This window comes from Desmodus rotundus, chromosome 7 (assembly GCF_022682495.2).
Source record: "Desmodus rotundus isolate HL8 chromosome 7, HLdesRot8A.1, whole genome shotgun sequence".
Taxonomy (NCBI): domain Eukaryota; kingdom Metazoa; phylum Chordata; class Mammalia; order Chiroptera; family Phyllostomidae; genus Desmodus; species Desmodus rotundus.
The window spans coordinates 117,409,549-117,697,127 of record NC_071393.1 but is presented as its reverse complement, the minus strand read 5'-3'; the positions used below and the strand labels follow the sequence as shown (position 1 = coordinate 117,697,127).

Below are 287,579 nucleotides of genomic sequence, written 5' to 3'. Positions count from 1 at the left end.
AATGCTACCTAATTTGGGAAAAGGGCCTTTGCACATGGGATTAAATATAGGATCCCATGATGGAGACTTTCCAGGTGGGCCCTAAATGCCATCACAAGTGTTCTTCTAAGAGAAGGGCAGGGGCAGATCTGATGCAGACAGAAGAGGGGCAGTGTGAGCACAGAGGCAGGATTGGAGTGATGTGACCACCAGTCAAGGAATGCTGGCAGCCACCAGGAGCCAGAAGGAGCAGGGCTAGGATTCTCCCCTGGAGCCTCCCAAGGGAGCCCTGCCCTGCTGACTCCTTGAATTTGGCTCAGTGACACTGAGTTCTGACTTCTGGCCTCCAGGACTGTAAGAGAAAAAATTTTTGTTGTTGCAAGCCAATGCATTTGTGGTAATTTTTTACAACAGCCATAGGAAATTAACATCCCCCCAAATATGTAGCATGTGGTGGTGTACGTGATAAGGAGCCTTGAATGGAGCCGGCATCTGAGGCGCTCAAGCAATACGGCCCCATAGTGCCTGCCCTCCCTTCTGCCAGATCTCCTGCATCTGTTTCTCTCTTCCACCCTGGATGAGCCTCCTCAGTGAGGCAAAAAAGTGAGGAGACACCTGTAGGGAAGGGTGGCGGTGGTAGGGGTGAGGGGAAAGTGTTTCTGGGTGTGTGTCAGTCCTACAGCCCCCAAATTGAGTACCTTTTTCTCCTTGTATCCACATAGAAACATTCAGGGAGAGATTCTGATTGGTCTTCTTGGGTCAGAAGCCCAACCTTTGGGCCAGTCACTATGTCCATGTGTGGGGCTCAGTGCCGGGAATGGCAGCCTTTCAGAATCCCATGGATGTGGGAAGGACAGTGCATCAGAGGAAAGACGGGAAGGTGAGAGCAGGGTGTTATGCTCAGAAAGAAGATGAAAGGGATGTTGTGCAAAGCAACAAAACCCAGATAAATATGTATTTGCTCTGTAAATGGAAAACTATAGTCTTTCTCAGGCTTCATAAATTTTCCCAGAATCTGTCTGTGAATTTTCGAATCTTAGCCAGGATCATAGACTCAGAATTTGAAACAATGGAAAAAGCCATCTGGATCAATCTCCTCATTTCAGTAGGAAACTGAGGCCCTGAGCAGGAGATTAACTTTCTCAAGGTCACAGAGCTAAGCTAGTGGGCTGCAGAGTTGGGGCAGGACCTAGATCTGATTTGTGGCCTGGTGAATTTTCAGCTTTTCTGTCTCTGCTGGCAGTTGGCACACTGCCTACCCTCCGGTATCTGCCAACTTGAATCTGGCCCAGGGTCTAGGCTGGCTCTCCTGGGGCCTTTGTCTCTCTCTGTCTCCCAACCTGGGAAGGTGACTGTGGGAAGGATGCACTAGGACTGGGCATTTCAGCCCCAGCTGTGCCACTTCTGTCATGTGACTTTCGCACCCCCCCCCCCCGCCCCCCGCCTCCACCCCCCGTTTCTTTACCTATAGTTTAGGGGTAGGAATTCTTACTGGAAAGCGCTGGAGTGAGGATAAGTGGGATGTGCCTGAAATCACCAGTACTGTGAAAATAGTGATATTCCATACATGTCTGTCGAGTTTGAAATTGCTGGCAATGACTTTGCTTACTTTCCTAAGATCCCTGTCTGCAGGACCTCGGTTCATTTGAATGAATTTGCTTTGGTTTTTACTTAGCTTAAAGCTGTCTGTAACTTTGTCCTTCCGTTTTCCAAGTCCATGTGTTAACCAGGCTTTTCTTCACCTTATCATTTTTTGATATTGATCAAGATCAAATCAGATCAAAATGTTATTTTTTTCTATCATCTGCTACTCATTCCTCTCTGTCCCCATCTAATAAAGTAGCAACATTTTTCTTTATTCTCCTCTTTTTTGCAATATCTTTGAAGACTGTTTTTCTGTGCCTTTTATGTACACAGTTCATAAATTATGTTTCTTTTTTTTTTTTTTACTTTGGTTTTCTGGTTTTGTCTCCCAAAGCCTTCACCTGTGTGCCTTTTTGAAAAAGAAGGTTATACTTTAAAAAATTAATCATTTCTGGGGCATTACACTGCCTACAACAACATACAGGTCATGAAAAACAACCATTAATTGGTGATGATGACCGCTAGTTTAGGGTTTTGGTTCTTATGAGTTCACTCACTCAACCTTGAATTTACATTGAAGTTTTGTTGGTCTGATTTAGGGAAGGAATGTTTTAGGTCTAAGTTATAGAAAGCAGGGCTTTTGAAACAGCAGTTGGGAAGCCCGCAGCTGTCTGTGAAGCCTGGGGAGTCAGTTTGGGGAGACCGGGCACTGAGAAGTGCAGAGATGAATGATGGACCAGCCCGATGATGACAGGGCTGCCACCACTGCTGCTGAACACCAGACACGCGCTTGCCTGGCCTTCCTGTCTGACCCAGGCACAAGGCTGTAGGCATGGCCACCCGGCTGGCCCTGGAAACTGTTGTCACCAAGGCAGGATCTTCACAGTCCCTACTTTTCTACATCTTCATGGGCCCCAGGATTGGGTTACACATCCTTGTCCCAGCTTCCATGGTGGGAGGCGGGCCCTGCTACCTCTAGGGATAGCTATTGGATACCAATGGCAGAAGCCCCATTCAGTTTATATAAGGACACATAAACTCTTCCTCTTACACACAAATACATGGATTGATAGAGAAAGAGCATTAAAAATGCATGAGAAGACTTCTACAGATGGCAATGAGGGAATAACAGTTTCCAAAATGCCCCTCCCACTGTAAACACCTAGAAAACTGGGCAAAGATGTGAACTTTACTTTTTTAAAAGTGAGCATTATAAATATGCCCAATGCTCAAAAGAATGAGATGATAAGCCATAGACTGGGAAAAAATATATTTGCGAAAGACATACCTGATAATGAATTGTTATCCAAAGTGTACAAACAACCCTTAAAACTCAACAATAATAAAATGAACAGTCTGGTTAAAAAATGGGCAAAAGACTTGAACAGGCACCTCATCAAAGAAGATAGCAAACGAGTGTATGAAAAGATGCTCCACGTTGAATGTCATTCAGGGAAATGCAGCTTAAAACAATAGTGAGATACCATGGCACTCAATCAGAATGGCCACCACCCAAACGCTACCACCACCCACTGCTGGCGAGGACGTGAAGCAATTGGAAGTCTCACTCACTGCATGCGGGAACGGAAATGGAAGACAGCTGAGCTGGTTTCTTACAACACTGAACAGACCCACACCATACGATCCAGCAATCATGCGCCCACATGAGCTGAAAATTTATGTCTGCACAAAACCCTGCACACAGATGTTTATAGCGGTTGCATTCCTAATTGGCAAAACTTGGAAGCAATCAGGTGTCCTTCAGTGGGTGAATGGATAAATAAACTATACTTAATTCAGTCCTGGCTGGTGTGGCTCAGTGGACTGAGCACTGGTCTGTGAATTGAAAGGTCACCAGTTCAATTCCCAGTCAGAGCACATGCCTGGGTTCTGGGCCATGTCCCCAGTTGGGGGGCATGGGAGAAGCATGCCCCCCTCTCTCTAAAAACAAAGAAATGAAGTCTTAAAAAAAATAAACTGTAGTTATTCAGTGCTAAAAAGAAATTAGTTATCAAGTCACAAAAAGACATTGAAGAAATGGATATTACTAAGTTAAAGAACCCTGAAAAGGCTACATACTGTATGATTTCAACCATACAACATTCTGAAAAAGGCAACACTATGTAGACAATAAAAAATAAGTAGTTGCTAGGGATCGGGGAGAAGGGAATTGGTAAATGGCCAAGGCCCACAGGGTAGTTTCAGGGCATTGAAACTGCTCTGTATGATACAGGTCATTATATGTCTGTCAGAACCAGCAATTGTAACAAATGTACTGCTTTGGTGCAGGGTGTTGATGGGGGAGTCGGTGCATCTGTGGGGACAGGGAGTTTATGGGAACTCTGTGCTTTCTGCTCGGGGTTGCTGGGAGCCTAAAACTGCTCTAAAAATAATATTTGAAAGGAAAAAAATGCCCATTACTCATGGATTTAAGGAAAAAGTGAGCATAATGATGGGAGAAATTAATGACACAAAAGTGAATCGAATGGACTCCTGGAGTTGAAAAATCCAACGTCAAGTGGGCCGCCTGGTTCTTGCGCGTGTGTCATCTGTCGGTTGCGTTGCTGAGGCCCTGTCTACAGCGGGCTTATGTGCGGGAGAGCGGAGGGAGTTCTGAAAGCGTGCATCCAGAGAGATCCAAGCCCTGCGAGAAACTCCTAATGCCCCTTTAGAGGGGACTTGAGTGTTTTCTTTTCCTTTTAAATCTTCAGGGATTCCGTGATTGCTACAGACCATGTTGAGAGGGATCGTGGAATATTGCTTGCTGGTGTGATGAGGAGGAGGAAGATATCAGTGAGGAGGAGGATGATAGCTTTTTCTGTGATGTGCCTACATCCAGTGTCAGGCTCTGTGATGGGCACGTTAAAAGCTTCATCCTCAGTCATCACAACAGTCCTACAAAGTCGGTGGGATTATTGCCACTTTACAGATGAGACAACCGAGGTTCCAGGGGGCTGAGTATTCATACTTGCCAATAGTCCCACACTTGGGCGGTCTCCAGACTTTTATGGTCTCATTCCCTGGCAGTAAGAATTTTTCAAAACATGCACATGCACGCACCTCCATTTGCCTATTTATCCATAAAGCATAAATTAGTTTCATGATCGTTGGTTAATATCTCAAGGCACAGGATATGCCTATGGCAAGGTTTACTGTGAATAATAGTGGATGTAAATCCACATTTCAAAGAGTCTTCTTGATAATTTTTCATACTTTTTTTTTTGGCCAATTGCTTGTCAGATGTGATTAGATCAACATTATTTTTACCTCGTAATATGGTTGACAAAGAGCTTGTACCAGGACTGGGAGAAGTTTCAGCTGTGTCATTTTTCATGTCAACTTGGGGTTGATGCTACGATTTCTAATTGTGCTTTTTTTGAGAGTAATTCCCTTCAGCCTAGATAATGGTACCTGTGAATTCAGTGAAGGAGGCAAAGGGAAGTGGCAGCGGGACATCACTCAGAAAGTGGCCAAACCTGAGTGGGATGCAGCAGACTTTCCTCCCTGTTTACCACACCTCCCTTACCCTTCCCCTAAGTCACACAGGCCCTCAGAGAGGCAGACCCAGGCAGACCCAGGCAGGGGGACGGCGTGAAACCTCTCATTCCACATTAGCAATGCTTCATCTCCTTTTTGTCTATACTTCAGATGTGTGCAAATAGTTCTAAAGGCTTCCAGCCCTCAAGTGCTTCATCTTGCATCTTCCTCTCCTTCGAACTCTATGGCAGAGCTTGGTTAAGCAGTGGTGCCATGACCCAAACATGCCGCTGGTGTGTGCTCTCTCTCTCTCTCACACACACACACACACACACTCACCTGTGCTCCTTCCGAGGGAGACCACCTTGGTGTCAGTTTTGCTTTTCATTTGATTTTAGAGCAAAACCCTTCAGAAGCAGGAGTCAAGGCCCGTCTGAACTCTTCTGGGTCTTTCTCCCTCTTCGCTCCCACATTTGGTCTCCTGCCCAAACAAAAACAATGGCCCTGAATTTGCGAGAAAGCCCTTTCATGGGATGGAGAATGTGAAGCGCTTTTTCTAGGAAGTATGTGTCTTGCTTGACTTCATTCCAACCTACTTCTCTGATTCTGAGGGATTCGATCAATGTTTGTTGAACAAGTGACGGAAGGAAGGAAGGAAGAAATGAATGCGTGTTTTGGGGCTGCGTGTGGTGGCTGGCAGAAAGGCAAGCTGAGGGATGATGGGCTGGCAGGGCTTGGACACAGAATCGGGGGCCTCGGAAGTCCTCAAGCACCCACCTTTGAGAATTAAATGACATCTAACCTTGGTCAGCGTTTGGAAGGGCACTTTTTGTTCAGAAAAGAAAAACGGTACCGTACACTGTGATAAGACCATTTCCTTTCTCATAGCGTCTCCTTTAATGTCAGGTCTGAAATATGAAGTCATTAGGGGATATTAAAACAGTGCTGACAAACTAATTAACAAAAGACATTACGCCGGATGGGCTCAATTTATCCTTTTTAATGGTTCTTATAAATGGGTGCCGCCAATTAAAATTAATAAAGATTTACCAGCGATTGCCTGGTGTACATTGCTAAGAAGCGGTGCTGAAGGTCGGCTTAAAGTCAGCTTTGTCTGAGCTACAAGTTCAGCTCCAGAGCGGCAAGTCCCACGGAGTCCCCTGCTTTCTGTTTCCTCCTGGCTGGTTCTCCTTCAGCTTCTTTCTCTGGCCTTTCCACCTTCTGCTCTGGGCTATTAGTCCATCCTCACCCCCCACCCCCACCCCCTGCACCCACCACCGACTGTCAGCTCCAGCCCACCCTGGGCTGACAGAGATGCCCCAAAATTAAATACATAAAGGGAAGAATGATACACTGCTCCTCATCTTACCCTAGCTGGTCTGATTTGTATCATCGCATTTCTGCTGTCACTTCTGGAAAGTGCCTTCTGGGTTTGTGTAGCAGAGCCCAAGTCTTGAGACCCATCCAGCCTGGCTTTCCTAGCTGCCTCCTTGGTGTCCTCAGATTCCTGGGAGACCCAGCAGGTGGGTGCACTGATGCCGTGGGCATGGGCCTGAAAACGGTGCCCGAGAGAGCTGGCTCTAAACTCAAATGTGCTTTCACTGGGTACGGCCTGCAAGCAGGAGTGGTCGCTATTCAGACAACCCTGTGGTCATGCTTTATGTCTTAATCAAGGGTAGGTTCCTTTTGTTATGCATTAGACAACCCCTAATTGCTGTCTCTCTAAAAGCAAGGATACCTGTGATGTGTAGGAGGTGCCTGCTGAAGCCCTGCCCCTCCTTCTGACCAGCCTGGGGCTGAGCTGCTGCTCTGCTGGAACTTTTGATCCCACATCCAAGCCTCTTCTATCCCACAAGTGGGCTGGCTGTGGCTCCCTACGACATCAGCCCTCCTCAGGGACGGGCCACTTCACAACCCAGCATTCAAGGATTGGGGCCAGATGAGTTCCTGAAGGAGACCTTCCTTGGCTGGGAGGGGAGGAGGGTGAGCAGGGCTGGGGTTTCACCCCCTTCCCCACAGGCCTGGATATAGTGGAAGCGGCAAGGGCTGGGGAAGAGATAGAAGGGAGGGGGTTTCCAAAGAAGAGGCAGATCTTGCAGGCGATTGTCTTGGGACCTTGCACAGTCGTGACTGGCTGCCGGGAGGAGGTAGAGGCTCCAGCCCTCTGTTCAAAGCTCAGTGGAGCCTGTATTAGAGGGTGAGACCCAGTAAAGAAATTCTTTTAGGGCATCAGCCCAAAGGCTGGAGTCACAGCAGCCTGAGAGTGTGGCTCCCTGTGTGGCCAGGATGTGATTTCAAGGGTGCCAAAAGCCCTCTTCTCCCAACGGGCTGGTCTTCATGCCCTTCGAAGTTCCCAGGGTAGGAGTCAGTCAGGGTTGCATGCCAGGCACTGATGGCAGCTCCAGAAGTCCCAGTTCATGCTGCTTCCCTGGCTTTCTCGCCAACCTCCAGGAATGCAGAGATCTTTAAAAGATAGACCATATGGCACCTAGTGGCCTGGGGAACAGGGCAGGTGTGTCGATGGGGTGTAAGCCAGGCAGGAGGGAACACGAGACTCCCAGACTTTAGAAAGCAAAGGAACTAAAAACCAACTTTTCCACTTCAAAATTTACCAAGCATCTGCTTTTTCCTTATGTGCCCTTGATGTGGAATTCTGTGTATGGGCTTGCCCCAAAGTGGGGTCAAGGACAACTGGGCAGCTAAGTGGATACAGCTTCTTTAGTGAGGTCGCATTTCCCTATCACAGTCCCCAGTAGGGCTGGGTCACATACTCCTGTTGCAAAAGATTCCACTGGACCTTCTCTTACCTGAAGGGTTCCCTGAGAGAAGGCCACATTTAGGATCACCCAAAGAAGAACCCTGCTCCAAGCCGCTGGACTAGGGGGCCGCCGGACTAGGGAGCTGCCACGCCTGACTGTGTCAGGTTAGAGAGTCATATAAATGTCCAGCATGTGATTACATGCAATGCATGTTCATTCCCTTCTTGTGGCTTATTTCTGGGCCCCTGCCACCCCATCTGCTGACAATATGGGGGAAATATTGCCCTGATATCTGGGACTGTGTGCCTGGAGGGAAGCGACATTCTTGGCAGGCCAGTTGGCTTTGTTAAAAGAATCCAAGGGAGATTCTAACCTTTCGGTTTCTCCAAAAAGGAAAGAACCAGGAAGACTTGGACTTAACTTAAGAACTCAGAAAAAGAATAGCGCCAGGGGGTCTATTTGTTCTAGGTTCCTTCCCGTCATAAAAGCCAGAGCCGGACAGGCTCTTTGAAGCAGGGGTTGAATTCAAGAGTGAGGGGAGACAGCTCCCTTGGAAAGGGTGAGACAGTCCATTTTCATCTTGGAGGGTCCCTGGGGGGAGGGGGTTCTTGCTACCTTCTGCGTTCCCCCTCCCCCACTTCCAGCCAAATCCCTACCTCCACATGGAAAAGTGGAAAAAGGGCAAGATAGGTTCCCACTGCAGAGAGCCCCTTGGAAGGTCATGGGGAAACCATTCATGGGCATCGGATTCATGGGGCAATGTGACCTCCAGAGAGCCCGACTCCCCAGGAGGCATGAGCCACTCTCTTAATCGTGCATTTTATTGTTTCCTTTCTGGCATCACACAGCAAGTCACTTGTGTGACAGTACATTAGAGGCGACAGGGCAAGTTAGAATAAATAGACTCCGTCCCCCTCACAGCACCTCCTCTATCAGAAACTGGGATGCAAATGTCTTCTGAAGGCCAAAGGGGTAAAGAGTCCCTGAAACAGGCTTGAGAAGATTTCCAGAGCGCGGCTAGGAATGCCTTCAGTCCAACCAGCCTTCAACAGCAAGACGTAGATGGGCCAGGACTGCAAGTTCAGATGCTTCCAGTTATGATCTAGTAACAAATGTAAGGGACCAATTTAATGTTAGCCGTGACCCAAGTTTTGTCAAAGGTGATTTTAGGGTTCAGCGTGAGAGCTCCCTGTTCAGGAAGAGGCAGTGGGGAGCAGTTGAGAGGCCCCTGAATCTTAGAACCTGAGATCATAGTTCCTTACCTGCTGCCAGGGTGACCTTGAATAAGGGGCCTTTCTTCCCTGCATTCTGACGGCCTCAGTCACCTGTCAAATAGGAATCAGAACCCCCGACCACCTCATGAGAGGCAGCACACTGCTGAGACTCGGATGGGACTAGGTACCACAAAGTGGTGTGTACGTAAGATGTGAGAGGGAATTGGATCCCTCTTAAGGGTTTCGGGTCAGGTGGGAAAGGGGAGTGGAGGCTGGCAGTTGTGTCCGTATCCAGAGAAATTAGCTAGCCTGTGTTATGCTTTAGTCGTTAACAGTCCTGTGGGCTGGGGGACGTTCACCCTCTTTTTACAAGTGGGAAAATGAAGTTCCAGTGAATGCATGAATTTCAGGCGGTCATGCTGTGAGGGAGCACCCCAGCGCTCGGACTCAGCCGCACGTTCTGACTCCGCGGCTCGTGCCCATCCTAGCACACCAGGCCGGCTCTGGTCTGTGTCCCAGTGTCATCTGGCCAGCACTTATGTACCTATGATGCATCTACAGCCTGTGGAGCTGTATGAGGGAAACTTAAGCATTTTCTTTGTCCATCTGTCCCTCCCTCTATCCATCCTTCCTTCCTTCCGGAGGACCTTAGCGTGATAGAAAAAGAGCAGAGTCGGGAGTCAGAAGAAGTGAGTTTCTGTCCCCGAGGCAGATTTGCTTTCACGTGCACCAGAAACGTGGGTTAAATGTGTGGTTCCGAGACCCACTGACTTCGATTCTCTGGGGCTGTCGCCTGTGATCTGTATGTTTTACAAGCTCTCTTGGTGACACCAACGCACACATAAATTTGAGAATTGCTGCTCTAAAGCACTGGCCTAACTTCCAGTATGTCCCAAGCTATTCAAAGAATAGAAAATCAAACATCGCTCTGGTTTGCTTTGGGAACTGCCCTATGGGCTCGGTCCTGGAGGTCAAATTGGTCCTGACTCCCTGTGAAGTGGGGCTCTCTGTCATCTATTTTTCCCTCAGCAAAGCAACGACCCTCCCTGATTTGGTCACACTCAGAAGTGACCCTGTTCTAGGGTGCCGTTTCCTCTCTCTACTCTGAAAGCTGACACACTCTAGGGTCCCTGAGCAGGGGGAAGCCTTGGAGATTCAAGCCTGGCTCTTCTGACAGCGATCTCTGTTCTCTCTGCTCCACAGAGCTCCCCTGCATACAGCTACAGCTTAATAAATGTTTGTACAATGAGTCAATGACTGAATATTTCTCCTAAGCTATTCTAGACCCCCCACCCCAAATTTGCTTCAAACGAGTTCCTCGTTGTCATTGGGAAACTAGACATGGATAATGGGCATATAATAATCCTTATTGGTTATAGCAGTAAGTATGGCCCAGTGTCATTTATTGAACACCTATGTGCCAGGTGCTGTCTTAGATGCTTTACATATATTATCTCACAACAGTCGGTGAACGCGTATTTTTATCTTCATCGTCTAGATGAAGAAATTGAGGCTCAGAAAGCTAAGCTGACTTGTTCAAGGTCACAGCTGTGAAGTGGCAGGGCTAGGATTTAAAGCCATATCTTTTAGTCTCTGAAGCCCATATTCTTTGCAATACTCCAGGGAGTCCCTCTTTATGGCTTAATAAGCGTTAATCTGTCAGCTCTCCCAGGAACTGTGTGGACAGCTTGGCCTCCCCGCACACTGAGGCTGCCTGGCCTTAGAAAGTCCACGTGGCAGCCTTGGAAAGCAGGGAAAAGGACCCTGTCTGTGCAAGAGCAGCTCTGGGTGCAGCTGCAATCCTTCCAGTGTGACTGTGCTCTGGCCTCACATCAAAGCAGAATAGGCTGGAGTCCTCTTGACCACTAGACCCTCGGAGCTACTTAAAAAAATGCACACAGAGGAAAGAAAAAAAATTGTATATTTATGTAGTTCCAGTAGGAAAGCACCAGTACCTTACATACATACTCCAGTAATCCTCCTAACAGGTTGGAGAGGGGCATTATAGTTGTTCTGAGTTGTTTTGATGCGATGCCAAGGCTCAGGTATGGTGAGTTTTCCAAGGTGGTGCAGCTAGGGAGTGGCCGAGTGGGGATGCACACCCAGTTCTTCAGGCCTCAGCCCCCGTGGTACCTGTCAGAGCAATGCTGCTCAACACTCTAAAATGTGTGCAGATTCTGGTTCCGTGGATCTGGGGTGGGGCCCGGGGCTTTTGCATTTCTAATGAGTTCCCAGACGATGTCCCTGCTGCTGGGCTATGGGCCGCACTTGAAGCGGTGAAGCTCTTCCAGACCATGGCACCTGGGGTGGGCACTGACCCTCCCTGCAAGGCTATGAATCCTTAGCAGGTTACCCTCCTCCATAGCCCCTCCCAGCTTCCCTGTCAGTCATCTTCTATGGCAGCTTCCTTTTACTACCATGGAGATGAGAGCTTAGGAGAAAAGAATTGTGAGAGATAAGGAGGACTGCTGCTCATTTTTGTGCTATTTCCTTATCTGCCATACCACCTTGCAAGTCCCTTTCAGGGATACTGGAGAAAAGGAATAAAAACCAGAAAAGCTCTTCGAAGTGTCCAGCTCAGTACTGCCCAGGCAGGGTTCTGGCCTCCACCCTCCTGTGGGTTTGCTCCTGGGGAAAGGTGGGTGTTGAAAGACGGAAATGCTCTGGAGTCTTCCTGGAGAGACACCCCATCTGCTCCACAGGACACCTTGTAGATAAACTTGCATTCAACTCGCACTTACTGAGCACTCACTATGGTAGTGACGAGTCCGTAGCTAAGGAGGGTTTCCTGTGTACCTGGCACCGCTCCAAAAACTTGCATCTATTAATTCATTTAATCTCCCCAACAACCCTTAGAATTACGTAGTATTTTCATGTCTTTTTCACAGAGGAGGAGGCCCAGAGCGATGAATTGACTGGCCCAAAGTCACATAGTTAGTAAGTGGCACAGCATGGACTCAAATCCAGGCTCCCTGACTCCAGGATCTTAACCCTCTAGCTGTGTGACTTTACTCCTGGGCTGGCCTGGGAGTGTTCAGAGGGGCAAGTGACACGGAACTGGAAAGCAGGTGGCTTGACTGACTACCGTGAGGCTGGTGCTTTACAAGCGACCTCTTCCTAATCCTGATAACAACCCTTGGCGGTTGGAGGGGAAATGGGAGAGATATCTGGTAACCATTCCCAGGTCTCACAGTCAGCCAGTAACAGAGCCAAGGTTCACACTGGGGAGTGTCTGACTCCAATGCCCATGCCCCCCCTTACCCCTGGAGGGCTTTTATGATGCCCATTAGACACACCCAGCAGCGAGATGTTCTGATGGGGATGGGATCCCCATAGGCCCATGACTCAGATGAACTAGAGGTGCACACACCTGTGTGAGGGAGGGATCATGTGATCTTCCCGGCAACCGACAAGGGGCCCAGATGTTTGCATCAGGGCTCAAGTTCCCAGGTGGTGAGAAAGGCAGGCAACTGTGGCTGCACTCTCACTTTCTCCACCACTATAGCAAAATTATGCAGGTGACATTGCAAACTCCAAGGTGCTCTGGGTGTGCCCATTATTTACCATCTTTAGTGAATGATGTCACTGTTTGTGTGGTCAGTGACGATGGGATGGTGCTCTTGGTGTGTGAGTCATCCACAGGGAGGATGGGGCCCAAGGGGACCTCTGATGTTTGGACTCTCCACGATTTGTTCCTCCCTTCTGCAAAAGAACAAGCAGAGACTGCTAATTAAGGCTGTTGCTTATTGAAGCTGGCAAAGTAAGCCCCTGGGAGACAGGGCCTCTTTATCCTTTGGGCAGGGGTAAGGTTCAAAGACTCAGCCTCTGGAGGGCGTGGGCTCTGGCCGATCAGGGCTGGGACTAGAGCTACAGCGGCACCAGAGTGCACCAGCTGAGTATCGGCCCCACATTTGGATTGAGAGTTTTGCAAAGTTCTATGAAAATGCCCGAGATTTAACAACAACCACAAAACCGCAAATATTAAAGTTAATGTTTTAATTAAATGCTTATAAATCATAACATTATATCCATAGCAAATTGCAATTGCAAATCAACTCCTAAATAGTCAGGTATAAATTCTATTGAAGGTAGCCTATGGGAGTCTCTGAACAGGTTTGAGAAGCGGTGGGATGGGGTCTCCCGAAGTGAGGCACCTAGGATTTGCAGACCCTAAAATCCCCGCTGAGGAGGAAGGGATGATTGGAACTAACAGTCACTCTCAAGTCAAATCTCTCCTTTCAAAACCTGTTTAATTTTCTCTGTTTTTCTCCTGCGTCTTTCCCCTGGGTCCCCACCTGGATAAAGGAATTCCTTGTTTTCTGACGAGGGGCGAGGATAGGATGTCGGTGGGCGTGGCAAGATGGGCACCAGCCTGTGCAGCTAGAAATCTGCATTTCTTGCCTGGATCAATTGTTTACTCATTTATGTATTTACTGAGCCAGGCTCTGTGCTAGACCCCGGTAGTATTACTAAGCGGCTGGGTGGTTAGGCAAGTCTCTTGACCTGTCTCAACTCGGTTTTTTCATCTGGAAGGTGAAGGATTGGACTAAACGGCATTTCTGGTCCTTTTAACTGAATATATCCAGAAGTTGTGACGATCTTCATGTGACCTTGGGGACATGGGAACTCTTCGTATGTCCAGCGGAGTCCAGGCCTTCAAGAGCTGCAGACTCCAGAACCTAGGCCTGCGGATTTCTATCTGCGGCTGGTGGATGGGCAGGGAGTGCAAAAACTCACCTTGGGGGCATTTCTCATGCTGAGAGGTCCCTGGCCACACCTGGAGGCTCACTTCTGTCTCTGCCAAGAGACTGCAACATCTTCCTAGGGCCTGACCAGAGAGGCCTTCCTTCTTAGGAAGGTCTCTCTGTGGTCCCAAGCCTCCTTCATCCTTGAGGCAGTTGCTGGGGAAGGGCAGGGGGAGAGGTGTGTCGTGGGGAGCTCTCCTAGCGCAGCCACCTTGAAGATGATGGGAACCGGAGCAGTGGGGAATATGGTGGGACAAGAGCTAAAGCAAATGTCTGTAATTCAGGAATCCAGGGCCACCTCAGGCTTGTGAAACAGGTGAAATTAATTTTAATAATGTATTTTATTTAACTCGAGATATCCAAATATTATTATTTTGACTTGTAATCATATAAAAATCATTCATGAGATAATGTACATTCTTTCGCTCACAGTCTTTGTCCTCCAGCATGTATTTCACACTTACAGCACATCTCAGTTCAACCAGCCACATTTCGAGGGCTCAGTAGCCACATGTGGCTTGTGGCTACCCTCTTGGATGTGCCACTCTAGAGCACTCACGGGGAAGCTTTAGGGAGGTTGTGAACCCCTTAAAATCGGTTGCAAGTTGATTACCTGTTTATTTCTGTGTACACTGTACATTTTTTATGAGGAGGTATGAAGCTTTATAAGATTTTTAAAATCATGAACGATCCTCAAAGTATTAACAGAAGAATGTCAAATTTCTTAGAGCTAAATCCTGTGATATCCCTAAACTTACTATCAAAATCCCGTTCCTTACTAACAGGTATGGGATTTCAATAGATACATAGAAAATTTACTCTATTTATTATATTGTTTATATCTTTTATTTTCTCACTTATTTTTCCACTTCATCTGCCATGTACTGTTATGTAGTAAATTCTTTGATTATTTTAAAAAAATAAATAAATCCTGTGATATCTAAAAGTTGGCATTGCAGTGCTGGGTGGAGTACCTTGCCCATGGACTTCTAACCTCCCGGCTAGCTGGTTCCAGAGAGTCTACCCCAGGGTATGTGGGTCAAGAAATGTGGCTGCCAGATGTCACCATGGGAGGCGCAAGCCAGGGCTTGCAGAAAGGCAAGGAGAACCATCATGGGAGAGAGGGGACGTTACTTGAGATTTGCAGACCAATAGTTTTCCTAGATTTGTGTTTCATGCTAAACCTCCAGGTTATCAAGGAAATGGGAATACTGTTAGATTCTCCAGAAAGCAAGGCAAATGCAAAGAAAATCAAGTAGCCGAGAATTGTATGCAGATGCTTTAAATGTCACCCTCCTCTCTCTCTCTTCCTCCCTCTCCCTCCACTGCTCCCTCCCTCCAAAGACATAAGCCTTTGAATCACACAAGGTGCTTTGAAAATAAAGTGATTACTGAGTAACCTTGACCCCTTCCTCAGCACTCAAGGTTGATTGCTTCCTGGGACAAGTCTAATCAGAGGGTTCACACTCGATACCAGGGACCATGAACCTGGTGGCCATGGATGAGTCCTACATGCACACTTGTGAGAATTTGGGGGGAGGACATTCTGAGATTCAATCAAATTGTCAAAGGGGTCCATGACTCTCCATAAGGGACAAATCACTGGTCCACACCCTCCATCCGATGGGGCTGAGTCTGGGTCTCCTTCTGCTCCTGGAGGGCCTCATGAAATGCCCCCTGGGGGTTTAGCAAAACCTTAAGGTGTTCTGTACCCTCAGAGCCCAGGCAAGACTCAGATGAATGGTCTGCAGAGTCAACTCCAACCCCCTCGTCTAGTCTTTTGGGCCATGTCACAGCTGACCCATGGCCTGCTGTTTCCACTGTTTTCAGCTTTTGGGGGTCCTGGGTGCCTGATGTGAGCCCCTGTCCCTGGTAAAAGTGTGAGGGTAATGGAGTTTTTATTTCAGCTCTCCCTTCCAGATGCAGAGAATATATAAGTTAGGTGGGTTCTGTGAGTTCATCTGTTCCCATTCCTTCATGTAACAGATGGGGAAACTGAGGCTGGAGTGGTAAACTGCATTACCCAAGGACACACAGTCTGTAAGCAGATCAGTCAGGACAGAAGGCAGCTCTTCCCACTGCCCAGGACCGTCCTCAGGTAAGGTCATGACCGAATGACATCGGGGTGACAGACCTGGGTTCAGATTTCAGTTCAGCCGTTTCCCAGTCGTAAGACTCTAAACAAACCATTTGGACTCCGAGCCTCAGTTTTCTCAGTCAGTAAAATAGGGATAATCAGACCTATGTCCTAGGCTTATTGTAAGGACTAGGTTAGATAGGGTATTGGAGCACTTGGCGCAGGGTCCAAAGCTTATGTGCTGAGTAGATTGAGTTATTGGGACTTGTAGAGTAGGTACTCAGAGAATGTTTGTTGAATGAACAAATGTTTATCTGATGGCCTTCAGTGTTGTTGTAGGCTGAATAGCAGCCCCCAAAGGTATCAGGTTCTAATCTCTAGAACCTGTAAATGTTCCTTCATAAAGGAAAGGAATCTTTGTGGGTGTGACTAAGTTAAGGAGCTTGAAGTGGGTAGATTATCCTGGATTGTCTGGGTGAGCCCTAAATGGAGTCATGTGTATCCTCACAAGAAAGAGGCACAGGGAGGTTTAACTGCACACACGGAGGAAAAGGTGATGTGCAGACAGCGGGGAAAGGCATGATGGAGTGACGGGACTGCAGGCTAAGGACTGCTGGCAGCCACCAGGAGCTGGGTCCTCCCCTAGAATCTCTGGAGGGAGTGTGGTGCTGCTGGCACCTGGATTTTGGATTTCTGGTCTAAAGAACTGTGAGAAAATAGGTTTCTGTTGTCTTAAGCCACCCAGCTTATGGTGGTTTGTTACAACAGCCAGAGGAAATCAATACAAGTTTGTCTTTACCCAAAGAAGTTAGTAACATGGGAATGTGAGGGACCAGAAAATTACATTTTTGAGGATGGAACCAAGGAAGCTCAACATTCTTTAATTCTATATTTACATTCTTTCTCTATAAATAACACTCTTCCTCTGTGAAGCTACCGACAAAGCCTGAGCATGTGGTTGAGATAAGAATCCAGAGGGAATGGGTGGGTTGAGTTCTCCTCTTGCATCAGAGGGAAGAGAAAGAACCAATGATGACTTGTTGATAGAAGTGGGGAAGGGGGGACAATAATGAACAAAGCTGAGGTGCATGCCTTCATTTATTCATTCAACGGATATTTGCGTGCCTACTACAGTAAGCCCCAGGCACTGTTTTACGCACTGAGGATGCAGTAGTGAACAAGACGGGGGAACCTGGTTATGTGGAGGACCTCCCGGCTGGGGAGACATGCACACTCAAACAAAATGAGTGTCCACCTCTGAGGGTGATGTTTAGATGGGCCACCTGGGCAGCAGCAGTCCTTCCTATAACACCTGCTTCTGCACAGGCAATTCTCTGCCGATGGTCAGTGGTCTCTCTGGAGGACGCTGTTTCCCGGAACACTGCCTGCCCACCGAGGCTCCGAAGGCATCTTCCTACACATAAACACAACACTCCTCTCTCTCTCTCACTTTCTCTCTTACCCTGCTCCATGCAGAATTGCTATTTATAAACTTGTTTCTAGGACCTCTGATGAAATCGGGGGACACCAAGGCAAAGAAACCATAGCCTAAGATTTTTAAGGATCTCTCATAAAGTGAGGGGCAGAAACAAGAAGACTTTCAGGATTAAAATGTTTCTTTCCCTACAGGCATTTCAGAGTGTGTGATACATTTAGTACATTTGAGGATACCTGAAAAGGCATCCAGAAAGAGGGTTTCTGGTGTGGTGTTTCTAGAAACTGATCTGCAAAATGTAAAGGGATGCTGTGTGGGAGAGGATGCTCAGTGTTAGAACCAGGACCAGGAAGGGACAGGAAGGCAGAGTCCTGTTCATTGACAAAGGACTTCCCGGTTGTCGGAGCAGCCCAACAGTGGGATAGGCTTCTGGTGGGCACGTTCACACAGGGCTGAACGGCCACCGGGGAATGTTAGAGAGGGATATAGCTAAAGCTATACTGAAAGGAAAACTCGTAACTTTAAAAACTTAGAGTACAGGGTGCTACAGCGAGATGCCCTAGTTAAAATCCCTTTTCTACCACTCATTAGCTATATATACTTGTGCAGATTAATTTTTTTGTGCCTCAGTTTCTACACCTAAGAATGGATGTAATAATAGTACTTACCTCACAGAGTCCTGTTATGAGAATTAATTTATACAAGTAATATACTTAAACAGTGCCTAGCACATAATACTATTGCTAGCCATTGATTAAAACAATTATAATAAAAATAATAATATATCATAAAGCATGGATCCTGAAGCCATCTTTAAGGGATGGGCAGCCCTGGGCAACCTCAAGGATGTTTTAGGGTTCTCAGACGGGGAGACTTGAGCAGAGACCTGAACAATCTGAGAGAGCTATGCAAAGACCTGGGAAGAGTGTTCAGTATGAGGGGACAGCCAAGGTCAAGGCCCCAGAGAAGGAACCAACTTTGCACAATTGTAAGAAAAGTGAGCAGAGGGCAGAGGGGCAGGAGATGAGGTCAGACCCTGACAGAACAGATCCAGCAGAGCTGGCTTTCTGCAGGATGGGGCATGGAGCGGGTTTGCATGACTACAGGATGGGGCCCTGAAGTCAAGGCTGTAAATCCAGTGGACCACTTAACCAAATGGCATTCTGGGATGAGCACTGTACTGAGAGTCAGAAGATTGAGAATTAGTTTGACTCAGCTACTTGTTTGCACCGTGACCTTGCCCAAGTCCCTTAACCTCTCTGTGCCTTAATTCCTCATCTATAATATCAAAGAAGTAGGTCCCCTTCAGCTCCCAAGTCCTTGGCACTATATTTCAGCTGCAGGAAACAAGGTTGCTACCTGGTAAAGCAGCAGAAGGAAGAGGGAGAGGTGAGAGAGGGACATGAGGAGGAGGCAGAGCCCCGAGCAGGTGTGAAGAGTTGGCAGTGCGCTGAAGGAGAGGTGGCAGAGGGAAGAACAAGGGCGCATCTGTTCCTGCTCAGGGCGACACAGCAGTGTCAACGAGCCATCTGAAAAACGGATGGGGTCTGAAACCCATGTCATCGTGAGTGCATCCAGAAATAAACGAAAGGGATAGTAAGAGAGCCAACCAGGATAAACTTGAAGATGCTCATGGAGGAATATCTAGTGACATGTCCTTCAGGGCTTGGGACATTTTTGGCAAATGTTGGAGAGAAGAAAATGTGGATGCATGCGCGGCCCCTGGGAGTGCGAGGCAAGCTACAGGCGAGCCTGGCCAGTGAGCATGGCCCACGAAACGGGACTGTCCAGGCCTCTCTCGGGAAGCACGTCCCGTGGGCCCAGGTCGGGGTCCCTGAGGAGATGACCCTGATGACCCTCTTTGCCCTCTTCTCTTAAGATGAAAAATGTAGGGGATTTTTCCTACACCGTGTGTAGGGGACGCTCAGACTTGTCCATGAGGGATACAGTGAAGGAAAGAGCCATTCTTAGCTCACCTGTGTGACTCTGGGCAAGTCACTTGACCCCTGCCCTTCTCCACCTGGGCCTAAACGAATTTTTCAATAAAAGAAGAATCTTCACATGGAGGCCCTAAATCACCTTTATTACTGATAACGCCCAGGCCATAACTTGTAGCCTGTACCTACAGGCCGAGGATCTCCTGACACCAAGCCCCAGAATTGACAGACTCACCTGGCCACTGGCAGCCTGGACCCGTGCAGCCCCAGTGAAACTCGAGGATGAGAGAGTACTGCAGTTAACTCCCCAAAGGAAGCAGAGGCTGCTGGGAAGAGGATCGGCCTCATATGTTCGGTGCCTGCTTCCAACTCACCAATCACATGATTCCCACAGGAGCTGAAGGGGTCGACAGAGCCTGGAGTGTTCCAGCCAGGGAAGTTCTCCCCATGTGGAAGGAACACCTTGGGAGCAGGGAGTAATCTACACCAAAAAAATGAGGAAATCTACAGGATGTGCTCAGGGCAGGAGCAGGTGTCTCCTAAGCGCTCAGCAACTCGCAGCTTTAAATAACATCTCCAGCCTGGCTCGCTTTACTCATCCTTTCACACAGCTGTTTCTGGAGCGTGCACTGTGGGCAGGCTTTTGTGCAGCTGGGGAGGTTACAAGAAGGCATCCGATTCCAGGCCCTGCACACCTCCTCCTGTTCTACTGCCACAGTGACTATTATTTCTTACCCCTAGCTGGTATTTCCCATTTGGACACTACGCACCTGGAACTCATGCCAGCTCCTTAGGTGAACTATCTCATTCAGTGATCACTCTCTGCTGTGAAGTGCTTCTTATCCTAAGTCTACTTTGCGGCTGTGGAATCCGAGACAGACAGTGAAGTGTCTTGCTCACGGACACAAGGAGGGTAAGTGCAGGGCAGGACCAAAGCCCCGATGGTTAAAGAGCAAAGCATATCAATGTGAGATGACAGGTTTGTCCCTCAGCAACAAGGGTGAAGGTCGCTGGGGGGCTTTAGAGTGATGTGGCTTTGCCAGAGAGAAATCTAGGTAAGCTGGCAAATGGGGATGTCTTCAGGACTGTCCCCAACCCATTCGGGCCTGGCTTCACTTTCCCATTGGGGACATACACTCAGAAGAAATAGAATTGTCCTGGGGAGGGAATAGAAGCAAATTAGGCACAAACTCAAAGGCCAGAGGACCAGCTTGAAAACCAGTCCTTCCTTGCTGCTGCTTGGGTTGCCCGTCAGGGACTCCAGCAGACTGGGGTATGTGTGGGGGACCCCTTTAGTTGGAGCTTTGGCTTCTTTCTGAAGGGCAGGGCCAGTCACCTTCCTTTAGCCTGGCTGTGCTTAGGCAGGGCTGTTGGGCTGGCGCAGCTCTGTCATTTATACGCATGAGGGCAGCGGATGCCTCCCCAAGCACAGCCCTCCCAGCTGCCTGGGACCAGCAGTGTCTCTTGCTGCCGGCCCACAAGGGCCTACTCTTCTCCATGGCTGGGGCAGAGACTATCCCTCTGTCCCCAAAGCAGAAACAGCAGTGCCCACATTGCCTGGGAAAGGATTGTTTTCAGTCCGTGGGGTTTAACAGGCTACCCTCCCCACCCAACTTCTAGTGTTGCTAACGAGCCAGAGCTGTAATTCACAGCACAGTCAGTAAACGAGCAGGACCCACACAGTACACGCCCTTTTATGAGGGCAGCTCATGCTGAAAAACAGGACAGAAAAGAACAGCAAACCAACAAGGGCACAGGGGAGAGGGGACTGTCACTGGACCATTTTGTGTGTGTCTTAGGTTGGCTCTTCCAAGAAGCAACCCAGAGATAAGGATTGGACCACTTCCCACCTTCACTGGGAGGTGGTCCCCAGAAGCGTGAGAAAGAGAGGGGACAGTGAGAAAGAGGAGAGGAAGCTGGTTAGCATGGTAGGACCCTGGAGCTTGTTAGTCCTACTGGGGATGTCTGGACACTCTGTAGCCCCAGCCTCAGATCTCTCCATCCGGGGGTGAGGCAGCCGGGGTGCTCCAGCGCCAGCTCCTGCCAGTAGTTGTTGGTTGAGGGCCTGGTGTGCCTTGAACTTGCCTTGTCATGAGAAGGTGCAGCATGCTCTCATGGCCAGAGACCCTCCTGGGGAAAGAGATGCAGCTGCGGCAGGGGAAGGAGAGGCCCACGGGTGTGGATGGGGATCTGATAGTGTCTGCTGCCCTGTGGGAGCTGGTGCCTTCATGACGTGTCACTTAATCTTCATGGTGGCTGATCATGTAGGTGATGCGGTCCACACTGTAGAGGTGGGAGAGCTGAGGGTCAGAAAGTACCGGTGTTTCTCAACCAGAGTGTTATTCTTTACAACACAGGGTGTTTAGCACCTTTGGTTTCCCCAACTACCTACACGTGGTGTCCCCCTCCCCCAGTCATTGTGACGATATTCATGCAAGTGCCGGTGGGGAGGACATCCTATAAGGCAGGTCTTCCTGTTAAGCTACTTGACGTCCTACCCAGGGTCGTATTCGTTGAGTAGACTGCGATGGGAATGAGCTGACTGAGGCAACATAATTCTTGGAACACAGTTGACTTGACTGATGCAAAATGAGCGTCCCGTTGGTCAGTCCAGACTCACCTGCAAGCCACAGCCAGAGTAAGCTGGAGAAAGACCAGCCAGGGTCGAGACCCCAGGTGTTGGGGAGGGGCATGTGGGTGCATGCCTGGCCACCCATCTGCCCACTTGTTAATAGCAATGTCTAAGTAAACATGGTCTTCATGGGAAGTTGTCCAGATTTCTGTCTTGTTTTTTACTTTGGCTCTGCTGGGAAGGCAGGTCTTTTATAAGCTTTTAGCAGTGTTTGGCAACTTCTGTCATATTCAAGTTACCTGCCAGAACCTGCTCTATTGACCAGATCATCGAGATGGCTGTCTCAGTCCAGCTAACATTAGCCTGGGTCAAGGTTATGGGTCAAGGTTGTGAGCTAATTATAAGCTGACTATGAGTAGAGGAGCCTCAGCCCAGTTTTGCTCTGGTGGCAAGTCTGAAGTTGTTCCTGGCTGTGCACCACCTTCCAGGTCCTTAGTATTACAAAAGGAGGAGCTGGACTGATACGAGTATGATTGCTTTTGTGTGTGGGATGGTGGGAACTACACACAAACGAGCACATGAGTGTGACCTCTCTGAGCGCTGGAAGCAGGATTCAGCCTTAGTAATTCTCCCAGGAAACAAGGCTGCATCCCTGCCTGCATCCCTTTGCATGAGAGTAACAGCTAATAGGGATGGTAGGATTGGACATGGGCCTACCCCTGGCAGCTGCAGTGAACACACTATTCTGTTCCTCACCACAGCCCTTGGTTGGTGTTAATATTGCCATTTTACAGATAAGGAGGCAGACTCAGAGAGAACAAGGATTTGACTTATCAGGCCGCAGAGCCAGTGAGAGACACTCCAGCCAGGACCAGGATCATCTTTTGGACTCCTCGCTCTAGCCTAGGGCTTTGTAGCCTTGGACCTGTTGACATTCAGGGACAGATAACTCTCTGTTGTAGGGCTGTCCCGTGCATTAGAGTATATTTAGCAGTCTCCCTGATTCTTCCCACTAGATGCCAGGAGCACTCTCTCCGATCCTACCGACTGCAAAAACCAAAAATACCTCCCTCTAGACATTGTGCTGGTTGAGAACCACTAACCTGGCTCTTGCCATGGGAAAGCTTCCAGTTCATGCTTCTAGAAAGAACACTGTTCGAGGGTGACCTTTAGCCTCTAATTCTGGGCAACATCTCAGCTCAGACTTGGGGCTTCCCTTTCAGCCTCTCCCTTAAACTGCTTCTCTGTTCATCGGTCCTGTGGCAATTCTTTCATCCATTCATTCGCTTATTTATTCAATGACTATTTATTGAATGCATACTTTGCACTAGGAGACATAGAAATAAAAAAGCTCACCCTCGTGAAGGTTATATTTCAGTGAACAGAAAGCACTCAGCAGATATTATAACCCATGTACCTGCGCTAATTTATTTTGTTCTCACAGCATCCGTTGTTACTTTCCTCTCGTAGGTGCCAGCCTGAGACACTGAGGCGTTACGCAGCTTGCTGAGCTCTCAGCTGGCAAGCAGTGGAGGTGAGTTAAATGCAGGCCCCTGGGTCCCAGACCTGTGCACCTGACTGCTGCGTTCTCCTGCCTTTTGAAATCTGTGTCTTCATTCCACATCTCCTTTCAACTGCTTTGGGTATTGTCACATGGTGTCCTGGTGTCATTTCAGACCCACAGGTAAGTCAAAACTTGTCATCTTTCCCCCAAATTAGCTAGTCACCTTCCCTCTCCTGGAGACATCACTGTCTCCCTGTCAACGGGGGTCAATGTTCTGGGGTCAGCTTGGCCTCATGACCCTCTCTTCCCCTAGAGCATCTCCATTTCCAAGGCCTGTTCATTTTTAGGACAAAAATCATCTCATCTTCATCCAGCAACCTAGCTTGGCCAGCCTATTTTTACCCTCTCTTTATAGACAAGGGAGCCGGGGACCAAAGAGGTCACAGACTTTGCATCACAAACAAATAGTTTCATATAAAAACCTGGTCTCTGCACCTGCCTCAAGAGCTCCTAGAGGGTAAGGACCAGGGCTTATGCCATGTCTGGATCTCCTGCACAGAGCCTAACACTTGTGTTGACACAAAGAACTAGGAAGGAGCTATGAAGCCTAGCGTCGCAAGGGTGTGATTCAGATTTTGTCCTAAAAATTAATGCTCTTGAAGCCCACCAGATGGCAGTGTTTTCCCCAGGAAAGAAGACATTCCAAAGCCAAAGTGTAGACTAGGATTCAGAGCCTAGGTTGAAGTCCCAAAGAATTTAAATCTGAAGTGCATTCTCCTCTCTCTCTCTCTCTCTCTCTCTCTCTCTCTCTCTCTCTCTCTCTCTCTGTTTACAGTCCTGCTGAGTGTTTAAACACTGATGAAATTTGAGTGCTATTATTTAGGCCCTGGAAGAGCACACGTGTGATGTGACTTGTGCTCTTAGTCAAACCTTTGGCATTGTCTAGCTGGATCACCCCAGGAAGTCTCTTAACTCCTCCCAGCCTTTGTGTTTCTCTCCAGCAAAGTGGGTGTGAGACTCCCTGCTTGGCCTCCCTCACAGACAGGGCCAGTGTGACGCTGAAACTGGACGCATGGGAGACGGCAGATGGCTGTACACATATACGCTGTTGTAACTGTGGATGTCATGAAGTTAATTTAACTGTTGGTTTGGGAAATAATTTTCTAGAAAAGCACCATTTAAAACCTTGTGACTCAAAGTGTGACCCACAAACCAGCAAAGGAGTGTGACCCACAAACCAGCAGATCTGGCATCACCTGAGATTTTGTTAGACACATACAATGTAACTCATCCTAAACTACTGAATTTTAATACTGTGTATTTTAACAAGATCCTGGGGTGATTCATATTCACAGTAAAGTTCAAAACTAGCTAGAAAATCACTAGTTTTAGTGATTGTTTTGGGAGTTAATCCTGAGTTAGTTTGGTTCCATTTCCCCCATAATATGTGTTTGCTGTGCTGAACCTTAGCCATGGTAACAAATTGTTCCCAAAGCTCAAAAAATGTTTCTGTATCCAAGTTACTCCTTGGGCAGGGAGGGTGACTTGGGGTTGAAATAACGCTTTCCAATCAGCTAGGCTAGGCTAGGTTGTGCTGCAACAACAAACAACCTGACATTTCAGGGGCTCTCAAACCCCACAGGTACAAGGACATTACAGGGGAGCAAGGGGCTCTGCTCAGCCATTCAAGAAATCAGGCTGATGGAGCTGCCACCACGCGAGACATTGCAGGAAAAGAGCTCTGAGGGCCTTGCTCTTGCAATTAATGTCCAGTCCAGGGTGACACACTGCACTTCCACTCACAATTCCTTTGGCCCCAACTCGTGACTTGACTTTACCTGACCTTGGGTTGCAGGAAGTGTGATCTTACCCTGTGCTTGGAAGGAAAAGAGGTAGAAATATTCAGCGACTTGCACTGACAACGCCCACAAAGGTTACTCCTGAGCTGTTTGTTCACAGTGGGGGCTCCCAGAACTGGTTGCGCAGGGGAATTAATAGGAACAGCACAGGAAAGGTACAGACTCCGTGTCCCCCAGCGCAGGGACTTCAACCCAGAATTGGGACTCAGTTTTAACAAGGACCCTGGTGATTCTGATCCCTCCCTCCATGGACAAGCACTTGGAAACCCCCGGCTTTGAGCCTTTCTATCCCCCAACCCCACCCTGAAGATAAAAGACACCGCATTCATTGCCCAGGGATGCCTGAACAGATCACCCCAAATCTGGTGGCTTCGAACAACAGAAATTTATTTTCTCTGTTCTAGAGGCCAGAAGTCCAACCCCAAGGTGTTGTTGGCAAGGTTGGCTGTTTTTGGAGGCTCTGGGGACAGACCCTGCAGCCCCGCACCCCGCACTCCATGCCCGGCGCCCCGTGCCTGCTTTCTGATGGCGGTCTTTGATGCGTGGCGCTGCAACTCCAGCTGCTGCCGCCGTCGGCACCCTGCCCTCTGCCTCTTCTCCATACCCTTGAATTCGGGCCACTCGGGCAATCCAAGATGATGCCCCCTGAAAATCCCTAATTTCATCCATCTGCAAAGACCCTTTTTCCAAATGGGGTCACCATGGGAGAACGTGGTATTTTTTTGGAGGGGGCAACCCCAAAAAACCCACTACAGGCACCCACATTCACATGGAACCCCGTCTTCGGCCTGCCCAGTCTGCACAGCCAAGAGCAGGCTTTGAGGGCCAGGCACCACAAGGGGTCAGGCAAGCCTTGTTTTTCTGCTGCTCGTTCCCTGCAGCACCCCGGAATCTAACGCTGGGAAATGCTCTACACTCCACTGTGAGGGTCAACCAGGGCAAGCGGCTGGGCAGGGATCCCAGGCCCAGCAGTCACTTTCAGCCCATTGGCCTGTGCAAAATAGGGGTTCACACGCTAAGCGAGCACGTGATGAGCCTCACCTCCGTGGGTGCAGCTCCCTCTGCCAAACCATTGGAGAAAGCCCCCTAACATCTGGATAGCCTCAGACCCACCGAGGACCCGGATGGTGACAGCATTTCCCTCCTCGGCGACGAGGGCTATGCTCTTGAAAACGCCCAAGGTTGGAGAATTCCAGGCGGATGGCCATAAGGTGTTATGGGAGAAATAGGTGTGGGCGTTCGGGTCGTCGATGAGCGCTTATTTTCACATTCGCTACAAGATGATAGTAATGACCGTGCCTTAAATGGAGCTCCTCAATGTCATTCAACACATCGTGAATTAGCAGTAACGGCTCCTCAACAGTTAGTTTCCATTTAAGCAATCCCTTTGCTCTCCAGAAACATTTTTAGCACATTCAGTGAGATATTACAAATTAATCTTGCTTGGGGTTCAAGATTATGCCTGGGAAGGGGCACGTCCTTTGCCGTGTGTGGTTTTCCACTCAGCACCGATGTGTTTGAAATTCGACGACAGCGAGCCCCCATGCCGACTCTCCCTAAGCCACAGTCTGGAGAGAACCGGGCTCCTTACCTGGGCGGTTGCTGGGAAATGTGTGGAAGTGCATCTGGGCAGGACTAGAACGTGTCTCGAGAGGATTCACAGTGAAAGGACTAGATTAATGGAAGCTTGGAATGTGTGGCCCTGGCCTTCCTGTCAAAAGGGCTTCTGTGCCCCCAGCTGTCAATGGTGTGGTCACCCCTTGGAGCTCAGCCCAACAGTCAGCCATGGCCCGCCCTCCTTTTACTGAACTTACATGATTTCCATTCATGGCCACTTGGCTGTTTCATTGTTTAGGTGGCTTTGTGTTTGGCATTTTCCCTCCTGAAGTGGAAGCTCCCTGCAGGTAGGGCCTTGTGTGACTTCCCCTCTGCGGTTGCCCTGGCACCCGGCCCACACCTGAAACTGAGTAGGTCTTTGATAAATGTTCTTTGAGAGATTGAGTGTTCACTTGGTTGTACTCGGAGCTGACCTTCAGTGGGGCCTGCTCCCAGGAGCTGTTGACGGGTCTTGTGCAGAAATGCTTTTCTCGGGGAAAAGAAGGTCTTCTGCTCATGGCTAACTGTCTGTTTCTTTTTGACCTGGGGCCTTCTGAGAGCTTCATTCTGCAGATACGCATTGTGATCTCCCAGAGGGGAATTTAGTGTGTAATATTCTCCATAATGTTGACCTTCTGTCTTGGCCTGGAGCTGTGGTTCCAGAAAGGGCCTACTGCATGCCCGGGTTCCACCTGCCTGTCTGGTTGTGCTGACTAGCTGTGTTCTCTAGTGGCTGGGGACCCTTGTCCCTGTCCGGCCAAAGGCAAATGAATGAATTCTGGGCAGAGTCCTGGGTTCTGTGCCCTGAGCCCAGTGCAACATCTCCATGCTGTTCCAGTGTTAGCAAGTCACTTCTGTTCTTTGGGCCTTGGTTTCACTCATTCACCAGATGCTTACTGAGTGCCTGTCAGTTGCCTGGCACTCTGCTAGGCATTGGGGATAAAATGGTAAGCAGCAAAGACAGCCCTGCCCTCCTGGAACTCCTAGTCAAGAAGTGAGATGTTGACTAGCAACCCGCAGACAGGTATAAAGATGCTTTCCCGACGGCACTGTGGAGGGGAAGTCCACATGGTATGTGAGATGCTCCGGTGGGGGTTTGACCTAGTGAGGGTGTGGGCCTTGTCAGAGAAGGCCGTCCAGAGCAGGGATCTAAAGGCTGAGTAGGAAGGGAGAAATTGTTCCAAGCACGGGAATCTCCTCCAGCTCAGGCCCCATGGTGGGAGTGATTGTGGCAAACAGCTGTAGCTGAAGAGAGGCAGGTAGGGCCAGAGACAGGAGAGTGAGGAAGACCGGGAGCACAGAGGCCAGAGGAGGCAGGAGCAGAGCACGCAGGACCATGAGGGCTGTCTTGGGGACATTGGACGTTATACTGGGAGCTGTGGGAAGTCACCGCTGTGTCCGAAATCTGTGAGTGCTGGTGTGAGCAGCAGACAGCAGATAGATACCTGATGAGCTTCTCATTTTGAGAAGACAGCACATTGGGAGATGGACTGGAAATGGACCAGAGTGGGCATCCGTGGGCCAGACTGGAAGCTAGTGTAGTCGTCCAGACAGGAGACAGTCATGGAGAATCAGTCTATGAATATTTCTGAGCACCTACTATGTGCCGGGTACTTTCCAGTGAGCAAAACAGGCAAAGATCCCTATTGTCTAGAGCAGCAAGCAGGGGAGACAGGAGTGTAATAAGTAAGCTGGTGAGTTGGGAAGTATTACATGCAATGCAAAAAGAAAAGGACATCAGAGTAAGAGAGACTGGGAGTGGGGATGGCTGATGGCAGAGACCATTAGGAGGCAAAAATGATGGTGCTCCATGATGGAGGACCAGGTGGGGGGGATTAAGGGAGAGGTCAGCGCCCGAGTTTCTGGTTATTGCACTGAAGAACGGTTTTAAGAGGGTCTTAGGGTAAACGTGACGCAAGTCTTCCTGGTTCTGTGGCCCTGCGAGCTCTGTGACACTGTCTGTCCCTCCAGAGGCTGCAGGTGGGCCCGTAACCCGGTCTTCTCATCCCCAGAGGTTATCCTGCTGCAGGAGACCCCCGTCCTGGATTTGCCACGTGAGGCTGTCCTATGTTCTGTCTGAGCACGCAGGTCCCTGCTGTGGGCCATCGAACTCCTGCTGCCCCTTCCTCTCCCTGCGCTGGTGGTGTCTGTCCTACATGTGTGCTTATTATTGATGAGGACGCAACACACACACAGCGTTGCCTCCTGCTGCCCCGGGTGGGCATGCTGCCAACATCCTCCAGGTACCCCAGCCCTTGCCACTCCCACCAGCCAGCCAAGTGACCTCTGCTTCCTGAAATGACTCTGCCTTCAGCCTCCAGGGAGCAGGATAGAGGTGGGTGGGTTTCTTGAGTTTGGCCCGGAGCTCCAGGGTCTGCCTGTCCCTGGGGTCCCGGGGCACTTGACAGGGCTTACCCGAGTTGGTGATTCCCCATGAGACCCCAAAGACCAGAGGGATGGCGTTGACTGACCCTGAGACTCGAGTCTGAACAGCCCCCACGGTTCCCTCCCTACAGCAAGGCCGCCGCTCTCTATCGGCTTCCCTTGGGACAATGCCTGGTGTGGACAAAGGAAGATGATGGAATAACAACCATAATTAACAGGATCGAATGCTTCCTATGTGCTGAAGAGCTTTCCATGGGTTATTTCATTTAAGCCTCAGAGCAGCTCCATGAGGTAAGTGCTATTAGTATCATCTTTCTCATTTTAGAGATGATGTCATGAGGCTGGGAGAGCTTGTCCAAGTTGCCCAAGGTCACAGAGCTGGCAAGGTACAGAGCTGGATTCACACCCAGGCCAGCGCTTGCTCTGTCTGAACCGCTCTGCTCTAGCAGCGGATGGCTGGGCACGCGGGTCACCCAACTGCGATCCAGTGTTGGACTCCAGTCCTGACTTTGCGCTGCGTTATGTGGCAGTTTGGAGCAAGTCCATCTGTTCATTCATTGAATCACTGAATATTGATCAAGTGCCTTCTCGGCAAGGGCTGGGGACACAATGAAATGATGTCTTTCATGAACTGCTCACATGTGGCTCTTGAGAAAGACACGGTAGCACATGATCTGGGTTATAGAGGGGCGGGCACTTTAAGGAGCAGGATGGAGGAGGGGGTGACCATGCTGGTCTGGGGTAGGGGTGGGGGCCTGGGGAGGAGAGGTGGCCTTTGTGTGAAGCCTTGGCAGAGAAAGGCGTTTGCCAAGGCTTTCCAGGCGGACACACTGTGAGCAAAGGCGCGGGCTGCCCGGGCCCTCTCAGGAACTCCAGGTGGTCTCTACAGTTAGAATAGATTCCACAAAGTGTGGACCTTGGACCGTCTACACAAGGACAGCCGGGGTGTGTGCAGTGAGTGTTTGTTAGGGTACAGATTCCAGGCAGCGCCCCAGACCCATGGAACCAGAATCTTTAGCTGTTGGGGCCCAGAGATCTGCATTTCAGCTAGTGCCTCTGGGGACTCTGACATGCATGGAGTTTGGTACAGGTGCAGAGAAACAGGTCAACAAACTTTTCCTGGGACGGGCCAGAGAGTAAATATTTTAGGCTAAGAGGAAAATTGAGGATACTATGTAAATACTTATATATCCATTTAAAGACATAGAAACAGGTGGTGGGCAGGCTTGGCCCACCTTAGTTTTTGACCTTTCTCTGCTGCTTCCTGTTTTAGAACATTAACCGGCAGCCACAGGGAGAAGGACTGGAGCAGGTAGGAGTGAAGAGTGGACCTAGGGTGGGCTCTTCCTCCAGGGAGCATGCCTGCACCTTTCCCTTCCCCTCTCCTTCCCCCACAGGTGTGCATCCCCTAAACTCTAAGGGTCCCCAGGAGACTTGCAACCAGGGATGGAATGGGCAGCTGCTGTTCCCCCCAGGGCTCCCCCCAAGGCTCTCCCCAGAACCTGTCCCCAGAAGGTTAACCAGGCCCCCTTTTCCATGGCTTCCAGTGAGCACAAGCAGCCCCGCCTAGTTTCACTCCTGTTCCTTCTTCTATGCTAAGCCCTCCCTTGTTTCACTGTCTCCAGCTTTAATAAACATACACTCAAAATAAAAACAATAGAAATAAAAAGAGAGGGAAGCAAACATCACATGGGGGGACAACAGGAAGGTCTGGGTTAAGGCTGGGGAGCTCCCAGAGGGGGCGAGAATATTAAGAAATACGTGATCGGAAGGACAGGAGCTGGGACGGGAAGAGGGGGACAGAACAAGGAGTCAAGGGAAACTGAATTGTCTGGCCCATGCTCTTGGGCGGATGGGGATGTCACCAGCTCATGATGTGTAGTAACTTATATGGGAGCGTGGTCAAATGCTGGGCAGCGGTCCCATGGACTGAGGACTGAAAAGGGGTCACTGCATTTGGCTATTCAGAGGTCATGAGCCTTTATGGGAATGGGTTTAGGAACGAAGTGGGAGCCAGATGTCCATGGGCTCCAGAGCAACGGGGAGACGGGAAAGGGAAGAGTGCAGCCCGCTGCGTCCCTAACCTCTGGCTGGACAGTGCAGCTCGCACTCCCCTTGGAGGCAGAGCTCAGGGAGTGCACAGTGTCTCCCCAGCCCCGTGTGATTCGCCCAGTGTGAGAACAACTCCCCGGGGACCCCTGGGACGGTGGGCGGGGCGGGTGGGGGGCTTGTCCTTCTCACTACATTGGTCCTTAGCACCTTTGAGCATGTCTGTGGAGAAGGGGTTGGGGGGTCTGTCCTTTTTCCAGTGAATGTTTCCTTTGAATGCCTTGGAAACAGGCAAATGACCCCACCCTGCTCTTAGAAGTAGATTCCAGAGCTTCCGTCTACTGGCAAGTACCAGTGACATGGGGAAAGCGTACTGGTTGGGAGGAAGAGACTGGAGTTAGGATCCTGGACCTGCAACTGGCAGCCTTGTGTTTCTATCAGAGTTTAGCCTTTGAGACTGACTTTCTTTCTCAGCAACGCGAAGGGTTGGACGGGATGATCTCATAGGTACATTCTAGGTTGGAAATCCCATTTCTCAGGATGCCTGGGCCAATGCCTTGAGGGGGTACAAGCATCTGGCCTGTCCAATATCTTGTCTTTTGGGGGGGGTCTCCCCAGGTTCTGTCCTGAGCACTGGCCAGGTGTGTCCTGGGGGGCTCTGAGTGGCAGGCACGCCCACCTCTGTCCCACTCTGAGGCTTTGCTCAGCACTCCTGAGTTATTCTCCCTGTAGTCTGCTGCAGGCATGCCCTAAGCTCATTCTACCCCGTTCCATGTCTTTTTTTTTTTTTTTGATGGCTGGAGAAATGAGCAAATTAAGAACAATGTGTTAGTTTCTTTTGAAGCTAACTCTTTTTTTTTTAATGTCAAGAATTGTTCTTTATTCAGAGGACATTTCCTCTCCAACATTTTTTAATTGTTAAAATGCCCTTTCTTCTATGAAATAATGATGATGGTAGATGATAGTTTTTCCTACTGACCTTACATAGGAAAATGAGCTTTGGCGACACTTCTGTGGGTGCCCTCCTTGACTTTTTAGATATCTAGTCGATCCACGAGATCCAAAAGTCTGCGTTTCATCTCCAAATGGGGATAACAGTACGCACTTGGACAGGACTGTTGTGCGGACTAACTGAGATACTGCAGGCCCAGTGGCTGAGACCTACTAACACCCTCGTTATCCTTTAGCCCCCCAACTCTGACCCCCACCTCCCGCACACTGTCAGTGGACCCTCCTTGAGAGTTCAGAGGAGTTCAGGCAGTCAGAACCTCACAAATACCCTCTCCCCAGGGTCAGCTGGGTCTGCCACCCTCTCTCCCACCTGCTCTCTGGAATCCCTCCTAATTAGTTGTTAAAAAGCGTAGGGAAGTGAACACGACCATTCATGCAGCCTTTCATCTCTCCATTCCTCTGTTTGTTAACACACCCCTTTCCAAGCATCTAACGGGGGCTAGAATTGGGTAGACGGGCACGATGGCATACAAAGCCCCCATTTCACTCGAAAGACAGACATGTAAGCCAGCAGAAACTATATGGTGTGGCCAGCGCTCTAATAAAGACAGATACGAAGAAGTAGAATGACATAGATTACAGAACTTTCGATATTACTGCAAATGGGCACTACCTTTAATCCTGAGCTTCCCAGCAACCATGGTGAAAAGGAAAACATGTTGTTCTTACTGTTCAATATGGTATTCTTGAACAACTGCAACTTATTTTGCCTTTGTGGTAGATCTACCCAAATTGTTACTTACTTGACATTTAAAAAAATCACTGCAATTATTTCATTTAAATAAATTAAAAAGGAAGCTTGATATTTTCATAAATGGAGAACCACCATCACTGACCATAAATTGAGGATAAACACATACTTAAATGAATAATCATTAAAATAAAGAATTGCCTATCAATATAATTTAAAATAATCTAAAATTCTGAGCCACTTACAGCAATCCAGCTACACTGGGGCCATAAAGTGACATACATAAGGTCAATTGAAAGCAAACATCTTTTCTGGCATAAAATTCAAGAAAGTGTTTATTGAGAAAGACACAAATTCCGTTCAAATGGATGTTTCTTATGAATGCTGTGAAAGTTAAGGGCAGAGCATCACATCTTAGTACACTGAATACTTTTTCTGGGGGGAGCTAAGCAAATAGCAAGACAAGCATGCTGCTTCTGATGATCTAACTCAGGATTCCACAGACTTTTTGTGTTCAAGGGCCAGGAGGTAAAGGGTTTAGGCTTTGCGGACTGTGTGGTCTTAGTTGTGACTAATCTATTCTGACTTGTTATCACAAGAATCAATGAAATTTGAATTTCACGTAACTTTTACACCTTAAAAAAAATTTTTTTTGGAATTTTTTCCAACCATTTAAAAATGTAAACATTGTTTTTAGCTCATGGGCTGTACATAAACAGGTAGTGAGCTAGATTGGGCCTGTGAGTGGTAGCTTTCTGACTCCTCGTCTAACTGAATGGACCCTCAACCAGGGCTCGGAGAGCCTAGGGGAGTGGGGAACTGGTATGTTGGGTCCGTTGTTCTCTCCTCTCCAGCCACAGTGCACAAGGGCTTCACAGACCAGCAGAAGGCCATGTAGGGGCAGAGTTAGGGCTAGGACCTGCATTTTCCAGCTTCACACTTTGGGTCTTCTCCTCTCTAGATGCTGCCTCCTTGGGTGGAGGAAGGCTTTACCCTGTGCCAGGCCTGATGTAGGTATAAATAGAATCCTGCTTAATCTTCCTGGCAGCCTTTTTGTGATATTAAGGTCCCATTTTTTAAGGAAAAGAAACAGAGGTTTAGAGAGGCTAGAAATTAACTGCTAGGTCATCGAGCCAGAAGTTATACCCAGGTCTGTCTGGTTCCAAGGACTTGCTCTCTACATTGTAATTTGTAGTTCTTTCCTATTTCTTTGGGCAGTGGCTCTGCGAAGGATTGCCTTGACTTTGATAAAGAATCCTTTGCCCGTGTTCTTTCACACCCCCGAGCTGCTTAACTGTAAGTGACTAGCTGGCTTGTGGGGGCAGAAAACATGGCCCCCACTTTTCAGGAGCAAGTGAGCTCTGCGGTGGATGGATAGAGGGACAGAGAACACACAGGGAGAAAAGCCTCGGTTTACTTTCCCCTGAATTCTTCTTTTAAAAATAACTTTGTTGAGGTATACCTGACATACAAAAATGCACATATTTGTAATCGTACAGTGTGGTGTTTCACCGTATTTATATACCCCTGATCAAGATAAGTATTCATTGTCCCCTTCCCCAAGGTTTCCTTATGCCCTTAATCACTCCTTCACACCCCTCTTCTCTTTACCCGTCTCCAGGCAACCACTGGTCTGCTTTTTGCAACTACAAACTAGTTTGCATTTTCTAGAATTCTATATAAGTCGAATCATACAGTACACATTTTTTGTCTTCCTTTTTTTGCTCAGTGTAATTGTCCCGTGATTCATTTTAGTTTGTATAAAAATTCCATTCCTTTTCATTGCTGAGTAGTTTTCTTATATGGACGTACTAGCATTTCTCTGTCCATTCACCTGTTTATGACATTGGGGTTGTTTGCAGTTTGGGGTTATTAGAAATAAGGTTTCTATGATCATTCATGTACAAGTCTTTATATAAACATATGTTTTCATTTCTCTGGTGTAATTATCTAAGCATAGAATGGCTGGATCTTGTAATAGGCATTTGTTTGTTGGCATTTATTTTACTTTAGAACTGCTAAGCTGTTTTCCAAACTGGTTGAGAATTACATTTGTCCCACATCTTTGCCAACCTTTGTTGCAGTCATTCCTTTAAATTTAGGTATTCTAATAGGTATATGGTTTTAACTTGCATTTTCCAAATAACTAATGATAGCTAAGGCTTTGCATTTTCCTAATGACTAATGGTGGTTTAGACTTCATTAATTATCATTAGTGAAAAATCATGGTTTGTTTTTCACCTAAAGATAGTTGAACATCTTTTCATGTGCTTATTTGCCATCTGTATATCTTCTTTGCTAAAGTGTCTGTTCAAATATTTTGTTCATTTTTTTTTTACTGTAGTCTTTACTCTTTAATTAGTGAGTTTTGAAAAGTCTTTATTCTGAATACATGTCCTTTATCAAATGTATAATTATAAATATTTTCTCCTCATCTGTGGCTTGCCTTTTCATTCCCTTAACAGCGTTTTTTAAAGACCAGAAGTTTTTTAATTTTGACAAAGTCAAACTTATCTTTTTTTAAAATAAAATAGATCATGCTTTTGGTGTCTTATACAAAAATTCTTTGCCAACCCATGATCACAGAGGTTTTTCGCCTATGTTTTCTTTTAGGAACTTTATGGATAGGTTTTACATTCAGGGCTATGATCTTTTTTGATTTAATTTTGTAAAATATGATGTGAGGTATGGATTGAAGTTCAATTTTTTGATATGGATATTCGATTGTTCCAGCACCATTTGTTGCAAAGGCTATATTGTTGCTACTGAATTGCATTTACACTTCTAAAAAAAAAATCAGCTGCTCATGTGTGTAGATCTATTTATGGATTCTTTATTCTTTTTCATTGCTCTATTTGTCTGTATTGATGCCAATATTACACTGTCTTGATTACTGTAGCTTTATGATGAATCTTTTTTTTTCTTCCTTTTTTGATGAGTCTTGAAATAAGACAGTGTTAGTTCTCCAACTTTGTTCTTCTGAAAGAGTTTCCTTCCCCCTCCTCAGAAAACACAGCTAGAGTGCATGTGGAGAGTTCTGGTTCTCGTTTTTTGCCTGGTCAAAGATTTGAGAGAATTTCACCCAGACCCCTGTCTCTTCCGCATCCTCCAGTCTCCGGTTAATGTCAGCGAGGCCTCCTCCAGATGCGCTGGAGCCCCTACTTTGTGCTCTCCCTTTCTGAATGCCATGATACAGGTAAATAGTTCATGAATGTCGCCTTACTTTCCAGATGGGATAGGGACCCTATCTTTCTTGTTCAACTTTTTAATCCCTGAGCTGAGCACTTGGCACATAGAAGATATTTAATGAGTGTGTGAATGAATGAATCAATGATGTAAGGGAATCTAACATAGCAAATTATACCTAGTAGATGATCAGGATATGGCTAATGGAGGAAAGGAAGGAAGGGAGGGAGGGAGAAAGGAAGGGAGAGCGGAGAGGAGGGAGGGAAGGAAGAGGGCTCTGTACTCTCCAGCTTTGGGAGCTCTAAGACTCAGAATAATGAAATAGCCACAGAGACACCACCCGCTGCTGTCCATGTGCTTCAACAAACTCCCATCCCAGATAGCACTGAATCCACAATCATCAGAATATGAGAGATTGGAGTAAACTTGGAAATCCGGATTAAAAAACATCTAGGCCGTGCTGATGCAGCCCATCCTTGGAGGGTTTTTGAGAAATTCACATTATAGTAATCTGGATGCACATGTTCCTTGTGACTCACTGGTCACATGTGGCTAATGGCGTCCATATTGGACAGTGTAGAATTCTAGCCTTCTCTCTCCTACAGCTGTACTGTCCAATACAGTAGCCACTAGTTCCGTTACTGTTTAAATTTAAATCTAAATTAATTTAAATTAAATAAAGTTAAAAATTCAGTTCTTCGGTCACACTAACCACATTTTAAGTGCTCAACAACCATACGTGGTCAATGGCTGCCATCCCGGGCAACACAGCTGTGAGTATTCTATTGGACAGCGTTACTCGACAGGGAATACTCCTCTCCCATTCTCAGTCCACGTGCTTCGGTGGAATTGACTCTAGCCACAGCTTCATGGGTGAACATGTGATGCAGAACTCCAATTACAGTATTGCATGTGACTCAAGTCGTAATCAAAACAAGTGATGGGACTTGTACTTAACTGACCACCAAAGGCATTCTCGTTTCCACTGATATGAACCTATGTGTGGAGTGGTGTAGGGTGCTGCAGAACCAGAGAGTTAAGCCACAGAGAGGGAAGCAGAGCTGAAAAGTCAGATCTGGATGATTCTTTTTGAATCCTTGGACGAAAGTTGTACTTGAAGAGAGAGTTTTCAATTCGGTGAGCCAAAAATTTTCCTATCTTCGTTTAAGCCATATTTTTTCTACTTGCAGCAAAAGAATGCTGATGAAATTCAAAGAATGACCACTGCACGTCATTTCTTCTCTAGCCTTCAGTTTCCCCATCTGTAACCTGTGGTGGTTGAAAGAATTAGTTCAGTTAATTCTCCAGATACACAGGGAGTTTGTGTTGCCAGATGTTTGTGCTTAGTACAGAACAATGACTTAGATCTAGTCCTTCCCTGCAAGAATTCGCAAGTATAAACCTAACTGTAATACATTCTGTGAAGGGCTTATTATCGATATGGGCAGAGTGCCCTGGGACCACAGAGGATGTGCCTGACTTGGCCTTGGAGAAGACTTCACTGAGGAGGTGACATGGAAACTGGGTCTTGAAAAATAAGTAGGTTTTTTTTCCTAGCTGAAAAATCAGAAGGTGGCATTTTAGCTTTAAAAAAAAGAGAGAGAATATGAACAAAATGTCAAATTAAGAAAGCTCATGATGTATTTGGGAAGTAGTAGTGCATTATGCCCACACTTTGAAATATCAGAGGGGAAGGAATGGGCCACAGACTAGGAGAGGCTGGAGGGACCTGATTGCCAAGGCCTTGAATGCCATGCTGAGGATTTGGAGCTTTCTCATGCAGGAGAAATAAGAACAGGGGGATATGATGATCAGACCCGCATTTAGTAAGATCACACCTGTGAGCAAGGAAGATAAATTGCTAAGGGGGAGCTACCAGAGGCAGAGGGACCTGCTGGGGAGTTATTGCAATTGTATAGATGAAAAATGAGGCTAACCTAAACATTCAAGATAATTTACACTGTATTATGCGCTGGATATATCGAACTAGTATATGGTAGGTGCTCAGAAAATGTTTGCGGAATAAATGTTTGTGATGGGGAGCATGTTGGAGAGGATAGACTGATCGTCTGAAGGTTGTGTGTCCCGCAATAGGTGAAAGGGGGTAAGGAAGGGAGTTGGTGGAGCATCAGAGCCTACAGAGGGGCCAAATTAGGACACCAGTGACCTTGGCAAGGCCAGCAGGGTTGGGAACTGAGTTGCAGAGCATGGAGTAGTGAAGATGACAGATAAGCCATTGCTTCTCAAGGGAGACTAGGGGCTTAAAAAAAGGAGAGACAGTAGTAGCCGGGAGTGGGGAAAGTGGAATAATGGAGCTAGAGGCTGTCTTCCAAGCTTCTGTTGCCCTACTTCTTGCTCCCTAACAGAACCCCAATTTTGTTAAGGTTTCTACCCACTGTGATGAAACCCTTTGAGTCCCAGGGATTCAACTAATCTAAACCAATCATGGTGATCCCATTCCTCTTGGTCACTGATCGGCTCAAGAGCATAAACTAAGTCCATCAGTGCAGGGCATCCTCCTGGCAATAGTTATTGATTGTCCAGGGCACTTGACTTTACGGCCGAATCAGAGTGGTCAGGTGAGAGAAGCCAGTCTGAATACAGAGAGCTGAGCTCTGATCGTCTTGGTGCCTGGAGACTGCCCTATGTCCAGGCTTCTCGTTACTGTGAGATAATGCATTTAATGATTGTTCCAACCATTTAATTAGGTTTTCTGTTACATGCCGCTGAAAGCATCATTGATGGTTATCGGTGCATTTTATTTTATTTTGAGGATGGAGGATACACAGGGTTAAGAGGGAAAGTTAAGGGAAGGGAGGAAATTAAAGACATAAGAGAGAGAACGGAGAGAGGGGATGGGTCACATTCCCAGGAGCAGCAGGAATGCTTGTGGCCAAGACCATTGGGGGAAGAGCTGGCTTGCAAAGAAATAAGCAAACTTCTTTCTCTCATGTACAGATGGAAAAGGGGTATGAGAATACAAGTAAATTTGGAGGTGAAGGCAGTTGACAGAGTGATCTATAAAGGCCCTTAGAATTCCCCTACCTGCATCTGCTTCCCCTCTAGTCAAGGAAGTGAGGGGCATCACTTGGTAAAATCAGACTCAGCAGGTGGGACACGCAGAGAAGGATCCCTGCCCCTGGAGTAATCCACAGCGGAGGAGGAATATGAGTCAGCCTTGAAGGATGGATTTAATTGTGGTAGAGTGTGGAGGAGTACAGTGTAAGCACTGAACTTCCATTTCTATCATCTCATTTAAATGCCACATTCCTGAGGAATGTATTGAAAGGACAGGGAGAGACCAGTCGGGCTGCAGCAGGGAGTTCAAGATGGAGAAAGTCAGGCTGAGGTGAGATCCTAGAGGGCCTTACGTGCCAGGCTGGGATTATTAACTTTAATAGGCTTGGATCAGTGTTTCTCAGACTTGAGTAAATTAAAAAAAAATTCTTGCTAACACCCAATTTTGACTTAAAATTATTTGTTTAAAGAGTTTATTTATTTATTTTTAGAGAGGGGGAAAGGAGGGAGAAAGAGAGGAAGAGAAACATCAATATGTGGTTGCCTCTTGTGCGCCCCCTACTGGGGACCTGGCCCACAACCTGGGCATGTGCCCTGACTGGAAATAGAACCGGTGACCCTCCAGTTCACAGGCCAGCACTCAATCCACTGAGCCACACCAGCCAGAGCAACTTAAAATTATTATTATATAATAACACAGAAATATAAACAGGCATAAAAAATAAGTGTACACTCCTTATGCTTATATCTCTTATATGAATCACAAAACCAAACTTAATTAAATCCAAAAAGGCATAACACTAATAAAATTCCACATGAAGCAGACTAGATGATAATATTTGCTGAAACTAAATTGCCACTCACCAGGCAAATATGGCATTGACCGTTACCGAGAGTGATGGGCCGGTAACTTGGCTCTCCAGGAAAAAAGAGAGCTGTTTCACAGTGTTTACAGATTTCCATGGGGTGCATATTCTGAGCATGGCTCCTATCATGATGGCCATGTTGAGCGACTGGCTCTCAAAATACCTGAGAATTGAACACTTGGCTTTTATGAGCCACAACAGGCTGGTTCCAGCACACTGTTGCCTTGAAGGATCCCGCAAACTCGTCACGCCTATTTCTGTGTGCTCTGTAATCAGTCAGTTGTCCCATCCCTTTCCCATTCCAGTTTCTGTGACGTCTATGTTTGGACACAGTCCGGGTACATAATTTGACCTTTACTTAGATGAGTGTATCATTTACATATGAAGTGAGTCACTATGCTATTTTCATCAGGCTAAGATACAATGTGGTGTCCCTTACTATCCAAATCTACACAGTTCCCAAATCCATGCGGTGTGATACTATGTAGTAATTTCCTGCATTTTGGATAACCAATACTAAGAACTCAGAGAGTAAGAGATATTAGTTCCATTTCAAAAATTTTTTAAAGTTTATTCAAGTTCTAAGTTAAAATAGCAAATAAATATCTGGATAGCAAAGAGTGTCTGTAGTACTCTTTGGCACCAAAAGGATTGTTTCACCGGAATAAGAAATTCTGACGATGAGCCCAGTCGTCTGTCAGATTGGAGAGCTGCTGTTCTCTTTCGAATGGACTTCCTGCCCAGTGGCTCAGCAGCTGGAGGCCACGGAGCCTCAGGCCTGCGGGGGACTCTGTCACAGCATGGGATGACCAGGAGAGAAGGGAGCTCCTGAGGGCACTGTGGGTATTCCTGGTTACTTGGAGTTCGGAGAATGGAAATCCTATGGGCCAGGGAGTTAGGAGACCAGGTTCTAGATGTCCCTGATAAGTCACTTTACCTTGTTGGATCTGAGTGACCTCGCCTAGGGTCTGACACCCAAAAGCTGCTTGGTAATGCTGGCAAAACCTCACGGATCTGTAAAAGCACACCTGTCCTGCTTATCACCTAAATTTTGGGTAGAACGGTATGCATGGAGATATGTTTAGAATTGAAAAGCAGGTTAGGATGTCAATGTTTTTGTCACTGTCATAGCAGGGGGAGAAGAAAGAAAAGAACTTCTTTGGGGTGGGGTGGCTATGGACTCGGCACCACCCCAGGCATTTTCACACAGCCTCTCTCTAAGTTCTTATAGCAGCCATTTCAACTCAGGAATGTGATTCCCATTCCTCTAAGTGGGTTCACTGGGTCTCAGGGAGGTAACATAACTCATCCCGCGTGAGGGGCAGAGCCGCATTGTGAGTTCTTCTGCCTTAAAAACAGTTGTGTCTAAGATCCTGGTCTCAGAGCGCGGAGGTTGCAGATATCAGGGAACATTTAACACCCGCCTGGGGCTACCAAGAATTCTGAAACTGCGTCGGCTGAGAAGGAGCTGGACGGGCCCCAGAAAAGGATGGGACTAGTTATAATTAGCTGCGATGGGCACAAACACTGAACATGCCTCCAAAAGCAATTTCTCCAAGCCCCCTTCCCCTGCCTCCAGCCCCGGGTTGGCCTGGGCCGGCCTGGGCCGGCTGCCAGCTCCTTGCCCTCCTCACCTCTGGACTCACCACCCGCCTCTGGGTCCTTCTCATGCCTCCTCTTGCTTTTACTTTTTCTGCCGAGTTCTGCCATTTAAACCTTCCTAATTTAATAGGTTTGTCTCATTATTTTGATTAATCATATTAACTCATGTTAATTAAGAGAGAGATTTAAGCAATGACAGGGGTTAATGGAATTGGGCCCTGTTCTTCTCTGGCTTTTGTTGGGGGCCCTGACAGGCCTGGGGAAGAAGGGGGAAAGTGGGAAGAGGAGCATCGGCAGGGCCCAGCCTGGGACAAACCAGGGAGTCTGCAAAGAGGGAGGGGAGAGAGAGGTATCGTGGACACAATCAGTTCCCAATCAGAGTTTCCTGCTAATTGAATGTCTGATTTTATTAATGATGGAATTTATAAAGGTCCTTAAGAAAAGAAAAATTTAGTCAGTTCAGCAGTTAACTGTGAAAATTAATGCCAAGGATATAAGTTAAAATGGCCATTGTATTTGTCTTCCCTTTCCTCCCTAGTGGTGGGGATGGAACTGGGCGCATCACCTCCAAAGTCTTTGCCATTTCCTGGCTCTTGGTTTGGCGTGGAAGAAGCAGATAGGTGAGCCCAGGGCTTCACTCTGATGCTCTCAGGAACAACAAATGCACCTACTTTATTCCAGACTCTGGGCTCAGCAACTTTAATGCACCTTTCTCTTTATTCCTTGTAGCAATGCAGTGAGGTCCCCTTTTGCAGAGGAGACAGCTATGGCTCAGAGGTGTTCGGTCACTTGTCCAACGTTTCACAGCTCAAGAGCCACAGATCCAAGGTTCCCACCAGGTCCCCGGCTCCCACGCCAGCGAGGTTCAGAAGGAGCACAAGTCGTTTCCCTCCCAGTGTAATTCACAGCTATGAGGAGAAGGCTCTGGGCTCAGGGGGTTGCCTCGGTCTGGTCCCGATGACTCAGTTCTAGCGAGGAGTGGGGACATCCTGGCCCAGGCCCCCTTGGAAAGGCTCTTCATGTGAAGAAAAGAGAAAGGAGAGGAGGCAGATCACAGGGAGCTCCGCTCTTGGCAGGTTGAGGTTTCCCAAGTTGGCTTCACCTCAGCTGACAAGTGCATCTCTTCTCATCTTGCGAGATGTCCCAGGGCTGAGAAGTGAGTGCCCCAGAAAGTTTAGCTGCGGTCCCAACCCCTGGCACCTGTGAATTGACCTCATTCAGAGGTAGGGTCTTGGCAGATGTAATAAGGTTGAGATCATACTGAGTTAGGGTGAGCCCCCGTCCAATATGACTGGTCCTTCTAAAAAGAAGGGAACGGAGACAGACACAGACACCAGGAACAAGGCCATGTGACGGTGGAGGCAGCGACTGCAGTGAGGCTGCTGCAGGCCAAGGAATGCCTGGGGGCTACCAAAGGCTGGAGGGGACCTTCCCCTCGAGGTTTCAGAGGGAGTATGGCCCGGCTGATGCCTTGGTTTTGGGCTTTCAGACGCCAGAACTGAGAGAATGAATTTCTGATGTTTAAGCTACTCCGTTTGTGGGCATTTGGGATGGCAGCCCTAGGAAACTAACACACCGCAAAAGCCTGACTTGGGTCTGAACCTCTTTTACTTGCTGGCTGATGCTTCCTCAGCTTAAGATTTTGGTCCTTGTTAAAATTCGGAAAATGTTTTTTAGGCTGCCATCTGTCCTTTATGGATAATTGGAAGGAGAGTGTGATGTGTGGCACTTATTGGAGTCCCACAGGACAAATGCAACTGACTCAGAGGTGTGACCTTGATCCTAGCTTGCTGGGGCAGCCCTCACTGTGACTGCTGGGACACCTGGATCCCAAACCTGGGTCTGCTCCTGGGTCAGTAAGTCCAGGGTATCTGTCCTGTGTGCTTTGCTCTTAGACCTTGGGGCTGTAAATGAACTCCTCATAGCTTGTAAATTAATTCCTACTAGTGTATCAGCATCTCCCTGAGTTTCCCACGACCTAGAAAAAGCTGCAGATTCTGGAGTAGAGATTTCAGTCCTTCCCCCTACAATGTGAATGCCCCTTATCTAACCTCCTGACTTCCTGCCACTGTCCAAGGTCAGCCCTGCCTCTTCTCCAGCTTGACTTCTTGAAAGGCTGGAAGTGAGAGCCTGGCAACACGACAGAAGTCACTGTAGTTTCCACGAAGACCTGTGAAGGCCCAGTTGAGGATGAGAAGCGGAAATGTCTCTCCAGCGCTACTTTAGTTGGCCAGCCATTGCCCAGGTGTCTACTCTATTCCGACTTCCAGTTCCTGCTAACGGAGCTTAACCAGAGAACTGGGAGGACAGGCACTGTTTCCTGGGAAGCGCCATGATGTGGCCCATGCCAGAGGCAGAAGTGTAGTCCTTGCTATTTTAGGGGACGAGCCTATCTGGGAGACCCTCCTGGGTCATGGCAGTCCCCAAGCCAGTATTTGAGAATCATCCTTCTACAGGGTATGTTCTGGGCTCGATGTCCAGTGTCTTCCTTCTCTCGTGGTGCCTGATCCCAAGGAGAGACTTAGAAAATGCATGTTGGATTATTTTCTACATCTCTCCCAAAGGTCATACCATTGTGAAAGTCTTGTCTACTTTCCTTTTTAAACACTTTTATTTTTCAGTTACAGTGGACATTCAATATTATTTTATATTAGTTTCAGGTTAGACAGTTTTATAATTTACAAAGTGATCCCCTGAAATTCAGGTCCCCACCTGGTACCATACACAGATGTTACAATATCATTGACTACATTCCCTGTGCTGAACTTGACATCCCCACGACCCTTTTGTAACTACCAATCTGTGCTTCTTAATCCCTCACCCCTTTTCACTCAGCCCCCAGCTCCCCTGTCCTCTGGCGACCATCGGTTTGTTCTCTGCATCAATGAGTCTGTTTCTATTTACCTACTTATCTTAAAGATGACTCCATTCTAAAACCCTTTCCCCAAATCATAGTCTTTTATAGGCCGTGTGGAAACTTCCCCACACTTGGGAGAACCGGCACCAACGCATGGCGAAGAGCATGTGAACGAACAGATGCGGTGGAGCAGGGGAGCTGTGAAGTTTTCAGGGATGTCAGCAGTGTCTGCCAGGTTAGGACGTGCAGCCCGGTGCTGCTGCCTGGTTTAACGGGTAGAAATATCAGCCAAAGGAAGGGCTGAAGGCCCTTCAGCCCCAAGCGGTCCTGCTGCCATCGCTCATGACGCTCTCCACTTTTCCTTCCCAGCACTTCTCTCCAGGTAAGTGTAGCAGGATGGAGTTCTTTGCCTCCACCTAAACCTCGCCATCCCTGCCCATCCTCACCTGCCAGGATTAGCAAGGGAAAGGCTTTTCCGTCTCACAACTGCTTCGCACTGAAGACTGGGAAAGGCTAACTCAACACCTTTTGTGAGGATCCACTTTAATCTCCCAGGGCGGGGCCAGGAGCCCTGGTGGGAAGGGATGATGGGGTGGATAAGAGAAGAGAACGAGCCAGGAATAAGAGACTCACAGGGCCCTTTCTAGGGCTGGGTTTGTGTCCAGAAAGTGAAGAAATGTTTGGCAGCATCCTCGGGGCCCCCTGTGTGTTTGAGGTTGGCTAAATCAGTTGTTCTCAGCCCTGAGTATAGATTAAATTCACCTGGTTAGCTTTTATGACATACAGATGCCCCCAGATATTCTGATTTATTGATCTGCGATGGAACCTAAGCATCAATAGTGTATTAAGCACCCCAGGCAATGCTAAGTGTAGCCACTACCAAGAATCACTGTACTAAAGAGTAATTTGTTTCCCTTTGTGTCACTGTGGGTTCTGCAAATCAGCCACAGCTGAACCCTAGTGGCAAAATGTGGGTTCACAAATGGAGCTGAATGATTTGCAAATCAAGAATGAATGGAAAGAAGGCATCACGTTGGCTGGTCCTCCCCGAAGAACTCAATACTCCTAGGTTTTCATTCTTGCCAACAGCTTGGCACGAGGGGACCTGGACCTGGGTTGAAGTCTCAACTTTTTCATTTGCCAGCTGTGTAGCCTGGTCAAGTCACTTAATCTCTTTAAGACATTTTTTTTTTTTTGCATCCCATGCAGGAGCAGCACAGTTGTCTACCCCAATACCGCTGGGAGTGTGTGTGGGTCCTGGAGTCAGGCTGCTGTGCCACTCAGAGCCACGTAACTGGACAAGTCCCTTAGCCACGCCGACACGGGGCTTTCTCATCTGTGCCACAGGGATAATGATACTCCACGGGACCTTGTGAGGATTAAGTAGGTCACCATGGGTAAAGCCCTGAGAATAATAGCTGGCACATAGCAAGTGTCAGCCAGCCAGTCATAATTCTCCCAGTTCCTGCTAGAGTTGCCTGGGTCCGTCTCCCTGCGCTGTGTTCTGACAAAGGGCATTTCCTGTCTCTGGGAGCCAATCTTTTATTTGCCCGATTGTTCAAACAGGCAGTAATTATATATTTACAAACACAAATGTATGGGTAAGGAAATGTTTGTGCAGTTGGTCTTGCAGGATCACTTGTGCTCAGAATCTCGTTCCTTTTGCCTCGACGGTGTGAAGCGGTAAAACTAACATCTGCAAGCTGAGGCATGGGCGCTGCCAGTCCTGGGGTGTTTTATGGGGGTCCCCCTTCACTCCCCAGGAATGCACCTTCTCATTTCCTCTTTTGTGTGTGTGAGGTTGGAGAGGGTTCCCGTGGGATAGAAAAGAAAGAATTGCCTAAAAGACACCAGGGAGGGTGCTGGAGGTGGGGTAGGGGCGGGGTTTCTGATGCGCCCTGTGTTAGAAAAGGTGAGTAAATGACGGACTGGCGTGGTCCTAGGATCAGTGACATTTGTCTTATTTGCGAACTTCCTCCATTCTTTTGGCAACAGCTCCCGGTTTTGCTCTGGGAAACCACCCCTGCTGACCCCAGCTCCAGTGGAAGGAGAGCTGAATGAATCACGGTTGGCAGTCAGCACGTTTCACCTGCCGTCTGTGCCTGGCTCGGGGATGGGCGTGGGACTCAGCTTCATCCAAGAGACTCATTTTGGTTCGGTTCTGCCCTGCTTGGTGTGGTTCGTAGGGACCTCTTTCAAAAAATGAAAAAAAAAAAGAACGTCTCTTGTCTTGTGTTCTGAATGTCATGTCCCTCAGTCCTCACAGCGATTTCGTTGTGCACGATTATCCCCATTACATAGATTATTGAATCGAGGTTTTTATGCTTTTGAGGGTGGCTTCTCTATGCAGGAAACAGTTATTTAGGATTTCAAACATTTGTGTGCAATTAACTAAAATGATACATTATAAGCCCCAATTCCGCCCTAGATTTTCTCCCCATTGTTTTTATTGTGATTAAAAAACCCCACAAACATAAAATTTATCATTTTAAATTGTACAGTTAATTAGTACTAAGTAGATTCATGTTGCTGTAAAACAGATGCACTGACTTTTTCCTTGTGCAAATCTGAAACTCTGTTCCCATTAAACACCCCCCTTTCCCGCCTCCCCCTGGCCCCTGGTAACCGCCATTCTATTTCCTGTGAAGTGACTACTCTAGGTACCTGGTATCACAGGAATGATTCAATTTTTGTCCTTCTGTGGCTGGCTTGTTTCACTTAACATAACACCCTCAAGGTTCATCCACGTCGGAGCAGGTGCTGGATTTCTCCAGAGGCTTTAAGATCAGCTTACACATCTTATCATTCCATTTATAAGTCTGTCTACAAGCCTTGTTATTCTTAGTTTTACAATCATTTTAAGGGCCCCCTAAATTCTATTTTGCCCCATATTAAAACCTAGTTCATTAATACTTTTGCGTATTTTACACTGCATTTGTAAATGTAGTGTATTTTATTTCTTTCTTAAATATTTCCATTTCCTGGCTTAATAAAATTTTCCCAAGTACTTAAATAATTCTCAGAAATCTATGAAATTAAACTAATAAAGCAAGTATGTTTCTCTTAAGTGTTTCTCAATACCATACAACGTAAAATTCCAGGTTTTAAATCAATTACGTAATTATACATTTTAAATTGGTCTAGAAAGTTGTTAGACCAAAGGCCAAAACCCCTTAACCTTAACAAATGCATAGGATATCAGATTTTTACAGAGTCATTAATTCAAAAAATATTAAAAATTAATTTGATTTCCTTAAATGTTTCTCTACTTATCAATTTTCTGGGAGTTGAATGAAATATGTCCCTTGGAAAGTAATGACACCCAGTTAACTGAGATTACTGATATTTGAGATCTTTCCAGGATCCCACCTGGATATTGGTTCATGCCCCTTTTGGGATACACTGAAATCTTATTTAGGGTTGCTCGAAAGTTGATGGCTTCACAGTTCAGAAGCTGGGGTCCGGCACCCAGTACCCACATATCCATATTAACATATTTCAGAAAGCCAGCAGCTCCCAATTAGGTGTTACAGGGTTACAGGATTACATCTTTTCTCTCTCTCTCTCAAGTTTTGCACAAGTTTTCCTTTTAGGCAAGAACTTAGCGAAGTTCTGCGTTCTTTCTATATCGTTCTTACCGCTTTAATGTGCGCACAGCTGTTATGTGTATTAACATGATATTGGATTGGATATTGGGTGTTTTAGGTATCTGACTGGGTTTCGTCTGCCTTGCAGTTACATTGTGTAAGGTCATTATGTTGACACAGACGGAAACTGAGGCACAGAAAGCTTAAATGAACTCCTCTAGGTCTTACTATGTATGACTCAGGGAAACTGTCAGGATTGGGTCTGTGGACTCAGAGGCTGCTGGTCTTTCTATTGCCACATTGCAAAACACGTAAGTTAGGCATTCGTGAGTTAGGGTAGAGAGTGTCCATTACTCACTTAAAAATACTGACACTGTCAATCCGCAAATATTCATTAAGCTTGTGCTGCGAGCCAGGCTCCTGCCACGGTAGTTGGTAGTCTGGGGGCAACCCATGCCGGCTGCTGGCGGAGAGTAAGCGAAGGTGCTCCAGGTAGGTAGAGTGAGAGGCTCATCCTGCGCTGGGGGGCCAAGAGGGCCTCCCAGAGTGGACCCGAAGGAGGGTCAGAATTTACTGGGCCAAAGCAGGAGGGTCAACACATCCCTGGAATGGGCAAGGGGAGGTCTGTGGGAGCTTTGTTGCTTTGCTCTCAATGACGCTTTCCTACTGTTTAGGTCATAATGTTCATCTGACAGTTAAGATCATAATAAGGGAATGTTAGAAGAAAGGGTGTGAAAACCAAAGACACAGAGAGAAGCTAGTGGAAGAGTGAGTCCTTTTTAGTGTCCTCCCTCCCTCCCCTGCCAAAGAAGGCGGGGCCCTGCTCCCCTCCCCTCCACCTTTAGGTTGGCCTTCCAGATGGTAAAATGCTGAACCCATCTCCTGCCTCTGACTGGCAGGTACAGTCAGACTTCCCTATAGAGGAAAAGCAAAACGGCCATTCTCACCTCCCTTCCTTTCTTTCTCCTTCCTCCTTCTAGGCCCTTACCTTCCCTGAGCTTCACTAAGTGCCTACACTAGCCTGCAGGCTGGGTTGCAACGAGGAGCAAAAACCAAAGCGGTCTTTATGCACCAGGGGCCCACGGCCAGGCCTTGGTGAGGGGACTATTCCAATCCCCCTGCAAACAGTTCCAGTGCAAGAGTTTTTTTGTTTGCTTTGTGACTTTATTGTATACCCTCCTGGTGAATTTAAATATCATAAACCTTGTACTTCTTTCCTGCATCAAATATGAATCTTTGACCTAAAATACTCCTTAAGAAGTTTCTTCCTAGGAAGTTCCCATGTATTATACCTTCCGATTTTAAGGCCTCATTCGTCAGCTAGATAAACACACACACACGAGAGCCTGCCTGTGTATTAAAAAGGCCTCTGCATGGAAAATAAATGAGGAAGAAGTGTCAGGAGAGTCTTATCAACCGGGGTATCTGAGTATCTAGAGAGAGAATCCCAACCACTGACTGCAGACCGATAAGGGGGGAGAGAAGCAGTGATAAAGTAGAAAACTGTGTAATATTTTACTCTGTATAGAGCTATGTGGTGAGTGTGTGTCTACCATACTTTCTGGGGAGGAATGCTTTTTTCCATGTACAGCCCCTCCCCACCTTGACACGTGTGTACACACATGTACCCAGCATTGTGTGCGGTCGTCCTTGGTCCCCGGCGTTCGCGTGGCCAGGCCTGTCGGGACACAGCCCGCTGTCCATGTGGATGGCACCCGCACTTCTCCGAGCCCATCCATATGCATGGGTGCCTGTATCCCAGCAGCGGTCGGCATCATTCATTTCCAAAACCAGCGTGCATTCATTTTCATAACTTTTTGTTCTATTACAATATTAATGGGACTATCAATGGGAAAGGACAAGAGAAGCATTTTTAATGTTTATCTGACAGTTGCAAATTTCACTTGAGGTTGTTTACTGGGATCTGATTGTTGGCAGAGAGGAGCAGGAGAGGCGGCAAGATTAATGGGATCACAGGAAGAGGAGATGTATTTATGGGCTTTCTGAACACCATCTAAGAGTAATAAAAAGTCTTGCCGCACCCTTTCCCAAGTGAGACTTAAGAAGTTTTAAACGCTGAGAAATGAGGGATTGTTTTAATTAACTTCCATCTAATCCAGGTGGCCTGTTCAAAGTGAATCATGTTGCATTTATGTCTCAGTCTATTAAAAATTAGATGGCCCTCTCCCATCTCCCACCTATCATCTCTTTCTTTCTCTCTCTCTCTCCTTGCCCCCACCCCCTACCCTCCTCTGGCCCTGGGCTGCTGTCACCCCGGCTTGCCATATTTTTTCCTTCTTTCTTAAACTCCTGTTCAATTTCAAGGAGGGAGGACCCAGTGGGGCCTTTGACCAGGAGGATGGAAGAGAGGAGGAAAGGCGGATGCCAGACGTTGCTAATGGAAGGGAGTTGGGTACTTGGCTTTGGACTGGGGAGAGGGGCTTTGTGCTTCCCCCTGAGCTTTTCTTTCTGCTCCTGACTACAGAGGTCTGAAGCTACATGGCAATGGGCCCCCTGAGAATCTCGTGGAAGTCACCTTTCAAAGGGGGGACTGTGCTGGGGCACAGCATGTCGGAGCCGGGCTGGGCCTGAAACCCCTCACTGTATCAATGTGAAGACTAACGTTCATTATTTCTGAGGACGGGGCTGAGACAGCGAAGTCAGACAATCTGTTAAGTTGGCAGGTAGGGATGAGAAAGATGGGCCAGAGGAAGAAAGTGGGCTTAGGAATGTGGATGGAAAAATTGGAGAAAAATAGTTTTGCCCAGGGTAGCGCTACCTTCCAGCCTGCAGCTGAGTGGACACAGCAACTGTCTCACTACTTACCTCCCACCCTCTAGGCCCTGTCTAGAGAGGCTGGGGCAGCAGAGGGTTCACTGCCAAGTCTACACCACTGGACTGGGGCACATGACTTCCTCCGCACCTCTCTCCCTGAGTCATGCTTGTCTAAAACTAAATGTACCGTGTAAAACAGGGAAAACAACGCATGTTGCACGTGTATGAAGGAGGCCTGCCAGCTTCCCCTCCCGTAGTCTCGCCTCCCGTGCACGCTGTGGAACCTGCAGAAGGAGCCCTCGTTCCACAGGGGACACGGGCTCCAATGTCAGACCCAGTGTCTGGTGCCCACACCAGGTGTGAGTCTCAGGTTCTTCGCTTGTAAAGGAGGGTGAGGATGCATGATTTTGGAGCTGTGGGAGGTTTTAAATGAGCCGCAAAGGGCCTGACCCACTGCAGAGCACAGAGCAGGAGCTGCGGGGCTGGTTCCATGCCCTTCCCTCTCTTGCTATAGATGCTGTCAAGGCGATGACCTTGTACATGGTATCTCCAAGCTTTCCTGACAGATGCCTGAGCCCACGAGGTACATCCCCCACCCAGCAACCCAGCAGAACATGAAAAGAGGAGTCGAAAATCTTGTGGGTGGCTCTCCCCGCTGTCACTGACTAGCTGTGTGGACACACGCCAGTCACTCAGCTTTGCCTCAGCTTCTTCATCTACCAAATGGTAATTAGAATATGTCCTCATCTTAGGAGGATACTCCAGAGTCATTATGGGGACTCCAGTGAGAACCGAGCAGGGTAGGTGAGTAGGTTCCGGAGTCGGACCACCAGGTCGCAGGCAGCCCCGCCTCCAACCACGTCATGTGCTTCAACAGTCTCCTCTGCAAAATGGTTGTGAGAACAGCACTGCACTTTCAAGCCACAGTGAGGGTGATGCGTGCAAAGGGCTTAGCCTGGTGTCTGAGAGTGAACTCTCAATATATGCTAGCCATTGTCATTGTTTCATTGTTTAGTAGCTATTTGCTGAGCACGGACCTCAGGCCAGGCTGTGGGCTGTGTGCGAGGTGGCTGCCAGGTCAGCCACCCCAGCCCTCGGTACGCCCGACACCTTCCATCCTTCTGTCTAGCCCTCTCCTGTGCCCGACAGAAGGAATCACCTTCCTCAAGACCCAGCCCCCCGATCTCAGAATATGCCTTGGGTGGCTGGCAGGTCAATAACCCTGGAATGGAAGGCCTGCTCAGGAGTGCGAGGGACCCTCCGTCAAGGAGTTTCCCGTTTGCTAAACACTGCACGCCCCACCTTGGCAAAGCATCTTTATGCCCTCAGGTGAGTGAGGGGACCCACAGGCTGCTGACCCCACCGACTGTCTACATCCACGAGGCTCCCCAGGCCATCTCTCTAAAACTTTGTCGCCTCACACTCTGCCACCCCCAGCAAGCTCTCCTCTGCCCACGTGTTGATGTCAAGGCCAGACCTCTAGTCTTGGCCAATACCCATGTCATATGGGAACAGATGGGGGCAAGTGGACTCTTTCCTGACATTTCTGTGCATTCAAAGTCATGCAAATAGACCTGCAGTTAGGTTGAGAATCCAACTAGCGGCCTAAGTCTAAAAATTTTTTTCCTCCAAGGACATACAGAGGACATTTCAGACATATGAAAAAGATACTCAACATCACTAGCCATCAGAGAGACGTAAATTGAAACCACAACGAGATATCACTTCACACCTGTCAGAATGGCCATCACAAACAAATCAACAAACAGCAAGTGTTGGAGAGGATGTGAAGAAAGGGGAACCCTACTGCACTGTTGGTGGGAATGCAGACTGATGCAGCCACTGTGGAAACAGTATGGAATTTCCTTAGAAACTAAAAATGGAACTGCCTTTTGACCCAGTGACTCTGCTGCTGGGATTCTGTGCACCCCATGTTCATTGCTGCACTATTTACAATAGCCAAGTGCTGGAAACAGCCTGAGTGTCCATCAGTAAACGAGTTGATCAAAAGACTATGGTCCATTTGCACAATGGAATACTACACAGCAGAAAGAAAGAAGGAACTCCTGCCTTTTGCGATAGCATGGATAGAACTGGAGAATGTTATACTAAGTGAAGTAAGTGAGGTGAGGAAAGACAAATACCGTATGATCTCACCTATAAGAGGAATCTAATGAATAAAATAAACTAACAAACAAAATAGAACCACAGGCCTGGAGACATGGAACAGACTGACAGTGACCAGAGGGGAGGAGGGAGGAGGATAGCGGTGGAAAGAAGGGGAAAGGACTAAGCAAAGAACATGTATGAATGACCCATGGACATGGACAACAGTGTGGGGATTAACTGGGAGTGGGTGGTGGGATGGGCGGAGGAGGGCAAAGGGGAAAAATTGGAACAACCATAATAGAATAACAATAAAAAATGATTTAATACAATTTTTTTTCTAGACATGTATTTGTGGGAAGTCTGGAGTTTGAGGGGCATTAAGGGTGGCCCTTGTCTATTCTGTGTACCTGACAAATCGAGGCCCAGGGAGAGAAGAATATTGTCCATTGTACCCATGGTCATCACCCCAGGACTTCTTCCCACTTCTAGACCATCAGCCTGTGGACACCCCTCCGCCCCCACCCACTCCCCCACACAAACAGATCTTCCCGTATTTGCCTCTCATTGGGGTTTACTTTCACGGCTATTTTGATGTCATCAGCCCTGACTCATTGTTAGATGGTAAAGGTGCTGGGGCAGGGCTGGCCACTGACCCTTCCCAGGTGCCCAGACAAGGGGTTTTCAGAGACAGGTGCTGACTGACTCTCTGAGTGAAGCATAGATGGTCTGGGGGGGGAGGGGGCCTTTCCCAGAGCCCCGCCCCTCAGCAGGAAATTTGCCACAGTGTCCACTCAGTGTTGGAAATGGGTCCATTAAGCTATTTTAATAAGCTAAGGAAGGATGGATGTTTCTTCTGGAAGAAAAATAGATCAAACTGGGACACTTTGTTGGATAAACTTTGGGATAAGGAATAAATACATTTATAATACAAATGTTTGCATGTGACACTCCCTTTGTGTTCATTAGAAATTTTTCTTATGAAATATATCATACACATAGAAGGGTTTAAGGAATAATAACAACTTGAACACCTCTCTACCCATCTTAGCAAATAGGGTGACTGTTATCTCTGTATCTGCCATGGGCGTATGAAGTTCCCAATGCCATGTGAGTGCCCCTACTCTTCCTTCGTTCAGGCTGCTGTAACAAAATACCACGGGCTGGGGGGCTTACACACAACGGACATTTATTTCTCATGGTTCTGGAGACTGGGAGGTCCAAGATCCAGGTACTGAGGGATTCAGTGTCTGGTGAGATCCCATTTCCTGGTTCTCTGTGTCCTCACATGGCAGAAGAGGGGAGGGATCTCTCTGGGGTCCCTTTTATAAGGACACTAATCCCATTCAAGGGGGATCTGTCTTCATGACCTAATCACCTTCCAAATGCTTCCTAATCCCATCACCTCGGGGTGGGGGCTGCAAGCATTCAGTCCACAGCACCCACCTTGTGGAAGTTCGTGTTACTTACTCCTTGCCTTTATTTATGGTTTTACCACATATGTATGCATTCCCCAAACACTGTGTTGTTTCACTGTACATGTTTTTGAACTTCATATAAATAGAATTATATTCAGTGTATTCTGCAATTTGCTGTGTCTACTCAACATCATGCCTTTGAGTTTTATTCTTGTCGACGCGTGTGGCTATTGCTGGTCCGGTGTTGCAGCTGTGTGGTTTTCTGTTGTATCATTATGCCAACACGGGCTTAGGTTGGCGTTGATGGGCATTTGGATTATTTCTAATTCGTGCCATTACGCTCAATGTTGCTCTGAAAATTCTTATTGCACGCATCTCTGGGATGACGTGTAAATTTCTTTGCAGTATGTACCGAGAAGGGAACGCTAGGTGGGTATGTGTTCACCATAGTAGTTATCACTGAATGGCGTTTCCAACGTGGTTGTACCAATTTACACACCCGCGAGCATCAACTTACTCATAACACTTGATGTTGTCAGACTTAAGGTTCTGACAGTTTAGTGGGTGTGAAACGGTGTCTCATTATACTTTTAATTTGCATTTTGCTGATTACAAGTGATTTAAGGGCTATTACGCTTATTGGCTACTTTTATTTCATTAAGCACCAGCTTCATTTTCATATGCTTTGCCCAGTTGTTTCTTGGGTAGTTTTTGCCTATTGATCGCATGCTTTCTTTATGTATTCTAGATATTAATCCTCTGTTAGCTCCCTGTGTTACACATGTCTTCTGGTGTGTGGCTCATCTTTTCTTTCTCATGATGGTTTCTTTTGGTGAACAAAAGACCCTGATTTTCATGTAGGCAAAGAGCACAGTCACTTCCTGTAAGGTTTACATCCTTTGTCTAAGGAAACCGCTCCCTTCGTTGGAGACATATGGATATTCTCCTATTTCCTCTACTTTCTTTACGCAGGATGTCATCTTCTTGTAGGAAGCCGTCCTGAAGGCCCCCCGCAGTGGGTCCTGTCCCATCTCAGCTGAACGTACCTCCTCCAGAGTGCTTACCTTCTCTCCTGCAGCGAACGCTTACTTGCATTTGCCCTCCTGGGCGAGGAGCAGGACTTTATACAGGACGGCCAAAAAGTCCGTTTGGGGTTTTTCTGTAAGATGGCTCTGGTAGTGCTTAGTTATCTTTAGCCTCATTTGAAACACCTTTGTTAGGTTATATTGTGACAGTGGTCGCATCAGTGTGCATTTTTAAAAAAACATATCCAAATTGGTGAATTTTTGTGTAGCCATTTTAACATTGAAGATGGAAGAAAATAAGCAACATTTTGGCCTATTATGCCTTATTTTTTTCGAGAAAGGTAAAAATGCAACTGAAATGCAAAAAGATTTGTGTTGTGTGTGGAGAAAGTACTGTGACTGATTGAACGTGTCAAAATGGTTTGGGAAGTTTTGCGCTGGAGATTTCTTGCTCAACGGTGCTCCACAGTCAGGTAAACCAATTGAATTTGATAGTGATCAGATTGAGACATTAATTCAAAAACTATCAGCGTTATACCATGTGGGAGGCAGCCGACATACTCAAAATATCCAAATCAATAAAGCTTTTGATACAAATGAAAAATGTTTCTTTTATTTTATGGAAAGAACTAAGTGGACTTTCTGGCCCACCCATATCATTGAGTTCTACCTTTGCAACTCTTGTAATGCGTGGCACACCAGTCTCTCTTCTCTGCGTACTCTTCATTTTTTGCCTTCTTACCAACTCGGTTTTCTTTAACTCTGAAGCAGCGCATTCTTAACCAGATCTGCACACCTTGTTGAGCCCCTCACTGAGCTTTCTGATTTAGCCATTCCAGGTGGGGCTGGGCATTAATGTTTGTGAAAAAGCTCTTCCGATGATTCCATGTGCTGTTGGGGTTTTCCAATGATTGCTCTGTAGTTCTGTAAAAAAAAGGCAGTCCCAGCATCTGCCCTCTGTGAAGCAGACCCAGTTGTCACCCTCTTCTGGCCTGTGACCTCAGCCCCAGGCCCAGATAACAAGCCAGGAGGGAGCACTGGCATACTGAACCTCAGGCGCGACAAGTCCCCAGAAGGTGGCCTGCCAAGAGCCCTTCCAGTCTCCACCCATCAGGCTGCCATATTGATGGGTTCAGTTTCCACTGATGGGGAATGGATGAATGGGAGGGTAATGAGGAGGTTCGGAAGGGGGCAGATGATACAAGCACCATCTGCAAGAAAGGCAGAGGGATAGAGGGAGAAGCAAAAGAAACACATTTTGGAAAGCGCCAAAGTTTTGACAGGAATCTGCCTCCTTCCCCCTCCCTCTCCCATCTGTTTTGGAGAAATGTAAATGCGCCTGTGCTCCCAGGTGACTGGCCGGAGGGTAGCCTCTTTGGAATTCTGTGAACTGGCCATCTGTCGTCTGGTAATAAATGATAGCTATAAAAGAAAGTGATTATGGCACCGATACGGGGAGAGGCATTTGTTTATATTCTTATAATATGTATCAGATTGAATAGAAATTATCACTTAAAATTGACAAATGGAGAGCGGGGTTCCTAGGAGAGGGAGTCGGGGACACAGCCACTGTGATGAGACCATTTGCAAACTTTATTTGACCAAGTGTCAGGGATCAGCTCAGCCCCAGCGTTCCCAGAATTCACACGGCCCCTGAGGATGAGGACCGCTATAGCTTTCAACCTTCTCCGGATGTCTTCAGTGTGTGTTTGGCAACTGTGACTTAGCTGGCACCTATATGAGTCACCCTCCCCTCCTGTTAGGGAAGGAGGAGGGTTGGCTCTGAGATATGCACAAAGCTAGCTTTGACTCCTCTGTCCCTGTGGGGGCTACTTGACCTTGTAATGCCTAGGTATGCCTCCCAACAAATGACTACCCCTTACTTGATTTTTCCTTTTCCAGACAAGCTTTTCCAGCCCCTGGTGTGAAGCCTGATGGCTGGGTCTCCATCTTTCCGACTTTGCCTTGCTCTCCTCCCCCTCCTCAGCCCGCAGCTCGCCTGGTTTCCTGTCAATGCAGAGCTGTATGCTTCCTTGGAAGTTCCTGGGGGACTCACTTCCCTAATGGGTAGCTGTGCATTTTGTGTGTGGTGTGGTTGCCTCCTGCTTCCCAGCCCAGTCTAAGGAGCATTCAGAGCTCACCTTTTCTAAAGAGAAGCAAAGGCTTGAGTAGCTGCTGCATCTCCACTTCCTCTCACTTCCATACCTTGGCTAACACCTCAAGCCTCTTCAGCTCTAAAGTGGGGTGTTGCCCTGGCTAGTGTTGCTCAGTGGGTTGAGCACCGGACTGTGAACCAATGGGTTGCCGGTTTGATTCCCAGTCAGGGCACATGCCTGGGTTGTGGGCCAGGTCCCCAGTAGGGGGTGTGTGAGAGGCAACCACACGTTGATGTTTCTCTCCTTCTCTTTCTCTTTCCCTTCCCTCTCTCTAAAAATAAATAAATAAAATCTTAAAAAAAATTAAAGTGGGGTGTTGTTCTAAGTCCCAGAAAAAAAAAATTTGGTGTTCATATATAGATTGCCAACCACTTTTACATACCCTCTAGGGTAGGCAAGGAAAGTTTCATTCCCCCACCCATCCACCGTCTCCTGGTTGGGATTACTGAGTTACATGGTCAAGGTCACATATTAGGGAGGGCAGGGTCATTTCTTACAACAGTCTTTTACTCCTGATTAATACCTGTACGGCAACCAGAAAGCTTATTTTAGTTTTCAAATGCTCTTCATTTTCCCCCTTTTTGGATAATCTGGCTGTGGGTCTATATATATTTATATACCCTATTTTTGGACTATAAGACACACGCCCCCAGCGCAATTTGGGAGGAATGGGGGTGCATTTTATAGTCCAAATGTAGCTTACCTGGCTTGCTGGAGTGGGGGGGCAGCGGTGAAGCAGGTTTTCCCCCTATTTTCCTCCTCTAAAACCTAGGTGCATCTTATGGTCCAGTGCGTCTTATAGTCCGAAAAATAGGGTAAACATAAAAATACATTTATATATTAAGCACGGGTCTATATATATGAGTACTAAATATATTTGCATATTTAGTGCTCAGGTCCAGTCTTAGTCAATGTTACTCCAATCACTTCGATTCTTAGTTCATTTTCAGTAGATTCCTCAGGAGGGGCTTGTGGGGATTTCTTCCCCGTATGGTCGGGTGTTTCAAAGTTTGTCTGTAGCCTTCATACTTGACTCTCAGTTTGTACGGACATAACATCCTTCACGCTTACTTTCCTGGAATAGTTTTATTGATCTGGAAAATTTTTTGGCACAAAGCATTGCTGTTGAAAAGTCTGATGACAATTTGGTTTTATTCCCCTTATATGTGGCTTGGCCTCTTTTTGAGGGGGAGGCATTTGAGTGAAGTTCTGTCGCTGCACTCTTGTTTAAGGGAGACGTGTGTCCCTGGACTGTCGGGGAGCGGGTACGGGCAAGACAGCTAGCCTTGTGTTCTGCTCCGGACACTGTTCTTCCGTTGTCTCGTTGCGGCAATAAAACATAGGCCCTCTTTCTTTCTGAGACCTCTGCTTCCCGCGCCCGTTCTGATCTCCAGGGCTGTCTGGCAGAACTCTCTACGATGGCGGAAACATTCTATGTCTGCACTGTCCACGACAGTGGCCGTACAGTGGAATCCACCAGCCACATGTGGCCATCGAGAATTTGGAGTGTGGTGAATGCAACAAAAGAACTAGATAATACAATTTAATTTTCATTAGCTTCAATGCCGAGAGCCATTTGTAGTGAGTGGCTTCCAGGGGACGGAGCAGAATTTAGATCTTCTCTCTTTGTCCCTACAGTCCCAGCCCTCCTCAATTGGAAGTCTCCACCCAGGAATCCCTCCTCTGGGTGGGGTTCTGATTTCAAAGGGGGCTCTAATTTGTTGGTTTTAACAGTTATTAGGTCCAGACTGGTCCAGGCTGCCCTCACCTGCAATTTGGATCCTGTTGAGATCCCTTCTAGCTTAGCTGCTGTCTCCATATCAGCGAGGGCCTCTAGTTCTCACAGCCATCAGAAGCAACTTGGCTTTGTCTCTGTTTCCTCTGGCACAGTTGCTGATCCCATGCAGGCCTTGTTCCTGCTATTGGGTGCTTGTTCTCAGCCACTTATATTTGGGGGTTCATGGGATTTCCTCTCACCAATTTCGTGGTAGATGTTGCCTACTGATTTTTTGTATTTCTATCCTAGCTCCTTTGTCTATTTCCTGGGAGAATTCAGGAAGATTCAGACCTGTGCCGACATAGCTGCCCCTGTTCCATTTTTATTTTGAAGACCTTGCCTGTGTGCGTATCTCAGAAGCATCGCTATTCTTGTGAATTTTCTGGTGTTGAACCCCCAGCAAGAAAGCCACATGTGGTGAAGTGCTTGGAATATGGGAAACACATACAAAAATATGTGTTTATGAAATAAACGTTATATTAGTTTTAGGTGAAAAAGAAGAGAAAAAAGGAAGAAAAAAATATGTTAAATGAATGAAGGCTCTTAACAACACCAGGTCCACTGTAGACACTGGAGCAGATTCTAATAGTGTAGCAGAAATGCTGGACCCCGAGAAAGATGGCAAAGATGGACCTCTTGTGTGGTGATGATTTCGTGGCCAGCACTGTGTGGCGTCCGAGACTTTGAAGCAGGGCAAGGGGGCTGACTCCAGCTGGCTCTGTGCTGCCCTTGGGCCTCCTGCACACAGAACAACAAACAGAAGGGCAACGACCCCTCGGCAAGCTGATCAAGGGACCCTCAGCAAAGGGAGGGAGGCAGCAAACTTAGATTTGAGCACTGGTGGAAAGCGAAAGGTACGGCTTAGACTGAAATTATTTATTATGGGCATGGCACAGCAAACATACTGTGAACTTAATAAATGAATAATTGAATGAATGGAAGACTCGAGGAGGCAAACCGTGAGTGAACGTGCTGGATGTGGCTCTAGCCACTCTGGTACTGGAGTTCTCAGGTTGCTCTTCTAAGTAGAAATAGTTTCACAGGGACTAGTCTTCTGGGCATTGACCCCCCCACCCCCAAACCTATCCTTCTGAAGAGTTTGGTCTATCACTTCATCCCGGCCAACCTGGTTTTGATCTCTCCTTGGTGCTGTCTGCAGAGATCATCCCATCTTTGTTTTGTCCTCGTAGGAGAGACCCCTTCACACCAAAAGTCCCAGGTCCTAGGAGCTGCGGTTCTCCAAGTCTGCTGGTGCACTCACTGGGAGCCCGGAACCTTCCTGACCTGGCTTCTGGAGGCCTTCCCTCCATCCTCACCCAGCGCTGGTCTCTCCTTGGCCTCAGGCCCCTAGGAAACCTTCTTTCCGATCTGGTGCCCTGCCTTCAAACTCCCCAACACGCATAGAGGGAAAAGCGTGAGCTGGCCAGGAGGGTCAGTCCCTTTTAAAGAGATTTCCCGGGGGCCCCACACAATGACTTCCTCTAACACCTCATGGCTCTTCCAGCTGCCTAGGAAGCTAGAAAATGTTGTTTCTTAGCTGGGCACCTTGCCATCCCCAACACCGTAAGGATTTTGTTAGTAAAGACTTAGCTAACGACACCTCACCTTTACTGAGTACTTATTTGACGCAGGTGTTAGCACTTTACATACATTGCCTCACGGAACACTCATAACAACTCTGCAAGATGGAAACTATTATTATTCCCTTTGTTTTCCATAAGGGGAAACTGAGACATGAGGGTTTAAGTGATTTTCTCAAATGGCAGAGCCAGGACTTGGCCCAGACAGTGTGTCCCTAGAGCTGCAGCCCTTCTTCAGCACTAGGCAGTGCCACACCCCCGGGAAGCAGGAGGCAGCCCAGCTCCGTGAGGGGCGGCAGTTGCTGCCACAAGATCAGAGCAAGCCCTCTGAGATTGCTGGATTAGGGATAATCCTAGGGATTTGAGTTTCTTCCCAAATAGTCTGTTTTCCACTTGGGCCCTCAGCAACCCCGACCTCCACAATCTCCAAATCAAAGCCTATGGCCCTGGTGGAAGAGCTTAGCCTTTGGGGTCAGAAAGGCCAAGTTCATAGCCATTCTTTGAGCCTTGGGTGTGTTCCCTCACCTCTGAGGCTCACTGCCTCTCCATGTCCAGTGCCTAGTCTTAGTAATTCCTGGTCCTCTATTCTGTCCCCTCCTGTCCACACCTGCCCCCTTCCTGTTCTGTTTTCCCATCTTTTCCAATGTTCCCTCTCTGTTTTTCTTAAACAACATTGCTTAATCCTTTCTTTAAATAAAAGAAATAGTCTTTTGGCCAGGGCTTGGTTTTAGCCCACCTGCACTCGCCTCCTGCTCCTTCCTTACCCATTTTCTTCTCCTCCCTCCTGCTCTCCCCTCACCGCCCCCATGAATGCTGACTCTCCAGCCCCCCACTTGGCCCCCAGCCACCCCCTGAGCTCACCACAGGGAGCAGGCCCAGAGCCCACCAAGCCAGGGCCATAAACACAATGGGGCTGGCACGGGCCCCTCCCCAGGGCTTGAAAGGCAGTTACTCACTACCTCCAGCAGGCCATGTCCCCAGCTCCCTTTGCAGTGCCAGCGAGGAGGGAGCCCTGAGTAAAAGGGACTTTGATTTCCCCCCAGGCAGCTTTCCCTCCACATCCTTGCTGCAGTTACCCCCCCACCACCCCTGCTCTGGGCCTGCTGGCGGCTTGAAAGAGTTTTTGGCCCAGATGGGTCTCTCTCCTTCACTTGGCAAATACTAATTAATTAATAAGAGTAATCAGTAGTTCCAATGAAGAGCTTACCAGGCTGGCCTGTGAGGTGAAGATGGCATTTGGGGGACGGAGGGTGCACATTCTGCGATGGGTGGGCTGCAGCCCCAGGGAAGGTCTCTGTCTTCCCCCTGCACCTCCTCTAGCCCCAAGGCTGTGATTTCTGGGTGAAAGGGACCTGCTCTGACATGTCGCTCATCTCATTTGTCCTCAGAGCAACCCCACTTCACTCATGAGGCAGTGCCCAAGTCCATGCCGCAGCGAGAGCCACGCCCCTGCCACAGGGCTGCTCTGACTGGTGCAGACGTCTGCTTGTTTCAGTAGGGCCAGGGGAGGAGCACAGAGGCCACCAGCCACATGCAGGGCCACACTCAGTTCCAGCTCTGCCAAGCAAGGCTGTGTGACCTTGCATGGCAGATACTGGCTACCCAAAGCCACTTCAAAGCCGCCTCTGTCTCACCTGCCTGTCTTTGTACAAGATAGAAAGCCACATACCCACCTTTCCAGTGTCCTGTGCAGCTACAGATGACCATATAACTCAGGTCCCACCAGTACATGCAAAGAAAATTTTTAAGAAGCTCCAGGGAAGTTTCGTCATCCTGCATAGAAGTGAAAGGTTTTTCTGCTTATCTTCTTTCGCTTGACATGCTGGTGTGAAGATACAATGTTGGGGGCTGAGGCAGCCATTTTGTAAGCATGAGGTGGCAAGCATAAGGACCAAAGCCAACATATTAAAGGGTATAAACAGCCTGAAGTCATAGAGCACTGCCCCCAAACCCCAACTCCCACCTCCACACTTACTATGGGAGAAAAATAAACCTGTTTGCTTCCATTGTTACCATAGGCAGAATAATGTCCCTCACCTCCAGAGACATTTATGTCTTATCCCCAGAACCTGTGAATGTGTTTGTTTATATGGCAATAGGGAATCAAGGTAGCAGATGAAATTAAGGTTGCTAATCAGTGGACCTGAAAATAGGGAGATTATCCTGGATTACCTGGGTGGATACAATATAATTGTATTAGTCAGGATTTTTGAAGAAACTGGATCATGTAAGACACTTTTAAGGAATCTGCTCATGGGATTGTGGGAACTGGCCAATTCTGAATGTATAGAGCAGGCCTGCGGGCTGGAAATTCAGAGAAGAGTGGATATTGCAGTCTCAGTCTGAAATCTTCAGGCTGGAGCCTCAGGCAGGGTTTCACATTTTAGTCTTGAGGCACAATGGCTTCTTTGGGAAATCTCAGTCTTTGCCCTTAAGGTCTTCAACTGATTGGATGAGGGCTGCCCACATTATGGAGTGCAATCTGCTTTACTCAAAGTCTACTGACTTCACTGTTAATCACATCCCAAAAGTACCTTCACAGCAACATCTACACTGGTGTTTGACCGAAGACCTGGGCGTCAGAGCCTGGCCGAGCTGACATGTCAAGTTCACCATCATAGTGACCTCGAGGTTCCTTAGACTGCAGAAGAGAGAGGCAGAAGAGTCAGCATGGTCGCGTGTGAGAGAGACTTGGCTGGCAGTCACCAGCCTTGAGGGGAGGGGCCATGAGCCCTCCTGAGGGGTGTGCCAAGGAAGGGGGGCAGCCTCTCAAAGCTGAAAAGGGCGATAAAATGAGTTTTCCTCCAGAACCCTAGAAAGCATCGTGGACTTGCTGACACCTTGATTCAGCCTAATAAGAGCCATCCGGGACTTCTGACCTCTAGAACCGAAAGATGATAAATGTGTTTCAAGCCACTAAGCTTGTGGTAGTTTGTTACAGCAGTAATAAGAAATGAACACAGCCACTGTTAATTCAGGTTGTGTGTGTGTTTTTTTTTTTTTCAGGTAGTTGCAGCCAAAAGCACACCTAACTTTCACTTGGGAATATCACTTTACCCCTCTGGACTTTCACTCTCCTCTGGTAGTGGTAGGAGCTGGGGGTGTGGGGTGGCTGCAGACTGGAGCTTCTAGGCCTGTTTCAGTCCTGCCCGTCTTGTGTTCTAAGCCCGCCCCACTCAGGGGTGGTCCATCACTCCCTTGAGAAGTTCTTCCTCTGCAGGATTCACAATGGCCACTGCAGGAGGTTGGCCATTTGCTGACCACTGCCTTTGAGGCTCCCCAGCCACATGCTAAGTTGGGGCTGGGGCTGGACAGTCAGTTATATAGATAGCCAGCCACCGGAGTCCACTGCGCTATACCTGAATGAATGCATGAATGAATGAATCTAAGAGAGGGCTCCTACCTGGACAAGCCTGGAATCAAAAGGAACCTGGCTTTCAGAGGGCTGTGTGGTCACCAGGTCAGGCTTGATGAGAGTTCGCTCTTAACTTTCCCTCAGGCCCATCTCCCCGCCCCCTTGCAGGCCCCCCTCCATTGTGGGACCCTAATACAGCTCTTCACAGCCAAGAGAGACAGACGGGGAGGGGTCTGTCTCTTCTGCTAGTCCCTGCCCCCATCCTGTCCATACAAGATTGATAATGAAACCAATATCTTTCACCAGCGTAATTTTCATATTTAATGAGCGTGACTCAAAAACTATTACATTAATTAGTCAAATCCCACAAACCGTTAATGGTGCACGCGGTAATTAATACCGTATTCAATTAAAAAAATGACCTGTTTTGGGGGCCTCTCCCAGGTTGGGGTTTGGGGGTCTGCGGGAGTTTGTAGACATGCTGGCAGAAGCCCCGTGGTTGTTGCTGCTCTTTCTTTTCCTTTCTCTTCTCCCGGTGCTTCATGTAGGGAAAAGGTGCCTGGAGAACGTGGTCCTCCCTGCCCAGCCTCCCAGCAGGTGGCTGGCCCCTCCCCCCTTTGGCTGCTCTCCCCCTCAGCCCCTTCCCCCTCTGCCAAGCCGACAGCCTACTTGCTGTGATTTATGGGAGGACCTGGCACAGGGCTCACAGACTGGAAAATTTCCAGTTTACACAAGAATTCCCTGAAAAATGAGCTTGGTTAATTTATTTCTTTCATTAACGAGTTTGAACTGTGAGATAATCTTTCTGAGTGCCCCCCCAACGCCGTGCCCACCCAGCATTGTTCACACATCCCAACGACAAGCTGTGCCCTCACCTCCCTCCCACCGAGCCAGGGTGCCTGGGGGCTCAGGGCTGGCTGGCCTCAGTGTGGTATTGGTGTTCCTCAGCCGGGGTCCATCTCCCCACTGGGACTGGGGGCCTGTGGCTGACTGGGGATGCCCTTGTTGCCCACCCTGTTAATGATCACGATGAAGCTGGGGTTAAATCAATAGGAGCCTTGGCTTCCTGTTGGCTCAACGTGCTTACCAAGGGCACAGCACCTTGCTGAGGCCCAGGGTGCTAGTGGTCAAGAGGAGCTTCAGTGAAATTGCCCCTCAACCAGGAACTTCAGTGCCAAGTATGGAGACAAGACTTATCTGCAGGGCAGAGCTGGAGGACAAAGCCGAAGACCAGGCCCCCCCTTACCTGTGTTGGGGGGAGCAAGAGGGTACAGGGGTCCCCAACCTGCCTCTTTCCCACTTCTCTTCCCACAGGACACCCCAGTCCCCTCTCCAACTTTGACCCCTGTGCCGCACAGCTGACTGCCCCTTGACCAGCCATCAGGACTGCGGTGGACATGTTGGTGGCTTCACCCACCTCCCAAAGGTAGACCCAGGAAGGAGGCCCACACAGAGAGATGCTGGAAGCCACCGAGAGCCACGGGGACAGGAGATTCTGGGGGTGCAGAGTGTGGTCAATGAAGGGGCACAGGCATGGCTCTGGAACCCCTTGTCCCATGGAAAGGAACACAGCTAGAGAAGAGTGACAGGGGGAGGGAGGGAGCCTGTGACCTGGGCATAAGGGCAGATCTCATGAGATTATGGTGGAAATACAATTTGAAATCAGAGGAAGAAAGGATGAAGCCAAGCAGGCAGCATGGTGTGTGGGGGGAGGCTTTGAAGCAGGACCTCCTGGTTGGAATCCTGACTTGAGCACTCCCTGGCTGTGCAGCTATGGATAAGTTACATAACCTCTCTGGTCTCAGTGCCCTTCTTTTAGGATGAGGAGAAAAATTGTTTTCTCATAGGACTGTTGAGAGTTAGATCATCTAGGTAATGCACAGTGCCTACTCTGACACACCATAGGGATTTAATTAATGGAAGTGGTCATTATTGTATCATTAGGAGACCAAATAATAGTGCTTTGGAAACATCCAGACTCATGACTGATGTTGCAGACTTCACTGCCTCTACCCCTTGCTTGCTGTGGGATCTCAGGCAAACCACATAACCTCCCTGTGCTTTGGTTTTCTCATTTGCAAAACAGATGACAAAATCCGTCTCATACATAGGATGTTATGCCAGTTAAATGGAACAGTGCATGCTAAGGATTTAGCACAGGGTGAGCACTTAACAGAGTCTGTTATTATCTGTTAAGCATCTATGACTCCATCTCAATATTTGGGATTCATCATTATGAGCCCCTCCTAACAGTGCTGTGGGAACAAGCCAGCACTGTTGCAGGCAAAGGCTAAGAGAGCGATTCTCCTCCTTCCCCGTGCAGGGGAGGTGACTACAGCCAAGGGGGAGTCTCCCGGCCACAGTGTGTCTGTTCAGGACAGGAGGGGGTCTCTGGTGTAGGACACGTTAGCAATAGCAGTGGTGGGAGCTCCTGGTGTAGGGAGGGTGCTGGGTGCTTTGGGAGGTCTGGGTGGTACCCGCCCCAATGCCAGCATCTGTAAAGATGGATTCTGACAAAGGCAGCCATACTGGTGCCCATGCCCAGGTGGCACCCTCCCAGAGGTGGGGGCAAGTGCCCTCAGTGGTACGTGGGCTGCACCCAGCCAGGGGTGCAGAAAGCCATTGCTTCCTGCCAGCTTCAGGGCTGGTTAATGAGACACAGGACACATCCAGCAGGAACTCCCAGAAGCCACCAGAATGGACCCGGCCAGTACTGGCTGGAGACGCGAGTCAGAGAGGCTCTGCTGTTAATGCAACTGTATTTTTATCTTCAGATTCTGAGCACCCGAGCCAGGCTGTGAATTCCTAGAGGGCAGGAACCACACTTTATTCATTTCTGTGCTTCCCACAGGCAGAACCACACTGTCTTCCAATGAGTGTGGCCCCTCTGTTGTTGAATATAGTGATCTGAACTGGAGTATGCGAGTGCTACAGACCGAATGTTTGTGTCCCTGCCCCGCCCCCATCTAATTCCCGTGTTGAGGCCCCAACCCTTAGCGTGCTAGCGTTTGAAGGTGGGGCCTTTGGGAGCTAATTAGATGTGGATGCTTCCTGAGAGTGTAACCCCCATGATGGGATTAGCGTCTTTATAGGAAGAGGGGGAGGCTGAACTCTCTCAGCCTTTGCCGGGTGAAGACACAGGAGAAGGTGAGGTCTCCAAGCCAAGAGGAGGGCCCTTATCAGAGCCCAACCTAGATCTTGGACCTGCGGGCTCCAGAACCAGGAGGTCTGTCTAAATGGCACAACCCAGGCCCTCCCACCCCTTTCGTGGTTCCTGTTGGTGACAGTAAATAAAAGCTTTCACACGGAAGGCAAGGGGCCTCGCTGCAGCCCACCGGGCCAGCCTCACCTTTTTGCTCCAAACTGCGTGCTTGAGGAAACAAGCTCCTTTCCTGCAGTTTCCTTGCTCAGTGCTGTTTCTCACCAGTGCTTTTGCCAAGGACACAGGCTGCTTTGGGATGGTTCTGGGAGGTTGAGACCGGAACTCCTCCCCCAGCTCACACTCGGGCCTAGTAGCCTCATCCCCGGGGACCTCCGCCTCTCTGTCCTTGAAACAGGGAACCTGTGCGCTCCCCTCAGCCTCAGAAGTCCCTGAAAGAGTGAGGCTCACTCAGGACCTGGGCTATGGGGTATGTAGAGCCCCAGCCCCATGCCTGTGGCCCAGGAAATAGCAACACAGAACTGCTGTTATTACTTCTCACCAACTCCGTGCCCTCCGACTTGCCTGGGGCCATGAGGATACAAGGGGAGGAAGACTCCCCTCCCTGGGAGATGGCAGGGATTTTTCCAAAGCATTTAACACTATCATTTCAAGTGCCCTGTGGTGATTTCTTAGTTTTACAGACACTTAATAGAATTTTCTGAGCAAGTGCCTGAGTCCATGGTCATTGCAGACCTTCTACCAACTTGAGTGTAGTTGCTGCTAATAGACAAAGAGGTAAATACTGTGTAAGCTGCCTTCTGGTTCCAAAGCAAACAATCACACATACTATCCTCTTGGGGGATCTGAAGAGTGTTACTGTTGGGCCTCATTGTGCCCCAGCCTCTGCCCTGCTCAGAAAGACCCAATGATCCATCAATAACAAGGCCACTGGGTCTCTGGCTGTGACGGGACATTGAGGTCCTGTGGTAAGCAGACAGTGGCTCCCAAGCATGTCCACCTCCAAACCCCCTGGACCTGAGGGTATGTTACCATAGGTGGCACAAGGGAAGAAGGTTGCAGATGGAAGGAAATTTGCTGGTCAGCTGGCCTTAAAATAGGGAGATTGCCCTGGATTATCGATGCACCCAATATAGCCACAACGGTCCTCAAAACTGGAAGCCGGAGGCAGAAGAGAAGGTCAGAGTGATGGGATGGGAGAGAGAGGAGGCTCCATCTGCCACTGCTGGGTTTAAACATGGAGGAAGAGAGTGACAGGCCAGGGGGTGGGGGAGGCCTCCAGCAGCGGAAAAGGCCAGGGAACAGGTTCTCCTCGAGCTTCTGGAAAGGAACACAACCCTGCTGACACCTGGATCTTAGTCCAGTGAGATTCGTGTTGGATTTCTAGCCTACAGAGCTGTGAAATAATATATCTGTGTTGTTTTAAGCGGCTAGATTTGTGGGAATTTGTTACAGCAGCCACAGATAACTAATGCAGGCAGGCCCCTCACCTATTCCAGCTTCTTACCCGATATAGAAACCCCTCTGCAGCAAACCTGATATACAGTCATCCGACCTCTGGTCTAGGACTTCTGGTAACAGAACTCACTGCTTAGGGCGTGGCCTCTCTGATGGCGAACAGCTGTCACTGTTGGGTGAAGCTTCCTCTGTGGCTCAAAATCCCGTCTCCTAAAACTTCCCATTTCTCCTTGGGAAACACCCTCCTTTGACCTCCAGTCCTCCTGGCTGACAAGGCGGTCCCCCCCCACCTTACCTGGTCACAGTAAAGTGGTTCAATATGGTGCATGACTCAAGCTGGGAAAACTGGAACCAATGAGATCCAATTCTTGGACTTTGTGGGAGGGCAACTGGTGGGAAAGAAGCACTGTTCTCATGGGAGACCTGGGAACATGAAATTTGAACAAACGCCCAGCTAATTGTGTGGCATGTCCCACTGGCCACACTTTGAGAAACTCTGCATGTGTGTCATGTATGTGGAGTCTCCATCTGAACCTCACACATGCGGACTCCAGTACCAACCCCGAGTGTGGCTTTTAACCCAGGATCTTGTGAAGGCAAGAAAAAGGTTATTTGAAAAGACTCGAGCCTACATAAGAATAAACTGTGGGTGGTTTTGTTAAACATAAAATTATAGAGTTAACTGAACATAATATTTTGGAGTCACCCCAACTTTTTCCATTTTACTCTGTCACTTCAGGTCTTGTCAGTTTGCTAAATGGTCAGGCTCTCTCTCTGTGTCTCTCTCTCCCTATGTGTTTTTCAACTTCTCATGCAGACACCCAAGTTACAGAGAAGAAAGAGGGGCTCAGTCCAAGGAACCCTACCTGCCACCGCTCTAACCTCAGAACTAGTGAAGATTTCCCATGCACCATCAGGACCAGGGTGTACATGGGAGCCTGGAGATGGGCATCCTGTCTTCACTGGAGAGGCCTGGGCGTGAGCACTCGGGCCTTTGGAAGAGTCCTAGGGTTCTAAGCCTTTTGAAGTGGACCTTCTCCTCCCTTCGGATCTAGGTCCCATTCAGGTGCCAGCCATTCTCTGTCCTGCTCTGAAGGGCAAATGGGAAGTTGCCACCAGAGGCTTGAGCAGCACTTGCAGTGTGGGGCCACCCTGTGATCTCCTGACACCTGGAGCTGAGAGTTCGCAGTACTGCCCAGGACCCCCCACAGGTGGTCCTCAGACATATTTGTTGAGTAAAGGAATGGATGAGAACAGAGAGGGAGAATGAGAAGGCGAGAAGGGAAGAAGGGGTAAAGATCTCTCTCATGGTCTCCTTTCCTGCCTTTGGGAGTGAGGGCATGAGATTTACAGAGGTGTTTTATTCCATTTCTTCCCACACAATAACCATTATAAATGTGCACTTAGAATACAAGCATAATAACCATAATAACTTCTTTCAACTTCCTCTTGGCTAGAATAAACGGCTACTTTAACAAACGTCCTAAGAAAATCACATTGCATGCACGATAGCTAAAAGATGGAAAAATTCAAATGCCCATGAAGGTGTGATAGATAAACCAAGTGTGGTATATCCGTACAAGGAAATATTATTTAGTCATAAAGAAGGAATGGCATGCTGATATATGCTACAATATGGATGAGCCTCAAAATGCTAAGTGAATGAAGCCAAATACAAAAGGTCACCTATTTTATATTCCATTTATGTAAAATACCCAGAATAGGCAAATCCATACATATAGAGAGCAGATGAGTGGTTGCCAGGGGAGGGGAGGAGGGAGCAATTGGTGAATGATTTCCTAATGAGTATGGAGTCTCTCCTGGAAGTAATGAAAATATTTGGACCTAGACAGAGGGGATGGTTGCACAAAACTATGAATGTACTAAAAGCCACTGAATCGCACACCTTCAAATGGTTGGTTTTTATGTTATGTGATTACACAGCATTGCGTGATATATGAGTCTTGTCACAGTGCCATGTGGCAGCCTCCCTGCACCCTACCCTCCATCTATGAGGACTACAACATCCTCAAGGGCTTGCTTTACAATTTGGGGATAACCCCACCCATGCCCTCCCTTGGCTTGCCCCTTGACTTCTCACGTGGCCATAAGGTATTGCAAGAATTTTGCTTCTGGGGCTTTCTCCACCAGGCTCTCTGTAAATTCCTGTTCCCTGCTGCCCACTCTGGCCCTTTCAGTGGCCAAGCCTCAGTGGCTGCCTTTCCTTCACCTTGAGCGAGTCTGCAACCAGTGCAGTTGAGTATAAAGCCAGAAGAAGGTTCAGGGTTAACCATCAATTCTGTCCTGCTAGGACTTTGGTGACATCTGTAGCCAGGAGTGGCTAGAATTGTATTTGTTTTGATTTCATCCTCTGGCTCTGTCATCCGGTTCTACTTCAGGTGGGGTCTGCAGGCTTCTGGTACAGGGGGGCATTTCCCGCCCTAAGGATGCATTAACTATTCTCAAAGCACCCTCAGCCCCTGCCTCTGCCTCTGCCATCACAGGGTCTCTCAGACACAGCCCCTGCTTTCATCTCTGGACCCTGCGGACTCCTGTGGTCACGCTCAGGCCCCTCCTCTTGCCCCCTGATACTGTAGATGTGTGCGGCAGATGTGCGCAAGATGGTCAAGCTGGAGGGAGCTCCTGAGCATGCGCACGAGCTCCTCTGCGAAGCCTTTCAACTGCAGCTGCGCACCAGGCATTGCACAGCCCCAGGTGGGAAAAGTGTGGTCCAGAGGGCTTGACCCCTTTACTCAGGGAATGCAGCCGCTGTCCTTAGGGCTGATGTCAAGCACAAGACTTGTCTGATTTGAAAACTCGTGCTTTTCCAGCACTGTACCAGTACGTTATGGGTTGAACCATGTTTCCTAAAAAGGTACGTTTAAGTCCTAAATCTTGTGCCTGTGAACGTGACCTCTTTTTTTTTCAGGTGTAAAGGTTGTTAAGGTGGGCCTTAACTCCAATATGACTGATGTCCATATAAAAGAAGGAAATTTGGACTCAGATGCAGAAAGGTGGCCATGTGAGGACAGAGACAGAAAGTGGAGTTAGTTTGATGCAAGTCAAAGAACGCCCGGGGCCCCTGGGTGCTGAGAGAAACAAGGGAGGGTGGTCCTCCTGGGCCTACGGGGAGAGCGAGGCCCTGCCAGCTTCTCGATTGCAGACTTTGGGCCTCTAGACCTGTGAAAGAAGAAATTTCTGTTGTCTCGGACGCCTAGTTTGTGGCACTTCGTTATAGCAGCCCCAGCACACTGATACACTTCCACACTACACCTCATCTAGAGAGATAATAGATAATAGACATATGTTGAAAATGGAAAAAGAGGGTGTGTTTTTAATTGCTCCACAAAACTCTTCAGGTTCAGAAGTCTACCGGTGAAAGGAAGAGTGTTGGAAAGTGTTAAGTACCAATGACATAAACTATTGTGAAAGCAGAACCAGTTCTGATCACTGGCCTCTCATCTCCCTTGTATGCACATCTGGCCATTTCTTAACCTTTCACATTCCTCTTTCGGTCAGTTCCCGTCTCCCTTCTTCCCCTTTAATGCCCCCCGCCCCCCACGAAGAAGCAGTTGTCCCTGACAGCCCGGGAAGGATGACGGGATGGGTTAACCCAGCTCCGAGGCACACAGTTACCTGTCTGCAGGGGGCTGGGAACCCCTGTCTCCCTCCGCCGTGTGCGTGTGCACTCATGTGTGCCCCTGGAGCACAGGGAGAGAATCCAGTGATATTTCACACAAATGAGAAATGTTATTCTGCAGATTAAAGCCTCGCCGAGCCTGGTTTTGTCTTTATTTATGCTTTTCCATTTCCCTCTGCGCAGACATGGGTGCCCACGCCGGGGAGCACCGAAGGACGTAATTGGCGTGGTGAAGGATTGTTGAGCGGACCAGACGCTCCCTCGCAGAGCTACCCCCCTTCTCTCCCCCATCTGTCACCATCTAATGTGACAAAGTTTTTATCGGGCATTGAGGCACAGGAGATTAAAAGTAAATACTGCAATCAGGAGGCAGCTGGGGAGAAAATGCAACGCATTTCACAGTAAGCTGCACAGCTCATCAGGGTAGCCTTGTGGCTCCAGGAGGCAAGGGTGGGGAGGGGATGGAGAGCTCCAGGTTGGGGTGGCGGGGGAGACACAGGTCCAGGCAGCTGCACTTTTTCACTTCGGTCAGTAATAATAAAATGACCACAGTTTCCATATATCACATGCCTACTATGTGCCGACCGGGTGGTTTTAGTGCATTTTCCAATTTGATCCTCACGAGGATCATGTAAAGTTAGAATAGGCTCCTCCTTCAAAGGAACCTGAAGGCCAGAGAGGTTAAGAAATGCCTGAGGCCACACTGCTGGTTTGAAATCCTGGTTTCAGGATTTCCTCTCTCCTCCCATCTCTTCCTGCCCTCTTCTTCAATGAATAAATACTGCAGTTTGGGTTTGCAAGATGCAAGGTCCCGGGAGAACTTTGGTTTCCTTGCATCTTCATTACTCTGTTGCACTAAACCACAGCTTTCACCACTAATTTAATCATATATATTTTTCATTTAGAATGTAAGCTGAATGTTCTGCTTTTTAAAAAAATTATTATTCAGTATCTACAGCATTAAGAACACTGTCTGGCATATAATAGGTATTCAGTAAATATTTGTTGCATGGCTGAATGAACGAACAAATACTGGTCCCGTCTACGATGGTGGAATGTTGCCTACTAAAGCGTGGTGCCTAGACCAGCAGCGCCGGCATGCATCATTGGGACCTTGTCAGAACTACAGGCTCTCAGGCATAACCCGGACCTCCTGAATCTGAATCTGCATTACCCAAGCTGCTCTATGCTCTTCACGCAAGTGCTGAAATTTGAGAGATATTGGCGTATACATGAGGCCCTTTGTCTGGGTGGCCCAGGCTGCCCCGCGTTGTCATCACGGTGAAGGAGGCCGCACTTCCCACCTACTCCTGTCATGGTGCTTTATGCCCTGCGTCATTAAACCCCGCTGTTGCGTCACTACCATTGGATGGTCTTGGGGCGGTCTGAATCAGCCACGGATGGGTACCTGCAAATCTTTCTCCCTCTGTCTCCCTGCCCCTTTCCTTTTTCTCCCTCTGCCCTCCCTACAGCTCCCAGCCTTGTAGTTCTGGTGAGTAGTGGATCCTTGATATCTTCAGATCGGGCCCTGTCCTCAGCCTCAACACTTTTCTCAAAGAGTTAATCTCCTGTCGTGGGAAGAACATAGCGGGCGGAGAAGAAAGAGAACTCTGTCCTTCTAAACTTCGAGCTAAACAAGTCTTTCCTTGTTGTGGTCCATTGGAAAATAGAGTCTTGTTCCTCCGTTTCCATTTTACAGCTAGGGAAACTGAGGCCCAGGCGGGAGAAGAAGCCCCACGTAGCTTGAGAACACCAGCACTGGGAAGTCACGGGTCCTTGTAGGAAGATGCAGCGCTGGGCCTGATGCCAAGTTCTTGCTGAGCCAGTGTGTGTGTGGTCCCTCCCTCCACGGCCTTAGGGGCAGGCGGGCATGGCTGGGACACCTGTCTCACGCTCTAGCCTCCAGCATTACCAGTCTCCGGCTGCTGGCCTTCAGAGGATCTAGGATTTAGAGTAATAAACATTAGTCAGCTGCTCAGCAGCACCCATTATCACGTTACCCTGAATAACTTTACCAGGTGCTACACATGTAAATATGCTTTTCTCATTGTAATCTTTCCAAAATCAGGGTGCAACTCATAGATATAAGTACATCTGGTAGACTGCTTAATTAAAAAACACTTTTATTGAAGTGATGGTGTGTGTTACAACTGATGGCATCTTACAATTGAGGGAAATGGTACTAAGCCTCTAATACCATAGGACACAGCACAGGTACATTGTGATGAATGGTAAGGAGCCTAGGAAATGTGGAAATGAGGGTAAATGAATAATTACTGAATAATCATACTACTACTTAGTGAGTGCTTATTTTTATGCCAATTAGATGTTTTCTGTAACTCTTAAATAATCCCCCAAGAAGATAATGGGACTTTAATCATTTTAAACATACATATTTTGGTCTTCATCCCATGGTCTTTTTCTTCAATAGCAACTTTATGGACATATAATTCACACGCCATAAAGTTTACCCTTTTAAAGAATACAATTCAGTGGATTTTAGTGTAGTCATGGAGTTGTGCCTCTAGCCTTTTTATCTGAATTTCTTAAGGATCTGTTCTTATGTCTCTTATGTCTGCCAACTCGCACTCATGCTCATGGTGGGTCATTTCCTTACATGTTGTGTAATTTTGGGTTGTGAGCTCATCTTCAGTGAGACTTTGTGTATGGAGATCCTCCATGGGTTGAACAGAGGTCGTGCCCCTCCAGAGGGGACTAATAACCCCTGAGTATTAGGATATGGATATCTTTGGGGTGCTATTATTCAGCCTACCACAGAAGGAATCTCATAAAAAATCTTTTTAAGTTTATTAACATTATAGAAAAAGAAACAGAGGTCCAAAGAGGTCCCCTGGCATGCAGCCTTATGCTCTTTGCATCCTACCTACCACCCCCTACTTGTAACTAGGGTTCACCTGAGGAGCCGGTGGAGCCTGGCAAAGCTTGCAAAACTGGCAAAGAGCAGGAGGGCAAAGCTTGGTGGCAGCAGAGTTCTAGCAAGAGGAGCAGTTGGGAAACGTCAGCTCACTGGGAGGTTTCTAATAGTCCTAGATCCAGATGCCTACACCACGGATGGAAGGAGTGACGGTTCTGTTCAACTCACAGGTATTAATCGAGTGCCTCTTGTGTGGTGCTGGGCTCAGCCACAGGAAGGATAAGACCCAGCACTCACTCGGAGGAGAGACTCATGGAAGGGGTGTATCACATGATGGGAAAAAGAGGCACAAGGTTTTGAGCAGGACAGGCCTGAGTTTGAATCCAGTTCTTCTACTTACTAACTATATGACCCTGGGAAAATGAATCTCTATGATAATTTCATCATTCATAAAACAGCAGTCACCATTAATTCTCTACCTTACCTGGTGAGCATCCACAACATATGCTGTAATTTTTCCCTAGTCCTGGAACCAGCACCTAATTGTGTGACTGGAACTAAGGCTTTCTGAGTCTCAGTTTCCTGTCCTTTGTAAGGGGGATAACACTGCCCATCTTGGAGATGAAAGGAATGCTTTCTAAGCATTTTCATGCTCTGCTCTGGCCACTCATTCCAGAGCAGGAGGCTGGAAGCAGCCAGAGGCAAGCGGGCCCCGAAGCCCCAGGCCCTACCAGCTGCCTCACGGGCAAAGGACACAGTCTACCGTGTGATGCCCCTTCGGCGCCCGAGCTGGAAAGTCCTGCCTTGGAAGGTCGTCAGGAGGACTCCATGACATGGTTCACGGCAGTGTTTCTCAACCACCCCTCCATTGACATCGTAAGCTAGACAATTCCTTGTTGTGAGTATTGTTCTGTACTTGGTAGCACGTAGCAGCATCTCTGGCCTCTACCCACTAGATGCCAGTAGCAACGCCCAGTTGTGACAACCAAAAATGTTTCCAGACATTTGTCCTCTGGGGGACGAAATCGTCCCTGATTGAGATCTATGGGAAAGCACTCGCTAAGCCAACATATATAAGATAGCATCCTTATAGTGAATTTTTATTGTTGTGCTGCCAAGCGCTGATGCCACGCTGCCTCCAGGAAAGTGCGTGTCCATTTTAACCGGAGCCCCACAGAGACCGTCTGAGAGCAAGGTTAGATGGGGATTTTGAGAAAGCCTTGGCAAACTGGTGAAAAAAAGGGCTTTTGAGCAGCTGGACAGCGGTTTGTGCTTCGTAAGCGGGGCCAGTCTCACCACCGCAGTAAGTGAGAGACCCTGCTTCTGCCTCAGTGGCTTCACTGCCTGCTGGGTGACCCCAGGCAGGTCCCTCTCCTCTCTGGGCCTTCACTCCTTTGCTAGATGGACTTGGAGGTCCCTCCCTATGTCCATTAATGCTGACCAGCCAAATAGCCATGGGTGGGGAAGCGAGAGCTGGAAAGATGGCCCACCTCCCCAGGGTGGTTGGGAACCAGGAGGATTTTGAACCAAGGCAGTGGGTCCACCTGTGTAAAGAGTCACAAAAGCTAATTGAAGGTCAGTGATGGCTCCCCACATCAAGGGCAGCAGACATAGCCTTTCCGGACTTGGTGATTTTTTTTAAAAAAATGCTTCCTAAAACCAAAAGAAAATGTACCCATTTCTGCTTTTTAAGGAGGAAAGAATAATTCAGATGAGTAAGAAATGCATCTCTCTGTTGCTTTCTTCCTCTAGTTAAGCCTTATGAGTGGGAAAGGAGAAAGGAAGGTCCAAAAACCTGTCACGTTTTCTGTTGCGGAAGGAGAAATCCTGCAGCCACTGGTCTCCGCAGAGCAGGGTAGTGAGTGGTCTTCGAAGGGTCGGGGGAGACCAGACAGAGGACCACACAGGGCCTGGATCGCCACGCACAACAAGGTGGGAAAGGTGAGTTTCTGGGGGGCTGGAGAAGAGGACATCAGAGTATCTTAAGGGGGTGGGTTGCTGATGTGACCAAATAAAACTCCTCCAAACTTTTAATACTGTTGGCCACACACACAAATGCCTTGTGTCTGTGCTGGTTTGAGTCTGTTTTTTGCAAGGGTGGATATTAAGGAAATAAAGTTGTGTGGGACAAGGTCAGCCCAAGTGTATGAGTTTCCCAGGCCTGTTATAACAAACCACCACAAACAGCATGGCTTATAGCAACAGAAATGCATTTTCTCACAGTTCTGGAAGCCAGAAGCCCAAGTCAAGGTGTCAGCAGGGCCATGCTCTTCCTGCAGGCTCTAGGGAAGAATCTTTCCTGGCTTCTTGCTGAAGGAGGTGGCCTAGTGCAGGGTGAGACATTGAGGGCACCAGATGGAGCCTGAGGAGCAGCAGCAGGAGGAAGAGCTCGCAGCCAGAGTCATCCTCTAACCTGCTCCACTGCACACCAGAGCCTGGCCCTGAGCCACTGCCCCCTTGGCTCCTAAACTTGACTCCCTGGCCTTGTTCATCTGAAATGAACTTCTTAGTGGAGGGACTGGATCTGTCTTGTACATCACTGAGGAAAAGGCTGCTGGTGCAGCTCACTCCCATCTGTACTGACTTCCCTTTTCCACTCACCCCCCCTCTGCAGTCACCCCTCTGCTTTGCACCCCCTTTGCACTTACCCTACAGGTACTCACTGCAGGTACCCTTCACTTTGAACTTGATTGGCTGGGGAAGCATGCTCTGTCTGCGCAAGGGTTAGGCTGGAAGTACCAAGGAGCTATGCACAAATACACCGTGCACAGCTGCTCCTCAGCGGTGATTCCTGGGAGCCAAGGGTAAATGCCCAGCTGCTCTGCCTACATAGGGGTAGGACGACTCTGAGACTGGCTGTACCTTCCCTCTCCCAGTGCCCAGCACGACTGAGCCCCAGGCACCCACAGTGGTGACTCATGAAATGACCTCCTGCATTTCCTTCTTTCCCTTCCCAGTTTCAGTCTCCCACTTCCCTACAGAGCTTCCTGGGGTCATGTCCCAACAAACTGCCTCACTCATGTTCTGTCTTAGGCTCGGCTTTCGGGGGCATCCAGCCTAAGGCAAGCACTAAGTGCCCAGAACGGTGCCTGAGATCAGAGCCAAATAATGAATGGATGGATTCACGCATCTGCACTCCCTGGCACAAAGAGGCAGCTCGATGAATTTTGGTTGGAATGAGAACCCTTGATCTTGTCACTTACCCACCCTGACCTATGTACACACACACTCAGTTGCTGCCATGGTCACCACCCTATCCCTCCCCTTGGTCAAAGGCAGCCAACTGCGGAACCAGGGCCCCATGCCCCCTGGCATGCCTTTGCACCCCACACAACAACCTGGGCTGGGCCCGGTGGAGCAAGCCTCCATGTTCTTGGCAGTGGCCTGTGGGTCCAACCGCATGTCCCATGTCCACAGGGACTTCCTCCTCCTCAAGGGGCACCCCTGGCAGCATGATCTTCCTGTTGTCTCTGTGCTAACCACGACTGGGGCTAGTCAGCTGGGTGGGGGCGGGGAGAGAGGGAGACAGAGAGGGAACCTGTGTTTTTTTGCCTCCACATGTATTTGTGTGTGCACGGTGGCTGCTGTCATTATGCCGCTAATGGAAATACTGCCACGGATCGCAACTCTCAATTAGCTCCCAGGGCGATCGCTGTGACAGCCAGTTACCGAACAGCAAGGCCTAAAGGAATGAATTAATTTGTAGTACACGGCAGTTAGAGTCACTGTGTTAGCAGTGGACCCGACAGCCAGGCACCCTGATTAAAGCAGCTGGGACCATTGGGCATCAGCAGGGGCCTGGGAGGTGTCTCCCCTGTGGGCCTGACCTGGGCAGCGGATCAGAGGAACACTGGGGACCTTCACTGAGCTCAGGACCATGCAGCCCATTAACCTCTCTCCAGGGCTGCCCCCCGGGGCGGGAGTGGGGGGACCTGGCTGTGAAACCGTTCTGTTTCTCATCAAAATTTCACCCACCAGCGTTTGCATCCATGGATGATTTTCTAACTCCACAGCCCTTCTATATTTATTACTTGGAATTCTACTACAAGGCAGAATTATCCTTTTTTAATCATTTACTTATTTATCTGTTTATTCATTGAGTTATAATTTATTACTATTATTATTCATTTTGATGCTCAAATTGTCCCAGATTTGGCCGCAGGGACCCCTCCAAGGTGGTCCCTGTGTCTTCGTTTTTCTCTGAGTGCAGCTTACTGACTGGCACAACCAGGTCCGCAGACTCCTGTACCTCCCTGGCCCCAGACCTGGAAGCGGCTTTCTACAAGGGGCCTCCCGGGCCCCGTTTGACTCCCCTCACCTGCTGAGCTGTGGAGGGCATCAGAGGACAGCTGCCATGCCTATGGCATTGTCGTCGTGGTCCAGTTGGTATGTTTTATTAAGTTCTCTCCGATTTTTGTGGTCTAATAATTTACAGTAATAGTGATCGTATTTATTATCCACATTATTTTTATTTTCCACTTCCTGCATTTACTTTTTTCCCCATGAACAGCACACTTATGTGCAGTTATGTGAAGTATAAAGGGCGACCATCATCCTGGAAGAGCAGGCGCTACAGGATTAACGAAGGCTTTCTCCAGAGAGCCACATGCAGAAGCAGTCTAGGACCCAGCAAACTACAGCCCGCTCCTGTTCTTGTAAATGAAGTTTTACTGGGACGCAGCCACTCCTGTAGGTTTACCTGTTGTCAGTGGCTGCTTTCACCCTACTCCAGAGAGAAGGAGTTGCCAACGGAGGCTGTGTGGCCCACGAAGCCTAAAATATTTATTATGTGGATTTCTACAGAAAAAGTTTGCCAACCCCTAGTCTGGATGAAGAGATGCTGAGAACCCAAAACAACAAGGGGAGCTAAACGTTACTGAAATAAATGAGAAAGTCGATGCCTAGTCATTCAGGCTCGCGCAGCGATTACTTAGAACAGCCTTGCGTCTTCCAGGGGAAGTCAAGGTGGAAAACAAAAGTCCCACACAATCAAACTTACCCCAGAGAGTGTCCTGAAAATCTCCATGTTGGAGACTGATACACTATTTCTAAGTCCAGCCCATTCAGTTTTACCAGCGTCCACAAATCCAGGCCGAGCATTTCGTCAACGCACACATGCGAGGCGCGCGGGGCCGCATTGCTGGCGGAGAGCAGCGGCTCAGACCGCAGCGCAGTCACGTGTCACTCTGAAACCAGATCACATATGGCTGGCGCTGGTCACAGGGAATCGATGATTAAAACCCTAGAATAGCATCCCCAGAAGCTCTCTCATTTGGAAAATTGCAAAAGGAAATTGAAGAGAGGTGGAAAGTGTTTTACCAACATAAAAACTAGAGGGAAAAAAATCCTCCTAAACATATGTTGACAGAGACTTTATATTTTATATCTAGATCCTTGTAAATTACCTCAGTGCAAAAATACCATCTAGCTATGAGTGGCTAAAAAACAGATTGGAAAGACCACTTTAAATACGTTTGAAATGCTATCTGTGCGCTGACTGATACGGCAATGAAACACTATCTCATATGCACTGGCCTGCTGATGGCCAGGATACCGGGAGTAGAGAAAGCTTAAGCACTGATGATGGGAGAAAAGTTAACAAGCCCACCTTGAGCGAAGCCCTACTTCAGAGCGAAGCAGTGACGGGTGGACTAGTACAGGTAAGATGCACACACTCCACCACCCAGCAATTTGGCCTCAGGTTCGATACCCGAGAGCTCAATGGTCGCAGACCTCGGGGGACCCCTGGGGTGCTTCCAGGGGACCTGCAAAGTCACAACTGTTTTCACAATAAACCAAGATTTCCCACGTCTCTTCTGCTGTGTTGATGTTTGCATGGATGGTGTAAAAGCAACCGTGAGTAAGACCCCTGGCACCGGAGCGTGAATCAAGGTGGGGGCCCCAAACCGTACCAGTTGTCATTGTATTCCGCACCACCAAGTACTTTGGAGGGAGAAAAACAGGTTTACTGAAGAATATTCCTGATGGCGCAGTACAGACTTCAGTCTTTACCAGTCTTGAGCCCAGAGTCCCTATCTTTTCCGCACCCTGTGTGAAGAAATGGAGGCTGAACCCAAAGCCCGTCTGCTGAGTACCCGAGGACAGTTGTCTGCAGGGACAGTGCAGGTGTGACTGTCGGAGACGAAGGATGAACTAGCCACCATTTCATGGAACACTGTTTTCCTTGAAAAACAGCTGCAAACTATGGCTCTTCAGGTTTGGGTATTTAGCAGATGTCCCCCCCCCACCCAAAAGAAGTGAGCCTGTTGCATCAGGGAAAGCAGCTGAGCATCCTTGTTGCCAATGATAAAATTTAAACTTTCAAATTTTACGGAACTCATATCTGCCTCCATGAGCATGACAGCTTCCTAACACTTCAAGACTTTTCTGATAAGATCAGAGGTGACGTTAGCAAGTACAGAATTTTGATGTTGTATCATGCCGTGTGCTAACATCGAGAAGACTGCAGGATGGTGAACCAGCATTTTCCAGATGATCAGGGTTTGGCGTTACAGAAATCAAGAGTGAAACATCCACCCGGAGTACAGGACAGACCAATGCAGTGTAATGCAGGAATACAAAAAGCTCCCCGACAGGGTTTCAGATTTCATGCTGCAACTGATCCAAGAAACCACCACCTGTTGAGTTTCGGTGTATTATCCCAGAGTATCAACAATCATCTGAAAATTCATCTGAAAATCTCCTCTGTTTCTGACTATGGATCTGTGTGAGGCAATTCTGTTCCCAGGGTACATCCGCAATGTCTCCGGGCATTTCTAGTTGACGTACCCGCAGGAGGGAGAGGTTGCTGAGGCATTTGGTAGATCCATGCTACTAAACATCCCACCACATGCAAGCCAGCCCCCACAGCAGAGAATTTTCTGAAAACGTCAATAGTGCTGAGGTTGAGAAACCCTGGAAGAGAAGGACACTTGAGGTCCCTTCCTGCCCTGAAAATTACTGGGCCTTCTGGAGGGACTCATTGCCAGGCTTGGCTGGAGGAGCAGTCCCCGCCCCATGGTGGGAGCCCTGGAGAAGGGTGGGCCAGAGCACAGGGGGTGTTTCCAAACTGCTCAGACCCCTCCAGGCATCTGTTCCATGTTCATGCTCTCCTATAGGTTCAAGGTGGGGCCTGGGGAATCCCTGCCTCTAACAAGTGCCCGAGGTGAGTCTAATGAAAACCCAGTGACAGCAGGGTCCACAGGGGTGCGACCATCAGGATTCCCTGGGGCTTTCTAAACAAGCTTTGGGGTGGAGTCCAGGAATGTGGGAGGTTTTGTTGTTTATGTTCCAAAAGTACCAGTAATTCTGATGAAAACTTTACATCAGAGACGGAGGAGATATCTGTGGGAGGCACCTGGGTACTTATTCATTCACTGATTCATTCATTTGTTCATTCCTTCATTCAAATTCATGGTGCTAGGGTTTAAGGATACCAGATCTTTTAGCAACTCACGAACAATTCAACTGCCTGTGACAAAGGCAGAGCAAAATTCTTGGAGAGAACTGAGGAAGGAGGGAGGGACCCACAGTGCCTGAGGGCTTCTTGGAGGAGGCTGACTTTTGAATTGGGTCTTAAAGGATGAGGATGAAACTGTAGGGAGGAAATTGTGTAGAAACAGTAGAAGGAGGCCCCTTGGCAGAGAGAATAGGCAGTGGGACCAAAAAGAGAATGGAGGGAACTTCCCTCTCTTAACCCAATGTTTGGGTTGGCTCTGTTTTCAAGCAAATCTGAAACGGGCCTCACAAACAATGTGAATGACGCCCCCCTCGTCCAACATGGAAACAGTGCAGATCCTGCTTTCTGTCTTTCTCTATGAGAAAATTTGTCTTGGATTTCGTGAGTTTGAAATTAGGAGAGGTCTCAGGAATACATCTCTCACAGAAAACCTGGCCTGCCAGCACTTGCCTGGGCTCTGGGTCCCAGAGCCCTCTAAGGCCCACCCAGCCCCACCCTGGACGAGCTCACCACCCTGTGAGCATCCCTCATCCCCTCCCCACCCTGCGGCAACCTTTGATCCGAGTCTGGCTGGAGCAAGGGCAGGTAGAGGAAGAGGCCCTGAATCTAGCAGAGAGGGGGGCTGGGGCTAGATGGGGAGGGCAGCAGGTTGTCTGGGGATCTCTGCTGGCATCTTAGAGAGGCTTCTCCAGAGAGAAGGCCATGGGAAGAAGAGCCGAGTGTGCCTTTGCAGGAGGCCACATTTGCTCCTTCCCGTCCCCCCGTCCCCCCCCCCCCCCAGTCCCCACACAGCAACACCACTGCTCCCGTCCTCCTCGGAGCTTGGCTCTTGGTCCTTAATCCTCCCGCACATATTTACTGAGCACCTCCTCTGTGTGCAGTGCTGCTCTGTGCCTCAGGGCCACACCAGTGAGCAGGTAGACCGAATTCCTGCCCTCATGGAGCTTACCTTCTTGTAGGGGGTTGACAGGCCATAAGCAAAACAAACAGGTAATTTGCAGTGTAGCGCGAGGTGGTTAGCACAGCTGGGTACTGAGTGCAGGGTGCCGTGTGTGTGCATGCGTGTGTACACATGTGCTCAAGGGCACAGATCTTAAAGGCTTTCAGGGGCGGTCTCACTGCGAACGCGGCAGTTGAGGGTTTCTTTGAAATCTCACGTTTACACGATATATTCAAGTGTGTCATTTGTCAACAAGATTATAACTCCTCCGGAGTAGAAACGGCCTCGCTCACAGGGCCTAGCACAGAGTTGGGCCCCTTACAGGGATTCAAAAATACTTTTCGGAAGAGTGGATGAAAAGGAAATGAATAAATTAACAAAAATGGAAAGAATAAAGGTAAAAATGTCCTGCCATCCTCCATGCGAGTTGCACAGCTGGTCCAGATGTTATCCAGCCAGGGAACCCTCCCTCTTAGGGCCAGAAGGGAGGGATGTGACTTGGGAAAGGGAAAGCCAGCGGGCGGGTGGGGTGCGGGGGAATCGCTGGGAGGGTGAGGTGGGATGGGGGAGAGTGAGGCAGAAGGGTGGAGAGGAGTTGGGAGAGCAGGAAGAGCAGGAGGGGAGAAAACAAAAGATCAATAAGAACGGTAGGGGAGGTGACAGCAGCCAGCCGGGGAGCGCTCCTCCCTTGATTAGAATTCATGAACTCCCCTCTTACATTAAGTCTTTATATGACACCTGGCCTTTAATGCAAAGCTGGCTGCGAACATTAAAAATTAAAAGCTGAAGGTAGGCTACATCCATCTCTGATAGCGTGGCTCCCCTCCTATCTGAGGTCTGCACGAAGCTATTACACATTGATAAATTATTTTGGGTAATAGCCGAGATATTACATTGTTTCTGAGTGAAGGTAAAATCTCTCCCTGACGCGGGCATTTATCAGGAGTGCCTTTCTTCCCATTTATTACGGGCCAGGTGAGCACGGGGCTGTGGCCGCCAGGGTGCTGGGCTGGGCCTCCTTCCCCTTGCCCACCTCCCCTCCCTCTTCCTCTGTCACTCCCTTGATGAGCTTCTGACAAGTTAATTATTAACTACAGGTATGCAATTCACCTTAAAAGGACAGGGGCTCCTGGGGAAGAGGGACATTTAGTTATTGAACCGTCACAGCCTGGGCCCCTGAACCCATCTTGGTCCCACCCGGTGAACCTGAAGCCACCTCTGTGCCCATCCCCATCCCACTCACTGCACCTGGGATGAAATCCCCTCAGCTGTGCAGCCGCTCCCTGCCCTCCCCTCCCATCCCTCAAGCTGGCAGCTAATCAGAGTTGCTGAATGTTCTGCAGAGGAAGAGGGTGGGGAGGTGTTTACCACGCTGGCCCCTAACAACAACAACAACAACAGCACCCACCCACCCACCCACATGTGCCCCCCCCCCCCCCCCCCCCCCGCCCCAAGGTACAGAGAGTCCAGGCTAGCAGCCACCGCCTCCTGCTGCGGAGTCCCCAAACGGTAGCATCTGCCCCTCCTGCCGTCCTTCCCTCTCCCTGTCCAACCTCCATGCCCTCCTCAAAACTCCTTGACAGCGTCCTCGGTGCTGACAGTTCAAGGAAGAGGCAGCCTTTGGAACCCGGGTTTAATTGTAGGCAAGTTATTTGAACTTCCTGAGTCTCAGTTTCCTCAGTTGTAATAGGAGCATCATAACATACCACCCATCTCTTGGGGTCGCTGTGATGAGGGGTCACATTGGGGATGGCTGGCCACCGGTGTGGAGCCTCGGGGATGGAGTGTGTGTGAGCGTGTGGACTGACTGACACACGCATGGATGCGATGCCGTGGAGGGGAACACCTACCGATGTGGTCAGTTAGGTTTGGGGGGCGGGACTCGATCCACAACCCCTTTTGGAAGAAGATTCTTTACAGAAATGTTTCCCGAATCTCTTCTGCTTTCTAGGCACCACGCTAAGTGCTGACTAGACAGTAATGAGCACAGCGGACCAGGTTCTGCTCTCTAGCTGCTCACATCTAATGGAATTGGCCTAGGTTCCCCGGAGGAGAGAGACTAGTGCTCTGGGTGACTTTGGTCCCCAGGGACAGGTTAGCTCAACAACCTTTCGTTCCTGGATCTGCGTCAGCTCCGACTCCCATCAGGTGCCTGGCACAGAATCAGCAGTCAATAGCCGCCCTTGGGACGGAGGAATGGATGACTGAGTGATGAGTGGTGAGTTGCAGGTGGGCAGGAGTGACCTCTTTTAGTCTCCCTGGGCCCAGGTATAGTCAGTCCTGCCCTCTAGTGAACAGAGGCCGCTGGCTCAGCTCAGGGGAACCGCCCATCCCTGAGCCCCAGGCAGGTGAGGGGACTTGCAGCATAAAGGAAAGGGCCTGTTGTTGCTGGATATAAGGTAAGCACTGTAGTCCTCATGGCTGTCGGCAGAGCCAGAGTGACTGTCCTTTTTCTGGAATTTCTACCTAAGGACCAGACATCTGTGGAACCCACCAACTGTGGGGGGAGGGGAAGGTCACGCTAAGGCACACGCTCCCTCTGGGCCCAGCGTCTACTCAGCATGCAGGACATATGGCTGCCAGAGGAGGCCCGGATGAGCGTCATCACTGCGGCCATGTGCTTGCTACAAGCCCGGCCGGTACCTCTCCAGTCCCCACCTCTCCCTCTCTGGCCAGCCCTTGTGGGCTTTCGCAGGACCATCTGACTGCCTCTCAGTTTTGCCTTTAGCCTGCCTGCCATCTTTCCAATCATCTGATTCTAGTCTCTGCTGATCAGAACCAGCCCCACCCTGCCCTGCATCCAACCGAGCTTCCCCAAGCCCAGGGAGGTTGCCTGGTCCCTGATGATGGATGAACTTGGGCGTCTCTAAGAGAACAGGCGCCTGTCTGACCACGCTGAGATTCAGTTGGGTGGAAGCAGCCCCTTCCTAATGGCCTTTTTCTTATTAGGGGGAGCAGGAGTCTTAAATTTCTACCACTGCTGTGGGCTGTCTTATCTTCTTCCCCATGAAATTCTGTTACACTCTACTGGCTAAACTCAGTCACTGCCGCTTACTGTTGAGAGTAGGTCTTATTCAACAAGTGTGATGAGGCAGAATAAAGGCTGGAACTGTGCTCTAAAAAGTTGATTGTACAAACCAAAATGAAAGGAAAAGCCTCCTGAGATTAGTTCAGTGAGATTAGTTCGGTGATACCTAATAATAATAACAATAACATTAGCAGCTAACACTTACGGAGTGCTCACCCTATGCCAGGCACTGTGATAAGCATTTTGTGTTCAGTCTATCTTTAATCCTCATAAATCCCCTGGAAGTTGGCATTATAGCAGCTCAGAGAGATCAACTGAGGGGCGGAAATGGGATTTCACCCCTGAATCTGACTCTAGACACATGCTCTTAACCATCACCCTGGGAAGGATCTTCAAGATGAGCCCCTCCATCTCATCATTTCTGTATGAGAAAAACTGAGGCCCAGAGAGGGAAACCCATTGCCTAGAATTAGTGGCAGGGCTGGAACTGGGTTCTAAGTGTCTTAAGTCCAAAGCCGAAGCTTTTCTCCACTGCACCACACCATCCACCAGGAACAGAGCTCTCCTGTCCTCTCCCCTGTCCCTCCAAGGCTGAGGGAGATCACAAAGGCAGAGACAGAACCCAGAGCCAGGAGAGCTGGGATTAAGCTATGAGCAAAGCATTGCCACACAAACCAACAGGCATGGGCTTGCGTTCAGGGGAGCTCCAAAGACGCTAGTGTTAAAGGTGGAAGCTGGAGTCAGAAACCAAAAGAGCAGCTGGAGGTATGGAGTCTGTAGCTACCTGTGGGCCCAGGTGGGTCAGGATTCAAGAAATTGGTGAAGACAGCACCATGGGGCCCCAGTGTTGAGGAGGCTTGGAAACAGGAGCTGGCAGATTCAAGCCTTGGCTGGGGCAGGAAGGGTCCCTGCAGGGTTGAGATAGAGAGCCACCAAAGGAATGCAAGAAAGTGCCAGCAACGGGCAAAGGCGGAGAGACCTAGGGTGAGAAGAAGGTGAGTGTTGTAACTGGTAACAGGAGATAAAGAGGCAGCCAAGTTCAAGGGATGGGAGGCAGTGACAAGAAGTGAAGAGCTGGCATCCCTGCTTTGCACAGCTTGCTGGGGTAGATGCAGCAACCTGACCCAGAGTCCCGGACTGGGGCTGGGAGGGCTTCTTGGTTTGGAGTGGATGCTTGGGGAAGGAAAGAGATGCCAACAGCATCTTAAAGGTTTTTTCTGAGCATCAGATAAATATCTTCTTTGTTATTTTCACAAGTAACTACTATAAATACTTGTTTTAAGGAGTTTTTGGTAAGATTTTTTTAATGGAAATTTGTGGTGAGAATGGACCACATGGGAGCTTGAATTTTTGAGGGTTATATTTCAAATCAAGACTCATTTTTAAAAAATAATAAAAGGATGAGATACTTGCATACCTACTACACCTGTGTCTAGAACGTCTCCCCTTTCTGTCCCGTATAATTTTAGAATTTATTTTTTAAATATTGGTGAAGAGGGATACACAGTATTGAACATTATTTATCTTGAATTTACCTCTCATTAGGGCTTGCTGGGGTCCTCAAAGGCTTTTCCTTTCCCAAAGGAGTGCTGTGGGCAGGTAGGAACTGTGTTTCTAGGGATACATAGTTAGGTCTGCAGAGGCTTCCCCATCAGATCTGCAGAGGAATCACAATCATTCAGGATGCATGAGCAGGCCAGTTTTGCATCTAAAGTCTAAGTTAATTCTGCACATTCCTCATCTTTGCACTATTTCAAGCTGCCAGGTTTTAGACTTGGCTATTTAGAGTTAATGTTGCTAGGGGGATGGGGGGTTGGGCGAGGGACGTAAAGAAGAGGGTGATGAGTTTTTACAAACCCAGTGCCTCTGCACCCAGAACCTGGTAAGGGGGCAGTGGTCAGAGGGAAACAGAGGGAGAGAAAGATATCAAGTGTAGTAATCAGAATGAAAAATGGAGCCGCGGTTACTTTAAACAAGAGCTAATTCATCACAAGAACGAGTGGATAAGTAGCTGAGTTTCAGGCGTTCAGTAAGTTCCCCGTTCTGCTCCAAAAATTATTCCACCCCTGTCTGCATGCTCCCATAAATCATCCCTTCTTCACATCAGCTCCGATTACCAATTACTCCTGCCTGTAACACGCTTTCCTTGCCCAACACCATCTGATGGGGCCCTGCCTTTTAATTTTACAAATGCCTTTTTTCTCCACTTTGCTTCTTTCTCCTCTAGTCTCTCCCCTCCCCCAGCCTTTCATCCTCTCACTCTCTCCTCTTTCTCTCCTTACTTGCACAAAGCTCCTCCCCCAGGCCCCTGCCAACCTGGCCGTCCACATTGGTCCCTTGGGAAGGGGAGAGCAAAGCCACCCGGGGTAGTCCTGGCACCCAGAAGGCCTGGGGAAGGGTCCTCTCGAACTTGCCCCCACAGACATCCATCCCCAGCCTGCTTCTTGGTCCAAAGACCTGGAGAGAGTTTGAGTCTAGGGTTCTGACAACCTGTTGGAAAGGGTTATGGCTTGTTCCTGAGTGGAGAGCTTTGCATTTCCTTGGGCACCAGCGTGATGACGATGGTTGTCAATACAGTCGTGCACAGTATAACAACATTTTGGTCAACAGCAGACCTCATACACGACAGTGGTGTACCATGAAGTCTAGGTTTGTGTAAGTGCACTCTGCGATGTTCACTCAACAACGAGATCACCTAATGACACATTTCTCAGGACGTGTCCCTGTCGTTAAGCAGCACAGGACTGTGTTTATCGTGGCCCAGTTCGGAGGCCGGCAGTGATTGCTGCACAGGGGGAGGGAGTTAGAACTCTCTGCAGGGTCTAACCACCCCTTCAGAAGAAGCCCTGCCCTCCGGCCCAGCTTCTGCTCCTGACCCAGAACCATGCAAAGCGGGGTGTGCCAAACTTCACGTGTTACTACATCACTCGCACAATTTTTTGCCACAGTTGAGTACTGCGTACCATATTTTCTTTAAATCAACTTTAAATGCATTTACCTTCCAAAATTTAACTTTGCCCTAAGCAAAAATTCATGAACTTGTGGGTTTGAAGTGATAGTTATGTTTCCTAATACCTGCGAGAATAAATGCTTAGCTACTATGCCAATGAACTTCACTTCATACCAAGCAGCGCCCACTGCGTGTGTACCACGTGTTGGTTAAAGCACCGCTCCCTCCTGTACACCCAGAGGTATGGTGTGATGACGGCATAGATTCAAGACACTGAAGTCAGAGAATGTGGATCTCCGAGAACGTCACCACCCCTCCCAGCCCCACCTCCAGAGATTCAGATTCTGATCCAGGAGGTCTGGGACACGGCCAGAAATGTGGAGCTGGACAAGTACCCCTGGGGTCCCTGACCCTGCTTTGAGAAACCTGGGCTAGTGTGTGTATCAAAAACTAATTTGCTTTATGGCCTTAGGAAAACCACTTATTTCTCTCTCTCTTACTTGCTGAAACTTTGCTGCCTCGTGGAGGTCAGAGGAGGGTCAAACTTGACAAGCTGGAATGGGACGGGTTTGAAAAGGTGCCCAGCTCTGTTCGGGTGGGTTGGGGAGGCATGGCTTGCTTCCTTCAGCTTCTGTGCCTCTTCACAGGGACAAGAACTCAACCCCACCAGCCCGCTGGCATTTGCATGCTGGCCTTGCGTCATCAGAGGCCGCCAGTTTTGACTGGATTTGAAAACTATAGATTCCTGTAGGGTTGAGAACCCCAAAAGTGGATTTCCAGCCAGTTTCATGGCGGTCATTTAAATACAATTGTGTGTGGGATGTGGAGATACGAGGAGTCACCCAGAAACCCAGTGTGGGGACAACAGGGCTGCAAGCAAAGTCCCTCCAGGGCAACACTCAAAGGGGCTCTTCCTCTCAGGTGATGACCCTGCACTTGCACAATCCTGAGAGCGAGGGACTCCTTCATGCTGCCCCTACCTGCCCTGTTTGCCACTTAGGACTGCAACTTATCCCATTAAAAAAGACTCATTTCCCCGAACTCCTTTGCAGCTAGAGTAATCACATGACCTAGTTCTAAGTAAGGAGAAATAAACTACGGGATAGGGCTCCAGGAAGACTTCAAGCAAGAGTCAGCTGGCACCAGCCTTTCTCCCTTGCTCTTTCTTCATTCTTCATGCCTGGAGCATGGTAGAGAAGTCTGGAGGCACAGCAGCCATCTTACAACCATGAGGATGATGGTCACGTGTTATCGGATTTAGAAAAGGCCTTGGTTTTGATGACTTCCTCAAGTGATTGCGCGAGTCAGGGACTACACTCCTCTGGACCTCTTGTTACAAGAGGAAAATAAAACCCTAATTGGGTAACTGCATTTGGGCTTCTGTTATATGCAGACAATTGTCACACCTAATAAACAAAGGGGTTCATGCATCCCTTTAAAGGTATGCCTTCATGGTCAGCTCCAATCACTCACCATGACCCATCACAGTGTCCCCAAACTTGATCAGAATCACCCTGAGAACTTGTAAAAACATGGCTGTTGAGCCCCACCCTGATTCAGTAGGACGGGCGGAGGTCTGGGAATTTGTGTTTGCGTGTCTCAGAGGTTCCCAGGTGAGGGTGATGCTGCTGGTGCAGGTGTCACACTTTGAGAATCACTGCCCTACAGAATTGGGCTCAAACTACTACTTTGGGGCCCTTGACAGTCTGACCCTAACTGGTCCTCCGGCCCTGTCCCTGGCTCCCCACCTCCCAGTCCCCCAACCACCCTATTCTCTAGCCGCACAAAACTGGAGAATTTCCCAAACACCCACCACAGGCTCCCACCTCAGAGCCTTTGCCCAGGTTGGTCCTTCCTCTTACAATGCCCTTTCTTGTTGTTTTTCTGCAGCCAAACTCTCACTCCTCTTTTAAAGCTCAGCCTTCCTCTCCATACCCTGTTCTCCAACTCCTCCTGAGAGTAAAATATTCTTTCCACCGCGTCACCAGCACTTAGCTTTCACCTGCTTCTGCCTTTCTTTCCCTCTGCCTGGACCCACAGGCAGCTGTTTGCTTGGTTGTCTCCCACCAGGACAGAGTTCCATGGCGTGCGGACCATGTAAGTGGATTCAGCTCTGTAACCAACCCCTCTTCAAACTGTCTCAATGCTACAGGCATAAAAGTTGCTTAGAAAATAATGAATTAGCGCTGGCTGGTGTAGCTCAGTGGGTTGAGCACCAGACTGCAAACCAAAGGGTCACTGGTTTGATTCCCAGTCAAGGCACATACCAGGGTTGTGGGCCAGGTCCCCAGTGGGGGCCATGTGAGAGGCAACCATGCATCGATGTTTCTCTCCCTCTCTTTCTCTTTCCCTTCCCCCCTCTCTAAAAAGTAAATAAAACCTTTAAAAAAAAGAGAGAAAATAATGAATTACACGAGCACTTCTGCAAAGAGCCTCTCCCCCAAAGCATAGTGCCTCCTAAGTGCCTGCTATGTGCCAGGACCCAGGCTACTTGCACTGTCACCGAGTCCCACCAGGAGGTTTCAGAGGAAGTCACATCCTCTTCCTTCCACAGATGAGGAAACTGAGGCACAAGGAGTTGAAGTAACATCGTGCAGTTAAGAAGTGGTGGAGGCAGGACTTGAACCAGAGTCCCTGCCTTTTCCCCGGGCATTTACTTGCCTGTCAAATGCCAACACCAGGCCTGTCAGGTCAGGGATGAAGAAATATTAGGGAGAAAGGTGATCCATTCCTGAATGACTAGGAGGTGACCAAAATTAATCAGGGTCCTTAAGTGGCTGACAAATAAACCACCTATTAAAACCTGTCTTTAATAAGAAAAATAAAGTTAGGAAATGGGTGCAATTAGTAAGTCATAATAAAAAAACAGGTAAAGGGTCACTTAGAAAAATTAAATGCTGGGGAAATACATAAATCAGGGGGTCCTGTGGCCTGCACACTGACGGGTCTGGCCAGAATTAGCTAATGAACTTCAGGAACTCTTGACATTTTTCAGAAAGTGAGGGTGAACCACGGGAGACAGCACAGGGAGAAAACTCATGGGACTAGACTGAAAAACGGGAAGAAACCTACTCCAGCAAATTTTTCCCCAGGGAAGCCATAAGTTCTGTTTGTAGGCAAGCCATAGAACAAATTTTATGATTAAAAATTTACGATAAATTTTACAAGTAAAAAATCCAGTAAGCAGCTGGAGGGCAAAAGAAGCCTGAGCCATAAACTGAACTGGCAGGTTTACGCAGAAGTCATGCCGGGAAATCATAACACTTTTTTATTCTGACTAATTTGTGAGATTAGTGGGAAGAGGGTCCCCTGAAGATTTAGTGCTTTCTGATTTTTAGAAAAGCCTTTGATTCAGTGTCTCATGAAATCTGACTGGCAAAATTAATTTAAATTGGCGTGGACAGGGACCACCTCAGGGATGGGGCTCAGCGGAAAGGCTATAAACCAAAGTGTGATGAACGAGAGTCACACACTGGATGGGCGAGGGGCTGGGCCAGGGCCGGGGCCGCGGATTGAGCGGGAGCGGGTGCGGGTGCCTGATCACACCGTCTCCAGGAAGGCGAGGTTAATGACCGACCACTTAAATCTGCATGTATAACTTAGCCAGAGTGACTCAAATGGGAGGGTAGGCCAACTGGGAGACAGGAAAGGGACAGAATTATTCCCAGGAAACAGTGTGGGCTGTGCAGCAGGTACCTGAAAGCTGAAGAACCAAGGTGCACCTGGCAGGAGAAACCGGAGTCCAGGTAGGTATCTAGCAAGATCCCCAAAGGGTGGGGGACACACACAGGTAGTCAAAGCTGGAAAGGGGTGCAAATCACGGAAAACCTGCCTTGAGCAACAAAAACATCTCACATATGGGCATGGCAGAGGTAGGGTTAGCTTGGGGACAGAATGATCAGGGGTCTGGCTTAGTTGCTCTGCCATGTGTTGGCTCTGCTCTCTGCCACATGGTAATGCCGTCCTCAGGCTGGCTTTTTTCACGATTGCAAGATGGCTATGGTGGGGTGAATGGCCGCTCCCAAACCAGGTATCTATGCCCCCAAATGGACCTTATTTGGAAAAAGGATCTTTTCAGATGTAACTAAGTTAAGGATCTTGAGAAGAGATCATCCTGGACTGGCTGGGGGGACCCTGAATCCAATGACAAGTGTCCTCATCAGAAGCAGAAGAAGAGAAAACCGGTGTGGAGGGGAAGGCCACGTGAAGTCAGAGGCAGAGTGGAGTCATGAAGCCTCTGGCCAAGCAGTGTCTGGGGCCACTGGAAGCCGGAAGAAGCAAGGGAACGTTCTCCCCGAGGGCCTTCAGAGACGGCAGAGCCCTGCCAGCACCTCGAGTTTGGACTGTTGGCCTCCAAACTGTTATAGAATAAATACCTGTTCTTTGAAGCGGGCAGTTTGTGGTAATTTATTACAGAAGTCTCGGGAAGCAAATGCAATGCCTATTAGGAAGCTGGGTGCTTCCTTGCTCTTAAGCAGATTAGCTTTGTGGGCCAACCCTGAACCAGTCCTGGGCAAGGCAGTTGGGACCATACTGCATGGCTTCCACTCATCACCTAGTGGAACAGGTGACAGCCACTGGCTACCTGTGAGGGTGAGGTGGAGCAGAGACGACCAGCCTCTATGACGGACATGCAACATGAGTGAGGAAGGATGCTTTCCTCCACACCACCGAGATCTGGGGGCTATTTGTTACTGAGGCCCACCTGACTAATACAGAGTTGGAAGGACTGACAGGATTTGGACAGGAGGATACAGTCCAGACAGGCAGAGTGCATGAGCAAGGGACGCAGGGTCGGTGTGTTCAGGGAACGGCGGTGGCTGTGAAAACACATACCGGAAAGGAAGAGTAGCGCCCAACCAGGGAGGAGCAAAGGCTCTGCCGCACTGAACTGGGATGTGAGGAAGAGGAATACAGGTGACAAGCTAAATTTAGGAAGCTGCTGCCAAAATCCAAGTAAGCATGATGACGACCTTACCCAAAGAAGAACAATGAAAAAAATGATCATAGTAACAGCAATAGTAAGTAATAGTGATGCGACCATTTACCAAAGTCTCCTATGTTCCAGGGCCTGTGCTGAGGGCTCTGTCTTCATTTCCTGGTGGAATGGAGGGCTAGGGCTAAGAGAGAGGGGGCCACTGAAGATGCCATGTGGGTTAGCACCAAAAAGCCAGCCTCCGAGCCCTGGTCTGGAGCACCTCCACTTTGCCTCTGTAGAGCTCTCCTTGCAAGCCCTGGCCTGCAGAGGAGATTTGCTCTGAAGTCTGGTGAGCACGTTCTCTCGGCTGGTGACCCACTGGGGAGGAGGTGGGCCCAGGAGGGCAGCACACCCATGGCCACAGGATCACAATCCAGGGAAGTCAGCCCTCCTCTGTCCCGATCAGAGATGGACTGCTCAGAGGTGATGATGAAGAGTACGCTTCTCTCTCAGGGGGGCTGATGAGCTGGTCACGGTTTTTGTGCACTAAGGCATCTTGGAAGTGGCAGGCCTGGGGAGATAGCGCAGGAGGCTCCTGGGTGTCCTTCAAAGAACATTACTTTCCTTGGGGAGAGAATGGACGGTTCCCATGAGAGGCATAAAGTTATAAGCTAGCTAAGGGCTTCATGGGCTCATGTTATTGGAAGGTCCATGGGTAGGTGTGGCTTCAGGCTGGATTAGGTGGGATCTGGGTGCTTTCAGGGTGTCAGGAATCCAGCCCTCCTGTCCTCTCTCAGCCTCCTTGGCTTCGGTCTTTCTCTTCTTGGTGGCAAGGCTGACCCTGGTCGCTTCAGGCCTTCGTGGTCTTTGCGGCCAAGGATCCTGGTGAAAAAGATGGCACCTCATCCCCAGTGGTTCAGCAAAAACCCCAGGGAGACCCTCACTATCGCAGCTTGGGTCCGGTGCCCAGCTCACGGACAGCGGTGGGGCCAGCGGCATCTGAAGCACGTGAACTAAGGATGGCATTAGGGTGGTATCTTAGCTGGGTGGTCCCAAAGACAGACCCTGAGACAAAGGCTTGCATGCAAGTAGTTTATTTGGAAGGTGGTCCCAAAAAGCATCATTAGAGATGGAGGGAAATGAGACAGGGAAGGGAAGAAACAATAGAAGATGCATTTACAAGCAGGTTATATCATGGGCAACTGGGGCTCAGCTCCACCCAGGCCCTCTGGGAGACTGTGCAGAGGCAGCCTTGGCGTTCTCCCACCACAAATGCACAATTTACCTTTGGTTGAGGACTGCTTCTGGGGACATTAACTCCCCTGCACCTCTCGCCTGCTCCAGGCATGGGGACTGAGCATGCTTCTGTGGCCAGAGAGAGCCCTCTGGCAGGTGCTCCCAGTAGCTAGTCACCGATGTGTCTGGAAACTGAGTGCTCAGGGAAAATGAGAAAGCCATTGACACTGTGCTGTAGCCTGTCCCCAAGGGAAAATAAGGGGCTATTTCCAAAAGCAGGGGACGGGAACACAGGGCAGGCATAAATCATTGATGTCTTCTGCAGCCGAGCTCTTGACAGAATGCACCCTGGATACAATAGGGAAGCTGATTTCCAACACCCTGCCCCCTGCAGACTGTGCGTGTTTCTGGACAGACCGTCTGTAGATCCCTTCGACTCTCAAACAGGGTCTGTTCTTAATTCCAGAAATACTAAGAATCACGTGTCCTAGGGTCACCTGATAAAACTGAAGGTCTCATCCCTCCCGAAAGATTCAGACTGATAAAGGATGATGACAGGCCCAAACAAGCACATCTCTAATGGAAGAGTTTCAGCCCCACAAGAGCTGTTCTCAGGGAGAGGTTCTTGGGAAGAGGGACCTTCCCTTGCACTGATACCCCACAGGGAGTCATCTGTGTCACTAAGCAGATAGAAGATGATAGGACTATAGCTAGTAATAATCATCGCTAATCTTGTTTGATCTTTTAATAATCTGTGAGTCAGGAAGAATAAGCATCATCCCACTTTAGAGAAGAGAAAACTGAGGCTCAAAGAGATCACACAGCATCTTATCTAACTCCAATCAGATTCTCCCATTGCTGTCCCACGTGGGACAAAGGCACTGGCAGGAAAGTTCTTGCTTGTGTGATGTCATCCACCGAACTAGGAGCACATTTCTGGAACATTTCCCCCACTGCCCTAAGCCTTCCCCCAAATCCAGACCCTACACAGCGGCTGCTGTCAGAACAGCAAGGGGCAGAATGGAAGGAAAGCACAGGGACCTCAGGGGCCAAGTTCAGGGGACTCAAAGGACACTATAGAATAATCATGGCAACCCAGTCACAAGGAAGACAGGAGGACAAATGTCTCAAAGTGTCCCACTATTGATTTTGTAGTCACTTGATTGAGCACTTCTGCCCTGTCTGTGCTGTCTTAGATATGCCCAAGGCTAAGTGCCCACAAGTCCCAGGAAACAGGATTTTCCTTGGTGACAGCTGCACCTCTGGGCACTCAAGGATGAAAGCTGTGCCCCACCCGAAATCACACCACTTAAACAGCTCACTGAGTTCTCCAACGCCAGTAGTCTGGGTATAGACACACCTCAGAGGAATAAGCAACCTACAGTCGTCTCGTGTGCCTTTGGGTGTTGAGTGGGGATCCCAGTACACGTGAATCCTGACGGGGTGCTTCCAAATTTTACAATCTTGGGAAAGATTCTTAAGCTCCCTTGTGCCTTTGTCTTCTCATCTGTAAAGAACAGACAACGACAGTACCTACCTCTTGGATTGTTTTGAGGATGAAATGAATGAATGTATACAAAGTGCTTAAAACTGGCCCATAGGAAGTATTCAGTAGATGCTGGCTGTTTAGATTATTAATGAGTATGTGAAAGATGCCTCGCTGTGGAAGGGGGCTGCTCTTTGTAGGAAGGGTGTCCCCCACGGGTTTCTTAAGACTTCTCGGTTGTGTTCACTCCTGCACCATAAACATTTGGTCAACTGGCTGCAATGAAACATCATTTTATTGCTGTTTTCCGGCCCCTCCATGGCTAAGAGACGCCAGGCTGTTGAGTGAGTCCCTTGCGTAGAGAAGTTGTAGATCTGCTTAAATCTCACTGGTAGAAGGCAAGAGGGTGGGTGGCCCCCGTTAGCTCAGCTGAACTAACTTCTAGCTCATTGGCAGAAAACAGGGGCCACTGCTCCCTCACTGCCAAGAACTCAGTAAGAGGAAACCGCCCTGGGCTGCAGTCAGGACTTGGGTTAGCTCAAGGGTCAGGCCTGCTCTGAGGTCTCCTTCCTGAGAGTCTAGAAGATGAGCGAGGAGGCCACCTCCCTGCACAGGGAGACAGCCGGAGATGTCGCTGGGATCACCGCCCTTCCTAACTCCATTCCTCCTCCTGAACATCGCCCGGCCTGTCTCCTTTCAGAAGAAGGATCTCACGGTTTTATTTGATTGTCCCACGAACCCCCATGGGGTAGGTACTATTTCATCTCTTTTCTAGAGTGGAAGAAACAAAAGCACAAAGAAGTTAAGTAACTCGCTCAAGGTCACACAGCTATGAAGTAGAAAAGCCAGGCCGCAAACCAGGTCTGCGCATCCGACACCAGAGCCCCTGCCCTGAACCGCCGCTAACCAGTAGCCAAAGAGGAACATCTGCAAGTCCCTCGGTGGCCTACAGTGACGTGTTCCCGCACACAGTCAGGACACGTGCAGCCTCATTTAGACCCCTGGCTCTGGCTGTTCTGGTTTGGCCCTGGCGTGGAGGGCTAAAATGTCCAATGCCCCAGGACAGGGGGAGCTCCGGGGGTCCTGAGTTTTGTTAATGAGAGAAGAGATCAAAGAGGCCACCCAAAACATTAGCAGTTGGGTGACCCAGAGACAGCCAGTGATGCCATAGAGGAGGGAATCAGAGGAGGAAAGGGGAGGCCAGAGCAGGAAAAGCAAACTTCGCACAGATTCTCAGTTTGCCAAGGACTGGCTCTGCCTGCCTGGCACCTTCCTTCCCAGGTGCCCCTCCCCAGCCGCCCCAGCCCCCAGCCCCTGATCAGGATGCAGCATCACAATGGGCTGTTTTTAATCCTTGCTAGATCTCTTTTATTTTTTCCCCCTTTGCTGGGCTTCCTGGGCTGTAATTTTTCCCTCTGTGTCATCCATCACAGACACAACGTCGCTTGTGCAAATTAAAATGCACCTCAGAATAATAAAAAAGGGGACTTCTTCCCCCCCTCCCTTTCCTTCCCAGCAGCAACTCCTCAACACAAAACATTTGTCTCTGGGCAAGAGCAGGAGCATTAACCCTGCGTGTGCCATCGTCAGCACCCTGTGGTCCCGGCAGCCATGGGCAGCCAGGGAGCAGGGCCGGGGCAGCTGGGGAACAGCAGACGTGAGCCTGGACCTGTCGACTTTGCTTCGTGCTGATAGGTGCCAGACACTGTTCGGATATTGGTCCTTCAGTCCTCTCTGCACCCTGTTATCGTCTTCATTTTACAAATGCAGAACCTGAAGTGGGGAGGTTAAGTGACTTGCCCAGTTAGTTGGTGCCTGAGCTGGGGTGTGAACACTGTCTGGCTTTAAAGTCTGTACTCTACCTTTGCTACTTCAGCTGTGGTCCATGGACCAGTAGCATCTTGGGCATTAGCTGGGAGCTTGTTGGAAATGCAGCATCTTGGGCTCTATCTCAGACCTGCTGGATCGGAATCTGCATTTTGCCCTGGCTGCTGTGGCTCTGGGGGTTGGGTGTCTTCCTGCCTACTGAAAGGTCACCAGTTCAGTTCCCGGTCAGGGCACAGGCCTGGGTTCCGGGTTTGGTTCTCAGTGGGTGTACACAAAGGAGGCAACCGATAGATGTCTCTCTCTCACATTGATGATTCTTTTCCTCTCTTTCTCACTTCTTTCCCCCCTCTCTGGTACCAATAGCAGAAAAACAATTTTTAAAGGATCTGCATTTTAACAAGATCACCAGTTGACTCATGTGCACATCACATCCGGAGTTGAAGAGTCACTGCCCTAAACCACCACACTATCGCCACTCTCTCCTGCTCCCGCCTTGGTGTCCCTCCCTTGACCTGCCAAAAAGGGGCCTTGTCTGGGGATGGATTAGGAGCTGCAGTGGACTTAGCTCAAGCATCTCCTTCATGAAGCCAGGCCCCAGGAGCATCTGACCAGCCCTCCTTACCTGGACCTATTTCCATCATAGCAGGTGCAACAAGTAACATAAGTATAACTGCACTCATTTACCCATGTGCCTGCTTCACCTCTCCACAGGCTCCTTGAGGTCGGAGGTGTGCTTTACTTTGTCCCTGCAGTGCCAGTACAGTGCCTGGCATCCACCAAAGGTTGGCAATGAGACACGATGTGCCTGTATCTAATGTTCCCAAACACACAAACAACCATATACACACATAGTTTTTTCTAATGATAAAAGTTACATGGTAGGTGCCCTGGCTGGTGTGGCTCAGTGGGTTGAGTGCTGGCCTGTGAACCAAAGGGTTGCTGGTTCGATTCCCAGTCAGGGCACATGGCTGGATTGTGGGCCAGGTCCCCAGTAGGGGGTGTGCGATAGGCAACCACACATTGATGTTTCTCTCCCACTCTTTCTCCTTCCCTTTCTCTTCCTCTAAAAATAAATACATAAAATGTTTTTTAAAAAAGTTACATAGTAGGACTTCTGCTTCCAGGAAGATGGAATTGACATACATTTCTCTGTTACTTCCACTAAATATAACTAGAAACCTTGGTTATTACATACGAAACATAAAAAGACCGAAGGGTGGAGAGAAGAAGGCAGGCCAGGAAAGGATGTTGAAACCTGAACGACATAATGCTGAGTTCAGCATGTTTTCTTTTTGTTTCCTATGCCCCCGACTTGAAGCTGAAGCAGGTGACCTAGAAACACCAATAAGTACAGATTTTAGAAAGCCCATATACATTTGGGGGTGGGAGACACAAACATTTAATCTATTTAACAGCAACTATATACCATCCATAAGAAATTCACTTACATACTATGACCATGTAGGTAGTTTGAAAGTAAAAGGATGGAAAAATATGTCTTGCAAATAATAATCTGTAGAAAACAGAAGTGTTTATGTTAATGTAAAATAGTTTCAGAGCAAAGAAAATTGCCAGACACAAAGAGGTCCGTTCCGTCATGATAAAAAGGTCAATCCACCAAGAGGATGTAACGGTCCTAAGTGTGTATGCGCCAAACAACAAAGCGGTAACATATATAAAGCAAAAGCTGGCAAAACTGAAGGAGGATTAGGGGAATCCATAATTATGGCTGGAGACCGAGATGCCCCTCTCTCAACAATTGATATAACTGAACAGAAAGCCAACAAGGATGTAGAAGAACTCAACAACAGCATAAACTAACAGAATCCAATCGATATTTATAGAACATTCCACTCCACAAAGCAGAATACACATTCCTTTCAAGTGCTGATGGGACCTAGGCCGGGACAGATCCTGTTCTGGGCCATAAAATAAATCTCAGCAAATTGAAAAGCATTGGAACCTTTCAGAGAGTGTTATCTGACGAAAGTGGAATCAAACTAGATCAATACCAGGAACATTTCCAACTAGTTGGAAACAAAATAATAAATGCCTGCATAATCCATGGATCAAAGCAGAAAGTCTCAAGGGAAACAAAAAAGTAAATAAAGTTGAATGAAAATGAAAGTACAGCATATTAATATTTGTGGGTTTGTAGCTAAAGCTATGCTGAGAGGGAAAATTGCAGCATTAAATGCTTATACCAGAAAAAAGAAAATTCCTAAAACAATATTCTAAGCTTCTACCTCAAGATCTCTAAACAAATAAATAAATAGAAATGAAAAGCAAACAGAAGCAAGGAAATAAGAAAGATAAGAACAGAAATCAGTGAGATTAAAAACAGAAACAAATTTTAAATCAATGGGAAAAAGAGTTGGTTCTTTGAAAAAAATCAAATAGACAAACCTCTAGCAAGACTTATAAAGTAAAAAAGAGAAAAGGCAAATAACTAATATCAGGAATGAAACAATGGATATTACTATAGATGCTACAAATATCAAAAGAATAATGAGAAAATACTACAAACAATTCTACATACATAATTTGACAACTTCCATGAAATGAACCCGTTCCTCAAAAAACACCAATTACCACAACTCACCCAATAACAAATAGGTAATCTGAATAGCCTTATATCTTTTGAGGAAATTAAATTTATAACTTTAAAACTTCCAAAATAGAAATCTCCAGGCCACATAGTTTCACTGGAGAATTCTACCAATTGTTTTAGGAAGAATTAGCACCAATACTATAGTAATCAAGCCGTGGAATTGGCAAATGAATAGACACTTAAATCAACAGAACAGAATTAAAAAAAAAAAAACCAGAAACAGATTTCCCACAGATATGCCCAACCTTAATTCCCCATTGTTACATAGCCTAACATGTTCCAGGCCCCAGGGATTGGGTCATGGACTATTATTCTGCCTACCACAAATATATGTAAAGAAATAAAATTTTGAAACAAGAGTGAGAAACAAAGGTATAAAGAACAACAAAAAGATGGAAGTAAAACAAATGGAACTTATAGAAATGGGAAACATAATAAACTCTCAATGGAAGGATTAAACAGAAGATTAGACACAGCCGAAGAGGGAAATACTAATACTCGTTGTCAAAGAGACAAAGACATGGAAAATATGAAAGAGATATTAAAGAGGCATGAAGGGCAGAGTGAGAAGGTCTCACAAAAGGTCTAACTGCAGTCCCGAGAGGAGAGAAGGAGAATGGAAAAGAGCCAATATTTGGGAGGTTATGCCAGAGGATTTCCAAGAGTTGTTGAAAGACATCAATACTAATATCCTGGATCTCCAACAAACACTAAGTATAATACATGAAAAGAAATTCATTCCAAATACATCACAGTAAAATTATAAAGCAGCAAAGAAAAAAAAGTTTTAAAACAGCTCAAGTAAAAGATGGATCACTTAAAACAACAACAACAACAAAATCATCCCCCAAAACAAAAGAGCAATTAGGTGATGGCTCACTAATCTATAGTAATAATGGAAACTAGAAGACAGTGATAGTATTATCTTCAATATGCCAAGCTAAAATTTATACCCAGCAAAAGTATCTTTTAGGGTCTAAAGATTAGTAATACATTTTCATATGAATAAAGACTGCGTTTACCTCACATTAATATTTTATTAAGTCCCTACTATGTGCTAGGCACTCTGTAAGAACCATTACAGTCTGATGAAGTAAGCATGGTGATTCCTATGTTATAGATGGAAAACTGAGTTTCAAAGAGGCTCAGAGATTTGTCCAGGCCCTTCTGATCCCAGAGTACATACACCACTAAGATACATCTTAGATTGACAGTGGACTTTCCGGGATTCTTCTATTTCAAAGCTGGATCCAGGATGGATATTTTGAACACAGGAGGCTACCTATTTGAGAAGAGGGAGCTTCAAAATCCCAGATCTCAAGAGTTTACCACTTCCACTCAGCAAGTCCATGCAAACAAGTGGTCAGAGCTTGGGAGGAAGAACTTTCTGCATGTGGCGATGTTCCATCTGATGTCTTGCGGGGAGGGTTCTGAGAAGCACAGTCAGATGTCATCCTTCTCCCTTTTCTCTCCTTTGCTTTGCTCTTTCATCCTCACCTTGCAGTCCGATATTCTGTAGATGGGACAGTCCTTCCCTGATAGTTATAATACCATTTATCTTGCGTGGTTGTTATGAATGCTAAGTGGGCAAACACCCAGTAGAGCTCCCCACTATGTATACACCCCATCAAGGTTATTCTCGACTTCTCTGTCTTGTCCCCATTCCCATCACCAACATTTGATACCATGTTCTGTAGCTGGCATTGAGAATCCAGTGACAAAATGCCAGAGGGATGACCATCATGGTCATTACCCAGCTGGCATCTTCTAAATTCCAAGTGGAAGGAATAAAATTAGAGGAAAAAAATCCATAAAAAAGCAAACATGTAGCTTTTCTGCAGCAGTGGAGAAAAAGAGGTGGGGGGAAAAGAGGGGAAGAGAAGTGGAAATCACCATTATTCTTAATCATTACATGGTGCATTAGAATAATATGATTATTGAGTGGCATTCTAATTAGGCTTAATGAAGAGTAATGGGTGTGAGAGAGGCCTGGAACATATATAGTTTTATATAGTGTATGTACCTTCTCTCCCCACAAGGAAGCACAAGACCCCATATCAAGACCCCAGGGCTTGGAGGCTAGAACATGATGCAACCTGGGTCAGCGGTGTCCAACCAAACTCTTGACATGTATGGTTAGTGTCTGGGGAACCATGTTTATTCAGTGTGTGAAGAACAGATAACACTTGGCAGTTCCTTCCTTCCTTCCTTCTTTCCTTCCTTCCTTCTTTCCTTCCTTCCTTTCTTCCTTCCTTCCTTCCTTCCTTCCTTCCTTCCTTCTGTCCTTTTCTTCCTTCCTCCTCCCTCCCTCCCTCCCTCCCTCCCTCCTTGTTTCTGGGTGACAGGGGGTTGGGTGGACTGGAGTCAGCATGGGCAGTAAAGTGGACCAGAATGACAATGGAAGGATAGAATATAATTTCAATTAAGTCCTCCAAGCCCTATGAGCTCTGTAAGTGTGTCAGTTGGGACACCCTAGGTCATGCTGGTTAAAAAAAAACAATGTTACAGCTTGCTGTAACAAAGGCTTCTTCTCACTCATCTTGGGGACTGTACTCAATGTTTCATCACTCCAGGACCCTGACTGACGGAGAGGCCACCATCTCCAGCAGGTTTTCAAAGCAAAGGGAAAGAGAGTTCTGGCAATTAAATCTTCCAGCTTAAACACGACACTTGGTAATTCCACACATAACTCATTGACCACAATGATCCCATGGTCCCCACCCAACCACAAGCAGGCCAGGGATGCAATCCTACTGTGTGCCAAATAGGTATAAATACTTGGTTAATAGCACTAATGAGTTTAAGAGGCTCCATGGTCCCAAGCCTATGTGTCGAACTTTCCCAGGCTCGTGGCCATCAGCTACTCAATTGTCAAATATTTGCTGATGACCTATTCTCAGTGGGTCCTTGGGCTGCATTTTGGGGGTACAAAGATGAACATGCCATGGTCCCTCCCTTCAAAGACCTTAAGGACTTATGTGGCAGGCAGACAAATAAATAAGCCATCAGGGCTCATCATTGTAAGTGCTTTGATAAATAAACACAGGTGCTGTGGGAACTTAAGACCCAGACTGAGAAGTCTGGGCTGTGGTAAAGGAGGTGATGCTTGTGGATCCTGAGGATTAAGGAGTGAGGGAGGAGAAGAAAGGGAAGAGCATTTCAAGTAGAGGGAATGGGGTAGGCAAAGGCCCAGAAACAAGGTGCTTTCAGAAAAAAAATTAAATATGCCCTGGTGTGTATAGTATGGAATATAATTGGTAAAAGATGATGTTGGAGAGATAGGCAAAGGCCAGGTCACGAAAGGCCTTGTCTGCCATTCTAAAGACTGTGAACTTCATTCTATGGGCAAAAACAGACCATCAGGGACTTGGCTACATTTTCAAAACAACCTATTGGCTGTTATGTGAAAAAAAAAATCACTTAGATGGAGTCACGAGACTAAAGTCAGGGATAGCAGTGAGGAGAGATATCTGTGGCCTGACCCGGGTGGTAGCAATGGGATAGATGACAATAGACAGAAGTGGATAGTTTCAAACGAATATGTAGCTTATGGGAGTGGTTGACCAGTTGGACAAGCTGAGCATGGTGTGAAAGAAGGGCTAGAATTTGTGTAATGCTCAGTTTTTGTGCAAGTTTGCTCCATGGTGTCTGCTTTAATTATTTTCTAGAAGAAGGCAGGGCACAAAACTACCTGTCAGTATTTCTCTTTGCTGGCTGTGCACTAGACACAGAGGATTCAACATGAGCAAAGCCCAGCCCATGCCTGGAAGAGCTCACAGTCTCAAGATAGGTTTTTCATCCAGGCTTGCTGAGGCTGAGGGCCAGCTGGAGGCAGGAGAGTGTGGGGCTCCAGACTTCTCTTACACAGTGCTACCCAACTTCACTTATTCCTGCTCCACCTTCACAAAATTCACCAAATCCGTATCTCACTCTTAATATCTTTACTTAAACCGACTCACTTTAAGTCTTATGTACCTACTTTAGCTTCTTCCTAAACAAAATATATATAGACCATATATTTGGATATGTTAGTGATATTTTCTCTAATACACATTAAAATAAAACAAAGGGAAATGAAATGTAAAAATGTCTAAGTGCCACCATAAAACATCTTGCAACCACACTTTGAGAAACACTGTCCTATAAGGAAAGACTAGGTAAGTCCAAAATTGTGTTTCTTTTCAGGTCTGCTCCCTAGGTGGCCGAGTGACCTGCCTTCTTCATTTTTATATTCAGATCCTTTTAGCAGATGTAGCCCCTGACCTCTGCTTTTGCTCAAGTTCTTTTCTTTCCAGCTACCCAAGGGTTCAGACATTCAACAATACATTTGTTAAGGGTTTCTTGTGGGCAAGGCTCTCTTTAGAAGACCATGGAGGGCACCCCTGACTACTTCCTTGCTGATTTGTTAAATGCTCCTAGACAGTGATGGGCCAAGGGCAGTTGCTGAGGTTCTGTGAACTGCTAATTACCTGATCCCCTCCACCTGCTCAGGCTGGGAAGCATCATTCGGGACACAGGTGTACCTGTGCCTGGGCACAGGCTGGAGGAACTCAGTTGGTGTAAAATCCAAAGGATAATTGATGTGTAAGGCATCTCTCAGGGGGATCCCCACCTGCTGGACATACACCTTTTTCTCTCAGAAAGCAGGCAGTGAAGCTCACTCCCTGTTATCTATTAAAAGTCTCTCCAGCTGGGAGGCAACTTCAACAAGTCAACCTGTGTCATCTACAGTCACTTTCTGATCCTAGATTCAGGATTCTAACAGGATCACCAAGGTCTTTGATGGCAAGCTTCAGACATTGACCCTGGAAAAAGGGGGATTTTATTAGAGGAACACTGGAGAGTTTGCAGAACTAAGGAGGAGATGGACAATCCAACGTCAGGAAGAATAGGAATCTGGGCAGCTATGTAGCCGGAACCACAGCAGGTCCCTTAGGGACCTACTATCATGTGACCTGTCCCAGAGTCTGAGTGGCCAAACTCAGACCCTGGCCCCACCCCCCACTGGGAGGGCAATACAATTGAAGCCTCATGAGTACCATGTGGAAAGGAAACAGAGAGGAGGGTTGCTGTTATCACAAAGAGAGAAAAGGATGGTAGGCTTGAGAGAACCACATGCCCACTACTGAGATGCACAAGGAGTAACAGGATGAGTAAATGGCAAGGTAACGCAGTTCATTTACTCAACCCAACAACTTAGGGGTTAGGAAATCAAGACTCAGAGAGTTTAATTAGCTTGCTTGGGGTCCCTGGCTCTTCTGTGGCAAAGCTGGGTCCCCAATCCAGGCAGGTTCCCTGACCCTCAGAGCAGGGCTTCTGGCACTTCACAGCTATCCATGGACACAAGAAGACAATGTTAAGTCTGTGGGATCTTCTCATCACCCCAGTGTTTCAATTGGCTTATCCTTAGAGCACATTAACTCTAATATTTTATGGAGCAGGATGAAGATCCACACAAGAGGGAGGGAAAAAGCCCCGCAACACAAATGGAAGCCAACACTATCTGGTTGAGCTGGGGCATGGAAGTGACCACAGGGGTGAAGGAGACCACTGCTGCCCAGAAAGGGACAGTGAGAAGGGCAGCTGACTTCCCTCCCTCTCACCAACCCCAGAATACCCATCTCTCCCCAGGGTCAGAAGACACCCCAAGGAAGATGGATGGGGCTGTTGACTCTGAGCAGAGGGGTCTGAGAGCCTATGGCTCTTCAGAGAGCAAGGCACTGCCTGGTGCCCGTGCCTTCGAGTGTACGGGCTGCGTTGCTCTGACAGCATGAGGGATGTTTGGTTTTGTTCCCAGTGCTGTTATCATTCATCATCCTCTTGTAGAAGCTGGCACCCTCCTCCTGTTCCCCTTCCTTCTCACTCTCTCCCAACTCCCACCTCAGCTCCAACCTCCTCATCTTGCCTGTCCCCACCCCCACCACTGAGGGGAGCCCTCTCGTATTTACCCCAGAGCAGACTCTCCCATATTGGTTCCCAGAACCCCAAGGGACACCCCAATTGAATGAAACATTTGTTGAAAAAGTCCTCGACAAAGTAATGTGCTTGGGACTTTGGGTGTTAAAACACAAGACAAGTTCCTGACTTCAAGGACCTTGTATTCTAGCAAGGAAATAACCACAAAGTCCTAGGCAGCCAAACACAGGCATGCTCAGACAGTGAGGTCGAAGAAGCACACGTTCGGAAAGTCTGGGAAAGGCAGCGCTAGCTGGGTGGCAGAGGGTGGGAGACAGAGGGCAGGGTTAAACAGCGTGTGGTGAGGGTGACAATGAGAACACCAAACATCTGGAGAAATAATGGCTGAGAATGCAAAGAAAGAGATGAAGTCATCGCTGGAAGAGAAGCCGTCATATCTGAGCTGGTTTGAAGGTGAAAGGGGAGGAGCCAATGAGACGGGAAGGTTGAAGGTACAGGAGAGAGGAAACAGCTGCTGAAGCAAAGGCCCAAAGGGAGCTGGTGGGGCAGTCAAGACGGAAAAAGTCCGGCAGTGGAGGGAAGTCAGAACACGTCTAATTTCAAGAACAGTGGAGAGGAAGACACAGCTGTGCACCTATGCGGGGAAACTTGGTGGTAAAAGGAAGCTGCGTTGGCTCCATTTTCTTAGAGAATCAGGAGGTGAGGTCACCTGCTACAGGCTGCAATTGGCTTGGGACCTTAAGATTACTGGAATTTGGAATCTCCTCCAAGGATAAATTAAAGTTATAAATTAAAATATAAAATTTCTGAGAAATAAAAGAGCTGTCTAACATTAAGGCCCCTGCTGAGAGTTGGCCTCACCCCAGGACCTTTGCATAGGGTGGTTCCTCTATTTGCATGGTTAGCATTTTCTCATCTTTCAGAACTTGGCTTAAACGTCCCTTCTTCAGGGTGGCTGTCCCCAGCCATCCCAGCGGAAGTAGGTTCCCTCCCCATGAGTGTACACCTCAGCTTCTTTACTCCTCACATTTGCCATTAGTTTATTAGCTGCTTCTTTAAAAAAAAAATCTGTCTATCCCAACTAGTGTGTAAGCTCCAGGGGACCAGGGGCCACACCTGTCTTGCCAGACACAGCAGGAGCTCAACAGACACCTGCTGAGTACAGGAATGAGTGAGGAAGAATGTGTCTGTAGTGGAGCGGACGGCCAGGCTGAGCCGTCATCCCCAGGGTCAAGGACCGCAGACTGAGGCTAAGATGGAGTTGTGCTGCAAGAGGCTTGTTGGTGGTTGGAGGTAGGGAGTAACCGGGGTAAGATAAAGGGAGGGAAGCAGAATCTCCGAGTGTGGCCCAGAGGCAGAGCTAGGATGGAGGTGAGGTGGGTAAAAAAAGGAAAGCAGAGGCGGGCTCCATCCCCAACACAGTGACTGGATAGTTGCCAAAAAAATGCAATGGATTGCCTGGGGTGTCGGGTTGCCAGATTTAGCAAATGGAAATATAGGACACCCAGGTAAGTTTGAATTTCAGATAAACAAGGAATAACCCCAAGCAATATTTGGGACGCACTTAGACTAAACATTATTCCTTGTTTATCGGAAATTCAAATTTAACTGGGCATATTGGGTTTTATCTGGAAATCCTACCCGGACGTTAAGTTTTTGTCACTGAAGGTAGACTGGCCCAGTCCGGGATACCAGGTGGAAAGCTATGGTTTGGTGATCGATCAATCAGATGGAAGACTTGAGTTTAAGAGCCCAGCCCACCGCAACCAGGTATTCAATTTCCCCAGTTTCCCAGGGGCGGTGTTGGGGCAAGGGGCATCCTGCTGCTCCCAGAAGGGTTTAGTTCACTGTCCTTGAGCCAGACAGGGCAGGCCCTCGTTTAGAGCTCTGTCCTTCAGTGGTCTCCCGCAGCCCGCACGCTGCAGCCCCGTCCCAGAGCAGCTAGCCTTCGAGGGGTGGGGATGCAGGTGGCTGAGCTCATCCCTGCCGCTGGCACAGATGTGGGCCCAACAATCCAACCCCCAGGGCTGGGCTCCCTCCCCCACCTCCCCTTGTCAAGCCCCTCTCCTGGGTGGTGAGCTGTCACCGCTCCTGCCTGTCCCTTGGCCTGCCATCAGCACACACACTCGATTAGGGGATCCGAGTGACTTACAGGGGCTGCTCTTCCCCAGGGTCGGCATTTGCATAGGGTGATGGATGCTGAGATGTCATCTAAACACATCTGCACTTTGCATTTTAAACAAAGCAATTTCCAGAGGAAGCTGGGGGAGCTTTGTCTCCTTCCAGGAATATTTCCTCTGAGTCAAATTCTTTCTTTTTGGCACTTCCCACCACATCTGTCCCAGATCCCTCTTCTCTACTGGCCTCCTGCTCACTCCCCACCCCAACCCACCTCCATGGTAGTAACCCCAGTTTGACCCGGGCCAGACAGGGGTCACTCAGCTCTCACTTCTGTGCCTGACACTGGTGCCCCTCCCCATGCGCACCTGGCAGGAGACCTGTGGCTAGAAGAGGAACGTTAGCCAAAACCAGCCACCTATGAGACGTGGTTGGAGGGACCCAAAATACGTGCTTTGGACATCCCTGTCCCCTCCCCCTCTCAAGACACAAGCCCAAGATACCCCTTAGATCCTCCATGTTTTGTCTGGGGACACAGGATTTCTTCTAACTTGTGACCTCTGAACACACAGAGGAGAATTTCCTCCTAATGAGTCTAAGACTTCCCCGCAGGGACCTTAGGAATATGATAAAAACGTCACCCTAACATTGACCCATAATGTTAGGATGATTTGTTTTCTTCAAAGACAAGCAGGAAGGAATAAGGCAGGCTGTCCCCGGAATTTTGCTCCCACTAATGTGGCCTGAGGGCCAGTAGGGTTGTCGCAGCTCAGTTATCGGCAAGGGGCGTGACTTTGGTTCAAGTCACTTAGCCACCAAACTGGCATATAGCAGTGCCCCTCCCGAGGCTCCTCTGCAATAGCGCACGTCATCAGCGGGACACCATGGTGCTTATTCATGCTCCCTTCTCCTCCTCCTGTCCGGCTGGACGGGCCACACGCTGGCCCTGGCAGGGGCAGCAGCAGACATCTGGCTCCTGTGAGGCCGTGTGGTTCTCTGCAGTGGGAGGCGGGTGTGGAAAGGACTGGACTTTGTGGAGTGCCTACCATGTGTCTGGCCCGTTAGATGGCCAGACTGAAACGTCAGTTAAAAGACTGGAATTGGACACCTACAGATGTGGGCTCCAACCTGGGCTCTGTGACCTTAAACAAGCTGATTAACCTTTCCGAGCTTTAGCCTTCCGTGAAATGAAGGCAGTAGCATTTACATCAAACCTTCTGTGTGAGGAATGAATGGGACAGTGTGTGAAATGTCTAGGGGGTAGCTGGCAGCCACTTGTTATAACCTGTTAGCATCTTTTCAGGGCATGGTCGGCTGCCTTGTGCCAGTGGGGAGGGAGGGGCCTGGCCCTGGGCTGCGGTGTGAGTAAGGGCAGAGCAGGGGTTTCCGAGCCCAGGCCAGTCTGAATCCGCAGCTCATGCTGCAGCCTGGTAGCAGATCCATGGAGGACAGAAGGCTTGACCCACTGTCTCTAGCTGGGAGAGACAGATCTGACCATGTCCCTCCCCTTCTTAAAACTCTGCCAGGGCTTCCCGCTTGTTCTGGGAAAGAGAGCAATGTTCTTATCAAGGCCAACCAAGCCCTGTGCCATTGGACCCCTCCAATTTCCAGCCTCTTCTTCCTCCCCTCTGCCACCAACCAACCAATCAGCAGTCTTTTTCCAGTTTCTTGAGCAAGCCTGGAGCACATCGGCCTCCCTGTCTCTCCCTCTCTCTGTTCCTCAACAGCTCTCTCTCTCCCTGCAATGCCATCCCCCAGCACCACCTGGTTTCATCCGCCCCTACAGGTCGCAGCCTCCACCTGCATCCACAGGATGGTTTTCTTGCACAGCCCTTTCCTACCTAAAGGCCAGATTGGTTCCTTTGTCACACACCCCCATATGCCGCTGAAAGTCTCCTATTTAAAATACCCTCATAAACCGCTAGTTTGATGTCTATTCTCTACTTAGCTGGGAGTGCCCACTATGCCCCCAAATCTAGCCCCGTGCCAGGTGAGGAATGAGAGAGTAAAGGGTGGGCTAGAGTGACTGGGGTCAGTCGGGAAAGCGAGGGCTAAGGAGACAGAGCACACCTTGGATCGGAAAAGATTTGCCTTTCTGGGTGTTTGCTGAAATAAGACTTAAAACAATGGCCAGCCTTTGAGGCTGGAGGTGAACTGGAAGGGCATGTCCTGGCTCTGTGGAACTACAGTCCCTTTGCACGCCGAAGCCTCAGTCCAGGAAAGGGACAGCTGTCTGGGGTTCCAGGTGGTGTCTGTTCTTTGGGGGAAAGTGAATGTGCAACATAGGTAACATGAAATAAATGGGGTAGCGAGGGTTCGCCCACCACCCGTGTGCCGCAGCCTTTGCTAAAGAAGAGACTTGGCTTACAGGATCAGCTTCTGACTCTTCAGCTTGTGCAGAAAAATGGAAAGGAGCTAAGAGGCTGAGCTGATCTAGATAACAACGAGCCGGATCCCGGCGAGAAGGGCCGAGAAGGGGCGCCTATGGAGGCTGAGTTAGGGAGAGCGGGAGGCGGTGTGGAGATGCTCGAGAGAGAGGTGTCCAGGAGCCGCTGCTACTTGGGAGAGAGGGACGAAGAAAGTGGTTTGTGATGAAGCCTGGCTGTGCATTAATAATGTAACACCCCGCTGGTGATATCGACAATGCGCAGGGTGAGGGCTTGGGTCACTTTTAGTTCTTTTGTGTTTTGCTGGACTGTTGTTTCTTTGGAAGTGAGTAGCTGGGCAATGAATGTGGCATTGGGGCTTTCTTGGGGGCATGTATTTAATGAGGGGCCTTGTGATGGGGACAGGCTGGCCCCTCCTTTTTGTTGGCCCCCGTCTTAGCCTTGTTCCAAGCTCAGTCACAGGGGATTGTCATGTCTGTCGGTGAGAGGAGGGGGTGGGAGGCTCTGGTTGTCCCTCTTCTCCACAGGGGAGGTGGGAGAGACTCTTCAGTACCCAAGTGAGCACCCCAGTGCCTTAGCTTTGCCTTGTGACAGCTGCCAAAGGGATCTTTGCACAGATGGACTGGGCATTTGGGCTGGCAAGGGAGGGATGTCTGCAGAAGTGAAACCAATTTCCTGGAAAAAGTAAGTAGGAAAAAAGGTCTCTACAGACCACTCCCCCCTCCCCCCATCTCCTGTAAAAAGGAAGGCAGGCCTCCGACCGCCAGACACTGGGGTTGGAATGGCTAATGAAGTGCTTTAGGTTCTCATACATTTGATGTTCGGTGTCCCTGACAATAATGAAGACAACAGAGTGCCTCACCGTTACTGTTCCAAGTATAAAAAGCAGGACAGGGTTTCTCAGGCACCAAGCTACTTCTCAAGTTGCATTCCTGAGTTTTGCTGCTGAACATGCTTGAATGCCCAGGGAACTGGGGCTGAGCTGGCTCTCCCCACGGCCTCTCCTAGCACGGGCCTGAGACCAGGGGGCAGCCAGCCTGAAAGAGAACGTGTGAAGAAATTCTCCAACAGGCCGTTCCTTATTTATTAGATTCCAGATACATGGGACCAGGACTGGAGAATCCTCGGAGGATGCATTTACATGGGGGTCTCTGGGAGACACATACAGAGGAGGAAATCCGTACAGGTGGGTGATGCAATGAGGGGCTGCCATTTTTAAAAATATATACATTTAAGAAGCCATCCCAGCCACATTATCATTATTAGAAAATAAAACAATCTTTCCACATAGTGCTTTTCTTTGGTGCTGTTCCATGGGCAGGGCCCCCTGTCTTCCTGCTACAGGTGGGCCACCACACCCCCAGGCTGCCCCCCACTCCTGCCCTGGCACTTCTCCCATCTGCACAGGGGAGGGGAGCGGCTGGAGGGGAGGGTGGCCCCTGACACAGGGGTGCGTGCAGATTCCAGCTCCTCTAAGCCCTTGTCGTGGCCTTCCACCCCGCACCCCACTCTGGTTTTGACAGCCTCCTCCTGGGCTCTTCCGTTGTGCCCTGGGAGGTAGTCGAGTTTTCCTGTGTGCAAAACCTGGGTGCCTCTTTCAAGGTTCAAGTGTGGCAAAACCAGTCTGGAAGGTTTAGCACGGGTGGGGACACGGGGACCAAACAAAACCCAGCCACAACCACCTTCTCCATGGTTGGATTTGTACACTTTATTTCTTGGTTCATTTCAGTGACCTGCACCATGAGGATACAACTGACACGGGCTATTTCTGCTTTACAGATTTTCCAGGAACAGCAGATTTGGGGGTAAAACTTGAGTTCTGTACTGTTTATTTGGGGGGGGGAGGGGCAGGGTGTCCTAACCTCTCCTCACTTCACCATCCCCCCACTAAGCCAGGGCCACCCTCCTCCCAGGGAGGGCCCAGAGCTGGAGGGGCTTCCAACCAAGGAGTGGGCCCCTACACAGGCTCTCTGAAGATCTGTGGCTCCATCTCTGTGCTCCAGGACCTCTCCCACAGAGCGCAGTTCCCATTGTTACCCATACACTTCCTGTTGCTCTAAGAGCTTTTTTAAGAGTAAAAGCATCAGCAGCATCCACCTCATTGGCACCAAGCCCTCAGGCCCTCCGCGCCTGCTGCTAGAAAGGGACTCTGATGCCAGGTGCAGTGAGGCAAAGCTGCCCTGTGTACAGAACACCCACCCGCTCCAGGCCAGTTGTTGCACCGGTAGCCAGAGAGGCTTTTCTTGGAAAAGATGGACTGCAAATGCCAGTGGACACAAGCCCTGCCATGCGGCCCTCATGCTTGCGCAGAAGTGACACTGCACCGAGTGGGGCAGCCGGGTATGAGACGCCACCCTCTGCCCCACCGCCTGCAGCACACAGCCCAGGGAGAGGCAGGCCCCAGGTTCTCTCGCCGAGAGCTCTCCAGTTCAGACCCCGGGCACGGCCACTCAAGGTTAGGTTGGATTTGGGCTTTGCCCCAGTTCCTTGATGCTGAGGAGGTGCCCTCCCAGACCAGGGACAATGGGGACCCACACAGAGCTACGGATGCAGCATCCTGGATCGATTGTAATTCCAGTGCTGACTGTCAAGTGACTGTGGCCTTGGTTTCCCCGCAGCCAAAGGGGAGTGGAGGGGGGGCACACATCACTGGGGCCCTTGATGTTTCCTGTGTGAGGACATCAGCCAGCCCTCCTGCCTGGAGAGCTGGTGTCTGTCTGGAGAGACAGGGAGGCAGAGCCAGCAACAGCCCCCGGCCCTGGAAAGCCCAGGAGGCAGTGGAAAAGGGCCCCTGGCCTTCTAGTGTCCTAGTGAGGGGTGGCAGGGATCTGCCTGCCTCTCCAGGTGATGGGAGGTTGGGTTAGAAAGGGTGTGCATATGTCCCAGGTGAAAAATGTCCCAGGTGGGGTGGCTCTGATGCTTGCTTTAGAAGGTGGCTGCTGGGAAGGGCCTCTTCCATCCTTGGGAGAGCCTCCAAGGTGCCCTCAGCCACCTGTGCGCACCATGCGGGGAGGGGGTGTCCAGGTGTCCACTGCCCGTGGAAGCAGGATGGGTCACGGAGGTCGGTGGCCTCCACTGAGCTCCCTGTCTTCAGGTTTCCCCTGTCTGCTTATCTCTGCTTCTGGGCTTTTCTGTGCTCAGCAAAGATTGGTTTGGGCCTCTCCCCACTCTGCCCAGATCCTCCTGGCCTGGAATCCGAGTGCCCAGGTGCCCTGGGTGGGGCCAGGGCCCTCCACATCCTCCACCTCCCACAGAACACCTGCTCTGGACCTGCCCTGAAGGTTGACAGAGGGAGGGGAAAGCAAGGAGAAAGGGGGGCTCTGGGCAGCTCTTCGGTGAGCCAGCATAATTCCAGCTACAGTCCCTGGCCATCATGGCTAGCAGAAGCACAGTCCGAGTGAGCTCTCGGGGGGGGCAGGAAGTAGCAGGGGGTCTCCTGGGGGTATAGAGGAGGAGGAGGACAGGCAGGTGGGGGGCACTGAGCTCTGGGGTGTCCATGAAAATGTGCGAGTTCTTGCAGCTACTGTCCTGAAGGTGAGTCCCCCCAGGAGCTGGGTGTGTGCGGAGCTGAGGGAAAGTGTGGAAGGAGGGGCTCCGCTGGACTGTTGAAGGCGTAGGGCCTCTTGAGGGACCACGGGAACCATATAGTAGGCAGGGCTTCTGGGAGGGAGTACCTGCCCTCTGAGAAGGAGCGCCACCAGGTGGTATCCAACCTGAGTGTGCCTGAGTTCTGGGCCCTAGCACTGCCCACCAGGCCAGGGGTGGGGGTGGGGCCAGGAACTGTTCAAGCTGCCTCTTGGTGGTCCGGTGGGGAGAGGGGGCCCTTCCTCGGTGGTCTCCAGTGTCAGGGAAGTCAGCCCTGGCCCAGGTGTCAGCACTGCCCATGGAGAAGGAAAAACATACCAAAGAAAAAGCCAGTTTCAGATGAGCCCACACCCCGCCCCCAACCCCTTTCCCCTGCCCCACAGCACCCAGGACTCTGCACACAGCCGGGAAGCAGGAAGCCCCTTCTTCTGGGACTGCCCAAGGCCATGACACAGGGCTGGAAGGGCGAGGCTGGTGGCTGTGGAGGTCTCTGCATTGGGCCGTCCATTTGTCTGTCCACAGGTGGGAGTCTGCCTGTGTCCTAGGCCGTCAGACCTTGGCCTCCAGCATCTCCAGGAAGAGTTTGTGCATGGGCACTTTGCCCTGCAGTTTGATGCTGTAGAAGTGCTGTACGGCCTTGGCGGCCGTCTGCCTCAGCAGGGGCAGCGTCAGCAGCAGCTGGCCCGTCCTCCGCGGCTCCGCGTGGCGCTGGCTCAGCTCGTAGTCCTGCAGTGCCTCGTGCAGCAGGTCCTGCAGCTTTTGGACCGCCTCCAGGTCTTCGATGTACATGGAATCTGTGAGCACAAGGGGGAGCATCAGTGGCTCTGGGCGGAGATCGCTGCCATGGGGCTGGGGGCCGCCAAGGGTCCCTGGGCTCCGCTTTGGAGCTGTCCAAGTCCTCACTTTAGAGAGGGAAACCAAGGCTCAGAGGGGCTGGGCCGCCAGTCTGAGGTTGCAGAGGCTAATGACAAAGCTAGGGGTTGGACCCAGGGAGTAAGAGATCTCTGCCTGTGGAGGACAGTTCTTGAGAAACCGCCAAAGACAGAAGTGGAAACTGGAGGGCTCGAACATGAGCAGGCCTGTAAGTGCCCTGCAGGCACTGGGTGGACTGGTGCAGGTGGCATCCTGCATCCCTCACTTGCTATTAGACAAGTTATTTAACGTCCCTGTGCTCCATTTTCCCCATTTGTGAAATGAGATAATAGCCATACCTACCTCAAGAGTTTAAATGAATTAATATAGATCAAGGGCTCAAAACAGTACAAAGTAAGTGCCCAGCTAGTGGTATCACCACCACCATAACCACCACCACCACCACCACCACCACCACCACTACCATCATCACCATCATCACCCACCACCACCACCATCATCACCCACCACCACCACCATCATCATCACCACCATCACCATCATGACCACCATCATCACCATCATCATCACCACTACCACCATCACAACGACCACCACCACCACCACCACCACCGTCACCACCACCACCACCACCGCCATCATCACCACCACCACCGCCGCCATCATGACCATCATCACTCACCACCATCATCACCACCACCACCAACATGGCCATCTCCATCATCATCAGCAGCAGCATCATCACTGCTATTGCCACTGCTGCCAGGCACCAGCTCAAGCCTTCACTGCAATCACTAACCCCACAAAATGCTGGCTAGAGAGTACAGTCACAGACACAGAGGCAAGCTCTGCATTTGGGTGCCCCGTGGTGGGGAACACAGGCAGTACTGAGACAGCATGGCTGGGCACATGGGGCACGGTGAGGAAGGTAGCTGTTGGCAGGGACCCTGGTGATCTAAAATCCTGGGGAGGGCTTTGGACTCAGGCCATGAATTGGGGGTTCAAATGAAATTTATCAAAATCTCAGCAGGGCAGGAGACGCTGACAGCTGGGTTATAGTTAGGTCTGAGCTGAAGCAAAGGGAATCTCCTGGAACCCACTCCCTGGCCTCAGGGAAGATAACCAGCTCTCTTCTGACACTCCCTAAGGTTCCTGAGCGGCCACCCTGGACTGCAGCACCCAGCACCTGCCAAAGGTGGGAGAGGGAGGGTGCATGTGAATCAAATCAGCTTGAAGCTCTGAGTGTGTCTCCAAGGAAGGCTGGGCAAGTCTCCTGAATCACTCAAAAGAGCAGAGCAGTTGGGTGGGTTTAGACACCAGACTGCCAAGGGCAGCTGCACCAATAACCATCCCCTGACCTCCTGGGTCTCCGGGGTGACCTGGGTCTACAGGTGGGCAGCCTGTGCCTTCAAGAGCCCTGCCTCTTTCTCTTGGTTAGGATCGCAGTCGGACGAGGTAGATAAGACTCTGGAGTCTCAGCTGCCGAGTGCCTTTGGCCACGTTACTTGGGCTCTCTGAGACTGCCTCCGGTCTTTGAAGTGGAGCAAACAAGAGTGCACACGTCAGAGTGGTGGTGAGGGTTGAATGAAATAGCACGGTACCAGGCAGTAAGTAGGCACATAATGAGCGTTATCATTACCGTCGTTGAGAGGATTCCCACTGGGGGCGAGAGCCCTTGCAGGGCTGGGACGTTACTGCCCCCAGACCCAGGACCCCTCCCCGTGTTTCGGCTCCTGGTTGCCGGGTAGCGAGGACTCCTTCTTTGCCAGTTGCAGGGGAGCCTGGCTCCATTCCTACTCTCCCAACTGTTCCTGGAGTGTGAATTTAAGATGTGTGGGTGCCTGTAAGGCAGGGGCCTGGCCACCCAGACTCCCTGCCTCCTACCAGCTTCCTCTCCCCAGCCCCCACCCTCCCCAAGGAGGCTGAAATTGGCAGCTGCTTTCGACCAAAAATGAAATAAAATAACATTGCAAGACTAATTTCTTTGCAATCCATCAGTGCGTCTGTATCGATGGCATTGATAAACTGTTAATTACAAAATCAATGGCTATGATTTTTTTTTTCTGCTGTCAGGGAGCCTTGGAGAGGGACAAGGGGTGAAACTCGGCCAGTAGACTCCCCAGGGGGCAGGCTTTAGGGCCACGGCCTGTCTCTGATGCACTTCACCCTTCTGCCTATTGTCAGCCCCCTGAACCGCATCTGAGTGGGCCTGTCCTGTCCGCTCAACCTCAGCAGTGGTACTCACAGTAGCTGTTGGGGCTGCCACCAGGACCATGGCAATGAGCCCCTGGCCCCTAACACACTCTGTCTGCCTGGGTGACTTTCCTACCTTACTGCTGGGGACAGGTCACTACCCCAGCCCCGCCCAATCTTTCACGGTTCCCTATACTGACCCTGTTACAAGCCAATCCCTCTACCGCCTGGGAGCCTCTCTGACCCCACACTGCTTTTCTAGCCTGACCCCCAAACAGGCCTGTCCTTTCCCTGCTTCTGCCTGCAGCCGGCTGCTCCACTATGCAGCCCGGGCCTTGAGCATCACAAACTCCTTCTCCGCCCTGAGCTGCTTGAACCTGCACATGAGAGGCAGGACGGCTTGGAAGATGCCACTGGGGCAAAAGTCCAGGCTCCTGGAACTTAGCTCACACGACCAAGCGTGTTTTTTAGGCAAAGCCTGATGCTAGTAGAAGGTCCTGATGGGCTCATGTCACCAAACCACCGTCAGTCCCCAGGTGGTGTGTGCGCCTATCCGTGAGTGTATGTGTATATTAGTACATGTGTACATGTGTGAGCATCTGCATGTGTGCATGCTTATCTGTATGTCTGTACGTGTCCGTATGTGCTGAGACCAAGGCAAGAGCAGCTGGCCGGGCTGAAGAGCCATCTGAAAGGTGTTGAGGGGTGAGATGAAGGGGACAGTGGAGTGGCTTCCCTTCCTTCACTCTCTCCTCCCAGGGGGGTCTGGTGTGAAGAGGTCAGGGGAACGCAGAATCGAGCACGGGCCCCCCAAGGCTGCCAGCCTTGCTGTCTCACCTGGCCACCCAGGGTCCTCTGCTTTCACTGGGTCCCCTTTCCTCCCATGCCCCTCCAAACTCCCAGCCCCCTGCAATGCCGCTTCAGGTGCTGCCCTGTGAGGAGGCGAGTGGAGGGGATTGCGAGGACGGTGCAGCTGCTCTGTGTGGTGCGGTACGACGCAGCACCATCATCACGTATTTGTCAAAACTTCTAGCCGCATACACCATACACCGCACAGAGTAAAAGCCCTGATGGCAACTATGGACTTTTGTTAATAACAATGTATCAATACTGGCTCCTTAATTGTAGCAAATTATCACACGATGCAAGACGTTCATCATAAGGGAAGCTGCACAGGGGTAGAGCAGTATATGGAGCTCTATACACCATCTGCATATTCCCTCCATCTCAAACTGCACTAAAGGCCCCAACAGCGTGAGCATCCTCCAGCAAAACATGCACTGCGCTGTGGGCCGCTCAGGGTGTAAATAAATCATCTCTATAGAAGCGTGCGGCATGTTAGTTATTATTTTGCAGTAGTTCACTACTAAATGCTTCCCCAGAAGTGGGGGCTGAGACAGGGGTTGGGGCCATGGAGTTTGTGGAGGGCATGCTTTCAGGAGAACGGAAGAGAGGTGGATGGGGACGGGCAAGGGTGGGGGCCTGCAAGGTAAGGATGCAGCCTTGCCTTCTAGCTGACCCCTCCCTGCCAGGAATTCTGCCCTTTGTTCCCCTATGTGGGTTCACCATGGGCTGAAGGTGCCAGGGGTGAGTGGGGCAGACAACCCTCCTGGCCAGGCAGGTGAGGGAGGTCTCTGGTGAAGGGGGCAACTGTGAGCTGTTAGCCACAAAACTTAGCAGCTGGCCCAGGAAGGGGGGTCTGATGGGCATCAGCAGCATCTCTGCATGCTCTATGAAGCCCTTTGTTACAGGGACCAACCAACCTGGTGAGCCAGGGACTGAGGTTTCCTGGGATATGGGACTTTCAGGAAAAGTATAGTAGTATCAAGCAAACCAGCTGGCTGCTCTATTTGTACTGCCTCCATCTGGGAGCCAGCTTTCCCTCTTCTGGGCGCTGGTAACACTTTGTTTCCTCTGATACTAATAATAAAGATAACAACGAACATTTATGGAACATTTCCTCTAGGCCGGGCACTGGCTAAGCACTTTATGTTCCATTGATCATTTGATACAAAAGCGCTCGGAGGAGGTACTGGGATATCCCCATGTCACACAGAAGGACAGAGCTATGGAAGATGGCCGCATTGTCCAAGGTCACACTGCTCCCACTTGGGTCGAGCTGACTCAGACTTGAACAGTTAGGTCAATGTGCTGTCTTGCAGCAGAACCACACGTGTGCATGCTGACAGTCCTTGGGACAGGGACTGTGCCGGTCTTGCCCTTCTGCATCCCGGCAGGGAACCCTACATCCCGCGGACGCCAAGTGCAGACACAGATTAGATCTAAGCTCATTCCCCTGCGCGGGCCCCTCTCCCAGAAGCTGCTGGGAGCTGAAGAAATGGAGTGAGGCCTCCTTTCGAACACCAGACTCTAAACAACTCAGTGGGGAAGGTGTTCTGTCTCGGGCCCAGGCAATTTGGTTGTGAGATTCAAGGACTGGGCATAAACTCAGGGTGATTTTCAAGCACAGGACCTTGGTTTGACTCCTCGCTCTGTGTGGCCCTGGACAATTTGCTTCACCCTTCTAAGCCTCAGTTTCCACATCTGTAACATGGGTTTAAAATGATAAGAACTTTGCTCCTAGCATAGCTGTGAGAACAAAATAAGTTCATAGCTAAATTTATTTAACAGGGTGAGTACTTACTGTGGCCAGGAATGTTGTCAGCACAATATAATTATATAGGAATAAATCCCTTCCACAGTCTTGTGGGGTAGGGAACTGTTTATTGTTTCCATTTAATGGAAAGATGAAGAAACTGAGGCACAGAGTGAAGCAACCTGCCCGAGGGAAAGAAACAGGATTTGACTCTCAGGAACCCGGCTCTGAAATCTGGGTCCTTAACCTGTGGGCCAGTCTGGAGATCAAGGGCCCAGCAGGGCACCCTGCAGGTCGGGGCTTAGGAAATGCTCAGCCCATGCTGGCCTTCATCACTGTCCTTTTAACCCCAGACACCCCCCTTGTGCAATCTTTGGTGACAAGAAGCCCCGGCATCCTCACACCGTCCCACTAACAGGCTGAGAAGACATCTCAAAGACCTGCCCACGGGTCCCAAGCCCGCCATTACCTGAGTTGGCCAGGGCCAGGGCCTTGAGTGTCACAAACTCCTCCTTCTCCACCTTGAGCTTCTTGTACCTGCGCACCAGCTGCAGGATGGCCCGGTAGAGCTCCAGAAGCCCCGTGAGGCGCGAGTGCTCCTCGTCCATGATGTAGTCCTCCGCATACACCAGCTTGTCGTCGTAGGGCAGCGAGCGGTACACGATGCCCAGGATGAGGATCTCCATCCAGGCGCTCTGCAGCAGGCTCATCTGGTCCCCCAGAGAGAGGTTCGAGAAGCCTGTGGGAAGAGCGGGCGAGGAGGGCAGCCAGGGCCAAGTGGTGGGCCAGGGCCCCCTGGGGCTGGCTGGAGGGCAGGATGAGGGTGGGGGTGTCCAGGCACCTCTGGAACCTGTCCCGCCCCCTGTACCTTCGGGATTCATCGTCCTTCCCTTGGAGAATGAGTCAGATGTGGATTTCATGGGAAAGACATAACGAAAGCTCAGTCAATGTTGACACTTGTTATTAGCATTATTACTGTTAGTTCTCTGGTGTTTTTCAAAGTTCTGGAGAGGCTGTTTGACTTGTTATTATCATTATTACTGTTCTCTGGTATTTTTCGAAGGTCTGGAGAAGCTGTGTGATTAGTTAAATGCATTTGTAATGTAAGGGGTTATTGAATTCATAGTAGAATTACGAGGTGGCAGACCAGGGTCCCCTCCAGTCTGGGGAGTGTCCAGGCTCCCCTCTCTGCTCAAGCCAGGGAAGGATTTGGTGTTTTAGAGTGATGCTCGATCCTCGGTGCAGAATCTCAGCTGTGCAGAGATGCAGGGCCCAACCAGGAGTGAGGACTCAGCTGTTTCTGGCAGTGACCTCCTGTGGCCACAGCCTGGGGCTACAAAATGCTCAGAAGACCCCAGGGTCAGGGGGCACTTTGTCACCGGGCCACCTGTCCTCCCTGGGGTCAGACCCCTGCTGCCCGGACCATTACTCTCCATTTAACGATGACCCAGCAGTCCTGCATCCCATGAGCCTGGACTCATGGGAGGCCCCCTCCCTGCAGGCAAGGAGGCTGACTCCGGGAGTGAAAGAAGGCTGGGCATAGGGATGGCTCCAGAATTGTAACACTGTCTTGGGCAGTGCGTTCTAAAGGTGGCCAGGCTTGCATCCCGACTGCCCTTGTACTAGCTGTGGGCAGACCTTGGGAAAGTGCACAGCTTCTCCAAACCTCAGCTTCCTCATCTGTGAAAAGGCTGTAACTGGGGCCATTATTACAGTAGCTTCAGAGCGTCGCTGTGCGGTCTGAATGAGCCAGTGGTGATAGAACATGCAACCCAGTTACGGAGCTCTTACTGTTATTGTTATCGACGAGATGAGAGTCTACATCTGCAAAAGGAGAACGATATATCGGAACTGCGTTCTGTGCAAAGTCAATACATCTCGATATACAAGAAAGAGGGAGATAGGAAGAAAGGAGGGAGGGAGCGAGAGAGAGATGGAGGGAGAAAACTGCTTTTCAAACAGCTGGTCACTAAACACAGGTGGCGACGTCAGTGCTTGGTTCCGGCTCTGACCATGCCAGATACGCTGAAAGCAGGAAAAGTATCCACAAAGCCATTTGCACCCTGTGTCACAGCAATGAGAATTTGGGGACGTCCTGAAAGAAGGAATTATGTAGGACTCATCTCTCATTGCCGACCGTGACCGTAACCCTGCCTGGGTGCAGTGGGCGCTGTAAGGACGGAGACAGGGGGAGTGGAAGCACTGAGCGCCGATCCCACACACGGCTGGTGCTCAGCCAACCCGAGCCAGACTGTGGTGACAGTTGTAGTGGTCACTACGGTTACTGACGTTGTTAGCATGTTATTGGTATGGCTCCCTTCTCCGCTTGGGACTGGAGGTCTGGGGCGGTCCCGAGCTTCTGGACTGGCCCATCGCTCTGGGCTTCCTTGGAGATAGACCCTATCCCATGCTTGTCTGCTGTCCTTTATCTCTAAAAACCGCTGTCCCTCCCTGTCTTCCAACAGGTTTGTGAGTGTCTGTCTATAGGGGCCCCTCCTGGGGCTAGAGCCCCCTCTCCTTGGCAGGCTGCCCTTTCCCTGTCCATCCAATCACCACTGTTCCTGAGCCCAGTCTGCACAGCCTGGGCCTTGGACAGACACCTAGCTGCTGGCATCTGGGGGGTGGGGGGGACGGACGAAACAGCTGGATCAATGACACAGACAACAGGGGCAAGCCTGATGCACCTTCTCAGGGGACAGGCTGTGGCACAGAGGGTCAGGTGTGCGTGTGCTGTCCAGATCCCAGGGTGGGAGGCCATGTGTGGCTGCCCATGGTGGTGGGGAGAGCCGGGAGGTAATAAGAGATAGATAGAAATGGACATCCAATTTCCCTTATCGGGCTTCTGAGCACGAGAGGCCTTGGGCGACATTAATTAACAGATACCAATCAGCCAGCCCGTGCGGGGGTGTGTGTGTGTGTGTGTGTGTGTGTGTGTAGGGGAGTGTGGGATGGCACTGGGGGTGGGGGTCTGAAAGCAGACAGAATGGGGGGAAAGATGTCCGGGGTGGATGGGGGAAATTAGCAGACAGCTGAAATGGAGTGGCAGAGAGGGAGGGTGAGGTAAGAGCCAGGCTTCTGCAAACAGAGGAGAAAAGGCCCTGTGAGGCTAACCACACAGGTGCAGTGCCTGGAAGAAGGTGAATAGCGTGCTTTGGCCCCTCCATTCATTCAACAACCATTTACTACTAAGTGCCAGGCCCTGGGCAAGGCACTGGGGACAGGTGAGCTCAAACCAGAATTGAGGCCTGCCTTCAAGAGCCCACAGGCGAGAGGGAAAGGCACACGTGGTACCATGTGTGGCTGTGAAGTTACAACCTGAGGAAGGTGGAGGGCTCTGAGAAGACACAGTGGGGGTATGTGGCCCAAAGGAGAGTCTGGGGAGGCTTTGCAGAGGAGAAGACTTTGGGGCTGAGCTCTGAAGGGTGACGAGGCGCCTCTGACAGCACACGCCTTGGTGTCTGAGTCCTCCCTGTGCGCTGAGCTCCCCATCCCCTGAGCTCCCCGTCCCCTTCCTGCCCCCACTGCCGAGTCCCCATCCTGGTGCAAAGGAGGTGCCCCACAGACATTCAGGTCACAGAGGAGAGAACGGACAAATGCCACCAGGCCTCAACTCCCAGGTGATGAGAAAATGTGTCAAAAGAACTTGTTTAGTCCCTCCTGGTCCTTTAGATAAGACCGTGGATTTAGCTGCCTTTGGGTCAGAGACGGGCCTGCCCTCTGGGGGGAGGGGCAGGGCTGGTGAGGGGAGGGAGGGAGATGGCTCCTTGAAGAGCTTTGTGCCACCACCGGGGGATATACCCCTGAGGTCTGTATCCAGGCCTCCCTGCCAGGCTGGTCTGAGTAGCAGATCCAGCCTCTGCCTTCTCTCTTCCTCCTGGAGCATCTTCCAGAGGAGCTGGAAATAGCTTTGAAAATCCAAATGCACACTGCAAAGTGCTGGACAGCACACATAGGCGGCTCTCATTGGTGCGCGGAAGGGGGAAATGTCTGACCTTTTCCAATGTTTGACACAAGAAACACTAGGAGGAAAAATGAGAACTAAAAACTTACCTCTGGGAGGAAGAAGGGGGAGGGGATAGGGTGGGAGACGAGACTTCTATGTATATACATTTTTGTCTATTTTTGGCTTTTGAACCTGTCCGTGTTTAAGATATCCAAAGAAAATTAAATTAGGCCCAAAATGAAAGTTATGCTCCCTTTAACCCAGCAATTCCACAGCTGAGAATTTCTCCTAGAAAGAAAAGTATGCTTAAATACACAAAGATAAATGTGCAAAGGTGTGTGTTGGATCCGTTTGAAATGGCCCAAAGCAGGAAACCAAAATGTAACTAATGTAATGCATGCCATTGTTATACAAATATGATTGTTAGTTAAATGAATGGCACGTTAGAGGCCACTGGAAAGAAAGAGGTAGAATCCTTCTCTCCACATCCTCTCCAACATTTGTTTGTGGATTTGTTTATGTTGGCCATTCTGACTGGTGTGAGATGATACCTCATTGTGGTTTTAATTTGCATCTCTCTGATGGCTAGTGATGCTGAGCATCTTTTCATATGTCTCTGGGCCCTCTGTATGTCTTCCTTGGAGAAGTGTCTGTTCAAGTCTTTTGCCCAAATATAACCAGAGTCATTGAAGTTAAGAACAATCTAACAATAGCCAGGACGGGGGTGGGGGGTGGGGGCGGGGACAGTGGGTAGAGGGGATTACAGGAACTACTATAAAGGACACATGGACAAAACCAAGGGGGAGGGTGGAGAGGGGGGAGGGAGGTGGGTTCAGCTGGGGTGGGGTGGAGGGACGGAGAGAAAAGGCATACAACTGTAATTGAATAACAATAAAAAAAAATTAAAAATAAATAAATAAAAAATAAATAAATTAATTAATTAATTTAAAAAAAAAAAAAGAAAAGAAAGAGGTAGAATCAATGTGGATGCGAAAGGTCCTTGGGAGCACAGGGGAGGGGCAGGAGTGAAGGGCACAGAGGCCAGAGCCCTCTGCCTGTTAAGAGTCCCAGCTCTGTCCACCACTGGCCGCCCAGCTCTCAGTGCCACAGTTTCTTCGCCAGTGAATGAGGAATAGGAGCAGCACTGGCCTCATAGGGTTGTTTGAATTGAATGGGCTAAGGTGTGGAACACTGAGAACACTGCTTGGCACATGGGAAGTGCTACTATGGTGTATAATTTAATGAAAGACGCAGGGCAGTGTCATAGTGTGATCCACGGAGGGGACGGGGACGCGCACGCACACACGCATGTGCACCATGGTTGTGCGTGTCCAGGAAACTCCCAGAGGGATGGATGCACAAGGAGGATGAGAGGTTTGGAACTTGTAACTTCCACCCCTCTGTCACATCCAACAACTTTACTGGAAGCTCACGTTTCTTCTCTTATTAAAACCAAACAAAGGGGCTGAGCCATTCCTCCCTGCCCTTCAGCAAAGCGCCCTTCGCTTCTCTTTTGTTCTGGGGTCTTCTCCTTCTCCATCAAGTAATTAGCAACTCTGGGACCAAGGGGGCTTCTGGGACAGGCTGGGTGTGGCCTGTGTCCCCTGGAGTGCAGCGCTGTCCCTGTCCCTGTGCCTGGCTGAGCCCCCACGGCACCGGCCCCTTCAGGTGCTGCACAAGCTGGCTGCCCCCTGGGCCTCTCTCCCCAGGTCTCCCACCCTGAGCTCTGCTGCTTCCAGAAAGTTGCTTTATCTGCCCAGACTGGTCTAATACCATTCAGGCTCTTCCCCAGCTCCCCCTCCCCCAGTGATTTGACAGCCCAAGCTCCTAGAGTTTAAAAAAAAAAAAAAGAGCACATAATTTGTGGCAAGTGGAGTTCATAATCTGTTAATTTATTATCGTTTCTGTCGACCTGGAGGGCCATTAGCAGAGGTAATAAAGGGAGATGTAATTATAGGATCTGAGGCCACTCCAGACACAGCTGCTGTCACTCGGCAGCCCATAATTCACCGGCCGCTGGCATCCTTCTCTCTCCCATGTGAGCCAGCTGGTGGCTACCTGGGAGCAGGGCCACCTAGGACCCCTGTGTGAGGAAGCCTCTGGGGTTCCCCTGCAGAGGCCATGCACCTGTTGGCCGGAGCAGGCAGGGGCGCCGGCGACCCCCCATGGGCCAGCCAGAGAATGCGCTCCTGGCTGGGACAGCCTCGAGACCACCCGGGTTGCGGATGACGGGCTGATAATATCTGGAGGCTGCAATTCATCAAGTGACACCCACTGTCTACGAAAGGCCGAGCGCTCTTGGTCTAACCTCTCACTCGCCGGAAACAAGAGGTGGACAATCTAAACACGTGGGTTTGTTCTCTGGGCAGCCCAACACTTGGGAAACCAACACCTGGGCGAGCGGGACTTCCGACTGACGGAAACAAAAGAGTGGCTGATATTCTGAGCAAACCCCAATCAGGCCCAATTCCCCACAGGACCCACCCCGTGTGTTCAACACTGTGGGTAAAGGGAGCAGAGTGCGGAGAGTGAGTTTGTGCTGAAATGGTCCTTCCTCTGGCTGAGTGGGCTGCTCGGTGCCTGCACGAATACTCCAGCTTCTGTGTGTGTGTGAAAGCGTGTATTCACGGCATCTACTGCCCTTCCGGACTTTCCTCCATGGCCGCTGCCCTTCAACCCTGAAGGCCCAGCTCAGGTTCTGCTCTCTCCCTTGGCCGCCCATGGCATCGCTCCTGCCTCTAAACCCGCCCAGGCCTCCTCTTGCTGTGTGCTGAGTGTCTGTCTCATGGATGAGAGACAGAGGGACATGGTGGGGGGTAGAACTGAAACAGTTATCACCTGTTGACTCAGGATAATGGATACACACAAGTGCATTATACTCGTTGACCTTACCTTTGTTTAAAATTTTCTATGACCAAGTTTTTTTTTAAATTATCCATCTTATTCCCAAATGGGATGCTTGGGAGAGAAATCAATCTAATTCTTTGTATCAGCCACAACTAGCAAGAGATCTTACATACAGTTAATGCTCAGTAAAAGCATGCAGAGGCAACTATGAAGCCCCCTCTGTGTGCTGGGTTCTGGACTAGAGGTTAGAGGATACTGAGGCCTGAGATGGGCTTTCCTTTGCTGAAGGACAGAGGCTTGGGCTCCCCTTCAAAGCTCTATTCTTGAGCAGTCATAAGGAGCCAGTCGTTCTGTCTGTCCAGGAATCAAGACAGACAGGAACCAACACAAGTCCCAGGGTGGGACCCAGGCGTGCATCCTTCCTACTCAACCTGCTGTCTTTCTTGCACTCTCTTTCCTTCTAGGGGCTGGTGAGCGGGCCTTCGGGTGAGTTCTCCATCTAGTCTGAGAGGGGATTAAGTCGATTAGTTTAAATATATCAGGCCCTTGATGTGTCATCGCCCTTAATAGGAGGTTTACAGGCAGTGGCAGGAGACTCTATTAATTAATTTTACCTTAAACATTAGAAGGTCAGGCCCAAATAATTCAGCATGTACATTTATGCAAAATAGGCAAATTAGCATTTGAGGCAGACAAGTGAGCTCCTATGTTTACTTTGTTTTTAAATAGAAAAGGATTCGGCTTTGGACAAGGAGACATGGTGATGCGAAAGGAGGCGTTTACCACTGTCGGCAACAGTGACAATGGTCACATGGTCCCTGCCACGGGCGGGGCCTGGGCTAAGTGTGCCACCTCCTCCCTGCACCCTGGTGAGGGGGCTCTATTCTGAGTCCCATTTCACAAGAGAGGACACCGAAGCTCAGAGAAATGAAACGTCTTGTAATACCAGGAAGGACAGCTGGGATCAGACTCAGGGCTGCCTGAATCCAGGGCCTGTGTCCCCAGGAGCCATTCTGCTCTGCCCGATGCCCTCTGGGTTGGAGCTGGGAAGTCAGGATGGGAGAAGGGATGGGCGGCAAGGGAGACAGTGCCTCCTGGGTCTACTCTATCCTCTGGAAGGTGTGGCAGGGGTGGGGTGGTAGAAGGGGAAAGCAGTGACCTGGGGAGACCACCAGGAGCCACTCCTGAGCCATTGCTTGGATACAGCATCTGCTAACCCCAAAGAAGAGCGTGCGATGAGGGCGGGGTGCAGGGGAGCTGTGCCCGATTTGGCCCTGGGTTAGTGGAGCAATCTGGGCTGAGGTGTCTTAAGCAGCGGCCTGACCCCACACCTGTGCTGAACCAGCACGGGACAGATTCAAAAACCACTGAGTGTGTAATCCCAAGAGGCTGAGCTCCTTAGTAAGGGCTCTGCAGCCCAGATCCCCTGGAGCCCAACCCTGTGTTGACATGCCTTGGGGCCACTAGGAATTCCCCAATGTGGGAATTCTAGGCACCCCACCAGCTAAGCCACACCAGCACCACCTCTGACCATGCAGGCTCCCTCTACAAGCCTGTCAGTGGGAAGGCTCCTCCCTGTAAGCCGTGCACACGTGCTACCTAAGGGCTTTCTCCTCACCGTGGGTCTTAGCATTTAAGTCTAGGACACCTTCGCTACGCTCATAGTATGCTATGCTCATGTTCGGAGCTCGTGACAAACACACACACACAACAAAAAATGACCTACAGACAAGAAGACAAAGTGCCCCGTGCCACATAGCTAGCAAGAACCCAAACCACAGTCAATCATTGCCAGAGGGTTACAGGATGTCTCCACCACGCTACAAGCCAAGTTTGTTAGAACCTTACAGGAATAAACTGCACAGACTTTAGAAAGGTCCCCAACATGTATGGGATATAAAATATGTGGGTATCAGTGCCTATGAAAACAGAATAAAAAATCAGCTCCCACCATTTATCCAGAACGAGAAAAGCAAAGAGAGGGTTGGGGGTCGCACACAATGAAGAAAAGTCCTATCATCTGAAACATGTTTACTACACCCACTTTGCATGCCACAAATGACTGTAAAATCACAGAATCCACATAAGGAGACAGGCCTCCCCTAGAGATCGGGCACATGGCAACAGTGAGCACACAGCTGATATTAGCATGTGCCTACTGCTCACACGCATGCCCACATTTCACCCTCGTGGTGCAGCCCACCAGAAGTGTGTGGGCCTGCCCAGGGTTACGCAGCTAGCAAGTTGCAAGTTGAGTCCCGATCTGATTCCCAAACCATGTTCTTGATTGTTCTACCCCACCTGCCTCTCACAGGGAGCTAGAGGGCCAATCCACCTTCTGCGTTACTTTCCAGTGTATTTCCAACAAGGTCGACAAGAAAAACTCTACTTCTAGGTCTTCAAGGATTCAAAGAACATGCTGTTTGAATAGCACGTATTGCAGATGCAGTCATGACCCCTTAGAAGGATAACCAGTTCTGAAGGCCCCAGCAGTTGAGGAACATTACCAGACCTTCCAAACACCAGCTCACCTCCAACCCCACACGGAGAGAAAAGGAAACCAGAGGGAAACAGGCTTGCCAAGAGTTTACAGGGTTCCTGAGCTCCAGGCTCCCCAACATCAGAACCACAGCTGGCCACGGGGACAGCGGCTGGGAGTCCCTGGCTACGCTTTCTCCCTGGTCCTGTGCGACTCACCTGGGATGTGCTTGGCCCAGCCGATGATGACCACGAGCTCTCTGTCTGCCAGGTCACAGAGTGTGGCCAGGGACTTGATGTCACCCTCAGGCATGCCGGCAGGAGGCATGGCATACAGCTTGTCCGGTTCAGCCACCAGCAGGTAGGAGACAATCTTGGTCACTGCAAAGACCAAAGTGGGAAAGTAAAAGCCTGGAAAGAGGGAGGGGCTGGGGCGGAGGCTGGGTGGGTCAGGAAGCAAAGTCAGGTACAGAGGAACCCAGGAAGGTCAAACCTAGCTGTCATCTTCCCTCCCTGGTGAATTCTCCCAAGAGGAACCTGCTTTGAGTGGGTGGCTAGAGGGGCATATTCCAGGTGCTGGGGCCCAGGCCCTCTTAGGACTGTGCTTCCTTTGGAACCACATACTGGGGTGTCCCATATGGAAAGGTAGCATTCTGAAGTACCTGACCACAATGCCGGGCACTGATGCCACCTTGCCAGGATCCACATCATCCTATAACCCAGCACTGGAAAGATGGCATTTCCCCAAGGGGCACCAGCCGTTCCAATACAGGTGCCGGCAACAGGGGCATGGACTGCCCTGGCACTCACATGGCTTTTTAGCAGGAGGGGAAATCTGTAAGCTCAGGTATGGGCTGCTCTCCGAGTCCAGCCGTCGCTTGTATTTCTGGCGGCCTCCACGCACCCGGTCAAGGCGCACACCTGTTGGGGAGGAAAGGGAAAAGGTCTCAAGAATTGTTCAGCATCACCAGGGATTTTAGCACTGACCTTGGGATTTCAGCACTGGCTGAGTCTTTCTGGGCCACATCCAGATGGCCTTTTGCAGCTGCCCCATGGCTGGCCTCAGGCCAGGTGGTTGGACATTCCTAAAATAATTGTCTACAGTAATGGTCCATCCCAGTTGCCCTGGGCCTGGTCCTGCCTCTCTGGATTCAGCATCCTCCTGAAATCCATCCCAAGCAACCTTCAGCTCCTGAGTCTTTCTGTCTCTAAAAGGGAAGGGGCAACAAAAGCACCCCTCCACGTGCTGGGGAAAGGAGACGTGTTATTTCAGATCTGCTGTGAATCTACCAGGGAGGGCTGAGTCAGCTGGCCAAGAGAGGAAAGGAACACCTGCCACTGGCAGGTGCCTCAAAAGCCTTAAAACAAGGATTTCCAAACCTTTCACCTAAGAATCACCTGGGTAGGTGCTCATTACAAATGTCAGTTCCTGGATCCTACCCTCTGAGATTCGGATAGAGATCTAGAGTCGGTCAACTACACAAAGTCCCCACAGGATGGGGATGCAGGGGGCCCTGGCCACACCTGGAAAATCAATGCCTAGAAGTATCTCAGCAGCAGGTGCAAAAGCAGTGTGGCCACTCCACACCGACACCCATTTCCAGGAGCGAAAGCTAATGCTAATGGCCCTAAAGGAACTTTCAGGTGGAAGTGCCCATCCACCTGCTTCCAGGTAAGGGCTCCACCCACAGCCTCCTCCCCAAGGGCAAGGAGGAGGCTATGAGCACACCAAGCCCAGTAGACCACCCAGGGGACTTGTCTTTTGGGGGGCCAGTCACTGCTCAGCATTTTCATTTGCAGCCTCCTTCCCACCCTGCTTTCTATTTAAAGGTAACTCTCCTATTGTGGGTCATCCTGCTGGAGGGCCTGGCCTACCCCACACTATGGGTATCAAAGTGGTCCAGGTCCTCCTTCTCTCCACCCTCTGGAGATGGAACATGGACTGGTGACACAGGCAGAGCCAAGTGGCTTTGAATCAGAATCAAATGGCACAAAGACAGAGGGAGGGTGAAGACAGGTGAGGGCAGCAGTGGTGGCCTCAGGAGCAGGGGAGCAGGCAGCCCTGGGTCAGACTCTCCTGGTTACTGTATCTCCTGCGCCTGGGCTGTCTGGGCCTCCCCCAGTCCTCCTCTGGCTTCCGAGGGTGGTCCCCGGGCCTCCTCAGATAGATAGGCTTCCAATGAACGCCCCTCTTGCTTCAAGGGTCAGAGTGGGTTGCAAGTGAATACCTCGGTAGTGGGTTCTCCAGGAGCAACCCTGAGACAAGGACGCGAGGCAGGCAGTTGATTTGGAGGGGGCCGTCTCAGGAAGATAGGCTGTGATAAGTGTGCTCCTGAACAGGCTACTGCTGTTGGGCAACTGGGGACCCTAGGACACAGTGCAGACCAGGCCTCACCTACCCTGACGCAGATGAGGGCCATGGGGCATTTGGCCACCTCTCCCGCAGTCACTGGCACTTCCTGGGTCCTGGCTGAGCTGGCTCTGGAGGCCAGAGAAAGCCCAGGCAGAGCTGCAGTCACAAGGTGGCAGGTCGGCAGGTCAGCACGCCAGAAGGATCTGAGTAGATGTGGGTGGGGCACCGAGGGCTGCCTGCCTTCTCAAAGCGTGGTCCAGGGCCAGCAGCATCAGCATGGTCCAGGAGATTGTTAGAAATGCAAAAACCTCAGGCCTGGCCCCCGAGGAATCAGAGTCAGCACTTTAACAATGTGATACACGTGCACGGGAGAGTTTGAGAAGTGCTGCCCTCCAGCATCCTAGCAGATGCGGCTGTCAATCAACTTCCATTACTCCCTGGGAACTTGAAGGGGACAGCTGAATCCTATCTGGCACAAATCCTAAACACATGAGCTGGTACAGCTTCAGCTCACATTTGCCCCCTCACCCCTCCCAGCCTTTCAGAGAGGTCACAAGGAGCAAGTACACAAACGCAGGTAGCATGAATCCTCCCTTGAAGGTTTTTGGGGAAAAGTTCAATTTGGCAGAGTTTTCCTGTACCCGTCCTGTGTCACAGCCACGAAGCAGCTCCCGCCGCCCCCGTGCCCAAGGGAAGCCAGCCCTCCACCAAGCTCTGCTTCCCCTTGGAGAGCTGGTGAGACCAAGAGCGGAAATGCCAACCTTCACTCATGAGGGACGTGAAGACCCCATTTCTGGAGCACCTACTATGTGACAGGGTCTGCCATGGAGTCCAGAAGGAGGCCCTTCCCCACTTCACTGACTTTCTCTCCTGGAAGGGCCAACTCATGAGCTCTCCCGTCCCACCCAGCCTGCCTGGCCCAGGCAGCTGTCAACAAGCGTGGAAACTTCTCAACAAAAAGTAAAAAGAGGCACTTATCCCTTAGCCAGACAAGGCGATGGGTAGTTGCCACATCTTGTTGCTGCCTCCATCTGGAATGTTCTCTGTCCTGATACAAGACCTTGCCCTTGGTGGGTGTTCGAAAGTCTTGATGAATTCAGCAACAGGTGTGCCTCCTTCCTCCCCCGACACCGGCCGGGTTCCTCTTCCAGGGCTCGGATAACAAACTGGGCTTCCCCTACTGACTAGGCGCCCCTTATACCCTGGGACTCCGTCCTACTCCAGGGTCTGCCACGGCACCTGAGACGCAGTGGATGCTCAAGAAATTGTAACTATTCCTATCATCACCATCATCATTATATTTCTTCCCCAGCAGTGTGTACATCTCTCTGGAAAATCCCATTAATAATGATAATGTGAACCGCCTAATTTACAAAGGACTTTATGTATTGCCCTATTTAATCCACAGCATATAAAGCAGGTGCTATTATCCCTGTTTTATCTCTATTATCCCTATTTTTTTCAGAGAGATTTAGTAATCCACACTCTTTGCCGTCCGGGCTCTGACCTCCCAGGGCACAGCGAGGGCAAACCCTGCTCTAAATGTCTGCCCCCAGATCTGTACAGCGCAGTGTGGCTCCAGTCAGTAAGTGCGTCCATTACCAGAATATTTTGTTTAAAAAACAAACTGCAGGCTTTGATTACCTGGTGTGAGATGTGTTTGCTCTCCTTGCTTCCTGTCTGCTTCTCTCTCCGAACAAGCCCGGAACCGCCCAGCCCGGGATCCCGTGACCAAGGGCCCAGGCCTGTATCCACCCTGAGGGATTATGCAGCCTTGGTTTCACCATCAGGTACAGGGTGGGGGGGACAGGAGCAATACCAAACCTGCTCACTGTACATGCCTTTTGTGACAATCAGATGACAGGAGAATGGGAAAATGCGGGGCAAGTTGGAAAGCGGCTCCAGCAGGGCAGGTGAGGCTGCCGCTCCCGTCTTCGGCACTCACCTGGCACTTCCCACGCCAACCCCCACTCATGTCTCGCTATTCCTATCCAATCTTCAGTTCGTGGGCTCTTAGAGGACAGAGCCCAGGTCGGCTCCGTTTGCTGAGCTCCCCTCCCCCCACACACTGTCCCACAGGCAGGATCACTTCAGGTCACGGGATCCTGTAGCAGAAACATGTACTTCCCAACCCAGGGTTCCCCATTCTCCTGCGCTGAGGTTGGGGCAGATGGGCCCCCACCTAAGGGAAGTGACCCTATCCCTCCTGCCCACACTATTCCCAAAGGCAGTTCTCGTCCTGAATCTCTGAAGGCCCCGTTCAAGTTTTATCTCTGCTGAGAAGTCATCCCAGACTCCAGCTGGCAGAGTTGGTCACACCCTTCCTGGGCTCCTTCTGCTCACCCGCTGTTACAGCAACTACATTCAAAACACCAGCTCTTCACAACACCTGGAATCCCATCTCCCTGGTGGGCAGTGGGACCCTCCTGGGCAAGGGCTTTCCTTCATTTTGTAGCCCAAGCAAGTGTCTGAGTAAAATGATGAGCCAGCTGAAATGAAGCCCCGCAGCCCTAGGAAACAGAGGAATCTCAGGGTCTGGGCTTTTCTCTGGTTTCTATTTGCCCCTCCAGCCTCCAGAAACTCCCTCCCTCAAGGCAGCCCATTCCTCACGAAATTCCCCTTTCACATCGAGCTTAAATTCTGTCTCCGAATCACTTCCTACCCTTTACCCCACCCATGAAGACTATATCCTTCCATAAGACAACCCTTTATGGACTTGAACTTTCTTGGGCACCCTCCTTGCACAGCCAAACACCCTTTGTTTTCTATATTTGTAGAGTGTTTTCAGTCCAATCCCCTCCCTGCCTTCTAAGCATTTGTCTTTATTGATGTGATCTTCTAGGAACTGAGAAGGGTCAGCTCCTCAAGGGCAGAGACAGTGGACAGAGGTCTGAATTCCTTTGCTCTCTACCTAAACAGACATTGCTCAACTATGTTTATCCTTATTATCAGCCAATGTGTTTTTATATTTTCTTGAGTGTGCTCTCATAATTTTAGTAAACAAGAGTAAGCCCCTCCCCAACAGGTAAGGACGGGTTTCTCATCCTGAGAGCAAGATGTTGGATCGTGAATCTTTTAGAAGTTGATCACTGAATTCTAACAGTTGGGGCTGGCAGACATTATTAGCTGTCTCCCCAGTTTTCATTCCATTCCCCCCTCTTCCATACTAACAGAACCAGGATTTTGTTAGTGAACACAAGGTATCCTAGCAAGTCCCAACAATCCTGCTCTCTACTTTCCCAGTTTCCCTGATAACAAGAGCTGATCATATGACCTGGTTCTGGCCAACAGGATGTAAAGGGAAGTCCACGGTGGGGGTTTCTGGGGATGGTTTTCTTTTCTGATAAAACAAACAAACACGGTGATGTGGCTGTTTTTGCCTTTCTCCTTTTTGCCAGGTCTCCTTGACCTGGAAGGTAAAGCCAAGAGCTGTGGCAACCACCTTGCAACCATGAGGCAGCCTTGTGAGGATAGCAAAGAATACCCGAAGAGCAGGCCTGAGCCCCTGATGTTATGTGTGAGAAGCCTGTGAAACGCCAGCAATCGCCCATCACTGGACTTCCTGTGAGTGGGGAAATCCATCTCATTTAGCAGTGCTGAAGCCGCCCGCAGTCCAGCTCTCTGTAACTCGCAGCAGAGAGCCACTTTCACTGATGCTATGGGCGATTACTTTTAAGTTAGGATGCGTACGTCTTACAAACACCAAATTGAAAGAAAAGGGGGACTTGAACTTGAAATGAGTCGCCTTATTGTTTGTATTCTTATACTGGCAAAATATCTAAAAAGTAGGCTCATGGAGCATGTCAAAGTACTAATTAATTTACAATTACTGCCTGGGGTTATTGGATTGTATCATCTCATTGATACTTTCTGAATTTAAACAAGCATTAATAATATTCATCCGTAAAGTATATCAGATCTCCAAATGCTGTAATAAACATATCCTCTGTTGCAACCACTGTTCCGCATGGTTTAATCTCTTTAACATGTGCAGGCCAAAACTGAAGTGTTCATAAGTGTTCCGTGGACACAAAAAAGAATGATAATCACTGGATACATGCCCCTGTGTAGGCCGGGTCCTTCACTTGAGCCCAAGACCAGATAAGGAGTTGTCCCCTTCTTGGCAACAGGATAGCCCCCCTAAGTCTTGTAGCACACGCTCACATCCACTGGCCAGTGGCTACCGGGTGCCGGCCTCTGCTCCAAGCACTGTGTGGGTGTCATTACACTTAGGGATTGCAACAGCCCTGTGAGGGAGCTTCTACTATCATCCCACTTTACATTTGGGGAGGTGGGGCTAAGAGAGGCTGAGGAACATGCCAAGGCCACACAGGGAGGAGTGGGGTCTGACTCCCGAGCCCAGGCTCGCAACCACTCTGGCAGTCTGCACCTCTCAACGTGCCAAGAGTCTTCATGTTAGAGGACCAGCAGTAGAGAGACTCTGGGCCAGGACCACAACACACACCTCCTGGGGCACCATTCACGAGAATTCAGTCTGAGTTAATAAGGCCCCCAGAGATGACCCTGATGGCACATGGAAGCCAGCGTGGCCTCAGCTGAGAGCAGCCCCCTCCCTGCCGGTGGGCCGACCCTGCCCAGAAGCTGCTTGCCAACCACACGTGTACAATCTACAGAGGACCCTGCTGTGGCATGCATGCAGACAGAGCCAGGGACAGCTCCCTGTGAGCAGCTTTACGTGCTGGTGGGTGGGCTGTGCCTCCTTTGCTCCTCCAACTCCACACTCTACTCTTGTCTGCGCTGCTCTGTCACCTGGGGTCCCTTGTCCTCCAGCTTCCAACTAGGTGTGCTTCCTCGAGGCACCACAGAAGATAAGGGAAGAGGGACCTTGGGGTATTTACTTCCAACTCCCACCATTTCCATCCCTTCCTGTTGGGCCACAGTGTGGCCGAGACTTTGACCTCTAAATGCAGCCACAGTTCTCACATCTGTTCCTGACCAACCCTGACCAAGAGAGCAGGGAGGTGGGATGAGCTTGGCCACCCTCTCAAGGAACGGGGGGAAAGACAAGGCGAACAGAGGGAGTGTCCATCCATGCTGAGACTCTCCATCATCATACCTGGATGTGATGCCCTGGTGACTGGGCTTAATTTGGGAGCAGCAACTGTGTGGAGGCCCAGAGATGTCTGCACCTCTAAGGCAGAAGAACAAAGCACTAGGCCTGGGGTCTACCCCTTACTACATCTTCACTTCTCTGTGCCTCAATTTCTGCACCTGTAAAATGGGTATAATAATAGTACTTACCCTGTAGGATTGCTGTGAGGATTCAATGAGTCAATACATGTAATGCACTTAAAATAGTATGGATGGCACATAGTAAGTGCCAAGGAAATGTTAGCGAATATTATTAACATGAAAAATACTCCACCCTTGAAACTGTTCTATAGCTGGATTGATAGGCAAGTCAATAGTCTGCTGTGATTTTTTCCTGGAGTTTTACAAGATGTTACCATTGGGAGAAACTGGGAAAAGGGCACATGAAATCGCTCTGTATGTGTTCTTACAACTTCATGTGAATCTACAAGAAAAAGGTTAATTAAAAATTTTTAACCATTCAGCTGTTATGCAGGCTCAGTGGTTCCTCACAAAAAGCTAAACCAAATTGTCATATGACCTAGCAACTCCATTTCTGGGGGTCCACCCCAAAGAATTGGAATCAGGAGCTCCAACAGATACTTGTATGCAGACGTTCGTTGCAGCATTATTCACAATACCTAAAAGGTGAGGCAACCCACACACCTCCTGACAGAGGAAAGGATAAACAAAATGTGGTACTAGACATGCCGTGGAATATCATTCACTCGTAAAGAGGAATCTAGTTCTGATACATGGATGGACTTGGAAACGTTATCCTAAGTGAAACAAGCCAGACACAAAATGAGACGTTGTATGACTTCACTTACAGGAAATACCTGGAATGGACAGAAAGTAGACTGCCGGCCGCCAGGGGCTGGAGGAAAAGGAAACGGGGGCCACTGTTTAATGAGCAGAGTTTATGTTTCGGGCGATGAAAACGTTCTGGAAGTAGATGGCGGTGAGAGTTGCAACACATGATGGGTGTACTTAATGCCACTAAACTGTACACCTAAAATGGGTTTTAAAAATGGGAATTTTGTCCTATATATTTTGCCACAATTAAAAAACATTAAAATATACTATACCTAAAACCACTGATTTGTATTCTTTAAATGGGTGGATTTTGTCTCAATAAAGCTGTTAAAAGATTTTTTAAAACATTCCACCTTGCTCGGGTTAGTGTAATTAAACATATAAATGTGTGAAACATCCCAAAGTGCTTGGTACATAGTAGGCACTTAATAGTAACTTCTTCCCTTTCACCTGCCTACTGAAGGTGATAGGGTCTGGCTTGAACAGCCAGCTTTTCTCCTGGGAAGAGAGAGAGTAGCATCTCCCTGGTCATGGCTACCACGGGTCAGACGTGTTCAACAAAACCCGCAAGAAACTGAGGGTCAGAGAGCGTGTGCCCGGCGAGGTTGGCACAAAGCTCCCACACAGGCACTGCCCTGAACTGCCCACAGGGCCGAGGGGCCGCCTCTGCCCAACCCAAGGGCTCTGCCCTTGCTGCAGTCATAAGGCCCCCAAACCCTCCACTAGCCTCCCCACTGCACTGCTGTCCGCATGTCCCATCCCGGGTAGAGCGCTGGAGAAAGCTGCAGGCCCCCTGTGGGGCAGAAACTCCTTGGGAGGAGTGGGTGGGGCTCCCCACACCTCTCTGCACCCCACGCCCCATCCAACCCACTGCAGGAATGTCAGAGCAGCCAGAGCGGGTGGCTGCCACGTCCTGGGTCAGATGTCCACTTGCTGACTTGATAAGGTCTGGCTTCTGACTGTTTTCTTAATGGAAGTAAAATAATTCCGATTATCCCCCACCCCCCACCCCCATCTTCTCGGTTTCCCTTCCTAAGCTGGAGGAGAGCCCAGTAAAAATACAAGTAAAAATAGCCAAGTGTGCAGGGGCAGTGACAACAGGGGGAAGTTTAAATTTCTTTCATTTTACCCAGGCACTAAAAATAACTGGCTGGAGCTCTGAAGTGTGTGGCCCTGCCGCTGGCCCAGAGCCTGGCCCAGGCGCTGCCCCTGTCTGGGGCAGGCTCTCCTCCCCCAGCAGAGGCTCAGACAAGACCTCTGAGCCCATGCACTCCTCCTGAGGCCTCTGCAGAGCTGCCGTCCACGGCGAACGGCAGGGTCTCTCCTGACACTGCAAAGTTTTTGTGGTCAAGACCTTTTCCTTCCCCTTCCCCAGAGATCCCACTCCCCTCCCTCAAAGGCAGCGTCCTTGGCATATCAGTGATGAAGCAGGTTCCATGAGTGCACTGCTTCCCAGTTTACAAAGGGATTCCGTATCTCCTTTGATCTGCGCAGCAGTGTTCAGGGAGGTAGACTCCGTGATTACTATTTTCCCATGTGGAAATCGAGGCACAGCAAGGTCAGGTGATCGCTCATGGTCACACAGCCAGGAAGCGTCAGAGGGGAGATCTGAACCTTGATCTCCCAGTCCCACCTCCCTTGCCCTGAACTTGAGGGCACTGTCCTATAGGACCCTAGAAAGCCGTGGAAAGCCTTTGAGCTGAACAGGCTCGGAGGACTTACCCTGTGTCGGAAGCTCTGGGGTGATGTCCAGGAATGGACAATTTTTCAAAGCTCCTCTAATGATTCTGATTATCTACCGGGTCTGGGGACACAGCGCCAAACCTTTTTTTTTCTTTTTTTAATAATTTACCTGACCCGTATTCTTCCCAGGGGTCTTGGTGGTTGACTCTCTGCCTCTATCTTCTACCAAACAATAGCTGACCTATCTCCAGGAAGAGGAGAAATCCACCCAAGTGTGATGTGTGTACCCTGGGCTCCCCAGGGCCCAGAGGTCGTGGGTCACTTGGGCATGCTGATGGGCACCCCTGTGTACGTGGGACTACCCTCAGCCACCTGTCCTGTGGGGATTTCTGGGTGACAGGTGAGCTCACCTGGCGACCTCGGAAAGGACAGTTATCTGGGGCTGCCTCTTACCCCGGCTCCATGTCATCATGGTGAGCACCTAGACTTGATGACACCGGACTGGATGAAAGCCGAGAGGCCGAGAAACACGCATGCTGCCTACTGCTCTGGGCCAGCTGCTCCTCGGTGGGTAAAATGGCACTGAGGGATGAGCCCCTGGCCTCCTGCCTATTAGCAAAGTGTCATCTCGTGCTGCTCTCTCCTGGGGATCCTTCTCACCTAGGGCACCTTATCTCCGGGGATATTTTGGCAGGCCTGTGGTATGGTTGCATTCCCAGGGCCAAGAAGTCCCCAAAACTACACAACGTCCAAGGAAAAATTATTTCAGCCCCCGCCTCCCCTTCCTTTCCCTTCCTCTTTTTCCCCCTTTGAGGAAGGATTATATGCTTTGCTACTGGCCAAACCAACTGCATTGAGTTGATACAGGCTTCTTAGAAGGAGCTCTTGCATAATCCAGCTAAATAACAAAGCTAGATTCCACCCAGCTTTGTTATTTACTAACTGTGCAGCCCTGGGCAAATCACTTAAACTCAGATGAACCAGATAAGATTGGGCAAATAGCTCTCGGCACTGCCACCGCCCTGGTTTCCCAGTCTGTGGTAGACATTGCTAATTAATCACTGATCTCTTGCCTACTGATCCGGGACACTGCCTGAGAAGCCTTTCAATCATGTGCTCTAGGCAGCCACTCCCCAACCTAGCGCTGCCAACTCAGGGCACTTTGCCATCCTGGAGTCTGGAACGTTCCTCAGGTCCTTTCTACCTCTAAAAGTCTGATCCTGCACCAACAGGTCCAAATCTGGCTTCAGGAAACTCTTAGGTGGGCTTCAGGGGTTCTGTGAAGCTCCTAAGCTGTCAGCAAAATTGTATGTGTCAGTACTTGCATATGTTTTATGATAGAGTTTCACTGGATTTTCAATAGAATTTTTGAGTTCCTAAGTCAAGAACAATTGTGTAAGAGGCTATCAGAGTGAACCTGTACGCAAAGGAACAAAAGAATAAATAAGATCATTTCAGACTGGGAGAAATTCAGAGAAAGTACACGAGATACAATACAAAGTAATGAAGGGGGAAGAAGGGCCTTTCTGAGATGACATGTGAGTTGAGTCTGGAGGATGAGGGGCCAGCCACGGGGAGAACATTCCGTGCAGAGGAAACAACCTGAAGAGCCTAAGACCTGTCATTCTTGAGAATCAGAAGGAAGCTGGTGAGGCTGCAATAGAGTGAGCAAGAGTGAGGGGCAGGAAAGGAATGGCGCAAGATGGTACTAAAGAGGTGGGGAGGGGCTAGATTATGCAGGGTCTTGAAGACCAGGGTAAAGTAGTTTTCATTCTAGGTGCGGTAGAATGTCCCTGGATAATGTAAAGCAAAGCAACCGAATCATATCAGTGTTTTCAAAGACCACCCTGCTGCTGTGGGAGTCAATTAATAGGACCAACAGTAAAATCAGAAGTCCAGTTTGGAGATTGGTGCTTCCCAGGACCAGGGTCTAAGTAGGCAGGTCTGAAATAGATTTTGGACATCGACTCAGGAGGAGTCCAGGATGGCTTCTAGGCTTTTCTTAAGCAACAGTTGTAAAGGTGTGCCATTCCAGAAATGGGGAAGCCTGAGAGTGGTGGACGGAGGGGTAGGAAAAATCTAGAGTTCTCTAGATGTGTTGAATCTGGGATGCCTTGTAAGGGACCCAAGTGGAGATGCAAGTAATATGCTGGAGTCTTGAGTGCAGGGAAGGAGTTGGGACTGGAGGTCTCAGATTGAGGGTCATCTGGTATCTAGTATTGGATCTAGAAGAGATCACCTGCAGGGTGTAGGAGAAGAGTGCCTGGTTCCACATCCAGAACAATGCCAAAATAGAAAGGGGAAGAGGAAAGAGCAGGAGTTTGCAAAGGAGACCGAGAAGCATGGTCAGAGAGGTAAGGCAAGCAGGGTGTCAGAGAGGCGAAGAGAAAAGGGGTGCAAGGAGAGCTGGCGAACTGCCCGGAATACTGCCGAGAGGCTGAGTAAGTGGAAGCTGGAGAAGCACCCGGTTTGGCAAACAGGGGCTGTGGAGGGCAGGTCCAGGGTGTGGTCAGGAGTGAACACTCAACTCCAGCAGGACCAAAGACCTAAAGGGATAAGGCAGATAAAGGAAACATCTTTACAGTAGCAGATTACAAGAAGATTTGTTTAATGACCTAAAAGTCCAAGCCATAAAGGAAAAGATAAATTCAATTCATTAAAATTACTAACTTCTGTTCATCAAAGGGCTCCATAAAGAGAAGGAAGTGACAAATGAGATTTTTACAAGACCAACCACTGGAAAATGACTAACAAAATGACCAGAATATATCAACATTTCCATAACCAGTCAAAACAAAAACAAAAACAAAAACACCTGGAAAAGTAGGGAAAGACTCAGAAAAGCACCTCACAGAAAAGGAATCCCAAGTGGCTAATAAATATGTAAAATAGGCTTTTCTCATAGTTGAGAAAATACATATCAAAGCAGTAGGAAGACACCACTTACGCACACTAGAAAGAATTTCGAAGTGGTGAGGATATGGAGCAAGCAGAACATTTCAACACACGTAGTAAATCAACACAACCAAGTCAAAATTAGTTTAACAACATCTCTTAAAGCAGAAGATGTACGTCTCCGGCACGTTTACAGCCAGCCCTGCAATCTTTACATTTGTGCAACAAGAAACGTGCACAGAACTATCCGTAATTAGCAACAACCCAGAAGCCCAAATGTCCATCAGCAGTAGAAGGCCAAATAAACTCTGCTAAACTCACACAATGATACTGTATAGCAGGACTTTGCTGACTACAGTCTGTGAGCCAAACCCAGCCCTCTGCCTGTTTTAACAGAACCAGCCCTGTCCATTCATTTATGTGTTGTTTGCGGCTGCTTTCCCATCATCAGAGCTAAGTGGTTAAGAGAGAGACGCTTTAGCCCGCAAAGCCTAAAAAGCCTATTTACTCTCTGGTTAACTTTGTAATCCGGAAATGAAAATAAATGAATAATAGCACCATGCAACAAGAAGCACTCATCTCAGAAATACTGACTAAAATATCAAGATGCAGAAGAACATGTATAGTATAGTTCATTTAAAACTAAAAGTAATCATTAGAGATACCAACATGTGATAACACTAGAAAGAAAGTCAAGGGAAAATAACACAAAATCAGGATAATAGTTACCTCTGAGAGTAATGAAAATGAGGAAGAACAGAGAGGGAACCTCAAAAGTAAGGATAATTTTCTTTTTCTTACTCTGGATGGAAGATGTCAATATTCTTCATACTTCACATATATTTTTGGCAAGCAACAACGCTTGTCCTCTAAAATATGTTATTCCCTCTTCCATGTCATGAATTTTTACTGGGTAAATGGCATCCTAGTAAAGACTACAATTCCCAGAATTCCTTGCAGAGCTGTATAGCCATGTGACCAGTTTCCACCAATGGATTGTGAACGAAAGGGCCTTGCACCACTTCTGGGTCTTGCCCTTCAAATGATCTGGAATAGGCTTTCCTTCCTCTGGGTCTGGAGAGCTAGGTCCACAAATGGAAGCCACTTGCTAAGAATGGCCAAGCTACCAGTCCATCCTGGAATGCCTTTGACTGTCTTGGTGTGAGAGATGAGAGAGAACTAAACTTCTATACTGCTTAAGCTTCCAGGGTTTTTATTTTGTTTAGTTTTTTTGTTGGGAGGGAAGGGAAGTAGTCTCTCTCTCTCTTTTAAATAGAAGCTTAGCCTTACTCTGATATAATATGCAGTACTATAAATACTTTTCTGGATTTACTTAATATTTACTTTGTAAGGAATTTTTTTTTTTTTTTAAGTGGATGGGGGTGAGGAACCAGATATAGTAAGTGCTATCAACTCTTTGGGGGAAGTTTTGTTGAGAAAGGGAGCAGAGTGAGGTAGCAGTAGCTGGATGGAGATAAAGAGTCAAAATATAGTTGTTCATTTTAATTTTGTTTTTATAACGGGAGGGCAAAAGTAGGTTAGTGTGCTGATGAAAATGAGCCGGTAGTGAGGAAGAGTTTGATGATGCCAGAAGTAGAGATGATGCCATAGGAGTGAAGTCCTTGATAAAGAAGAGTGATTTGGAGCACAGGTGGGCAGAGCTACCTCTAACAGGAATGAATGAAGAAAACAAGCAGGTAGGGTTATGGATTTAATAGCAGAAGAGTAAGAAATTCTGCACTTGACTGCTTCAATTTTTTCGGGAAACTGTCAAACAAGGTCATCATTCAAGGAGTGGGAAGAAAGGCTATGGGAAATTCACAAGTGCCTTCTGGATCACAGAGGAAGCCCAATTTTATAAGATGATGAAGAGTATCATCTATGATACTCAAATCAATGACCAGATCCCACTTTGTGGTACAACTCTAAGGGCTTTCCCTGTAAAGTGGGAGCAAGATGACAATGGTCACTCTTATTATTCCCATTTTACAGAGGAGGCCTAAGAAGGCCTCAGCAAATCACCTGGGGAGCTGAGAAGAGGTGATGCCGGGTTTTGTTGGGTCTGTGTGACCACCAAACCTGTCAGTGATGCTCTGGAACACCAGAAGCCCTGAATGAGCAGTAATAAGGGCTCAGCACAGATAAGATCACCTCCTACACTTCTTCCCATTGACACTTTCCTAGCCAGAGGTCACCAGGTCACGGCGCCTGAGTGGCCCAGAGGCTTCAGGCCACATGGGATGACCTTGTGAGCCATCAGACATGTGTGTGCATGCACGCATGTGCTTGTGTCTGTGTGAGCATGCAGGACGGAAAGTGGTGCAAACATACATCCGAATTCCCGGGCTCTAGTTCAAAGCTATTCTCTGAAGTGCAGGGAAGTTAGTTTCAGAACACTAATGTACTTTGGAGAAGATAAAGAAATTTTAAAGGTAAGCCATCTCTCATCCTCTTTCTTCATTCAAAGGGCCAGAAAAGTGGTATTTCTGGCATGGGTTAGAGGCAGAACTCTATAAATACAAAGCCATTAAATCCCATGCAGTGGGAACCTGATCGGAGCCTCCTTTTAATTTCCTGACATGAGCTGGCCACTAACCCAATTACCCAGAATCCCCGGAGGAGCCCTCTGCCTTCCCAATGAGCACAAAGAGAGGGAGAGTGTATTGCATGGATGTCAGCCTAGCTTTCACTGAAATCAAATATCTTTTAGAAAACACTTGGGGAAAGACAGGCAGGGGCTGAGGGGAGGAGGGAGTGGAGTGGGACCGGGAGGCTGGTGGCTTGAGGGAGGTGAAGTGAGGTGAGGAGAAGTTTGCGGGGACAAGCTACCTAGGGAGAGTTGCTGAAACTCCCGAGCTGGGCTAGAGTCTTGGGGGCAGAGGGGCTGTGAAATGCAGCACATGTTTTTCCAGGTTCTACTGGTTTAGGTCTTGTCAGCCCACACCCTAGCCAGGCTGCGAAGCCCACCGAAGGGGGAGAGCTTCTCCACTGGCTTCCTAGGGGAACCCTCATCCTGGATTTTCACCCCAGACAGGGGGCCAACCCAAGACAGATGCCACCTCTAAGTTTCCTACCAGCGAATCCATACAATGGGCGGGCTGCTAAAAAGGTGAGCACTAACAAGGCTGTCTAGAATCACATACCATTACAACAGGCCCAGATCGCTGACATCTTTGAAGCGATTGCATGGTGCATTTCACCAAGCAGTTGTCCCCTGTGGTCCCCACCTGGACCTGCTGATGGAGAGCCCCTTTCGACACCTGTGCTCTACAGGTGAGGAAACAGAGACCCAGGAGCATAAGAATCCACAGCAAGAGTCCCCCAGAGCCAGGAGGAGGACACAGGCCCAACTCCTCACCAGTACAGGTTTTATATTCAATTCTTTATAAAGAGAATAATCACTCCCCCCCACCCCACCCCACAAAATACAGATTTTCATATACGGGTTTGCTTAAAGCAAGACAGACCCCTGGACATCGCCCACATTCCACCTTCATTGATTCCAGAGCCAACAGCAGCTTCCAGGCAGAGGCTGAGCCAACAGAGCCCATGACTGACCTCTCCCCCTACAATTGCTAGACCCCCCCAAATCATGCAGCGGTCTCTCAGGTTATTCTACTTAAGAAAGGTAAATCTGTAAAAGGCTCCCAGAGCTGCCGCATACAAGAGGGGAAACGGTGCTCAGATGTGTAGGGGAGATGGGGAGGAAAGGGGGGCTGGCATCCACATTGTCTTCCCCAGCTCCCCCCAAGACCCAGAACCCCACCCCCACACCCCCACTCCCAGGCCTGAGGCCCACTGTGGAATCTTAAAGAGGGGAGCAGCCCTGGAGAAGGCTGGAGTTTGCCTTTCACAGGCAGGTCGGAGCCAGAGGGAAGACAGGGGGAGGCAGGGAGCCGTGCTGCTCCCAGGAGCCTGAGCTCCTGCATGTGAAGGGGGGACACCCAAACAAAAGCAGGAGCCAGGGCAGCTGCCAAGAGCCCCTGCCTGGCAGGGACCCAGGCTCCTCAACGAGGCCCGCACCTCCTAAGGGGGCCGGTCCCCACAGAGCTCCAGGCCCCAGCTCCGTACTGCGGGATGAAGACTAAGTGGGGGCGCTCTGCTTTGTCCACACTTGGGAGCCTTTGTGGCACCTTCCCCCGTTGGGCTTAGGACTGCCAGCACCAGCGATGGTGTGGGGGAGGGGAGCATGCTGGTGGCTGCCTCTTCCTCCTCCAGGTAGAGCCCCTGAACAGGCCCCTCCAGGCTGCACCCTGGAGGCTTCTCTGCCCACTCCTGCCAAGAGCCCCGGATGCCCTGAGCTGCCATCCTAATGAGAAGCCATCTCATGCCCTGTTCTGTGTCCAATGTACGTCCTGGACCAACCACAGAGCTATTTACAGCAGGGGTGGTCAAGGTTGGCGCCCACCCTGCACGCCGCCCCACCTGAGGCTGCGTTTCTCTCAGGCCTGTGTCTCCCGGCGCCCTCCCCCGATCATCCTGGGACACACAGCATCCAGCTCACTACTCCTAACTGGCTGGCTGGGTACCTAGGCCACGGTGGCTGATCAGTTGTGCACCTGGCCACCTACTTACCTACCATCAGTAAACCCCCTCAGCATTCCCTGTCTGGGGGTCCAATGGGAAGGACCCCACTCTCTTCCCAGCACTGGGTAGTACCTGAAAAGACTCCAGTGTTATAAGATGGTCCAGGGATTTCAAGTGGTGGTCCCCACCTCTGCACCTCTCCCTCTCCATCCCCTGCTCTTTAGCTCAAGTCCTGGGTTTGGAGCCTCCCCTCTTCCTGACCTACCCATGGGGCACAGACATGGGGAAGCTCCAGGCTGTGGGCCCAGCAACCCCCAAACCAGCTGTGTGACTGAGGGTTGGAGAGTCCTCTCTCCCCAACCCCTACAGAGCTCAATTTTGTCACCCTTAAAATTCAGGGGTACACTGAGAGTGATGCAGCTCTGGTGCCTCACTGCTCTAAGTGCCTCAGATGCTGTTCAGTAAGCAGAGAGGCCACTGGACAGTGGGTCCCTTGCCTGACCCTGTGTCCTCACAGCTAGCTTCCAGAACAAGGTGGTGGCTCCCAGCCTCACAGACTCCAGAGCAAGGGGCCTCTTTGAGGCGTGGACACCCTTAGGTTGGTTCCCAACAGCATACAGAGGGGGGAGTCAGCAGACCAGCACTAAAGCACACTTCTGAGGGCCTCTGTGCCTCAGTTTCCTCATCTGTGAACCTCAGGATGCTCTGGAGGGGCAGGAAAAGCCTTGTGTTGGAGGCAGGGGGCGCTGTTCAGACACTTGCTTGGGTCACACCCTACGCAGGGGATTTGTGTAGTTAAAATGAACCAACACAGTCTTTCACAGGTCTAATGCAGCCCATTTTTAATAGAGAGAAGAGGGCTGTTTCCCCACTTGATCCCCCAATGGGGTTAGAAGGGGTTGACTTTTCCATCTCAAAGAGGTTAAAAGAAGTGACTCATGAGAAATGCATTTAAAAGGCCGTGTGCTGTGTAGACACAGGGGTATTTTGGGAACTGTTTCCAGAGCTTCTGTTTTATGGGTGTAGACACTGGGCGGAGCTGAGGTGAAGAGCGGGGACCTGGAATGGAAAACAGAGGGATAGGACCTCCTATTTCCATAGTACAAGAAGGTCCAAGTCACCTACTAATAAAGCACCTTAAATTTGGGTCCTTTTCCCCAGCTGGTGCTGGAGAGGAGAATGGGAGGGGTGCCCCTGGGGCTCTTAAAGGCTGGGCTGGGTTTCTAGAATCCCTTTCCTGGTAAGGAACTGCATTCCAGTCCTGCCCTTCCTCTTCTCTCCCAGCCCCTCCCCATCATCCCTCCATCAGCCCACACCTCTCTTCCTGCCTCCTTCTGCTTCTGGAAGGATCCCAGGGCCCAGGATCATAAAAGCTGATCTGTAACAATTTCCACTCACTCCCCTGGAAAGCTAGGGAAGGGAAGAAAAACACACACAATACCCATTCCCCAAAAGTGGTACCCACAAGAGTCGTCAGCCTGAGCTGATCCACAGAGAAGGTGATGACGAGGAGACCTAGAACAGAGCTATCCAAATCATGAGAACCACATGGTGTTTTAAATGTCCTAGTAGCCACACTAAAGAAGGTAAAAAGAAGAATGTGGTAATATGTTCTGTTTAACCCCATATATCCAAAATGTTACCATCTCAACATGCAATCATTATTCAAAACCTACTACTACATGATTTTGCACTTCTGTTATCATCCTAGCAAGTCTTTGCAATCAGGCGTGTATTTCACACTCAGAACCCGAGGCTTACATTGCCACGTGGGATGGCACAGCTCTAGAGGAGAAAGAGAGGCAAAGGGAAGAGAAAGGAAAGGGAAGTGAGAGGGTGGCGAGAAGGGGACTCGGAAGGGGCAAAACATCCTCAAGGTGATAGCAGTGTGCTGTCCACCTGCTGGGAAGCAGGTGAAGAGTTCATCACATGTCACTCAGGACCTTAACGTCTCTGATCTTTGCACCCCTACACTCCATGGGCTCCTGAGAGGTAAGGGAGCCTCTCAAGCCTGCCCCTCCCAGGGGGCAGGGGGCTTGCCCCAAAAGGAGGACCTTCTGCAGAGTGCCACGCTAGTTTCCCAGGGCCCACGTGAGGTCCCTAATGGAGAACTTCCAACTTCTGCCTTCTTGGTGCTCTGTGTCTCCTGTAGGAGTAGAGAGCTAAGCAGTAGCTGGAGGCCACAAACCTGCTCACAGGGTGCGTGAGAGAGGATGGGTGGGCACTCCCAGAGGCAGGGGCTTAACCTGGGATGCACAGGAGGACTCCTAGAGTCCAGGGCTCCCATGGAGTCACGTGTCCATGCGCTGGCCTGGAGAGGTCCGCGGCATGCGGGTATCCTCCCAGGGGTCTGAGATGCCCAGTGAGAAAGGCCTCGCCCGAACTCCCTTGGGGAAGCCTCCGCAGTGCACAGGGCATCTTACCTTCCTTCAGCATCCCCACTTTGAGGCATTTCATGAAGCGGCAGGCCTGGCAGGACTTACGCCTCCGTTTCGTGATCTCACACTCGTTGGTGGCCGGGCAGCTGTACTCGATGTTCCCTGCAACCAGATACAGACAGGGTTGCCAGGTGCCATCCAGGGCCCCGCCCGCTGGCCAAAGGCCTACAGTGACCCCACGCTGAGGATCCCGTAGGGTAGCAGTTCTCAAAGTAGGTACTTGTCAAAATGTTCCCAACACTCTTAAATGCAAAGACCCCAGTTCCCGAGGTCTGGGTGGGTCGGGCAGCTAGAGCTTCGAAGAACGGTCACCCACTGGGCTGGGACATCAAAACTCACGGAGGGGCTGTCCTCAGGCTCCATTGTACCTCAGTCTCCCCATGTGGCACATGGAAACCATTTTCTATTGGGTTTTCTGAGAACACATGTGAGCCAGGTTCTACCACTGACAAGTGCCTCCCGGCAATGAAACTACTGAGTCCCTACGACGGAGCGCCTGTGTGCTGAGTGCTCGCAATGGCGCGGTGACTGCTCTTGTCCCCATTTTGTACTGGTGAGGAAACTGAGGCTCAAAGAGGCTCATGTGCCCAGGATGCCTTAGATCTCTCTCTCTCTCTCAAGTCCAGGTGGCCCAAACTTTTCCCACCCCATTTCCTGCAGGGACCAGGGCTGGAGGTCAACCTCTGTGCTTGAGGATGGGAGGGGACAGGAAGGGAAGGGATAAAGATTCTGTGTGCTCCTCTCCTCTGTTACCTAACCTTAACCATGTCACTCTGGCTTGTGTGGCTTCTTGGGAAATAATTGCAACACTCACATAAGCACGGTAAAACTTAAAAGATAAATGGAAAGGAGGAAAACTCATACGTAAACTGATTTATCCAAGTCTACCCTGGCTTAGAAGCTCTTAGAGGCTGGCCCCCTGCCCACACCTCGCCTCAGTGCTGTCTCTGCCCCAACACCCCTGTTGCTTTGCAGAAGCATCAGTGCCTGGAATTCAGTGATCTAGGGTCCCAGGCCTTTGCTCCCGCTGCTTGGAACGAGCACCATTCTGCTCCCAGCACCTCCTCGCCTGGCCTGTGTGCATCTCCAGGCCCCAGGTAAGCAGGTGTTCCTTCTCCACCCCATCACCTGTGTTGCAACTATCTCCTCCTAGACCGGCTCCTCTCTGCAGTTCAAGTGCCTGGCACACAGTAGGTGCTCAATGCCCCCTGAGAGCTAACACTAACCAGTGCTTACTATGAAGCAGCCACAGTTCTGCTTTCCATACATTGAAACTTTCACTTTTCCAACCACCCTGGAAGCACGTGTCTTTCTCTCTATCTTACAGATGAGCAAGGTGAGTAGAGTCCCAGATGAGGCAGAGCAAGGACTTTAACCCAAGTGGTTTGGTTCAGTGTCTGCTCTGAACCACTACAGGGAGCTCCTAGGGCCACCCACTGTGGGTCTGGGTAACTCTGCCACCTCAGGATGCCACACGCATGCCGCTAATTTTCATGTTCCCTGGTCACAGCGGCACAGCCAGTCTGTCATGCCTTGAAGGAGGATAGGTTCCAGGTTTCCCAGGGCTGCTGCTCCAGCAGAGGGTCAGTAAGTGTCTGCTGATTTGACACTGGTGTCCTCCCAGGATGAGAAGACAGAGCGATCATAAGAACTCAAGCCATAGTCTCGACCCTGTGTGTATGTGTGTGTGTGTGTGTGTAGAGGAGAGAGAAAGAGAGAGATAGAGAGATACCATATTTCTAATTTTATTTATTTATTTTTTGTTCCTTTCAATTTGTTTTATGGCCCCCGCGGCTGACTGCCAGCAAAGCCTTGTAATTTCTGTAAGAGCCTCCTCGATAAAGCGATGAGATTAATTCATCAGAATTCCCGTGGTCCCTTGAGGGCAGTCTAAGAGAGCTCAGGAGTGGGGAGAGGCATCTGTCACACACACACACACACACACACACACACACACACCATCACCACCACCCCCAATCTCAGGAGTGGCAGGTTTGGGGGCAAGCTCTCCCAGGACAGGGATGTGGTCAATGGCCTGCATATATTCAGGGTTCTAACTTGGCAGTATGCCCAGGACAGACACATGCAGACCCACTTCAGGCAAGTCACCTAACCTCTCTGGGCCCCAGTTTCCTTATCTGTTCAATGGGCACAGTATGCTCCCATGTCACAAAATTGTGTGGATTCGGTGACAGAGAGCACGTAAAGGGCTTAGTGCTGTGTATGCACTGGCAAACACACAACCAAGGTTACTGTGCTTATTTTTACATCTAGCCAGGCTGCCAGGGCACAAAGAGCCAGAAGGCTCCTGGGGAAGTCTTTTGTAGGTGTCAGACCTGAAGCTAGCCACTCATTTGGACCCTTTAGGACATTAAGATAGGCCTTCCAGAACTCTCTCTCAGAGTGGATGCTGTGAGTGCCATGGGAGGGAGGCAGGAATGTCCAGAACCTGACCTGGACTTCTGTGTGACCTTGAGGCAGAGGGCAAATCCCTATCCTCAACCCTCTTTGACCCTGTGCCCCAGGAGAAGGGCACCCCCACCAGCTTGCTGTCCTTGAACAACGGCAAGGAACGGCGGTCCTCTCTTGGAGGTCAGGGATGGGGCTGTGGGCTAATGACAGAGCGACAGAGCGTGTATGGGCTGGGCTGGTAGTCACTTGGTTCCACTCCCTGCTTTATCTCATCCTGGAGGACAGAGACTATGCCTTTCTTCTCTGCTGGTCCACTTCCCTCAGCTCTCCTCCCTCCCCTCCAGCTTCCCCACTGGCTGGATGATCTCATTCCTGCCACTGGTTCAGCTTCCACGGAATAGGCAAGGATGGGCAGCCAGACTCACCGCCTGTGCTTCACACCCTTATATCCATCTACCGCTGCTTTCTCACACTTCCTCAAACTGAACCCACCCTCACCAAGCCTGTACCTCTTACTGTGTTCCTTGTCTCAGCAAAGGGGCCACTGGCCACCCCACCACCTAGGTGGCATCCTGGACACTTCGAAGGTCCTTTTTATCCCACATCCATGATATTTCCTCCATCCTTCCCCTTCTGCCTCAGCTAGTTTCAACTCTCAGCATCTCTTGCCTCACCTTTAATGTGCTAGCCTCCTCTGTCCCATCCCCGCTTTCACCCTGCCTCTGGGGGTCATTAATAACTTCCCTGTGCAAAATCCCTCAATGGACCTCCGGTTCATCATGGCACATGAACACATATGTCTGTGGACCGTCCCAGAAGCCCACTACAGGGCAGTGCAGGAGTGAGAACTCTCACAGAAGAATGGAGGGAGCAGAAACCGAAGTTGCTAACAAGGGGCATCCAGATAAGAAGTAAGCCCTTGGTCCTGCCGAGCCTTAGAAACCCTCAGGTGTTGAAGACTCAAGACTCAGCAGAAGATGGAGTGAGGTATGGGGTGGGAAACAAGAAGTTGCTGGAAGTCTGTACTTAAGGAGTGCTTATATGCCACTCCATGTGGCCACCAAATGTCTCCCCATGACCTGCGCCAGAGAAGTCAACTTAGTCCCTGGAGAATATACACAAGTGAAGTCTGGACTCAGGAACCCCAGCGGAGGTAAGTTGAGGCTGAACAGAGGGTGACTGAATATTGCATACTGAACAGAGAGACTGCCCAGCCCACCCCCAAGCCCACCCCCAGATTTCTAGCAGCCAGAGGCACAGTCCACCTCCTCCCAACCTGAAGATCAGAGTTTGTAGGATTCTCCTCTGGGAGAATGAACGGCATCAGAGAAAAGCCCAGCAGATAAGCCGAACAAGATAAGCCCCAGCAGAACAAGGGGCTGTTCCTTGTATGGTTTTTACCCCTGTTGCCATTTCAGACAGTCAGGGTTACCAATGCATTTATGGAAAGCCTTAATATGAAAGACCAACCAAAACAAATGGGGGGAAAGCATGCAGAAGGAAACCAGGGCAAAGCAGGAAGCAGAAACACACCTCCAGAAGCAGTGATCAGCACGCCGTTGACTTGAGAGGAAGAGATACTGCGTTTATGAAACAAGAACATTGAGCAAAATAAAGAAAGTAGAAAATGAGGCTCATGGAAACTAAAAGTATGAAAGCCACAAAAATGTCAGAAGAATTGTCTAAAGAGCTACTTTCTCTAGAATAGATCAAAAATCAAAGAGATGGGTAATAGGCTAGAAAAGATGTAAGAATTAGAAGATTGATTCTGGAAGCTCCGTGCCCAATTGTCAGGAGTTTCTGAAAGAGGAAATGCTGAAGAGGAAGTTTTCACAAAGGGAGAAAGGACGGGAGGGAAGGAGGAGAGATGAAAATCTCTAAGGCCTAAAGAATATGAGTGTCCGGACCAAAGGGCCTGCTGAGAGCCCAGAAGAATGAATGAAAAAAGACCTGGACAAAATTATAGTGGTGGAGAACAAATTAGCTGCCCGGGTCGGGAGGGGGAGAGGGAGGCCCGGGTTGTGGACCTGCCACAGGCATCTCGGTGGTGAAACTGCATAGAAACACACACATGAACATGCACGGCTGGTGAACTCTGAGTAAGCGGGTGGATTCTGTCCACGCCAGTGTCCTTACGTGAGATGGGGGAGGCGGGGGAAAGGTGTGGAATCTGCGTGTACGGGATCTCTCTGTACTGTTTCTTACAACCGCCTGGGGATCTACAATCACACCAAAACAAAAATAGGAAATTAATAATAAATAATGCAAAGATCTCAGACACACAACGGAGATTTTTATCATAACATTTCAATCATGAGGCCAAGAAAGAAGACCCTAAGAACTTGCAGAGGGAGTAAGAGAGAAGTCAAATGCAAGGGGCCAAGAGTAAGGTTGGCCTCTGCATCTCAGACCACAAGGGAACAGCCCCTGTGAACACACACACACCCAGTACGCACGTACTCGCTGCTCTTTATTGCTACGTAGCACTCTACCCAACTTCACTCATTTATCTCTACCGTCTGCTTTGTCCTCTGCAGTTTCTGGGTACCTAGAACCATGTCTGGAAAGGAGTGAGGCCTCCACATACATTTTCCAATTGAGTGAATCGAATTTCTTTTTTAATCCTCATCTGATTAAAAAAAAAAAATTTAGAGAGGAAGGGAGGGACGGAAAGAGAGAGAGAGAGACACTGATGTGAGAGAAACATACAGCAGTTGCTTCCCATATACGCCCCAACTGGAGATTGAACCCGCAACCTAGATATGTGCCTTGACCGGGAATCGAACCCGCAACCTTTTGGGGTATAGACAACACTCCAACCAACTGAGCCACCTGGTCAAGGCTGAATTAAATTTCTTGACAGGAGTACTAGAAACTAGAAGGCAAAGCAGCTTCATCCTTCCTTTTCCTGAAATGCCTCTTGGCAAACCTTCTACATCCTTGAAGCTTGGGTCTCACAGGGTCTTCTTGGTGACGTTCTCTTCCCTTCTGCCCCAGGTAGGCCCACATGGTCCTTCAGGTTTGCCCTACAGACGTCATCCATCACTCATCCCCTCGACCTCCCCCCACATACTTAACGCAACTAGCTTAGTGTTTCATAGTCACAGTTTTGCGTATTGCCCTCCCTCCCGAACTGTGTGCTTACTGGAGACAGAGGTCATTAGTTAGATCTTCCCTTTTTGTATGTTGAGTACAGTGCCTGAAACCTGAAAACACCTGTCGATCAAAGCAAATGAGTTGAAAGCAAGAATCCCCAAGCTCAGAATCCTAGAGTTCAAAAGTAACCTCTCTCAGTGGTCAAATGCAATCACTTCCCCTGGGTCCTCCCTGTCCGGGTCCTTCCTGAAGCCACAGACACCACTCACACCTCTTAAAACCCACTCCTCTGAGAGACTCCACCTCCCTTCTCTCTACGGGGACTTGCAACACCTCTGACTGTCACAGGATCCCTCACATCCAATCCCAGATGCTTTGGATGCTGAGACTGCAGCATTATTTTATGTCCCACCAAGACAGAAAGGGGAAAAGCTGCCAATCCAACTAGGACTGTGCTTCCTTGCCGCTAGCATTTTCATTTCTTTCTTATAGAAGAGCTCCTTGACATTTATTTAGATACAGATTTGATCACTAGCATTCTTGTGTGTATATGAAAGAGAAAAGTGGGGGGAAAACTTCCCGGAGTGTGAGTCTCCAGGATCATTTTTGATCAGGGTCATTGTTTGCCTGTTTTCACACAGAATATTCCTCTCTGCTAACAAGGGGGTGGTGCTTCTTAAGTGGGTCCTTTATGTCTCAGTGTTTCCTTCCAGGTCACTGGCCCCTTTCTGCAAGCTTTAACGTGTCTGTGAGGGCAGTGACAGCCACACACAGCTGTCACCTAGGGGTCAGTGACTAGCACACAATCCGACTCGGGGATGGGACATGGAGGAAGCGTGCATCTTGGAACTGATGAAATCTGGTACTTCTCAGTCTCCTTCAAGGCTCTTACTCCCCACCCCCTTCCTTTCCCCTCTGCTCCTTAACTGTTTCCCCAGGAACATGCTCTCCAGGAGCACTGTTAAATCAGGTCACTGGTAATCAGGTCACTGGCCCTGCCCCACAGCCTCTCCTGATTCAGCAGGTCTGGGGTGGGGCTAGAAATTTGCATTTCTCAAGGTCCCAAGTGAAGTCTGTGCTTTGGGCCTGAGGACTATACTCTGAGAACCACGACCCTAAAAGATCTCATTAGACCCCAAACCTCACTCAGATTCTGCTCTTGGCCCCCAGGTCCTGATTTCCAAGTCTCCGGGTTAAGTCCTGTGAACTGATCAAACTCGACATGTACCAAACTTTACCCGTTCTTCCAACCCCTTCCTCACTGCCTGCCCCACTTCCGCCAGGAAAATCCTTCTTTCTGGGTTTCTTTCCCCTAACAGCCTCACTGTCTCCAAAATCAGTCATCTACCATAAGGGTCAGTCTCATGTCCAGTCACTATTCTTTCTACCTGACTCCCCTTTCAAAAGTTTCTCAAGCCCAGCCCGTCCTTTAATCTCTGCGGCTGTCCTGGTGCAGAGGCCTCTATCTTCCTGGGCCTGCTGAGATCACCTCCTAACTGGTCCGCCTGCCCCTGGACTCTGCCAAATCCAGACCATCTTCCATATCATTGCCAGAATCATCTTGCTGAAAGGAGATTTGGCTCATTCCCTGCTCAAAAACCTTCAATGGCTTCCTGCTGTCGAGCATTAAAAAACAAAAACAATTACTATTCATTTCATGGTTATCATATGCCAGGCAATAAGCTAGACACGTTACAAGTCTGTCTCATTTAATTTCTGCCATAACATTCTGGGAGCAGGAACTCTTTATTAGCCCCATTAGTCCCATTCTTGACAAGGAAATTAAGGCCCAGAGAAACTAAGGAACTTGCCCAGGTTGGCACAACTAATTGGGAAGCTGGGATTCTGGGCCAGGTGAAGCAGCCCTCGTGCGGGACGACCATCCCTCCCACAGCTTGGGAAGCCCTTGGACATCCATCCCATCATCTGCCGCTGAGCCCCCGCTTTCCTTAGCAGAACACGTTCATCTCCTCCAGGCCCTGCTCTTGCCGTGCACTGTGCTTCCTGCCACGCGCATTAATGCTTCACTCCTGCTTAAACGCCTGTCCTCTGGGGAGCCCTCCCTGTCCTGTCTGACCTCTGCGTCTCACCTGACTTACTCGCCAGCTGTGCCTCTGAAGAGAGAAATCGTGACTTGTTCTCCCTCTCATTCCTTCAGTGCCCTCCAGACAGTGGCCAGTTTGTGGGCCTGTTGACTCTTGTGTAGATGAGGAAACAGAGGCCAGAGGACCTACATCCCTGCCCAAGGTTAACCGGCTGGCATGTGGTATCCCACTCCTGACTTTCACCCACTCCTGGCTTTGTCTCTGCACCCCTGTTGTCTTGTGTCCCCTAGGATCCTCCAGCCTTTTTCTCCAGGACAAAAGGCTTGGAGGTGGTCCAAGACAGAATAACCCATCAATCATGCCCCTGCCCTTCTCCACGGGGAGTTTCCTTCCAAGCTGGCATCTGGGCCCTGGGTGTACAGAGGAAGCACAGTGCCAGGGCCTCTTGCTCACTTGCTCCTCCTCGTCTTAAGTCACAGACCCAGGAGCTGCTCAAGGGGCCTCCCAGTGGCCTGCCAAGTTGGCCATATGCCCTGGGAACTTAAGGAGGGGTCCAGGGTGGCTTTACCCTCTGCACAGCCCCTGGGACCATGCATCGTGTGTTCGTTTCTTCGTCCGTAGCTTTTGTTCCACTTAGAAGCAAATACAAGTGTGGCACTCACCATGGCCCCGTGACTTCGCCAACCTCCCCCGCCCATCTCCTTCCGCTCTGCCCTCACTCACACCTTGGCCTTCCTTCTGGTCCTGAAACACAGCGCTCTTTGCTCTGCCTGTGTGCTGGTCCCAGGAGGCTTTCACGTACTTCCCCTTACCTGGCAAGCCACCTTGTTAGCACTTCCTGCCCTAACCCTCCGTCTATGTGAGGTCCCCTCTGTCAGTCACCTTTAGTCTCTGGTTTTTCTCCTCGTAATTCTAGCCTCAGTCTGTCATTGTGCTTCTTTATTTGTTGTTGTATTTCCTGTCTGCCTTCCTCCTTAGAAGACAAGGCCACTAAGGGAGGGCCATTGCTCCATTTCAGCTCCTGGGACAGTGGCTGGGACTAAACCACTGCTTCATAAGCTCACACGTAAGGCAGAACCTTTCCCCAGATGTTGTCCTTTAGAAAAAGAAGTTGCTGAATATTTGAGTCTTTAAGAAGCCTCGTATTAGAGGTGCTGTGTCAATCACTTTACATTGAACAACTGCCATTTGAGAAGGCCGCTATCGATGCGAGTCCCCCGAGTGAATCGACAAAGGGGGTCAAGAAATTTTACACAAATTCAGCTATTGCTGAGAATAGGACCTCACAATGATGGCCGTTCAGTGTCAGAAGCAGTCCAGACCTGACACGTCGTGGAAATCACGCCTGCAAGCTGGCGCAGATGAAGACAACTGCCCTGATGGTCTAGAATCCGTACTTATGGCTCAAAGTAAAACTTTTAGGGATAGAAACCCGAACATGCTCGTAAAATCTCAAGTAACGGAAATGGACGTGAAGAGCATCCTGAGGCCCTGTGTAAAGTGCCTCAAAAAGTGGCCCTGGGGCAGGCACAGACACTGTTATCAGAGATTCATTGAAAAGTTCGGTAAGCCTCGAAATGTGAGTAGTAAAAGATTTTCAAAAAATACAGTGTTTTACACAACATGACTTAAAATGAAATATAACAAAAATTAACGTGTTGTTGTAAGTAGACATTGGACTATTTTATCTAGATCCCTGAAAGTTTATATGCACAAACCTTTGGTTTCTCCTCACTGGGGATCACTTTCTATTCAGACACTTTGAGAATTTTCTGTGTGCCAGGTACTGTGGTGGATGTGGGGCTCAGTGAAAAACCAATGTATATGGAATGCTATTCCCTGAGCACTTACAGTCTTCCTGGAGAATTGGACAAGTCATTGCAATAGCCACACAGTGTGGCCAGCCTTGCTGGTGTGCTGGGAGATTTATAGGAGCACCCAGGAGGGGCACTACACATGGCAAATGAGAGGAGGAAGTCCAAGAAGGCTCCCTGGAGGAAATGCCAGCTAACTTAATATCTAATGGACAAAAGTAGGGACTAGAGGTTGGGACAGAGAGCAAAGAGAAGACTAGAAGACTATGTGCGAAGTCTAGAAATTGAAAGCATGGGATGAGTTCTGGGAACTAGAAAGCAGAGCAGTCAGGCCGACCTTCAGCCTGCAAGGGATGGGGGCACAAGATGAGGCTGCAAGGTCACCGTGGGGGGACTGCAAAGGACATCGTCAACCACATGCGGGAGCTTTGATTCTACCCACTCTACCCACAAGAAGACAGAAGAGTGACATGTTCATATGTGCGTTCAAAAAGGTCTCTCTGGCAGCACTGAAGGCAACAGACTGGGAAGGGGTAAGCCTGGCAGCTGAGACCAGGGGGATGGAGAGAAGCCGTTGGGTTGCAATGGAGAAGGCACAAAGGGCAGGAAGCAAAGTTAAAGAAAAGACCCATTTCTAGCTTAAGTTCTGGAGTGGTTGGAACTGAATTGGGAATGCAAGGAGAAACACTTGACGTTTAGCACTTGTTGCCTTTGGGGGGCTCCTGGGACACCTGCGTGGAAATGTTCATTGGATGTTAAAGGAGCTGGAACGCAGGGAGAAGTTGAGGTCAAGGGCTGTGGAATTGAGACTCTGGTCCTGATTCCAGGGGCAGTCGAAGCCAGGGCAGGAGGAGATTTTAAGCACATAAGAGAGACTTAGAGGTGAGTTCAGAACTGAGAGGAGGAAGAGAAGGGGAATACTAGCAGCTGAAGTGTGAGGGCAGATCTCTTTCTTTCTTACCTGGAGATAGGTATTTAAATGCTAAAAGAGAGAAGGAGACTGTAGGGAGTGAGAAGAAGATAAAAAAGAGGAGATAATGGGTAGGAGGGTCTCTGGGAAGTAGGGAGGAGACAGATTCAAAGCTGGCAGCACTGGGCCTGGGGGAGGAGACGCCTTCCAGCAGCACTGGGTGGCTATAAATAACTACACAATGGATGAGTGGAAGATACTGCAGATGTGGGAGAGAGTGGGTCAGTTTGGTGGCAACAGGCTGAGGGAGTTCCCATCCGAAGCTTCTAGTTTCTCAACAGAACAGGAGGCAGGGTCAATGCTGAGAATGAGAGAGGACCACGCCAAGGAGTAGGGCCTGGAAAAGGCCCCAGGGCAGCTCCCTCAAAGTTCTCCTCATTGCTTCGGTACTCATTACACAGGTTTCTGCTCCTCTGGGGGTCAGGGTCATGGTCCAGAACCTGGCACTCAGGCCTAGGACCCAGAAGCCACAGAAAGGAATTCCATCTCCTAGGGGCAGGCTCACACTACTCTAATGGAGAAAGATGATGTAGAAGCCCAGAGAGGTCTGCACACTCAAGTACAAGCAGACACTGACTGGCCTAATCCAGTTCACTGCAAGCAGAAGACAGAAGACCCATGGGAGAACTAGATCACATCTGGCCGACTCATTTTCCTGGAAGTGGTGTCTTAGACAAGGCCCTCTTTGTATTCTATGCCCCTGAGGTGGATCAATGCTTTTGATGGGCACATTATTCCCTTTAGATATGCTAGTAAATTCAATCACTTGGAGGGTTAGCTCCTTTGGAGTCTTTGGAGCTCAGGAACGTGCCTTTCTAACCTAATTCTGAGCTCGTCTACTGTGGGTGACTGTCACCACAACCCCAGCAGGGACAAGGAACTCCTCTCCATAGCAAAGAATCTGGCAAAAGTTGTAATAAGCACTTGACGGGCAGGGGCACCGCATCCACCCTGTTTGATGCTGTAGTGCAAGGGCATGCGCGTTTTTTCTGTTTTAGGCTTTGTGGCCAGGAGGTCTATGTTGCAGCTACTCAGTGCTGCTGTTGGACCATCAAAGCAGCTCGACTATATGAAAACCGATAGGTGTGGCTGGTTCCAATAAACCTGATTTACAAAAGCAGGTGGCAGGCCTGCAGGCCGTCCTTTTCCCACCTCTCCTACCCACTCCAGCCACCCCCAGCAGGGCCAAGCACACAGTCAGTGCTCAGTAAGTACTTGTAGAGAAGGGATGGCTGAGGCCTCTCTCCCTAAATCTGTCATGACATCCTTGCTTCTGCAAAGCTTCTTTCCATATTGGTGCAGTCACTGAGTTGAGCAGACTAACGTGACCTAAGGAGGAAGGTGGGTGTGAGCGAGCGTGATTTTCAGAGCTATCCAAGCATTCACTGATTTGTGAATGGATCATTCCATGATGAAAGGTCCTCAGAGAAAGTCGTTGGACTTTTGAAACTATCCTTCTTAATCGGGTAGGTGCTTAGGAAGCTGCCCAAGGCTACACCTGCAGACCTAGGTGCCCTAAGCTTCGGGAGGGCAGGCCTCACTCATCTCTAGCTTCCCCTGCAGCTCCTCACTCAGAGCAGTGGCTCCATAACGCTCACTCAGTTCTTAGCTTGGCTCTGCGACCCTGCAATTAATCACAGGCCATTTTTCCCCCTCTTCTGTACTTTACTTATTTTTTTCCAATTTTTCTACAATGATTACATTCAGAAACAACAGAATTAGAATCTTTGTTAGAACCAAACCAAAGAGTTAATAAAGTAAGCCGAGTTCACTGTTCCCTGTTCAAGATAGAAACCTCCTTCCAGTGACAAACGCCAAACTCTCCTCGAGAGAAAGAGGAGACAAGCTCGGCTTTGCCTGCGCTGGAATGCTGCTGTTCGCCGTTTGACTTCTAGGAAGAGATCATTATCCTATTCGTGGTAGCAAATAAGTAAGACTATTTACAAATCCTCCTCCTGATTTGCTAAGGCCATTCTCAGCACCCATCCTCCGTTGAGAGTGTAAGTGGGGTCGCTGCATCTGTACCTGCCTCTGCCTTCGGAACATTTGGCCCAGAACTCTCCAGGTCATTTAAGAACATGAGAGGGAGAAGGAAAAGTTGTGGTCTCCTAAAAAGCAATGTTTCAAAACTGACTTCACAGAGTCAATCCTACACGATCACTTCCCAGTTTGTGAAGAAAAAAAATATGCTATTTCAGTAAATTAAATTGGTTTAAACATCTCATGTTTATTTGTCAAATATCTGATGATATTGATTAGAAATCGGACAGGAGGTCTTCCACCCTGGCTGAGGCAGGAGCCAGAACCACCATGCAATGCTTTTCAAATCTAGAGATGCCAGGGCCTCTTCCCAGACTTGGGGTACAAAGCTGGCGGGGACCAGATGCATTCGTTCACTGTGCTGGAGGCTAGCACCGTGCCTGGTGCGAAAGTGCTCGATTCCTATTTGCTCAGAGAAATTGTTACCATGGCTCCCTCTGGGGAACGTTCAGGGAGCCAGAGTCAGGAGTTTTCACAAAACTTACTTTTTACTGTTTTGCTCTTTTGATCTGTTTGAATTTTTGCCATTTAGTATTTTGCCATTAGTATTTTCTTTAAAAAGAGTTTCTTTTTTCAAAAAATACTATCTATACCTAAAATAGCTAAAATAATTTAAATCCTGTTAAGTCAAAATATAGTTTTATTTAAATATATGTAATTATAAAAGCTTGCTCTGTAAGATAACACAAATTGTATATCCATTGTCATAGCAATAATATGTCTTAAGTGATATTATAAAAGTGAAAATAATAATTACAAACACTTGTTTTGTACTTACTAGGTGCCAGTGCATATTCTAGGTGCTTGATATGTATTAACCCAACCCTCTTTCACCGCTCCACGTGAGGCAGGGACGTGACCTCTCACTGAAGGTGAGAGCGAGAGGCTAAGGCTTAGGTGCCCTAAGCTCCGACTGTAAGGTAACGAGTGGAGCCGTCCGACCCAGGGGTCCGGGGGCTGGCCGCTGCGCCACACCATCTCAATGAATATGCAGAATCGGAAACATGACCCATCTTAATGCCCACAACTGGTTTAATAAATAAATAGTCATCTGAAGACATCTCAACAAATCAATGTTTGTTGAATGAATACCCTGAGAATCATCCCAGGGAAGCTCGGCCTGCCTCTTCCAAAAGGGAAGTGGAAGGAGGACTGCCTGGGGACAGGCAGGCAAGTCCTGGATGAGGGATCTGGGCCAGGGCCAGGACAGGTGCCCCTGGGTTTTCCCCAGGCTGGTTTGCAGTGTCCGCCCCAGTGGCACTGCCATCTCAGTGACCTGCAGGGGCAGGGCCCTCTGTTACCCCTGTTGCCAGCACCTGGAACAGTGCTTGGCAGATGCTCAGCCGAATGGGTGCTACAAGTGTTCTACCCACGGCTGCCGTTGCAGGAGGAAGCTCAGCTCCGCTGGCCCAGCCGTCTCTCTGGGCTGGTCTGTGCCTTCAACTTCATAACAGCCCATCATCACCCCCAGTTTAACTAGGGGTTGCTTTCCAGAGGGGACCCATCAGGGCGCTGGTACACCTTCATCAGAATGATTCACTCCATTACCCATTAAAAGAGGCAGCCACCCCATAGCCCCTGGGAAACATCTCAGCTGACATGCAGATGCATCAGAAAAACCCTAGAAAACAGGCCACGCTGGGACCTGGACAGGGCGAGTGGCCCGGGGAACGTTTCCTTGCTCAGTCAGCCAGAGCCCACATGAAAAAGTCATGTTCCACTTGTGTAATAAGAGGGGGCTGGGGAGAGAGAGAGACCCTTTATATTTCGAGGGGTTTGCAATTGCAGGGAGAAAAATGCTATTTCCCCCCAAATCAGCTTTTTGAGGGGCACACATTTGAGTGTCCCCCATCCCAGTGAGGGGCGCAGCTGTGATGAGGCAATATGTGAGACAGAAAAGGGGGCCCGTGAATCTCTGTTCCCAACACCCAGGCCTGACCTGGCAGCTAGAGGGAATCACGTAGTTGCCTGTTGGGCTGCACGATGGGGTGCCCCCTCCCACACCCATCCCGGCCCCACTCGCTGCCACTCACCTTGGATGGTCCTCTTGAAGAAGGCCTTGCAGGCCTCGCAGGAGGCCACGCCGTAGTGGTAGCCAGAGGCAATGTCCCCACACACGAGGCACAGGCGCTTGGGGATGGCGTTCAGCATGTACTCGCACTTGATGGCCGAGTCCTCCATGATGCCACTGGCACAGTCCTCGTAGCTCTTGCGACACGGGGTCCCTCCCAGCCCGGCGCCTGCAAACATGGGTGGCGAGTCCAGACCATTGGCGTGGGCGCCCAGGGCCAGGCCAAAGGCGCCACTGGTGTCCGACGAGCTACTGGGGCTGTGGTGGCTGAGGGCATCGATGCCCGAGCATGGGCTGGACGGCTCCGTCTTGATGAAGGAGCCGCAGCTGGAGCTCAGGTGCCGGTCGTCTGCAGACATTCTGTTCAGCAGCCTGTGGACACAGAGAGGGGGAAGTCAGGTCTGAGGTGGCTGAGGTGTGACAGCGTCCCCGGGAATTAGCCCTGGGCTCCGGGCACCAGTGGGTGGGGCGGCGGGGAGGGGCTCTACGCTAAAGCTTTGGTGAGATACAATTCAGCGGAGACTGGGCACAGCCTCAAGCAAGTTTCAGCATTACACCCCTCTTCCCCCAGAACCTTCTGAGTCTTCAAAGAAAAACTGTTTGATCAATAAGCTTCCCGCACAAGAATAAAAGCCATGGTGGCTACACTTGAAAAAGTCTGGGCGTGCCAGGCCCTGGACCGCACACCCTCAGGACAATGACCTGGTAAACCAATTTTGCCGGGTCCCTCTGGGGCTTGGAGCTTGGAGCCTGGAGCCTCGAGAGGGAGAGTGGAGCTTCCCCTCCCCACACCGCCATCACTGAGATTGGAACCAGAGATGCCAAAGGAGCCAGCCAGAGCAAGAAGCAGGGCTTGTGGCTAAGGTCCCAGCTAAACTGGCTGCCCTCTGGGCTTTGCCACTGGCCCAGGGCACTTCTGGAGCGTGGCCGCAGGCCCCCTCTCCCACTTCCCATCCAGGCCCCTGAGCAGGCAGCCTTCCACCCAGCTCTTCCCCTCCGAGAGACAGCAGGAAGGAGCCTTCCAACCCCTACTCCGTGCTTCCTCAGCTGTTTTCCTTAACCTTAAATTTCCACCTCCCCGGCGGATCGCCTCACCGGAGCTTCGTCACCGTGACAGGATCACTGAGAAGCATCTTGTCGTTCCTGGAGGGAAAGCCCCTCCTCTTAGAACCCTGGTGGGAAGGTGGGCGGCAGGGTGTGACCCTCCCAGTCCCAGCTCCCTGGGCGAGGGAAGGGCCTTTCTGGAATGGGCTGGGAAAGCTCACAGCAGGGAGATGAGGCACGCTGCTAGGGAAGCCCAGCTGAGGCCCAGCTCCAGCCCTCCTGGGCCAGCCAGGGCCTGGAGTCAGGAGGTGGGTCAGGGGCCATTAGTCCCTGGCCTGGCCTGGCCATGTGGAGGTAAAGAGGAAGCCAAGGCTTGCATGTGGGGAGCAGGTGAAAGGAAAGGGGGAAAGGTCCTGGAGATGGAAAAGGGCTGGAGAGGTCCAAGGTGCAGCCCGTGAGTGGCAAGAGGGCTCCGGGCTGAGAAGGGGGGTCTCAGAGCTGGGGGCTCCCCTGGGGGAGCAGCCACAGTCCTGCTCCAGTGTCCCTCAGAGGGAACCCCTGTGTTCTGAGCAGCCTACTGAGGGAAGGACTGGTCACCACCTGGGGAAGGGGCTGCCTCCTCATCCCCCCAAAGCCGGCCCCCACTACACAACCTTGGTCACACACCCACGTCACCAAATGCAGCCTTGTGACGGGGAGGGGCCTTCATTGTCCCTGGTCCCACTACTGAGTTCACAGTTAATGTGCTCCCCAGGGGCTGTCCCATTCATCTGCACTCGAAGAAGCTTGGAGATGGGGAATCACTGCCCTGGAGACAGTCCTAATCAGAAACTGGGCGCTGCAGATAAGGAGATAAAAGATAAGGGTAGGGCTCCTACTCTTAAGAAGTTTATTATTTACTGGAATGTGGTGTTTGGAGATAGAGGCTCCCAGGTTCCTTGTGTTCCGAATTGAGCATTCTGAGTCCTCAAGACCTGGGAGACACTTTTCCCACAAGCCCCATGTTTTGTTCACATTGGCCCAGTTGAGGGTCTCCTCTGAGTCCTTTTACATGACTGGCTGGTGACCTGTCATCTTCCTGGGCTTCCCACAGCCACCTATTCCCTTCCATCCACCAGTGGGTCCTGATTTGTCCTCAGGAAACACCATCAGCCTGGCGGGGTATGTAACCTCGGCAAAAATCTCCAGAGCAAATACAAGTGCACCTTTGGGTCCCTCCCCACAACGCCCTTGCGTGGGGCGGGCAGGCAGGGAGGGCTGACCGGGTGCTCCTTCATGTGTAACCCCCTCCTGCCCGCTGCTGTAGGCTCTGCCATTCACAGGAATGTCCCAGGCCGGCTGCGACAAACCCTGCTGGGTGAGACAGCTCCCAGCTCAGCCCTCGGTCCTCACCCCTCCCCCAGAGATCCAGGAGATACACTTGACATAAACAGCAATGAGAGCAACTACTACTTAGTCAGCATGAATTACGTGCTGCCCACTTCAGATGGGTCCTTTGGATGTGCAAGAAGCATGTGTCCTGAGGGAAGAAGAGGGAGAGCCCTGCAGCCACTCCCAGGGGACAACAGGCCTTAAGTGTCCCCGCTGTCTTCCCCCAGCTTCATGGCTCAGACAGCCCCAAAGGACACCAGGGTGGGTGGGGGCTGCCCACTCCAGACCTCGCCCCCAGGCCCAGGTCAGAGACCCTGGGGCTGAGAAGGAAGCAAGGGCCAGTTGGATGCCTGAGTCCCAGCTGAGGGTGGGGGCAATTCTAATGATTTCATTCTTGCTTTTCTCATATCTGTGATCATTTTGGCCCCACTAGAATGTCTTTTCCAGTCGTTCAACCTGTATTTTGGGCACCTACTATGTGCTAAGTGCTAGCCAGATCAGGGGAACATGCCAGGCACAGCCCGCCATGTCAGAACCCTTGCGGAAGGTCAGACACTAACAAACACAAGCGTGCAGTGCTCCAGAAAGGGGCAGGTGGATACGACACTGACAGGGGTCCCCCCGCTGTGCCCCACTGGTCTGGCTTCATTCATGCAGATGTGATGACTGAAACCTTCTCCAGATGTTGCCAAATGTTCCGGGGGTGGAGGGTGCAAAGTCACCCCCAGCTGAAAACCACTGACTTAGGTGTATGAGGGAAGGGGGTGGAAAAGGGGTACAGGAACTGAGGGCTGGGCAAATGAATGGCGCAGCTTTAGGACGGAGGGGCGTGGCGTCAGAAAGGGCAGAAGTGGGAGAAACAGAGGCCTAGAGCGTGGTGGTTTCTGGGGTGGAGGCTGAGGTACAGCAGAAAGAAGGAGCGAGAAAATGGGAAAGATGGAAGAGTGGGGGTGGGGAGAGTGCAGGGGTGAAGACTTGATGGCAGGTCCAGCAGGGGTGGCTGCGGGTGTGGGGCTGAGAGGGTTCGAGGGGGGAGTGCAGCCTCAGAATGGGGGGAACTGGCTGACGCTGTGCTCTGGGGAGGCGGGGGCCATGTGGAGCCCATCATCTGTGGCTGGCCAGGACGCAGTTCCCAGCTGGGTCGATGACTATTGACTCTCCGCAGAGGGGTCAGATGCTGCATCTAGGCAGCCTCTGAAAGAGAGGGGGTCAGCGGTCGAAGCCCCTCAAGGCATCATTTTTCTGGTGATCCGTCCAGAACAGGAGCGTAGCCAGAGCTGCCTTGGCCTCAATTGGCCACCATCTGATTAAACAAGGTCTCCCTCCACCCCCACCCAGTGCTGCCCCTGGCCCTCCCAGGGACCAGGGTGGGGCCCTGTACCCCAGAGCGGCCTGCGCTGATTTGGGGCCTTTCTGCCTCTGCTGGACAACACAATGGGCTGAGGATTTTCCTAACACAGAGACCAACAGAATCCTGGAAGTTCTGAGTGACACCCAGCAGTTGAGAAGTCCTTCCATGGACCTCTAGAGGTTATCACCACGAAGCAATCATACATTTTCAAGCTGTCATCCCAGGCATCTATGGCCCTCGAGACACAAACTCCTGGAGAGAGGAGGGATGGCCTGGCCTGATGAGCGGTGCCTGGCTTGCTCTCCTCTGCAGGGCCGTGTCCACCCCACCACATGCAGAGATCTGGGTCACAAGCGGAGGGGGTGCCCTCAGAGCCCTCCTTGGACTCCGTGCCGGGGCCACCCCCTCAGAGTGGAAACAAGCAGCTGAGCCCCTTGCCGGTTATGAGCCCGCACTCTGGCACCAGATGCGCCAGTTCCACCACGCAGCAGCTGTTCACTGTGAGTCAACAGGTCACCCTCTCTGGGCCGCAGGGTCTTCATCTGTAAAATGGGCTCCACCACAGCTCTCATTCATGGGGTCACTCGGGGTGAGCACGAGCTAACACAGCGAGCACTCAGAGGACGCCAGCTGCTGCTGTGGTCTCCCAGGAAACCCCTTCTAGAAAACCCAGCAGCTGGAGGCCTGCCGTTAAACCCAGCAAAGCTCTTTCCTCGCCAAGTCCCATAGAAGAGCTCTTTGCACATCGAACTTGCCATGTACTAGGAGGGAAAGTGGTTGGTTAGGCATATTAAGAGGATAAATAAGCCTGAAAGGGGCATTATTCTACAGAAGAAAAATGGTTTCTGAACACCTGAGAGACTCTTATGTGCATTTCTGTAGTTGGTCTGCTAAGAAGGGCCACCTGAACTATTCAAGGAAGCCAGCCCTCAGGCCCTCTAGCCAGGCTTGGTTAGGAATCAGCCTCTCAGGCTGATTTGAAAGGAACAAAGCTAAACTTCCTTTAAAAATATTATTCAATTTGCTTCTCCCTAATGGCTAGTGATGCTGAGCATTTTTTCATGGGTCTGTGCACCCTCTGTATGTCCTCCTTGCAGAAGTGTCTGTTCAGGTCCTTTGCCCATTTTTTAATTGGATTGCTTGTCTTCCTGGTGTGGAGTTGTGTGAGTTCTTTATATATTTTGGAAATCAAACCCTGTCCGAGGTATCAATGGCAAATATGTTTTCCCATATGGTTGGTTTCCTTTCCATTTTGTTGATGTTTTCTTTAGCCATGCAGAAGCTTTTTAGTCTGATGAGATCCCATTTGTTTATTCTTTCCTTTATAACCCTTGCCCCAGGGGATGTATTGGCAAAAATATTACAGTGGGATATCTGAAAAAAAACTGTGGTACATTTACACAATGGAATACTATGCAGCAGAAAGAAAGAAGTAACTTCTACTCTTTGCGACAGCATGGGTGGAACTGGAGAGCATTATGCTAAGTGAAGTAAGCCAGGCAGTAAAAGACAAATACCATACAATCTCACCAATAAGTGGAACCTAATCAATAAAACAAACAACAGTGACCAGAGTGGGGGCAGATAATGGGGGAAAGAAGTGGAAGGGACAAGCAAAGGAACATGAACAGAGGACTCATGGACACAGACAATGGTGGTGTGGGATTGACTGTGGGAGTGGGGGTGACGGGGTTGGGGTGAAAAAGGGGGAAAAGGTGGGATGACTGTAACTGGAAAACAATAAATACAAAAAATATTATTCAAGAATGCAGAATGAGTCTTTAATGGGAGTTAGAATGGGGAGGACCATGTGGCTAAATGTGAGTAATTATCAAGGCCCAACATTCCTGTTGGGACATGAATACATGGGCTCTTATTACATGGAAGGGAGGGAAGGAAAGGAAGGAAGGAAAGAAGGGAAGAAGGAAGGGTGAGGAGGCCAATGATGAGTATTATGAACCAAGGATTATAATTAATCAAATTCTGTATATCTGAGATCCATTAATTGTTGGGAACCACCCTGCCTGGTTTCAGAAGCTGTAAACCCCCATGGCTAAGGCTGAGTGAGAGACCTTGGGACCATAAGCCACTAAGGAAACAAAGCTTATCTCCCTGGCAGGAACACCGCCTCTGCCCACTTTACTTCACCCTGCTTGGCCCCCAGTGCACGACCAGCTAGCCAATGACGGGTAAGATTCCTCAAGGGAGGGACGACCTAAGACAGGCATGGTCACGAAGAGGCCCTCAGGGAAGGACTTGGGGGGCTACAGAAAAAAGGGGTGATGGACCCTCGCCCCCCAGCTTTGACATAGCCTGAGTCCTCATTCTGTCTGCAAGAAGTCTCCTAATCTCTTGGTTGCCTTACTTCCCCTGCCTGACTTAAGCCTGAAACAAAGACAGAGGGCTGTGCAGTCCTGTGCTGGAAAGGGCAGATTCCCCGGGGCGATCAGGCCTAAGAAAGAATACATAAAATCCTGTGAAACCTGCTTTGCTAAGAATGCCCTCAGCTTTCTGATAAGGGTCCAAGCACGAAATGAGTTTGTTTCCCAAAGTTTTATAGCCCTTTAGCTAACTGACCCTGACTCAGAATAAGCCCTCAGAGTTCTTTGTGTGTTATCTATTGTTTGATCCTTACTGCCTGACAATGATGAATGAGCTTTACCTGTATTCCTGTGCAAACTGAACCCAATAAAAGCCCATTGAGGAAAAGGCTCCTGGTCCTTCTCCTTTGAGAGATCGGCCACCTTTCCTCCCCAAGCAGATCATGTCTTGGTAGACTTATTCTCATCCATGGCACATGGGGGGGCCCTGCAGGAGGAGCCCCCCCAAAATTAATTACATATATATATAATTATATATAATATTATATATACATATATTTTCTTAAACCCAGATGTTTCTTTAATTCAAATTGACCTTCCCCTTGAGTAGCTTGAGTCCCATACTTTAATAAATGGGGCTTTATCACTATGGCGTGATTAAAATCTTATGTATGTATATCTTTCAATAGTAGATCCATTTTTCTGGACAGCCACACCAGCAGATGGAGTCAGTGAATTGCAAGTCCCCAGAGATTCTCCTGCCTACCCTGGTGACTTTTAGGTGAATAACTAAAGCCCCAAGAAGCTGTGACTTGCTCAAAGTTACTAACTAGAGAGCCAGGCTGGTTGGGGGTTTAGAGACACAGTGAGTTGATGGCCTGCCCCGGAGAAGGAGCCGACTCAGGCAGCAGCCCACCTGCCAGCCTCCATCACCACATGGCTACCACCACACACAGTTCTTATGGTCTTCTGTGTTACCTGGTCTCCTCAGTAACACTTGCCTAACATTCTCTTTCTCTTTTCCCTTTGGGAGCCCCTCTGGGACCCGGGACTGCAAAATGACCCAATAGCAAACTGGCTACAGTGAGAACCTGCCTTCCCCTGTGCACTGGAGCTCAGGCAAAAATCTGTAATTAAGCATCTTGTCGTTAGGAGGATTAGTCAAAACCAGCCTGATCCCGGACAACTGATGGAAATCTCGTTCCACACAAATTACGGAATGGAAAATGATGATGGGTAATTAGTGCCTTTCAATTGGGGCTTTTTATCCATGCCTTTCCAGGCTGCATCCATCATAATGAAAAGAGAGAGGCTCTGCCAAAGGAAGAGGAGACAACTGGACGTGGAGGCGGCTGCCTTGGGACAGCAGGGAGGGCCCGCTGTGGACAGCCACAGCTGGCTCAGACAGCGGCTGCTGCAAATTAGGACCCCCCCCTACCAAGGAGGCCATTTCCACCTTGGTCATCTCAGTTGAGTGTCCTTAGGTAGGACCCCAAAATACCTGGAGGCTCTCACTTTAATCCATTTGGCCAACTCTGGCCTCTGACTGCCACAAAGGATATGTTTGGAGGAAGGACAGCTTCACACATTCAGAATATGCCCCAAACACACCTCTAGCATTCTTCCTTTCAATAGCTATTGGAGAGCTGATGTCTTCGAACTTAACTCTTCTCGACTCCCTGTACCAAGTACTGATGGGGCATAAGCATCCCACCTGCTGTCGTCGATCTGGCAGTTTCCAGATGACGTGTGATCCTCCCAGTAGCCGAGCTGCTGGGCCTTAAAGCCTTGGGCTGCAGCTGGACTGCCTGAGTTTGATTTCCAGCTCTGTCCCTTACAAGTCAGTTAACCTTTCTGTGCCTGTTTCCTCATCTGTAAAATGAGGGTGATCATTATCACCTTATAAGGTCATCTTGAGGATTACTGACCTAATACAGAAAAGAGCTTGGAACAGTGCCTGGTATACAGCAAGTGCTCAATAAATAAATGTTAGCAGTTACCAGTTCCTAGCACTCCTTTTTGGCAATGAGGAGATGGCTTCCATTCACAGCCTCTAAAAAGGTCAATCCCATTGCAAGCAAGACTGGCTCACTCCCTCTCTCCATCATTCATCCATCTGTGCATCTACTTCACCACCCATTTAATCATGCATTTGCACGCCTCCCTGCATTCTGGGACTTCCACTGAGAAAGTCCCTTTTCAGGCAAAGGGGCCCCTCATTCAGGCACTACTAGAACCAACTGTTAGAGCTAACTAGCCTCTCTCCCAGGAGGGGACATCCCACTCCAGCATTCATTTTCTCTCTCTCTCTCTCTCTCTCTCTCTCTCTCTCATTATTCCAGAACGCAGAATGAGCCTTTAATGGGGGGTTAGGGCGGGGAGGACCACGTGGCTAAATGTTAGTAATTGTCCAGGCCCAAAGTTCCTGTTGGGACATGAATACATGGGCTCTTATTATATGGAAGGGAGGAAAGAAAGGAGGGAAGGAAGGAAGGGAGGGAGGGAGCGAGGGAGGAAGGAAGGAAGGAAGGAAAGAAGGAAGGAAGGGCAGATGGGGAGGCCAGTGAGGAGTATCATGAACCAAGGATTATAATTAATCAAATTCTGTGTATCTGAGATCCATTAATTATATAATTATTATATATAATATTATATATATATTTTTTCTTAAACCCAGATGTTCACACACACACACACACACACATGAGCTTCTGCAGGAATTTCCAAATTCTTACAGATCTCCACGCCACTGGCCCAGCTGACGGGCCCAGGGGTGTACACCGGATCCAGCAATGAGTCTCCCCCATGAGATCTGTGCCATCACGTCTGCCTCTCTAGGGACAGAGGCAGTAAGATGGACAGGTTAAGTGTGAACAAGGTCATACTTCACCCCCATGTGCAGCGAGGGAGAAGACTACGGAAGCTGGCAGCAGAGAAGGGTGTTGGCCAGGGGCAGAGTCCTGGGAGCAAGCCTTCGTCACGGTTGGCGGGTGTTCACAAGTCCAGCAGCACCTCTGCTCAGGGGGTGAGAAGAACCTGATCCCCTGACTCCAAGGCTCACACACAGGGGTTCTGACACGTGACCAGAAGAACAACTCACACACCATCTCATTCATTCACCGCCTCCCTTCCCCATTCATTTCATTACCAATTCTTGAGTATCTGCGGGGAGGGGGGCAACACTTTTCCAGCCCTGTGGACAGGTTACTGGCCTCAAGGAGTGACAAGTCCCTTTTCACTGACTGTAGGCTATACCATTTTTTTTTTTCATGTTTTAACATCTTGGCAATCAGAATGCATCTTGAAATGATAGCATGCCATAGTTTAATTAAATTAGTGGTTCCAAAAATAATGGTGTCTTTAACAATAGATGAGGTCATAGATTCAATGAAATATGGTAACTATAGCTGAGACTGTTATGAGTTCACCCAAAGCAATTTCATTTTCTTCTAGACATCAGAAATAGTACATTTCCCAGTTTGCCTTTCGGTTAGCTGTGGCCACAAACTCATCCTGGCCAATGGAATGTGGACAAAGTGATATAAGCTATAAAGTCCCCCTTTCTGGCCCATAAAAATCTCCCATGACACTCCTGCCCCCTCTTCCCTCTCTCCCTCTGTCTCTTTCCACCCTGCAGGCCACACAGGATCTGGGCAAAGGCTCTGAGGATGCAGGCAGAGGATCCAGCTGGGGGCTCTGAGGCCCTGGAGGGTGGCAGAGCCACAAATTGGAAGGAGCCCGGAGCCCTGAAGAACATCTTCAAAGGCTGCCTGTTGAACACCCTCACCAGAATGTTGAGTGGGCAAGAGGTAAACTTCTGCTGGGTTAAGTCACTGAAACACAGTGACTAGTAATCATAGCTAGTGGTACCCACCAAAGAGTATCGATTCAGTTAATGATAGGTGCTGCAAAGAAAGAAGAAGGAAGGGGACAGGTGGTAGGTGGAGTGTCCAAATGTGGTGGCCACAGAAGGCCTCTCTGAGGAGGAGACATTTAAGCAGAGGCCTGAAGGAAGAGAGGGAGGGAGGCAGGCAGGGAGAGTGCTGGGTTGGAGGACAGCAGAGACTGGGAGGGGCAGGCAGGGCCCTCCTCCTGCCAGGGGCACTCAGACCAGGCCAGGACCTCAAAGGGCCTCCGGTCTGTCCCTGTTGCCAAGTGGCCACCTGCCTTTGTAGAACACCCCAGTGACAGAAGGAAGTTGTTCCCATCTTTAGACCACTCACATTGTTTAAACACAGAACAAAACAAAAAAAACTCTTGTCAAGAGCCAAAATATTTCTTCCCTCTGGAGCTTCCAGTGTGGTTTGTACAAGCCCCTCCGTCAGGACCTGCACAGCAACTCTAAGCCCGCTAGAGGCTGGGGCCTTCCTCTCCTCACCAGGATCGGCACTCGCCCTCCTTTGAGAATAACCATCTGCTCTGTCCATTCCTCCTACAGAAGAGCCTAAGAACTGAGCACAGGCCTTCAGGTGAGTTCTGAGCAGCGCAGAGCAGGGCAGTACCGCCACCTCCCTCATCCTAGACACTATACTTCTGTTGATGCAACCTGAGACGGAATCAGTGAATTGGTGGGCCTCACTACCGCTTCCCTGTGTGTGTCCCCATGGGCCAGTGTGCAGGACAGAACCAATGAGGGGGACAGCCCTTCCATCCACTGCCTGGTCATGACTGTGGCCCTTCTGTGTGGCCTTATGCACAGCAGAGATGACACAGGAAGCTTGAGGCATCCATTCCTCTTCCTGAATCAGATTTTTGGTCTCTGGGTGGATGACAAGGAGACATCTTAACTCGGGTGGACAGGTGAAGGCCTGGCGCTGCAGCCACCTGGGAACCTGCTTCTGACCTTGGCAATGTGGATGACAGTGTGATGATAAAGGCCTCACTGTGTGCTGGGCACGGAACTATGTGCACTCAGTCACTGATTCCTTGCAACAACCTGTTGAAGTAGGTACTTCAACATTTTCCCCATTTTACGGATCAGGAAACTGAGGCCCAGAGGGGCCAAATATCTTAGCCAGGGTCTCACAGCCAGAAAGTGCTGGAGTGAGTTACAAAGCAAAGGAGGACTTACTCATAACACTCCTCTGCTCAAAATAGCAGGGCTTTACCTCAGAAAGCAGGAGTCCTTACTGCAGCTGGGAAGGCCTTCGGGACTTGGCCCCCCACCACTCTGGTGCTGTCCTCTGCCCGCTGTCCCCCATGCTACTCTGTGCCAGCCACATGGCCCCAGAGCCGTCTCCTGGCTGTAACTCCCACCTTGAGGCCTCTGCCCCTGAGATGAGGGCAGGGCTGTGTCTGCTCTCTTTTCTGCTGTCCATGGTCTAGAGCGCTTCCAGGCACCCGATAGGTGCTCACAAAATATTTGAACAAATGAATGAGGAGGTCTGAGAGTTAGGTGGGATAAGTGTTCCTAAGCCCAATAGCCACTCGGGATGTGACAGTCACAGGCCTGAGCCATAGGACAGGACCAGTGTCAGAGCAAGGGGGTCAGCCAGTGCCAAAGAGCAGAGCCCAGAGGCCTGAGTCCCACAGTCCCCACTGAAGGACCTAAAGGGTCAGCCTCACCACCAGTTCCCACTGAATCCTGCTAACGCCAGTGTAAGACGTTATGGAAGATGTGTGAATCCAAAACCATGTAATGTGCTTGGAAGAGATTTATAAAGGCAAGAGTCTGAGATCCATATCAAGAAATCTGGTTCTGAAATGTAATAAAAGACACTTTAACTGACAGGGGTGTCCAACCTGTGGCCCTCGGGCCGCATGCAGCCCAGGATGGTTACAAGTGCGGCCCAACACAAAATCGTAACTTTACTTAAAACCTTTTTTTTGCTCATCAGTTTTCATTAGTGTTTGTGTATTTAACGTGTGGCCCAAGACAACTCTTCTTCTTCCAGTGGGGCCCAGACGCCAAAAGTTTGGACACCCCTGCTTAACACAAGAATCAATGTAATTTATGAAAACCTGTGGAAAGTGGGGTTGGAAAAACAGAGCCAGAACCCCGACTCCGTGTGAGAGAAAGGGTCCACCACTGTTCCCCGCTCTCTAGAAAGGGGCCAGGAGGGGACCCAGGCACAAGAGTTCTGGGCCCCAGACCATGTGGACTCGAATCCTATCTTTGTCACTTACTCCTTGTGCAACCGGTTGCTTAACCTCTCCACGCCTCGGTGTCTTCACCTGCGGAATCTGTAATATAAAGTTGCCAAACCTCACAGAATTTTTCAAGGATTAAATGATGCAATAAATGGGAAGCACCCCCAGCAGCATCCACACATCGTAAGTGCTTGATAAACAGGAGCTGTCAACTATTATTCCTCAGCTCTGGCAAGTGCAGGTCCTTCCAGCCACGGCAAGGAGGGCCTAGCGGTTTGGGTCTTGGTCGTCTCCTCTAGGAACTGGATCTAAGAAGAAAATGCGGAAAGGGGGGAGCAGAGGAGGGGGGCAGTCCCAGGCTCCTGGCCCTGCCCCGGGCTGTTGGGGATGGGGCACTGGACTCACTAGGCTTGTCCTTGGAAAAGCTGTCACTTGTCAAGCTGACTTCTCCAGATGGAGCATTTTGACTATTGATCTGATAAATAAACAGCCTGCTGGCTCGATCAAAATGTTGTTTTGCATTTCAATTACTGTTCACTAATGCAACCTTCATCCCACCAAGATGCTGCTGGCAATGACACCAGCCCTGCCACTGGCTTGAGAAGTAGAGTCACCCCTACCAGCACCAAACAGAATTAGGGCCCCCACCCCGTCCCTGAGAAGTCAGTGCGGGGGTGGGGGGAGTGGGGAGGGCACTGGAAGGTGGGAGGACAGCTGCTCCTGAGGAGGGGAGGGAGGAGCGTGAGTGGAAAACTGGGAGGCAGGGGCTGCTATGCCCTTGTGGCTGCAGGCATGCCAGACTGGACACACACCTACCCCAGCCAGGGCCCCCTGGGCCCCCAGAGTCAGGCCTCAGCAGCCCCACTGCTTTGTTGTGTGGCCTCGGTGGCTTTACTATACTTCCCTGCATCTCAGATGCTGCATGGGTGAACTGGACCCAAGAACCGCCACCCCACTGCGCTGGCTTGTTGTAAGGAGAACACAGACAGGGAAGCCCTTCGGAGGACAAAAGACACTAATGCAACTGTATTATTTAATGGAATAATAATGTGAAATGTCCTTTCTTGTTAAGCATTTAACTATGCGCAAAGTGCTTTACACATATTGGCTTTGCTAATCCTCATGATAACCCTGGACGTTCAGTCCTATTTTACAGATGGGAAAATCCACTAAGGCATAAGGATGTTGAGTGTCCCAGGTCACACCGTGTCTCGGGAATGTTAAAGGGCGAAGTGTTGAACTCTAATCCATTCTGACACCCACGTCTGGGGGTTCAGCCACTCGGGCTCTCCCCAGCCCCCCACACACTAGGGTCAAGGACTGACTCTGGAGGAGTGTGGTGACTCCTAAAAGTTACTTTTTCCCTTTCCTGGCCAGATTGGCCTCTAAGGTGGCAGAAGAGAAATGGCTTCTGTCCTTCTCCCAGTGGGTCTGGACTCGAAGGAGGAGCAGGGGCCACCTACAACCAGAAAGAGCATGGCAGGGCAGGGCCGTGAACCCAGTGTGTCCACCCAAAGTTCATATGTTGCAACCTACCCCGCCCCAGGTGATGGTATTAGGAGGTGGGGCCTTTGGGGGGGGGTGATTAGGTCACGAGGGTGGAGCCCTTGTGAACGGGATCAGTACCCTGGTAAACGAGGCTCCAGAGAGCCCCCTTGCCACCTTGCACCACAGGAGGACAGAGCGAGAAGACCGCTGTCTATGAACCAGGAATTGGGTCCTCATCAGACACTGAATCTGCTGGGGCCATGATCTTGGATTTCCCAGGCCCCAGAACTGGGAGAAATAAATTTCTGTTGTTTGGAAGCTATCCGGTTTATGGAATTTTGTTGTAGCTGTCCAAATGGACAAAGACAGCAGCATGCCTGAACAGAAGCTGTTCTCTGGACCCCCTGGGTACACATGCCTGTGACCCAGGTCCAGCCACCAGGGCCAAAAGGATGAAAGGACGGGGTAAACACAGCCTTCTCAGTGAGACAATAGGCCATCTGGAGATCTGAAAACCTGGGCACACCGCGATGTCAGGGGCAGGCCGAAGAGACGTCACTTAGAACCAGAAGAACTTCCAGGGCTATGTTATCTGTGTGCAGAGCTATGGTGGGGTACGGGTGGCCTGTGAACCCTGAATGGAGAAAGTTCCAAGTGGATGGAGTGGGGACTCCCAATGGTGAGGGAATGGCAGCCACAGGTCGCAGGGGCCCCTTTGACAAGGACTGCCCACGCCTCCAGACTCGGTGTCTTGGTGGGACTGAAGGTAAATGTTGGCTCTTTGCTTTGTCCTTTGTCTGCAAAATGCACTCATCTAATGTGCTTCTCTCTCTCTCTCTCTCTCTCTCTCTCTCTCGTGCACACACACACACACACACACACACACCCTCCCAGCTCCCATTTCAAGGGTAGAATTGCAATTTTATAGTTTACATTTCAGGTTTTTAAAGAAATAATAAGCAGTACAAGGTCTTCTGAGTTCTTATTATGCCTGGTCGAACGAGCCCGGAGACTAACTGATTTGGCTTCTGCCCCAGCTCTGAGGCTGTGTGTCCTTGAGACAGGCGCTTGCCCTGTCTGGTCTCAGTCACTCTACTGCCCTCTCTGGAAAATGCAGACAGCCCTTCAACCTCTGCCAGAGAGGCCTACAGGAGGTGACCCAGTGGGCCCTCGGGAAGCAAACGGGACCGTTAGTCCCGAGGTTAACCTGGGAAGCTGGGCACTGGTCACAAGCTTTTAGTTCATGGTTGCACAGGTAACTCAAGGGTTAAAAGTGAAATCACCTAAAGAAAAAAATATCCACATTACAAAATGAAGCGCTCCCTGTAACACAATGACCTCAGATCAATACGACGTGTAAAGACGGGGAATCCATAACTCCCTAGTCCCCCACCCTGCTGTGTCTGCCCAGCGAAACACCCGTCCTCCTGCCCCCCACGCGGACCCCCTCCTCCAGCCCCGCATTAGAGGAGCGGGGCTTCTCCACCCACATCCACCCCAGAGCTGCTCTCCTCACCCACCGGACAGTTCAGGCCAGGCTGCACTGCGAGGAGGAGCCACCCAGTTCTGGGCTCTCCCAGTTTAGATTCAAGTCTTGGTTTCTGCCCCTTCCTTCCTCCATGACCTTCAGCAGGTTCTTGACCTTCTCTGAGCCTCAGTTTCTTCATCTCTAAAACAGTGATCGCCCATCTTGCTACCTGATGGAGTTACTGTGAGGATCTGTTTAGGACGCTATTTTTCAAGAGCTTGGCAAACCATCAGTCTCCTGCAATGTTGTCGCACCCTCCCCACCTTCACTCTGGCATTTCACAGCACTGGCTCCCGGAGAGGAAGGGAACAAGGCTTCAGGGCGACCAGTCCCACCAGGTGGCGTCCACTCACAAAGGAAACCCAAAGCAAACCCAGGTTGCTGAGCGCTTACATGTCTGTCCAGGTAACCAAGGTAAAAAGTCTCACCACCACGGTGAGGGTGGAGGAGCTGAGGATGGGAGGGGTCCTTGTTCAACGTCCCTTTGTGCACTGGGGACGGAACCAAAATTTGAGCCCAGGCCCCTCTGATTCCTGAGTTCTGAGCTTGACCTCTACATTTCACAGCCTCTCAAGATCACAGTTCCAAGTGGAAATAGTTTAAATATGCAAAAGCAAACTACCTGGCCAGCTGCCTCCAAAATTTCAAGGTCACGGAATAAGTAAAGTCTGAAAACCTGCCACAGACCAAAGGAGATTAAAGAGACAGGACAACTAAATGCTATGTGGGATTGGGGTCCTGGAAGAGAAAGAGGCCTCAGTGGAAAAATAAATGAAATCGGAATAAAGTGTGCGGTTTAGTCCATGGTAACACACCGACGTCAGTGTCTTTGCTGTGACCACGCACCCCAGTAGTGTAAGAAGATCGCGAGAGGGAAACCGGGCACTGGTATGTGAAACTCTCTGCACTGTCTTTGCAGTTTTTCTGTAAATGCAAAGCTATTTTAATAAAAAGGTGGTTTTTTATAACAAGAAAAATTTGTAAATCTCCAACTTTGCTTCTTCAAGAGACGGTGAAGAGCCATGTGACATGCTGGCCTGTCCTCAGGAGGCATCTTCTTCCTGACCACCAGGCCCGCTTCAGGCCAGAGGCCTCTGGCAGGCCCAGCTCTGCCTTGGCCCCGCTCCTTTGCACACATGGGGCACCGCCAGAATGTGCTCTCCCCTCTCCACCAGCAGTTGTGCCCTGGCCTTAGTGGTCTGGAGCCATACGGACAAGCAGACTGTGAAGCAGTTATCTCACGCCTGTCGGTTTAGCTTAAGGTAGTTCATCAGAAGACAATAGCCACGTGCTGGAAATGCGACCTGTAGTATTCACTTCAGACACACACCTGTCCAAACACCCACGAACACACACAAATACTGCTGAAAACAACCTTAATGTCGGTTTATAATGCCGCATCCACTGGGTAGGATTGTGCAAGTGTTGAAACACTGGGAATTGGAAGAAAATGGAAAAACATATTGAAAATAAAAGCCAGTCCCTTCCATAGCCTGAAAAGACCTTTGCAACCAGCCCTGGCTACCTTTCCAACTTTAGCTTTGACCCTCTCCCCATGTCCAGGCACACTGGCCCCCTTGCTCTGCCCCAAATACACCAAGGGTATTACTACCCCAGGGCCTTTGCACTGGCTACGTATATACACAATATAAAAAGAGTATGTATGGAAGATAATGTCCAAAAACAAAAAGAGAAGTGATACTTGGGAAATTAACTGAACTTTTAAAAAAACATTTCTCAAATTAGTTAATATTGTAACATGACATGATATGGTATAAAGAAGATATATTGGATATTGTTCAGACCTTATTACAACATCTATCTCTCCTGCTCACTTAAGCAAGCCACTTAGTTTCTCCAAGTTGCAAGTGTTTCATCTATAAAATTGATATCGTATTCCCTTATTCAGAGGGCTGCATGAAGATTAACGAGAAAATGAGAAGAAAGTACTTAGCACAGTACTTGGCATGTAGGGGTGACCTTCACAAAGGTCTCTGCCCCCACCACAGTCTGTTCAGTTCTGTTTGTATGGTTTGTTTTTGGTTGGACCAAACCAAAATGTCGCTCCCTCTACAACTTTCCAGAGTTAGGGACTCCTGCTGAACTTAGAACACACATAACTTATATACACTAGACTTTGCTGCTGTCAGCCTCCCCCTACTAGCTCCTGGAAGGCAGGGTCCTTGTCTTACTTACATCCAGATCCCGCAAAACCTGGCTAAGTGCTGGGTACAGAGAGAGCTCTCAGTGGTGCTGAGTGAATGAATGAATGATTCACAAAACAGGGGCTTCCACTCAAGATAGCAGCATAGGTAAACACAGCTAACCTCCTCACAAAACCACATCAAAATTACAACTAAATTATAGAACAACCATCACTCAGAACCATTAGAAAATTGAGTTGAATGGAAGTCTGACAACTACAGAGTTAAAGAAACCACATCCATCTAGACTGGTGGGAGGGGAGGAGACATGGATGGGCTGGTCCCACACCCACGTGTAGTGGATAAAAATTTTGGAGGGATATCTAAGGAGCAAGGCATCCCAGCCCCACACCAGGCCCCCCAGCCCAGGGTTCCAATGACAGGAAGATAAGTCTCCAAAACTTCTGGCTGCAAAAACCAGAGGGGACTGAGTCAGTAGAAGAAACTTCAAGAGTTCCAAGCGGTTCCTCTTAAAGAACCCACGCACAGACTTACTCAGAATCACTCCTTCTGAGCTCCAGCACTGGTGTAGAAGCTTGAAAGGCACCAGTGGCATACGGGAAGGAACTGAGGTGTCTGGCATCAAGGCAAGAGCTGGCGGACAGCTTTCTCCCACACAGAAAGGTGGGCAGAGGCCATTGTCCCTTTTCTGAACCTTCTCCCATAACAGAGCCACAGAGCTGGCAGGCAGGTGCCATATTTGAGACTCTATCAACCTGGCTAACACTGTTTGCCCCACCCTGGAAATCCCCTGAGATTCTGTCCCACCCAATTTATGGGTCCACCCAAGCTGTTAACAGAGACTTTTCCATATGAATGGCTGATCTTGATTCATGCTTTAGAACTTCCTAAATCCTCTCAAACCAACAATAGCCCCCTTCAGTGAGGGTCCAGTCCCCAACTCTTGCTAGGTGGCCTCAGGCATGGCACTAGCAGCAGCCAGCCTAGATTCAGAGTTTGGCTTTGCCTGGGAATCGCCAAGCCCAGCACAAGTAGCAGCCATCTCAGATTGATTTATAGCCCAGGAAGGGTGACCCTGGGTAAAACACAGGTCGGGGCTGACCTTGGCCTTCACCACCCAGGAAACTCCAGAGCCTATGGACCCAGTGGATAGCTACAGACACTGTTAGAGCACCACTACCCTGCCCTTCCACAGCTGGTACTCCATGGAGAGCAGAGATTGGTGGTCAGTGATTTACCCAGTCTTTGCAGCTGATTGGCCTGGGTAAATCTCTTCCATTGACCTTACAACAACAATAAGGCTCAACCACAAGAGGAGGGAGTACTCATCCCACACCAAGGGTGTACCTCAAGTACTCAGCTTGGATGATAATGAAGGCTGTGCCACTGTATAGAACTGTATAGGACACCTACTACATTAGGCCATACTACTAAGACAGAGAGTCATAGCAGCTCTACCTAATACATAGAAACAACACAGGGAGGCTGCCAAAATGAGGAGACAGAGAAACATGGCCCAAATGAAAAAACCAGATCAAAACTCCTAAACTAAGCAAAACAGACAAAAGCAATCTATCAGATGCAGAATTCAAAACACTGGTTATATGGATGCTCAAGGGACTTAGTGAGGGCCTCAGCAACATACAAAAGATCTAGTCAGAAATGAAGAATTCACTAATTGAAATAAAGAATAATTTGCAGGAAAACAACAGTAGAGTGGATTAAGCTGAAAATCAAATCAATGATTTGGAACATAAGGAAGAAAAAACAAGCAATCGGAACAACAAGAGGAAAAAAAGTAAAAAAAAAGATAAGGATAGTGTAAGCAGCCTATGGGATCACTTCATGCATTCCAACATTCACATCATAGGGTGCCAGAAGGGAAAAAAAGAGCGAGAAGTTGAACATCTATTTGAAATATAATGAAAGGAAATTCCCTAATTTGGTGAAGGAAAAGACATGCAAGTCCAGGAAGTACAGAGAGTCCCAAACAAGGTGGATGCAGAGAGGCCCACTCCAAGACACATCATAATTAAAGTGCCAAATGTTAAAGATAAAGAGAGAATCTTAAAAGCAGCAAGAGAAAAGCAGTTAGTTACCTACAAAGGAGTGCCCATAAGACTGTCAGCTGATTTCTCAAAAGAAACTTTGCAGGCTAGAAGGGATTGGCAATATTCAAAGTAATGAAAAGCAGGACCTACAGCCAAGATTGCTCTACCCAGCAAAGCCATCATTCAGAATCGAAGGGCAGATAAAGAGTTTCCCAGACAAGAGGAAACTAAAAGAGTTCATCATCACCAAAGCATATTATATGAAATGTTAGAGGGACTTATTTAATAAAACGAAGAACAACAAAACTATGAACAATAAAATGGCAATAAATATATATCTATGCAAAATTGAATGTGGAAAACAAACTAAGCAAACAAGCAGAACAGAGACAGAATCATGGATATGGAGGTTTTCATGGTTGCCAGATGGGTGGGGGGTGTAGGGGAACAGGTGAAGAGGAGAGGGGATGAAGAAGTACGAATAGGTAATTACAGAACAGCCATGGGGATGTACAGCACAGCATAGGAAATGGAGCAGCCAAAGAACCTATATGCGTGACCCATGATGGTGTGGGAATGGCTGGAGGGAGTGGGCTGTGTTGGGTGGAGGGGAGAAAGGGGGGTGGAAATTAGGACAACTGTAATCGCATAATCAATAAAATAGAATTTAAAAAAACTAGGGGACAGCAGGGGAGCTTAGATGTAAAGTCTTCATAGAATTTGGGGGCTGGCGGAGATCAGAAGACTCATTTAGTTCAGTCCTCTTTTTACAGATGAAGACCTCAGGCTCAGGGAGGATAAGGAACTGGTCCCAGGTCACTGAGCCAGGCAGGGCCAGGCGCCGGGCTCCCAGCCCACCCACCACACCACTGCACCTCTGGGACAGGAGCCCTGGACCCCTGCAGTCAGCCCCAGGTGTCTCTGGGGGAGGAGGCTGGGGGAGGAGAGGGTTACAGAATATATCCTTCCAATCAGCAGTTGTGCTAATCAATCAACTCAATTAAATCTAGAATGCTTAAAAACAAGTAATAAACAAAAACAGCAGCAGAAAGTAATGACTAATAATCAAGTAAAATTGGATTATTCCTGTGCTGACTGGTTGCGGAGGGGAGGGAAGTGAGAAAGTTCGCTGGAGAGAGAAACAGCCAGCTCAGCAAGCTGGGGACACTGAGAGCCCGGGAGGGGACGCGAGGGGCCTGAGAATCCAGGGCCCTCAAAAAAAAAAAAAAAACTACTACCAAACACAGACTATGTCCAGGCCCTGTTCTAAATGCGACACGCAGATTAACTCATTTCATCTTCACAGCGACCCTAAGAGATCAGAGAACCACTAAGGTCCCATTTTACAGGTGGGGACACTGAGGGGCAAAGACATTTGGCCCCACAGCTGGGGTACAGCCAAGATTTACTTGGACGCCTGAGGTCTAGCACTAAGGTTTTGTGCTCAAGGACATGCCATTTGCTTCCTGAGAGGTGGGGTGCTCTATGTGCTTGGGCAGGAAGCACAGTTATCTCATATAAAAAGCAGTTCCTCTCACTCCATTTCATTTCCCACACATTTACTGACGTCACCCAAACGGGGACCTTGCCCCTCAGCTCGGCAACTCAGGGCAGATGCAAACAAGTGACGGTCACAACAACCTGGCCAAAGTGTGGTGATAGAGCCACATACACATGTTCACAGGAACTTCTGGAGCAGAGAGAGGCGTATCTAACCCTCCTCAAGAGAAGGACATCAGGGAATACTTCCTGGAAGAGGAGGAGTCTGGGCTCTCTTTTAAAAAAATGTTTTTATTTATTGATTTGAGAGAGAGAGAGAGGAACTTTGATTCATTGAGCCACTTATCTATTCATTCATTGGTTGATTCTTGTATGAGCTTGACTGGGGATGGAACCTGCAACCTTGGCCTATGCAGATATGCTCTAACCAACTGAGCTACCCAGTCAGGGGCTGGGCTGTCTTGAAGGACAGGTAAGGCATTAACCAGGCCAATAAAGAGAGTGGGTGTGGAATGGTTTTCCAGGAAGCCAGGGCCAGCAGGTGTAAATCTCAGAGATACACACCCAGGGAAGTGCCAAGGTATTCTGGGACTAGAGGTGCGTGGCAGGGGGCGGGGCCAGGAAGACATCAGGTGAGGACAGGGCAGGTGGTCCAGATGGGGAGGTGAGCCAGGACCAGTTGGAAAATCCTTGGGCGCTATTGTGAGGGGTTTGTAACTGGAACCCTGTGGTGCAGGCTCCAGCGGTCCTGGAGCACGTGGGAGGCTGGCTGGTCGGTCACACTGCAAACCAGGCTGGGCGATCCCCCCCATCTGAGGCACAAAGGCCCTGCATATGGAGCCCCCACCACCTTCAATTGTCAGGCAGTCAGGTACACGCTGTGTTTGTGGTGCCCGTACGCAGGGGCTGGGCGGGGCAGCCGCTTTTCAGTCATCAACAAGGAAACTGAGGCCCCGGAGGTAAAATGCCCTTCACCTAGCAGTCTGTTTCCCAGTCCTGTCCACCCCCCTTTTTCCCATCCACCCTTTCTTTGCAATACAAATGTATTAGCAAAGCTAGCTATTTAAGGGAACCCTGCAGCTAATCCTTGTGCAAACGGAAAATCTTTAAGCAAAGTTAGTAATCCCCCTGTAATCCAGCTGTTACATAATCCTGGTTTTACTACAGTACAGGGGCTGAGGTCTTCTGGTTCCGACAAAACCTTCCTTGTGGGGAGAGGATGGAGTTGGGATAAAGTGTTGAAATGTGCAGCTTGTAAGGGGACAGGCGGTGGGACAGGCTGCAGTTCGGGTGGGAGGGTGGAAAGGATGGAGGTCCCCAGATCCACAGCCCGGCCGCCTGCAGCCCTGTGCGCAGGCTCCCAGCAGTGGGCGCAGTGGGGTATGGAGCACTCGGTGTTGGGGAAAGGCCGGTGCGGAGAAGAAAGGGGCTAGGCCCTTCCAGACTCCACGAGACTTAAATCACATCAGCCAGGTTGTCCCACATCTTCCAAACACCAAGCAACAGAGAGGGAGGTAGCCCAGCTCACAAGGGGAAACTGAGGCACTAGAGAGCATTAGGTCACGTCTATCCCTTTACCCGACTGGCACTCCCCAACCCCCCAAACAGCTTAGACTGCAAGTGATCCTCCTGTTCCACTATGGCAGGGGCTGCCGCCTATATCGGCCTTTGTGGCCCGCCCAGGCGCCTGGCACAGCGCCAAGCAAACAGCAGGTGCCCAATAAATGTGTTGAGTGGGAATTAACACTGGTTCACTTTACAGAAATTAAACTCAGAACGTGGATAAAAGAGAACCAAGACCTAATTTAAAACTGGTAAAGGGAAAGGAACAAAAATGAGAAATCACATATATTGAGCATCTCTTGTATGACTGGCATTGCCCTAATTCTATTTAAAACAATACTATTTCATTATGTAAATACAATTATATTTTTAAAAATACTAGCCATTTAAAAGTACTACAATAATATAAAAATAATATTATTCTTATATTCTGGTTGACCTAACTTACACAGAATGGATGAATAATGAATTACTAGTTTATTAGCTAGTAATACCAATAATTGCTAATATTAACTAGACCTCACCATGTGCCAGTTGCCATGACATCACCTCATTCAGACCTCCCAGGAACCTTATGGGTGTGGCACTATTATTATCTGTAATGAAGCTTGGCACCGACCCTAGGCTTTGATGCCACCCTTATTTTGCAGCGTGCGTAGCCACTGGCACCCTCCCCACCCCCAAAAAGTGCCTGGTCGGGAAGGGGGCAGGAGCCACCTGCAAAGTTCTAATAAAGCAGGCAAGGACTCTTCTCACAAGAGCTGTTGAATTGAAGGAGACTCTACACAAAGATGCCTTTGGAAGCTTCCATTCTGTTTTGAGGATGCTTCAGTATAAGCAGACACAACGACAGCACATAAAGGGACCCAAGAAAGGAGCTGGAGAAGTGAGAATCCAAGTGCCTCTTGTTCCGCTTTGAGCAGTTCTCTCTCTTCAGGTGGGGCAATGAGTCCGTGGGAAGACTCCAGGATTTAAGCCAGACCATGGACAGTTTGGGTCCTGGCCCTGCCAGACACAAACTGGCTTAGCCGATCTAAACTGCAGTGTCTCCCTCTGTAAAACAGAACACCCTGGCTGCCCTTGCGGGTCCCTGGGAGGGATGGAGAAAGCTGTGCGTGAGTGTGAATGGAAAATCTGTGCAAAGACACAAGAGTCACGGAAATCTTGGAATGGTGGTGACTCCGGGGAGTCTGTCTAGGGGATCAGGGGCTGGGGGAGAAGGAAAGACTAACATACAGCCATCGCCTACACTCTGGTCCTGCTCGACTTTTTATTATACAGGTGAGTCTTACTTATTTAAAGACTGAAATATGAAAAAGTACACATACAGGCACTCGTGAGTGACAGGTCCCCTTAAAAGCCTGCTTCATTCTCGTGGATGGGGCAAAACCATCAGAAATGCACACCCTAGTGATCCAGGGTCCAGCTCTCACCCAGGACCTAAGCAGAAAGTACCCCCTTCTTCGTTTCCTCAGGCTTCTCACCGTCTCCCGGCCCCATCCCCCCAAAACTCACTCCCTAAAGGAGCCCCCTCAGCCTGTTTGGCTAATGTATTCGCAAACCAAATTAGGGGCCCTGGCTCCCAGGGAGGTCCCCAAGCCAGTGGGGAGACGCAGGGAATGAGATCGCATCTAGTGCTCAAATGCGATTAGGTCCCACCTCCACCCCCCACCCCACATGCAAAGCCCACTTCCTAATCAATTTTACAAAGGGCCCGCTGCAGAGATACACTAATGGTATTGAGCTGAGATCTTTAAACTGAGTCTGCGAGAAGTCTGCGGAGATAAAACGTACATGCGGTATTAAGGAGGAAGCCTGTTGCCACAGTGCCCTTCTCCCCCGAGCGGAGTGGGGTGCAGGGGGGGTGGTCACCACAGACAAATGGCACCCTTACTCCAAGAATACCAGCCTCAACTTCTCCTTCCCCTTGAGTTTCCTTGTCTGTTAACCTTTCTGTACTACAGGCCTGATAAGTGAGCCAGTGATGGGTATGTTATTCTTTCTCCTCCAACCCTTGGTCCCCTAGACAGACTCCTCAAAGTAACCAAGTTTTTGGTGAACTGTGTAATCTTTGCACAGGTTTTCCACGTGCATTCATGCACAGCTTTCTTCATCCCTCCAAGAAATCTGCAGGGGAAGCCTGGGGGTCCCATTTTACAGACGGAGCGATTGAGGCCCAGATGGGTCAAGTGCCAGCTGGGGAGTGGCTGGACACCTGGCTCCTCCACTGCTACTCGCATGGCCTGGAGCACTAACCGCCCTCTCTGGGCCTCAGGCCACGCAACTGTAAGACAGGAGTGACAGCCATAGGACCCGTCTCAAAGGGTTGAAGAGATGGTGTGTGAGCTGTGTTCAGAGCCTTGCTGGATTAGAACTACGTGCTCAATAAACACACAGCCACTCACACCAAATTTTTTGTTCTGCAAATATCCGATGACCTCACACCTTCTCTCTGGAACGCCGTTCCCCTCTTCCTTCATGAAGAAGCCTTCCCTGGCCCCTCTCACCGTCTCCTGATGCTCCCCCAGCACTTGCTCGTTCAAAGAGACTGACAGAGTGTAGCGCCTGCTGAGCGCCAAGCATTGGGCACCGGGGGAGCCCACCGCTCTCTATGCTTCTTGGGCTTTAGGGCATCATTTATCAGTTAAGTTCCCTGAGGACAGGGACTGTTTTATTCACCGTTGTGCCCTCATAGAAGGTGCCTAATACATTTTGGGGGAATGAACAAAGGAATGAATCAATGAGTGGGACCAGATGACTCAAGGCAACTGCCAGCCTGGTGACTCAGGGTCCCGAATCTGCTCTGAGGTGTGAGCCTGATACGCGGTCCTCGCTGGTTGCCAGTGTGTGAGTGACCTGCACACTGAGAGCTGCTTGGTGTCTGTCAGAGGACTGGGGAGCCAGGACCCACCATCCGGCATCAACGGGCACTGGCCCAGGGGCCGCACCAGGGGAATTCACAGGCAGCTTGGTATAAGCAGATCAGGCTGGAAGGTTCCGTCCCACTTCGGGGAAGTAGCAAACTGGCAGCCCCCAGCCATGCTGGCCTCACTGGTTTCAGCTGCCCAGCCTCCAATGCCAGCACCTCTGTGCCCTGTTCCAAGGTCATCAGGCAGCAATGTGGCATCCCTGCCCTCCTGGAGGCACCCAGACCCTCTCCTGCCCCCATCAATGCTAAGCAACCAGGGCTTCAGGCTGAGTGTGAACCAGGCTGCATGGTTCTGCAGGACCTGATGTGTGCTCTGGGCAGCCTGTGTGGCCCGAAGCTCCAAATAAAAAAAAAATGAGAAAACCAGAACTCCTGCACCTAAGGGTGCCCAAACCAGAGTCGAGGTGGTGGCTCTGCGCCATGCTGGCTCTCAGGCCCTCAAACATGGAGAAGGGCATCCCCAGCCCCCACCCTTCCACCAGCTTTGGAACCACGGACTCCTGGGTCACACCGCATTCTAGCTTGAGACAGCCCGTGGGCTCTAGGTTTATGTCCTATCTGTAGAAAGAAGTGAAATGTACTAGTTCTCAGTGAGGGCCTCTCCCAGGACAGTCTGGGGACCAGCAGCATCAGTAGCATCCAGAGAGTTTGTTAATTCAGATGCCCGGGCTGTATCCCAGACCTGCCACATCAGACTCTCTGGGCTTCAACCTGCACTATGATACGCTCTCCAAGTGACTGTTCCCCGGATGGGAGTTTGAGAACCGCTGTCCTGTGAGCCATGCAGTAAACCTCTGGAAATCCCTTTGCGGGCAGAAAATGTGCCTGACTCCTGGGCCACTGGCACATCTGAAGCAGGCATCTTCTCACCAGATTCTCCCAACAGCCACTGGAGGCAGGTGGGGCAAAGATCCATTCATGCACTCATTATTAACAGAGCCAACATTATTTATGGCATGGAATTACTAGGTGCCCACACCATCCAAGGAGCCGGAGGCGGCATGGTGAACAACGCAATCCCAGCCTTCAGGGGGCGGTCCAGCCAGACCACATGCCCAGCAACAAACTAGCACATGACAGGACTCTCCCCACCCCCTCACCCTGCTTTGTTTGTTTTCACAGCTTTCATAGCTCCTTTAAAAAAAAATTCATTTATTTTTAGAGAAAGGGGAAGGGAGGGAGAAAGAGAGGAAGAGAAACACAGATGTGAGAGAGATGCACCGATCAGTTGCCTCTCCTATGAATCTTGAACCCTGGCGGGGCTGAACCCACAACCCAGGCGCGAGCCCCGACCAGGAATTGAACTGGCGACTCTTCGCTTTGTGGGACGACGCCCGACCTGCTGAGCCACACTGGTCAGGGATGGCTTCTTAACGCTGTATCTTATGTTAGAAGAGAATGAAGCACCATTTTCAGTAAGACGGCATTTGAGTCTTGAATGAAGGTGGGGTGGGGAGCTCAGTGGGTATCTAGAAAGTTAGGGGAGAGGTGCTCCAGGCAACAGAACACAGTTCGGAAGCCCTTTTACAGATTAAGTTAACGACATCATCAAGAGTCCAGAACCTGGCCCAGACTCCTAGCCCGAGCCCCGCCCACCACACCAGCTGGCTCTCAGAGACCCTGGCTGTCTCCAGCCAATACCTCCTTCTCTGCTCTCCCTCCTGCTCCCTCCCACCTGATCACTACCCCTGCTGGAACTGGGGTGGTTTGTCCATGAAGCTCTATGTACACAGAGCCTCTGGCCCGTGAATTTTTCCAAAAACCTTCATGTGTTGGACATACACAAAATAGTAATCTACAAACATAAAAAAGCAACATCAAAATGTTAATGTTTACTCAAATGTCCACAAAGCGTAACATGTCAACTTGCTTCATTTATGGTGTATTCATAAACATTTTATCACATCTGAAAATAGCTGGTAGGTTAGATTTTCTTAGTAAGAATTTCTAAGTTGCCTTGATGATTTCCAAGAATTCACAGCCTATTTTAAATTCAATGAGTTATCTACATCCAAGTAATTGTTAATCCTTCCAAATAATTTGTACACAAAAGTTGTACCAGTGAGGCATGGAATGTGTGTGCCCGGCTCTGTGCGAAGCTGTGAGAGCAGAAGCAGCTCCAAACCCGGCTCAGCACCCAGGGCCCCAGGGTCAGGGCCCCTGAAGCTTGGGACAGCAAGGTAATCCAGGAGGCAGGGCACAGCCACTCCGACCCACTCCACCCCCCCCCCCAGCAGGGCCAGCCCCCCCCCCACCAAGAGGCCAGCCCTCTGTCTCGGGGGAAGGGCCCGACCTCCTGAATAGCTGCTCCCCCAGGCAGTATGCAGCACAGGGTGGAATAAGATGCCCTCCCAAGGGTGGGGCTGGGCTTGAGCACAGAAGGGGGAGGGGAGGGCTCCCTGCCGAGGTCCCACAGTGACAGTGATATGGAGGGAGGAGAAGGGACTGCTAAGAGAAGCCTTAGGCGGGGGAGCATCCAAAGGGCGGTTTACAGACCTGGTCACAGCAGGTGCTGGAAGATTCTAGGCTTTGTCCATTTCCCTGTCTGATCTGTCTGCGGACATTCACGGATGCCTCGCCCCCAGGTTCACTAGGAGAAACTGCCAGGCCCTTCCTCTACCCTCTGCTGATCGCGCCCATGAACTCTGAGCCCAAGGAAATGCTCCCAAACTCCCTCACAAGGAAGCCTCTGGGCACTGGGCCCTCTTCAAAAAATATTCATGTTACCAGTATTCAGAAATGTTTGCCCGATCACTACACCTCATTTATCATCTCTGGGGTAGCGACTAACTTGGCCAACAAACCAGCTCATATGCTTTGGTTTCAGATGACTTTGTCTCTTAGGGAAAAAAAGTCAAAATCATCATTAAGGATATTCAAGAGGCTGGGCGGAGCCAGAGATGACTCTGAGCACAGTGCTAAGAGGGGAGTGGAGGGGGTACTGAGAGAGCAGGAGGGGGAGGGGGAAGGAGGGGACGGGGAAGGGGGGCAATGGGAGGAGTGGGAAGGGAAGAAGGGAAAAGCATAGGAGAAGGAGGGGGAGAGGGAGGGAGGGAGGAGGGGAGGGAAAAGGGAGGAAGAAAGAGAAGGAAAGGAGAGAAGGAGGGCTGGAAAAAGAGAGAAGAGGGAGAAGGAGGGGAAGTGGCGGTGAAGGAGGCTTGGACAGCTGACGGCGGTTTCCAGAGGACCCTGCTGGTGGGGCGCAGTTCATGGGAAGGCGTAAGATTCAGGGCACTTACTACAATGCCCCAGAAGTCTGTCCATTGACTCCTTTACTCGTAATATTTGTTGGGTGATGTTCTGGACACTGTCTGACAATGAAAATAAGGTCCCTGACCTCAGTTTTTATTCTAGTGGGAGAGACAGATGATTAACAAGCATATCATTTCAAACCATATCATCATATATCATATCACGTTAGATACCATTACAGTGGGATAGACTATAAATAGTTCACCAGCACTGTGGGATGCAGGCACACGTTTCAGGTGGTGTGCGTACACGCACACGTGCAGACACACTGCTCTCGGGCACCTCTGTGGCAGGGGCTGGGCCCCTGATGAGCAGTGGCTGCTGAAGACAGACACAGTCACCCACGTGTGCACACACTTCTCTTCCTCTATGGAACACCCTCGTGCAAAACAGCATAGGAACCTCTATGCAGCAACCTCGCTCACTGAGCAGAGAGGCAGACAGCATGCCGGACCCTGAGAGCACCCAGACCCGTCCAGGCCACACCACTACTGGACCAGAAGTCCAGCTCCCAGTGAGCAGAGTCCTGCTGCCTGTTATCACCCCGCCCCCTGGCACTCTCAGGGCTCACCTGCAAGGGCACCAGGCCATTCCTGCACCAAGAGAAACACAGAGCTGGGCAGGGTCTCCCTGTCACCAGCAAGGGGATGATGACCCAGGACATCCTAAGTCGATGTCCTTTTGCCTTTTCCTCTAGAATGTGAGCATATTTTATAAACACGCTAAGTCTCTCTTCCCTAACTGGCATTGTGCATCCTCCTGTTCCCTAATCTCTCCAATTTTCTCTTTTACCATCAAGAGGCATCTTGTCAGTTAAGGGTTTTCAGATAAACTGTTTGATTTGAAACTACACGCTGGGGGAGGCCTCTGCTTCCTTTGCTCCTAAAGGTTTCCCAGTCACATAGCGGGAATCAGGGCAGTAGGGTGGGAGCAGTCCTGGGTTCAAATTCTTCCTTCCCACGTGCTAGAAGGTCATAGAAACATTGCATGCCTATTTCTTGATCTGTGAAATGAGATACCAGTTCCTGACTCACAGATTAAATAAGCTCAGGTGTATAAAGCGCTCAGCACCCAGCGAGCACTGCTTGAGTAAGGCCCGTAACTGTGGCCTAATTAGCAACTCTCAGGAAGTCCTCTCTCGAGCCCTTTCTCTTTGGGACGCAGTTTGATCGTGCCAATGCCAGGAGGCCTCAGCATGCACACGGTGCCGGTCAGGGACAGGCCCCCTTCTTGCGCCGGCCTGCACAGCAGAGAGCAGGGAGGAGAGGCCCAAGAAGCCAAAATCCAGCATTTTCAGGGATGGCGGTCCTGGCGGAGGAAGTTCTGAGGACCAGTGAGGTCTCATTTGCCATCTCCAGGGCCGTGTTTCCCAACACACGGTCCATAGAACCCAGTTCCATGAAGCATCTTGCCTCTTCCCCCTTCTGCCAAAAAAAAGTACCACTGTCCAAAAACAGGGCAAACACTTGGGTGAACAAGTCAGACAGATTTCTTTACTGTGAAACTCAGAACCTTCAGCGCGCTAACATATGCTGGCAGGTCTAAGACAGAGCTGTAGTACACAGACTCCCCCAAATTCCTTTGACCACGGTGATGGTTCATTTTATGTGTCAACTTGACTGGGCCGCCCAGTGCCCAGATATTTGGTCAGACATCGTTCTGGCTGTTTCCGAGGTTCACAGTTAAACGGGAAGACTGAATAAAGCAGATTGCCCTCCCTAAAGGGGGTGGGCCTCATCCAATCAGTTGACGGCCCACACAGCACACACAGGTTGTCCCTTTCCCAAGTAACAGAGGATTGCTCCTGCCTCACTGCTTTCAAACTGGGACATCGGCCTTTTCCTGCCTTGGACTCAGACCGAAACATCAGCTCTTCCTAGGTCTCAAGCCCGTGGGCCTTTGGACTGGATCTACACTATACTACTGGCCCTCCCGGGTCCCAGGCCTTTGGACTGGCTAACTCATCCTGTTGATCTTAGGACTTGTCCATAACCATAACTGCATGAGCTAATTCTTTAAAATCTCTTTATATATGTAAATGTGTGTGTACGTGTATTTATACGTACAGACACACACATACTTTTTGGTTCTGTTTCTCTGGAGAACCCTGACTAATACAACCACAGAAACCTTTTTCCCCTCCAAGAGCATCTTGCAGTAATTAAATTCTATAAAGTCTTCAAGGAACGCTGCAGTTGAGGGTCTGAATCTAAGAGGCCCATAGGCCTCTGCTCTGGGGCTACCCTCAGCCTACAGCGGAGGTGCTCTCTGAAGTAATGTATCACTATGGTCCCCATTCATCATGATCTCTTTAATCTGAAGTCTTCCAGCCTGAAAAGACCGGGCTTAAGCAGGCAAGCTCTTTCATGAATGACAATTCCCAGACTGTTTCCGATTTCTCCTTTTGTTCCCTTCTTTGACACAAGGAGTTTGGTGCTTTTCTCCTCTCCATCCTCCCACGTGAATGCCTAGGGCTGTGCTAGCCTCAGCAGTGGCCTGGCCCTGACCTTCATTCACGACAAAGGGGGACAGGAGCCTTTCTTCTCAGACACAACTCCCTGTAGGAGGGCCAGACAGCAGAGCTGGCAGGATCCAGGAAGGGTGAGGACGGTGGCTCTCTCTGAGATGCTCAGTCGAAGCAGGGAAATCTCCTGTCTCTGTGACTTGGAACCAGCGGCCCTCAGAGGGGCACAAAGAACAGAGCTCCATGGAGGAGGAGACAGAGCCCCAGCTCTCTATAGAGCCTGTGGCACAGCCTGAGGACCCCTGGGTTCTGGGTTCTGGGTTCTGGGTTCTAGGCCAGGTTCTTGTATTCTCCAACCCACAGGCTAAACCCCATTCCACTACCCCCAAATTTGAGGACCAATACAAGATTGACTATTTTGTCAAATGAAAACATTAAGGAAGAAAGGGATCTAGTATAATCATCATTTCATAAAAGCAAAGCCATTTTCACAGCCCAAATGAGGAAGGTCACAATCCCAGAATAAAGGACAACCTTCCACTTGACGCAAGTGCTTCTGGAAGGCTCACAGTACCGCTCTGGCTTTCCCATTTTGTTCTAATCTCTCTCAGGCTTCAGCCTGGCATTTGAGGTCCATCTGCCCCTGTCCAGAGTTCTCTGCCCCCATGCTGTACCTTTCTCCCCAAATTATTCTTGGCTTTCAATCTTTGTATTCAAAACATATTCTAGCCCTGACCAGCATGGCTCAGCTGGTGGGGCATCATCCCACAAAGCGAGAAATCACTGGTTTGGTTCCCACTCAGAGCCTGGGTTGCGGGTGTGGTCCCCGGTTGGGGCGAAGTGAGAGAGGCAACCAATTGGTGCTTCTTTCCCTTTCTCCCTCCCTCCTTTCCCCTCTCTGTAAAAATAAATAAATAAAACCTAAAAAAAAAAAAAGCTTATTCCATATATCTACCTTTCCCAGAATGGTTTGTTTCTCCAGAAGCTTTCTCAGATGCAAAATGCCATAGGAGGACAGTACGAGAAAAGGGGAATTGGTGCCCACTTTTAGGGCTCCTACTATTAGGTTAATTCTCAAGAGAAAATGATGTACTGGGGATGGGGTGGGAGGGGTTTCCTTCTCTCCTTTTGCCTCCAGCTAGACTCTGGACCACTCCAGCTCATTGGGCCTTCTTGGCCAAAGCTGTGTGGGTTCTGCTGTGTAGTTTGCAGATTTGGCTGGTGGGATGAGAAAGTTATAGGCATCTTGCCAGCCCATTCCTTATTCTGCATGGAACAGGGACTGGGCTTGACCCGTGGCTGCCACAATTACCCACATTCCCTCTGGACACCTGCAGAGCCTCCACTGAGTTTGCTCCATGAAGTGGTGGCAGCTGGTCAGGAGCAGCAGGGTGTGACTGTGAAGTCAGGAGACCAACTGTGACCAACTGATATTTATACACCCTGGTGAGTGCTGTCCCCTTCAGTGTGGTCACCTTGGGCCTCTCCACCCAGTTCCCGGTGATGCTGTCTTTGGTCCAAGCATTTTCGGAGTTCCTCTCGGGAACTGCCTTTACAGCCAGAGTACCTGAGAAACAGAGTCACATCCTCACTTTTCTTTGTAATCAAAAATCGCTTTGCTCAGCTTATCACCCAGCTAACTCTCTACACTTGCCTCCAAATGACCTTGGCTGCATTAAAAATTAAATGAAAGAAAGAAAGAAGATTAGGTACCAGCGAGCATATTCGGAGAAGAGGATGCAGACTCTGACGGCCTACCAAGGAGGAGAGAGGGATGGAGCTGCTGCTAGACCCACGTCCCAGGAAGCCAGACCTCCCCATGGTTGGAGACTTGACCCTCACAAGCACCGAATGAGCTGGGTGCTATGACTCATTCCCCTTATGCAGCTGAGAATAGGAGACTCAGATGCTAAGTGACTTGTCTAAGGTCACACATCTACCAAAGGGGCCACTCGAGGGCCTCAGACTCCACCCAGAGAGCTTCCTGTTGGATTGGCCAAAGCACACTATCTGTTCAAATAGATAGGTGTGTACACTGGTTGTGAAAAGACACCCAGCCAGCCACCACATCGCCCAGTCCCCTCCCCGCACACACAGCCACATGACCATTTCCTCCCACACGGTCCGCATCCACTGTTTGGACCCATCTGTATGTGAAGAAGGCAGCCTGGAGGCAGGGGACACAGAGGGGCCTGGGGTAACTTCAGTCCCCAACCTCTGTCTTCAACAAGACGCTCTGGGGCTTCAAGTGTCCATCTGGAAAATGAGGACTAAAATGATCCCTACCCTCCCTGTGCAACTGCATCCTGCCTGTTCCCTGGACATCCCCTCAACAAACAGCAGGGGCCGGACCGTATCAAGGGCAGGGTGGCGGTGGTGACCTGGCGTTTAGCAGTCAAGTAGACCCTGACTTGAATTGGATTCCACGGTCCACTAGCTGAATGACCGCGCAGCCTCTCTGGGCCTCAGCTCCAACATTTGCATTACGAGGTGTGGGAGAGCTCCCGCCTCCGAGGGCTGTTGTTGAGGACTCAGTGAGCCTGTGCCTCTGGTGCTGGACAGGCTTACACCCCACTAACGGTTCCCCCCCACGAATGCCTCCTTATTGCTTAGGGTGGTGCCCGGCCCCTCCCCCATTCCTGCCGTCCTCCCACCTGCTGGATCTGCCCAGGCAGGAAGCAGCCAAGCAGAGACCACCCAGTTTCCTGACCGCCTCTGAACCCCGATAGCAGGAAGAGTGACGCAAAGGAGAACCAAACAATTTCCAACAGAGAGGAACGAACACCGGGGGAATCACTTGTCATCCACAGGGGTGCCCAGCATAGTGGACTCCGGAGGTGGACCTGGGTTTAAATCCCAGCTTTGCCTTTTATCAGCTCTGGGACTTTGGGGAGGCTCCACAACCTCTCTGAGCCCCCATGTTCTGATCTTTAAAATGATGGAAATGCATGCGCGCACTTTGCAGTACGATTGAGATTCAAAACAAAAAATAGGTAAAAGCAGCGTGGTGCCTGACACAGAGGAAATACATTATATATGTTAGCCATGAGGATTATGGAACCGACTTTCCAACAGTGCAGGCTGGCTCAGAAGGCACTGCCCCACATTGGAAAGATAAGTAAGATAATGTAAAAAAACAGTGAGATGTCCAACAAGGCCCCGCACAGGGTCACCGAGTGCTCCCCACTGGTATGCAATGAAGACATCTACTCTAAAGGGGGAAAGTGTACCGCAGAAGGCTCAACATCCTGCCAAACAGGTCCCTTATCACTGACATGCCTCTAGTGATGGAGGACTCAGTGCTCAGTAGGTGGTCCACTTCTGAGTACCAAACATCCAGGTTAATCAAAGACCCCTACACACACTGACTTTACAACAAATAATTCTATTTTGGAATTACTCTAAAGCCAGCAACCTTGCCTTCTTAAAGAAAAATACTAATCTGAGAGTATAGTCGAGATTCCTAGGGCCAAGGTCAAACTGTGCACATTTGCTGGCAGCCCGGATTGGTACCTGGCACGCTGGCTATTTTGTGTGGGAAGAGTCAGACTGCAGGGAAGGAAATGCAGAGCTGGTCGTGCCAGGAAGCTCTGCTGCCTGGCCTGGCCCTGCAGGAATGGCCTGCATCCAGTTCCCTTCTACAGGGTCTTGCCCTCTGCGTGGCCCCGGTCCCCCACTACAAGCCCCCTCCCAAGGCATCTCTAGGACAGGAGGCCCCAGGTCCAACAGGCAGCCTCTGGAGGCAAGAGTTTACCTGTGACCTTGAATCCGAAGGCCCTGCCAAAGGAATAACAATGAGAAATGTCACCAGACACAGCTCTCTTTGATGTGTTCCGACCTGGGGAATGGGTGTCAGAACATACACAGAAAAGCCAGATGGTATTTTCCAGGGTCACAGTCCACCATGGAGAGAAGCCCGGGGCCCCTTTTCACGTCCTTTCCCGAGGCAGCCTCTGCCAGGGCAGCCTGGCGGGAGCACGGGAGGCCGGGAGACACAAGATTAATGGCTTCCTAGGCAGGGGGGATCCTCCAGTGACTCCCTGGGCCTGGCTCCGTGAGGCGTGAAGTGTAGAAAGGAACTGGAGAGGCCAACCCTTGCCAACTGGGCAGAGCCTGGCTGGGCTGCCTCAGGGTGGCCACGGGGAGCCCCCTGAGGGCTAAGCCCCCTCCTGGGTCTCTGTTGCCCCTGAGCTTGGGGAGAAGGGCATGGCAGGGGACAAGGGGGAAGAGGCGGCAGGAGCCAGGGCAAGGACAGGACCGTGTTTCTAGAAGTCGTCTGGCCAGACACCGCCTTGCACATTTGTAGAGGGGTCTCTTTTTATTTCGATGCTTTTCTCAGGAGGGTCTGTTAGTCTGCTTGTGTGCTCTGACTTCCTTAACTTCTCAACGAAAATCATTTTCGTTAGGAATACACACTCACATACAATCAAAAGGGTAAAGTCAAAAGTAACAATCTCTCCCAACCCCAGGTTTCTCAGGTAGATCCCCCAGAGGTGACTCAAATGACAGCTTTTTGTGTCCCTTTCCAGAAGTTTCCAAAGTTTATGCCTAGCAATTAAAACTTAGAAACCATCAGTATAATCTTCCTATATACAGGGTGGGGCAGAGGTGGGTTTATAGTTAGGAGTATGTGAAACAGAGTTTATGTTTGCATTACTATTTATTAACTACTGTTATTATTTTCCATAAGAACAACAGTAAACCTACTTTTGCCCACACTGTATTCTATTTATCCACCCGCTTTTTTCCACTTAATTCTACGCTACTTATATTTTGGTATCAGTCCAGATGGATCTATGAGGGTGTCTTTTTAATGCCACAGTATTTCTTGATCCCCTGTAACAAAATCTTGGTTCCTTTATTCTTCGTTAGTCGGAAGAAACATAACGAACACGTGATCCAGTAATACTGTAAAACACATTCGCACGTGACCACTGCCGTGGTTACCAAGAATGCCGGGGGCACGGCCGACTCCACGAAGTCCCAATGACGCCCCCATGTGAGCGTTTTACAAGTATCATTTTACTGCATCTTCCTGTAACCCTATCAGGATTACAGGAATGATTACTATTTCAATTTTCCAGACAGGGCCAGTGTGACCCAGGGAGGTTAGGTGACTTGCCCAAGGCTACACAGCAATGGTGGGGGGCAGAGTTGCCAGGTATATTCAAATCTGTCTGGCACCAAAGGCCCCACCCTCTCCTTCCTCAAGGAGCCTTTCTCCAGCCTCACCAGCTGGGCCAGCCGTGGCTGCAGGCGCGGGAGCACTGCCAGACCCTGACGCTGACCCCAGCTCTAGGATGGCCGGGGAGAGGCTGACCCTGGCCATGGGCTGCCGTCGGCCAGGTGCTGCCTGGAAGTAGCCACAGGGCTGGCAGCAGGGCACTGCGCTCCTACCTTCACGCCAGCTGTGGGGTGAGATAGCAGGAAGACCAAATGAGCCAGGCAGAGGATGTGGTCTTTATTGTCACGCAGCTGGAATATCCCGTTGTCACTTCCACACGCCCACATGCCCACGGGAGGATGAGCTCCTTACTGTGCCTCCCCTTCGATCACCAATTACAGAGAGCAGCTTAAAGAGATGGCCTGGGGAGGGAAGCCTGAGCGGGTCAAAGGCCCGCACCAAGGGACAATGACAGGGAAACCACTGGAACAGAAGGCCACCTTGCCAGGAAGATCAGCTCATCCTGCATCCTACCAGATCCGTCTATTGGAATTCTTTCAGTTCTTTGATGTATTATTATTTTTTGATTTGGAATTGTTTGCGTCAGTCTGTCCAGCCCTCCTCTGGTTCTGTGTCGCTCCTGCGGTCCCGTGGTCTGGCCTGGTGTGGGGCCGGTGTGACAGTGGCCCGTGGAGTCTTTGATCTCCAAGGGACAATGACAGGGAAACCACTACTCAGGACTACTCAGTCCTGAGGCTCAAGTTCAAGTCCTCAAGTCCACAAGACCATGGGGGCACTTACTGAAGCTGAGGGCAAATATAATTTACATTCAGAAAGACAGGCGACCAAGTGCTGGGTGGGGCTTCAGAGGCAGGGCCTGGGCTTAGCTCTGCAGGTGAGCTCCAGGATGGCAGACAGAGTCCCATCTGTTCAGGGCCTCTGTTCTCCCATCTGTAAATTGGCCCATGAGCCTGTTGGGAGTTCCCCAGCCCCTACATCCTGCCTTCTCCCTCTGGGAAGTCATGCAGGGCACTCAGGGGTTCCCAGGGCTGCGCCTTTAGCACAGAAGGCCCGGAGAAGAGGCCAAAGGTGTGAGTAGCTGAAAAGGGCACTTTGCACAGTGCGTGGCTCATAGTAGGCATTCAGCAGATGTTAGCAATGATTACTGTTGTCCCTAGCAACAGAAGAGAAAAATACAGTGATGCTGGCCTAGGGTGACAGAGGCAGAAATACAGGGCAGTATGATGGAGAGAAAGCCACGAGCAGCAGAACCAGAGAGAAACTAGTTTAGCCTGGAACAGTTAAGTCAACCTGTCGTGGGCACCATCTCTCGCCTCACCTGGGTGGACAGTATAGACCGGAGTCCAAAGTGTTGCACCAAGAAGACGGCAGCCATGGAGACCCTTGCCTACGCCCTCCTGGGCCCCCCAGGCTCCCCTGCCGCTGTGGAGAGGCCTCTGATTCAGACCCTGCAGGTGTCTGCTGTGTGTGGGCACCTGCTGCTGGTCCAGCCCCTGCTTGGAAACACTACAGACTCCCCTCCATGCAGCCCACACCTGGCCACACCCTCCATATGGGCCCCACCCCATGGACCCACCTCCAGGCTTGCTCTGCACTTTCCCTGTGCATGTGGCTTGGCTGCAGGATGGGGGTAGGGGGTCCCTTTATATTGGACTGCTCTGAGCCCACGCAACTTTTTGTCTTTGCGATAAGGATATTTCATGCCATAAAATGTAAAAATTTTTAGGTAACTACATTTACAGACCTCACAAAATGATCCATTGCCAGACCACGTGTAACTATTTTTATTACTATTACCACAAGGAAGCGCCTGGTGGGTCAGGGCTCAGGAGGTTCCGAGGGGCAGGGGGGACCAGTAAGGCTGATGGCCACGCTCACACCCGGGGCGTGTAATGGAGCCACGACAGGGGCACTTCCCAGAGCGATGAAAGCCTTTCTGTTGAGGGGTGCCCTCCTAAAGGAGGGCAGGTCAGATCCCTTACTGTTGCCCCAAGTCAAGAAGCCTACAGGTCCCCCCCTGGGGCTGCTCCGCTTGTCAGGCATGCAGCTGGGGGTGGGTGGAGGGGCTGGTGGGCAAAGCGGTCAGGGAACACGAGCAATAAAACCTCAAACACTAAGGCAGGTCGGCTAGGTACTGGCCACAGCACCTCCCACGTGCCCCTGAGTCCCCACACCCCACCTGGCACCTGGGGTCTGGGAACACAGGGTCCCAGCACATCTCTGCTCCATGTGCATCCTGAATCAGCAGCAGCAGCAAGAGCAGGGCCGGCATGCCCTTCCTGCTCTGGGCCTGCTGACAGCTGTGTGCAACCCGCTAAGAACTGCAGCAAGTGTTCTGAGTGCAGAGTTATCAAGCGCTCCATTCCGGCTGCAGGGATGGCGCTGGGCGCAGAGAGACAGAGTGGCCATCAGAGAACCAGGGCACTGTTAGGGGGCTGCTCCCAGAGTAGGAGTCAGGGCCTGGGGCTCCTCAGTCCCCTTCTAGGCCCCAACCCCCTTGGATTCTCACCTTGCCGCCACATATGCTTTGGGGTGAGTTAGACACTCTAAGTTCAGACCTCCCTCACCCCCTCAACCAGGCACTGTTGGCCAGTGAACAACCTGTGCCGGCGGCCCACCGGCAGTTCAGCCCAATGCACACATTTTCTCCAAATGTGCCCGAGCGTTCACGTCCTGTCTACCGAAGGCTCCTGCACGTGGAGCCCTGTGCTGCAGAGTCACTAAGGAATCAGACCCAGGCCCTGAGAGACTCAGGGTAAAGGAAGGACTCTTACAGAGAGGTGGGAGGGACGGTTTAATTCTCAGGGCTGCCTCCTCCTGGCAAGGCCATTTCCAAGGGCATTTCTCGGCACACCAGGGATTCAAAGAATGAAATGAGCCCCACCGCTGAGACTCACTCTATGGCGTGTACAGCTGGTAGACCCAGCCATTACCTGGAGTCTGTAGGCCTGCAGCTCGCTCACCACTGGAAGTGCGGCAGGCTGGCCGGGAGCTGGGTGTAACAACCGAGCTGGGCCTCCTGATGTCAAAGGTCTGAGCCCGAAGTGGTTTCCAGTGACCTGCGCAAACTCCTGCCAGTGCAAAGCCCTCCTCCAGGGGCCTAGCGCACTCTGGCCATCCCCGGGGCCTCCGCTGCCCTGGGCGGTGCAGACCAGATGCTCTCACTCAGCACCCCCTTTCTCTGGCAGCCACAGCAAATGCGGCTCGGCCAGTGCAACCCCAGCTCAAGCCGTCTGCAGCATGTGTGTTAATTTGGGAAGGGTCTGGAATATTCCCTCATGTCCCAAAGCCAGAGGGGCCCTTGCCTTTGTAGGCATGGCTCCCCCAAGCATTTTCAGGGACAGGAGCTACCCCTCACATGATCTTAGGGACCCACCACAGCCACCTGCAGAGACTCCCTTCAGCCTGAAGCTTGGATATTCTTAGCATTTGCTTTGACCTCAGTTGTGCCGGTTTCACCTGTTCAGCCAGATAGGCTGCTGCTGCGGTCCCAGTTCCTCACAGGGCCTGGGGACAGCCCTCTACTGGCCTGAGGGATTGAGCATACCTCCCCACCTCCCCTAGTGTTTTGTGCTTCCTGTTCTTAGCTACAACAGTTAAACCCCACAGGCGAGAGTCCCAGCAGGGAACAGCAATAACCGGCCACCCTAGGCATAAAACTCACATGCCACCCTGGGAAGGCCATCCATTCCATAGGGCCATGAGGAAGGAATACTGAAAAGAGCCAAAATTTATTGAGCACTTACTGTGTCCCAGTCTCTGCTTTAAGGACTTGATGGTGATCGACATTTAATCTTTATAACAACCAGGAAATCACTGCCAAGGAGGGAATCTGAGGCACAGAGAGATTAAGTCACTTATCCAGGGTCACAGAGCTGGGATGTCGCGCAGCCAGGCAGTGGGGTGGTGGTACAGCTTTCACAACGGGCTGGACGAGGGGGCTGACTGGAAGCATTTGCCAATCTCCACAGCATAAATACTCCCATCATAGCTGGTTGACAGCTGCCCGTGGGACATCACTGACATCGTACCCCTGTGAAGAGGTGGCCCCCAATACACCACCATATACAGGGTGCAGCACAAATAACGCCCCTTTTTATTACAGAATCATAAGCATGTAATTCTGTAACAACAATATCACACTCAAGCACACCACATGACATTTTAGGCAAAATGTTCAAACTGAAACTATGGATTATCACAGCCATATTATTACCCTACCAAGCACACTCAAGCAGGCCTGACTTCTGCCGGACATGTTCCCTGTAGTATCACCGCCCACAGATACATTAGATGAAAACTTGCTTCACAAATGTAGGGCTAAGGGTAGTAAAGTATTAGGAAATAATGAGTTTTGAGTCCTTCTTACCACTGTTCTTAATACAATGTACTTAATTGTAAGTGTATAGAATTTCATTTTTGATAATGTTTGTATTTAACCATCAGCTCACAAAATTCCTGAAAATTTAACAGTCATCTCTCCTGAGCCAGTTTGAGCTGGTTTCAGCATACCACCGGGGCCCGGATTCAAACTCAGTCTGTCCAGAGCCAGAGGTTTCCTCCTACCACTCCACATTCTGCCCCCAAGAAGGACGTGGATGCCCACCTAGCCAGCCAGCTTTGCCCTGTCGATCAACAAAGCAACAGACTGCAAAACCAGGTCCCTCCTGGCCGCTTTGTCCATGGCTTTGACCTCCCTCTATGCCCCTGGAATTTCCCCTCACCCACTTCCCCTCTCCCTGGCTTAACTCCACTGTTATGCATTAGGTACCTTACTCTGTGCCAGGGATTGTTCTAGGCACTGGGGACACAGAGACGAGTTTATACTCTAGAAGCTCATAGTCCACTGAGAAAAGATAAACACATATTCAAGTCCAACAGATTTGCCACGAGTCAGGGGCATGGGCCAGATTGAAGCTTCAAGGAGAGAGAGAGATCTATTCCCCTTGGGAGGAGTCAGGGATGGCTTCGCCCAGAGGGGCGTATGTGAGTAGGGTTTTAAAGGATAAATAGAAGTTCGCCAAGCAGACTGGGGGCTATGCAACAGTACAAAAGGAAAGGACTAGATCTGAGGTGTGTGTTTGGATAAAAGTTGCCCAGACTGTGGAGGGGATTGGACAATGAAGAGAGAGACAAGGGAGGACAAGACATGCTCCACGTCTTGGCTGGGGTTCCCGCGTCGGGGGAGGGGGAGGTACGGAAGACACGGGGAGAAGCAGACGTGGAGTGTGGTGCTGCAGTTCCGTTTTGTGTGGGCTCAAGTGAGGTACCCCGAGTCGGGCACCAGAGTTGGACACGGAGATTCAGACACAGGGGTCACCAAGAGCAGGTGGTGAGAGAACAAGGTGGCAGCCTGAGACGGGAGAAAGTGCAGGCAGAGAAGGAGAGGGATTCAGCTTCCAAATCCATTTATGCCAGACTCGCAGGGACATACGAGGCGCGGCAGCCCATCCGGGTGCCTCTGGAGGGTGACGTCAGGAAGACCAAAAGCTCCTTTTCTGCCTTCCCCTACGCCAATGACACGGGCTGAGGGGCAATCCTTCCACCTTGCACTCCAGAAACGAGACATGGGGCCCAATTTCCCTTCCGCCTCCACTCTAAACTTCACCAGTGTGTCCGGCCCACACAGCTAAGAAGGCGTGTTCGGAAAGCAAGAGTCAGAAAACCGACCTTCCAGACACAATGAGCGACACTGAATTCGGTGGTTAGGAGAGCAGGCTTGCCGCCCCACTGGCCCTGAGCAAATCCCAGCCGCGTGACCTGGGGCCAGTGACTTCACGCCCTGTACCTCAGTTTCCTTACCTGTCAAATGGGTATGGTAACAGGAGCTGCTTCATGGGCTTGTTGTGAGGAAGAAAGAAGTTAACACGTGACATGTGCTTAGGGCAAAGCCTGGCACTTGTAAAGCCTGGCTCACTAAATGTCAATGATTGCTACTTTTACTGTTATTACAACTGCCCACCTCTGACACCGTACCTTATTTTTAGCTTTCTGGTCTCCCCCCAAACTTTTGTTCCAGCAAACCCTAAAGTGATCCCCGGGGATCAGGTGTCTTGGAGAAGACAGTCTAAACACTAGCACTGGGCTCTGAAAATGTTGCTGGCTGCATTGCTTCCACGTGTGCAGCAGCTGGCGGGGTTCCTCGGAGGGAATGAGGCCTGAGCGCTTTCCTGGAGGTCAGGCAGGCCATGGACTCAGTGAGCGCGTGGCGAGAGTTTGTGTGTGCACCCGTGTGCACATATGCGTGCTAAAGAGCATACATGGAGCATAGCTCTGAAAGGCGGCTCCCAAACCAGAGCTGCTGTCTGGAGCGGGAGTCGTGCACTCACTCCTCCAGGATCCTGCGTTTCTGCAGGCTTACCCACTGGGATCCTCCACACTCCCTCCCATCCTGCGAAGGCTCCTTAGTGGCCCACAAGGTGCAGTGCCATAGAGGGCCTGTAGGGGGCTCTAGAGCACTTCCATTCATCATACTCTGGGCTGTGAAGGTACACCGCTTAAAACAATGGTGTGTTTACCCTGTCTGGGAAGAGAAGCTGGGGTTTGCTGGTCCCCCAATAATGAGCCCCAGTTCATCCATGCTCCCCACTGGCTGTCTCAGGTTTAGCCCCTTGTCCTCCCTACTCCACCATCTAACCCTGATTGGGACAGTTTCCCAGCAGCAACCTAGGGGATGCCTCCAAAGGGTCGGTCTCTTGTCCTTGGGTGGGAAGGCAGGGAGAGGCCACTGCCTTGGCTTCCAAAGTGCAGCAGCATGCACTAGTGCAGTAGTTGGTAGCTCCCAACTGCTGGGGTCTCTGCTTCTAGCAATCCAGTCCCCAGCCTGCTTGTCAGGGAAGCATCATGCAGAGGCAGTTTCCTGAAAAGGCTGGGCTTACCCTATTCCTCCCTAAGGCAAAATTTAATAGCTCTGGGTCCTGGGTTAGGAGACCTCATTTGACAGATTTACTTACCTAATTGCAACTCTATCGATATGTCTGGATGAGAGAAATCACTTGTACCCACTAACTTCTGAGGATATGGTCAACCGAACCAGTTAATATTGGCAAAAAGTTAAAGAGAGTCATTTAAGAAAACAATTTGAAAACACTAAACATATAATCATTCTTTCAGGCTTCATCAAAAACAGAAAAAAAATAAAGTAAACGTGTTTCTTAATCAGAACAATTTAAGAAAAACACGCATGGGTAGGGTTGCCAGATTTAGCAAATATTGCATGGGGCATACTTAGGCTAAAAAAAATTATTTATCTAAAATCCAAATTTAACTGGGTGTCCTCAATTTTATTGGGCAACTCTGCCCACAAGACCGAGGACATGGGGATTCATTGAGAGGAAATTTCCTATTCATCACCCCCACCCCAAATCATAATTCCTTCTCTAATCCCCTGTGTTACATATGGAAAGCCAAGCTACACTGATCGCATTAAACAGAGTAATCAGTTCAAGCACCCCAATCTTAACTGCTGAGGACTCTCCTTGTGAGGTTATGTCAAAGGAATAAAAAGTAACTTCCAAAGGACAGCATCAAGAAATTAATAAGGATGTGAAACACTTACTGTACCCCTACTATATCCTGCCACTTGTGAATTAACTCAGTTCAATCTCCACAACAACCCTGGGAGGTAGACACTATTAGTGGAAACTAAAAATAGTATCTACAGGTCTAATTTCTGTAGTTCTTGCAAAGGCACGTAAATTTCTGGTCAATTACTTCCCAGAGAAAGAAAGGGGAGGGAAACCAAGAAGAACGGCATCCCAGCAACAAACCTGCTCATTCATAATGCAACGCCAGATCTGTTGCTATTTGGTTATGTGCCACTTACACGGGGAAAAGGTCTTCATTTCAATAAATCATCACTGGCTTTGGGTATGGGATTGTGGGAGAGAATTGAGTGGGAAACCCGGAACAGTCTTCAGTAAGTTGGCCTCACAACTGAGGGAGACGTGTTACACCCCCCCACCCTTAATAAACAGCTCACTCGCTGTGAATAAAAGCGCACTCAAGCCATCCCAACACTCCGTGACAATGACATGCAGATTCCAAATGTTCTCTGTAAGAAAAAACACCCTTTCTCCTAATCCTTTTTAAACTCAACAAGACTGATTGGTTTTTATTATTCATGAATTAATTTTTTACTCAGCGTCCAACAAGGGGATTGAAGCTCCAACGTCTCTCACCGGTTGAGGGGGAAAAAGCAGGTCTGACCTGAGCAGCATGGCCAGACTCTCACTGGGATCCTCGGGGGGCAGGCCGTTTTGTTTGTTAAATCAGTTAATAATCAATTAATAACCCAAAGTGTTGGGCTGTTTTGTTTTTTCTAGAAAAAAAATTGAATAAGAATATAAGAAAAATATTAAAGTAGAAAAAAGTAAAGACCCCTGAGAATCCCCGGTATATGAAGTGCCTTCTATATGATATTAGGCTGGCGTATTAGGCTGCCTCCTATTTCCCAGACACTTATAAAAAAAGGTGGTGAAGGGGGGGGCAATGAAGAAGGAGAGGAAATAACAAAGGCAATGCTGATTTTAAAAGTAATGTGCAGATGAGCAGATCTGAGTCTGGGAGTCGGAGTGAAGGGTCACAGGACCCAGAGGGACAGCTCCCTGGTTTCCTCCCTCTAAGCTCTGCCTCCAGAGGGCAGGTTGAGGTGCTCAGCACGAGCTAACAACAGCCTCAGAGAAGCTAAACGGCCAAAAAGGCAATCAAGGGTGGCGAGGTGACTTTGCTTCTCTCTTCACACAGTTCTTTTCCCAGCTATTCACATGTGCCAAGCCGTAACCCCTCCCCCTCGTCCTCCGTATGCCTTTGGTCTGTAAACTGCCCCTGAGATTACAGCCGGAGTAACCAAGGAATTTGGGGGGATCGAGGGGCAGAGCATGGCACGGGGCCTCAGAAGCTCACGGTGGTGGGTTCAGACCTGACACAGCATCCTTTACAAGACACATTTCTCTCTTCGTAGTTCAAAGGCAACACACCCAGCATTTCTCAGGGGGATGGGGGGCATGTGGCCAACACTGGACTCTCCTCTACCCGTCTGTTCCTGTTTCGGAGACCAGGTAGTTTCAGCTCCTGGAGGAATTCAGACATGCATGTTTATGTTTGCAGAAAAACATTTCTGTTTGGGGGAAAGACACAGCAACCCTTATCCGGTTACTATGAGAAACTGGTTATGAGAATTGCTTTGCGCTTTGGGGGAGGAAAAAGCTGCAAGCTGTTATTACCGTTATCATAATTATTACAACCTTCGCATGATTGCTATTATTTCTGTAAAAGCGGTGTTCTTTCTGCCAAAACTTGTTAGCTTGATTGCTTAGGTAGACAACGTCAACACACCTGAGAGACGAACGACAGAGTGAGACTAAAGGAAAAGGATACATACTGCACTCTGCATGGGTGCTGAAGGGGTGTTTCACCATCAAAAGGGAATGTTTTCTGCTGATCGATTGGGAAGGGGAAACAGAAGGGCACACCAGCTTGTTTACTCCGCAGCCGCCCAGGACCCAAACAAGAGCGCCAAGTGCCAGGAAGTGAGGCAAGATGAGAGATTTAAAAACTGGGTTTGAATGAAGTTTCGTGCTTCCTGATGGTCTCACCCACCCCTTCAGTCCCTGTCACCTTTTTCCTTGGGTAATGGATGCAGCAAGCCTGGAGTTTGCCTGTGAACAGGGGCCTTTACCTTCCTGTTTCCACCAGGCACAAGAGCAGCCCGCTCACATGCATCAGGATAACGGACGGCTGGATCAGACCGGGCACCCAATCCCGGGCGTACTGCCTTGGGACTTAACCTGGCTAAGCGCAGTCAGCCCCTCAACACAGCTCAAACACACCCCCACACTCACACACACACAGACATACTCACACACGTACAGGTACATGCACACAGACCCACACACCCTGTGTTCCTTCCTTCCTCCAAAACATATACAAACCAAGAGGGATAAAAGGTCAAGGGCAAACTAGAGCAACTTGAAATGAAGATAGAGGGGAAAATAAATACAGACAAAGGAAAATGTTAACTCCTACGACACGAGAGAAATCTCCTCTAACACACCACCCCTCTTGTCCCCTCCCTTCCCATAGCATCTCCTTACGAGAGCATTTCCTTTTTCTTTGCCCTTCGGAAACCAAGAACACACGGAAAGGATAGCGATGCTCAAAAACCATTTTCCAGGTATCTTTTAAAAATATATACACTGGGTAAAAAATACTAAAACTATAAATCTAAGTAAATATAGAAATTGTTTTTAGATTAATAGTAAGAAGAAAACAAAAAGCTAACTTATATATTCAAGTTAATTAAGCAATTAAAAAAACAGCCAAGTTTAAATAACACTCAGTATTTGGGGGTTTGAAACTCCTAGTTTCCTAGATGAAAAAGCTTGACTCTGGCATTTTGCATTGGTACAGTTTTAAATGCGTTCTTTCGTAAACACCGATGGTCTGGTGTGAGGCTGGCTGCGGCTGTAATTGGCAGGAGAGGACCCTGATACAGTTTTAAATGAAAATTGATCACATTTGAAGCCAGAAGATAAAAACAAAACCTTGTCGGAGTTTGTTTAACTGCCTTTTGACCTCTGGGTGAAATGACATTGAGAAATAAAATAACATTATCCAGAAAACCATTCCCAGAAAAGGCTCAGTCCTGGAGATGCTGAATGACAATATTGAATAGAATATTTTAAAGTCCTAAGGGATAGAGAGAGAGAGAGAGAGGCAGAGAGAGAACTTCTTTGGGACTAAAATGTGTATAGATTAAAACGATGAACAAAAATTACTTCTCTAACCCCTGTGAAAACTTTCGTTTGGGGTTTATTTTAACCCCAGCTCATACAAATTTGAATGTAAGACATCCAGCCAATAGATTTTTTTTCCTACTCCGTCCAATTCCATACTGAAAGTCCCACAGGCAGACTAGACTAACCAGTGCGCTTTTCCTCCATTTAGGAAAACATTCGACCCTTCTAGTTACAGACTGCCAATGGCTTCCTCCAGGGGAGAAGAGGAAGCGGGGAGCCTGGACCAGAACTGCCCACAGGCTCCTTTGAGTGCGGCCATCTGTCACCCCAGAGAAGGGCAGGACAGCCCTCTCACTTTCTCCGGGCTCTGCCCAGTCCTGCCCAGGCCGGGACACTGGAGAGGCTCTTAAGAAAGGCCGAACTCCTGGGGCTGCAGGGACGGCCTGTCCTCAGGCCCCTCTGTGTTCCCTTTCACACCATGGAACCCACCCCCCCACTGGAATGTGGCCACAGCCTGACCTCAGCCCAGGCCCGGGGGTACCGCAGACAGCAGGGGCTGTGTTTAAAGAGCAGGGTCCCTTGTCCCCCCACTCCCATTCTAAAGAGGGATAGCACTGTCACACGCTCTCACACATGCTCGCACTCGCACGCACACAGACCCTCCAGGTGGAGACTCTCCTAGGAACGGATGCAGCTTTTGATGTTATGGGGTTCAGAGGTGTCCTCTACAACAGCAACAAGGCAGGGCTTGCCACTCCCTCAAGCCACTGCTTATAAATAAAGGTGCTTTAAGATCCTTATTATTTTAATCCTGATCAGTACAGAAAGGTGCTGTAGATAGGCAGATGCAAGTACACTCATAGGCAGGAGAAAAAATAAAGACCAAGCGGCTCCATGGTTCCCCACTTGCCTGGTTTTTCGGTGTCTTTTGTTGGGGCTCTCTGCTCCCAGGGAAAAATTGAGCCTGTGCTCGGCCTCCCCACAAGTCCCTTCCTGGGGGGGACTACTGTGGCCATCCAGCTCTGCAGAGCCCAGGGACCAGGGGGCAGTCACATCCCCCTGCCCGCCAAGCCGCAGGAGCACTTGCTGGAAGTCCTGTCCCCTTTACAGCCTGGCTTCTTCCAAGCAGGGCGCCAGCATGTGCCCAAGGTCTTCCCGTCACACCCTTGCGGTGAGCCGGGGAAGTGAGGGAGGAACTGCCCCCGAGCAGCCTGCCACACGAGGTCACACTGCTATAAGAGGCAGGGGTCACTTTTCCAGTGGCCTAGGGAAGAAATGACTCCCCAGCTACTCACCCCTCCCAGACACTGCCTTGACATCCCCTCTGAGGAAGAAGTCTGGTCCCATCACCCTGTGCTCAGGACAGCTCTGCCATTATCCATGCAAGGTCAGTGGCCTTACCAGAGGCAGGGGCCAGGCTGGCCCGGTGAGAGTCCATCTGCCCAGCCAGCCACCACAGGGTCACCGTGATGCGCAGAGAAGTTGAGCGTCCCAGGCCCCCAGAGCCAGTCTGCTAATTACATTTGCAATTATAAACACCATCACCTCCCCGCACAGGGCCCAGGCCACACCAGCCACGCCAGGGGACACCGGGCCAGGAGAAGCCTGTGGGCCCCAGCTCTGAGGGATGAGCACGTGTATGACGGGTCCTGGAGGTCTGAGGCTGCTGGGACTGGAAAAGGGGAGCCCACCAGAGATGAGGTCCTGTCAGGGGCCACCCGCACTCAAGGTCTTTGATTTATCCCTAGAGATCAGCAAATGGCCTCAAGGGCAAACAGGCAGGATGTGGACTCAGCCGAGTCTGCTTCCAGCCCATCCCCAAGTTTTGCCCTCCCTGGCTTGCTGGTGTGGTCTGTGGACCCTCGACTTGAAGCCCCCTGCTGGGCTCACGTACCCTCTAAGAGCTAAGCACCTGTGGGGGACATCGAAGGTTGAACCCTAAGCCATGCTGGGGGCCCCATGGAAATACTCAGTCAAGACAGAGGCACCCAGCAGAGCTGTGGAAAGTTCCGGCTAATTCTGGGCAGACCTCCTGGTCAAGCTGGACGAGCAGTTGGAGGTCCTCATTTTCGGAAGAATGGCAGGAGCCCCCTGACGGCCAGCAGGTCTGGGAAAGCATCAGCATGGGATGTTCAGGTGTGGTTTGGATTTCACTTTGAAGGAATAGATTGTGGTCTAAATACCAGCTAGCCCTTCCCCTTGAATTAGAACCACAGATAATTTTAACCATGTTGAGGCAGCCACTACAGCGTTTGGGAAGATGAGTTCCAGGGAAGGGCACCGCAGAACCGTGTCAAAGCATCCTGCTTCCTGTCTCTTTGTCCTCCGAGTTCTCACCTTTGGCATCCTGCTCATTCACACGAAGACACACTCCATCACCCACCCCCGGGGCACACGTATCCTCGGTGTCTGTCTCCCTCTCCCGCCTCGTCCCCGGTGGTCTGCTACACTCGCACAGATCTTTCCAGTCCCAAGCACTCAAAAGAAACATAGCATTTTGCAGAGGACTGAGGAAGTACACAAACTTTTTCAATGAGTTTAGATTATGTTTAAAAACCCTTTGGCAAAATGTCCAATTATTAAGAACGTGAATAGAATATGTGAGACAAAGTTACAAGGGCCCCCCTGAGCTAGGGCCGGGGGCACTCTGAGAAGGCAGGGTTGTGGCATGAAATCTCTATCACAGCCACTTCCTTTGCAGTTTTTTCCCGAGAAGTCCCTCCTGTCTCGGGCTCAATGTAATATTTATTGGTGGGCCAGGTTGTTTCCTTACATACACATGTTTTTAAGAAACGTCTTTTCATATGCCCCAATTACTGGTAAAATAAAGGATTGTTTCTAAAGTAAAGGGAGTGGGGGAAATAATAAGCTCTGGGAGGAAATTTCCAGCTGATGTCAGGATCTCACTGAACTGGAAAGGGCCTTCCCCAGGACCGGGCCGTGAGGCTGGGGCCTGCCCCATCCACCCGCTGTTTCCTCCTAGCTCACGGCCCTTGGGCCCGAGCGCGTCCGGCCTCCCGTCACCCATCCTCTTCCACGGCAGCCCGCATTTCCAGAAGGGGGGCAGGCCCACAGGTTTATTTCCTAGAGCCCCTCCCTTGGAAAACCAGGACTAATGTCCTTACTCTGATTTATTTTTAAATGTACCATTAAAAATTAATTTCCCCCTTTGTTTTTCTCTGGGTCACTGATTCTGAATTACCATGTGGCATTTTTCCTACGTGTGAAGCCACATATTTTACCTTTGGGACAATTTGTTCTTTGTTTCTTTAATGGCAAAAAGTGGTCACTGGCAGCCCCCACCTCCACCCCCCAGTTTTTCTGCCGAGGGGGTCTCCAGCCAGGCAGGTCCGGGAGACATTTGTACACAGGCACCGGCAGGCCAGCAGCGCACTCACTCCCACTGCAGCTGATTATACATGTACATAAAATATTGATTAGAAATGGTAATGGAGTCACCTACAGGATTGGCTACAGGAAAATGAAAATGAAGGATAGAAAGGTATGAAAGTGTGTGTGTGTGTGTGAGAGAGAGAGACACACACACACACACACACACGGAGAGAGGGAGAGAGAGAATTTCCCACCTGGGACAGTGAGAATAACACTGAAGCATTAAAAAAATGCCCCTCTGCCCTGGCTGGTGTGGCTCAACGGACTGAGCATTGGCCTGTGAACTGAAGAGTTGCTGGTTCGATTCCCAGTCAGGGCACATGCCTGAGTTGCAGGGCATGTGAGAGGCAACCACACATTGATGTTTCTCTACCTTTCTATCTCCCTCCCTTCTCCTCTGTCTAAAAATAAATAAATAAAATCTTTTTTTAAAATGCCCTCTGCGAGTTGGCAGGGGAGGAGGGCTGAACTGCAGTCCTGCACCCCTGGGTTTTCTCAAGTCCAGGCATGCCGATTAAGCCCCACGGGTAGAAACTGCGTGTACAGAGCACACGAACCCACTCATGTATATGTTCCCTGAGAAACACCGGCACTGGAATGAATGGATTTGCCCTACTGTCCTTCCAACAAACCAAAAAATGCTGTCCGGTTTTGTTACTTTGCTGCCAATGGCACTAAAGCCACTTGTCACGAAGCACCGGGGTTGAGGTCAGAAAGCTGCCTCCCTGCCACACCAGCCTCTGGTCCCCGCAGCAAGCTCATCCTTAGAGACTGTGTGCCCCCAGACCACGGCAGGTGTAGCGCATCACCAGGAGGCACACATCTGCACACTGGGCCAGCTCCCCAACGTACGGGACGTTGCGCAGGGATGCTTAGCTCCTCCGTGGAAACAGGTATATTTGTGGGTTTGCCTGTGCCCCATGGAGAGAGAAGCTAATTCTTTGCAAAGAAACCAGGAAGGGTAGGGAATCCCACCCACAGACAGACTGACTTCATACATCATTTCCACTTCAGACCCTTCCCAGACACCCAGGAATCGGCTCCCTCCTTCCCCTGTGCCGCTCCCCTGACATCCCCTTTCTGCCCGTATTTCTCCTCAAACTCAAGCCAGGGTTCCCTCAACTAGATAAATTACCCAGCTGCTTAACCCTCCGCCTCTCCTTGCTTTCTGGTCAACATAATCAAAGGATGTATTTCCCCCATTTAAATTTTCACATTTATTATCTATGACTTGAGCCAGGGACACAAACATAGATATTTCGAGCTCAGCTGAAGAAGTCACCCCTGGCGGGAAGGAAACTAAATAATTCAAATGTCCACTCTTTGTCCCACTTGGTGGTTTTATGGGAGAAAATGCCCCACCAGCCTCAAACGTTGTTCACAACCTCACTTGCCCACCCAGAGGTTTCTTTCCGGCTGCCACAAGCAAACGCTGGAAGTGCGAGCATCTCTCGGCACTACCCCACCCCCACCCCGCCCGCCGTACAGGCTGGGATCGGTGTAACCTTTACCCAGAAGCAAAACCCACCGTCAAGCTGATGGAAATTTGAATCCATTGTAATGAAAGATTCCCCTGATCTCCCACCCCACTCACCACCTTCCGACACTCCCGTCTACTTTCTGGCAGTACCGAAAGGACCCTCGCCCAGGGAGCTCCTAAAACTAGAACCAAAAAGGTCAGCGAGGAGGCTGGGACAGTCGGGTCATCGGCACGAGATGCGGCCGTGAAGTTGCCTCCTTTCTCTCGAGTGGTCCCCCGGGGTGGAGGTGGTCTGCGCAGTGAGGGGGGCGGGTAAACACACTTCCTGGAACCCCCATTCATTATCCAGACTATTTATTTTAGGTATGTCCTGGTTCTTGGGGGGAGGGGTACAAAAATGAAAGGATGGTGGGAGGAGCAGTGACTTTGGTGGTTTAGTTAGCTTCAAAAAAAAGAAGAAGGTATGAAGTTGCTCAGGTCCGCGAAAACCTAGAGTTTTCATTTTGTTATTATTTTTTAAGCATTCGGACGGACCGCTCTGCGTGCTCCCACACCCAGGCGCCGGGACACCAGTCCGGACGCAGCGGGATGCGGAGCGCCAGAGGAGACTCGGGCAGGTAGTGGAGCAGGCAGGCTTCGAAGCGGAGGGCCCCGGGAGGGAAACCGAGGGTGTCCAGAGCCCGGACCCCTGCGAGCCCAGGGTTGGGTGGTCCGGGCAGCCCCCGCCGTTGGGGGGATCAGTTCCCTACTTTCCCAATCTGCGTGCGCGGCGCGCTGCCCAAGCCCAGTGACGCCCGGTTCCTGGGAGTCCAGATCCGCAGCCCTGTGCGCCACCTACACCCACGCCGCTGGGACCACCGCAGGTTCCCGCTAGGTGAGCGCAGCGCAGCTCCGGGCACGGCAATCTCGCCGGTCTGTTCCGCCCGGCGCAGCCTCTGCCAAAACCCGGAACCAACTTTGCCTGCGCCGCAGCGCAGGGCCGGTGTCCCGACTCCTGGAGGGGATGCGCGCTCCCCTCGCAGGGCGTGCGGGGCACAGTGCGCCTGGGGCCCTGCGGCCAGCACTCCCGGGCGCGCCTCGGCTGCCGAACCTCGCCGCGTGCGCGCCCTCGGGCCGCCTCACCAGGACCGCCTGCCGTTTCCAAACCCGCGCGACATCTACGATTTCGCTTCCTTGCCGATCATTTTTGATCTCTAGGGTGGAAATAAATATTAAAGTCCAAGGGCCCGCAGGGAAGCCTTCTCAGACAGGACGGGACATCTCTGCGACTTTCCCGCACCTGTTCTGGGCTTGCTCCTCCCCATCGCACAGAAACTCAAATATTTTCTCTGCGTGAGAGAAAGACAGAGTGAATGAGAAAGCGCTGCCCTAGAAGTCAGAGTTCGTAAAGCGGGGTGCGGGAAAAGTTAGCTGCAGGTTACCCCCAACAAGGAACCTCAGGAAGTGTGTGGCTTTCCCCCACCAACACTGCCCAAGTGCCTCCTTGGTCCCGGCCACTCCGAGAATGCCTAGAAGAAGCCCTGCGACACCCAGGACAGAGACAGCCGGAGGGGCACAAGGACAGGCAGAGAGACCGACGGAGAAGCTGAGCACCTACTGGTTGTGGTAGCCGAGGGGGTCCGGGATGCAGAGTTCTGACACGTCCATCAGGCCTGCTTTAGCATTCCCAGTTGGTAGAGAAAGACCGCGGGGAAATCACGCGGAAGAGCGAGTGAAGGGCACGGGCGAGGTGCGAGTCCGGGCTGGGGCACAGTGAGCGGGAGAAGGCAGAGTGGGAGGAAGCGCCGTGGCGGGGCGAGAAGGAGGCAGAGAGCCGTGCGCGCACAGCCCGGTGCTCCCACTTCTGCACGCACTCCTGGCGGGCAGAGGGGACACGGAGCCGTGGCGGAGGCTCGGGCACCAGAGACTTGGAGCCCACTAACCCTACTGTAGCTTTAAGGCTGGGAGACTGATGTATGGTTTGGCTCCTATTGGCTATCTCTCAGGGGCTGGACTTAAAGTGACAGAATCGAGCTGGGGGAGGGGGAGGGGGGTGAGCCAGAGAGACTTCAATGGAATCAGGCGCGCAGGCGAGGTCCCCACCTCCTGAGAAGCAGGAGGACTGGGCTTAAGAGCGGCAAGACCTGCCCTCTCACCATTATAGAAAAACAATTTTTGTCCAACTGGCTTGTGGCATTGGGGAGGCATAGGGGAGGTTGAAAGATCTGCTGCTGGTATACCTGCCACACTCCATCCTCTCTTTTCAACTGGCTGGCCTAGCAAACTCACCTCTCAGCCCTTTGGAATGGGTCTGTTTTCTAGATTAAAAATGAGCCCCATGTCTCCACTCTCACACCAAGAAGAGGCCAGCGTCCGAGACATTCACAGCCTCCTACCTGTGTGTGGTGTGCAGAAGTGCTAAGGGCCAGGCCCGCAGGTGAGGCACACAGAGAGAGAGCCGCAGAGAAACACTTCCCTGCCCAGCTCCCCTCACCTGGGCCAGCTGCTTCTGAACCACTTTCACCGGCTAGATGCAGGGCATGCATCTATAAAGTGCTCTCTGGATGTATCAAATGATGCTCTCTTCATTGGCAACTTTCAGAGATGTACACAGCACACAGACACAGGCCAATAATTCCCGTCCGCTTAGAAAAATACAATAGCGGTTAAAACCACCAACCTGTCACATCCACTTGGAGGCATGCAAGTAGGCACTTCAACGTATACACCTGAATCCCCAGCTACGAACACACCTGCATCCCTGTCTGCTGCTCCCTCCACGAACTCGATTGTTATGGGTTGCCAACGGTACCAGTGCAAGCTATAAGTCATGCCCCAATTCTTCTTCTGGGGCTTGTCATCTTTTGAGATGTGCCAGCCACAGGGTTAATAATCAATTTGATGATTCAAATGAGTGTGGGGAGGGAGGTAGGTATAGAATTATTTAAAAGGGGAAAAAAGCCCTCAGGAGAGACCACCACCTTATTCTATATTCTACAGAAGACAATGAGCAATAGGGGGAAAGACATAATTTTTTTTCATCAAAATAATGTCTAAATGGAAAGTAACTCCAGGCAGTGTTCAAGCACTTCAAGAATAAAAGTGGGAGTTTTGTGAGAAGCCCCAGGAGGGGCCAGCCTCTCGGGAGGAGCTGGAGACTGGGCAACAAGACGGCAGATGATGCTTGACTTGGATAAATGGAAGCGCGTGCAGGCTGGGACACGGCTGAGATTTTTCATAAGTGCTCAAGTGCAGGAACTCGGGATTCTCCGCGCGTGGGGCTCAGGCAGGTATCTCAGAGAGATGGATGAAGACGTCTGCTCTGTCAGCAGAACCCCAGCAGCCCTTGGTTTTGTTTTGTTTTTAACCACGTAAGTACTTGGTCCCGTTAGAGACTGAGAGGGTGCAGAGACACTCTCCTTGAGCTTCTACGCTACCACCATATCTTGCCAAGACCTCAGTACCGGTTTCGCTGCATCCTTTCTGGCCCCGGAAATGCCTTCTCCACGCACACAGCAGCCAGGGGGCACTTTGTAAAACACACACACACACAGTGTGACCTTGTTGCAGTTCAGAAAGAGACCCCAGTCTTTCCCGTGCCCTATGAGGAAGGCCCCACAAGGCAGGTCTGTCTGCATCCCTCCGCACTCCTCCTCGGCCCATGCCACGCTCCCCTCGGTCCTTGCGTCTGCCACCTAGAATGTCCCCCCTTTCAGACCACACCAGAACCTTCTGCTGTTCACTTTGCTTTGGGTAGTTTATCAGTTTGCAATGACGTATACGTGTATTGGTATGAGCGATACCCCCCCTTCACAAGCGCATGCACGCACACACTCACTAGACTGGAAGCTAGCTCTGTGAAGGCTGGGACCATGTCTGTTTTTGTTTGTCGGACAACCTCCAGTGCTTAATGGTGCCCGGCACACAGCAATTGCTTGGTAAAGATTTTGTTGAGTGAATTGGTAAGCTAGCAGTTTGGGGTGGGGTGCCAGAGCCCGCTGCCCCAGAGGAGCTGAGGCCCTGGCAGGTTGCATGGGATCAGCTGACTCCTTGCTTGGCATGGGTGCACCATTTTAATGGGAGACAGCACACTCGGTGGAGCATGAAAAGAAAGCTTCACAGCCTGAAGCCGTGGAGGCAAAGCCACTGGGGACAAATGAGGGGAACCGGGAGGTCTGTGTTGGCAAGGAAGCCGGCCGATGCCTGCACACAGTCACTGTCTGCACCGCCTTGCATCGGGGCTTTAGCTGATTGTCCTGGAGGGCCAGAATGAGGCCCCGGAGACCCAGTCCTCCCTAGACTGCCCTCCTCCGTTGTGCCTGTCCAGCCTCCTCAGCCCTGGGGCAGAGTCCTTTCTCCTTTGCCTCCCCAGCAAGCTTGAGCCTGCAGACCCTGCTACAGGGGAGGCAAGGGCCTGCCAGCAGAGGCACCCCGGGCATCAGGTCCCCTGGCAGTCCCAGGCAAACATGGCCAGGTCACCCAGAGCCCATGGGAGAGCCTTTTCCCCACTCTGTCCGCAGCCAGGTCACAGGGGACAGGATTCCTTCCCAAAGCCAGGGTCAGCTTCCACGCTGCTAGCTGGAGAGGCAGCAGTGCGGGAGAGTCAGAGGATGCCTGGATCTAGTCCTGACTACTCCGTATAACCTTGCCAAAGTCACCACTTCTTCAGGAAACCGAGGTGGTACAGGGGGTAGAGCAGGATGGGCAGGGGTCTTACATTCCTTCAAACCTGAACTCCATTCAACCAATCGTCACTTACTATCTCCACTGCTCACCTAGAGCAGGGGCTATTTGGAATCCACTCCAACAAAAACTCTTAGCCACCCCCTTCGCTGTCCTATGGCACCTCCAATGCTGGCACCCCCAACTGGGCAAGCCAGCCAAAAGGAAATGGGACAAAAGCAAAAGTTATTAGACACAGTAATTGCACAGAGTATAAGGGGAAAGCAACTCAATTTGTTTTCATGACAAACTCCCTTAAATAGATATTTATTGCACTCACAGAACTTTACAGGTAAGAGGGCTCTGGGATCATTCAGAACCACTGTAAGACTTTACAGTTAAGGAAGTCTGTGAGTTTCTCTGTGCGGTGGAGTGACCCACCCAAGGTCACACAGCGAGTAACTAGCAAAGCATGCCATCTGTGGAGTTCTGCTATCCATCTCCCACATCTTTGTACACACTTCTCTTCACTTCCCTCCCTTTCCCCTTCCCCAAGTTCAAGCTCTTTCCTGAGGAATACGAAGCCAAACCACTGGCAACACCCGCACGTCAGCTGGGAAAGGGTGGGGACCCAGGCTGCTGTCCACTCTGTTCCCCAAACCTGTGCTTCTCTAGGTACAAAGGCTTCCATTGTACGGTGGATTGTGGGACTCAGGTCCACACTAAACACCCTTCCTTCCCTTTCTAAGTCCTTAGAATGGGCTGCCCTAATGCCTGCGCCTGGATCTCGGGGACCAGCAAAGCGGCCTTGCGGTGATCCAAGCAGCTGACCCCAGCACAGTGCCCTCGCCACGGGTCTGATGAAAGTCCCCACCATTCAGGGTCTAGTCTTGGTGTGCTTCTTCCCTCTCTTGAGATGGCCTCCCCGATACCCGTTGTGTCTGCACACACAAGGCGGCAGCACACAGCGTCTCTTGGGGTCCTGACTCCCCTCCCTGTGATGTGACATTCACAGCCCACAGAGGTTTTTTCTCATCTTTCAAGCCAGGCAACTTAGTGGGAGCTGGTGGACTCAACAGGGGCCCCAACAGGGCAAAGGACTAGATGGCTTGACCATTAAAACGTGAGACCCACCAGGAATTTTTGAAGAGCCGGTCACAGGCTCTGTAATCCAGTGAATGTGGGATACCACTTGTTCTTTACGCCAGCCCTGTCCCTCAGCCTCGCCCACACTCCCTGAACCCGAGTTCCCAGGTGGGAATGATGCCTTGGGAAACACCCCAGGGGGGCAGCCACTTCTTACCACCAGCCCAGGCCGGGCAGGAGGACTCCATGGAACTGTCTGAATCGCACACCAAGCTTGTTTCTCCTGCACCCCAGGGTCAACGCTGGCGGAGGCGCGTCTGGAAAGTGCATCCACTTAGTCTGGGACTAAGTTCAACTGCACTTAGTCCCAGAGGACCAAGGAGGGCCTGGCCTAGACGGCGAGCCTACCCTGTGCATCCCTGGGAACAGTGCAGGTCAGGCCAGGGCTCCATGGTCTCCAGGCTCGGGGAAGTGTCCCTGGCCACATGCATCAGTGCTCCCACTCACTCTCTTCTCACCTACTTGAGTTGAGGGTGGGGAGTTATATCCCCGGGTGGTGGTCAGCAGACTGGCAGCCCATTGGCTGGCACACGTCCCGAGGATCATAATTAACTGATAACGCTGATACAATGCGAGTTTGTACTCCCATAATAGTCTCCTGCTGACAGATAAACGCTGCGGGAACATGATGGCTTTTCCTGAAGCCGTAATGGGCCATTACTGGGGCAAGAAGGGCCATGTGCCGTTAGCACGGCCACGTGACCCCGAAATACCATGTGAAGGGGACGGCGTCTTGAGTGGGTCGATGCTCGGGTTCTCTCCCACCATCACCATCATCCCTTCCCTTATCTGAAATCCCTACCAGGGGTCTTGGAATAAATTCCAGATATTTCAAAGATCTATTATGACCTTTTTTTGAGCCTCAAGATCCTATTCTCACCAACACGGCTGAACAGTATATGACAGTTCTCTGTTTGCCAAAAAGACCCCAGTTCTGCAGGCACCGTGCAAGGTGGCCGCTGGGTGACCGGGCAGGCAGTGGGTCATGCATGTGGGACAAGTCTCTCCATAGAAACAAAGACCTTTCTCCGTCCTCATCTCCAGGACAATAGGAATACATTATGACAGTGATAGCCTTGTCCCCAGCCACATTTCGGCTGGGGGGTGGGGGGCAAGGAGAGGGAGCAAGAGGAGAAGTATAAAGAGAAGAAGAGGGAGGAGGAGGAAGTGAAAGGAGGGGAAGAGAAAAGAGCTCTGTGTCTTGATAGTAGCTGGTACCTAATAAATATTTTCAGTGAGAGTGGATTATGGTTTTTTCCTTATAACAAAGAAACTTGACCTTATTTTCATCCTGTGTCACATAGAAATTTATCATCCAATTTCTTGTGACTTTTGCATCGGCTTAAGCATAAAACATAGTTGGTTCCAAGTAGCTATACAGTTTATCTCTTGAGTTTCATCATTGGTAAAAGGGAAACTTCTCTTTGATGATAAAACAACTGTACGCATCTCACGGTCAACACTGGCTGTGGAAAGAATGCTCGCTTTGCTTTGCTTTGCTTTGCTTTGCTTTGCCAGCTCACGCCTGAAGCCTCCGTGAACATTTCTATTCTCCAGGATAATTATCTTAGAGAAACTACAAAATACATGGAACGTCTGGAAAATTAATTCTGAGGTAACACACAAGTAAAGTGTTATTAAGTAGGAATGAAGAAACAGGTTGGTCGAGCCTGTCTCCCTGGCATTCGCGACGTAAGATTCAAGACGGGGAGCATTCGAACGTATTTTCATTTCCGAATGGCTCGATTAGAGTAGAACTTCTTATTTCATTATCTTTCAGAATAAATGCTTTTTTTTCCTCTAATAAAATGTTTCGTGAAGAGGAAAAAATAGCAAATGCTTTTAGGTTTGGGGAAAAATCAAGTGTTTTGTAAACTGTAATGTGCTATTGCTTCATAAATCACAGTTCCGATGACCGCTTTCGACTGTGTTCTCACCGCTGGCCGATCGATGCCTTTACAAACGTGTAGTGTTGGGTGGGCCAAAAAGTTCATGTGGTTTTTTCCATAAAATACAAACCACATTTTTCATTTTCACCAATAACTTTATTGATTTGGATATTTTGAGTATGTCGGCTAATGTTGATTGTTCTCAATTAATGTCTCAATTGGATCTCTATCAACTTCAACTGGTCTACCTGACCGTGGAGCATCATCCAGAGAAAAATTTCTAGCACAAAACTTCACAAATCACTTTGACATGTTTGATCAGTCACAGCACCTTCTCCACACACTGCACAATTTTTTTTTTTTTTTGCCTTTCAGTTGGGGGTTTACCTTTCTTGAAATAATAAAGCATAATATGCCAGAAATGTTGCATATCTCCTTCTATCTTCAATATTAAAATGGCTGCACAAAAATTGACCAATTTGGTAAGTTTTTTTTAATGCACGCTGATATGACAGCTGTCACTATACAATCCAACAAAATTGTTCTGAATGAAGTTAAAGACAACTAAGCGCTACTAGAGCCATCGTACAAAAAAAAAAACCAAATGAGCTTTTTGGCCAGCCCGATACGAGGCGATGAGTGCAGCCGGCAGTGCGCTGCCCCCCATCCTGAACCCTGTAGCTATGGACGGTCACTAGCAATTCCAGATGAAGTCTTGGGCTCTGCAGCAGGGCCGTCGCAAACATCTTTATTTTTCATAAACAATTGGGAACGTGAAGCTTTAGGAGGATTCCCAACTCAGAAGGGTTTGCCTTTCCCAGAAGGACAAGACAAGGCAGGAAGGGAAACTGCAGAACCAAAGAGACTTTAGAAAAATGGGTAAAAGGCAGTCAATGATACAAGATTTAATACGGATAAACACTGGTAATACACTTGTCAGCAATGACCCTAGAAGGAGCCGACGGGAGTGGAGCTGGTGGGGGAGCAGCGGAGCAGAGAGACATCTGGGGTCAGAACAGAGAGCACATTAAGCGCAGGCCTCCAGCTCATGGCATGATAAACACTGCTTTGGGGTAATTCTACAAAACCCAGCCGAGCAAGGAGCAGCCATAACTCCTCTTTACTCTCCCTTACAAAAGGTGCAGATGGAATTTTACGCTCGGCCCCTAGGAACTTGATTTGAAAGCAAAGTGGAAGGGTGAGGAGGAAAGGTCTTGGAGAGAGGTGGAGAAGGCATCGTAGGCCTCCTGAAGTTGTCTGAGCTACCTGCCCCCCGCTCCCAAGAGAGAGGGACAAATGTGGGGGCAAGGTGGGATGGGTTGTCCCTGCACCCCGATGGGCAAGTGCTTGGCTCCCAACCTGTGTCACATGCGCATTGTAAGTGTCATCTTAGGTTCCTTCGACTGTCTCTTTTCCCTGTCTCTTGGTCAGCACCCCACCAAGGCCCAGGCTCACGTCCACGTCCAGAGCGTGAGGTCTGGCTTACTGAGGGGCCAGATGGCCAGCCCAGGAGTGCAGGAGGGTAGCTCCCCGAATCCTTCCTTTTCCTGCCCTCTGTGCACTGTTTCACGGCGATACATTTGTGATAACCCTTCCGGAAGGAACATGCATGCCGGAGCCACCTGTAAGTCTCCTTGGGGCTGGACGGGAAGTGGTGGCCAGCACCATGGCACCTCACTGGGATTGCTTGGCACCTGTCCTCACCTCAGTCCCTTTATATCACCCTCAGACCCCTGGGCTTCCACCTCCCAAATGAGGTAGTGGGCATTTTTAACGCCTGCTTCAGGCTCTGTTTTCTAAGGGACCAGGGCTGATATACAGACTGAATCAGCAGGGTTGAGGGCCCCTGACTTGCTCTCAGTTCTAACTGTTTTATTACTTACTCCCCGCTCCCTTGGTTAGGGGAGGGGAGCGTAATGATTGACGATCACTAGGGGTAGTCCCCAGTGAGTTACAGGCTGGCTGTTTTACAAAGGCCCACAGGACCCTGCCCCACCAACCCACTCTCCCACCCACTCGGACACTCTGGTTCTGGTTCAATTGCCCAGAAGTTCAGGTCAAGGGTGTTGTCGGAAGCCAGCCAACAAGACCATCTGGCCCAATACCCCTTCTCCACTCGCCTTTCTCCCTTCACCCGCCACATCCAGGGGGCCAAGTGCACAGAGTTGACTCTTGAACAACAAGGGTTTAGACTATGCAAGGCCATGTATACATGGATTTTTTTCAATAAATATTGTACATATATTTTCTCTTCCTTATCATTTTCTTAATAGCATTTTCTTTTCTCCAGCTTACTTTATTGTAAGAATACAGTCTACAATACATGTAACATACAAAATACATGCTAATCTACTCTTTAGGTTATCGGTAAGGCTTCCTGTCAACAGTAGTTAAGTTTTTGGACAGTCCAAAGATTCCTGTGGATTTCTGACTGTGGGAGGGGTTGGCACAGGGTCAAGGGCATTGGTCACGGCTCACCTGTGCTGTGCTCTCCTTTTTCCTGGTCATTTCCCCGCATGCCCACCCACCCAACAATGGGCTTCCAGCGCCAAGGGAATCCACCAGCTTCAGGAGCAGCAGTCTATGATCTCACACAGCAGACATTCTAGCAGCAAGTAGTTTCACCTTTCTGGTCTGCTGTCCTTAGCACATCAGCTGTCACCTTCAGTTTGTCCCCTCCTCCCCATCCACGCCCCACAGTTGAAGGATGGTTCTCGTGGCCTAGGCATCACTGCCTCCCCGAGCTGTGCCCACATCCAGGAAGAGGTGGATGTGGGTGTGTATTTATGTCAGGGGAATATTTTTCCTTATGACTCTTGTTGGTTGTTCAGTTGCTGGTTTGGATTTGACTTTGGTCTGGAGGAAAATCTCCCCCAGGATTTCTGCATCCCCACCCCAGCAGGCTTATCCTCACATCTTCTTGGCCAGAATCCAGTCACATACTCAACCCAAACCAATCACTGTCAGAGGAGAAATGGATCGCCACGACTGGTTTAAAATGCACTTACTCCCTGAAGCGGGGGAGAGGCTCACTCTTCCTGAGAACACTGGTGTTCAGTGGCAAGCAAATCCATGCCTGTTAGAGGAGGAGGTGGGAATGGCTGCTGGGTCGGCAACCAGCAGCGTCTGCCACACCTGGTGGAGGACACCACGGACGCGAGCAATGAGAGGGCCATCATCTGTACAGGCAAAAACCAACCACAAAAATCTGGCCGCTTTCTGTTGTCCCCTTGCTCCTGCAGTCGAAACAATGGCAGCGATCAGCGGTCCTCCCTAAGAAAATCTCTGGCCGCTCTAAGTTCTGCACAACTGTTGCAGTTGCTGTTGAGTTTTAATAATACATATAAGTTTCAAATTAGTTCTTATTACCTAAATTTGAATACAAATGGCATTCCGTGGGGAAGTTATAAAGTCAGCCACACCAGCTTAGCTCCGTGGTGTTTTAGGAGTAAATTCACGATGGGGTGGAATCCTTCAAGCTCACATACGGCTCAGTGTATGTCTCTGCCCCCGGGTATGATGTACCCCCGGGTGCAAGTGGGGGGCTCCAAAGGGATGAGAGCACAGTGATTCTACAGACAAAGAACTTGAGGTTCTTCAGTCATGTTCTTCTATGTGATCACTTGGAGGTTTTATTTGCATTCAAATTTTAAAACAGTGAAACAGAGCAGAAGTGTGAAATGTGATATTTGTAACTTCAAATATTAGTTCCTGCATGACAAGTTCTATTGGATTTGAACAATATTTTGGCATCGAAATTTACGCTTCATTTTGAATTATGGTTTGTTTTAAAATTAATCAACACATCAGGAAAATAATTTTAATAATTAAAAAAAATTATTGATTGATTTTAGGGAGAAAGAGGGAGAGTAAGAGAGAGAGAGAGAGAGAAGGATCAATTTGTTGTTCCACTTAATTATGCATTCACTGGTTGATTCTCATATGTACCCTGACCAGGGACCAAACCAGCAACCTTGGTGTGTTGGGACGATGCTCTAACCAACTGAGATACAAGGCCAGGGCCAATTTTAATAACAATTTAATTTTAGTAATAATCTAATAATGATCATTATTAATTTTGATATGATTATTACTAAGGCTAATTTTGTTGTGCAGAGGAAGGCAGTCCAGCTGTCCAGATCTTCAAGTTTTGCCTCCTCCTCCCTCCTCTTCCCCGGTTGTTCTTGCTCTCTTCCCACCCTGAGCTGGGCCAGTGGTCCTCGGAGACAGAAAGGCGACTGTCCCCATGGCCCTCGGATATATCTGAGGGACCCATCTCCAGATAGATCAGCAGTAACCATTCCGAGCCCTGAAGTGTCCAGCAGTCCCCTCAGCATCTTCATCATGTCCTCATCTTCTTTTAATTGAATAATTCTACCCTTTATCAAGTGCCATCAATAAAGACAGAAACTATTTTTTATTCATGATGTGGTTAATTCCGTGTTTTCTTTTTCTCATCCTTTTGCATTGTTCGTTTGAGAACGCTAACTCTCATACGACTCTTCAGACCCAGTGACAAGGGCTAGAAAGGGGTGGTGGGGACGTACCACTCACTGAGCACCCACCCGCTCTGTGCTGGGCACCCACACTGTTCTGCCAGTTAGCCCCATCACAGGGAAACCAAGCCCACTTTCCATCTGAGGCGGCTATCATCACTCTCATTTTATCCATTGAGGAGAAAATTAAAGCAATGAGGGTAACTGGCCCAAGGCCAGAAGACAATCTGAAACTTGACTCCAATCCTAGCTTGCCCCAAATCCCTGTCCAGTCCACCTTGTCACTTGCACGGAGCCCATACCGGCACTATGTCTTTGACTAAGGAAGAGGCTTTCATGGGCTAGCCTGGGAACCTTACTCAGCATGACAGAGAACTGGAAATATCTGTGCTTAGATACAAGCAACCGATTTATTCAATATGAAAAGACTTTAGGAACACGGCCTCTGGGAAGTCAGTAAGGGTTAGACCTGTCCCCACTGTACAGGTATTTAGCTGGACATGTTCATTCCTAATAGGGAAGTCCTTTAAAGTCAGAATGAGGTATGCTCTTGGCACTGAAGGGAGAAGATGAGGAAAGAAGTGTAACACCGGAGAAGAAAGGAACTGATTTTATGGAATGATGCCAAAGGGTATCTTTTAGCTTTCTGTGGCTTGGAGAAGGTGAAGGGCGACCGAAAGAAGAAGGATGAGGTGATGAAAAGGAAGATGACCTACTGCCAAGCACAATTTCCCCATTAGGACCAATTTGCTTGGTTGGAGCGGGTTCAAATGGGCAGCAACTCTGAACCCAGCAGGATGTGTTTGAATGGTTTCTGCAAACACACCCAAGAAATTAGGAGGTCCCCTCTGGAGGTAGGAAAACTCCCTAATAAAATGAGGAGGGCTCATTACTCCATAGTTTTCCCCCTTTCAGTGTAAGGCTACTACCACAAGACCAAACAAGTGGTTTATTTTCCTCTTTCTTCCAACATCAACCCATTGCACACTTCCCTTTGTTCCTTGGATGCTAACTTACCTACCCACTCCCCTAAGGAGATTCACTTCCTGCCCCAGTATCAAAGGATGAGCCCCTACAGAGATGCGGTTCCATAACTCTTCAATGACAGCCAACCAGCTGGTCCACAGGAAGGAGACTCTCCCTTGAGGTGTGAGTTTTTTGTTTTGTATTTTTGCCTATGGGATTACAAAAGCATTATTTTAAAGCAATGGTTTTCAATTTTTTTACAGAATAGTCTTCCTTCAGATAGAACCGTACATAAAACTATGTTAAATAAAGCAGCAAAAAAGTAGCCCTTCTGGTTTAGACAAGTGGGTCCCACTCTCGGTCCTTTACTCCCAACCCTGGGGGTGGGAGGGGCAGCCTCCACCCCCTCTATAGAGCCCTAGGTCCCCTGGGAGCACACTTTGAAAATAAAATGGAATCTCTAAAATCAGTGTTCTCTAAGTAGCATTGACTCAATCAACCGATAGATAAAACAAGAAGCATTGCGACTATAAACCAGAGCCTAGAATGACATCCCCTGTGGAGGCCTCAGGGCCGTGGTAGAGGAGGCTGCAGATAAAAAGCAGCAACCTGCCCAAATACCCTTGCTGTTTGTATAGACGCCCTCTGCCATTGAGAACGAGGCCAAGCCCATTTAGGTGGCTTGCCTTGTAGCATACTTGGGAGCAAGGGACAAAGTCATTGTCATGGGCGGCGCATCCTAGTGGTTCTCAGCCAGCATCCTGAGGTACAGATGGGTTTCAAATCAGGTGTGAAGTCAGTTACTAGAAATACTGGTAATATTGGTAAAGTGCTAAAATTGGCAAGCACAATACTTTCTCACATAGTACTTAATAATGTCACTTTCATGTACTTGCATGGGATGTGCTTTGTTGAGTGGGAGCATAAGGGGCGCATCAAGAGACACCTAACACTTTGGGAATTACAAGCAATGCTCTATGCCAATGGGAGTGTCCCTAGCTGATTGCTTTCTGCACTGGCAGAGTAAAAAGGGCACAGGCTTTGAGGTCTGGCAGACTTCAGTTCAAATCCTCACTCCACCCTTCATTAGCTGTGGCTCGGAGGCAGTATGTAACCACCCCGTCCCCCGCCATGTGTTCTCAATCTTTAAAATGTTTTGTTGCAGGGTAGTGTGTATAAAGCACTTTGCGCAGTGCCTGGCACATAGTAGGTGATCAACAGACACTAGCTTCACTCCACCCTTCCCTACACGGAGGTCCTGGCCTCAGCTCTAGCCTGCCTCTCACAGCGATCCTCCCTGTAAGGCGTGCATCGCCCATATTGCACGCAGTCCCAGGAGTAGCGAACGCCTGAGACAGTAGTCAGTGGCTGGCTTTATTCACTGTGACAGTGCAATTCACATGTTCCCCTCTCTGTCCCAACTCATTTCCAGACCCCTGAGGATCTGGAGCAGCATCTTCTCAGCTGTAATTGGGGCGTGGTTCCTCAGAGCCCCACCAACCTCTGCCCTCCTCACCACGAGCTCCCCAACCACTTAGCCCAAGTGTTGGATGCCTGGCCTATCATGGTGAGCTATGGACTCTAATTCAACATCAGGATCAAGGCCACAGTCAGGTCCACCTGTTAGAGATGCCCTTGAGTCTGCTTTGAGTCTTCACTGTGATTCAAACATGAAATCTCACACTGACCTAACACCTCACCAGGATCTGCGTCCTTCAACAGGGATTGAAAAAATTGCCATTCTTGCAGCCTCTGAGGCTTATTCCAACCTTGGAAATCCTCCTTTCTTTTACACACCTGTTAATAACACCAGGTGTTGCCCAGACAACCCTCAGAAGTGTGTATATTACTCCCATCTCTTAATCTTGAAGGAAGAGTCATCAATATGTAAAAATCCACATGCTGGCCATTTCTTCTCCAAAGGACCTTTTGGAGGTAACGGAGAGACAGGGTTATTTAATTTCCCGCAGCTGAACTCACCTCCACTCACTGCTGAGGCAGAGAGGGAGCGGAGCGCCTTGAAGTCTCCCTCCCACCCTTGCCTCCCGTCTCAAGGGACCTCTCAATGCAGCCACCTTGAAGGGGCCCAGGCAGAGAGGCATGTGGGCCCTTGAGGCCACCTGTCTAGGCATGGGGCAGGCAAGTCATCTGGGATAGGCTGAGTGTAATGAAAACCCAGGCACGGCTTCTCAAACATGTCCTTCATGGTCCCATGACCAACAGTGGGAGGGAGTGCCCTGTCCAGTGTCTGTGGGACGGGCCCGGTGGCGGCACGCCCAGGCAGGGCAGGGGCCATGCTTTGTGAGGTGACTTGCCATCTCAAAGCCCTTCCTGGATAATATCTCACGGATCTTATTAGCTCCCAATCAGAGGCAGAGCGATATCGTCCTTCTGGTAAGGGGGAAATAAAGTCAATGCCCCCTCTGTGTGACACCCCTGGGTCCCTTTTTGGTGGGGAGTTTGTGCAAAGAGAAGACATTGAAGATTAATAGCATGTTCTTGGAGTTCAGGGTGGAACAACCCAGAAAGGTAGGCAGGTGCTCACAGGTCCGAGACCAGGTGACAAAGCAATAGTGCACTTTTACCATCTGTCAGGCTTGTTACCCTCAGCGCCGCTACTACAATAGAGCCCGTGATAGAGCGGTCTGCGAAGCCCTCAACTTGGACTTGGTGAGGCACCCCATCTAATAGAACAATGCATGCTAACGAGAAAGGGGGACTGCCATCCCCCCCCACATTTTCACCTCTGCCCACAGGAAAGGCAGGGGGCATTGTTGATTGGATTGGTTAGTGCCCAGGACATTTTCTGGGCCATGTTCTACTAGGGGCAGGGCCACTCGGTGTCAAAGGTTTGCACATCTTGCCAGGGCTGTCTCTTGTCCACTTGACCTTCAGGGCTTCCAGCCTCCTCCAGGCAAAGCTGACTTGTTCCCATTCCACCCACCCCTCTGCCCGCCCCTCCCACGTCCTGTCCACAACTGAGCAGTGCGGGTCTGCAGGAGCCCGCTGTGTCTCGGGTCATGGGGAGGGACGGGGGGCAGGAGTGGAAAGCAAGCGCCCACAGGAGGAAATCCACTGGTAGCAACAGGAGCCCTACCCAGGTGAACGACTGCCCAGGACAGGGCTGCCTGTCACACACCAGGCTGGACACAGGCGGGCAACAAGACAGTGTGACAGGGGGAAGGAGGAAGGGCGGCCACCAGCACGGGCAGTCCCACCCAGAGGTCTCAAAGGACTTGGGCAGCACTCTCAGGGACTAAAACTAGGCCCCTGGCCACTGGACTTGACTTTTTTTTCCTTTTTCTATTATGTCCTGTAGAAAAGTCAGGACTGAAAAAAGGTGGAGTCCTGGATCCAGCCACACCTGAGGACTGGATCTGCAGGCCAGGGAGCCCAGGGGGCCTCGGCTGTTGGGAGCTGCTTTCCCTTCATCCCCAGAGATCACGGCAAACAAAGCCCATGTTACCTTGCTTTCTGGATCTTTCCCCACACACCATTTCCTCCCCCTTCCTTCTCATGGCTACTATCCCTAAGCCCACCTCCCCACCATCCCTTCCCACAAAACCCAGCCTTTCCCTGGCATGTCCACACAGACAGCCCTGGCGTGCCTTCCCCCAACCACTTGTGCAGGTGGCTCCAGGAATGGGTAACTGTGTGCCCGTCACCTCTGCCCATCTGCCTGGCGGGGCCACAGGCTCTGGACCAGCGCTTCCCTCCTGACTCCGGCCCATGTAAGACTCAGGGCTTCCGCTGGGCTGCTTAACTCTCTGGGCCGAGGTAATAATGATCGCCTCAGAGGGTGGCCCTGAACTGTGACAAGGGTATAAGGCTCTCAGCATAGTGCCTGCCCCAGAGTAATTGCTAAATAAATATTTATCAGCGTTTCACCCCTAAAATGGTACTCACTTGTGTTTAAAGATAGAATGCCAAGAGTTTTAATTTGTATATTCCCCATCCTTGAATGATTTTGTCTTTAGGTCCTTCTCACGCCTAGAGACACCCATACCCACTTTGACTAGAGTTTTGCGAAGGCATCCAGAGGGCTGGTCAAAATCGATTCTTTCCACCCAGAGCAGAGTGTCAGGCAAGCAAAGGCACTCATATCCTCTTGAATGTTACAATAGAATTGTCAGCCAGACCCATTCTGCTTTTGTGGAAGGAAGAATATGCCTCAATATTCATCAGCAATGGTCCTCTCACACCATCACGCATGGGATTCCAGGGGGTTATTTTAGGGCGGCGGTTCTCAAAGCGGGTTCCACAGACCACCAGCACGGGCAGCACCCTGGCACCTGTTAGAAATGCTAGGTCTCGGGCCCCCCACCCCCAGACCTGGGTGGGGACCTGCGATCTCTATTGTAACAAGCTGTCAGGTCTCCCCAGAGGAGCTGGATACACGCTCAGGTGTGGAATCCACTAATTTAAAGGTTTCATGACCTGGCTGGTGTAGCTCAGTGGATTGAGCATGGGCTGCAAACAGAAGGGTTGCTGGTTCAATTCCCAGTCAGGGCACATGCCTGGGTTGCAGGCCAGGTCCTCAGCTGGGGACAGACAGGTGAGGGGTACCCACACATTGATGTTTCTCTCCCTCTCTTTCTCCTTCCCTTCCCCTCTCTCTAAATAAATAAATAAAATCTTTTAAAAAAAAGGTTTCACAAATAGGAAGTATGATAAGTTCTGAAGTCTATCTCCTTGCAGCCCATGTCTTCAGCTTCAAACAACCCCAGAGAAAAGGACTTCTTAAAACAGTCATTACTAATTTTTAATAAGGGGACATTTTAGGGGGGAAATAACCGTTCACTAATTGCGCGGTGTACTTCACAGTGTCTCATTAAAGGTGAGGTGACCAGCCTTTCTGTTTTCAGTATCTCGTATTTTCTTCTCGTGTTCCACTTCCTTGGAAGTAGCGTGCATGTAGAAATGCTCACTCGGCCAAGTGGACAGACAGCTCACCGGGTTTTCATGAAAGAAACACACGGATGTGTGTGCCCGGCACCCAGATCGAGACATGGAACACGGCCGGTACCCCAGTATCCCCTTCAGTCACGATCCCTGCCCCTGTTCATTTCTCGTTCTTTTATTGTAGGAATATTTAAAATAAGGAAAACTAAAGAAGGAAAGTTACCAGCCTAATCACTGACACCAAAATGATTTCAACTTTGCTCACTCCCTCCTGCACATCTCTTTTACATAGTTTGGTACATCCCGTAGTTATAATATATTCACACTCCCTGCTACTATATGCTCTTCCTCAGTGTCATTTAAAGTGACCCCACACCATATCGTCACATCGAAGCATCCGTCGATGTCAGCACGCCTCATACTCTGGCCGTTTCTAGCTCTCCCCTCTGCAACGCGCCTCTCTGGCCCTTGTGCTTCCTTCTTTCCTGGAATGAGTCCCTCAGAATCAGCTCTCAGAAGTGAGGTACTGAGTAAGGGCCCTGACATTTCACCAGGGCTCTGTATCGCGGGCACTGTTTCTTTGTTTCGTTTTGTTTTGTTTTTTAATGCAAACCCCCATCTCACTTGGGCTGCATTTCTGAGCTCCTCCCAGCGCCTTAGAGTTCTGGATATGGATTCCTCTGTCCCACCTCCTGTGAACGCAGGAAAACATTTTTGGTGATATTGGGTAGGAGTAGAGAATGGTGATGAATTATCCCCCCTCACCGCCCCTTGAAACAGGCTGCAGCTTGGCCCCAGCAAGCGGCAGGAGCCAGGACAGCCCTCCACCCAGGGTGGGGGTGGTTTGAGCGTAAACCTTCCCTAGGGTCCCCACAGGAAGCTCCCTGTGGCCATCGAAGGCCCAGCAAAGGCCTCCTGTCTCCTCTGGAGAGGAGAGGAGGGGGAATCACCACAGACGGGATGCAGTGAGAGGCCATGAGGCTGGACAAGAGGGTGAGACTGGGTTAAAATCCACAGAAAGAGTCCAGCCTCCCCGAGCAATCGCAGGGCCAGGCGCTGACGGGGTGGATTACTGACTCGTGCACTGCTCGGTCCCCATTCCCAGGGGACTCCCCGCTTCCCCTTGAAAGCTGGGCCACACCAAGAGGGTAGGAGGCATCTGGAGGGAGCTCAGGGCTGGGAGGTCTGCGTAGAGAGCTCGCCCATGGCCGTGGGCGATGAGCAGGCCCACTCAGCTGTGGGCAGAAAAGGCAGGCTGGGACTAGAAGAAATCAGGCTGCAGGTCTGAATGAGAACGCTCGCCCTGTCGTCCTGGAGACGTAGACTGCACAGATTCCAGAATTCTCTTGGTCCTTATGTGTAAAATGTGGGAAATGCGGAGCCTAGCTCATAGGTCACTGTGAGGAGTGAGTGAGTTAGCAAACCTCCTGTATGCACAGAGGGAGCCAGCGCTTTGGCTGCAAGGCAGAGCCGGAGGAGAAAGGTTCAGATGTGTCTGCCCCTGACCTTCACCCCATCACTCATGAACACAGCAAGTGCCCCTTGAGAAATCCTAGCCTAGCCCTGGCCTCTACCCCTCCACTCATCCATTCATCAGCATTTACGGTGAAGGTGGGAAGGGGCTCTGGGGAAGGTGAAGTCAATGACAGCCCCACCTGTACCTGCCACCTTGGGCTCCTCAGGACTCCGTGTGGGCATTGGAGGAATAGCCAGGACCAGAGCTCCTCTTTGCTGGAGCTTAGTGGGTCCCTTGCCCTTTCCCACCAGTCCTCAAAAGTGGGAGTGTAGGTCCTTGGGGCCGCAGAGTGGCAGGGAAGAACTCACAGAAGTTTGCTAAGCAGATACCCTGGGGGTGAGGGTTTACATATACAAGGCATGGCGGGGTATGTATACCCGTACATGTACACAGGGGCATGGGGCAGAACCAACTACACAGAATTCAGCAGGGGGGCAGCAAGACACAGTGGTAGTGACATCAGCTTGGAGGCAGGGTCCAAATGCCCGCTCTGTGTGATCTTCCACAAGTCACTAACCTCTCTGAGCTGTTTCCTCGTGGGTACTACTGGATACAATGAGTTATACACATAAAACTCTAAAAACCTTGCCTGGCATGGACTTAATCTAAATAAAAGTTAGAGATGATGCTGCGGAAATCCTGAGTTTGAAATGCCAAATTACGGCAGACAGGGTGGGAACTCCAACTCCCATTCTTAGGGGTTGGGAATGGCCGTGAATCCAAGATACATTGGGTGAAGCTTCAAACGGGCAAATTCGCAGATACGAGGCCCTTTTAGCAGCCCCGTCGGCTTCAATATCATAGTGAGGGTAAAAGTAGTGGGGTGGAGGAATGCAAAAGAGTGGCTCCCCAGCTCTGCTCCCTCCTTTTGTCCAGGATGGGGAGGGCAGACCCTGACACCTTCCCGCCCTTCCTCTCACTGGAAACCTCCTCCAGAGGTTTGACTCCAGAGTCTCCAGGAGAGCGGCAAGAACTTGAGAGAAGCCACAGAGCAAAGCAGCTTTTCCTGCAAACCCCATGAAGGGTAGAAAGCCACAGATACGGGTGCGTCAGAATGGGAAGTGTCAGAGGCCCCAGGGCATATCCAGTGGGTGACTCTCCACCGGGTGGTGTGAGCAGAAGGGGCCTCGTGAGGCCCATCTCAGGCCAAGCGCCACCAGAGGGCGCTCTGGATCTCAGAGTGAGCGGAGATGACCGGCTGGCTGCTGTGGACGGCGGGCTCCCAGGCAAGGGTGGACCAGTGCAGGCCAGCACGCGTGTAGGGGATCAAGGGAGGGAAAGCCTGCTTCCCAGAATTCATCCCATAACTCCAGGGTTAGGTTTTCCAATGATCTAGCTCGGAGCAGTCAGGACAGAGCACTTAAAAAAGGGATACTAATCATATAAAACTTACATATTTCTCACTCGGTGCCAGGCGCTGTAATTCCACCCTCACTACTACCCCAGGAGGTAGATGCTATCATTGCCTCACTTATAGCTGGATAAACTGAGCCTCAGTGTGCCGGAGGGCATACGAATGGGGAGGGCCACAGCTGGAATCCAAATCCTCAGGGACAGTCCCAAGAGCCTGTGCCCTTATAGGACACGCTATAATAACCCCTCTCTAGCAATCCCTTCTCCTCCTTCCCCTCGCAGATCAGTGGTTACAGCAGCCCAGCCCCTCCCTGCAGAAAAGAAGGTGTGTAGCTACATGTCCACTCAGCCACTTGGCATTGCTCCAGCTGTCACACTCGACAACCGAGCCATGGCCTCCAACAGATTCTGATTTAATCAACATTTATTGAACACTTACTATGTGCCAGGAACCGAGCTGATGCATTTACACCAGTTCTCGCACGATACTGCCAATGATGTGTGAATTATGTGTGCTCGATCCCACTTCTAGTTTACGTATAAGGAAATAAAGTCAGGGAGGTGAGTGATTCTCAGTGGCACGATGAAAACCTAGGGGCCCTGCCACTAAGCCACCCATCCACCTATCCATTCATTTAGCAAACTTTTATTGAGAACCTACACTGTGCCAGGCACTCTTTAGGTGCTGGGGACTCCGCAGTCAACAGGACAGATGAAACCCCTTGGTTGCCTGGAGTTTGCATTCTTTGTCAGCTACAGGGAGGCCCCCAGGGGCGTTAACCCAGTTCCTGTTTCTAGATGGCCATGTGTACTGAACAGAAAGGAAAACAAGCTTTTTTCCCCGTGGTGCCCTGTGAGATAATATTCCTGAGCATCTCCTGGAAGGTAGGGGGCTGGTGGTTGCTGTGGGTAGAATTGTATCCCCCCCAAATGACATGTAAAACCCTAACCCTCTGTACCTGGGAATGTGACCTCATTGGGAAACCCAGCCTTTGCAGATGTCATCGAGTTAAGATGAGGTTGTCCTGGAGTAGGGTGGACCCTAATACGATATGACTAATGTCCTTAGAGAAGACACACACTCACACTCATGAGGAGAACACCATGTGACAACGGAGGCAGAGATTGAAGTGCTACACCTGTAAGCCAAGGAACTCCAAGGGCTGCTGGCCTCCAATGAAGGGACGAAGAGGCAAGGAGGGGCTGTCTCCTGGAGCCTTCAGAGAGAGCTCGGTCCCGCTGACACCTCGATCTCAGACTCCCACGCTCCCTAACTCTGAGATAATACAGTTCTGTTGTTTTAAGCCACCGGTGTGTGGTACTTTGGAACTGGTGCCCCTGGAAGCCCCTCCAATGGTTTTAACTTTAATTGTGTTCCCACTAACAGGGATGAGCCTGGCTGACCCACCCAGTGTTCTTTTCACCTCCTCCCCACAGTGGTCGGGGGCAGGGGTGTGACTGGCTGTTCATTGCTACAAAGCTCCCTGAACACAGCTGAGCCACGGTCTCAGCCTTGCCATCCTCTACCTGCCTGAATCAGCCCATGGCCTGCATCCAGGACGATAAAGGTATATCCAGCTGGCAGAGACAGGGCACGCAGCTGGCAGGTGCGCCCAGGCCCCCACCCCTCACCTGCCCACCTTGCTCGGCATTGCCAATGCCCCATGTTGCAGATGTATGCTTGTTGATTCCCAGAGAGGGGAGGGGCAAAGGGGGAGGCCAAGCCATACTAGTCCAACCAGCTGTGTCCAGGTGGCCCACGACAGTGGCAGACAGAGGCCATCGGAGCTGTGGGGAGTCACCCGTGGCCCCATCCCTCTCCCCCAACAGTCACCCCACAAAGAGCCTCAGTCCAGCTGTCCTCACGCCTGGTTCTGGGAGGCAGATATTGATGTGCATGGCTTAGGAGACTCTGGTTTGGAAATGCGCAAAGTGCCAAATCTGAAGACTGTGGGGTGACCTAGACCCTCCCCATGAGGCTGCAGATACATATGGACCCCCTGGCTTCTACCCTCCTGGAGGCTGGGGCTGCTGCGATCTCCTGGACAGCGTCTTTGCAACCCCTCAGCTCGCTGAATTATCCTGGGCGTAGGGGCTTTCATACGCAGGCGCCTGTCTCTGCAGAAGACAACACACTGTGAGGGCAGCGGCTGTTCTGAACCGCGTGTCTAGCTAGCGCAGTGCCTTCCGAAATCAGAAGAATCGGCGCATGGCCTGCCCTACCCACGGCCCCTGCTGGCTTGACAGGGGACATGCTGTAGAAGTTCCTTCTGGATTGTCTGGCCCAGCTCATGGGGGAGAGAAAGGAGCAGGGATTCCATTTAGATGTCCTAGGTGGGACTGGAGACAGCTCTTGGCTGGAGACTCCCCTGGGATGGATATTTCAGAAATCAGAGCGGGTTGGAGGGTGGCAGCAAGGGTGTGGAGGAGGTAAGAAACCTCTGACATCACTCACAGAGAGAATATTTGCCTTCCCCGTGAGCAGGTGCTGAGAAATGGGGTGAGAAGGGAAGAATGCTACAGAGAATAATCCCTCTCTGATCAAGCTTGCCTGATTTTTATTAGACCTACGTGTGTCCTCCCTTCCTCCCTCCCTCCCTTCCTTCTTCCCTTTCTTCTCTACTTCCTGACCATTTAACACATCTTTAACACACATTACTCTGTGCCAGGTATTGTTCCAGGTGCTAGGGACACAGACCCAGTAATGAGAAAATAGACAAAAAGTCCTGCCTTTGTAGAATCCACATTCCAGTGCATGCATCTCTCGTTCCCTTCTAACAACTCATTTCTTTCCATTCTTCTCCTACCACCCGCCTGGCCCTTGGTAGCTACGATAACCTCCAACTGGAGAGTCTGAATCTCATCCATTCATTCAAAGCTGTCAATGAGGTGCCCTCAGGGCGCCAGGCACCCTTCGGGGCTCCTGACCTCCTGGGCATCTACCAGGATGAGGCCACACTTCCCAGTTGAATAGCGATCTAAGAAAATTGCCCCTCCCCCCTAGACCAGCCCACTCAGAGCACAGAAGTCACAGGAAACTCTTGATTATCTGCGGATGTTGTGTACTGAATCCAAAGGAAAGTCGGAAGAGCCAATATTAAGCCAATATGTTGAGCTAGTTGAAGAGCCACTCACTGAGGCTTCCACCTGCCTCCCTGTTTCCACCTCTGTGCCCACCCCTGTCATGCCCACGGCCCCTGTTACCCCCTTTGGAGCCCAGCAGACCACAGAGGGGAGCCCGGGTCCGCCCCCGGCCGTGTTCTTGATGGGAGCCTCCCCACCGCTGCAGCAGCGCCGCCCTCCGGACGGCGGCTGCCCCTGCCAGCCCTCACCGCTTTAATTAACTCAGCCTGGACGCGCTGACTCACTCGTGGGCTCCGTGACCTGCCTGGTTGCAGAGGACACCTCTTCAGACACAATTACATTTGAGGGTGAAGCATTTCCTCTGGGCACGGGACACGCTAGTGGAAGCTCTTCACGGGGAGCGGGAGGGAGGGCCGGCTTAGAGATGACTCACAGAACGACCTGAGGTTAGTGGTTCCCCAAAGGGCAGCATGTCTCACTCAGACGGCATCTGCCTGGCGGGCCTTCCTGCCCTGTGGAAGTTCCTCTTCCTGGGGGAGGGGAACAAGTGTGTCTCCCTTCCCAGGCCCTGGCCAAAGCACTTACGCTTAGAATTCCTGCCGCTCCCAGTGGCAACCCAAAGCCGCACAATCAATTACCCATATTTATTAACACGCTCTACCTCTGTGCCTGCCAGGACACAGCGGAAATGAAACACGATCCTTCATCCTGGACTTGGGGAAAGAATCAAGCCTCCACGCTCTGCGACATCCCCGCGAGACCCATATTCCTGCTCCCATTTTGTGGATCAGGAAGTGAAGACTCGGAGACACAAAGGGACCTGCTTCCTCCGGAACCACACAACCTCTAACAATGAAATTAGTCAAAAACGCTTCTGAGTTCTAGCGCAGGTGACCGGGGGAAAACCCAGGAAAAAAATGGAAGCCCCAGTCTCCTTTCCTGACTTGCATCTTGAAGATTCAAGAGAGAAAAGTGAGAAATCAGCCTGTCGTGGCTGTGATGGAATAGTATGCAGGTAGGAAAAGCCCTGTTGCTAAGTCCAGCCCTCACAAGCCTCTGGGGCCAGTGGGGTCAAGTCCCAGACCCCCATCCATGTTTTCTTTGCTGGGAGCCAGCATCTCTGTTAAAATTGAAGCAGGGGAATTTGCATTTCAATGATTTCCCAGGTTTGTGCCACCTTGAAGGGGCTGTTATTGAGGATACTGGGCAAGAGAGATTCCATGGGAAATGTATATTTTGTTTACAATGCACTCAGATACCTTTTATATGAAGCTGATGGGGACATATCCATCCATCCATCCAACCATCCATCCATCCATCCAACCATCCATCCATCCATCCAACCATCCATCCATCCATCCATCCATCCATCCATCCAACCATCCATCCATCCATCCATCCATCCATCCATCCATCCATCCATCCAACCATCCAACCATTCAGATACATCCTGTCCAGTTTCTAGTTGCAGACAGGGCAGTGAACTAGACGTGCATGCGCTCAGCAGCTCACAGCCTGATGTGCACACTGTAAGTGATAAAGACGTTCTATAACAAAAAGCAAAGTCTAATAAGCTCCACCCCTGCCCCCATAGCAGCCCTGAGTACAGGATCAGGGGTTCAGCTCCACGGGGAGGATAAAAGTCCATCCTCCCAGTCCCTGCATGGTCAGGAGAAAGGAGGGAAGGGGGTGCTGCCTTGGCAATTGGATTGGTTGGTCACTTTGTAGGGAGAAGAGGCTCCTTCTGAATTGTATGCTTGGAGTCCTTTGACCTCAAAGAGGGCCTAGTGAAGACGCCCTGGGACTTAGGGCTGACGGAGCTGGATTTGAGCCCTGGCTCTGTCACTGAAGAGTTGTACAGTTTGGGACAAATTACTTAACCCCTCTGAGCCTTGGGTTCTTAATGCAGCCATATCCACCTGGAAGAATTGCTGGGCAGATTAGTGAGTTAGCTCAATATCTATGCTATTCTCTCTCTCTCTCAGACACACACACACACACATGAATGAATGCTGGTATTACTTCATTTTACAGATGAGACAACTAGAACTTGGGGGCCGCGGAACCAACCCAAGGGTGCAGGTAGTACGTGACCTTGCTGCGATCTGAGCCGCATCACTCTGGCCTCAGAGCCCATGCATACAGTAACCTTTTCTCACCGCCAGCCCGCACAGGCACAGACTGGCAGCAGGCTAGTCTGGGGGCTGGCTCTTCCTGAAGCCCGCAGAGAGTAAGCCCAAATTGGATGAAGAAAAATAAAGTCTGAATGAAGCAATCTCCCTGCAGAGTGAGGCTGCTGCCCAGACCACCAAGCCCCTTGCTGACTCCCAAGAGGCCAGGGCCGGGGAGGCGGGTAGGGAGGCCTCACTCCCTGCTACCTCCCAGCAGTGGCGTCTGGAGATCCCGCACAGGCCCAGCTCTGCGGGCAGGGTTCGCACAAGCACGCGCCTGGGAGCGTGTGTCGGGGGCGATGTTATTCACAGTTGCCGGCCAACAGTAAATAAGACAGTGGGGCTTGATTCATGAGGTCTGACAGGAAATCTATAGCATGTGGTGTCTATAATCTGCACCCTACGACGTGGCAAAAGGAAAGAACAACAGTCCAATTACAAAATCCTGGCTGATTCTGGGCACGCTACTCAGACCTTGCAGGGCTTGGGCTCAGCCTGGCTGGGGCAGCCTGGCAGGAGCAGCCGGGCAGATGCCTCCAGGGTGTAGCCCTGCGGACAGTGGGCCTCAGAGGCAGCAGCCCAGAAGAGGTGCGTGGGCACAGCAGGGGGGCTGCCTGGGCCATGGGAAGGAGCGGGGGGGCATGGTGGTTGGCCGTCTTACTCAGCTCACCCAGCACCTAGTGCCCTGGCTGGTCTGTCTGTCCAACCTCTTCTAGGACCTCCGCCTCCCCTCACTGGGCTCCACTGTGGACTGTTCTTCTGTGAGTCTAAAGACCCTGCACTTTTGCACTTGCTGTTCCCTCTGCCTGGGCTGTTCTTGGCATGACTTGGCCACTTTCATGCTTCAGGGCTGAGGTCAGAAAGTTCTGAGAGGCTTTCCCTAACACCCTGTCTGGAAGATCCCTCATCTCCCCCAGCCACTGTCTCTCCACCACTCTGTTTACCTCTTTTACTACCGCTTATTCCATTTTGTAAGTGTCTCACCCATTGTTTATTGCCCATCTCTCCACTAGTACATAAATGCCTCAAGAGTAGGAACTTATGCCCTGACTGGTGTGGCTCAGTTGGCTGGGTGTCTTCCCTCAAAGCAAAAGGTTGCCAGTTCGATTCCCAGTCAGGGCACCTGCCTAGGTTGTGGATTTAGTCCCCAGTCAGGGCACATGTAAAAGGCAATCAATCAAAGTTTCTCTCTCTCTCTCCCTTTATCCCTCCCTCCCCCTCTCTCTAAAACTAATATGTTTTAAAGAGTAAGAACTTGGCTGCCTAGCTCATTGGTGTGATCCCAGGACCTGGCGCCATCCCTGGCACAGAGTAGGTGCTCTACAAGTACTTACTCAATGAATGAATAAATGAATGAATGAGTGAATGAATGACTGAAGAATCCAGGCAGTTACCATGTACTAAGTTCTTACTCTGTGCCAGGAAATATGCTACGTGGTGGCCACCAACCTCTCCATGGCATGAGCGTTACTATTCCCATTCTACAGATGAGCCGATCAGTGGACCGAATTTGAACCAGAAGTCTGATTCTCAACCATCAGTATTCCCTGCACGAGTCTCTTCTTTCGCCTCAGTTTGCTCATCAAGATTAATGGAGATGATCTTATCACCTGCCTCTCAGGTTGGCTGGCCACTGGGGAGGAATGCAAGTGGCAGTATTTGTAACATGTCACGTGTCAGGTGAAGGAATACCCTTCCTGGGATCAGCGGTATTTCCCGGGTCTTGGGAAGGCCCAGGAGCTTGGCAGGCTCTGCCTACAGGCTTGCTTAGGGCTCTCTCCAAGTCCCCTGCTGGCCTGGCACCTTTGCTCTTGACATTCCTTGGTCCCTGCTGGAAGGAATGCCACCTCTTCTGAAATGTGGGTGATCTAGAGAGGCAGAGGGGAGAAAATAGCTCACACCTGAGATGGCCTCCTGGGAAGCCTGGCCCTCCGGTGCTCTCTCGGAGGGTCTTGTGTTAGCCCTGCCCATCCTGACGTCTCCAAGGTGGGACTGTGTCTTATCATCTGTGCCCCTCACCACCACCTCTGCCACCAGTCCTTGCATGCCCCACCAGCCTGGCATTCTGAAACTCCACTGGGGCCCCATCAGACCAAGTCCAGGCTCACCCAGGTCACTGGCTCCGTGGGGCGCTCAGCGACACATGGACGCTGCCCCTAGAGCACCAGCCTCCCACACCAGCATTCTCTGACGGATTTTTGCTATCAGCTTAGAGAAGGGGGAGTCAGGGTTTGTCCAAGTGTCCCACAGATTTCTCATCTGAGGACATTCTCAGACATCCCCAAGCCTGTGGTTTAAATGTTCTCACTTCCCTGTCTGAGTAGTTTAAAAAATACCAACTTGACCACCAGAACTAGGTTCAAATTCTGGCTCTGAGAGACAGTGGATGGGTTTATTTATGTCTGAGCAGAAATTAAGATCTCTATCTAGCAAAGCTATTTTAATACATTAAATAATTTGTAAAGCCCTAAGAGCCCCTTTTCCCCATATACCTCCAGGAACCCAGGGCCCTTTGCTCCCACGGCCTGAGATTTGAAGCCAACTGTCTCTTGAGAGAGAAATGCTGGTCCCAGGGTCTGGGAACAAGAGCCCTAGGGGATGGTGTCAGGAGGGCCCGAGGGGACCAAACAGGCCTCAGGGGACAGGAGGCCACAGGGAGTGACCACAGGAACTGGTTAGGAGGCTCAGCGAAAGAGGCGTGAACTTGGAGGCATTTCTGAAAGAGGTCAGAATGTGGGGGCTGCTGAAGGGACAGTAGGACAGGGTCCCAGGCTAGAGAACCAGCGAACAAAGAGCTGGGTGGTGTCTGGGTGGTGTCTGGGTGGTGTCTGGAGGGAGTGTGCGCCATGCGATCTTCTCCCATGAGCAATGCCCGGTCTCAAGACTGGAGAGGGGAGCAAGGGGCAGGGGGTCTAGTCCCTGGAGGGCCAGAGGGGAAGGGGGCTCCCCAGAGAGGAGCTGCCGCACATGGGTCACACTGGAGGCCGGGCCAACCCTGTTTTGATTAACCTTGGGTGCAGCCTGGGACATTTCTGAGTCCTTCTTGGGCCCCTCTCAGCCCTGAGAGGGAGGGATGACCACACTCAACCAGCTTGTGGGGAAACGGAGGCTCAGAGAGAAGGGGTGACCAAATTCAGTTCATAGCAGAGTCCAAACAGCCCAGCTCGGATCCACTGCACAAACTCACGTTGCGTCTTTCACCTCCAAGACAGAATTTGCCAGCGTGCTGCTCTGTACCCTGGTCAGCACCCCCAGATCCATCGTCCCTGAGGACCTGTCCACACGGCTGAGCAGAAAACTCACCCCAGAAAGCCAGGAGCCTTTGTCTTTATCCCGTGGTGATCTAACCCACCCCCACTCCCCAAAATGAAGCTGTTCACCAGATGGGGGGCAGGAGGGAAAGGCGGGAAAGGAGAAGACCACACGCAGCTGCTCATGCCTCGTTCCAATTCCCGGCCACGGCAATTCTGCCAGTAGGTGTGACTGTCCCCAGTTAGCAGCAAAGGCCACCGAGCCCAGAAAGGTGAGGCCACACATCCATAGTCTCTCAAACTGCCCGGCATGGAGCCAAGGAGCCAAGGCATAGGATTCAAACCTAGAACTTGCTGGCTCTTTCTACCATGTCATTAAAAACATAGAGCAAAAATGAAAATTCGGAGCTAAAGAGAAGAAAGAAGTGTGTGTCCTGACACAAACCAGGGTGGGGGCACAGCAAGTGGGGGAGCGGAGGGCAGGGAACCCTTACATCTGTCCATCTCTGGCCCAGCCACTCCCCAGGCCTCCTCCCGCCGTTACTCTGAGGGCTGTTATCGGAGGCCACAGGCCCTGCCCCTGAGTAGCAGGGCCCGAGCAAGCCCTTCCAGGTTGTGTGGGAAGGACACTGTCCCTGGGTGGACGGCCACTCTCTGGGCCCTGTTGTCCTTTCCCCGCCCCCTGGGCTCCCCGCCCCGCCCCTCCGCTGTTATCTGTCAGTACACAGTAATTAGAGATGTGGCACGCTTGATAAAGATTGCCGCCTGCCCCAAGATGGAACTGCCCTCTCGGACGTGTCTAATTAAAGTCCTGATTGATAAGATGAAGAAATCCCACCCGGAGACGCCAGCCGGCCTCTCCCCTCCTCTGAGCGCTCGGCCTCTTCATTGCCACAGCGAGGGAGAGAGATATAAGGGACCCCGGGAAATGCTCCTTCAAACCAATCGATATGTCCTTTTGTGCGATGTGATGGGGCACGAGGCACAGGCTTTTGAACTGTTCCTGGGGCCATGGAGGCAGCTGTGCAGCTGGGAGAGCCCCCGGCCTCGGGTGGGCCAGGCTGGGGGCTGCTGCTCTGCTGCGGCGTGGGTCTGATCAGGGATGCTCGGCCCAGGAGCCAGATGGGCTGGGTTTCCCACCGGCCCGCTTTCTCCAAACAGTGAATTGCAGAATTCCAGGACTCCCTGCAGAACGCACACACGTCACACAGAGGGCCGGTCTGGACGCTGTGCACACACACCTGCTCAAGTGGCCTAACGGTGGGTGGCATGAACGTGTACACTTGAGGTGCAGCCTGGAAGCCACAAGGGCTCCCTACGAGGTGCAGGTGGGATGCAAGGAGAGGGGATGTAACGATGATGCCCCGCATTCGGGAGCACTTTGCTCAGTGCTTTAGTGGCTGCATTTCATCCTCACCAACCCTATAAGGTAGGTAGTGTGATGACCCCTGTTTCAGAGGCGGGGAAACCTGGACGTGGGGAAGTTAGGTTACTTTGCCAAGGTCACAGAGCTGCGGGCTGCAACCTGACGCGAGCCTATGCCGATACCCATGGAGCCACTCAGTGGAGGCGAGCAGTCATCCCCAACAGACCACACCATCCTAGGGTACACAGCTGTTCCTTCAGAGAATTTTTAAGGGCCTAGAAAGATACGTAATAAATTCATGAGGGGTTGGGACATGATGCATCTGAGGGATGGGCACAGACGAGCCTTTAACTTACTCAAAATGTTAATTATGTTATTAAGAATATATATATACACACACACAAACACATATGACACAACATGTTATCAATTGTCAATTTTGGGTGGTAGCTACACAGTATATTGTGTAGTACTTTTTAAAAAATGCTGTCTTCTTTAAAAAAAAAGAAAAAAAAAAGAACAACCTATTCCCCAAAGGAAAAATAGTGTATACTCTTGTCTCCCAGAGGAGGGAGAATATGCGTGCTCTCCTGAACATGGCAGTTGCCTTCCCAGCTCCGCCAAGGACAGGCTGTCTGGGGCTGAGAAGCGTCCTCTGGCTGTGGGACTCCCAGGCCCTGGAAGCAGCCATCACTGATGAAGAACAGATGACTTTGGTTTAGGGGGACCAATACCTCATCCTGGCTCAGGCGGGGCTGGTACAATGTGCCCGCTGGGGACAGAGAGACTGGCCAGCGGCTGGCCGGCCAGCACCGCCCTCCCCCAGCTGCCAGGGTGCCAGGGGCTCTGTTTGCGCCCACCCTGGCTGGAGCCAGGACCAGGGCTTGATGGAAAGACACATGGCTGTACCAGCTAATAAATAGAAGTAATTTGATTAGCTTTCTCTAACTGGTGATAAGATCCTGACAAACCCTTTTTAATGCGTTTCTGGAGCAGGATGAAATTGTTTCATTCGGAGAGTGGGGCCCCCCCGGGAGTCGCCTTGAAGCTCCTTCAGTGAGAGGTAAAAATATGCCAATCATTAATGAGGGGAGAATTACGGAGACTTTAATACAATCAGAGAGAGGAGCCCGGAGGCAGCTCGGGAATAAAACCTGCCCTTAAATCAGAGAGAGGCGGCTGCAGGCAGGAAGGAGGAGACAACAGAAGCACAGAAAGCAGAAGCCTCGGGCTCCGCTGGGCAAAGTGGCCTCAGCTTTGTGGCTGTGTCCCCAGGAGCCCCTGTGGCATCAGGGACTCCTAGCCCAGGCAGCAAGCAGGAGAAGCAGGGATGGGGTCAAGACGAGGCTGTGCTCATTGGCCTGCCTGCCCTCTCAGGATGGGCCCCTCAGAACCATGGCCAGGACCTCAGAAGTTCCTGGAAAACTCAGTGACCGATGAGGCCTGCCTCCTGCCTGGGGCAGCTGTGGGAGCCAGAGCTTTGCAAAGTCCTTTTCTGGAGCAAAGAGCAAGGTCATTTCCTTTGGAAAAAATTCCAGGTTGTGGCACTTCGGCTGGATGAAAGCTTGAGCGCTTGCTCCCCACCCCAACCCCCACCCCAGCACCCATCCCTAGAAAGTTCTATGGATTCCACCCACCGTGGTGTGGAAGGTGACAGGGGGCAGGGGCTTCTTCTAGAACCCCCTTGGTCAAGAGGCAGGGGCTGGAAAGGACAGAAATAGCTACCTCCATACCTCCTTTCTACCTGCTAGTGGTCCCCACAAACCCTCCGGAATTCTTGAGAAAGCCAGGACAGCTCAGGGAGACTGACCCCATGGGGAAAGTCCTCTGCTTCCACCCAGCTGGTTGACAAGCTGGCCCTCTTGTGTCCCTGGGCTGCAAAACCTGAGCCCCAGCAGAGTCTGTGCCAGGGTGAGCAATTCCTGTGCCTGTGCTCGGCCACATGACAGGGTGTCCACCCTTCGAAGCTCACTCTCTCACTGCACCTCCGTCTATACTTCTCATTTGCTTCACACCAGCAACTGGCCTCCGCGCTGAGCCTTGAACACTCCAGGCCCATTTCTACCGCAGGACCTTTGTACTTGCTATGTATTCCCTGGGCATGAAATGCTTTTCTCCAGACTTTTGCAGAGCTCTCTCCCTGGCCTCCCTCAGGGATAGTGAGGGTCTCCATGGTTCCTTTGTGTTATTATTTCTCCATGGCACTTACCTGTGTGATATCTCTTTTTGTTTTTTGTCTGCCTCTCTCATTCCCCATTGCCTGCCCTCCCCACACGCACACAAATGTAAGACCCACCTTGTTCATTACTGCACCCCCTGCACCCCGAATATGCTAGCATGTGTGTTGGAATGAATGAGTGAATGAAGAGTGAGGAGAGCCCTTGGGACAGGCTCACGCTGCTGATGAAGCGAGCTAGGGCAGCTACAGTTCCAACCAAGCCATCGGGGGCTAGCCTGTCCCCACTGCCACTGCTTCCCGGGCCGGCCTGGTCTTATGTGCAGGCTGCTGGCATCTGGCACCCCAGGGGAAAGGCAATGGAAAGGAAGGGGGAGGTGCCAACTCTGAAGAGGGTAGCACAGGGCAAGGAGGGCAGGGAACAGTGGGCCTGAGAGTCCAGGAATAAGGGTTCGTAGAGTTTCAAGGAAAGCTGAAAGGCAGCAGCAGGCTCAAGAGGCCAGGAGCTGCTCATGGGCTTTTCTGCCCCCTTCGCCTGAGACCAGCTGTCTGCTACCAACCAAGGTAAAACAGTGCCCAGGAAGTCAGCCTGGGGCTGTGGACAGCCTGGGCCAGGAGAGCCGCTCAACCAAGGCTTGGTCTTGGGGTCTTAGCCGAGTCCCTTCCCATTCCAGGGCCTCGGCTTCCTTGGCTGAAACAGGAGAGGGGTGCAGGAGAGGACTTCTGAGTGCCCCCCTACCATGTTGCCATCCCATGGTTCCCGGGAGGTGTGGTACACAGCCTGGATATACCCTGCAGTGCACCCTGTAACTAAAAGGGGAGTGTCTGCAAAAGGGCCCAAATGGGCCTTTCTGACCCATTTCTACACGGTAGGAGGCAGCCACAGGGCAGCGCAGTGTGGTGTAGCACTGACTCGGGGCCGGACTGCCTGAGTTTATGTCCCAGCTCTGTGCCGCCACAGACAAGCAAGTTCATCCTGTGTCTGATTTGCCTCTTTGGGAAAATGGGTTGAATAACAGTACCTATCCCATGGGGCTGTTGTGAAGATTAAATTAGACTGTATTACCTCTGCTGGCATAGTGCTTAGCACCTGACACATAGGGAGCACCTAATAAATGTTGGTGGTCACTATTATTAATTTATTACACCTGAGATTAGAGCTAGCCAAATCAGGACAGGGACTTCCAGGTGGGCAGCAGGTGAAGGCCCAACCCAGGAACCAGCCTCACAAACATAAAGCAAGGGGAAGGAGGAGAGGGGGAAGTGGCACAATCAGAGAATTAGCTAACTCTGAACCAACCAGCCAGCAAACATTTATTGAGCACCTGCTGGGTACAAGACACAAGGGAGGATATAAAAAGAGGCACGGGGTGCCTGTTGGTTTGCTGCATCTTCCCCACCTAACTGTAAACTCTGGGGTCGGAGACTGCATCTGCCTTGTTCGCCACCATAGCTACAGTACCCAGCACAGTGCCTGGCGCACAGTAGGTCCTTCATACATGTTGGGGGAATAAATAGCATGTACATATTAAAGTACACGGGCCCCTGTGCCCCCTACTATAGCACTCCCCACAGAGTGAAAAGGTTTACGGGCTGACCGCTGGCCTTTCCCACTGGGCTGAGCAGGCAGGCGGAGCACCGGCACTGCTGGGCGCTCAGAGACCTGGTGGGTGGACAGAAGGATGGTCAGAGGTAGCAGAATTGCCAAGAGAGTGGCACAGACAATGGGTAATGTGGTGAAAAGGAGACAGGGAGAGTGGTTGGCTGGAGAGTCTGGAAAGGCCCACAGAGGAGCCGGGATTTGAGCTGGGGTCTCAAGGATATCAGGAAGAGTGAAGGAGATCATTCCAGACGGGCTCAGTGCAGAGCTAGCTGCCAAACCACGTGGGCCAGGACCCAGCAGCCTGCAGGTGATTTAATAGGGAACTAAAGTGTTGCCTCCACCAGAAAGGGGCCAGCCAATCATCAGGTACCACCAAGGGAGGTCAGCTCAGAAGGCATCTGGCCAGCTCTGGCATACCCAACCCCAAGCCTGACCGAGGCTCCGAGAAAGAAGAATGAGTCCAGGCCTTGGAGATGGGCTGCTCGATTCCTCTGCAGACTTCATACCCACATGGTCCCTGGTCACCCCCACAGCTCTTTGTCCCTGCTATGGAGCCAGTAGGGTGATGGCCAGGTCTTTACCCCCCAGCTTCTCCCAGTCCTAGCCAATGAGCACCCAAGTGTTTCTGGTTCCCCCAACCCAGCAGCCCCCTTCTGGAAGGGAATCACAGCCCAGAGAGGACTGGCACCGCATGGCACGGCCAGGAGCGAGACCCTCTCTGAAGTTGGGGAGCGATCTTGGCACCAGAACAAGCATGTCTTGTGGGCTGAGAAGCCAGCACCCCCTCCCCCTAGCAGATCCTTCAAGGGGGCCAGCCAGCAGGGGCTGCCTTGCTGCAAATGACTCCCTTTGTCATTCTGTTTTGTTATGATTAAAAATGCATGTCGCAGGCGAGGCCCTGGAGTGGAACCCGGTTGAAAATTGAATCATTAATATTCCCCCTCCAGCTGATGCCCTGGCGCTTCCCAGGCGGCTGTGAGTGGGAGGAACGCAACAGTTTTGGAGTCAAAGCAAGATAGGGAAGACTAAGGGCTACATCAGGCCCCCCGCCCAGGGCTCGTAGTACCCCATCCATCCCTTGAGATGGGAACAGGTGTCAGGCGAAGTCTCAGCCCCTAGAATTGTCCCTGTTTCTGAGGCTCTGTTCATGGAGCTGAAAAGGAGCCCAAGCTCTTCGAGGATGGGCATAATGGTCGCTGCCCCGCTGGCCTCCTCTGCCCCCATCACCCTGCCCCGGCCCCGCCTCCCCGCTCTTCCTTCTGCTCTGTCTTCTGCCTGGACTGCTCTTCCTGCCGAGATTTATCATTCTCGTTTTTCCGATTTTCCTCATTCACGGTGAACATTTAGATAGCACTTTCTGCCTGCCAGGCACTATTTTATTTAGCTCTTCTGTTTATGGGCTTATTTAATTCTCATAACAACTCCAAGGGGTAGGTTCCATTACTACCCCATTTTACAGATAAAGAAGCTGAGGCCCAGAGTGGCTCAGCAACTTGCCCAAGGTCACAGCTAGTAAGTGGCTCCAGAGTTTGCCCTGTTAACCTTGACATCTGTGGTGTCCAACACCGTAGCCACTGGCCACGCGTGGCTACAGGGCACTTGAACTGTGGCGAGTCTGGACTGAGAAGCCCTGTGAGCATAAGATGGACACCAGAGTTCAAAGACTGAGCACAAGAAACAGAAAGTAAAATATCTCAGTAATAATTTTTATATTGACTGCATGTTGAAATGATAGTATTTGGACATATTGTGTTAACTTAAATGTATTGTTAAAATTATTTTTACCTGTTTCTTTTGACTTTTTAGAACTGTGGCTATGAGAACATTGAAAACTGCCCAGCTGGCTCCCACCTGCGATTCGAACCAGATCCCCATTGGACAGCGTGCTGTAGCCCACAGGCCCTGACTGAGCTCTGCCCATCACTCAGAGGGACTGAGGCTTCAAGGTCACCGCCTCATCACAGCACCGCCTCCAACGCCCTCTCCTTCCCATGTGTAGCATTGGCTTCTCCCTCAGGCACACAACAGGCACTTCCCAAATATTTGTCCAAGGGCTGTTGTAGAATGACCTGTAAATCAGAGGTGGCAGGGGAGGGGAAGGCTGGCTTTTTTGGCTTTTCTGACTCTTAAGCTAAGGTGAGAGGCAGGAGCCAAAGCCACAGTGCCCTAAGGAAGTGACATTTGGGAGGGTTAGGAACTGGGCACAGGGCCTCCCAAACTGTGCTCTATGGGCCACGCCTTGTCTAGGGCCAGGGGGACTCCCAGCCAGCGGGTTGCGCCCCACCCCCCCACACACACTACATACCTACATACCCAGGGGCAGGGTCCAGGAACCAGCCGCAGGGACGCCCCACCTGAACCTCACAGATGGCAGCAGGGCTAAGAGGGACAGGGCTGGGCCTGTAGATACCTCTAAGTTACCCTCCCAGTGCCCTTCAAATGGAGAACCTTAGAGGGTCCACGTTCAGCCTCCTACATCCCACTTCACAGGTGAGAAAAAACACAGGTGAAACAAGGAGCCGTGACGCTCTGATCCTCCTCCCCAAGTGTCTTCAGGAGCAGGGTGCTAGCCGTACTCCCGGGCCACCCGTGCTATGCATGCACCACACACATACCCACTCGGGTGAGGGCGGACCCATCATCCCCACTAAACCCACCCGCACGGGGACTTGGAGAATGAACGGACGAAGCCAGAATGGGATCCTGGGCCTTCTGGTTATAGACCCCACAACCCTAACCACTGGTGGTCCCCACCGCGTGCCAAGGCCAAGGAGGAACATTCCAAGCTCAGGGACAGGCTGTGAGCAGTCGCGCAAGGGCTGGTCAGCGATCTGTTTCTAACGTCTCACCACATGTACGGGGGTGGGGGTCGGGGTGGGGGGATTTGAGATGGCAGCTGTGGGAGAGGTGGGTCCTTTTCCCTTTGGCCCCTGTGCTGGTCCAGCCCAGGCAAGGACTGCTGACACAGGAGGCTGGGTTTGCCGCCCAGGCCTCCCCCCAGGGCAGGGCAAGGCCATCCACAGGACTGTGGCAGGGCAGGCACAGGAGATGAAGACAGAGCCCGGCAGTCAGGCCCCCCATGGGCCGCCTCACCTTTCATTTCCAGAATCTCCCGTGTCCTCAGTACAGCCCCCACCCACCCCATCCCACTAGCCCTACCTCCTTTCACCCCCCGTCCCAGGATTCACCCTGTGCCTTTGCCCATGCTGTTTCCCCCACTGGGGATACCCTCCCTTTCTGCCTCTAAACCTGTATTTCATTTTGGATGGTGGCTCAGCCAGAGTCCCCAGCCATTCACAAAGCTACCTGATGACCCAGCCCACAGCTGCCAGGGAGGGCCTGTCCAAGGTCTTACCCAGGAGGCCCTGCTTACTGGGAGAAACGGTTCAGGGCGTGTACCAGGACCCCGCAAGGGCGCAACCCTGGCCAGCAGCCACCTCAGTCTTGTTTTAGGGACATACTCAGCCTCTACAGTCCCTGAAGACTTGGAGGGTCTTTGAATTGTCACCCACAGCATCCTGCCAACCAAAGTGTGAGGCGGCTCTTTGGGCCATTCTAACCGGCACCTCTCTGCCCTGTACCCAGGTGGGAGGCCAGTCAAGGTCCAGGAATTCAGGGGACTGGAGCCCTTGGGAAGACAGATGCCTGGCCCCAGGACCCCACCCACAGCCCGGGCACTAAGACTTCTGGTCGCCAGCCCTCAGGCCTTGGCAGGTAACGGAGCACATGCTTCCCAGAGCCCAGGGTCTCCTTTGGAACCCAGGCTCCTCCCTGCCTGGGGCAGGGTTGGGGGGGCTCGGAGGTGGGGGCAGCTGCAGAGGGTGGGCAGGCGCAGCATTCACTCACAGTGGGAGGTGGGTGCAGAGCCAGTGGCGGAAGGGGAGCTGCAGGTGCGTCATTCATTCACTCTTTTTTCCCACCCCTTTGCCCCAGACCCTAACCCCGCCCCACCTTCAGCCCCCTCCCCCCTTCCTCTTCTTCCCTCCCCCAACCCCACCTCCCCAAGGACAAGCAAAGTTATTACAATAATGAATTAGCCAGCCCGCTTACTGCCGCCACTGGCGAAGACAATTATCCCCGCCGCACATCCCTAGCCGCTGCTGGCTCCCTCATAAAGACAGGCTTTTGGGGCCGCTTTGTGCTTTGATTGGAAATGAAGAGATTGCTAATTAGGGAACACCTGCTGGGACCCGGGCTGGCAGGAACAGCGGCAGGACGACTGAGCGGCCCTGCAGGCAGGGCTGTGTGTGCATCATGCCCCTGCGCCCTGGTCTGCGTGTCCAGGGGTAGGGGAGACGAGAGGAAGAAGGAATGAGAGCCGGCGCCATCCTAGCACCCCAGTGACTTAATCCAGCTCCTCATAAACAAAACCCAGACTGTAGTTAGTTTATGGAGCTTTTCACCTTTGAAAGGATGCTAATTTGTTTATGGGTGGCTGTAATTCTGCTTGTGTTTGCATAGGTCAGTGCCTGGCTTGTGATGTTCGGTGTCTGTGCTGCATGCGCACAGCTGTTTCCAGTGGGGCCAGCTGGTGTTGGGGTGCACACAGCCTCCAGTTCCCAGCGGAGGGACAGGGATGGGAAGTGGCACGCAGAGGTGACCTGCTGGCACCAGGACTGTCTAGTGGCAGGGGTAGTCAAGGACAGGAGGTCCAAGGGGAATTAAACCTGAGATTCACTTGTTTACTTATTCTTGCCCCTTTTCTTCACTCCTTCCCAGGCCCTGGGGAACCAAGCTCATTGGTGGTCCGTGCCCCAAAATGAAAATCCAGTTTTCACCCTGGAGTCAGGGGGGCTTGGTGGCCAAAGAGATCCCCAATTGCCTTTGCCTAAATGGTGCTGTGAAATACTAGCCAAGGGGCCCCTTCCCTCTCTGCCACCCCCAAACCATGCTCCCTGCACGGGATTGCTCCACAGGATCACGGGATTGCTCCTGTCTGAATGGGATTCACACAAGTGTACCGAGCAACTATTGTGTGCACTGAGGATTACACACACACACACACACACACACACAAGCTCTTTAGAGCTTTCTTCTGAATATTTGCACATAGTTCCTGGCTCAGGAGATCTCAGCCCTGGTGGGAAGACCCATACGGAACTATAACTCTGGGGCGGCCATAGAAGAGGACACAGCGAACGTGCGTGGCCCAGGGCTGAAGCGATGACCTCCACAACAGGAGCTATGAAGGGCCTTTCTGAGAAGGGGATAGCTAGCAGAGTTGTAAAGGTGCCTGTGTGAGCCAGGACACGGGAGTTGACCCAGCCTGGCCCTTGGTCAAGAAATGGAGTGTTTCAGCCTGGCTGGAGCCAGGGGCTCATGGGCAGCGCAGGGAGGGAGGGATTTGGGGGTGCAGGGCACAGGAGCTGTGCTGGGTGTCCAGTGGGGCCCTGGCCATGGAGGAAGGGCAGCATTTGCACACCACACACTTTTTAAGGCTGCCTGCTGCCCTTGTGCACAGAGTCTGGGAGGGTATCGCCCAGAGTCGCCTGGAAGATGGTGGTCCTGTATCCCTTGTCAGGGGATTTAAGTGGCTTCCCATCCATACCTCATCCTAGCTTCCTCTCTCCCCTTCATCTTCTGTACTCTAGGTTTCAAAAACACATGAGTGCATTTGCCCACAGAATGGAGCATTGGCTGAAGTGCATGAAAAGTATCCCAGCAACCCCTGAGTTCATGCCAGGAGGCGAGGACCCGCAAAAGTTCGGTGTCGGCATGAGCACCGTGCTGAGAGTGCTCTGACCACTGACCTCCGTTCTCCTGCCGGTAGAACAGGGGAGTGCCCCTCCCTTGTTTGGGGCCTCCTGCAGCTTCGATATTCCATAACCCCACGAAGCATTGCACAGTGTTGAGATGCAGTGTAAGAAGTGGTTCAAAGTATAGGTGTTACCAGGAATACACTCTCACATATATGGTCAAATGATTTTCGACAAGGGTGCCAAGACCATTCAATAGGGAAAGAATAGTCTTTTCAACAAATGGCGCTGGGAAAACTGGGCATATCCACATGCAAAAGAATGAAGTTGGACCCTCATCTAACATTACATACAAAAATAAGAATGGATCACAGACCTAAATGTAATGCCTAAAAACTATAAAACTCTTAGAAGAACACATCCAGGGCAAAGCCTCGTGAAATTAAATTTGGCAATGATTTCTTGAATACGACGCCAAAGGTACAGACAACAAGAGAAGACAAATTGGACTTCATAAAAATTAAAACCTTTTGTGCCCCAAAGGACACCATCAACAGAGTGAAACCGGAGAAACTATCTGCAAATTATATATCTGATAAGGCATTAATATCCGAAACATACGGGGGCCTCCTAAAACTCCACAGCAACAACACAGCAAACAACCTGATTAAAAAATGGGCAAACTACATGAACAGATATCTCTCACAAAAAAGAAAAAGACACATGAAAGGCCAATGAGCACGTGAAAAGATGCTCAATGTCACTAATCACTAGGGAGATGCAAATCAAAACTGCAATGAGTTGCCACTTTACATCCATCAGGATGGGTACTATCAAAAAAACCCCTCAGCAGATAAATTTTGGTGAGGATGTAGAAAAACTAGACCCTTTGTTCTCTGTTGATGGGAATGTCATATGGTACGGCCACTGTGGAAAACGTTATGGCACGCAGCAGAGAGAAAGAAGGAGCTTATACCCTTTGCAACAGCATGGATGGAACTGGAGAGCATTATGCTAAGTGAAATAAGCCAGGCGGTGAGGGACAAATACCATATGATCTCACCCTTAACTGGAACATAATCAATAGAAGAAAAAAGCAAACAAAATACAACCAGAAACATTGAGGTTGGGAACAGTCTAGCAGTGGCCAGGGGGGAGTGGGGTGGGGCAGTGGGAAGAGGGGATTGCAGGAACTATTATAAAGGATACATGGACAAAATCGGGGGGGATGGTGGAGGTGGGGGAGGGAGGTGGGTTCAGCTGGGTGGGGTGGAGGGATGGGGAGAAAAGGCATAGAACTGTAATTGAATAACAATTAAAAAAAAAAAGAAAACGTTATGGCATTTTCTGAACAAAATTAAAAATGGAATTACCATATGACCCAGCAACTCCACTCCTGGGCATATCCAGAAGAATTGAAAGCAGGACCTCATAGAGATACTGGCACCCTCACATTCAGAGCAGCACTACTCACAATAGCCGACGTGTAGAAGCAACCCAGGTGTCCATCGGCAGATGAATAAATAGGCAAAGTGTGGCCTATACATACATACACTGGAATATCACTCAGCCTCAACAAGAAGGAAATTCTGACACATGCTACTACATGGACAAAACCTGAGGACATTATGCGAAGTGAAATAAGCCCGTCATAAGAGGACAGACCCTGCATGGTCCCGCCTATCGGAGGAACCCGGAGCTGTCAGATTCACAGAGGCAGGACCGCTGTGATTGCTGGGGGCTGTGGGGAGGGGCTGGGGACCTATTGTCGGATGGCTGCGGAGCTTCAGTTTTACCAGGTGAGAAGGGTTCTGAAGGTGAATAAAGGTTATGACTGCACAACAGGTGAATGAACTTAAATTGCTGAGCTGATGCTTCAAACTGGTTAGGATGGTAAATTTTATGTTATATGTATTTTACCACAATTAAAAAAAAAACCTTGCCCTGGCTGGTGTGGCTCAGCAGACTGAGTGCCAGCCTGCAAACCAAAGGGTCGCCAGTTTGATTCCCAGTCAAGGCACATGCCTGGGTTGCGGGCCAGGTTTCCAGTGGGGGCGATGTGTGAGAGGCAACCACACATTGATGTTTCTCTCCCTCTCTTTCTCCCTCCCTTCCCCTCTGTCTAAAAGTAAATAAATAAAGTCTTAAAAAAAAAGACCCTGGCAAACAAAACAAAACAATACTGTAAAACAAACTGTCAACCATTTAATTTTAAAAATTCTTTATGTTTTTGAGTATATAGTATATACTTCTGATTCAAATGTTAAAATGTATATAAAAGTATGCAAAAAAAAAAAGCACAAATATTAGAGAGAGACCTGGTTCAAATCCCAGTGCAGCCACCCTGCAGCTGTGTGGCCTAGGACAAATTGTTTAGCTCCTTTGGGACCAATCTTTCTCATCTGTAAATTGGGGGAAATAACAGTACCTACTTCCTAGGGTTACTGAGTATGAGAAGGACCAGTGAGCATAGAGCACCAAGCATGGCGCCTGCTTCATAGTGTGCACTCAATAATAGAACTATCTCCTCCTCCCCTCCACTTCCTCTCCCTCCTCCCTCTTCGCCCCCCTCCCCCTCCACAGCAGCACAGCCTGTATTCTTCCCGTGGAGTCAGGTTAGAAAGCCATGCCTCGCTTAGCATCAGTATCCTTTCACTGCGATTTAACAAGTGTCTCTGTTTTCACAGCCACCTGTACAATTCCCCCCTTTGACTCGTGTGAGAATAGAAATCTTCTAAGGAGTTTCCAGGCCTGTCAGAGAGAAATGGAAAAGCTGGCAAAGCCTCACCCTGACTCAGGGTCCATGCCCCTGGTGGGACAGGCAGGCAGCCATGGATGCAAAACACACAGGCCTGTTGGTTGAAAGCCTTTGCCAAGTGCTGGCACAGGCCAGGCAGAATGAGCCTCTGGTACTGAAGGACAATGGGCCCTCTGCCTGGCAGCCAGGATGGGCCCCTGAGAGGGACAGAAACATAAGCCCCCCAGGGGCTGAAAGCACAGCTGTAAGGTCATCCACCCCAGGCCTGGCTCCCCCAGCCCAGGCAGCTGCCAAAAGCTGGGGAGAGGTCCTGGAGGCTGGGCTGGTGCTGGCCCCAGGCATGGCGGCTCCAGCAGATGGTGGCCTGTGTACCCCAGAACCTTACCTACACCCAGGGACACAAACATGCCAGGCCCTGGAAAGAGCTGCTGTGCTTTCTTCCCTACCCTGTGCGTGGTGCAGCCAGAGAAGAGGGCAACTTGGCCTGAAGGTGGAGGAGGAGCGGACCATCATGTGGTGTCAAACATCTTACAAAGCAAACCTCATGTCTACTCCCTTCCCAGGTCTGTAATCAAATTCTTGAGTCAGCAGGGTTTTAGACTAGGGTTTTCTGTTACTGTCGTTAGTAACAGAACGGCCTCCACAGCGACAGGTTTGTATCCATGAAAACCCAACTCATTGTCCTCGAACTTTGGCCACCTAGCCAGGGGGAAAGGAGAGCTCCTGAGCTCACCCCGAGCTCATGCTTCCTCCTGCCTCATCTCATTTAATTCTTACAATGACCCCACAATTCTGGATTTGGTCATCCCCTTTGCACGTGTGAGAAAACTGAGCACAAAGAGGCAGATGAACTTGCCTGAAACCAGAAAGCAAAGAAGCTGAAGAACCCAACTTTGAACCCAGGTTTGCCTTACTCCAAAGTTGGGGATTTGCCATCCCCTGTGCTGGCATCTGGACATCACTGGGCCCTGCAGTGTCTTTTTCATGTTGACAGTGCAGAGCACAGAGAGAGGGCTGAGGGCGGACTTATAGGGGCATTTGATGCGGGCATGCAAGGAGGCGCTGAGCAGCTTGTACACAGAGCGTGAACGCATGTATCCGTGAACACAGATGTGAACAGGTATGTGCTCTGGGTACACGGAGACCTCATGGGAATCTGTAAAGGATGTTGGCCATGCAGAATGGGGGGGGGTACTTCACTCTTGGGCTTTATATCACTAGGGCAACTTCAGGGAACAAGCAACGTAAAATAACTGAAAGATGGTATAGGGCTGCGGGAAGAAGCAGGGTGGATGTGCGTTACAAGGAGACGGATGAGAGGAGGGGACTAAGGAGGACACAGGAAGAGGCAGCAAGCCCCTGGGGACTGGGGTGAGTGGGCAACCCAGACTCACCAGGCCAGCATGCCTTCAGGTACCCTAGTGTTCTCAGAATTGGGACCAAGCCCTACTGGTTTGAGATAAGGACTATGGAGGCAACCAGGCTTGAGTGTGAAAGTCATCTTTTCCATTTCATAGGTCTGCAATGCCCTCAGGAAGGCTGATGCAGTAGCCTGGGTTCCTTCTTTCAGCTCTAAATTGGAGATACCAAGCCCTGCAGGGAGATGACAAAGACTTTGTCGCAAACAGTCATAGCATGCTGGACTCTACCCAGGGTGGGGAGATAACTGTCCTCAGGAATGTGATTAGCATCCCAAGAGCCAATGCGGGAGGACTGATCGAGGCTGGAGATGAGGGGTCTCCCACCAGTGGCGAGAGACCCCCTCATCCCCAGCCTTGCTCCCTCAATAAGAAACCGTGTGGTGGGTCATGCTCAGTGCAGCCCATGCAGGATGGAGGGACACACAACATCCAGCAAGATACTGGGGTGCTACTGGTGGCAGAGGGGTCAGGGAGCACCAATGTAAAGTTTGTAAAGTAGATGGAGCTCTCAGAAGACAAAGGCAAGAAAGATGGCACGCGGAAAGAGTATGGTGCGGCAAAGACAAAACTGGAAACAAAGGGAACAAAACCATCATCTGTGATTGACTCAAGTGGAAAAGGCGGTGGGTGGGGGTGCAGGGAAGATGCAGCCATGATGAGGCAGGAGAAACCAGGAACACGCTTTCTGAAAGGGGAGCCCACTTCACGGTGGCTTTTAAAAGCTGCCCATCTCAGCCACAGATAAGGTCTACATTTTACCAACAGCGTTTCCAGCTCCTCTGGAGAGGTTTTAAAAACTGATTAGGGGAAAGCAAGACTGTGAGTAGTGCAAAGGAGAGCACGGTGTGTTTCATGGGGGACTCGCTGGATGGAAACATCCACATTGCAGGGATAATATTATAAGGAGGCACGGATGTGGGGAATAAAAGCTAAGAGCTGTAGGCCCTCGCGGATGAGTCTGCTCATAGGAACACCTGACACTTTTCAAAGATTAGTAAAAACGCTAAATTTTTTTCAATGTTGGTCCAAGTTCAGTGCTTATGTAAATGACACAGAAGGGTATTGCTGGGGCTTTGGGGGTTGCCTGCTTGACTCAGCCCTGTGGCGTGTCGTCAAAGGCGACAGCAGGTCATAGTCCTTACCACCCAGGGGACCTTAAGCAAGAACCCTCACCTCAGTGCCTCCATCTCCTCTTCCATAAAATGGGGATAATAATGCTACCTACATCTTTCAGTCACTGCAAAGATAAAAAATAAACTGTGCAAAGTTTCTAAACAGAGCTGGTCCTTCATCAATGCCTTTCTTTCTCCCATGCTGAGAAGGGCAGATGCAGAGGGGAGACACATGGAGAAGTCAAGAAACCAGGCAAGCATTGAGCGACAACGTAAGGAAACAGGAAAGAAATGCTTCGAGGCAATGTCATGCTTGGATACCAGGTAATGCCAAGTAGCATCAACATGCGGTGAGATCGTGGTCGGGGAAAAAGTGGGCTCCTCCGCAATATGGTGCGCAAGACGGAGCCTGAAGAGTGGTTAAGGCTTTAAATTCAGAATGTGGTGAATCTGCGATGTGAAAACTGCTGGTTAAAGAAAATATGAGGGCTTAAGGGAGAGAACAAAGCATGTCCCCAGGCTCAGTATGGAAATGACAGAGACCCCAGACCACCCGAACGGTGGAAGTCCAATTGTAGAAACTGTTCTTCTGGGACCTTCCGGTGGAAGGCTCGGAAAGGCCCGAGATCAAGAGTCCGACATGTAAAGGCATCACTTTCTAAGTCGTGTGAAATGGCAGACAGATGTGAAAAGGGGCACAGGGATCAAGAGAAGTAGAGTTAGGGACTTAGGGGAGAATATTTTAGAAATAAGTTAGACACAGCGAAAAGAATTGCCACATAATGATTAGTGATAAAATCAAGGCCATTTAGTCAAAAATAACAAAAAAATCTTTACGAGGAATCACATAGGGACCCAGAAGATGGATAAGGGATACTTTGTGCTCTGAGGTCTCTTTATTTAGCAAGTCTCCAAATGTAATATTTTTAAATTAATAGCATATGATAGAGAGGGAAAAAAGAACAGAAATAGACAGTACAATGGTCATGGAGAGAGGTAGGCATGGCAGTTGGAAAATAATGTCATTCCTCAAAGGTGTTTTCAGTGGGTTTGTTTAGGCAACTCCATTTACATATTATGGTAAAAAGATTTTCTAGTTCACACCGTGGAGGCCTGAATCACCACCCCTGACCAATGAGGGTGGACACAACGGGTCAAAATTCAAGCCAGGCCTATAGCATTTCTGGAAACAGCATAGCTCATTCTGGGTTGGGGAGGCTGGCATTTACCTGCATCATTTCCTTCATTAATACATACAAAACGTCCAGCCACTGTGCACAGAGCCTTCATTCTGGGGGTCGGGGCGGGGGGGCATGGACTACCATGCACACAGCTGTGATCCATGTAGGTCACTGCCTGGGTGGGGCACAGAGAAAGTTCACAGCTGGACCCAGAGGAGCACCTGGAGGCCACTGGCCCACCATTCCTTCTACAGGGAAAGAATCAGAGGCAGGGGATCCAGCGGCTTGGACAAAGCCACCAGGCAGTGGCAGAGCTCGCACCAGAGTGGGAGGCTTCGGGAAGTTAACCCAAAGTCTTGCTCAGTACGCTGCTGTGAAAACCAGTTTTACGTTCATAAGCGGTGTCTGACTACATCAGCAGAGGGTCCTATTTCAAGGTAATATTTCTGATATTTTTAGCAAGTAGACTCCAAAGATTTCATTGTAATGCACCCACCTGCCTTGTTTCTGCCTCCATTCCCCACTTTCAATGATGAGGCAAAGGTACCGAAAATCAATGGGGAAGAAAGCAAGTGAGGAACCTGGGAAGCCGAGGCAAACACGCACACCTGGCAGACGGGTAGGCAGAGTACTGTAACAGGCGTGTATTCCTCTCCCGAAGAGGCTACTTCTCATTCCCACGCACCTCTTACGTCTGACCCCTGGGCCACGCATGGCATCTGTTGCATGCTTCAGATCCTGTCTCTCGAATATTTCTGAGCACACTTCCCTCGTCAATGCTGCTGGCTGTCCAGATCCACCAGGACAGCTCATTAGACTGCGTCGGCTTTGCTTTGAACCTTCTCTCGCTCAGGGCAGAGAACCGGTGAGGATTTCCTATGAGAAAAATTGCCCCCACCATGTTTCTGTCGCCCGAGAGTAAAGCCTGAACTTGTAGGGACTAATATTCATCTCCTGATCTTTTTCCCTTGGGCTCAAAGTGGTGCTTGGTTCCCACTGGCTTCCAAAGGAGCAGCAGCAGATGGGCATCCAAAGGCAGAATTAACTCAAGAGCCATTACAGGAGGGTGTTCTCAAGTGAGTGCCCCAGAGTAAACAGTAATTACACTTTCCTTCAAGATTACTCTCAGCCCGAGACAGGGAAAACGGAGAGTCATGGATGGCTGACCACAATACCCCTAACGTGCACTCGTACGTGCAGACGCACAGGCTGGTCCCAAGTCTGGGTTGGGAGTTCTCCCCTAAGAGCGTGATGTCGGTGCTACAAGTCCCTCGAAATAGGCAATCACCTCTTCCCCCGCCCTAGGCATTAGAAATCGCCCTTACTTACTCTCATTCCTCTTTCCCTGCTAAGTACTCCCTACAGATACGCCATCAAGGATGTGGAGAGCCAGCAGTCCCCGCTTAGTTACGCTGCACAGGGAGGAGGAACTGGCCCTTTGCAGAAAATACAGTCCAGCAACTCCACAACTTAGGGGCACATGAGACAACCCATTTAAACCATTTCCAACCTTCCCACCTGGACTTGGACTTCCAGCCTTCAGCAGCCCTCTGTGCTAGGCTGTGGCGAGCTGACCTCCACAAGAGGTGATAGGCTTGGCCGGATCCCCCCCAGCTCCAGACAGGCACTGGGAGGAAGCTCACTTGGTTTTGGGATGTGGAAATGCAGGGAACCGTGGAGGACCAGGGCATGTCTGTGCTGCACCCCTAGAGCAGCACCTTCTGCTGCATTTGTAAGTGGCTCAGGGGGACTTGTGGAGGAATGTAGGGACTTTGCACACCTCCTCCCTCTTGGCCTTTCAGGCACAGGGCTGCAGAAAATGATTACAACAGCCATATCATCGTCGTGGTCGTTGTTAACGGCAGTGGAGCCCAGAGTTTACGGTCTAGCTCTAGCAGGTACTGTTCAAGGGCCCGGACGCGCGTTTCCTTTAGTCTCCACGACAACCCCACAAGGAAGGTGCTCGTATCACAGCCATTATACCGGTGAGCAAGCTGAGTGTGGGGAACTCCGTCTCCTCATCTTTGGGTCACAGCTAGTACAAGGTGGACATGGGTCCAGGAGCGGGGCTCTAACGCCCACTTACTGCCCAAGCTCCTCCATGGAAATCACTGTGCAGGGGAGTCCGTCTAAAACTGGCAAGCACTCCATTCTTAAAGGAAAACTTATGCTCCAACTCTCAGCCCCAAGCCAACCTTGTGAGACACGCAGAGCAGGTTTCAGTCTCCCATTGTGGGCAAAGAAACGGAGGTGCAGCAAGGTGAAGGACTTGCTGAGGTCGCCTTGTTGGGAAATTGTCTCCCCAAATCTGTGCTCCTTTCTGAGCAGCTGCGAAAGGGCTTTGAGCAAACCCTGAGGACAGGCACCTGGCACTGGAGCCTCCCAGACATGTAGAGACCTAATGTGACACGTGGGACAGCAGATTGGGAGGGTGAGAATATTAGGACCACAGAGGCATGAAAAGGTGGTCTCTACAAATTAAACACAAAATTAAGAATGCAGAGTCGATAAGCAGAGCTGTTTCTGAACAAGTAGTTCAGACCAGTTTTCTGCTCCCTGCTCAGGTGTGCATGTAGGCAGGGAGGTGAGGAGAGAGAACAAGCTGAGGAAAATGATAGCTAATAGAGGCTGATGGATGGTGGTAAAGGCAGGAAGCCCAAGAAAAGCCATGTCTGGGCCCCAGGTCTTGAATTAAAGGGACACAGGCGGCTGACCTATGGCTACTGGTTATGGTAGGAACTCAACATACCAGATCCATCTTGACCAAGTTCTACAATGGAAACTCTCAGAGCTAGCAGGCCTGAGAGGTTTCTTCCAAGCCCTCATGTTACAATCATGGGGACCGAACCCCAACAGCATGTGTGCCTCAATCACCTCTGATCTGGAGGAGGCTGGGCTGGACCCGCCTGGTACCTACCCCTCAGTCCCTCTGAGCCACAGAGGAAACAGCCCTCAATATTGGGCCTCCCTTCGGGTGACTTTGTCTTTTAACTTTTTATTTCAAAATAATTCTAAATTCACAGGGAGTCACAGAGACAATGTATGGGGAGGTCCTGAGCACCCTTCCTCCTGCTTCTCCCAGCTGACTTGTCCACACAGCGCTCTAATATAACCACAGATATACGCGGTGTGATAGGTCTCTTGCTGAGACTGACTGACTTAGGAGCAAACAACCCGACCTTTGTCTCTCAGATCTTGTCCTATACCCCTCACTGCCATGAATCCAAACACCCCCCCCCTCACCCCCACACACCCCCACACCCCCACACCCTCCACACCCCCAGGGCCTAATCAGCAATGGTTTCACTCCTGAATATTGCTAGAAGGATCACAAAGCCAAGCCAATCAATTGTCTCAGCCGGCCACCAGCCCCCAAGAGATGCCTAGATTTTTCATTGCATCATTTAACCCTCGACATCCTGAGTTTTTACCCTGTCTTCCAAAAGAGCAGAAATCCTGTCCCGGGAAGAATCTGATACCGAAGGTAATGTTTCTATCTTGCCACCGTTCAAAAGCCTTGTCTGTGCTAATGGAAACAGACACTCTGGAACACTTCAGAAGGCAGGTCTCCCTCTTATGTGGACCCCCCTGGGACCAGCATGGTTAGAGCAAGAGGAGGAACAGCCAGAGCAGGCAGGGACAGCTGGGAAAGCAAGAGGGGAGAGTGTGACAAGTGAGGGAAATAGACACAGGAGAAACACCAGTTTAGCAATTAAATTTGACATCGACTTAGACAAAGCTCTGCACTGAGCAGAATAAAGTTCCTGGGAATGTTCGTGCACATCTGAATAAGGACACACCTCGTTTTCCTTTTTTTCTGGACGGGGAATGTGAAAGCAGGAGGGGCAGAGAGGAGTGTTTAGTCCTGGCACCTCCAACTCGCAGAGGACAGTGAGAAGAACACAGGGCACCTGGAATGTTTGGGTGGCACTGTGACTCACACTCCTGTCTCCTGCCTCAGCCAGGAAAGAAGTGGCTTCTCAGTGGGGAAAGCAAAGGACAGGGTTTGTTGCTTTGCAGCACAGAGCCCCTACACAGAGGCTCATAAGGGTTCGAGGGCACAGGGACAGGGGGCCGCCCACGAGAGGACACCTCTTCAGGAACTTCTGCGAGGCCCACTTGGCTCTTGGATTAATCTGTCAAGCGACCCGGATGAGAGAGAGTAGGACAGAGTTGTCACTGGCTGCCCTGAGAATATCCCTGTGACTTCACAGCCAGGACTGGCCTGGCCTGCTCTGTGGGCAGAGCCCAAACTGCCCCCTGAGAATGTAGGGTGGAGGGGAGTGCGGGGGTGACCCGGAGACCCAAGCACAAGACCGTCCATTGCAATGTGGGCCAGGGCCACGGGTGTTGACAGAAGTCTATTTCTACAGAGCAGACATAAGGCAGGTCTTCTTCCCCGGACGTAGGACTGCCGACCGAAGCCTGGCTCACATCCTCTGCTTTACCATAGTGGCTTAAAACCCCAAGTTCTTTCCAGGTTGGGGGGTTCCAGATATGCCTTGATCTCTGGCTTCTGAATGGAATAGCCCCCCTCAGAGGATGAAGCTGGAGGTCTTGCTGACATTGGACTCCGCTTTTTGACATTTAGGGAAAACAGCCTGCTGTGAACTGAATGTTTGTGTCCCCCCCAAGTTCATCTGCTGAAGCCCTAATCCCCAGGCTGATGGTGTTCGGGGGTGGGGCCTCGGGAGGTAATTAGGCTTAGATGAGCTCATGCAGGTGGGGCCCCCGTGATGGCATCAGGGTCCTCAGAAGAAGAGGAAGACAGCGGAGCTGAGCTCTCCCCCCAGTGAGGACACGGTCAGAAGGAACCCATCTGCGTACAAAGAGGGGCCTCACCCAAACCCAACCATGCTGGCATCCTGATCCTGGACCAGCCTCCAGAACTGTGAGAAAATAAATGTCTGTTGTTTAAGCAACCCAGTTTATGCTATTTTGTCACAGCAGCCTGAGCTATCTAAGACATAGCCCCTTAGAGGGAGGTGAAGGGACCTGTTTTTATTTTTTATATATACATGTTTTTATTTTTAGAGGGAGGGGAAGAAAGGGAGAAAGACGGACATCGATGTGCAAGAAAAACATCAATTGGCTGCCTCTCGCATGCCTCCAACTAAGGGACCTGGCCCGCAACCCAGGCGTGTGCTCCTGACAGGAAATTGACCAGGTAACCTTTCGCTCTGTGGGAAGATGCCCAACCTCTTGAGCTGTGCCAGTCAAAGTGGGACCTGTTTTTAGTGATGTGACACGAGAAGTGACTGCTCTGTGCTGAGCAAACAAAAGTCTAACACATTGGACAAAGGGCTAACACTTCATATGCACTTCATCTTCCCAACACCCCTCTACGGAAGGTTCTAGAATTATCCCCAGGAAGCAGATGGGAACATAGAGACCATTAAGGGCTCACAGCTGAGAGAAGGGGGTGCTGGCATTTGAACCCTGGCTGTCGGACGCTCTCACCCACAGCTCTGTGTGGTCTGTGGGAAGCACGGTACCTGTTGGGGTGAGAGGGCAGGAATGGTCAACCATGATCTGGGCTTACTAAGGGGAATGAAATGTGGCCACGCTCTTGGTCCGAGGCTGGTGCTGTCGGGGAGACCCACAGAAGCAATCACAACATGGGGGTGATGCGATAGTGAAGGGAGGCCAGCCAGGGGTTCCAGAAAGAGGGGGACAGCAGTCACATGAGAAAGGCTACGGAGAAAAATTGCCAAAGACGTAAGTGCCACCTTGATGCTAGAAAGGGCAAATGCATGAGGACTAACAGGCCACCGAGCATGAAGCTCTAAGAGGAAGACACCCACGGACAGGGGAAACGAGGAGCCGGAGGCCCAGAGATAGAAAGTCGGCCGTCTGGTACCTCCGCTGACCCTGTGGAGCAGGAACAAAGGGCCCAAGTGAAAGGCCTAGAAACTGCCCAGTCGGTAAGTGGCAGAGAAAAGAACAGGTGTCCACAGTCATTCAGAACCCTCCTGTCCCAGGGACCCCGGGTATTCCTTTCCAGGCCGGAGAAGGAAACAGCACTCCAGGAGATGCAGGGCACGTTGTGTGGGCCATCTGGCTCCCACATTCCCCTCTCCTCTACCGCACCCCAGAGAATGAGGCGAGAGAGCAGCCAGAGCGCACGTAGAGAGCTCAGACACCTGACCTCACTTTGCCTTGACTTTGCTTGACCTTGATGGCCAAGTCACTCCTCGCCTTCTCTGGTGAAAGATCAGGGAGTCCTTGACCTGTTTGCTCCTGGGCACAATGAACCAGGTGGGCTTTGAGGTCCTGGTGAGCATAGAGCCCCGAGCAGAGGGAGAGCAGAGTGCCGAGGGACCCAGCCAATCACAGAGCAAAGGGGCAGAGAGGGGCTTGTGAATGTGCTCTTCAAGGGGAGCTGGCCCTCAGCATTTTGCAGGCAGGACCAAATGGGGTGGATCCTCTCCCCCACAACCCCAGTTCCACCAGGCAGCGGGGGAACTCTCCAGCTACTGGTAAATTGAGCCATACTCCGACTGTCTCCACGTTCTCACCTCCGGACTGGAGGAGGAGAATTAATCTGGGGAGTTACAGGCACACAGCCCCTCCAGGCCCTTGGTGAACCGAGGACCCCAGTCTGCTGCAGGGGACTTTTTTCTGAGCACATCAGCTGACTCTGGCTTCAAAGCTTCAGCCCACAGTTTCCATTTTCGCTCTGTGAACCGGTTCCCCTCTCGCCCCACCTTCCACTTTGCTGAAGTTGTACAGCAGCCTGAAAATGCTGATGGCTTAACTGGTTTAATTTTTTTCCCCAGCAGCCCTGAGGGGATTTAACTCTTTCCTCCTGCAGAAACCCTGCTTTTGGAGTTGAATGTTTAAACTCTCACTGGGAGACTCATAAATATTCGGAGTCACTCTCTCCCTCTCTGTTTGATTAGGAAATGAGCCTTTAACTCAATGTAATCCCCAAGCCATTAACAAAAAAGCCCTCAACAGCTCCACTATTAGAATTTCACTCTTAACCCGCTGAGGATTGAATTAGATTAACATAACTACCCACAATCTGAGTTTATTTTCTGTGCCAGATAGAAATGTGTTTTTTCAGGAAAGGCGAGAAGGGGGAGGAAAGGGTGGGGGGAGAGAGCAGGAGGATAATGAAATGTAAAAATAGAGATAAGAAAAAGATGGACAGATACAGTGCCAAACGAGGTGGTGGAGAGAAAGAGCTGTGCGTGGTCTTTGGTTTCAAAACCCTGCCAGCTGCCATCTTTTATTTATGGGGTATTTGGAGAGACCCCAGCTATGCCAAATTGTTTGAATTAGAGGAGCACTTTCCATGGATTTGTGATTCCTTCTTCCTCGAGATTGATGGCCCTGCACCTGAGCCTGCTGTATTCCAAAGCACCTGTTCATTGGCACCCACTGTCCCCAATTTGGGAGGAGGCTGGGGCTGGGTTTCCGCGTGCTGGGGTGGGAGGGAGGGACACATAAAACAACCGTACGTTTACATTCGGAGAAATAAACAACCACAAGGATGGAATGGGTTAGATTTTGCAGACATGAAGTCACAGACAGCCCCATGACCAATTGCATTTAAAAAATCAGTTGGGAGAAAAGATGAGTTTGTTGGGAGCTCAGTCCACATAAAATTAATCGGTATTGAAGCAGAAACTAAGTAATCAGAGGCTGCCTTATGCAAATGTCTTGAAGTTCCCCCCAATTGCATCTCTATCACTAAGCCCAAAGGGGGGGGAAAAAAAAACCCCACATCCCAGACTTCAGGAGGAAAGCCAGGCCCTCCATCACACTGCCAAACAAGCCCCATCCCACCGAAAAGCATCCACAGGTAGCCAAAGGAAGGAGCAGTTCTTGCCTAAATGTTCCAACAAATATTCTTCTCTCTCAACTGCTAACACTAATGAGAACGCAGAACTTGTTCCAAAAGGAGCCTCTCCCACTGCACTTCACCACGGGCCAGCGGGCTCCAGGGTGCGTGCTGACAGCGGAGGGAATGGTTTGCTCTTGTGTTAAAAGGTTAAAAAATGCCACACCTTCTCTAAAAAGCCACTGAGATCTGAAAGTCCTAGGATAGTTTAATTTTGCAAACAGCTGACTGCTGTGATTTCTGAATGCAATGTCTCAATCACTCGATTCACTTGAGCTTTAATTAACAATAACCCACCAAATCCCACTTCAGCATTATTATGGGGAACCTTAGCAGGGTATGTTTAGCAAAACAGAGTCCTTGGAAGAGAGAAATGAGAATGCGGCATGGATGGTAGGCTCAGCTCCTGTTTATTTTTCCCTTCATTTCTTGGATGTTACTTACCATACTAGGTTTTAAATAGTGACATCCCCCACCCCCTTCCATTTTCCAACATACTTATTCTGAATTTCTCCACCATTGAATGTGGACTTCCTACCTGAACATGCGAAGTTTACCTTCTAATTTTTTACTCCTTCCTGACACCCATTCTCCCCTCCAAAATAATAAATGAATGGGGTCAAGACAACAATAGCCCTAAATAAAATGCCGGTGGCCATAAAGAACCAAGGGGAGGAAAGCTGACGTTCACAAAGGTCAAAATGAAAATGAGATCCAATTGCCTCTAAACATGTGGGTCCCCATTATTCAACTGTCACCAAGCTAGATTTGCTGCTAAAACTATTTTGTCTTTAATCAGAAACAATCCAGACATACCTGTTTTGTTTAATGCTTTTAAATTATTGAAAACACTTCTGTGTTAGGATATTGTTTTCCGAAAAACATCAAGACGTAGTCCTTAGTGATAGAGTACATGGCCCGCACTGTATTCGTAAATAGAAACACAGGCATTATTAGACTTGTAAAAAGAATGAGATACATTTTAAAAGGTGTATATAATATACGTTAGACATCATCACATTTTCTTTTTCAAAATTCAGGGCTATCGTTCCTTTGTAAATAACACAGCAAACCTTCTCGAGTGCAGGGTTGTTATAATACTATGCAGCCTCCAGAAACTAAAATCCCACATGTCCCACAGGAAGCTTGCGGTGTGTTAGGTGTATGGACCACCAGACAGTGCCTGGCGACTGCCATCTCTGGGAGCCAGCAATGCGCTCACAGAGCCTGCACTCTGACCCTCTGCAACAAGCACGGCTGTGACAAGAATCGCGATGTTACGTTTCCTCCTTCAGGAAGGATGCAGCGATGCATCAGCAACGCTCCGGCACCTGCTTCACCCTTTCAGAGTCTCTTCTTCCCCTAGCCCCTCCCAAGGCCCCCTTTCCGGGTGAAGAAAATACACCAAATGAGTGAGCCAACGGAAGCCTGTAAGGTAAGACAAATCCTCAGTCTCATCTGGACTTCTCAAAGCAAACTCACTCCGTGGGGGGAAAAAGTCATTTTCCTTTGAGGCACTATAGAAAAGCTGGCCACGGGGACGGTCACGAACCCCCCTGAACCCGGAAGCTCCCAGACTGAGCCCGGACCTGCCGGGAGCCCTCCATCACCACCTGTCCTGTGTGCACCGAGTGTCCCTCTGTAACCTTCCCAGCTCACCCAACGCCTGAGCTGCCAGCAAATAAAAGTTTTCACGCTGGGAGACATACCCACCCCGCTGAGCCGCATGGAAACTTTCCCTTGCCCTTTTGATTTACTTACTTTTTCTCAGCGAAAACAAACAAAATAAAAGGGAACCCACTGATTCCAAATGAGTTTGTGAAACTGTCCCACCAGCCATTCCCCGTCCCTCTGACCTTCCCATGACAGTCTGCAAAAGGCAGCGCTTCCCTCTCAGCCACCCAGAGATGCTTTACAGTGTGGGAAGCCAGGATGAAAGAGCAGGCATGGGGAGATATTTTTATCCATTTAAAACAGAGTGAGAGAGAGGGAGAGAGAGCGCAAAAGAGAGAAGGGGTGTGTGTAGGGAAAAGGACAGGAAGGTACAGGGCGGATTCTGGGCAGAGAAGGGGAAAGTTGTGGTACTCACATGCTTGGGGCTGGGAGAGGACTGGGCTGGGTGGACTGTCTGCCCCTCAGGTGTTTCCAGTTGCTGATGACTTGCTGCTCAGCTCCTCCAGCACCAGCTGACAGTCCCCTGTCTGTGTCTCTTTGTGACTAAGGACACAGTACTCCCAACCTATAAATAGATCCCGACTCCGTGATTGATATAACAGGCAGCTGACAAAAAAAAAAAAAAATCCCACAACCATAACCAGGTCTTAAACAAAACAGCAAAAAGCTCTAGACTCTCAACTCCACCGAGCCCCATGCAGAGGACGAAGCCACTGATGGGCACTGGGAAGGGGAAAGCAAAATATACAATCAAAGGGAGGAGGACCTGGGGGGAGGACAAAAGCAGGGAGGGAAAGAGTGAAAGACAGTTACTTCTCCAGTGGTGGAGCAGTCCCTTGGGGTCACCGGAGCGCCGATGACTGAGGGTGGGCAGAGAGGGCAAGGGGAGGAGCCGGGGCAGGAGGTCCTGACCCCAGCAAGGAGAGGCCCCCAGATCCTGCGCCTGCGGCTCTGTCAGGCTGGAGTCAAAGCCCTGACTTGGGAGCATTCGTCAGCACAAGTGCTTTCCACGAAAGTTTCCACTCCTCCTGCCAGATCAGGAGGAAGGGAGGGAGCAGACAGAGCCTTCCTAGTGTGGGGGCCAGACAGGCTTCTTGGGGGACCTGCAGAAGGCTCCTGGAGGGCGAGGGGTTGGGATGGACTCAGAAGTCACCTGTGCCCTGTGAAGCAGGGTCCAGTGGGCCCCATCGCAGCATGTAGAGGGTGTTTAAAAGGCTAGGGGATGGCGTTCGTGACAGAAGAGTTGCCCGAGATTGAAAGGCCTTGGGGGTGCTGGTGTCTCCACTTTTTCCAGAACGATTTCCTAAGAGTCTAAATCGCCTGAAAAGTGTCTTCTTGGGGAAAGGAGCCCTGGTCTTTGGGATGCTGAAGAGTCTCTAAGAAACTCTGCCTGCCCCGGTTTCTGCAAAGGCGGGCCAGCTTCCCTGGGGCGGGCCAGCCCAGCTGTGAAAGCTGAGCCAGGGCGCAAAGTTTCCGGAAGATGGAAGAGTCGTGGAGAAACAATAGAAGTATGGGCTGTCCCACAACTAACCAGGTGAGTTCCCCATCACCCCTGGGCCTCCCGTCCTGTCATCTGGAGACCCATTTGCTTTGGTCACACAAGGGCCATCGGCCTTGATGTGCACACAGATTTAGGTGGAATTCCCAGTGACATTCCCCCTTCTAGAGGGACCATGGGACCAGCCCCTAAAGGTGAATCTCTCCTTCATGTTAGATCTAATTCTTTACTCTCCAGGTTAATAGAAACTAGGAGAATGGGACGGCACCCAGCCCATTCAGTAAGTTAATATGTAGACAGGTGAACACTTCCACGAGTAGTGGCGGTTGGAACACAGCCTCCAGGAGAGGAGAGCCTGTATTTGTCTTACTCACCATTGCATCCCTAGTGCTACCGTGATACCTGACACATAGTAAGACTTCCCTGAACATGGATTGGCTGAATGCATGAATGAGTGAGTGAGTGAGTGAATGAATGAGTAATGCCTAAGGTACGCGCCATTTGAATCATTCCTTTCTAGAGTCGTGTTCTCTCTAGAAGTGTGTGTACCCTGAGGGTGGCCCACGGAAAGGTAGAGAATCGGGAGTGGGCCTTCAGGCAGGTTTAGTCCAACTGACCCATCACTTACCCACAGTTTCATCTGAGAGCCACTGCGCTCTGGGTACCAGGCCAGGGTGGCCACCAAGCGCTGGCCCCTACTCAGGCCTGCGCACACACAGGGTCCTCAGTGAGTTTAGCTGCTACAGCCCTGCCAAGAGAGCTCTAGATTTCCCACGCTGCGGACTGAGGCTGTAACCCCTTCTGCACAAGTTCCCTGTCCACCACCAGGCTCCTTCTTAGGGGAAAACTTCTGAGGCAAACCGAGGACTTCCCTTCATTATTTGCTTTCTTTTAAAATTCTCCAGCTGTGCCCATTGGGATTCTCCCTGACCCCTCCCTGGTTTCTGCCAGAAATCAGGCACCAGTCTTTCCCTCTGTGGCTGCAGCTCCTCCTAGGGCCGCCCCAGCCTCTACTAGCACAGAGTCTTATCAGTAGGAAGAGCTCTGGGTAAATGGGTTGAACCACACGCCACTCCCCCTCGAAGGCACCCGCCTTAGAAAGCCCCATGGGACCATGATTTAGGCTTTTTACCTCCAGGCAGACCTCTAAATCACTCACAGTTGCAGTCTCAACTCTCCCAACTGAACCAAGCCTTGGTGTCTACAGCCCTTTGCATTCAGGAGGCTCTTCATAGCTTCACTTTCTCACCTTAAAGCCCTCCAGCAGAGGCACTGACAGACAGACACCCCCTCTCGCAGTTAAAGCACTGAGGTTGGATCAGGACTCCCTGGGTTGGAATCTCGCCGCCTCCACTTGGTACTGGGGAACGGGTGCAAGCCCTTAACTGCTCTGTGCTTCAGTTCCCCTCTCTGCCACTTGGGGCTTCTAAGCGTCCACCTCCTAAGACTGCCATGATGACAAAATGAGTCAGTGTGAGGAGACGCTTAGAAGAGCACCTGGCACCTGAGATGTCCCCCCGGGTGCTCCAGGTAGCATTACCAGCCCACAGGCATGCAACCTCTGCCCGTTCTGGAGGTGGCCCCTGCCTATCTTAGTCACGCTACTTGAGCTTGCTTTGGCTTCTCCCCAGAAGCTCCAGGTGGTCCCAGCAGGGCAAGCTCCTGACTGTAAGAAGTGCTCTGGCCTGCAGAGTTGACCAGAGGTCAAAGGTCAGGAAGAGAACACTGGGTGGGGACTTTTGGGGATTTAGTATGTGAGCCCAGGGGCAGGTAGGGAAGGACAGGAAGGCCTAAAGGACCCTGAATCTCTCCCCCCACCCCCCGCCACCCAAAGAGCCAGGCTCATAACATGCTCACCCCTCCCTCCATACCCTCCAGAGACACTCTGCCCACCCTGAGTATGCTGAGTATTCCGGAAGATGTGAGTACCACACCTTGAGCCTCCCCTTCAGCAGCTTTCCGGAACATGGCTTTTTAAAAAGTGAGGAAAGTATCACTGCAACCATAATATTTAACCCATTATTCCCTGGATTATAAGCTCTGCCTCCTCCTTCAAAGGTGATTTCAACTCTGGGACTTCTTGAGTTTTCTGTACTAACTTTTTTTTTTTTTTTTTTTTTTTTTAGCATGCAATATAAACTGTTTCTTTTTATTGTAAAATACACACACCATCAAGTTCACCATTTTACCTATTTTACAGTGTACAATTCAGTGGCACTTAAAATGCTCACAATGTTGTACAACCATCCCCACTATTTAGTTCCAGAACATTTCCATCACCCCCAGAGGAAAAACTATACCCATTAAGCAGCTACTTCCTATTGCTCCTGCTCCCAGCCCTGGCAATCGCTAAGCTGCTTTCTGTCTCCGTGGATTTGCCTAGTCTGGACACTTCGCATGGATGGAATCAGCCCTTTCAACCCAGCGTGTCTGTCCTGTAGAAACAAGGAGCCTGACCGTTTCACAGCCCTTGTTTTCCGCAGCCCTCCATTTGTCTGGCCCACCCCTGTGCTTGCCCCGTGTCTTGGAGTGAGTCCCTGGCCTAAAGACTTGATGACAGTTTACGGGCACCCACCGGCTGTGTAGTGTCACCTGGGCTTCCTTGTGATACCCCCACTGCCCACCCAAGGGGAGGACTGTTTAGTTTCCCAAACTACCACGCACGGGGGCTCACAACGACAGACACGTATTGCCTCATGGTTCTGGAAGCCAGATGTCCAAGACTGAGGGGTGGACAGGATCAGCTCCTCCCCAGGGCTGTGAGGGAGGATCATTTCCAGGCCTCCCTCCTCGCTTCTGCTGCTTTGCTAAGCAACTCTGGGGTCCCTTGGCTCTGAGAAGCACACCCCGATCTCTGCCTTCACAGTCCCCTGGCGCTCCCCCTGTGTGCCTGCTGGCCTGTGTCCAAAATCCCCTGGATTCGGACACACCCTCATGGCCTCTTCTTAAGTTGATCATTTTCAAAGACCCTATTTCCAAATAAGGTCATCTCCATAGGTCCTGGGGGTTAGGGCATCAACATCATTTTCGGGGGACACCATTCACCCCATAACATCCCCTTTTCACAGAGGAAGCAACGGAAGGTTCAGGAGGTTTTGCAGTCAGTATAAGACAGAGCAGAATGTGTGTCACCAGGAAAAAGACACGGACACAGGGAGGGGAGACCTTGATAGCCCCTCTTAGTGCCATCGACGCTGGCTCCGGCCCTGGCTCGGCGCCACTGGCCTCCATTTGGCTTGCTCCAGCGTCATTCGTCCGGCACATCAAGGTGACTTTATACTGTTTACAAGGGCCACTGAAGGTACAGTCATCCCTGCCCCCACCAGCTTATCAACTCATTTACCTTTCAGAGCTCCCTAACAGACTGCAGCTGGGAGGGGTGGGGAGGGACCCGCAGCCCAGGAAGGGCCTGCGTTCATTTTATCTAGAAAGAAAAATCTATCTGCTTGGGAATAGACCTAAATACAACACATCAGCGCAGCTAGGCCATTAATCATCCTCCACCAGGACACAGGAGACCAGGGAGCAGCCATTGTGGGTGCTGGCTTCACACGCAGGGGCCAGGGGGAGGAGCCGGGGACACTGCCTGCTCTTGCTTCTGGAGGGCATTCCGCAGGGATGGGGGAGCAGTAACACGGCACCAGGCCCACAATGACACCTTAGGTGGGAGGACGAGATGGGAGGGGCAGCCTGACCCCATCCTAGGGGGTCAGGCCTGGAAGGAGGTGCTCCCACTGAAGCAAATACCCCCCTTCCCACCACCATCAGTACTGGATGCAAAATGCCTCTTACCCAGGAACACAGTTTGCCAGGGAACTGCCAGGCCTAGCAGTTCTACACATGTCCACAACGCCCTCCGGGGATCCTGTCCTCTTCTTAGAGGAAGGGGAGGTGTCAGAACAGGGGAATAATGGGGACCTAAGGCAGAGCCAAGCCAATAAATCAAAGGCCCCTAGGCCCCAGACCTAATGTTTTTCTCATTCTTTACCCCAAGAGACCGACCCTACCCTGCGGCCCAACCAGCCTACGCAGCATCCCATAAACAAGCCATCCTTGCTGGGTGCATTCCTAGCTCTACTGCCTTCCCAGACTCTCTTACTTAACTTCTATTCATTCTTCGCCATCCAGCTCCTGTGTGATGCCCTACCTGTCCTCTCCGTGCCCACTGGGATCCTGACTGCAGGTCTCCCCCACCACCAACGACACATCTGCCGTGTACTTTGTTGATGCCGCCTCCCACTCTGCCTTGAGTCGTGTGCTGTCTTCTCTGGTGTGTGTGCCTCACGGCACAACGAAGCAATAAAATGGAATAGGTCACCACGCACTGAACACCTACTGTATGCCAGGGTCTGTGTAAAACCCCTGCTCCACACTGCCTTATGTGATCCTCACAGCGACCCTAATGGGCAGGGGTGATTCCCCCCACTTATCATCATCATCCAGGAAACATAGCCAGAGGGGTGGTGACGGAGGTTTGCCTGAGGTCGCACAGTGGGTCCGTGGTGGAGTCAGGGTTTGCCTCCACGTCTGCCTCACTGGAAAGCTGGTGCTCCTGGCTGCTGTTTGACCCTCTCTGCCACGGCCCCTCCCCATGTGGCTCTGCCCATGCCATGGGGCAAAATCCAAGTCCTTTGCCTGGCTCTAACCTATAATTCTGCTCCAGCCTGTAGTCCTGGTCTCACGTCTCACCATGTCTTGCCATGTGGAGCTTTTCCCTCTGCAACACTGCATTCCTCTGCTGGGAACACACCTCTGCCGGGAACACACTGTTCAGCCTTCAAAACCCAGCTCCAGCGTCGCCTCCTCTGGAAGCCTTTCCCTACATCGGCCACGCCTTCCCCTGCTCCCCTACAGGGCCGTGTGACAACATGCAGAACTCATCACACAGTACAGTCAACACGTGTCCCCACACTGGTTGCCGTCTCTGGGACACAGCTCCTCGAGGATGAGGACTCGCTTTTTTCACGTTTGTATCATTCTCCACCCCACTGCCACTCAATGCCTATCATAGGTCTGGCATTATAATAACCAATAAATGTTTGTGGAATGAACAAACGAAAGCAAATGAATTAGGAAATGCAGAGTAAGGCGGTGAAGAGTGAGGTAGGCAATCAGGAGGGCATAAGTGAGAAACAAAGGGTCCTGGGGGCTGCTGGGTGAGAAGGTTGAACACGACACACCTGCAGGGGGCGCCACTCACGTGCAGCTCCTAGATCATGCAGGTCGCACCCTGGCAGCAGCTCCCCAAAAGAACACACTTAGGAAGGCAGAGACCCTCTTCTGGGGAAAAAAAGAACCGGCCAGTTGATATGAGTTGGAAGGGACTTTGGGAAGAGAGGCCATGGATGAGAATTATGGAAGAGGAGCCGAGCCAGTGTGGCAGACGTATGATTGGTTGCCTAACCGACTGTCCTCCCTGGCTGGCCGGGCCCCTCATGGACTCTAACGGGGGGAGATGCCGCCTGTTTTCCCAGACCCCTTACAGGTAGAGGTTGTCATGTGCCCCAGTCGGACAAGACGTAAGGGGGAGTCTATTGGGGGAGAAGGGCATTTGGGCAATATTTTCCTCCATGGTCAAAAGAGAGAGCGAGAGACAGGGAAGGAGCTGCAGAACCCATCTTGCAGCCACGTAGGAAGGAGCTTGGAGAAGCAAAGCTGGTAAGTGTGCAGAGGATGGCAGAGCACAAGAACGAGGCACAAGGCTCGATGGCATCAGTGACCCAGCCCCCGAGTTAACCCTGGGGCAGGTGCGCTTGTGATAGGAGATGGCGCGCGTTTCCATTGCTTGGATCACTATCACTTATTTTTCTGTTCCTTATATCCCAAAGCATTCTAACTGATGCACTGGGTGGGGTGGGGGCGGGCCATGCTGAAAAAGGCAATGCATTTGGGGAGCCAGCCCATTAATGTAGACTGGATGTAAATTAGTAGACAAGGCCTGAGACCTCACAAGCTAAGAATCCCTAAATGCAAACGTTAGCACAATAATGCCAATGGTGTGAATTTGATTTCATATTTTTGGTGATTCCATTCCTCTCTGACTTCAAGTATGATAACTTGGCACCGTCTCCCCTTAGTTTCAATCCACTGTCCCCCACCAAATGGTTAGTCTTTGGGCCAGAAATAACACCCTGCACATTTCGGTAGCACTTTACAACATGATTTCCCATTAGTTAAATCACAGCAGCCCCCGCGCAGGTGGGATGAGGGCCAGCAGTGGCCAAGACACAAGCGGCAGCAATGAGATCACCGTCTGGCTCTCTATTGGTCGGGCCGCGGAGAGAGTTCCAGAAGGGCTCCTTTGGCACCTGAGCACCTACCTGTGCCAGGCACTGTGCAGAGGACATCACCTGAGTGAACTCTCCCGTTCCCCCAGCCCTCAACCTTCTGAAGTGGAGAAACGGTTCTCATCCTCATTTTACAGATGAGGAAACTGAGGCAGGGGGAGGCCCTGTAGTAGTCCCACCTTGAAAGAGGCAGAGCTGGGATGTGAACCACATCAGTCCCAGGCCTACACGTGCCCCCACTAGCCTTCCTGGAAAGAAGAGAAAGTGGCTCTGTGCTTATGAATCGTGTCCCTCCGAGAGGAAGCCCAGAGCCCTGGCAGGAGCTGAGCAGCCCTCCGACTCCGCTAGCCCTTTCCTGAGGACTCTGCCATCCCGTCCTTCCGCTGGCTAACTCCAAGATCCGACTTTTCCTAACCAGACTTCCCTCCCAGGGCTGACACCCATGGGTGGGGGGTGGGGAAGGGTCCCATCGCCTCCATAAGGACTGCATGAGGCTTACTTAATAAAAACTTGGAACTCCGCAATCTTTCCTTGTAGATTGCTTGGTATTTGCCTTCGGTAGGTTCGGAAGTAATTAAACGACCGTGCAACCAGCCTGCAAACCTCAGGAAAAGCCCTGCGCTAAAGTAAAGCCTTACTAATTACTAATTCAGACAAATGAGGGGAGGGATGAGGGAAAATTAAAAAGAACTGTGGCTTTCCTTTTAAAAGAAACACATTTTTCACATTTCGAGTACTTATAGTAAATCACACTACACATTAATAGCAGCCAAATGGAGTTCTTGCTGAGTTTGTGTGAATGAATAAATAAAACTAATTTTAATTAGCATATCCCTTGTATACAGACAACTTCTGTTAATGCTCTTTTGAGAACTCGCTGTTTCAAGGTTAAACACGCACTCATTCGTCCAGCAGGCGTCCAGGAGAACCGTTGCTGAGAACCCACAGCGGGTTACTGTGTGCTCAGTGCCAGCAGCCTAAGGTAGAAAGACGGGCAGGGTTCCGGGGTGCCTTGGAAGAGTCTATGCATGCAAACAAACAAACTATGCTACAACAGGCTAAGATTTATTGGAAATATGTAAGCAACGTACTGAGTGACCACAGTCTGTGGAATGGCTGAATCTCCCTTCCAGGAGGTAAAAGAAGGCTTCACTGGGAAGGGGATGTTTGAGCTGGGTTTTGAAGGATGAGTAAGAGTCTGTCAGGAAAGAAAAGGCAAGGGTGGACCAGGGGCCTGGAGATGACGCTGCAAGGGGCAGTTCATCATTCAGGTGTCACAAATGGTGAATTGTTGGAGTAGAAGTTCTCAAATAGATGATTTAATGCAGAAAACACTTTAAATGTAGGAACACTTTTAATACAGAAAATTGCAAAAGGTAATAAATACCCAAATACTTGCCACTAAAAGGAACAAATATTAACCTTATGTCATTAGCTACAGGGTTTGTTTGTTTTTTAAGAAGCAAAATTTACATCAAGACATTGACCCTGTCCATCAGGTGTCCCGTGGCCTCCTCAGATGGCCCCGGCCCTCACCACCCTCTCCTAGCAGACCCCTCTCCTTTCTCCGTCAGGGGTCTCTGCTTGGTTCCCTTACGGGGTGAGCTCACCTGGTGGGCTTGTTGATTCGGCTCCCATGCAAGGTCATCTCCGTAAGAGAGGTAATGGGAATGTCTTATTTATCACAGGACCCTTGTGCCGGACTTATATTAGGTGCTCAACAAATATTTGTGGCAGAAAGATAGGAAAGGAGGGAGGGAAGGAAGAAAGAGAGAAGGTAACAGGGAGGGAGGGAGAGTTTATGGGTTGGTGCGAACACTTTTCAGAGACAGAAACAGCCCATGAAGGGACCCTAGCAGGAGAAGGGACAGCAATTCAGTTTAATTCCACAGATACTTCTGAAGCACCTCCAATGTGCAAGGCCCTGAGGGAGGCAGGCACAGGACAGGCCCTGCCCCTGAGGACCTACCCTGCAGGAATACCCCATGTTCCTGGGAGCTGGTACCAGGGTGGGGGTGGTTTGGGGCATGCCCGGTGAATTTGAGAAATCTAGCCAGAGTCAGGCCCCTAGGACTGGAGACAAGGGTACCGAGGCCTTTGCCAGTCAACCTGGAGCGGAGGTGGCTGCGCCTGTGGCAGGTCTGCAGTGAGACTGGGCTGCACATTGTAACCAAGGAGACGGAGCAAGGTGAAAGTGTTACAGGCAAATAGAGGAAATCGACATTCAGGAAAGGTGACAAGTTACATATTAAACGGTGGAATGGGAGAGGGCCGGACCTTCCCCATACCATATCCCTGAAGACTTGACTTTGTGTTCACACAGAAGAAAGCCCCTCCCTTTCAGACATCATTAGCATTTCCATTCTGGGTACTGCTGGGCATGAGGCTCTGGGCTGGGGGTAAGAGGACTTGGTAGCAAGTGGCTTAGGAAGAGGAGCCAACGCTGGCCCATTAACCTAACTAACTGCCCTTTCCTGCCCAGCCCACTGATACCATTCATTGAGTAGGTGTTTACTGAGCGCCGGCATGGGGCCAGTAAACACTGAGGACCAGGACAAGGAGATGGACAAGCCTTCTTCAGAAGGTGAACATGAAAGGACGAAGTATAATACAACAGACTAAATCCTAAGGCAGAGTAGAACCAAGTGCTCAGAGGACTTGAGTCAAGGTGTTCAGAAGAGTTTATGAAGAACTGAGATATCTGAGCTGGGTTTTGAAGCCTGAAGAGGAGCTTGCCAGGAATTACAGGCAGATGAGTGTTGTGTACCAGGTAAACAAACAAAAAGTATAGAAGGTCCTGGCGTGCCTGGAGGAAAAAAGGGGAGAGGGGGCAGGAACTAGCCCTGTGCCTAAAACACTCAGTCTTGCCTGGTGGGCTCCTTCTTGTTATTCAGATCTCAGCTTCGTGGTCACCTCCTCTGAGAGGCCTTCCCTGGCCACCCACCTGTTAGAGTGTCTGTAATTTACCTTAAAAGACCCCCGCACATAAGTGTCATACATGGTGTGTATGTGACTTAGGTTAAGCTGTAACCCCGGGGTTGCTAGCGTTTCCATCAAGAACACACAGTGCAGGGCGGGGGTTGGTAATCACCCAGGAGGCCTGTGGTCGGGCGTCAGGTATTTGCGTCTAGGTGAATAAACAACTCTTGGCTAAGCAGCGTAAGTGAGTGTCAGCAAGGGATTTTTACTGGGAAGTTAGGAATGAGCTCTCCGAGGAAGTCTGAAGATCTCTGTGCGTGGGTGCTATGGGTGTCCCAGCCCTGCCCATCTGGTTTCACTTGTGTCTGGGTGGCTGGTGTCCTGGCAACCTCCCACCTCAAGCACCTGTATTTTTTCTCTTTTCTGTTTTCTCCACCACCACTGGAGCTTACTCGGGTAAAAGCAGGTCCATCCGGGAGAATTAACGCCCCGTGGGCCGATTCTCGGCCAATAGGAGATAATCCTGTCTCCCAGTTCTCTGGTGGGAAGACTCTGAGGTTTGCTCTGCATGGTGTCTCGAGGGTCCTCAGATGGGTTAAGGACCAACTGTTCATAGCCAAGCCTCTCTCCCTAGTGCTCCCTTTGCTATCTTCTCTCCGATCCCTACTTTAGTACTCTAGTCCCTCACTGGTGCTTCCTGAAGTCACCTCCCCACTGAAATAGCTGTACCCAAGGGCTAGCTAAAATGTTTTGGAAGCATTCTCCCTCCCTCGTAGGACAGAACGTAAGAGCCCAGTTGAGTCTGCAGGCATTACCCATTGGGGTGATGCTGTAAGCCAAATCCCAAGTAGTTCCATCATCAGCCAGCTGTGAATTCTGGGAGATACCGGTTGCTGGTGGGCTATCGGGGTAATAAGAATTCTGCCTCTGGAATCTTGGTGTTTTTTGGAGTGCTTAGAAGGACAGAGAACTAGCATTCCCTTGAGCCTACACAATGAGTATAGGAACTGGTTTTGTGCTCGCCTTCCGGCAGAAGTTTAGGCCATGAAAGTCTATGATGGGTAATTCGGTCTGTAGTTGCTTCTCCTCTAACATGGTTGTACAATTGTGGGGGTCGCCAACGCTCCTCCTCTTCAGACTTCCATAACCACTCCCATTATGACCAAAAAGAACCTAAAAGATGTCATTGACCAGATTGGCTAGTTCAGTTTACAATACCACCTAAAGTAGTCACCCATATGCATTCTCATAATTTTACTTTAATTCCCCAAACGGTAGCTGGTCACTTACTGTGTTTTTTAAATATTATTCTTTCCATGTATCTGTTGTTTGTTTTCTGTGTCCACATTCTCTGCAACCCCAGCCTTGATGAAAGGTAAACTCAGGGTCTTGTGTGTCTCTGTCTCCCCCACTCTGTAGATGCTCAGCAAACCTTCTGTTAAGTGTGGAAGGGCGACAGCAGGTACAGGGAGGCCAAATAATGGAGGACCTTGTATTCCAAAAAAGGGAGTTTGCATGTTAACCCTCAAGCCTGTGATTCTTAGGCTATGGGGGACATGGACACCTCTGAGAATTACTGCCTTCCCCCCCTCAAAAAGCACACATAATGATACACCCAAAATTGTACCTGTGATTTGAGGGAGCGTATAGACTCCCAGGTTCATAACTCCTGCTTCTGGTCACGTGCAAGCTAGAAAGGCTTTAAAACAGATACGTGGCAAACCCAGCTTTGTTTTTTATGAAGCTAACTCAAGTGGTCATATAACGGCGGAGGAGAAGGGAGTGGGAGGCAGGCAGACCAGTAGAAGGTCTTGAGATAGGACCAGAGGAAGAGAATGCAGGTGTAGATTTAGGCAGCACTAGGGAAGGGAGAGAAATGAGGATATGGGGGAAACATTTCTGAAACAGAATTTGTCAGATTGATAATTGACTACTTAATGGAGGTGAGCCAGGGGGAGGAGGTAAGGTAGTCATAAGAGTCCAGCCTGGGGCTCTGGGGGATGATGAGAACCTGAAACAAGGCAGAGATGTGCATCCCTGTAGTGAGGGGGAGTGGCAGCCTTCAGGCCTGGGTCACACCTGTAGACTTTGGCCTCCCCTTTGGCTACCCTGCAGCTCCTGGGAAATAGCCTGAACCAAAGGCCAGGGGGCTGGGAGAAGGAACCAGCTTCCTCTGTTCCTGAAGGAGCCCCTTCCCTTGTACTAGTTTCCCCCCTCTTGCTGAATCTTTGTTGGAGGAGCCTGCCCTTCAGTATAGAAATGCAAGTTAAGATACAGATGTTCGAGAGTGGATAGGTCAGAACCTTAGCTCCTCTGGGACGTCTGTGGCCTGAAGCAGTTTGGCTCACTCCACGTAGCTGTTGTTGAACTGTCCATGCTCCTCACAGAGGCAACCCCCTCGTGTGCACGGATCCCAGTCCCTCACCCATTCAAGGGCACGGCTCCGGCAATTCTCCCCTTTCTCTTGCATCGCCCATTTTTACCCTTCACTGGACTATTCAACCATGGTCACAAATAGGCTACTGTTTACCCAGTTTGAAAAAACTCTCTGACTTCTCTTCCCGACGTAGCTTCTACCTTTCTTCTTTGTCAAGGAACTTTATCACAAAGTTCCTTAAAAGAGTTGTCCATACTTTCTGTCCATAATTTCTCTTCTGTCAAAGCTCTCTTGAACCCATACACAAAAGGCTTTGTTTCCTACCACGGCACCAGAGGCCCTTATCAGAGTAACGGACTGCCTCCAAATCGCCAAATCCAATGGCCAACTGCCCATCGTCACCTAACTGGACCTCTCTGTGACACACGGGACGTAGCTGGTCACTCCCTCCTGGACATCCCACTCTGCATGTTCCTGCTATGTCTCTGGATGTTTCTTCCTCGTCCACTTTGCTGCTTTTTTCTCATCTCTTGGACCTCTAAATGTTGGGGGAGCCAGGGGATCAGTCCTGGGCCTCACCTCTTCTCTATCTATTTCTGTCTTCATGGTATCCTCAGGTCCCCTAACTTTCAATATAATGCCAGCTATGCACAACGCCTCCTGCATTTACATTTCCAGCCAAGCCCTCTCCCTTGAGTTTCACATTTTTATGTCCAAACATGTCATTCTACTTGAATGTCTAGTAGGCATTGCCAATTAGCATGTCAAAAGTTGAGTTTCTACAATCCCTCTTCCTGTCTCTACAAATCCGATCTTCTCCTCATAGTAAATGCTTTTTCCATTCTTTCAATTGCTGAGGCCAAAGTCCTTGGAGTATCTTGATGCTCCTCTTTCTCAACCCATATAAGATCCTTTGGATTTCATCCTAGCACTTTCTCTTTTATACCTCAATCCAAGACCCTTTCTCCCTAGATTACTGCTTTCTAATAAGTCTTCTTACTTCTTCCAGTGCCCTGCTTCTACTCATTCACTACACAGTACCCGGAGTGAACCTGTTACATCATGAGCCAGTCATGTATGGCTTCCTATCTTATTCACAGTAAAAGCTGAGGTCCCTTTGCAGATCTCCAAGGTCCTTCATAAGTGGCCCCCGCTTCCTCTTGGACCTCATCTTCTACAGGTCTCCCATCGCCCGTCAGTTCCAGCCACACTGGCCTCCTCACTCTTCCTGAACCACCCGGGTGTGCCCTGCCTCGTGGTTTGGCACGTGCTGCTCTTTCCCCGGATCCCGCGTGATTTGCTCTCTCCTCCTTCAGGTCTTTAGGTCACATTTCCAGTGAGACCTTAGCTGACTCTCCTACATAAAATTATAACTC

The 287,579-nt window shown here is 50.2% G+C and overlaps 1 protein-coding gene and 1 long non-coding RNA gene across 4 annotated transcripts; one reads left to right on the top strand and one right to left on the bottom strand.

Moving 5' to 3' along the window:
- Positions 1-114,018: 114,018 nt before the first annotated feature.
- ESRRB (estrogen related receptor beta) lies at positions 114,019-273,812 on the bottom strand. 3 transcript variants are annotated; one of them, XM_045202035.3, is made up of 7 exons: positions 273,538-273,812; positions 164,920-165,329; positions 150,495-150,611; positions 131,517-131,627; positions 130,926-131,087; positions 121,908-122,177; positions 114,019-116,570 (listed from the first exon to the last, which is right to left on the bottom strand). In XM_045202035.3, coding segments are annotated over exons 1-7 (1,317 nt in total). In that variant the 5' UTR covers positions 273,540-273,812; the 3' UTR covers positions 114,019-116,325. The 3 variants fall into 3 exon arrangements, with proteins under 3 accessions (XP_045057970.1, XP_053784960.1, XP_024423987.2); XM_053928985.2 differs by lacking the exon at positions 273,538-273,812 and adding an exon at positions 272,265-272,282; XM_024568219.4 differs by lacking the exon at positions 273,538-273,812 and adding an exon at positions 218,469-218,788.
- LOC123480550 (uncharacterized) lies at positions 178,803-181,096 on the top strand. The gene is made up of 3 exons (XR_006656604.2): positions 178,803-179,388; positions 180,435-180,564; positions 180,717-181,096. It is a non-coding gene; the product is annotated as an uncharacterized lncRNA (long non-coding RNA).
- Positions 273,813-287,579: the final 13,767 nt, after the last annotated feature.

Coding starts and splice junctions, on each gene's coding strand:
- ESRRB (XM_024568219.4), bottom strand. CDS start 218,518: ATGGACGTGTCAGAACTCTGCATCCCGGACCCCCTCGGCTACCACAAC. Junction 131,088..131,516: donor CCCTCCTGCTAAAAAGCCAT/GTGAGTGCCAGG, acceptor TGGTCTTTGCAG/TGACCAAGATTGTCTCCTAC. Junction 116,571..121,907: donor CCTGGCCCTGGCCAACTCAG/GTAATGGCGGGC, acceptor TTGTGCTCACAG/ATTCCATGTACATCGAAGAC.